This window comes from Natator depressus, chromosome 3 (assembly GCF_965152275.1).
Source record: "Natator depressus isolate rNatDep1 chromosome 3, rNatDep2.hap1, whole genome shotgun sequence".
NCBI classification, from domain to species: domain Eukaryota; kingdom Metazoa; phylum Chordata; order Testudines; family Cheloniidae; genus Natator; species Natator depressus.
This window is the reverse complement of record NC_134236.1, coordinates 178,069,500-178,357,857: the sequence shown is the minus strand read 5'-3', so window position 1 is coordinate 178,357,857 and position 288,358 is coordinate 178,069,500. Positions and strand designations below refer to the sequence as shown.

Below are 288,358 nucleotides of genomic sequence, written 5' to 3'. Positions count from 1 at the left end.
TGAAATGCCTATTACTTTTAGACTTAACCTTTTGGGTTAAAGACACTTGAAACAGTGAAGATGGAAATACTAAGCTAACATATAATGAATGCTGGGAATTAAGTGCTCAACATGTAGCACCAAAACTCAAAATGCCTCATGTAAGGAGGGTTAAACATGGACAAAGGATCTTAGTGGGGAAAGAAAACCTAAGAGGTTAAAATCCATACCTTTGGAAAAAATGCATCATCATTGGAAAAATATACCTTCTGAGGTAGACATGGAATCGTATAATGAAATTAAAAGAAGAAAAGAAGTATTTAAAAGTGCAAGATATAGCAAACCAATATGTTTGTGATAAGTGGGAATGCCAAATGTATACCGACAGCTCCAAAGATGTAAGAACAGGAAGAGTGGGAACATCATTTTGTGTTCCTTTGCTTGGAATCAAGAAAGGTGTAAGGCTTATCAAATTCTGTAGCCATTTTGATGGCTGAACTGGCAGGGATAATGCTGGCATTTAATTGGGTCACAGACGTGCACCCAGCCGCTGTGGTCATCCTGTTTGATTCCTTATCAGGACTGGCACTTTGATTCCTTATCAGAAATGGCACTTCAGATAGCAGACATGATATACTTAATGACATATTACCGATAACAGAATAGATGCAGCTGGTCATAATCACAGTAATAACATGGATCCCAGTGTACGTAGCGGTAATAGGCAATGAGTTGGGAGATAAAGTGGCAAAAAATGCTGTGAAAGCAAGTTGATTTAGAAATCCCTTTAAGTAAACTGTAGCTTAAATTAAAAATTTAAATTAAAAATGAGTATAGAGGAATGGCAGGAACTATGGCCAAAAGAAATGAAGAGGGAAAGATTCCATGAAATTGCTGATATACTCCACACCCTCAGCGAGAGAGTGAAGTGGTTCTACTTAGAATTTTTACTGTCCATTGTGGCTTAAATAGTAATTTGTTTCTAATAAACATAAAGATGGGTTATGTGAGACACGCAAGGTCCAGGAAACAGTTGATCATTTCCTGTAGGAGTTTAAAGAGTGTACCATTGAAAGGGGATATTTATGAAAAAAATGTAGAGGCCTTAAAGTATCAGAATTTTCACTGCAACAGCTAGTAAGAGCATCAGGACAATGGAGCACTAGGGGGAAAAAAACTATATTGCAATTCTTTCAGAATACTGGGAGAGGAAAAAGCCTTAATTCTTGAATTAGCTGTGGTGTCCAGTGCTTGGTGGGCATAGACTCAGCAAGTGAGTCCGTTTCTCCAGAAAACGCAAAAAGAAGAAGGCAACTCCTGTAGGGCCCCGAGTCAGCAGGGAAGAAGCTTAGAACAGGAAAGGAAGCTTCAGAGAATAGAGTGAGCAAGAAAAGCTTTCCAGGTAGGGAGGCCTGGGAGACACCCTGGCTATGCAGGGGAGGGTTGGGAGGAGAAGTTGAGAAGAGAGGCAGGAAGTGGCCTGGTCCAGGGAAAACCACAGCAAAGGGAGAAGAGCAGACCTAGCTGTTCAGTACAGGGCCCTGGGCTGGAACCCAGAATAGAGGGTAGGACTGGGTTCCCCTACCAGCCCCAGGGAAGGGGGATTACAAGCCCATTGTAAAGGTTGTCTAGCCCAGAAAGGGGGCAGCAGACTGAACCAAAGGCTGGCTGAGGAAGAGCCCCAGAGAGGGCGGAAGGATTTTTGTTTCTGTCAAAGACATTTTGGGACTTCTAGTTTGGGACACTGGGATTAAAGATGGAGATGCAGCCAGTGGGCTAGTTATCAAGCAGATAACTGCCACAGCGCCAGAGCAGCCATCAGCATGGGATGTTAGCCCATCAAGAGAGCTGCGATGCCACACCTGCCCATGAGGGAGCACCAAGCAGTTAGTGAACTCACCCAGCCTTCAATAAAATTCTTTAGTACCTACAACTGTTTCATGCCTTTGCTGTAAGAAGAAAAGGAGGACTTGTGGCACCTTAGAGACTCACAAATTTATTTGAGCATAAGCTTTCGTGAACTACAGCTCACTTCATCGGATGCATGCAGTGGAAAATACAGCAGGGGAATTTTATATACACAGAGAACATGAACCAATGGGTGAACCTTGGAGTTCACTGGACCCCAGTGATCCCACACTCTGCTCTGTATGAGGCAACACTGAGCTTCAATATAACCTTAGAAACAGAATAGTCAAAGTAAGATTGTAGTATGGAATAAACAACTCATTCCACAGTATGAGGTTTCCTGTATGCTGTCACTCCAGCAACCTTACAGTTTGGACATCCCTAATGGCTCTATAGCTATAATCCTCCAGCAGGGATGGTTCATAACAGCCCCATTAAAGCCCACGGTTTTCATTGCCATGTCATTTTAGGGTATACTACTGAAATATAGAGTTAAACATGTCAGTACTTTGTACAGCATTAGCAATTTTTCATGACTTATATGTCATTATTTAGACTTACAGTTCACTTTCAATAAGTCTCTCCATACATAGTTTATGTAATAACTTAATTTTAGATATGAAATTAGCCTTCATGAATTAGGAGACCCCTCATTTGCCAATCTCTGTGTCATGAGGACTCAAATTGGGATTTTTGAAAGCATCTAAATGACTTAGAAGCACCAATTCTATTGAAAGGCAATGGGACTTGTGCTCTTAAGTCATAGGTATTTTTGAAAAATCTTAGCCACAATCTAACACATGAAGACAGATGCTGTATTGAAAACTAGTCTGTGGTGTTTCCTTAAATCAAACTCCAATATGATAGACCAGATCCTCAACCCAGCTAAATTTGCTTTGTGGTTCTCCAGTGTCACAAACCAGACTTAATAGTGGAGTAAGTATCCAGCAGAGGATTTCTCCTTCAGCGGAGAGAAAAGATCTATGTCTAGGAACCCAACAATGATCTCTGCATGGCAATTCAACACTGCCACAATCAACATTATCATCATCACCGTACCCCAGAGTGTACTAGCTGCAAATAAAAATATGGGAGAGGCCCCTGCCCTATAGAATTTACAATCTGAATGAACAGCATATAACCAGAAGAGTAGGGGGAGATGGGAGGTCATGCAAGGTACATTTTTAGGCATGTCTACCAGTTTATTTTACTCTTCTTTGCTCTGCCTGCTGAGCCCACAATCACACAGAAGCTCATTTTGATCTCCCTTACTGCTCTTGACTGCTTGTCTGGTGTGAGTGTTGCTGCAGCTTTCCTTTGCTTTTCATCTCTGGCCAAGCCATTTTGAACTCTGTCATTATTTCACTGGCTTTAACGTCTCGTGTGTTGATTTTTTTTCAATAACAAAGGAAAAGTTAAAAGTGCTGCAGTTGTGCTTAGCATGGATTATTGCCAAGAGTCTCATGTGCTAGTGGCCATAAGAGTCCCTTTGGGCCTTAAAATCTATGAATCTAAAAGCACCTTTTATCAGGAAAACTGGTAGCTCTGTCCTTCCCCATCTATTTCTTTTTTAAAAGGTCAAAAGACAAGGAGCAATTGAAGGTGATTCCCTTCTGTTGTTCTAACCATGTTAAAAATGAAGTGAAAGCTTCCAAGAATCACAGCCCTTCATTAGGCCACAAAAAAGAGAGCAAAGTACAGCAGGAGATATAGTAGCAGGGAGTTCATTGAGACCACATAATTAAACCCAGAGATACAGGAGATCAAAGGGGAGTTGGGTAAATTAAAGAAAACCACCACACACATGGAATGGATTCATCTCTTGAGCCGCTTTCTGTGGATTAGAATGGCAGTCAAATTAAAGATGAATATGGTTTTGGGTAGCTCTGTGAAGTGGGGCACAGGGCCTCTCACCTCTGGTTTGAAGTCAGCCAATGACAATAAAGACTGAAAGTAGTTGCAATCTGACTGGTTGGTGAAATGAGTTGGTGGCTTCAATCCCATTTCTTTCCTAGGGCCTGATCCAGTGCCCATTGAAGTAAATTCACAAGGAGGCCATAGGTGCTGCCATTCATGCTGCACTTCAGCCCCCTAACTTCTAGGCACCTTGCTACCTAGCAGAATTTGCAATGCTAAGAGTGGCACCCAGGCTCCCTGTACAATGTATGGTGAAATTTAGGTGCCCATAAATGAGATTCACAAAAGCCAGCGGGCTGAGCAGGGAGCCACCTAAGCTAGCCAGTACAAAATGCTGAGGAGAGGGGTGTGACCTAAGCTCCCCCCCACCAAGGAGTTAGATGCCTAAATCCAGCCCAGACGGAGTCACCTATCTCCACCTGGGATTCACAGCAGAGAACCCACTCCTGGAGTTAGGTGCCTAAGACCCATCAGCCCTTTCCTCAGGAAAAACCAAGGAGGAGGAAGAGTCTCCCATACCCTGGGTGAATGCTCTAATTCAGGGGTCTCAAACTCAATTTACCTTAGGGCCAGGGCCAGTCCTCAAATCCTCCCAGCAGGCCAGTAATGTCACTGAAGATGGTGGTCAGAAAAGAAAACGTTTATATTGTATTTTTTATTTCAAATTTCTTAGAAATAATAAAACTGTCATACAACTTTATACAATTCTTCGCTTGCCAGAGAGTTTTTAGTGTTTGCCAGACACCTGGCAACACTTCAGTTCTGTCAGTTTGTTGATGTTTGGCCTCAGTGACTGAGCAGTTGAAACCTTCAGGATTGCAGCAAGGTGGGCATTAGAGAGTTGTGTTCAGTCCACTTTCCCGCACTCCACGCTCCGCTGACAGCAGGACCTTGCGGGGCGGGGCCTCCTTGGGCACAAAAGCGGCTGAGGAGGAGGCACAGTCATGGCCTGCCCACTGGTCAATTGCAGGGGGTGAGGCGCATGGCTACTCCCCTCAAGAGATGGGGCAGTGGGTGGTTCTAACCCCCACTGTGTGTCTGGGATTATGCTCCCATCAGGGTCAGTGTCTCCTGGTGCTCCTGCTGAGATGGCCTCTCCTACACAACCTACCAACATTACATGGGACAGTGGGTAAAAAACTAAATAAAGGGCCCCATTTCATTACACAGACCTGCAATGCCAACAGCTAGAAAGAACCTCCCTCCTTTCTCCTTATCTTCATCTTATCTGCAGGCACCAGGCACATTGCCCCTGTGCAGGTGCCGTTCCCCCGAGTGGCCACGGAGTAGGAGCTCGGGGACGGGGGATGGAGGCAGCCTGCCCCCTCACGCTGTCATTGGAGCCTCATGAGTCACACCACCTCCCAGCCCATTTCCCACCCTTTTCCCTCGCTCCCTTGGCCTCATGCTGCCCCAGCTGACTCTGCCTGGTGACTAGTGACACTGCTGCCATGGCTGACTCTGCCTGGCAACTAATGATGCTGCTCCATGGCTGACTCTGCCCGGTGACTAGTGATGGTATCTCTGTCCCTCTCCCCCAGCCAATGGGAGCTGTGGGGGGCGGCAACTGCAGCAGACAGAGCCGGCAGTGTGGCTGCATCTCTCCTGCCTGCTCCCCTCCTGCCCCTCCCCTTCCCCCCTCAGCTGGCAGCCACGAGGGCTGGATGAAAGGAACTTTTTAAAAAGTTTCCACGGGCTGCAGTGCGGAGTTTCTTGGGCCGCAGATGGCCCGCGGGCTGGGACTTTGAGACCCCTGCTCTAATTGCTGAGCCATTGGCTATAAAGGGGATGGTGGTACCACCACCACCAGCATTTGGGCAGGGCCCAATCTGGTAGGCATACTGTGAGGCAGTCTCTGAGCATGCCCACCAGCCCATGTCTTACAGGTGAGATAGGTGATGGAATGTATAGTTTGTGAATCCGCTGAGGCTTAGGAGGTGAGCTACGTGCTAAGCTGCTCAGCACTGTTAGGACTTAGGTGGCCAAAACTGGCCTCATATTTAGAGTGAGATACTTTGCAAAGCATGGTGAGAGCTGGTCTCCCCCAGAGCTTACATGCCACATCTAGAAGTCTCATATTCCAATGTTTGGGATTTCCCAAAAACGCTAATTCAGTTAGAGGCATTTCAGCAGCAGCCCTAACACACCAACGTAGGAGATAAGGACATGAGGCAAATAAACAGAGTTCAGAGGAAAATGCATACTAAACTATGTTGCTGTAAATTTTTCTGCATCCTTACTCTACAATCCAAGTTGCTGAATCATCCAGATGAGTTCACAGGGTAGACGTATGTCCATAGTAATTGCATGCTTATGCCTAGCCTTGTTAAGCTCTGTGCCAGTTCAAAAGTCAGTGGTGGCAGTAATGGAACCTGTAGCAAAGTGAGATGATTATTTACTCATTTACATATCAATACCCCAAATTCCCTTCAGTTCACAGTTCTGTCATAGGCAGTGCTGATTGTGTCTGAGAACAGAGGGAAAGATCTAAACATGTATGTCTATGCACTAAGCTTTTTTTGAGCCAATTAAAAAAATCATAGCCCTTTGAATTACCCATAGCACTTGAAAGCCACATCACCACAGCTGTAGAAGCTTCAGATGCACTGAACCCTCTGAAGACCTTGCTGCCTCATCACTTTCTTCCCAGCCTCTACATACAATGTGCCCCTTTTCTTCTTTAAAGCAAGAACAGTAAAAACATAAATATGATCAACAATGGTACAAAGTGCCCTCAGCAGTATGGCTTCTGTCTCCACACAAAGCTTTTCTGTGTCTCTTGATCTGAGTACAATTACTCTGTGTGCGTAAAATTCAGGAGCATGCTGCATATGAAACTATATTAGTAACTAGCAGAGACACCCATGTAAGTAATGGGAATGTTAAGAATGGGAAAATATTATGAAATTAATATCATGAGTCAATTGCAAAACATTGCAAATCTAAGGAAATTAACTTCCACATGACACTTGGCATGACCTTCAATTCCTAATGGTTTAGGAGGCCCTCCTGTCTGACCAATCATACTAACATTCAGAGCCCTCAGATTATATAGGATAGTGTTATTCAGCCTTTAAAAGCAGGCACTTCACTTCACTATTGAACAGAGTTTCAGAAATAATCATTCTGCAATGTCCTGAAACTACTTAGTAGGTCAGTGATGTGACATTGCATAAGCACTGTCATAAATATAAAGGGAAGGGTAACCACCTTTCTGTATACAGTGCTATAAAATCCCTCCTGGCCAGAGGCAAAACCCTTTCACCTGTAAAGGGTTAAGAAGCTAAGGTAACCTCGCTGGCACCTGACCCAAATGACCAATGAGAGGACAAGATACTTTCAAAGCTGGAGGGGGGGAAACAAAGGGTTTGTCTGTCTGTGTGTTGCTTTTGCTGGGAACAGATCAGGAATGCAGCCTCAGAACTTCTGTTAAGTTAGTAAGTAATCTAGCTAGAAATACATTAGATTTCCTTTTGTTTAATGGCTGGTAAAATAAGCTGTGCTGGATGGAATGCATATTCCTGTTTTTGTGTCTTTTTGTAACTTAAGGTTTTGCTTAGAGGGATTCTCTATGTTTTGAATCTGATTACCCTGTAAGGTATTTACCATCCTGATTTTACAGAGGTGATTATTTTACCTTTTCTTTCATTAAAATTCTTCCTTTAAGAAACTGATTGATTTTTCATTGTTCATAAGATCCAAGGGTTTGGGTCTGTGTTCACCTGTACAATTGGTGGGGATTCTTATCAAGCCTTCCCTAGGAAAGGGGGTGTAGGGCTTGGGGAGATATTTTGGGGGAAGATGTCTCCAAGTGGCCTCTTTGCCTGTTCTTTGTTTTAAAACGCTTGGTGGTGGCAGCATAGGGTTCAAGGACAAGGCAAAGTTTGCATGCTGGGGAAATTTTTAACCTAAAATAGTAAGAATAAGCTTAGGGGGTCTTTCATGCAGGTCCCCACATCTGTACCCTAGCGTTCAGAGTGGGGAAGGAACCTTGACAAGCACAACTCAGTCTTCACATATTGATGCAGTATCACAATGCAATAGCAGGACATTTCATGGGGATTATTTTGGAGAGCTCTACCACTTTACTGGCCGCACTATCACTTCTCTTGCCTTCCTGGCTGCTTGGAGCCACTATAATCCCCCTCAGTACCTCCAGTCAGATTCCTTAGCACTTTCTGCATGGTCATGGCTATAGGGTGTGTGCTCCTGCACCATCTGGTCTGCCTGAGGCTAGGTAGAATGTAAAGAGCCTAGACCAGACCTATGGATTCCACAAGAGCATCATACAGGGCCCTGAAGAACCACATACAACTCTACATCCATAGGGAGAGGATCACTCTTAAAGGATACTCAACGTTGCCTTTGCACACAAGACACTACTTTTAACTTGTGAATGTACTGCCCTACTCTAAGTCTTTGGGTAATTCCTGCACTAACCATGAAACCATATATATGTCAGTTCCTAGAGAGACCATAATTATCTCAGCTGGTGATCCTGGGTTATGTCATTTTACAGTCTTTGGTTTCTGTTATAACTTAAAGAATAATTCATCCTTTCCCATTAGATAACTCTTAAATGTTAACTGCTGGTTTATCAGATTGCTTAGAATTGTTTGCACAGCTGAGCTATGTATCTCAACAGAAGTAAAATAAATACTCTTTCCCTAGGAGAAGTCAGTGACAACCTTTTAGCCCTAGTGATCAGTTTGCTTTGGTTTATATCATTTTAACACTTTCAAGGTTGTTTTCACAAAAAGGGCTAGACACTTGCTTTTTAAAATGAAAGCTTAGGTTGTTCTTTGTATTTCTAATTTATTCAATTCAAGGGTGCCAGTGCTGTCTCTAAATGCCAGGCAGAGGGAATGGAGATCAATAGAAATCAGGGGCTTGTTTTGTTTTTTTACATAAAAATTCACGATACAAAGGATGCAATAAACTAAAGCAGCTGGAAAACCTTTAATCTACAGGGAGGGCATGTTAACGAATGAGACCCACAAACAGTTTCAGTTGCTAAAAAATTATATTCTAGGCAGTGCAGGTAACTACACCTGTAGATAACTACACTTGCCCAATGCTTTCCAATTATAAATCCCTCTTTTTAATTGCTCACAACATTCACAAAGTTTTAACTGTTCATGCTGAAATTTCCCATGCTGGCTTGCTGTCCGAGACTGAATTATTTTTTATTTATTCTTAAATATTTTCAGCTAAACTAGTTCAGCCAATTTTCAGAACAAACACTGTGGAAAAAATAAGTTCATGTTAAAAAATCCTTACAACCATTTCATTCAGAAGCTCTAGCCTCTCTATGCTTTGGAACAGGGACTTGGAATTTTCCAGGTGGGGCTGACCTGATGTCACAGATGTAATTTTTGCCATCCCTCTGTAAATCCACCCAAATTTGGCCCTGATAAGCCTCCAAAAATTGCAGTTCAAACTTGCTCAATAGAGACTTGTTAGAGTTTGGCAACTAAATTCTCCAGAGATTCTTTGTGCCCTGAATGTGCTCCAGCCCAGGCTGCAAGGGCTGAGCAGAACCTTCCCTGCAATTACTGCCAGGGCTGCTATGGAGTCAAGCACAGGAATTCAGAGCAGGAAGACCATCTCTCCTATACTCTTAATGCTCCCTCTGTTGGCACCCAGGCAGTGAGGAGGAAAAGGAGAAAGCAGCCTGATTTGAAAGCACAGGGGTGATAAAGTGGGCCTGAGGATGGGGATAATGAAGGGAACAGGACCAGCCCTAGACCAAATTGCGTCCAGGTGAGAAGCATCTTCGGTGCCCCCTCCATTTGTTGAACTTTTGAATACCTTACTTTTTATTGCATTTGGAGCCCATTTCACTAATTTCATGCATGATTTGCATGCATGACTTATCCCTGTCATATAAAACAATAAATTTGCATGCTAGGCTCTGTAAATCTGTATTTATTCATGCTATATACAAACAAATAAAAAAATCTGTTTCCTCTAAGCTTATACAAACTTTTTAATTTTAAGGATAACTGAAATGTACTAACATAAAGAAATTGAACTGTGCACCAATTTATCCGAAAAGCCCCAGAAAGCCAAATTATTTTTTGCAAGGAAGAGGGTAACTGAGATCAGACACTCAAGCATGTTCCTCTAACGCTGGTTTCTACACTAATAATGAGCTGGTTTTCTGCACCTATGCATTTGTTCAGCTTGACCTTGGACTTGACCTCCATCCATTTGGGTAGGCAGTAAAATGGATATGTGATTTTTTTTTTTTTTTATGTTGCAGAACATCTGCTAAGTTATGCCAGTAATTGTACCCAGAAAGCACAAGCAACGATTTGGCATTCTTGTAAAATATTTTGCAACAAAAACAGAACACTTTGGTTGATTTTGAGTAAACTAGCCAAAGCCGATTCAGTTTCTCACCATCCTCAAGCACTCTTTCACAGGGTGACTTTGAGAAGTGGAGCTTCTGTTCATTTACAGGGAACGTCATATCCTCAATTTTGTCCAGCGAATTGAAAATTGTCTGACCAATATCGGCAGAGTTTAGGATCACCAGCCATAAAGCAAGATCTGATGTATCGATTTGTGGTGTGCAATTTTTCTCACTGCTGTTTCTGTCATCATGTGAGGCTGATTTTTCTTTATCGTTTCTCTCCTTTTCATGTGACTCACATTCTTCTTTATCATCACTCTCCTTTATACCACTAGGAAAACTGGATGATTCTACATCACTTTCCTCACATTTCCATTCCTTGTCTTCAGGTAAATCTGCTAATTCCTTAGTAATAGGATTTCCATCATTTATATTTTGCTCCTCAGTTTCTTCTGCACTGGGACAATCGCTACTGCCTAAAGCCCAGTCTGTGTATTCTGTTTCAGATATTTTCCCATCAAATTTGCCCCTTACTGAAAACTAGATTGCTACTGAGCTTTTTGCTTCCTATTCTGAGCTCCTGAAAGCTTCTTTGGGGGCATCTTTTATTTTCTGTGGGGGAAAACAGACAGTATTAGGGAGAGGAAAAGTCTATGTGCTGCAGTTTTAGAAAGTCATCAAACATTATGTGTTAAGCATGGCAAAAGAATAAACAGTATTTCTTTTATGTTGTGTAGATAGGGGTTCAATAGATATCTCTGGTGTCTCATTAAAGATGTCCTTTATCAGTCGCTACTTACACTCTTCAGGTCTTAAAACACAAGTACACTTTCACAATTACACAACAAAACAGGGTTCACGATATCGCAGCTGGGCTCTCACTTCACTTCACTTCACTTCACTTCATTCTTATAGCTCATTGACTGACTGGCAATGCGCTGCCCCTTATATACCTGTGAGGCCATGGCTGACAACATTCTAGGAGGTTTGAGGAAAATGTAGTGCTCAGAAAAAATCTGAAGGTTCCACGAGGTTCTACAACGGTCCAGAACATTCTAGGAGGTTAGTGAAAAATGAATCCACATACGTAATACCTGAAACATTTTACTTCAAACATTCTATTTTCCCTTTTGACGCTAACAATAAAAACAGCACCCCAAACCCAGCACTCCCCAAGCCTGGCACCACAGGTGGTCGCCTGGATCGCCTGCCCCTAAATCAGCCCTGAAGGGGAAGATTGTGTCCAGGACTTGGGTAGGACTGGGGGATAGGGACGTGGAACCAAGCTGGGGATGAAGGTGGGGAAATGGGATGTGGATCCAAGGGGATGCTGGGCTGTGGAGCTGAAGGGGTGTGGATGGGAGAGCCTGTGACTGGGACAAGGATCCAATTAGGGGTGAGGGGAGAGACTGGGACAGGCTGGAGGGGCTAGGCAGAAGGGGTCAGGTTTGGCTGTGGCAGGAACAGAAGGGTCTGTGAGGACTAGATATACTCCCCTCAGAACCCAAAATAGAATCCAGAATTCCTGAGTTTCAACATTGATCTGCTGGCAGCAAACAACTGTGAAATCCACTGGAAAATGTGCCTCATCCCCCGCCCTGTCTAGTGGCTGATCCACACAGAGGATAACAGCCCATTACTGCTATGAATTACTCTATTACCACAGGTGGCCACCACTTGTATATTTCCATAAGTGCTGAGCACTCACAACTGCAACTGAAATCAACTGGAGCTGTGCTTTGAACAGAAAACATGCTATCAAAATGCTAAGTACTCTGAAAAATCAGGCCTTGGAATCTCAAATTGGGCACTTGAGATTAGTGGACATCTTTGACAATTTTGGCCTTAATGGCTCTGGGCCTCAGTTCTCATCTGTAAAATGGTGATAATACCATCACCTAATCTCACAGAGTTGTTGTGAAGAGAAAGTAGTTACTGTCTGTGATGCACTCAGATACCATAAGGACAGGTTTCAGAGTAGCAGCCATGTTAGTCTGTATTCACAAAAAGAAAAGGAGTACTTGTGGCACCTTGGAGACCATAAACACACAGGAGGAAATTAATATTGCTTTATTCAGTGTAGGGTTTGTATGGTATGCAATAAATAGGCCTAGGGCCACACACTGAATGAGGACAATAAAAAGAAATATTGAATAACTACCAATTCACTGAATGAGGCTGGGATCCTGAATGAAGCTGAATGAGGCTGGGGCAAAAACTAGTCCCCCTGCCCCGGCTGTTACCCAGTTCTGTCTCTTGTCCCCTCTGCATTCAAATCTCCACACTGCCTGTGCCCAATAGGGGGATCACAGAGAGCACAGCAGAAAGTAAATAAAAGCAGGCTCCTGAATTCAAATAGAAATATAACAAAAGGAGAAGCTGTAACTCATCTTAGCAAGGCAGGTGTGTGTCTGAGAGAGTGGGAGGAAAAGCTTCTAAAGTGGAGTCATGAAATAGGAGAAAATGGAGATGAAATAATTTAAAATGAGATTGGGAAAGCCCTGGAAAATATGCTGTAGGAGACAATCATGTATTGGCTGGGGGAGGGGTTGCACAACTGGACATAATAGATAAACATTTCAGCAGGCATCTCCAAATGCAGTGGCAAAATGTGTAGGTACTTCCATTTGCCTATGCTTTGTGCTTGCAAATGTAGGTTTTTGGGTGTGCAGATTGTGGCAACTGTAATTTTGTGGCAAAAATAATTTTGCAGACACATTTGCTGACCCCTACTAAAAATTTCCTGTTTGGTTCTTGTCCAGTGCTTTTCCAGCATCTGTAGGCTGCTGATGTTATTCTATAATCCTGATCAGATGCTTTCTAAAAAAGGTTTATATCATTCAGAGATGCATAGGTCCCAGTTCTGCTCTTAGTTACACCAGTGTAGTTAAATGTTGTTACCCCAGGTTGACAGCAGTATAAAATGAGATCAGACTCTGGCCTGAACAGTGACCAGCTTCTGCTCCCATCCCCACAGACTGAGCCCCCTCCCACTGCAGTCAGGCAACAGGCGGATCATCCTGGGATTCTAATCCAGATGGTGATCTCTAACCTGGCTCTTGATATGGCGTACAGAGGAAGAACTGTTCCCTGTTTATAGAAACTGTAAATGCGTTTTTCCAAAAGGAGCCCCTCCTTAGTCTCCTTTTCTCTTTTCATCTCTTTCTCAGTCAGTGCTACACCAAGACCTCCTCAATCAGGCAGAGAAACTGCTCCTGAGAAAAGAAAAGAAAAGAAAAGAAGTACTTTTGGCTGTAGCTCAGATCTATCAGTTATTTCTATGTATGTATTTTTTCTCTTTTTCATCCCAGTAAACTCAGTGAATTTACCAAATTCCAGCTGTGTCGACTGTGTTTTCAATGTGAAGTTGTAGTTCTTTGAGGATAATTTCTATGACATAAGTGCAAAGCTAACCAAGTACACAGTTCTTTAAAAAATCTGCAATAGCAACTTTCATCAACTCCCCATGGATCATATAAATGTCAAATAAATGTGTTAGTCTCTAAGGTGCCACAAGTCCTCCTTTTCTTTTTGCGGATACAAACTAACACGGCTGCTACTCTGAAACCTGAGAAAAGAAAGAATCCTCCCCTCTGCTTACAGCAGCTGCCCCCTGAATGACAAGCACTGTCTGTTCTGGAAGCTGCAAGAAGCCAGTGGCCCGGGCCAGTGCACAGAGGTGCCTGGCACCTGAAAACCAAGTCCCTCCCTGTCTCCGTCTTCCTCCTTTTGGTTATGGCTTGTGCAGGGGGCAGGGAAGAGCAAGCAGGAGATGACGAAAGGTACATTTCTTCCAGTTCACATCCTCTTCAGGGATTTTAGTTCATAAAGCCAGATGATGTGTTTGTTTTGGAAAGATGTCAACTGTTTACAGCTCATCTTCCGTTCGGGGTGGAGGCCCAAAGCCCCATAGGAACTGCAGACAGACAGACAGACGGTGATCTGGAGGCAGATTTGGTGTCCCCTAGTTACAATCAAGCCTACTGCATTCTAGTGTCAGAGAGCCCTGGGAAAAAGCTGTGTGCCTGCAGTCACATGCAGCCATCGTGCTCTGCTTCCTCCCTGTGCACACGAGGACCTGCACACTCCTGTTTTGAAAACAGGCCTTGTAACACTTTCAGATCAATCCTGTAAGAATCTCTGTAAAAACCAGGATCTCTATTTGTTCCTTTGCCAACACAAACTGGAGTATTTTTCTGGCCCCTAAAGCAAAATTTCAACAGGATTCTCCTCATAAAAATACATTGACTAGAACAGAGGCTTTATGATTACAAGTTAGGCTCAGAGGGTGGTGAATTTTATGAGCAGCATTAAAACAAAAAGGGCATATCCACCTTTATGGGATTTCGTTCTTGAACAAATGTTTTGACACCCAAGAAACATGACCTAGGGGGTTTGGTTTGCATAGATTAGAATAAAGGTCCAATACAATTTTGTTTTGTTTTAAAAATAAAACTCTACCAGCCTAAAAAGACCAGGCGATGTCACTATTTAAACAAAAGCTGGATGGATATTCTCAATAGGCCTGAATCTCCACTGCCTTTCAAATGGGGTAGTCATGTATGGGCCTGAGTCTCCACTCATGTAAATCAGCATAATTTCACTGACTTCAATGGAGCTCTGCAAGTTTATACCAGCTGAGGATCTGGCCCTTATATATTTGCACATTGGTTGTAAATACCATCGTTCTGATTTGGTGGTGTACTACACCCACTTTGCACTGTGCATGGATGTAAATAACTTGACAAGGAGCAGGGCAGTGGAGAATCAGGTCCACTATGTTTATATAAATAAATAACAATAATTTTCTGGACAGGCTTACAAGAGGTCAGCTAATGAAAAGTCGCTGAAAGATGGAGGGATCTCACCTGAGATAATTCCTTGCCTTTTTAAGCTACTTTTGAACCCAGATCTATCAGTTATTTCTATGTATGTATTTTTTCTCTTTTTCATCCCAGTAAACTCAGTGAATTTACCAAATTCCAGCTGTGTCGACTGTGTTTTCAATGTGAAGTTGTAGTTCTTTGAGGATAATTTCTATGACATAAGTGCAAAGCTAACCAAGTACACAGTTCTTTAAAAAATCTGTAATAGCAACTTTCATCAACTCCCCATGGATCATACCTAGCACTACAAAAATCACATTCCTTTTGAGTTATGGATAAGGTGTTAATATTCTTGGCTGAGTGGAAACCCAGCAAATACCTTTGACATCTACATTGGCTGAGTTTCTTGTTGGAGTTGCCAAGCATTCTTTGTATGTCAAACTCCAGGATTTATATGCTGGGAAACACACAATATTTTGAGGTTGTAGAATTAACGAGTTTTGCAAGGCAAGCTTCCCCACCCTAATGTGATACTGTGCTTCAACCCTGACATGGAGGGCTCAGCTGGAAGTTGAATGGCTAATTGGATTTTTATGTCCACTTTGCTAACAAGTGTGTCAAGCATTTGTGATGGTGGATTTCTTTGAGGTTTTTTTTTCTCCATAGTAGATGCTTGGTTAAAAAATGTGGTTTTCAAAAGCACTAAACTATTAAATAGCACAAGAAACTTTACATCTTAAACTAGAACACTCCCCATTTCTCTTCCCTTGATCAACTCAAATCAAAATTCCATTTATTTTAGTAACCTAACTCAGGGGTGGGGACTTGTGACATGGTCACCTGACCACTCAGAACTACACTAAAGCCACGAGCGCAATGTTGCCAACCCCAAATGTTAAAAAATCCCCTCAAAAATGAGACTGACTTTAAAATTATGGGATTTTTAAAAATAAAATAAAATTGGGGGGAGGGGCTCTCTTTAATTGCCTTTTAGTTTTTGAGTCTCCAGAGAGCACTTGGGACACATTTTCAAGCATTGCTTTGCAACCATGAAGAACAGACCCTAAAAATAAATAAAAAAAAAGCTGAGCTTCTTGCATAATCACACTTCTCCAATAGCTGGAGTTTTAAGAAAAATGCTGAAAATCTCAAAACTCAGGTAGTGCTGTCCCAAAAGGATGGGTAGATGGCCTGAACTCCTACTGCCTGGAAAATGACGAGGACTCATGCTTTATGCATGGCAGCATGTTCCCTGCTGGTGTGGAGGAAGTCAACACCAACCAGGAGTGGCAGTTGGGGTTGGTTTGTTTTTTTGGTTGATTGGTTGGGGTTTTTTTGAGGGGGGGAGGGGGGTTACTAAAATACTTTTTAAAAATTAGACAGATGGAAAATTTAATTATGATAACAAGCTCAGGAAATTATATTTTGTTGGAAAACTACAGTGCAAGGCCTGCAGATATTGATAGGGTCCCATTCATTTAAGTATAAATACCCTGTGGCAGGCTTCAGGAAACAGTCTGCATGAAAGCGAGCAGTGCAGACCCAGTTGCAGATGCTGTGGCTTGAGGAAGATGTAAGCCTTTTCCAGGAATGCCATTATTTCAGAAAACACCTTCTTCCAAGCAGTTCAGAGATTTAGAGTTTTCAAAACATTGCTCATATCAGGGGAAAAAGACAGCATTTCACTACCTGACATTCCCCAGGTGTCTTTTGTATCCCGCTGCGGTGGCGATTTCCTACAAAGTATGAAATTCATGAAAATACATATTTAGATCATGGAAAATAACACACACACACACACACACACACACTCAGAGTCCTTTATTTGTTTGAAGGGGAGCCCTTAGTTTATTGTGCTAATAGGTATATAGGCATTCTTTCAAACACTGCAGTCTTTACGCACACATAAATACTCATTTTGGAATAGGTGCTCTGTGCACAGTTACGTCTGACCCCTGTGAGAGCACACAAGTGGGGGAGGGCTCAAGAAGATTGAGCCCATTGTTCCTCCCCTTCACAAAGATAGCTCCCTGTTAGCGTAATGACACACTCCCTGGGTCATGAGCAGGGCTTTGAACCTTGGACCTTCTGCACCAAAAGCACAGGCCTCAACCAAAGGGACAGGATACAGAGGGACCTAGACAAATTAGAGGATTGGGCCAAAAGAAATCTGATGGGGTTCAACAAGGACAAGTGCAGAGTCCTGCACTTAGGAAGGAAGAATTCCATGCACTGCTACAGACTAGGGACCAAGTGGCTAGGCAGCAGTTCTGCAGAAAAGGACCTAGGGGTTAGAGTGGATGAGAAGCTGGTTATGAATCAACACTGTGCCCTTGTTGCCAAGAAGGCTAACGGCTTCTTTTGGGCTGTATAAGTAGGAATATTGCCAGCAGATCATTCCCCTCTATTCAGCACTGGTGATGCCTCATCTGCAGTACTGTGTCCAGTTTTAGGCCCCACACTACAAGAAGGATGTGGAAAAATTGGAAAGAGTCCAGTGGAGGGCAACAAAAATGATTATGGAGCTGGAGCACATGACTTATGTGGAGAGGCCGAGGGAACTGGGATTGTTTAGTCTTCAGAAGAGAAGAATGAGGGGGGATTTGATAGCTGCTTTCAACTACCTGAAGGCGGTTCCAAAGAGGATGGATCTAGACTATTCTCAGTGGTAGCAGATGACAGAACAAGGAGCAATGGTCTCAAGTTGCAGTGGGGAGGTTTAGGTCGGATATTAGGGAAAAAACTATTTCACTAGGAGGTTGGTGAGGCACTGGAATGAGTTACCTAGGGAGGTGGTAGAATCTCCATCCTTAGAGGTTTTTAAGGCCCGGCTTGACAAAGCCCTGGCTGGGATGATTTAGTTGGGGATTGGTCCTGCTTTGAGCAGGGGGTTGGACTAGATGACCTCCTGAGGTCCCTTCCAACCCTGATATTCTATGATTCTATTAAAAGAGCTAAGGGAGTAACAGCTATTAGCAGGCAGCAATGGTCTGTTGCTCTCTATGTGGACTATCTCTGAGAGGAAAATGTGACATACCTTTGTCTAGTGTGTTATACTAGTGTCCTCTGGGTATTAGCCACCCTAAAGTGGGTAGGGAATACGGGGAAAGAAAGAGGACCATGGCCTTCTCCCTGCTCTACACTGCTAGCATCCAACAGGGCGATGTGCTTTTCCTGCCATTTGGAGTGCTCCAGATGTCATTGTGCCTCCCAGAGCTCTCTGTGCCTCTAAATGTCCCCCAATATAGGCTGTGCCTTAAAAGGCATGCTGGCCCTTAACGTGCACAGGAGTTACTAATGCTGATCAACATTCATTTCATGCAGAGAACTACTAATGAAGCCAAGGAGAATTTGGCATGAGACAGGACTGAGGAGGAATAGCATGTAAATAGCCTTAGGAAATTTTGTATTTTTTGCGTGGTTGCTATGTGACTACTTTTCAAAGCGAATTGTCTCAACTTTTTATAGTCCTCCCCCTCCCATCCAGCTAAGAACGCCATTGTGAGCTAATCTCTCATATCTGTAAGGGAAGAATATGATTCTTTTTTAATTTCTGGAAGAAACAAAATCACTGAAGATATGCCAAGATTCAGACAAGAGTGGAATTTTTTAATAGCTGTTATAAACCTCTTAAAATAGGGGTTTATGGTGGACCAGACAGACTCTTAGTGGCATTGCAAGTTATCACTAAAGTGTATGTAAGACAAAGGAGATAATTTTTCTGACCTTTTTTTTTTTTTTTTAATGAAGAACAGCTTATTCACTGACATCAGCTAGGGAGTTGAAATGGAGGGAACCATTCTTGCCATACACTTCTCTGAATTGGGCTGAAGATCTGACTGCAGTCATTGTTGAAGTGGAATTTAAAAACACAATGTACTAATACATCCCTACCTTGAAAAAACAGAATTGAAATATTAAGAGGAAAGTCTTCATTTTTAGCTGGATGTGACCCCACCCTGTATGTATCATTGTTTATTTGTAAGCTTGTTTCCTTTTTTTCTTATCGGAATCTTTCAGCTGTAAATTAAAATAAAGACCCAAGCTATGACGCAGTTACAGGGCTCTTGACTAAGTGATGTGAGGAGTTCTTCACTCAGTGCTTTGAAGCAGGTTTCATTAGATTAATAGTTGGATAATTAGTGGGGGAAACAAAAGATTGCTGTGGTTTTGTGGGATAGTTTACTCTTGGTGTAACTCCACTGAAGACAGTGGAATTAGACCAGGGATGAAGTAGGCCCAGTTTACAGTAAATAATTTTTATATATTGAATTGTTATAGCACCCTTCACACTTTGGACTCAAAAGTGATAGACAAATGACGACCAACCCCATGCTCCCCTTGAGCAGAGATGATTCTGTACTCATGGTTTGTGGCTGGGATGGATGTAGGCATCAGGACTGCTTCTTTTCCCCTAACCCCATAGACATCCTCTTTTTGTGAATCCAGGGGGTTTAAGATCTACAGATTTGGAGGTAGTGGGGATGGCAAAGGCTAGGGGCAGGAGGGAGCTTGGCCAAGCTCTGCCAGATCTCACAGCCAAGCATATGGGCCTAAGAAGGATACATTACTGAAGTCTACAGTTTGTGCCTTCTGGAGTTTGTAACTCTCCCACACCCACCAAGCTAATAAATGAGTTGAGGGGGATTCTGAGGCTAACCAGCTCTTGGGGAGCCATAATCTGTCTGGCTCCTGAAGAATCTGTGCTGTGCCGGGTAGTAAAAGTGAGGGGCTGGCTGGCAAAAGAGCTTCTACTGTGAATCCTGTCTTGCAGCTAGTCTCCTGGGATACGTATGGTTCTCGGGTCTCTGTACATTTGAAGCTTGGAACCTTCAGCTTCTGTGAGTGGGATCAAACTCCTGCACCTGACAAGAGACTTTGCAGGCTACAACTCATTGACTGCCCACTCCCTGATGTGTGTAACAGGCTGGCAGTGTTTGTCTGATACATTGCACTTCGGTAGCAGGTGTTCAAAAGGATAAATGGGTTCTGCTTACTCACTGAAGCAGTGGCCTGATTACTCCACTTGGATATATGGTAAGTGGGAGTAACTTGTGGGGGTGGAGAGGATCTAGGGTGTGGGCAGTGCAATTCTGAGCAAGGTACTCTACCAGCAGCCAAGTGTGGAAGAGAAGATTACAGCTAAACATTGTTATCTTATTGTTGAATTCTTGATTAATAAAGGCGAACCCCAGCAAAGGGTCAAGTCTGTATTTATCTAGGGCAGTGGTTCCCAGACTTTTCTGCCGCTTGTGCAGGGAAAGCCCCTGGCGGGCTGGGCCGGTTTGTTTACCTGCCGCGTCTGCACGTTCGGCCAGTCGCGGCTCCCACTGGCCGCGGTTTGCTGTGCCCGGCCAATGGGGGCTGCGGGAAGTGGCACAGGCCAAGAGACGTACTGGCTGCCGCTTCCTGCAGCCCCCATTGGCTGGGCACAGCAAACCACGGCCAGTGGGAGCTGCGATCGGCCAAAGCTGCAGACGCAGCAGCTAAAGAAACCGGCCCGGCCCGCCAGGGGCTTTCCCTGCACAAGTGGCGTCCCAAGTTTGGGAAACACTGATCTAGTGCACAGGAATCTGCTTACAATACAGCACAATGGAAACACAACCACCTCTGGGTGGGAGGCTGGCAACCAACCTATGCCCAACGGTGCAGGAGAGGAAAGTTGGACTGAAGACGCTGGGGTCAACCATTAGACTTACTGAAAATACCATAATGGGATTTTCATACCCTTCATTTTTGAAAAGTAACCTCGCTCAGACTCAGTGATCACAGATGAAGGTGGAATCATTTGAAGGAATCATAGAACCATAGGATTGGAAGGGACCCGGAGAGGTCATCTAGTCTAGTCTCCTGCACTCATGGCAGGACTAAGTATTATCTAGACCATCCCTGACAGGTGTTTGTCTAACCTGCTCTTAAAAATCTCCAATGATGGAGATTCCAAAACCTCCCTAGGCAATTTATTCCAGTGCTTCACCACCCTGACAGTTAGGAATTTTTTCCTAATGTCCAACCTAAACTTCCCTTGCTGCAATTTAAGCCCATTGCTTCTTGTCCTATCCTCAGAGGTTAAGAAGAACAATTTTTCTCCCTCTTCCTTGTAACAACCTTTTATGTACTTAAAAACTGTTATCATGTCCCCTCTCAGTCTTCTCTTTTCCAGACTAAACCATAAGCATTTGCTCAAGATACCTGACAACTTAGCCAACACAGGCAAAGAGTAAGCAGACATTCAAGTTGAAAATAATTCACAAATTGACCCTGTTATTTACCATGAGATTAAAAAGTCTGTTACAGACAATCCAGAGGGTTTCGAATATAGCAGATCAGGAAAATTGCTGAAATGCCCTAAGAGACTGATTGAGATGTATTAAGGTTGTATTTGAGCAATGTGAAGGGTTGTTAAGTTAATTATTATATTTGTAATAGTTTATTAGTTTAATTTAAAAGTGATTTTTAGTGTAGTCAGGAAATTTAGAAAGGGATCTAGAAAAGGGAAGTTGTAACATAGAGTAAGTCCTCCAGGAAGTACAGAGATGCCAAATTTCCTGAACACTCCAGGTGCAATCTCTGGTTTCAGGTGACACACTTCCTGCTGAAGCAAAAACAAAGAAGCCCAGAACAGGACAGTTGCAAGCTGCAGCTATACAGAGGAGTAGTAAATTTTGTTACCTCATTTCTGTGCATAACTCCTGTTCATGATAAAGGATTTATCTTGACACCTGTTTGCTCATCAGTAAGATACTGCAAAGGCCGTCCTCACAGAGCTCTGTGCCTCCAAACTGGCTGCCGAACACTTGCAGCCTCTTCTGGCCATCCACCAGCATAAGTCCTGCAGAAGTATCCTGCACAGGCTGTACTGCTGACTTCTCTTCATATGAGGTTAGTTGATAGCAATGACGTGATAAACTATTAATGTATCCCAAAAATTCCATGGGATTATTATGGAGGACAATGCCACAGCTGCAGAAGTGAAAGAAGCACTGCAGTCCCGTGACTAAGGCTATGTCTACACTACGAAATTAGGTCGATTTTATAGAAGTCGATTTGTAGAAATCGATTTTATACAGTTGATTGTGTATGTTCCCACTAAGCACATTAAGTCAGTGGAGTGCGTCCCCACTACCGTGGCTAGCATCGACTCACGGAGCGGTGCACTGTGGGTAGCTATCCCACAGTTCCCGCAGTCTCTGCTGCCCATTGGATTATGGGTTACGCTCCCAATGCCTGATGGGGCAAAAACATTGTCGCGGGTGGTTTTGGGTACATGTCGTCTGTCTCCCCTCCCGCCCTCCCTCCATGAAAGCAACTGCAGACAATCATTTTGTGCCTGTTTTTCTGGGTTACCCGTGCAGATGCCATAGCACAGCAAGCATGGAGCCTGCTCAGCTCACTGCTGCTGTTGCGAGCATTGTAAACACCTCGTGCATTATCCTGCAGTATGTGCAGAACCTGGCTAAGAGACGGCAGCACGAGGACAATTGTGAAGAGGACATGGACACAGACGTTCCTGAAAGCACAGATGTGGCAACTGGGACATCATGGCAGCATTGGGGCTGGTTGATACAGTGGAATGCCAATTCTGGGCCTGGCAAACAAGCACAGACTGGTGGGACCGCATAGTCTTGCAGGTATGGGATGATTCCCAGTGGCTGCGAAACATTCGCATGCGTGAGGGCACTTTTCTTGAACTCTGTGAGTTGCTTTCCCCCGCCCTGAAGCACAGGAATACCAAGATGAGAGCTGCCCTGACAGTTGAGAAGCGAGTGGCAATAGCCATGTGGAAACTTGCAACGCCTGACTGCTACCCGTCAGTGGGGAATCAGTTTGGAGTGGGCAAATCTACTGTGGGGACTGCTGTGATCCAAGTAGCCAACACGATCACTGATGTTCTGCTATCAAGAGTAGTGACTCTGGGAAATGTGCAGGTCATAGTGGATGGCTTTGCTGCAATGGGGTTCCCTAACTGTGGTGGGGCAATAGACGGGACGCATATCCCTATCTTGGCACCGGACCACCTTGCCAACCAGTACATAAACCGCAAGGGGTACTTCTCAATGGTGCTGCAAGCACTGGTGGATCACAAGGGACGTTTCACTGACATCCATGTGGGATGGCTGGGACAGGTGCATGATGCTCGCATCTTTAGGAACTCCGAGCTGTTTGAGCAGCTGCAAGAAGGGACTTACTTCCCAGACCAGAAAATTACTGTTGGGGATGTTGCAATGCCAATAGTTATCCTTGGAGACCCAGCCTACCCCTTGCTCCCATGGCTCATGAAGCCATACACAGGCACCCTGGACAGTAGTAAGGAGCAGTTCAACTATAGACTGAGCAAATGCAGAATGGTGGTGAAAGTGCCTTTGGATGTTTAAAAGCTTGCTGGCACTGTTTGCTGACTAGGTTAGACCTCAGCACAACCAACATTCCCAATGTTATTGCTGCTTGCTGTGTGCTCCATAATGTCTGTGAGAGTAAGGGGGAGACATCTATGGCGGGGTGGGAGATTGAGGCAAATGGCCTGGCTGCCAATTTTGAACAGCCAGACACCAGGGCGATCAGAAGAGCACAGCTAGGTGTGCTGCGCATCAGAGAGGCTTTGAAAACCAGTTTCATGACTGGCCACGCTACGGTGTGACCGTTGTGTGTGTTTCTCCTTGATGCAAACCCGCCCCCTTTGTTGATTTTAATTCCCTGTAAGCCAACCACCCTCCCCCCTTCGATCACAGCTGGCAAAGGAAATAAAGTCAGTATTGTTTTTAAACTATGCATTCTTTCTTTATTAATTAAAAAAAAAAAGAGAGAGATAACTGATAAGATAGCCCGGGTGGGGTGGGGGAGGGAAGGACAAGGGCACATTGCTTATTGTAGCCACACTACAAATCAAAACTGTTTGAATGAGCCTTCTGTTGCTTTGGTCATCCTCTGGAGTGGAGTGGCTGGGTGCCCAGAGCCTCCCCCACCGCGTTCTTGGGCGTTTTGGGGCAAGGAGAATATGGAACTTGGGGAGGAGGGCAGGCGGTTGTATAGTGGATGCAGTGGCGGTCTGTGCTCTTGTTGGCTTTCCTGCAGCTCCACAAGACGCCTGAGCATGTCCATTTGCTCTCTCATTAGCCTCAGCATCGCCTCCTGCCTCTGCTCTTTGCGGTCACTTAATGCTTTCCTGGACTCTGCCACTGAATGCTTCCATGCATTCAGCTGTGCCCTATCAGTGCGGGAGGACTGCATGAGCTCTGAAAACATGTCATCGCGAGTGCGTTTTTTTCGCCTTCTAATCTGAGATAACCTCAGGAATGGAAATGATATGGGGAGCATAGAAACATTTGCACCTGCAAGGGGATAAAAAGGGAGAGTAAAATTTAAGATGATACATTTCTGAGAACAAAAGGGAGACTCTTTCACAGTGAATCAAGCAATTCACAGCAGACAGCACATATGCTTTAGGTACAAGGTTGCATTTTGCCTTTTATATTGAGCGCCTGCCGCTATGGTGACACATCACACACATCTGGGCAACAGAATTCGGTTTCCAGGCAGCCATGGTAAGCCAAAGGGTACACGGGGTTGACTTCTAACGCCTTCATAACATGTGGGAATGTTTTCAAACTGCAGTGTCCTCCTTTCCCATAGCAAGCAATGCCGGTTGGGTTTCCCATTTAAAAGGAGGGGCTGCAGTTTTCGGGTGGATGTGCAGCACACACCTTCCCCCACCCCTCCGCATGGCTATTTGGGATGATCCCTTCACCTCTCCCCCTGCCACATAGCTATGCGATGATCCCTTTTAGCCAAGTGCAAACAGCCCAGCATGAACGGGGTCCTTTTACTGTTCCCTTACAAAAAGTCCCCTATTTCAACCAGGTGACCATGAATGATATCACTCTCCTGAGGCTAACACAGAAAGATAAAGACCGAATATTGCTTGAATGTGACCAAAACCCAGGACCATTCGCTGCCATGCTTTGTGCTGCAATGATTCCAGACTGCTTGCTACTGGCTTGGCGTGGTAAAGTGTCCTACCATGGAGGACGAAATAAGGCAGCCCTCCCCAGAAACCTTCTGCAAAGGCTTTCAGAGTACCTCCAGGAAAGTTTCATGGAGATATCCCTGGGGATTCCCACTCCATTCCCAGACACGTTAACAGACTTTTCCAGTAGCTGTACTGGCCATGAATGCATCCCAAATCTTCAGGGCAAATCAAACATTTAACACTATTGCTTTTAAACCCTGTACTGTAGTTACGAATGTGCACTCACCAGAGCTGCCTTCTCCGCCTTCAGGGTCGGGGATCCCGCCTTGGGAGGGTATTGGCTCCAGGGTGATGAAAAGGTCCTGGCTGCCGGGGAGAACGGATTCACCACTTGCCTGCTGTGCATTCTCCTCCTCCTCCTCTTCTTCATCCACAAAATCCTCCTCCCTGTTGGGTGAGACTCCGCCCTTGCAGGTGTCCACGGACAGTGGTGGGGTAGTGGTAGGGTCCCCCCCTAGAATGCCATGCAGCTGATCATAGAAGCGGTGTGTATGGGGCTCTGACCCGGAGCGATCGTTTGCCTCCTTTGTCTTTTGGTCGGCTTGCCTGAGCTCCTTGACTTTCACACAGCACTGCTGTGTGTCCCTGTTGTAGCCTCTCTCCACCATGCCCTGTGCGATTTTGGCATATATATTAGCATTTCTTCTTTTTGATCGGAGTTCTGCCTGCACAGATTCTTCTCCCCATACAGCGATCAGATCCAGTATCTCCCTTTCGGTCCATGCTGGAGCTCGTTTGCGATTCTCGGGGGACTGCATGGTCACCTGTGCTGCTGAGCTCACCATGCTGACCAAACAGGAAATGAAATTCAAAAGTTCCCGGGGCTTTTCCTGTGTACCTGGCTAGTGCATCGGAGTTCAAAGTGCTGTCCAGAGCAGTCACATTGGAGCACTCTGGGATAGCTCCCAGAGGCCAATAACGTCGATTTGTGTCCACACTACCCCAAATTCGACCCAGCAAGGTTGATTTTAGTGCTACTCCCCTTGCTGGGGAGGAGTACAGAAGTTGATTTTAAGAGCCCTTTAGGTCGATGGAACGAGGTTGCTTGTGTAGACGCATTCATTATAAAATCGACCTAATGCAGCTAAATTTGACCTAACCCTGTAGTGTAGACCAGGGCTAAGAGAGAATCTGGTGCACCATTAGAATCATGCATCAGAGAATGTCGATATCCACACAGAGCAAAGAGGACCTCAGCTTTGAAAACATCATCCAACGATTCATGTACAGTGAACACCATGGAATTCCATCGATCTACTTGGAGAATATAAAGGGCTGAATCAACCCGGAAAGGAAGTGAATCTATGATGCCTGGGACTCTAGACTGAGTGACCATGAAGGTGTTTCATAGATTTTAAGGTGATACGGAACCATTATGATCATCTAGTCTGGCCTCCTGCGTAACATAGGCCATACAACTTCATCCAGTAATTTCTGCATCAACTCCATAACTTCTGTTTGAGCTATAGTGTATCTTTTAGAAAGACATCCAGTCTTGATTTAAAGACTTCAGGTGATGGAGCATCTACCACATCCCTAACTAAAAGGAAAAGGAGTACTTGTGGCACCTTAGAGACTAACAAATTTCTTTGAGCATTAGTCTCTAAGGTGCCACAAGTACTCCTTTTCTTTTTGCGGATACAGACTAACACGGCTAATCCCTAACTAAGTTGTTCTAATGGTTAATTACCTCACTATTAAAAATTTGCATCTTATTTCTAGTCTGAATTTATTTAGCTTCAGCTTCCAAACACGGGATCTCATTAGGCCTTTTGTGATAGATTAAAGAGTCTTCTACTATCAGAAATGTCTTCCCTCTGTAGATACTTGTAGACTGGAGCAAGTCACCTCTTTATCTTCTCTTAGATAAATGAAATAGATTGAGCTTCTTAAGTCTCTCACTGTAAGGCATGCTTTCCAGACCTCAAAATCATTTTTCTAAGTCTTTTCAGAGCCCTTTCCAATTTTGCAACATCCTTTTTGAAATGTGGACACCAGAACTGGACCCAGTATTCCAGTAATAGTCTCATTCATGTCATATACAGAAGTAATACCATCTCCTTATACTGAAAAAGATGTGGAGAGCGAGGGACGGAACTGACCCTGATTCTTTCCTTTGTTAAGTTGCAAGTGCTGACAAGGTTTGTGAAAATACTGTGATTTGTGACACATTGTGATTTTCCTACCTAAAATAATGGGGACAAATTTTCTGCTGTATAGTTCAGCACAGCTCCATTGATTCCACTGCTTATGGCAGTGATTATTTAGCCTGGGGCAGCGTTCCCCCTAATTTTTCCCACCAATGTGCAGAATGAATTTTTTTATGTGTACCAATATGAAGGTGATATGTGATGATCACCTCCATATTGGTGCACATGATAAAATCCATGCGTGGGGGTGGAGCCGAGGGGTTCAGAGTGTGGGAGGAGGCTCAGGGCTGGGGCAGAGGGTTGGGGTGCAGGGGGGTGAGGACTCCAGCTGGAGATGTGGGCTCTGGGGTGGTGCCGGGGATGAAGAGCTCAGGGGTGGGGCAAAGGGTTTCGGTGTGTGTGTGGGGGGGTGAGGGCTCTGGCTGAGGGTGCGGACTCTGGGGTGGAGCTGGGGATGAGGGGGTTGGGGTGCAGTGAGGCTCCCCAGGGCTACAGTGGGGATAGAGGACTCCCCCCAGCTCTCTCTCTCTGCAGCATCACCTGGGCTGGGGGGGGGGAGGCACCTCTCCCCTGGCCGCAGTAGGTCCAGGCCGGGGTGGGTCAGGGCCAGGGGAGGGGCACCTGTCACCTTGAGGAATGGTCCGTGGGTGGCCTTTGTTATGTAGGAACATTCTGCAAATAAGGCCTCATGTACCAATAGACACAACAGGTTTTCCCCTTGTTGATTTTACACCAATTAATACCCATCACATTTTGCACTCTCACAGCTGTCTGATTTACATGCATGGATGCACGTTACCCATCGTTTGCACACCCGGACATGAACTGGAGGCACCATAATTAGAGAAATCACTTTAAGAATATCACAGATTCTGAAGTTTATTCCAATTGCTTTGCAAGCACTGGTGCTCATAAAACAGTTTATTCCAATCAGGGAAGCATCTAATGTGGTTTCATAAGCCAATTTGTTCAAGATAGTGAGTATCAGACATACATGTCAGACATACGCATTGCTCACCTTTGGGAAGAACAGGCAAGCTCACTGTAAGGAGGGCACACACAGGCTGACCAAATCACAGACCATCATCTTCCCTGTGGGTAACTGAGGGATTTGAAGGGTTTATGTATTATTGACATCGCTACCACTGTCATCCTATCTTCCTGACAGTATAGCCTAGTGATGATGTGAATCACGAGCCTTGGAAAATGGCAGAAGTGAGGCACTTCTAGCTACACAAAGGAAACTTTTATCATCCCTGCTGGATCTGGTCCTCACTATGGAATTGCTTTTCCTGGCAATCACTGGGCTAGACTGTGGCTTGGCATGCGTCACCACAGGAAGGAGTTAAGTTGCCATAGAGCAACCCCTTACTCCGTTGTGCTAGCTATCCAAACTGCAGGTAGCAGTGTAGGGAGTAAAGCAGCTGCTGTATTCCCCCAATGTTCAATCGGAAAGGAGAGGACAGGATGTGGTGAGTGGGCAGAGTGCCCCGCCTCAAAAGTGTTTGCTACTGTAGTTATACTGGTGCTCCGGGGGAAGTATGCTGCACCAATACAGACCAGGTATAAACCTGGTGCAGACTTCTTCCTCCTAGAGGCAAGGGAGACCTTGAACAAGACAGACTGTGTCTCCTGATCTGCTCCCGGTCAGTGCAACAATGTGCTGCCACTTGCTCAGGGCTCATGGCAAGACCATGACTGAGCCCATAGTGAGTGCAAAGGGATCTCATCGGCAGGGATCTGCCGAGACTCATCAAGCCCTCGGATCGCTACCCCTTCCTGCTTCTCCACGTGGGCACCAATGATACTGCCAAGAATGACCTTGAGCGGATCACTGAGGACTACGTGGCTCTGGGAAGAAGGATAAAGGAGTTTGAGGCGCAAGTGGTGTTCTCATCCATCCTCCCCGTGGAAGGAAAAGGCCAGGGCAGGGACCGTCGAATCGTGGAAGTCAACGAATGGCTACGCAGGTGGTGTCGGAGAGAAGGCTTTGGATTCTTTGACCATGGGATGGTGTTCCATGAAGGAGGAGTGCTGGGCAGAGACAGGCTCCATCTTACGAAGAGAGGGAAGAGCATCTTTGCGAGCAGGCTGGATAACCTAGTAAGGAGGGCTTTAAACTAGGTTCACCGGGGGAAGGAGACCAAAGCCCTGAGGTAAGTGGGAAAACGGGATACTGGGAGGAAGCACAGGCAGGAACGTCTGTGATGGGAGGGCTCCTGCCTCATACTGAGAATGAGGGGCGATCAGCAGGTTCTCTCAAGTGCTTATATACGAATGCACAAAACCTTGGAAACAAGCAGGGAGAACTGGAGGTCCTGGTGATGTCAGGGAATTATGACGTGATTGGAATAACAGAGACTTGGTGGGATAACTCACATGACTGGAGTACTGTCATGGATGGTTATAAACTGTTCAGGAAGGACAGGCAGGGCAGAAAAGGTGGGGGAGTAGCACTGTATGTAAGGGAGCAGTATGACTGCTCAGAGCTCCGGTACGAAACTGCAGAAAAACCTGAGTGTCTCTGGATTAAGTTTAGAAGTGTGAGTAATAAGAGTGATGTAGTGGTGGGAGTCTGCTATAGACCACCGGATCAGGGGGATGAGGTGGATGAGGCTTTCTTCCGGCAACTCGCAGAAGCTACTAGATCGCACGCCCTGGTTCTCATGGGTGACTTTAATTTTCCTGATATTTGCTGGGAGAGCAATACAGCGGTGCATAGACAATCCAGGAAGTTTTTGGAAAGCATAGGGGACAATTTCCTGGTGCAAGTGCTAGATGAGCCAACTAGGGGGGGAGCTTTTCTTGACCTGCTGCTCACAAACCGGGTAGAATTAGTGGGGGAAGCAAAAGTGGATGGGAATCTGGGAGGCAGTGACCATGAGATGGTCGAGTTCAGGATCCTGACACAGGGAAGAAAGGTAAGCAGCAGGATACGGACCCTGGACTTCAGGAAAGCAGACTTCGACTCCCTCAGGGAGCGGATGGGTAGGATCCCCTGGGGGACTAACATGAAAGGGAAAGGAGTCCAGGAGAGCTGGCTGTATTTCAAGGAATCCCTGTTGAGGTTACAGGGACAAACCATCCCGATGAGTCGAAAGAATAGTAAATATGGCAGGCGACCAGCTTGGCTTAATGGTGAAATCCAAGCGGATCTTAAACATAAAAAAGAAGCTTACAAGAAGTGGAAGCTTGGACATATGACCAGGGAAGAGTATAAAAATATTGCTCGGGCATGTAGGAATGAAATCAGGAGGGCCAAATCGCACCTGGAGCTGCAGCTAGCAAGAGATGTTAAGAGTAACAAGAAGGGTTTCTTCAGGTATGTTGGCAACAAGAAGAAAGCCAAGGAAAGTGTGGGCCCCTTACTGAATGAGGGAGGCAACCTAGTGACAGAGGATGTGGAAAAAGCTAATGTGCTCAATGCTTTTTTTGCCTCTGTCTTCACTAACAAGGACAGCTCCCAGACTGCTGCGCTGGGCATCGCAACATGGGGAGTAGATGGCCAGCCCTCTGTGGAGAAAGAGGTGGTTAGGGACTATTTAGAAAAGCTGGACGTGCACAAGTCCATGGGGCCGGACGAGTTGCATCCGAGAGTGCTAAAGGAATTGGCGGCTGTGATTGCAGAGCCATTGGCCATTATCTTTGAAAACTCGTGGCGAACGGGGGAAGTCCCAGATGACTGGAAAAAGGCTAATGTAGTGCCAATCTTTAAAAAAGGGAAGAAGGAGGATCCTGGGAACTACAGGCCAGTCAGCCTCACCTCAGTCCCTGGAAAAATCATGGAGCAGGTCCTCAAGGAATCAATCCTGAAGCACTTACACGAGAGGAAAGTGATCAGGAACAGTCAGCATGGATTCACCAAGGGAAGGTCATGCCTGACTAATCTAATCGCCTTCTATGATGAGATTACTGATTCTGTGGATGAAGGGAAAGCAGTGGATGTATTGTTTCTTGACTTTAGCAAAGCTTTTGACACGGTCTCCCACAGTATTCTTGTCAGCAAGTTAAAGAAGTATGGGCTGGATGAATGTACTATAAGGTGGGTAGAAAGTTGGCTAGATTGTCGGGCTCAACGGGTAGTGATCAATGGCTCCATGTCTAGTTGGCAGCCGGTGTCAAGTGGAGTGCCCCAGGGGTCGGTCCTGGGGCCGGTTTTGTTCAATATCTTCATAAATGATCTGGAGGATGGTGTGGATTGCACTCTCAGCAAATTTGCGGATGATACTAAACTGGGAGGAGTGGTAGATACGTTGGAGGGCAGAGATAGGATACAGAGGGACCTAGACAAATTGGAGGATTGGGCCAAAAGAAACCTGATGAGGTTCAATAAGGATAAGTGCAGGGTCCTGCACTTAGGACGGAAGAACCCAATGCACAGCTACAGACTAGGGACCGAATGGCTAGGCAGCTGTTCTGCGGAAAAGGACCTAGGGGTTACAGTGGACGAGAAGCTGGATATGAGTCAGCAGTGTGCCCTTGTTGCCAAGAAGGCCAATGGCATTTTGGGATGTATAAGTAGGGGCATAGCGAGCAGATCGAGGGACGTGATCGTTCCCCTCTATTCGACATTGGTGAGGCCTCATCTGGAGTACTGTGTCCAGTTTTGGGCCCCACACTACAAGAAGGATGTGGATAAATTGGAGAGAGTCCAGCGAAGGGCAACAAAAATGATTAGGGGTCTGGAACACATGACTTATGAGGAGAGGCTGAGGGAACTGGGATTGTTTAGTCTGCAGAAGAGGAGAATGAGGGGGGATTTGATAGCTGCTTTCAACTACCTGAGAGGTGGTTCCAGAGAGGATGGTTCCAGACTATACTCAGTGGTAGAAGATGACAGGACAAGGAGTAATGGTCTCAAGTTGCAGTGGGGGAGGTTTAGGTTGGATATTAGGAAAAACTTTTTCACTAGGAGGGTGGTGAAACACTGGAATGCGTTACCTAGGGAGGTGGTAGAATCTCCTTCCTTAGAAGTTTTTAAGGTCAGGCTTGACAAAGCCCTGGCTGGGATGATTTAATTGGGGATTGGTCCTGCTTTGAGCAGGGGGTTGGACTAGATGACTTCCTGAGGTCCCTTCCAACCCTGATATTCTGTGATTCTATGATCTATTTCGAGATAGCCAGGTTGCTGTTGAAAACTATCGATTTTGAGGAGCTAACCACTGGCATGGGTTAGGTGCCGCACACTGCATTTGTTTTAGCATTTTGGCTAACTCTAAAATATACCCTTTCTAACTGGACAGAGTGTTGCAGACAGAGTTACTTCATTCAGCAGAAGCAGAGCCTTGAAAACTTGTAGCGGTAGGGTGCAAACACATGAGGCTGAAACCTGTTTTGCCTGAGTTTTGACTATAAGCCCTCATGTGTTCCATGCTGGTTTCCCCCCTCCTTTTTAAGAAATGGCAATGAGTGAATTGAATTTTGGTTAAAGATGCTGGCCTGACAGCCTTGAAGGCTGAAGTTCAGAATATGCTGTGGCAGTCCAAACTTCCCCTTCTACTTCGCCAACGTGCCTCAGTCCTACTCTGAAGGGAGCACTCTAGGAGCAGGAGACTAGCTCAGTCACTGGCCTCCCTGCTCAGACTGCCTATAATGCTACTAATTAATGCCAATAGTGATGGTGCACATTGTGACATGTATACTTGGTTGCTAGGAATTGGTCTGTGGCCATGAGCCTATTTCACACAAACCACCAACTAGTAACAGCTTCCATCTACTTCTCACTTAAGCCAGGTTAGAATCTTTTTTCTAGAGGTGCAAGGCTTTGGAGCCCATTACCAATCCCCTGAGCCTTCTAATTGCTGAAACATAATAGTGACCTCAAGCAAAAGAAATACAGAATACACAATAGTACTTATCATGAGCTTATTAAAGTATATTTTTATTGTTGGCTTACACTGCACTCATAAGAGTAACAAATATAAGGCATCTGCATGCCCAAAAGCATAATGTACAGCTATGCATCAGGTAGTCACCCTTCCTATTATTCATGAATTTATTTTTCCTTTTGGGTCACATGTCTGGAATAAGATAAGGCTAGTACATTTTCAAGTGATAATAAATAAATACAGAATTATATAGAACAAAAAAGAACAACAAATCCTGAGGACAAATCCCACCAAACAACATTCTCAAGGGACTTCCCTTTGTCACCATTTTTAACATTTAGGGTCTTTTACTGTTCCATTTTATACTGTATTGCCTGTATGAATGTTTTCCCCTTGACTGTTCAGCTGTATATTCCAAAAGAGAAGTCCATACCGAATAAGATTCCTGGGATTTAACCGGAAATGCATAGATCGCTTTCCCCATGATCACTGTGGGCCTGATCCAAAGCCCAGTGAAGTCAGTGGGAATCTTTTAATAGGTTTTAGATCAGGCCCTATGTGCCATACATATTAGAACTGCGTGTGCTGGGAACATAGAAAATTCTATTCCATTATTTTCCTATTTGAAAAGGGGACACAGTCTGCACCAGGTTCCTTTTTTAAATTGTTTTTACAAAGTATATCCTAAGTACAATTTCCTCTGATGTAAACATAGCTGGTGTTTGTTTCAATATTCTTTTAACAATGTTTATAATGCTGGGGGCAGAACCATAATATGTTCCCATGAACTCTTTCTTTTACTCTCTTCAGCAATCTTTGGCCAGATTCTGATCTCAGATACTTCTGGAGTAATACCACTGAAGTGAAGTCAATAGATTTACTTCAGATTTGCATGGGTGTAACTGGGTTAAGAACTGGGTCCCTAAAAGTCACTAGTCTCCATGGAGAGGAAAAGGTTGAGTATATTGGAATTTCTACATGATCTTGTATTAGACTGTTATAGGGTGTGTTTGCATACATATAAATAATTTCTTACATATAGTGCTATATATTTTTAGTCATTCCTTTAATTCTAACTGCATATTTTACATTTCCCCACATCAGGAAACATCTTTTACCTTAACTCATTGTTTTGGTTTTATTCAATATTGGATCAAACCCCTAGATCTAATCACCCCCAATCTATAAGAAATGTCTATGAATGGAGCCCATCACAAAAGCAATATCTATTTTAAATAACTATATGTAATCGCCAAGTGAGTTTCAGACACTTGATGTACAAGTGAAATCCACAAATGCTCCCCCATCATCCCGCACACCTGATTTCCCATCTTGAAATACTGGTGTCAGATTCTTTCATCACGTACAAATGCCACTTTTCTATTCTAAGCTTCCATTTACTGGAGATAATTGAACCATTCTAATGCATTGATCTGTAAAGTGCTTTGCGGTATCTTCAGTATGAAAGGAGGCAAAATCAAATTCTGGTCTATAAACTACTAAAAAGTTCATCTCTTTGGTCAGAGAATCATTATTCTCTAATCTCAGTTTTCTTGCCAGTGTCTTCCACATGGTAACACATAGGGGCTGGAAGGATTTTTGGGACTGGAAAAATCAGCAAAGACTAAGGTGGCTGAGAACCCCCAATTGACAAGATATCCCTTTCCCTCCAATCCTATCTCCTTTTAAATATTTCCTGATAAACATCTCGATCCATTCCTGAGAGCAGATGACTTTAAAAAAAATTCCAGGATTGTATTGATTGCAAAGTGAGGAAGGCTTCTGCGGTTTATTATGAAACCCAAACTCTTGTGCATTGCTTTTACCACAGAGGTTTCCTGATGGTTTTGGAACTGATCCTTGCAGAGGCCTAGCATACAGCATGGTCTTAGCCAGACAAATAAGGACACAGATGCAGCTAGGTCTCCTACCAGCAGTTACTGGTTAGAGAAATTTCAAAAGAAAACATGTAACATATGTCATGCAGGTGAGATGTCAGAATCTGGTTTGCTAGATTAGTGGAGGATTTTCCATTGGCCATTGTTATTATGGACCCTGAGACACAAGGCCCAATTCACTGCTTCATTACACAATTTTTACACAAGTAAGACACCATGGATTTCAATGGGTATAACGCAAGCGTGGGCAAACTATGGCCCGGGGGCTACATCCGGCCCTTCAGTTGTTTTAATTCAGCCCTCAAGCTCCTGCCAGGAAGTGGGGTCCATGGCTTGCTCCGCTCTGGCGCTCCAGCCAGGGAGCAGGGTCGGGGTCTTGCCCCACTCCGCACGGCTCCCAGAAGCAGCGGCATGTCCCCCCTACAGCTTCTACGCATAGGGGCAGCCAGGGGGCTCTGCACGCTGCCCCTGCCCCAAGTGCCGCCCCCACAGTCCCATTGGCCGGGAACCACAGCCAATGGGAGCTGCAGGGGTGGTGCCTGCAGACAGGGTAGCGCGCAGAACCACCTGGCCGCACCTCTGGTTAGGAGCTGGAGGGAGGACATGCAGCTGTTTCTGGGAGTTGCTTGAAGTAAGTGCTGCCCGGAGCCTGCCCCCCGACTCTTCCCGCGCCCCAACCCCCTGCCCCGGCCCTGATCCCCCTCCCACCCTCCAAACCCCTCAGTCCCAACCTGGAGAACCCTCCTGAACCCCCAACCTCTCATCCCCAGCCCCACCCCAGAGCCCGCCCCCCCCAGCTGGACCCCTCCCGCCCCCCCAGCCTCCAATTTCATGAGCATTCATGGCCCACCATACAATTTCCATACTCATATGTGGCCCTTGGGCCAAAAAGTTTGTCCACCCCAGATATAAAGGAATGGTGAACCAGGCCTATAGCCTTCAAAACTGAAAGGAATCCTCCAGACATTCTGAATAAAGCAGCCTTCCAGCAAGTGGGTTCCTGGAGGGTCAACATGATCATCTACTGTGTGTGTCTTGCTTGGTTGTTGATACTTTTCCTTTTTCAGAGGACAAGTGTATTGGGCTAGAGAGTTCTGAATTGAGCTAGACTGTGGAGGGGCAGATCCCCAGCCACATCAGGAAGGCGTTAAAGGAGAAAGATCAGCCCCAGCCCACCACACCTATGAGGCCTGTTGAACTTGGAGGTGGGCAGGTTCTTAGGAGGGAGGATCCCTGCTCAGTGCAGGGTAGCACTCTGAAGAAGCAGATTGCAACTGAGAGCTCTCTAGTTCCCAGCTCCTGGAAGGTGTTGCTGACTGACGAAACAGCTTGAGAGCCTTGTCTGCCCAGGCCTTCTCAGAAAGAAGGAGGGCTGGTATTTTTTTTCCTTTCTTGTGTGGCTTCCTGAAGGCCCAGCACTCTGCTGTTTATGAGTAGTGGCAGCATATTGATGCTGTCAACCCCAAGACAAGAGCAGTGCCTACCCTCTCCTCAAGAGGGTGCTAGAAAAGTATATTATAGGAGGTTTTTGTAAAGCCATATGTTCCCAAAGGTAGGAATAGAGCACTGTGGCCTGGTACTGTCATTTTGAAAGGTAAGTGTTTGGAGCAGTATCTGCAGAAATTAACCCCACAATTAAGACTTAATTATGCAATACAACATCTCACTTAGTCTTATAATGATGCTATGTTGTGATGAAAGAGTTCTTAACAGATGGCTTCAATTCTCCAAGCTCTGATGCATTGTTAATTTCAGAATGCTACAGGAATTTAAAAGCAAATGTCTCCCTACCTTGGCAAGTCTGATAAAGCAGTAGCAATCTGCCCTCAAACTATGGCAGGCAGGATTTGTGACAAATCAATTTGTGTATTCCCATGCAAACACGCCCATGCACAAAGTGCTGCCAAATGCACAAAGGGCTAAAGTGTGACTTGGACTTTACCCCCATGCCAGGGAGTAAGAACTGTTTACCCCTGCTTGGGATACCCAGACCTGGGATCCAGACACACAGGAGTAAATTGGGCTATTGCCCACTTATGCCTTTCCCTGGAACAGGTGGATGGAGAGGATCAGCAAATGAGTGGACTGTACATTTGACAGTGTCTCTTAAGTACCATAAGAGAAATGCATGTTGAAGTGAGGCAATTTTGGAGATAAAATGAGAAAAAATAAAAGGAAAAACACTCAAAAGGGACCAAAGGGTATATTTTTAAAATCCCTTGTCCCCCTGACACCTTATTTGAGTTGCCTTATGCTTTGCAGAAAAGTTCTACCCTATGATGAGCTGGGACATCTGGATTTTCAGATCCACTAGTGTATGTGTCGGGGTTGGCGCTTCAAAATGTATAATGGGATGTTAGGACTTATCTACAAGGGGACATCCAGGAAAATTAATCTGAATTAACTAAGGGAGTGAATTTGAACCAGATTAGTTAAGCCACATTAAATTCCTGTGTGAACATCCTCATTCAGAATTAACGTGGCCTTAATCGGGTTTATTTTAAAATCAAGGCTATGTTCATTCTGAATGAGGGTGTGCACATTGGGATTTAATATGGTTTAACTAATCAGGTTCAAATTCACACCTTTAGTTAATTTGGATTAATTTTCCTGGATGGCCCCTGGCATGATGTTTGTTTCAAGCTTCATTTATGGAAGGATTAGCTTCTCTCCTTTATGCCAGAGTTTCTGAAACTGTGGTCCATGTGATGATGTGTGGAGCACTTGCTGGTGGTTTGCAAAAAACTAGCTGGACACATGGTGCTGGCTCGCCCCCTTTTTCCTGGTTGCTGAACTGTATTCAAAGGAAGCTAAAAACAAATTGTGTACACTGGTCACATTTTTTCATGTTAGCAAATACTGTATGTACAACAGTGATATTGGGTAAAACTTTCAAAAGTGTCAGTGACTTATGAACCCAAGTCCCATTTTCAAAAGTGACTTAGGAATCAAAGTCCCATTCACTTGTATGTTGACCTAAGTGCTTAAGTCACTTTTGGAAATGGATTCCTAAGCCGCATAAGCACCTTTTTGAAAACTGTACTTGTTATGGGATTGCAAATGGGAGGGGAGGTTGGTCACTAGACAATCTTTGTATTAAAATATGGCTCTGTGGTGTATTGAAAACTATTAAAGCTACCAGTTTAAGGGCCATGCTGTAGAGAAGCATGTGATTTGCATCTTCAGCAGTCAGTCTGTAAACTCTGTAGCAAGATGGAGTGAGTTGTGCCTTCGGTAGAAGACTACTCTCTCTCTCTATTTGGCGATTGTGTGTTAGAGTTCTGGATTCTTCGAAATAAAGTAGTTTACCTTACAGCCTTTCAGGAAGCGTGTTTTGTTTTGTTTGTAACTCTGTGTGTCTGCCATGAACATAACAGGTTCAACTATTTCATAAAAGCCTGTGAGGGATCTCTGCTAACTGAGGAGATAGGAATCTTCATAAAGCCTCCCTCAGACTTTAAGGCTTTGATCTTGCAAACACCTAAGTATGTCAGTAATTTTACTCATATGAGAAGTCCCACCGAAGTACATAAGTATCTTCAGGAGAAGGGTCTTAATGTGTTGATATTAGTGATAATGAGGTGCATGCATGTTGCATCTCAAGTGAAAGCTCTGAAAAGCAGAACAGCTCTTTTTTGCATGCAAATATATGTGTGTGGGTGTTTTAAAAATCACTTGAATAATCCTTACCTGTGTTACTAATAAACAACACTCAGTGGGCCCTGACTCTGCAATTGGTTCCATGCATGGGCTCAAGGGTCCATACACAGAGCTCCACTGAAGTCAAGTGGGGCCCTGTACAGGTAAAAGCGTCCAGCTGTGTGGAGAGCTGCACAAAAAGAATCACATGGACTTCACAGGGTGTCAGCCAAGTGCTCGTGTTTTGTTAACTTACCTCACCATTTTCTATTTGGAGCATATGAGAGAAAACCTTGCTACAGAGGCACTTCCCTGTGTCACTTTATCTTCCATAATGTGGGGTCTGATCCAACCAAAGTTGCGCAAGGAAGGATGTTTTGAAGGATGATTATAAGATATCTGGCCAGAAGCATTTCTCATGAAATACATAAAATGTTAGACCCATTCACGGAAGTCTAAGACAGGCTTCCTTACCACTTGGGGCCTATATAACACCCAGGTGGGACCGGGAACTCTTGCGTTACCTTTTTATTTACAATCTTGAAAACAAGATAATGCAATGACTGCACGGGATTTTCAGTTAGATTCCCCATGTTTGTTCTAGCTCCAACTAAAGTCTCTCTCATCCACTCAGCAGGGCTGCAGGAACTTCTCCTGCCACAGAGAACACAAAGACTCTGCACTCTCAGTGCTCCCCCAATGACTGCCAACCTGTATGGTGCTGGAGGGAGAGAGCAGGAAGACGACGACAGAGTGCCTCTGGGTCTCCTTGCTGAAAGGGGGAGACAGGCTGAGATGGAGAAAACAGGCTCCCTTGAGCCCTTGTCCCACAAGCATGTTCCCCAGAGTCCCTGTTCCCTTGTCTGGACTCACAGGCCTCTCACAAATGTCAGTCTGAGGCACTCTTTCTAGATAATCTCTATGCACAGAAACAAGCCCATCCATTTCACTGGAACAGGCCAAGGGAAAGGCTGTTATAACTTTTTTCAGAGTAGCAGAAGTGAGCTGTAGCTCACGAAAGCTTATGCTCAAATAAATTTGTTAGTCTCTAAGGTGCCACAAGTCCTCCTTTTCTTTTTGTTATAACTGTGTATACTTTAGTAGTCTAGTCATTCACCAGTAGCTGATGTACTTGAACACTACCTCTAGCACATAGGCTGGTGGGTCCTTAGCTCAGTGGGGCCTTACTGTAGTAAGTTTGAAAACCACTGCACTAAGAGGCTGATTCCACTGTGTTCATTAGACCAGCCTACATGAGGCACAGAGCTGGTGATAAAGTCCAGGGTAAGGGCTATCTTAGGGAAAAGAATGAGATTGATGATCCTTCCCTACGGGAAGGCAGGGTGTCCGTTTCAGACGAACAAGCTGGTGTTAGGTCTGTGTGTGACAGTTTGTGACCTTATATTCACCAGTTTTACAAGACTATGATAAATTTTACACAAAGTATGCCTGGTGAGGTATCACTTGAAAACTCAAAATCTGCTGAACATTATTTTCCTGGTAAAATGTGTGGCAACACTATATGTAAAGTTGTAAGATTCTACTGTATGACTTTACGGAGACATATTCCAAGTTTAGAAAAGCAGGTACAGACCAGTTCCTCAGAGACAAAAGACAAACTGACACCTCAGCCAGGTGTCAGCACAATCAAATGGACTATCACTGGATTAAGTGGCCATTCTTTGGCACGAAGAAGGGTGTGAGCAAGAGATTTATGTCTTGGCAATGGAACATCTGGGGGTTCCCGTTTAAACAGATTGGCTGTCACTTGAACCCAAGTTGGAGATTCTCAAAGGGGAGGAAAAGATATAAAAATGAGGAACAGAGGCCCCAAATCACCTCTCTCCCCTCATCTCTCCTCACAGCATCAATGACATTTGAAAGACAAAGAACGCATCACTGAACTGGGAGAGGGGTCCTGGCTGACATGATTCCATCAAGACTGCTGTAAGCATATGGAAAGAGAAATCTTTTTGCTTTGAATTCACTTAGGTTGATAAGTTAAGTATTAGTTTGTATTTTACCTTTTATTTCTTTGTAACCAATTCTGACTTTTATGCCTCTTACTTTTAATAATTTAAAATCTATTTTCTGTAGTTAATAAACTTGCATTGTTTTATCTAAACCAGTGTGTGTTTGTACTAAAGTGTTTTGGGAAGCTCCATTTGAGATAACAAGGTTGGTGCATATAATTTTCTATTAATGAAATGATGGACTTTCTAATCAGTTTGTGATGTCCAGGAGGGTGCTGGGCATGCAAGATGCACATTTCTGGAGAGAAGTCTGGGACTACAAATCTGCTGGTGTTACTCTGCAATATAATTCAGGAGTGGCTGACCTTGAGCATGCCTATAACTCAACTGGGAGTAATTTACACGCTAGAGGGTGTGTGAACAGGCCAGCCGTGGTAGCTCTCACAGCAAAGCAGTGTAAAAGGCACCCCAAGTTGGAGAATTGAGGGGACACAGCAGTCAATCAATCCAGATTGTACCTTGGTAATGTCACAGTCTGTGGTCAAGAAATGCTCTCCTGAAATTGTCTACCACTTTGCCTCTAATTCATCCATTTCAGATATGATAATAGACAATGGTAGCAAGGCAGCTCCGGCATGATCTGGAATCTTTGGGTTTCTGGCCTGGAGCTAATATGGAGACAGTTTGTGTGGTTGTTTATCTCCTAGCAATAGACACAGACAGATATTATTGTTGATTTTTGCATTTGCCAGTAGTCTTTGATATCACTGACTGCAAAATTTTGGTGAGTTGACCCTGAAAGCCCCTCTGCCCAGCCCAGCCAGGAGCCTCTCCCCTGGCCCCAAGCTGCTGTGGCGAGAGAGGGCAGGGGAGTCCTCTCTCCCACCACAGCCCGAGGGCGGCCTGCATCCCAAACCCCTTATTCCGGGCCCCACCCCAGGGCCTGCACCCCCGTCACCCCAACCCTCTGCCCCAGCCCCGAGCCCCCTCTCGCACCCTGAACCCCTTGGCCCCACCCCCACCACATGAATTTTGGTATGTGAACCAATATAAAGGTGATGTGTCACACATCACCGCCATATTGGTGCACATAACAAAATTTATTCTGCCCATGGATGTAAAAAATTAGAGGGAACACTGCTCCAGGTGGTGATTTATTGGGCAGTTTGGAGTAGAGTGCCTGATCCCTCTAAGAAAGATATCTGAGCATCTGGGGGTAGGGGAGTTCTCCAGGGAGGAAGTGCCTTTTGAGTAAGAACAGGCCTGTAATGGAAAAAGGTGGCTCTCAGGGCAGAGTAGCCAACTGAGAGACAACTCTGAAAAAGAGACTGGTAACCCTAGTTTGGACACGGGACAAAAGCTGGGCTTAGAAGGCAAAGGACTTGGGGCTGCTTTTGAGGAGAGAAGAACAAGTGTTCAGAAAGAATGGACTACAGACTAAGAATAGCTCTAAAAATAAGATTTTACTTGTATTAATTTCCATTACCAGTAAAGGGAGCCCCTGGGTCGAAGGTTTTTTTAATGGTAAAGGTAAAAGCTTGTTTGGACTAATTTATGCAGGGTGAAAGAGAAACTGAGGCATGATCCAAGGATGGGCTCTTGGACAGGTAGGGACATAACCAGGGCTGTCTCAGGGTATGTCTACATTGGCTATCTACTCATGTTGCTAAAACCCATGTTGCTGCATTTTCAGTGCTATCTGTAGTCATGCTAGCTCAGGTAAAGCTAGTGCAAGTATGCCTACCCAAACTGTAATCACACTAAATTATGCTGGGGGATGCTCCAGCCCCCAAAGCAGCCCCAGGAGGGGGCAAGTGTGGCACAAAGCCAACATAGGCATGGCTTCCCCTGGTCTGAATTTTTTTCAATAGCACCCTCTGAGCCTAAAATGCTCCCCTGCTTGACAGGGGTACTGGATGGATTAATTAATTAATTCATACTGGATTATCAGATGCTATGGTGTGGGGGCTATGTAAGTACATAGAGGGAGATTCACATTGTATGGGGTATTCCTGGATTCTTGATTGATCCTGCAGTCCCAGGTGGCATCAGTGGCTAGAAGTGTCCTTTTTCATTTGATTCCTGCTCAAAGACTGTAACTATTTCTCTTTTATATGGACCTTGCCTGTGTCATTCAGGCCAACTAGATTAGATTACTGAAATGTACTCTACGGGGAGCTATGCTGGAACAACACTTATTAGGTGATGCTGAATGCAGTGGCTTGTCAGCTTAATGGCCTTGCTTTAGGCAGATTGTTACACCAAAGACTGCACTGGTTCTTATTCACTTCTGGGTGTAATTTAATTCAAAAGTTTAAAAAACAATTTGTAAACAATGAGTGGGGAACTCATTGCCACAAGATATTATAGCAGGCATGAGTTTAATAAGTTTCAAAAAAAAGATTAGACATATATAAGAACATCTGCAATTACAAATTAGACAGGATAAAATATTTGAGAGATATAAACCCTTATGCTTGAAGGCATAAGCCAATCACTAACTGATGAGTTTTAGGAAGAAATTTCTTCTTTGGGCAGACTATTCCACAATTGTCTAGAATGGATTTTACTCTGAAGCACTGGGTACAAGCCACCGTTGGAGACAGGGTACCAGCCTAGATGGATTACAGCTCTGATTTCTAAGGTCACAGCACCATGAACAGTAACTACAATACATGGGAGTCATTGGCCAGCAATCTTCCTCCATGTCTTGCAGTCTTTGCACAGCCTTCAGTTGTGTGCCATGCCACATCCCATCCAGTCAGCCACATTATCAAACCACACTTGTTGTGGGCACACCCTGCTGCTGGCCCCTGTCCCTACAAAACTAGCTTCAGCAACTTTCCTCTGCTCTTCTAGCCCACATCTCCCACAAACTCAAGTTTTCTTTCTTTTGGCGATATTGGCTATCACTCCAGTTATGCTGTAAATTCAGGTATTACCTATTTGTTAGTCATGTGAAAGGTATAGCTAATGCTCAGCAAGTGCCTGTAGCATTTCGATTCAAGGGCAGAAAGCCTCTTAATGTCCTGTTTCCTTAGTGTCCATGTCTTGCTTGCCTATAGCAAAATGCTGAAGACAAGAGAGCGCATCAGTTTCATTTTACACTTCATAGTAATACCTTTGCTTCTCCAAATTTGGCTGACTGTTGCTAGAGTAGCAGTCATGAGTCCAATTCTATGTCAGATTTTTAAGTGTTGTTTAGTGTCACTTGTAGTGATGTCACCCACATATCTGAAGTGCTCAATGCACTTCAGTGTCTCTTCAGATTTGGGTAGATATACCTTTGCCATTTCAACAGACGTAGATGTCACCACTGTTTTTGTGTGATATCTTTAGAACTAACTTCTCTGCTTCCGCTGCTACTCTTTGTAGCAATTTTTGTACTTCTTGCAACAGTCCAATCAGGTCAATATCAAAAGCACAGATGACTAATTTTTCATTCACCAATGGGAACACACTCTGTAGGTTTCCATCAGTGGCTGTTCTTAAGATTTCTTCAAGATAACAGTTGAAGAGTCAGTGATAGCATGCATCTCTGTCTGACTCTGATCCTCAGATCAAACCAATTATTCTGCTCACAAACACTGAAGCTGTCATGCTTCTGTAGAGATTTTGTCTCAGCCTTATTACATTTTCACCTGCTCCGACCAGCCATAGGATTGCCTAGATAGATTTGTGCCATATGCTGTCAGATGCCTTCACAAAATCCACAAAGACATGCACCACCTTCCCATCATTCTCCAGCACTTTCTCACATAGCGCATGCGGATTGAATATTTGCTCCACCCATAGTTGAGCTATGTGGATTGAGAGACACAGAATCTTGAAATATGCGGATGCTCTTGCCCACTCTCTTTCAAAGATTGCACACTTTTTTTTTTGCACTGTCTACTTGCTCGGGAGCTATTAATAGTTGGTTATTAACATTTTAATCTCTTATCCTTTAAACAGGAACAAGCATTATTACATCCCTCTATTCGGCTTGTGATGTTTTATCACACAAATAATACTAACAACTTCCTGGCTAAAATCTATGCTTTATGAATTACTGAACAAAATCCAACTAATTGAGTTCACACTGATGCCTGGCAAAAGGATATTAATAAGCCCAATAACTTGTATAAATACAGTAAAAGTGAAAAATCACAGGCTCTTGCTCCAGGATTGTATCTGATGTTTATCATTATAACCCATACATTGTGTATAAAACGGGCAGTAACCTAATGCAGAGGTTCTCAATCTTTTTCTTTCTGACCACCCTCCCCCCCCCCCCGCAACATGCTATTGTGACACGGCTCACCTGTGTCACAATAACGGGTTTTCTGCATATAAAAGCCAGGGCCGGCGTTAGGGGGTAACAAGCAGGGCAACTGCCTGGGCCTTATGCCACAGGAGCCCCCACAAAGCTACATTGCTCCGGCTTCAGCATCAGCCTGGGTGGTGGGGCTCAGGGGCCAGGCTTTAATTCCATGCAGCAAGGCTTTGGCTTTCTGCCCTGGGCCCCAGTGAGTCTAATACTGGCCCTGCTTGGCGGCCTCCCCAAAACCTGCTCACAGTTCCCCAGGGGGCTCAGAACCCTGGTTGAGCACCACTGACCTAACCGACTGTGTCCCTGATCCTCAAAGGTATTTAGGCTTCTAACATTAATTTAAATCAATGGAAGTTTGAGGATCTGGGCCTGTGAGGTGGAGGAACTGTAGTCAGGCTGGTAATATGATGCATAGATCCTGGAACTGCCCAAAAGTTAAAAGATTTTGGCTTGTTGTAGAAAGGCAATGCAATTGAATTATAAAATAATCTTGAGAAATCTCCCATGTTAACACAACTAGTGGGCAAAATACTAATCTTTTTGGTGATTAATTCTTTGAATTATTATTCCCGATGACTGCAGTAAAAGCAATGCTTCAGAGTCTGGACCAAAATTTGGGAAGCTTTAACCACGTAAAACAAATCAACAGCCTAAAATGAGATGTACGCAACAAGTACTTGAACATGTGGTTAGCCATCATCATTTAGGGTCAGATTCTTCAGACCTTAATGGTGCAAAACTCCCATTAAGCTGATGGGGAGTTTTGCTTTGTCAAACATTGTAAAATTTAGGAGGGCTGACAAGCGATTAAAAAAATTAATCTTGATTAATTGCGTGATTAATCGCACTATTAAACAATAATACAATACCATTTACTTAAATATTTTGGGATGTTTTCTACTTTTTCAAATATATTGATTTCAATTACAACACAGAATACGCAGTGTACAAAATGCATCCGATGAAGTGAGCTGTAGCTCACGAAAGCTTATGCTCAAATAAATTGGTTAATCTCTAATGTGCCACAAGTACTCCTTTTCTTTTGCAAAGTGTACAGTGCTCACTTTATATTTTTTTGATTACAAGTATTTGCACTGTAAAAAACCCAAAAGAAATAGTATTTTTCAATTCACCTAATACAAGTACTGTAGTGCAATCTCTTTATCATGGAAGTTGAACTTACAAATGTACAAAAAAACTGCATTCAAAAATAAAACAAGGTAAACTTTTAGCGCCTGCAAGTCCACTCAGTAATCATTCTTGTTCAGCCAATCGCGCAGACAAACAAGTTTGCTTACATTTGCAGGAGATAATGCTGCCCACTTCTTGTTTACAATGTCACCTGAAAATGAGAACAGGCATTCTCATGGCACTGTTGTAGTCGGCGTCGCAAGATATTTAAGTGCCAGATGCGCTAAAGATTCATATGTCCCTTCATGCTTCAACCATCATTCCAGGGGACATGCGTCCATGCTGATGATGGGTTCTGCCTGATAACGATCCAAAGCAGGGTGGATCAACGCATGTTCATTTTCATTATCTGAGTCAGATGCCATCAGCAGAAGGTTGATTTTCTTTTTGGGTGGTTCGGGTTCTGTACTTTCCACATAGGAGAGATGCTCTTTTAAGACTTCTGAAAACACCTCGTCCTTCTCAGATTTTGGAAGGCACTTCAGATTCTTAAACCTTGGGTCAGGTGCTGTAGCTATATTTAGAAATCTCACATTGGTATCTTCTTTGCGTTTTGTGAAATCTGCAGTGAAAGTGTTCTTAAAACGACAGGTTTCAGAGTAACAGCCGTCTTAGTCTGTATTCGCAAAAAGAAAAGGAGTACTTGTGGAGAGCTGTAGCTCACGAAAGCTTATGCTCAAATAAATTGGTTAGTCTCTAAGGTGCCACAAGTACTCCTTTTCTTTTTGTTCTTAAAATGAACAACATGTGGTGGGTCATCATCTATGACTGCTATAACATGAAATATATGGCAGAATGTGGGTAAAACAGAGGAGGAGGCATATAATTCTCCCCCAAGGAGTTCAGTCACTAATTTAATTAAATTTTTTTTTTAACGAGCATCAGCAGCATAGAAGCATGTCCTCTGGAATGGTGGCCGAAGCAAGAAGGGGCAGATGGATGTTTAGCATATCTGGCATATAAATAAATACCTTGCAATGCCAGCTACAAAAGTGCCATGCAAATACCTGTTCTCACTTTCTGGTGACACTGTAAACAAGAAGAGGGCAGTATTATCCCCTGTAAATGTAAACAAACTTGTTTGTCTTAGTGACTGGCTGAACAAGAAGTAGGACTGAGTGGACTTGTAGGCTCTGAAGTTTTACACTGTTTTCGTTTTGAGTGCAGTTATGTAACAAAACAAAACTTACATTTATAAGTTGCCCTTTCACAACAAAGACTGCACTATAGTACTTGTATAAGGTGAATTGAAAAATACTATTTTTTGTTTAACATTTGTACAGTGCAAATATTTGTAATAAAAATATATACTTTAGTTTCAATTACAACACAGAATACAATATACATGAAAATGTAGAAAAACATCCAAAATATTTAATAAATTTCAATTGGTATTCTATTAACAGTGCAATTAAAATTGCAAGTAATCCCAATTAATTTTTTTTAATCGCGATTACTTTTTTTTTTAGTTAATCGTGTGAGTTAACGGATTAATTGACAGCCCTAAATTTTAGTCCTTATATTGAAGGAAATATGGATTGGGAAACTCTCTCTTCTGTAGAACTTTTTACATTGAGTCAGATTTTGTCAACCTTACTCAGGTTGACTAGCATTTTACTCTGTAGGTACGCCATCTGATTTCAGTGGGATTATGTAGGGGATGAGGTTCTATTTGGCATGCAGAAAGGTGGCAAAACTCAGCTCTTAAACTGTACACTTTATTTCACTTTATTTCCTTTCACTATATATGTAAACTTCTGAAATGCTCTTTGTTCCATGTGACCTGTTCTTTTTCATAATGGTCAGGCGGTTGTGAGCTAAGATTACTGCTTTTTCTGCAAAATAGGATCATTTTATTGTTACCTCATCTTCCCCTTTGCCTATTTTATACATCTGTTGTGTCTTGTCGCACAGTTGGCTTGTCAAATCTCTGGGACAGGGGTGGTCTTCTCACTATGTGTTTATACACTTCATATCATAACAAGGCTCTACGGTTGCCAACTTTCTGATTGCACAAAACCAAACACTCCTGCCCAGTGCCTTCTCTGAGTCCCTGCCCCTACCCTGCCCCTTCTCAGAAGGGGTTCCTGGCCAATGGGAGCTGCGCAGCCGGCGCTCGGGGTAGTCCCTGTGCTGCGGGCAGAGGCAGTGCACGAAGCCCCCCTGGCTGCACCGACACCGAGGAGCTGGAGGGACATGCCGGCCTCTTCCAAGAGCTGCATGGAACTGGCTGCTGTGGCCAGACTTTTAGCAGCCCACTCAGCAGTGCTAACCAGAGCCACCAGGGTCCCTTTTCGACCGAGCATTCCAGTAAAAAAACAGATGCCTGGCAACCCTACCAGGCTCTCACCCCTGATGTGCTACTATGCTATAAATAAAAATACTTCGTTCTTATACAGTACTCTAGTTGTTGTTTTAAATTATTCCCATCTCACCAGAGTTCCTTCCCCACGTTGTCTGTGGGGCAGGGCCCAGCGCTCCCCCTGCTCTGTGGGGATGGTCAGGTATTTTTCCCCACTCCACTTCCACCCCTAAGAGGCTCAGCCCTCCAGATGGGCCTGGATAGTCCACTCTTCTGGGGTTGGAAGTGAACAGAACAAAAGAGGAATTAATACAAATGAATAATCCCCAAACTGGGTAAAAGAAGCTCTTGTCCTTCACCGGGTGTTCAGCAGGCTGCAGCCCTAAGCTGAGTTCACAAATAAATAGCAGGGTATAGTCCCGCCCCAGGGAGAGTCAGTCTCAGGTCTTCCCTTCCTTCTGGAAGGGGCCATTGGGCAGTGGCTATTCGAGGCGCTCTTGCCTTCAGCTGGCCCCTCTCCAGGCACTGAGGACTGAATTCAGCTCTCCTCTCAAGTCTGCCTGAGCCCAGAACCCTTTTAAGTTCCTTCCTCCATTTTTGACCTCTCTCTCAGGTGTGATGAGGCCAGGGCCAGGTGAGCCCCCAGTGGCTTGTTAACCCCATGGGGTTTGCATACCCCCTCACACACCTTTCAAGGAAAATGATGGCCACCTTGTCCCATGCCAGGGGGGCCTAGTGGTTTAAGATCAATGTAATTTCTGTTTGGTTCACACAATTAAACTCCTTCCAACTGTGGCAGAATTGGTGAACACCCATCTCCGGAGATACGAGCTACTGCACAGAGCCACTGTGCCCCCAGTTCCTCCACTAATCACTTGGTCAATACAAAACCAAATGCCCACAGGCTGATCCTCTGGCGGCAGGTAAGGAAAGTCACCACCACCATGCCGGCAGCACAAACCTGGGGAGGGTGCGTACCTACCACCCAGCAGTGAGGTTTGCAAAATGGCAGGTCTCCTCGCCTGGGCCCACAAAGTGTAAGCCCTACATGCCAAAGCGTCTCACTGAACATCAGTGTCCCCTCTTGCAATGGCGCTAATTAAATTACCTTTACATTCCCGGTGACCTCAGCCATTGCTAGGGAGGCCAGTGCACACCCTGGGCCTCGGAGCAGCAGCCCCGCGCCTTCCCGCTCCGCCTCCATGTCAGGCGGGTTGGAAAGTCTGTTCGGGTGCCCTATTCTGCTTGCATCACATCGCGGCTCCCAAGGAAGGAGAGGGAGGCCCGGACACCCGGGTGCGAGTCGCTCCGCCGGCGCTGCCGCAGCAGCAGCGGGGCTTGCGGTGCCGCTTGGCCCGCTGCCGGGCGCTGGGGTGGGGCGGCGAGGGCGGAGGGCGCCTGCGCTGCCACCCCCTTGCCCGCCCGCGAGCGCGGGGCGTGGGGCGTGGGGGGTGTGCGCGCGCTCTCCCCGCCCCCTGGCTCCCGGCGCGGCGCAGCTGTCGCTGTGCAGGCGGAGGGGGCAGGCGGGCTGCGGATTCCTCCAGTCACTCCCTTTCGCTCCAGCCACTGCCCGGAGCGGCATCGCCCCCCACTCGCCGCTGCGGAGCGGAGCCCTCAGCTTGCCGTGACGGGAGCGGCTCCCCAGCCCGGCGAGGTAGGGGGTCTCGGTGCATGCGGACAACATGGCACAGCCATGATCGGACCCCCCCCACCCCCCGTAAGAGTCCTGCCCTCTCCCCGCAGGCTGCAGGGAGGCATGGCAAAGGCAAGAGGCCGGGGGGGATGTCCCCTCCCCATGGGGAAGAGCACACGGAGGGGACAGTAAAGCTGGGAAGCGGGAAGTGTGTGTGTCTGATGGGGCGGGGGACTGCAGAGAAAGGAGGCGAGGGCCTCTGATGCACCCGGCTGAGTCTCCCTCTGCAGAGGGAGAGGGGGGAGAGAAAGGCTTCCCCCCTGCCGCGGCGTGGGGGACGGGGCCGTGGGCTTGCAGCCCGGCTGGAGCTGGCGGGAGTGGGTGCGGGCTGCGCGCACCCAGCGCTATAGCCGGCTCCATCACTCTGTTGCAGTAGGATTATTGTGCCCCCTCCGCGGGCACTAACGCTGTCTGGTTTCTGCGTGGACAAGGCGATGAATGGTCCAGCCGCAAAACCGGGCAACGACGGGGGAGCGAATGACAGCAGGGAGCTTCAAACCCCCCCCCGCCAACCCCGGACCGTGGGAGCCTGGCATAGGTGGCTGCCTGTAACGGTACATGGGATGCAAACAGGCGTGGTCGGGAGCTAGCTCCGCTGCTGCCGCCGCCTCCTCCTCCTCCTCTCCCCCCCTCCCCGCCGCCCCCCGGTCTTTCTGGACTGGGCGCACATCAGCTCTGGAGGAGACCGGTCAGTTTCCCCTCTCTCCTTCCCTCCCCCCAGGACTTCAACATGTTCGTGTTTTAGGGTTGGATGTGGATCTGCCAGGGTTCCCTCCGTTGGTATAATTGGCATCTTCGTTACGTATTGGTTGGATTGCGGTAATAGTGCCTTTCCAGACCATAAAGCCTAATCAGATTTGAATTTATCTGTGTGGAATGGTAAGGACGTTTCCCCTCCCTGTTCGCTCTGTTGCAGTATTTATATTTGGGAAGCATGTGTGTGCAAATCATGCCTGTGTTATTTATTGTTATGGTTTTCCCTTTCCTTTGTGCCTGAGGAGAAATGATGCAGCACAATGCAGTGATCTGACAACGTTTATTCGGGTCTTTCCGGCTACATTTTGCATGATTCCCTTATGCACTGTCAAAACCCCACCCAACAGGAAATCGAGATTGTTTTTTTCCCGGGAACAAACGCAATCACGGCCCTATCATTCTACCCTCTTGCCTTTTATGTTGGTGGTTTGTGACTCTGATCAGTGTGTCGTGGAGGTGCAGATGGCAATTGTGCGTTTAGGGTGTGTGTGTGTGTTTTTGCTTGCTCTTGGTTTCTGTAATGAAGGGGGAGTTATGCGATTGCAGTTCTGCAGCTCTAATGCGGTCTGATGGAGTCCAGCCTGCAGCTGTGGAACATTAATCTGATACTACAAAAGTAGCAGCATTAGGGAGGGGTTAGAGGAAGAATGTTATTGTAAATGAGAGGAAACCATGTACATTTATATTGTACCAGATAGGCACCTACTGTTCTTGCACCATTTAAACGCAGACTGTATGTAAATCAGGTGGATATAGTCAGACTGGTTCTCGATATTAAGTACCCTTTCACATTATGCAGGAGAGCATGTTAGACCACCTGGTATTTCTTTACCTTATACCTGAAAGGTATTTGTGCTGTCATCACCATTAAATCTTTAAATTCTCATACTGTACATTTAGGAATCTAAAATGTTTTTTTCAATTTCATTAGTCTCCTTTCAGATTGTTACACAATACTGTTGCTTATATTTACAGAAGAAACATTTGTTTTATTTGGAGTGTTTAACTTCCTGACTTCTAAATGATTAGCCATATAAAGTTCAAACTTATTGGTTATGAGGCTTTGGCTTAAATTTTTTAATAGTCTGAAAGTTTTATGGACCTGAAATGCCTGTATTACTGAGGTGAACACATAATTAAAAAGGCATAATGCATGGACTTAAATTAATTTGTATCTTCCAGATCAACAGAGTAGTTTAATGTCTACAGGCTTGTTTTAACCAAAAAAAACCCAAAAAACAAAAAAACAAAAAAACCCCCCAAAAAACAAAAACTTCACCAAAAAGCAGAGTTCTGCCAAATATTGCAAGACTGCAGTATCTCTGAAAAATCCATCTTTCATAGCAGTGTAAAGTGACATTTTAAATTATTATTTTTAAGTCATCTTGATTTTAAACATAGATCCTTTGATTTTGAAGTATATGAAACATTTAATCTATTACAAGACTTAACTTTTACGCAAAAATCGAGTAAGCAATTGAATATAATATAAATTCCATTCCAGTCCTCCAGTTCTGAGGAAATTTGCATCCTTACAGTCAGAAGAGGGGGGTGGTGGGAGAGAAGAGAGATTGCTTTCTAGATAATGTCTACATAAGATTTTGTGCTTTCATCATGAGATTGTCCATAGACCTAGATTTTGAATTATCAATATAAAAAGTAAAATTCCTGTAAATGGAAAATAAAACTACCAAGGTTTGAGATTTCTTGAAACATTATATACAAAGGTTTGTTGATAGAATTGTGGATATTATGAGCTAGGTGACTGATTTTTTGATTACTTCTGGCCTGTCCTGAAGATTATTTAGGCAGCTGGTGTTTATTACTTTATTAAAGAAATCTTAGCAGTGTGGAAGCGTCACAGGAAACTTATCCATTTTGACTTGTCAGCCAGTGTGCAAAACTCCCAACCAGAAAAAGGACTTGAATGTACGATGAAGCCTCTAGAGCAGTCGTATTTACCATTGTGGGCTGCATCTACACAATATATATACTACCTGTATGGCCCTGAGGATGTCACATGGGCTGCAGCTATGTGCCGATTTGGCCCGTGGGCTGAGAATCACTGCTCTAGAGTGAAAGATGTACGTTTATGATGGTAATGGTGACAAAGAGCAGTAGGTGGCCCAAGAATTAGTTGCTTTTACCAAATTCACTTCTACTGTTTAACAGTCTGGTTGTCAAGATGGTTGACTTTTCTGGAGAAAACTTGCAAAAATGGTGGTTGTGATTCCAGTGTGACACAGCAATTCTTGGTGATTAGTGCTGGCTGGTTAATGTGTCACAACTGATACTAGGAAGACACTAAATAAAATGAAGAAACCATAGTATTTTTGCAATATTAAACTATACAGTTTATTCTTTGCATACTGTAACAAAGTTGGTACTAAATCTGGTAGTAGAATAGTAGCATTGCTGTAGAACAAGTTCAATGAAGTAAATTGTATATGGTAAAAAGTAAAGCTCTTGATGGAACATAAATTAGTAGTTGTGTCAGAAAGTGTTGTAGAACCCTATTTCAGCTTTAGTGTGGGATGAATCCAGAAACCCTTGGGATTACTCTGTACCTGCTCCCAAGGATGGAACAGACTGACGGTGAAACGTTTGTGCTCACGCTGGTCATGTTGTACACAAACCAAAGCACTACTGCATGATCTAATTTAAGGCCTACCTGCCTTTAAATTGGACATATACCTTCAAAAGAAATGTGATGAAAGCCCTTTTTTCATATAAAGATTTCTTGAACTACCTCTCCTTTATCAAGAGCCCCCACAGTGATCATTGACATTACATAGGCCTGGAGAAGTATTTTATACGGGTCAGTGTGACATGAGTCGTACCAAATTCATGGTCCATTTTTGTAAATTTCACAGTGGTAGCATTTAAAAAAATCTTGAATTTCGTGGTTTCAGATATTTATATCTTAAATGTCATGGTGTTGTAACAAAACATGAATATGTATTTTAAAAAGGCGAAATATAAACATGTAAACCCCTTAAAACTATTTCTCAAACTGGGGGTCCGGACCCAAAAAAATGGGTTACAAGGCGATTGTAGAGGGGGGTCACTGTATGGCACAGTAGAGCTGGGTGCCCAGCTCTGAAGGCAGCACCACCACCAGCAGCAGCATGGGAGTAAGGGTGGCAATACTTTAATCCTCCCCACAATAGCTTTGTGACCCTCTTTTGGGTTGGGACTCCTAGATTGAGAAGTGCTGTGTACTTTTGTATATTTTTTACCCTATAGTATAGGGTACTTTTATAGTATATAGTAAAAATACACAAAAGACCAGATTTCACAGTGGAGTCAAGATTTCATGATCCATGACTTGTTTTTCATGGCCATGAATTTGGTCAGGCCCCAGACATGAGACATTCACCTCTTTTGTGAGTGCCTCCTGTTGGGTGGGTGTGGTGCTGCAGTCTTTTTTCTCCTGGCACCCCCTATACGTTGTCAGCCTCATTAGGCAGGTCTTCAGTGGCTCAGTTCTCCAGCCAAGTCACACAGCTGATATGGTTGAACCCCTTCCAGAGTAGGGAAAGTCCAGCAAAACTATTTGTCCTCACCAGGGTCTTCCACCCTGTCTCTAGGTGCTTTACATCCCAACTTTCACTCAGGCTTCTAAGCAAGCCTTGTCCTCTTTTTGGGGCCTTAGGCTGCTTTCCCAGGGGCTTGTGTGGGTGCAGAAAAGGATCTGGGGATTACAGGGGATGAGAAGCTGGATATGAGTCAGCAGTGTGCCCTTGTTGCCAAGAAGGCTAATGGCATATTGGGCTGTATTAGTAGGAGCATTGCCAGCTGATCGAGGGACGTGATTATTCCCCTCTGTTTGGCACTGGTGAGGCCACATCTGGAGTATTGTGTCCAGTTTTGGGCCCCCCCACCCACAAAGGATGTGGACAAATTGGAGAGAGTCCAGCAGAGGGCAACGAAAATGATCAGGGGGCTGAGGCACATGACTTATGAGGAGAGGCTGAGAAAACTGGGCTTGTTTAGTCTGCAGAAGAGAAGAATGAGGGGGGATTTGATAGCAGCCTTCAACTAGCTGAAGGGGTATTCCAAAGAGGATGGAGCTAGGCTGTTCTCAGTGGTGGCAGATGACAGAACAAGAAGCAGTGGTCTCAAGTTGCAATGAGGGAGGTCTAGGTTGGATATTAGGAAACACTATTTCACTGGGAGGGTGGTGAAGCACTGGAATGGGTTACCTAGAGAAGTGGTGGAATCTCCATCCTTAGAGGTTTTTAAGGACCGGCTTGACAAAGTCCTGGCTGGGATGATTTACTTGGGGTTGGTCCTGCTTTGAGCAAACGGTTGGACTAGATGACCTCCAACCCTAATCTTCTATGATTCTACTCTGGTCCTTCTACTACTCCAAGTACCGATCCAGGGACCCTATAAACAGCAGCCACATATCTATCACTGCCTTCAGTTTGCTGCTGCTATTCCCTGGGCCTTTTTCCACATAGCCCCTTTTTCTTCACCCGTTACCTTAGGAGTACAGTTCTCCAGTCTAGTAAATGCAGCTCATTGAACTCCTTTGGCCAGCACAGAGCACCCATCATTGACTCTCTGGTCCCATCCAGGAACTGACCTGTTCAGGCCTTGCAGCTCCTTTTAGCTGAGCCTGCTGGGCTCTGATAGCCTGCACATATACAGCCATTCTAGGCAGGCCTGGAGGACGTACCTTTGCTGCTCCTTTCCTGGGACGGGGAGGGGTAGGACCATGGGGCCTTCAGCAGGAGGCCTCAAAGGGCCAGGGACACCCTGTCACTGTCAAGTTACATGAATATACATGTATGCAGTTTGACCGTTTGTACAAAGTATTGTAATTCATTTGTGAGGAGCCTGTGCTACACAGCTCAAATGAGACCATTTATTTATTCAGATTTGTGGGTACTACACACAAATTAAAAGCCTGTACAGTGGTTTACCAATAGCCCAAACATCTTCCAAATCTAAGTCCCAAGCAGTCACTGGCCCCCAAACCCTCCACTCCATAATTGTGGGAAAACCTTTGCAAAAAGTTGTATTTTGGGCTCAGTTGGACCAAAGTGAGGAGCCAATTCTGGAGCTGATGTATTGCCCCAGATAGTGCCCTATACTTGTCCCACTCCCATTTAAACCAGAGAGCTGCACACGAGAGCAACACAGATAATCACAACTGCTGCAATAATTCCTGTGGAGAAAGACAACCTTTTAGGGCCTGATCTCCACCGTGCAGTCAATAGGAGTTTTCCCTACAGTACCCATGACTCAAATGATCAGGGATTTTTTTTAAAGTCAAAACCAACCCATAGGTCTCCTCCTGTTCCTAAATAACAGAAATGAGAGCTTTGCCTCTGACATAGATAGGAGCATTAGTCAGATGGGTAGCTCTGTCTAGGCCCTGCTTGACTAGATTTGATGTCAACAGTTAAACCAGGACTGACTTTGGCCCATTGGTTTTAAAGTTTATTTGACAATCTAATGCCATCTTCTTGTTTTTGTTGTAGGTTTATATCTTCACTTTAAAAATCCTCTTGTGGGTGTTTGTAATCCCTATATAACAATCAACGGTTGCCTCATGAGGAGAGTGCTAGAGGGTGGAGTATATGTACTATCTAATGTTACACAGGTAGAATCAACTTTCTGCAGGTATGCTGCACCAAAGATGACCTTATCCTGTGTTTAATTTTGTTTCACATATGATTTTCATTTGTCAGATTTTATTATAACTCTTAAAATGATCTGCTGTAAATTAATTTTTCTAATGAACATGAGTACTGTGGAGCAGCAATTACTTCTGGACCTAACAAAGGTTTACTTTTCTTTAATGAAAAGTAGCGTTACATAGATTTCACACATGCAAAATTTTTATTATGTATAGCTATATCCCATCTGATTTACATAACATCATTCTTGTTGCTGTTTAACTCATCCTATGAATTTAAGCAGTCTAATCTTTTTAACAATTTTGTTGAGCTTTGGCTATTTTTAATTTGTAGTTAAGTGCTAGAACAAATTGCTCCTGTCAAATCCCCATAGAAAATGTATAGTTTTGCTGCAGAAAATCCTATGTACAATTAAGAAATGCTTGAGTTTATAGCAAAAATTTTCAGGTTTCTTTACCACAGCTTGAGAAGGTGGATTTTTGATGTGTGTTTGTCTGAAAGAGAGTGATTTCTATGTGGCTTTTAATATATGCTACAGGAAAAAGATCTACAATTATATGTAATCTTTGCAATCTGTTGGTGTCTATCTTACTGTGCCCAATGACAGACTAAAGCTGAAGAGTAACTTGAGCTGTGTTCTTTTAGCGCCATTGACTGTTTTTCTCTGACCATTCCCCCTTATTAGTGATTTTTTGTTGCGCTGGTGTCATTTCAGATGTTTCTGCTTTTATGTATCTTTTGTTTTCCTTCCGTAATTTTTTCTTCTGCACAAATTTAGCTTTTCCTTAAGCTCGCTCTATTTTTTTCATTGTACACAGGACTTCTTTTAACTTGTAACAATTGTCACTAGACTAGAATGCCTTATGCTAGTTTATAGTCACTTTTTTCATTAACTCCTTTGGAAATGTGCCAAGGATTGGAACTTTTATTTAAAACATATATTAGTTTGACTTGTTCAGCAACCTTGGCACATCAAGAAAATAGCATGAACTGAACAAAAGGGCCACTCTGTGTGAAAAATTTAGGCCAACAAATGCTAATTCACACCTGTCAGCTACCACGAATAGACTAGTGGCTAATACCAATTATGCCATTGAACCAGAAGAGGTGTGCCATTAATCTGCTGTTCAGAGACACTCACTGCACTGCAATCAATCTGTTCACAGGTAAATTTTCCAAATTAAGTGGATTTTCCATTTACTAGGGCCCTAGTAGATTTTACTACATGCAGCTCTTTTGTCTGAAAAAACTGCCTGAGTGCAAGGTTTATCTGGTCAGATCCTGGAGCTACACCTGTTTATACCAGCTGAGGATCTAGCTTTCCATCCACAAAGCATAATCACCATTTGTTCTGTTGAAGATATTAAGCTCTGGTAATGGGGAATTTGCCTCCTGTTCTGCCCCATATAGCCCAAAGCTCTGGGCAAGAATGTTGTCATCTCTTGTCTTTGTTTTATACAGTGGTTTTTTTTTTTTTTTTCCAGTTGTAACCTGAAAGAGGAAATGCTTACCCCAGTCCATGGAGAGAGTTTCTTCTTCACCCTCAGTAGGGAAAGAGATGGATAAAGAAAAGTTAGAAAAATAAAAATGAATAGAGGCTGATTCAGCTGTCACATATGCCAGTTTTAACATGCTATAACTCCATTAACTTCAATAGTGCTAATAGTGATTTATGCTGATATAAGAGGGTAAGAATGAGTCCCACTCAGGGATTTTCAGTCAGAGATCTACTGGGTAGCTAAACTAGTTTATTTCAGGTTATATGCAGCATATTCATATTTTAAAGTAGAATATGCAGTTCTGGAAGAACAGTTTTTGACCATGATGAATCAGTGGAAAGGATGATCAAAAGTGGAAACACTTATTGGAATTAAAGAAAAAAAGTCTCCCTCTGTCTCTCCATATTCCAGACAAACTAAATAACAGACTGGTTAATGGCAGGTTTCAGAGTAGCAGCCGTGTTAGTCTGTATCCACAAAAAGAAAAGGAGTACTTGTGGCACCTTAGAGACTAACCAATTTATTTGAGCATAAGCTTTCGTGAGCTACAGCTCACTTCATCGGATGCATTCAGTGGAAAATACAGTGGGGAGATTTATATACATAGAGAACATGAAACAATGGGTGTTACCATACACACTGTAACCAGAGTGATCACTTAAGGTGACAGGTTTCAGAGTAGCAGCCGTGTTAGTCTGTATTTGCAAAAAGAAAAGGAGTACTTGTGACACCTTAGAGACTAACCAATTTATTTGAGCATAAGCTTTCGTGAGCTAAAGCTCACTTCATCGGATGCAACCAATGCCCAGAGCCTATAACTTAATGTTAAAACATTTGTTGGGATCTATTTTAATTATGGTCTTAATAACTTGGACTTTTGGAGGAGCTTGTTCCAAATGTTTTTCTCATTTGCAGGCTAAGATTGTGCAAAGTGACCTCATGCTAGTAAAGGGTGGGTCAGTTATAATGTGGAAAAATCTCAGTCAATGTGTCTTAGAGATAAGTGGGACTGAATCCCAACTAGAGCTGTGCATTAAGTACTGGAATGTGTTGGAGACCTGCCAGCAGATTGGAAGCAGGACTGTGCGACAAGTACTAATGCAGTCGCACTATACCTTAAAATAGTACCCTGGATAACAAAAGATCGGAAAAGTTGTCACTTTACCTCATTTTAGCACAAATTCGTTCCTTAAAATAGATTAGAGAATGAGTATATATTTTTTTCTGATTTATGCTCTGTTTGCTTTTTATAACTTACAGGTCCTCAAAAACCTGTAACACAGGGCAGAATTACATTGCAGGAAAGAAGGAAAATAATGATAACTTTAACACTGGGGCACAAGTCCTTGATTAGTCAAGACTATCCATTACCTACACCGATACCTGAGTAAGGACTGAATAAGAATCTACACCTTTGCTCGGAACTCGTGTAGTTTTTTCTCAAATTTGTCTTCATCTGTAAGCAAGTATTGAGGTAGAGATAAGCCAGTCACACTGGCACAGAGTTACATGAAGGCAGGATTTGGACTTAAGATTCTGGATGTGAGCAAGCAATATTTGAATATTTAAAATGAATATTGGTTTACCATCAAATACTGAAGTAGGCTTTGTTCAGTGGTAAAAATAAGTTTATAGAATTTTCAGCTCCATGTCAAATTTGTCAACAGAACAATTTGATCCTGCATTTTATTCCTTTTGCATAAACATTTTAAAAACTTAAAACCTGTGATACCTAAAGTAGTTTGTTATGGAAAGAGGATGAGTTTGCTTCTAAATGGGCACTACGGAGAAAACAAAGGGTATGGGCTGCTCTTTTGGAACAGCTTGTGCTATTGAGCCAGTGTGTGGTTCTGGTCAGCATTGGTGAGAATCAGCTGTAGAAAAGCGTGGAATGAACCAACCATTCTCTTAACACATATTTGTGTTGCTGTGGGGACCAGAACAAGAAACATTGTAATAGGAAGAGGAGAGTGGAAATAAAATGGAACAGTGAGGATACAGAATGAAAAATACATATGTAAATCATGACCTTTGGATTTGTGCAGGTCTCAGGACTAAAAATCTGAGTTGCATTTTTTTAAAATGACACAGCTTACTTCATTTGGGGAAAACATACAGCACTTTTGATCTCATTTCATATTTGGAATCAAGGCGACAGCAGTAATTTAGCTCTGGCTGAAAAGGAGGGGCCTGCTCCTTCATTTTGTTCACCCGCATTGAAATCCTGGTCCCAGGACAAAGGTCCTTTTGAGCTGGGCTCAGGGCAGGACTCAAGTGTTGGGAAGAGGCACAAATGGCTTTACGCCACCCTTGTGCTCCACCACTGGTGGTGCTTTTTTAGGGTGGGGGTTTCATTCAGCATGTAGCGTAACTTACAGAACCCTCAGGGCTGCTTTAAGTAACTCTAGCTGGTAATAACCCCCTGAAGGTCATTTCAGCAGCCAGGCATAGGGTGGAGCACAGTGGCACTATGACCGTGCCTTCTCACTTCCAATGCTGGTTCTTGGAGGGGGTGTGGTGTACCAGCTACACCAGTTCTGCACTACCTGGGGATTCCCCAATCCCAGCTGGCCAGCAAAAATAGCTTTAAGGATTTGTATTGTTGGAGTGTTGCTAAGCATCATTGTTACGTTTGTATAAAACTAGTACTGTATAGTGGAATTGAGAATCAAATTCAAAAATTCCCATCTGAGTTTCACTGAACTTTCCATTTTCCCAGTCTTTTGGTCTTTCAGATTTTCTGCATGTATTAGGTTTATTCATTTCCAGAAATTACATTATTTAAAAAGCTATTTGAGTCATGACTAATAAAATATTAGGTGGCACTGAGTTAAAGGAGCAAGTAAATGATGGTAGTGTATTATTTTCAGAGAGATACTTCAAAGGTATGCTTAGATAAACAAGGATAACATAAATTCTGGGTAAATAAAACATATGCTAAAGAGGATTAAACATATTTGACCCAGACAGGTATTTAAATAACACCAATACAATGAAGAATATCTGCTAGTTATTAATTAAAGTCTCAACTGGATTCTTAAATTTATTCAGTCATGGAAGAAAAGAATGATGTTCATAGGTAGCCTAGTTGCAGTGGAGTGATTTTTCTTTTCCTGCTGTGCTTAATCCATATCATCATCATATGGACAAGCATGGCGAAGGATGGCCAGAGCAAGAGAAGATCGGAAGACATGTTGTGATCGGCTCTGTCTCAACCGATGAAGGACCGACAGTCTACGCAGTCTGTGCTGTGCTTAAAAAATTAATTGGCCAGATCTTCAGCTGGTATTAATCTACATTGCTCCACTGAAGTCAGTGAAGCAATACTGATTTCACCAGCTAAGCGTCTGGCCTGAGATTTTGAATTCTCTTAGTATAAAAAATGCAAATGACTTTATTTGTGATGCACATCGATCAGTTAAATTTTTAACCAGTGTAAATAATCTGAATCGGGAGAGGAAAGATTTATAACAAAAGTGTCCATAAATCACTCTTGTAGATGATGATACCCTCTGTATGGAGAGGTTTGAGTGACACAGCTCTTATCGTATCTGTGTTTTGAGTCTAAGACAAATAATCCTAATGTGTAGTAAATCCTGTGTTGGATTATGCTACCGAAGCCTGTGAAACAAAGATCAGCACTGATAATTCTAAGAGAAAGAATAGATTCTAAAGATGCTTGCTTAAGTAATACTTTATGGTGACAGGGCAATGTAAAACTAGCAGTTTAAATTGCTTTGACCACCATTTTCTTTTAAACAAGCAGATAAGACATTATGGAAATCTAGGGAGTGCTCACTAAAATGGAACTGACAGGTGAGGACCACATGGACATACCAACAGTAGGTGGAGCAGTGAGTTGGTGCATGATACGCCAGCCATTTTAGAGATGTTTCTACAGCTGTTTTCAACTAGCGGAAAATAATGTGAATCACTTGGGATTGCTGTAGCTGGGCTTGTTGAGAGAGTTCAAAGAGTCACAGAGTTCCTTAGATTCCTGGCATGGTTCTGTCACTTTAAGGGCAGTTTGCAAAGTCACATGTTTAAGAGCATCTTTAACAGTAGTTGATATAGTACAGCAGTTTTCATTTTTAACCTCTGGGTGTCATAAGCAATGGCAGAAGGCCAAGGAGCCATTGAAGGGATTTGGGACTGAAATTAGTTTTAGCCAAGCTGGATTATAGTGGCATCTACTAGCACTCTTTTATAGTTAAAAGTTTTGTGCATATTTCTTTGTAAAACACCAGTCCTTTGTAGAGCTTGGTAATTTGCCTATTAAATTACTCTGTGCTATAATTTGGAATATTGGGAAATACAGACATGAAACAAATACTTTTGATTGTTTACAATAAGTAGAAAAATGTATCTCAAAAAGTTTTTAAAATATAACTTACATGTTTTGGGTTTAAAATATTATTAGCACATGCTCAGTCTGTAAAAGATTAATGTATCAAATGACCAAGATATTAATTTTGGAAAGTGGCTGTTATGCAGGCAGCATTATTACTTTATTAGAAGGATGTTTACAAATTGTGTTACAAACATGTTATTTACAGAATTAAAGTGATCAGGGATTCACCCTTGGTCTAACTCCACTGAAATCATGTTTATGTTTATGATCGTTGCAGCTCATCAGTTCTATACATTTAAAGAAATAATTTCTTATCACAATAACAAAACAATTTTGAGAATCAGGCAAAAGAAAAAATAACAGAATCAAGCCCTGATCTGGCAAATTATTGTGGATAGCCACGGGACAAAACTTGAAGGATTGGAGCCTTAAAAGTGAAACTCTCTTCTACTGCTTTGTGCCTCAGGATTGTAGTGCCTATAAAACAGCCCACAGTGTCACATGCTGTTCTGAAGCATTTGTAACATCAAATTAAGAACTCTCATAGCAAGATGTGTGTTTGTATTAAATTCTTGTGCCCCCTCCGTTGTGTTCACACATTAAGCTGATGTCCAACGGTCTGATTCTGCAAAGTACTGAACACCTCATGTGGTGAGAGCTGGGAGCAATCCGCACCAGTCAGACGATACTCATTATCTCGCAGGCTTGGGCCCCAAGAGCTCTGAACGTATCTGGAGACAGTGTGACTTCACAGTACAAAATGCTAACTGCTTATAATAATTAGTTATGTTATTGTAACAAGTGGCCAAATTCCAGCCCTGGTAATTCTGCAGGTTGAACTAATAATCTTTATCTGCAATCGGGTTCTCCTGTCTACCCATATTACTGTAACAGGAGTGGGCTGATGGTGGAAGTTGGTCCTTATTTTTCTGGTACTTATCAACATAAATAACTCTTACTTTTGTTTCAGTGCAATGAGGACAATCTATAAACCATTACACACGTGAGTAGTTATTGGTGACTTCAGTGGGATTACTCATGTAAGGGTTTGTAGTATCTGCCCCAGTATTACAGTTTACGGCATTGCTTCACCAAATAGAAAACACCTCAGACTTAAATACCAAAACCAAGTTTTGTTTTCATAGCTGAACATATTATAGGTTGGAGACTCGAACATTCAAGGTGATACATATAGGAGGGACACTCCCTAATTTTTAGAATTTTTTTTTTTAAAGATCATGTTATTATTCCACCCTTCCAAATTGTGGAGGTGAGGTAGGTGTGTGTGTGTGTGTGTGTGTGTGTGTGTGAAATTGCAGAGTCATGAAAATTTATTACTTTAATCTTAATCACTCTATTATTATGTTCTCTGCCTGCCAATCCATCTCTTCCAGGATTTACTCCAGCACTCCCACCCCCTGAATTGCTTCATAGAGTTGCCCCCCAAAAAGAAAAATCAGGCTGCCCCTGAAATATTCATTTCTTGTCCCCCCCCCCCCCCAAAATGTGGAATTACTCCAAAAAATTACCCAGGAGTGAGGCCCAGGAGTTGGGCAAGATTTGGTTCTGGGCCAGTAATGGCCTTTGTAGACATCAGAATTGTTACAATTTTGAAGTTTTATCTCATGACCCTGCAGGAGTTTGATATCATTTGGAAGGGTGGACAGATCTGAAATATTCTACTTTGAAGTCATGACTTTTTATCGGTAGAAGAGCTGTATTATGTCTTTTTTATTGTTTCTTCTGAAACCACTATGATTAGACTTATAGAGCCTGATCTTGCACCACTGAAGTCCATTCCGGTGGGAGCTGGTTTATAGCAACCAAGGTACCTGACATTTGAGGCAGAGGGATATGATAGTTCCAGGAAAAAAAACCTTAGAATTCTTTAAAATATTCCTGAAATTGTGTGTGTGTTTTTGGCAACATATGTGACACATACAGGTAGTACAGGGGATGTATTAAGGTTTTATTTGAATGTATTTGGGGTGGCATGCTAGGTGTAAATCAGGCTTCCCAAATTCATACTGAGAACAGTGAGTGATGTTACATAAACATACTGATGTTTATGTAACATCACTCTATCGTGTATCATGTATATTTATATATGAATGAGAGGAAGGGAGAGAGCATATTTGTTGTCTCTTGTATTCACTCTTTAAGAGATTTTCAAATGTTTGTTTAGTTTAATTTTTTACAACTTAAATCTTACTATTGAAATCACCCCATTCTCTTTTGAAGTGGCTGTGGATAGGGAAATTATTACATTTATCTGACCAGAGAGGTTCTTTCTTGTGTATATTTTAATATTTCCTTTTGTCCGATTCAGTTTCCATAAAAGGAAAATTTCTGTAAGATATATTGTAAACAAGCAGTGAAACTGACATATTGTTTGACAAGCAGCAGATAAAGGCACTTTATTACAAATATTATTCGCCCCTCCCCCCAAGTATTTGATTTAAATAAAGGGTCAGCTCACCAGGGAATTTTATCATTGGTGGTCTCATACACATGTAGCATATTTAAATGTGGAAGCTTTTACTTAGATAACCGTATACACTGTTTATGCCCAGTAAGACTTTGGAATAGTTCCCTTCCTCTTTTAATAGTATAATGAGGACCTTTAGGTTTCACTGGTGGAAGTTCTTGAAAATACACTAAAAAGCAGAATTTTCAAGTGGCCTGTAAATTAAAAACAAACAAAAAACCAATCGCTGCTTTATTAACAGATTTTACATTTGGCTAATCAAATTTGTGGATTGCTGAATCATGATGTTCTGTCTTGTACAGATTACTCATAATGCATGTAACAGTTTTTTCTTCAAATTGATCTTAATGTATGGGAGTAGACAACAGCACTTTCTACACTGGTTCATAGCATTACAAGTAGCTTCCCGTTTTTTTTTATTGTCATTGGGAGTGATGAATTCTTGTTCTCTTTTGCAAAGCTGTCCTTCCTGTTTTTGACTTTCATTAGCTGGTGCCTGGAAAATACTGGTATTTCTTTTCAGCTGCACTGGAACTCCATCAACATTCAACCTGAAGGGCACAGTATACTTTTGGGAAATGCTGATTGGAAGATTAGAGCATGCTGAAACTGGAATGTCCACAGCTTTAGCACTGTCCAGATCTGATGTCTCCAAAAATAAGAGCCAAGAAAAAACTGCACCATTTCATTAAGACACTGGATAAAATACTGATTTTCAAGTCAACAGATTTCATGTGTGCATAAAAGCGGGCAACTAGAACTAGTACCATCTGATGAGAGACTGTCCATATATAGTACAGCATCTGACAGCTGATGTTCTCAAAATTATTTAGAAAATTCCTTATCGCTCCCCTCTCAGATATGTAAGTAGAATCATCCCCATTTTACAAATGGAATCACAGATAGGTGAAATGACTTGTCCAAGGTCACACAGTGTGTATCTGGTAGAGCTGAGGTTACAACCCAGAATGTCTGACTCCTAGCCCTGTGCTCTAATCCCTAGACAATACTCTATGTTAAGTATAACTAATAGTGCTGTATTTTTAGTAGTTAAAATGCTGATTTAGTGATGGTTTTCAAAGATTTGCTCTTAGAAGTCAAAACCAGGTGGTCTAATCTTTTGAATAATAAAAAAAAATGTTGACAATCTGTTTATTGCTCTTAAGTGCTGATGTTATATTAGTGGAATAACTGAGAAAACAGTGATTGCAATGCTGTTTGCCGAGAAGCAGGGATTTGGGGTTACTGCTGTATAGATGGATGCAGCAGCTTCCAGAAAAATGACATGTTCATGGAAACGATGTAGTTGTTCATGTTTTGGAGATTAGCACTGAACTGCTTTGAGTGTTGATTGTTGAGAGGGATTCCTGGCCCCTTTGATAACAAAGTGTTATCCTTAGCTCTTAGCAAGCAAGAGATTCCACCTTACAGTTTGAACCAGAGTTTCTGTTCATGATAGTGTGGTGGAGATAAAAAGAAAAGGAGGACTTGTGGCACCTTAGAGACTAACCAATTTATTTGAGCATAAGCTTTCCTGAGCTACAGCTCACTTCATCGGATGCATACTGTGGAAAATAAAGAAGATGTTTTTATACACACAGACCATGAAAAAATGGGTGTTTATCACTACAAAAGGTTTTCTCTCTCCCTACCCCACTCTCCTGCTGGCAACAGCTCATCCAAAGTGATCACTCTCCTCACAATGTGCACGACAATCAAGTTGGGCCACCTCCAGCACAAATCCAGGTCCTCTCCCCACCCCACCCCACCCCCCCGTTGGCAACAGCCCATCCAGAGTGATCACTCTCCCCACAATGTGCACGACAATCAAGGTGGGCCACCTCCAGCACAAACCCAGGGTTCAACAAGAACGTCCGAGGAACGGTGAAGGGGGGGGAAGGAACAAACAAGGGGAAATAGGCCACTCTCTACAATGAATCAACCATTCCCAGTCTCCACCCAAGCCCAAGTCAACTGCATCCAATCCGCAAATCAACTCCAACTCAGCAGTCTCTCGCCGGAGTCTGCCGTCGAAGCCTTCCCGTTGAAGGACAGTCACCCTGAGACCAGAAACCGAGTGACCAGAGAGACCGAAGTGCTCTCCGACCGGTCCACGAATGCCACAGTTCTTGACATCTGATCTGGGTCCAACGGGGGAGTGGGTTTTGGCGGGTGGGGTGGGGAGAGGGCCTGGATTTGTGCTGGAGGTGGCCCACCTTGATTGTCGTGCACATTGTAGGGAGAGTGATCACTTTGGATGGGCTATTGCCAGCAGGAGAGTGGGGTGGGGGGAGAGAAAACCTTTTGTAGTGATAAATACCCATTTTTTCATGGTCTGTGTGTATAAAAACATCTTCTTTATTTTCCACAGTATGCATCCGATGAAGTGAGCTGTAGCTGACGAAAGCTTATGCTCAAATAAATTGGTTAGTCTCTAAGGTGCCACAAGTCCTCCTTTTCTTTTTGCGAATACAGACTAAGACGGCTGTTACTCTGAAACCTGTGGTGGAGATGTAACTTTTCTTTGTGAGAGACTGTAGGAAAGGTAATAGGTTTGATTTGCATGGTCAGTGGTATAACTGGCTTAATTAATATTAGCATTGTGCTTAGCAGCATATTGTTTAAAGCTGTAGCTTCCTATTAGAAAAAAAGTAAACTTTGATGGCTTATTCCTGAGTTTCTGGCTTCAGAACGGAGGCTACAGGTCATCTGTAAGATGTCAACTAAAAAGGGGAGATGGGCTTGTAACTTGAGAACCCTAGCGCTCCCTCCACCCCAAAAAAAAATGCAGGGGAGGGGCAGATGAGAGGAATAATTTTGCCTGCTAGTAATTAGCATTAGCTATTTTTCTTAAATTTATGAATGGATGTTTAGTGCTCATAAGTGAGAAACCAATAGGCTTGGCTAGAGAAAGGCATGTTGCAAGTTTCCACCATCCAGTTCTACTGTTGTACCTCAATGTTGACCTATAATACCTCTGCTACTCTAATTCAAGGTTTTTCAGATGCAGCCACCGGGAGATTTTCTTATTGCCACAGCTTCCTGGGTGTGATGGGGGAAGCAGCGGCCCCTCCCCCGGAGCCGCCAGCAGTGGTTTTTGGCCCTGTCCCCCTCTGGAGCTGCAAATGCCAGAGGAGCAGGCAGCCGGGTAAGTTCCCCACCTTCCCAGGGAAGGCGGGGCTTGGTCTTCCAGCTTCAGCCCTGGGAGGTGAGCTGCAGGCTACGGCTGTGTGGCATCGGGCTCTGTCCCCCACCTGTGGTGGGGCTTCGGGCTCTGGCACTGGGGTCACAACCTCTCGATTGCTCCTGGCCCCCACTGTGTCCTCCAGCTCCGGACCCTGGCTGCAGGGCTTTGGGCCCCCACCACCTCCCCCCGTACCCTCCAAATTCCCTTACCATCTGTCACGGAGTCCCTGGGCGATACTCTGGAACTGCTCCCTATGAAGCCAGTCAGGACTCTGGTGAGGTCTCCTCTCTGTGAGCAGACTGTCTGCAGGCCAAAAAACTTGCACGGCTTCCACCTTCCTGGGTCTGACCTTGGAGCATTCAGCATCCTCTGCCCCTCCATGCGCTTCCCACAGCGAGTCTGCTCAGGCGGGGTCCTGGGGAAGCCAGAGGGTCCTGCACCCCAACTTCGCAGTCAGACGTGACTCTCAGCCAGCCAGTAAAACAGAGGTTTATTAGATGACAGGAACACGGTCTAAAACAGAGTTTGTAGGTACAGAGAACAGGACCCTTCAGCCGGGTCCATTTTGGGGGGCAGTGAGCCAGACAACCATGTCTGCACTTCATTCCTCCTCCCCAGCCAGTCCCAAACTGACTCCCCTTCCAGCCCCTCCTCCTCTGGGCTTTGTCCCTTTCCCGGGCCAGGAGGTCACCTGATTCCTTTGTTCTCCAACCCTTTAGCTATCACCTTGTGGGCGGGGCGGGGGAGGGCCCAGGCCATCAGTTGCCAGGAGACAGAGTGTCGGCCATTTATGTACACTGGCCCTTTGCAACAATTACACCCCCTTATCCCAGCACCTAGAGACTTAAGAAATGCATAGGGGAAACTGAGGCATCCCTACAGTATTCAGAGGAAACATTAAGAACAGTCCCACTTCATCACACCATCCCCCCTGTTCCCTACCGCCTCCCCATCCAGGACTTAATTTGTCTCCTAGCTTGCCAGGGCTGAGTAAGTTTGCTGTGAAAAGTGGTATTTGTATGTTTGTTTGTTAATATCACTTTTCACTGCCTCCCAACTAGCTAGCAAGTGTGCTGCTGTAAAACGTGATATTAACAAATATCGCTTTTCACAGAAGCAGACTTACTAGCTAGCAAGTCACCAAAAAAAAAACAAAACCAAAAACAAACCAGCAACCAAAAGGCAAAATAAACAACAAAAAAGTCAAGAACTTCAAAGCACCTTATTTGTGTTTCTATTCTGTTTAGGTCCAGTAAAGAAGAGAGACAAATGTACATTATATTTATTATTGAAGTCTGCAAAAAAAACCCAAACCCATACATAAATAAATTACTATGATTTGTACATGTATATGTGAATATTTATTTGTTTTTCCTAAAGTTAATTAAGTATTTTAGGAAAAATTGTCAGAGCGGCCAGCAGCAAGAGTTGGCCACACTCTGAGGCCACCAAAAATATTGCTGTGAGAACCTTGGATCTCTGGAGCAGAGAGACTGCCAGTAGTGACTGACTAATGCTTTTGCTGTGTTACGGCCTCTTAGTGAGACTAGACTATTTCTCCCAAACTCCATTTCCACGTGTAATCCAAAATGGGATAAAAACAACGAGGAGTCCTTGTGGCTCCTTAGAGACTAACAAATTTATTTGGGCATAAACTTTTGTGGGCTAAAACCCACTTCATCAGATGCATGGAGTGAAAAATACGGTAAGTAGCGTGTATGTATATGTGTGTGTGTGTGTATATATATATCAAAAGATGGGAGTTGCCTTACCAAGTGTGGGGTGCAGTGCTAACGAGGCCAATTCAATTAAAGTGGAAATGACCTATTCTCAACAGTTGATTACTTTTGTAGTGCTAACGAGGCCAATGCAATCAAGGTGGACATCACCCATTTCCAACAGTTGACAAGAAGGTCTGATACACCGTCTTGTCAACGGTTGGAAATGGGCGACGTCCACCTTGGGTCCTGATTTGTATTGTGGTGCTTTGTGCAGATGGAGCTCAGGCAGAACAATGAGAATCAGAGTAGCAGGCAGTGGAGCTATTAAGAGGCCACCTGTTGGGGTGGGTGTGAACTGGCTGGGCAGCTGCACTTGGGAAGAAGGTCAAGAACTTGTAAAATGTGAATGTAAATGAGGAGCCCTGACGAATGATGTCCTCAGCCTATGTGCTGTGGGATTGAGCAATCCAACCAAAATGTGGATTATTTTTTAAGAAATGTTCTTGTAGATTAGCTAAAGGAAAGGTTTTAATAATAAAAATCCAGTTTCGGGAAAAGATTTCTCTAAACTTGCTGTGGATAAACACGTATTGGAGATAAGAATTGCATCTGAGATGAAATAGAGAAAAGAAAGTAATACAAACAAAAATGACCAATTTGTATTTAATGAAAGAAAAAACATTTTGCTTTCCTTGTGATTCAAAGGACTTAGTGTCATCGGTGAGAGGAGGGAGGAAACCACCCAATGCACAACTTTTATCAGTGCAGTGGAGTTCAGAAAGGCTTTCAACAAATGCTGTGCAGCCAAAATGATTTGTCATCTGCTGCTCAAGGAAATCTAATTTTCCTTCTGATTATGTTGGACCAAGTGAATGATGATGGTGCTCTTGTTTTTAATTGTCATTGAATTTCAAAGTGAAAACGGATCCTTTTTTCTATCCCGTTTTCAAGTTTAACTTTTGTGGGTAAGGATGAGACTAGCAATATTTTGTTTGACTTAGTTTTAAAAACAAAACAATAGCATTCCATTTGAAATCAGATCAATGTTCAGCTTAGTTGACTTGCATATTTAGCTGTAGTCCACTTAAAAAGTAAAAAACAGAGGAGAGAATTTCTTAGCAGTCCCCCCCCCCCCCAGTTGTTTAACTGCAAAGAGCACATGAACGTTGCAGGAAACTGTAGTAACAATGCCTTGCATAGTGACAGGTTTCAGAGTAGCAGCCGTGTTAGTCTGTATTTGCAAAAAGGAAAGGAGTACTTGTGGCACCTTAGAGACTAACAAATTTATTTGAGCATAAGCTTTCGTGAGCTACAGCGCACTTCATCGGATGCATCTGATGAAGTGAGCTGTAGCTCACAAAAGCTTATGCTCAAATAAATTTGTTAGTCTCTAAGGTACCACAAGTACTCCTTTTCTTTTTGTAGTAACAATAATACCCAGCCCTTACATAACACTTTTCATCTGCCTCTTTCAAAGCACTTTACCAAGGTGGGGAAGCCTTATTGGCCCCATTTTGAATATGGGGATGCTGAGGCACGGTGTGGCGAAGGGACCTGCCACGGCTACACAGTGAGTTAGTGATAGAGCTGGGCTCCAAACCTGGTGCCCTGTCCACTGGGCATGTGGACTCCTCATTGATAAGTGTTTGACCCTGCAGCTGAAACAGTGTCTGGTGCACCTGACACATTCAGAGATGGACACTCTCTGATTAGTGACTGCTGGCAATGTGCCAGATTTGATCCTGAGAACAAAAGTCTTTTAAAAAGGGGATGAATTCTGCTGTCTGTTACACTAGTGTAAATCCAGAGACTCCTCTCATGTCAGTGGAGTGACTCCAGATTTGCACCAATGGAAACTCATATACCTTTTCAGATGGGATTATGTGCACCTTTGTACTGGCCTCCAGCTGCTTGCAAAGGGGCACAGTAGGACTATTGCTACATCTCCAGCCAGCCCAATGACATTCTGTTGGGAAACGGAGCATCTTTGGTAGTGGTGATCTGGTCTGTCCCCTCTGCCCTTTACCATAAGAGAGCACAAGCACTAACATTTGGGTTGCTTTGTGTATAAGGTGCAGAGGGAAGGAAGGGAAGTCCTCTCTGAGTCCCCACACTCAAGCCAGGTCTACGTTGCAAATTTATATCGGTATAACGACATCGCTCAGGGGTGTGAAAAGTCCACCCCCCTGAGCGATTTAGTTCTATCGATCTAACCCCCGATGTAGACAGTGCTGTTGATGGGATTGCTTCTCCTGGTGACAGAGCTACTGCCTCTAAGAGAGGTGGATTAATTGTGCCGATGCCCTCCTATTGGTGTAGTAGCGTCTTCACTAACGCGCTACAGTGACTCAGCTGCGTAGCACTGCTGAAGCACTGTACCTGAAGACAAGCTCTTACATTTCATATCAGCTGAGGAGTAGCAACATTTCTGACCTCTTAGTTTACAACTGTGTCTATCAAAACAAAAAACCAAAACCCAACAACAACAAAAGGTGGTAGCAGCAGTAGAGCAGGGTCCTGACTGTAGAGTAAAAACCAGCCGGAATGGTGTCATTCTTTGTGTTAGTACGGAACCTAGATAGTGGGGCCCTAACCCAGATTAGGGCCTCTGGGTGCTACCATAACATAAATAATAAGTTCTGCTGTACTTTACAAATCAGTTTATCTAAGTAATGCCAATATCATTTATTTTCCATTCCACTTGGTATAAACAGGTACAGCTTCAATTAATTACACCACCTGTGGATCTGCCTCCCCCCCCCCCCCCCCGTGTCCAAATACTTTTGGCCAAATTCATCCCAAGGGTAGCCCTCTGTGCTTCCATGGAGTAACACCAGGGATAGATTTCAGCCACTAGATGTCCTGCCTTTCATGTTACCAATGAACAATGTGGAATTTACTTCTGTAGTAGCCTGCCTTTGGAAGGGAGTACTCAAAACAATACAAAACAAACACAAAACAAACAACACAAAAGCTGGTTGATTTTTAAATAATGTTGATTGTGTAGATGGAATAAAAATCAATATTTCATCATCAATACATGATGCTAAACAGGACCAGTCCTGCAAACTGTTAGCAGCACTGCAGACATCTTTATTCCCTCCCACATTTAGTTATATGGACTATGTTTTGTGATTGTTTGACCTATTAAATGCAAAATTAGCAACTTTAAAAACAGTTCTTAATTTTTATTTTTTATTAATGAAGTGCCTCATTGTATTTTAATAATATTTTGAAAACATTAATGTTCCTGCCACTGTAGTACTTACCCAGGCAAAATTCCCATTGGGTTATGACTACAGGTTTGGATTCCCAAAGAGATTTTTTTTTTTAGTATTTTTATTTTTCTTGTATGGTTGATGTTTTATGTACCATGAAGAAGAAGATGGTTGAACAGGCTTGGCTTTGGATAATACAGAATTGTGGCTTATTCATTTTCATGAATATTTGATGAAACTGTCCAGTTTCATCATAATATGTCTTCAGATAACGCATCCCATGTGTGTAACAGCTGCACCACTTTCTCCGTTTGACATCTACAGTATTTTCTTTTGTCTGGCTCATCTGAACATTGGTTGTGTTTTGGTGGGATGTGGGAGGGAATGAGGTGAAAAAGCCTGGGACATCCGGGATGATCCTGAAGCCCATAAAACTGGACAGCTAGCAGTGTGTATAGAATATTCTTACAGGTTTGCTTGGACAGCTACCTCAAAAAAAGGATGATCCTGGGAAAACTGGACAGTTGGCAACCCTAAATGAGTATGTCTAAGGAGGTTGTATAGAGGAAAATATTAACAGGAACATGTTAAAAGAAAAGATTTTAATAGTTTTATTCAGTTTTACTTTCATATCTGAATGCTACTTTGAAAACTATCTGGTTTTGTACAATGGTTTTGTACAAATACGGTGGTCATCATTAAAATGTCATCATTTACTCATATAACCACAGTGGTATCTGAATATTGCAGTTTTTCCAATTCTAAGAACAGGAAAAAAATGCATCATCTCAGATCCCACAGGGTGGAATTTGATCTTAAATGCTTGGTTTTCATTGGCAACCACTGTAATTCTGTTAGAAACATTAATAAGATTTTTTTTTCCTGAGAATGAGTCTCAATTTCTCCTCTCCTCAACAATAATTCAATAACAGAAAAACAGTGAAAAGAAATAATCAGATAAGTATTACCTATATTACCTAACGTTTAAACAGTAGTTTCATTCTCCCAACAAGTTTAAGCCGCAGCCTGCAAAGACTTATGCACTTGCTTAACTTAAAACTTTGAACTCATCAGGACTATGCACATGGTTAAAGTTAAGCATGTCTGTAGGTCCTTGTAGGATCCAAGCTTTATTTGTGATTGACTGACTGAATCCTGGGTTCAGATTTATTTTTCCTGCATTTCTTTTTTTAAAAAATGACTAATTTTTCTTTGATGGAAGCAATGTCTGTGATTACCTTGAACCCTGCTTGTGAAGGACATGTTTCTAGTGCATTCAGTGGTTTTAAAATAGCCTTATTAGTTGCCTAAAGGTACAAGTACAAAAGTAAAAATATCAGTTTACCTCAATGTAGCTCAAACACTGAGCTGGATTGATACTTGACAGAGAAACTCAAACAGGTGTTGTGAGGGTTAGAACAAAAATCTCCTTTTCACATATCTGACCTTTTCAACTAGTATAAAACCAAAACCAGTTTCATGAAGGTGAACGAAAAATGGAAAATATGATAAAATAGAACAGATTTTCTTTTGAAAGAAACTGGGTTGTAATTTAAGATCCAGATTTGTGCTTTTTTCCATGGCCAACTCATGGGTTCCCTACACAGTGCTTCCTCAGACAGCTCTCTGGCTGAAGTCAATGAGAGTTTTGCTTGAGGAAGGACTGAGAGCCAGATTGGACCTTATGTAGGGAAACCTGCACAAGGGCCAGGAAACCCCACATTTTAGCTCATAAAATTTCTGCCCCATAATTGAGGCATCAGACTAGATTTGGCCACTCAGAGGGCCGGATAGTTCCTGGCCTGAGTATTAGGAGGTAGGAGAGTGTAAGCAGCCTTCTCCTGTCCTTTGCACACCTCATGGAAGAGGAGGGATAGTCACAGTCCTGATGCTTAGGAGCCACAGAGACTTGTTCCCTGCTAGTGCCTGAGGGGTGGAGGTGCACAAGTAGCTCTGTGTGGGATGGGGAGGAAGTAGACCATGACCATCCGCCCCAGTATCTGGTGGAGCTGGCCATGTACACCGGGGGAGCAGGCTGCACTATCCTAAGGTCCTCCCGTTTGCACTAGGGAGCTGAGGAACAATCCTTCCTGAGCTCCCCCTGGAGCGGCTCTGCACTGTCCCCTACCCAGGGCTGTGGCTCATACCAGTGTGGCCCAGAGTGAGGAGGGGCAAGACCAGCCTCACACATGGATCCTGTGAGCCATAGAGAAAATCTACCGAGCCAGCCATAGAAGCTGGATATTTACTTGTAGACTCAATGCCAGTCAGTTACTCCTTGGACACCTCTCCCGCATGAGCTACTGCACAGTGGCCTTGCTGCTGTTTAAGAAGCTCTCCCCTGGTGGAATGGGAGGTATTATGTAGAGGGGGGACAGTGAGGAATAGAAGGTTGGTAGGTTTAGCATTATCTTTTGTGAAGAATCTCTGTGAGTGTTAGGTAGACTAATACTGCAGAGAACAGCCATTTCCTGGCCTCTTAATCCCTCACAGAAGAGCCTTGATCCTGAGGGCTTGAAGCACAGAAGGCTTCTGCAGGATCAGAGGGGAAGGGAAGTGCATGCTACAGAGACAATGTTTCCCCTTTCCCAACCTGAAACCATCCCTACCTCCAAGGTAGTTTCTGCCAGGTTAGGCTGACCCACTCAACTTTGTGAAAGGAAGCATAGAGAGAGCAAATTTTGCCTCCCGGGCTTGATCCTCAGAGGTACTGAGCATCCACAAATACAGTTCAAGTAAATGGTAGCTGACGATGACTGGTACCTCCTGAAATCCAAGTCCCTAGAATCTGGCTGTGGGCAAAAAAGCTACTCATTGTTCAGATGCTGGTGTCTTCTAATTTATTTCCAGTTTCCTTGAGACAAAATTCAAAAATTGTGGCTTTATTTAAACCTGGATGGATTTAAAAAAAATATTTTTGGTGTTTTTAGCCATCACTCCAGTACTGAAAATATAATAATCATCATGATTTGTAACCAGTTAAATGAAGTGGTTGCTGGTTTTGTTGTGCTTTCTGCTCTTGCACAACCACACAGTAGCTCTGCAGTTTGGTTAAGAGAGTATTCCCAGACACTGTTCCATATACTCCTGCTGACTTTGATTATGCAATTTTTAACAGGTTTTCATTATTATTATTTAATCATTTCATTTAAAGAAAATATAGAGGTAAGGAAAAATGTTCATGGCTGTGTTTGTTTGTTTCTTTTTTCCAACAATCTCCTGAGAGTCTGATTCTGATGTAACTCATTCTGGCTTTTTACCCCAGTGTAACTTTATTTTCTGTAGTGGAGTTACTTTTGATTAACATCTGTTTAGACAAGATTGGACCCTTGATCTAAAGTAATTAATTTAAATAGGAGGTAATGTCATTGTGCGAATACGAGAGTCTGTTAATAAGGACTGATTTTTGTCTTATGAAACGTCAAACCCTGTTATCCGTTTTGATTTGTTTGGGAGCTAAGGCTATAGCTGGCAACTATTAATTTATAAAGAATTCTTATGAATGTTGGAGCCTCTCTGTATTTTCCTCCCACTCCTGGATTCCCTTTCCTTTGTGTAACCCACACCCACTTGTTTGTTCTGGTTTCAGTCAGTTCAGAGTAATGCATCACTGTGCTGCATCTAGCAATATACAGCTTTCCTTAATATCTCAAATTCATCCTAGATGTAACTCTGTTGAAGTCCATGGAGTTACACCAAAGTTTAATTGGCTCATTGTGTTTGTAGTAAGTTACAGAAACACTTATCCTAAGGTGTAATAAGCTTCAGGATCACAGGCCTAGTTTAAATCAAAGTCCATATTCAGTGTTTTTGTTACTTTCATGTGTATCTGTTCCCAGAATTGTCTCAGGATTGGATATTTCCCCAAAATGTGATAGTAATTGTCTAGTTCTTTCCCCACCCATATGCACTGCAATCACTTCTTTTAGTCTTGTGCTTCACAGGGTTATGAAATAATCTGATAGTAGCTACCAATGAAGTGAACAAGAAAGGCACAAAGAACTTTTGTGCTACATGCCTTCTGTCATGTGTTTTGGGACATTCAGCAGCTTTCAAGAATGTGGAACCTTTATTTTAAATTAGTATTTCGGTTCATCTTTAAACGAGTACTTTGTCCTTCCTGGATAAAGTCAGATAGTATCTGATAATTTACACTGGAAGAATCTAGCACCAGGATTAATATTCTTAACCTCTTCTGTGTTTGGGATGAGGTGCATAGAAATTTATTGTGGTGGGTGCCTAGTGGCACCCAACAGAATTAATTTTGAAAGGCAGTTTCCATTTTGATATACAGAAAAGATGTTCCTGTATATACAGAACATGGTTCATGCTATAAAGTTCATTTGAGCCTATGCAACTCAAGTAATTCAGCCATACCAAACTTGGCTTTATACTACACCATACAATTCACCTAATGTATCCCTATTGAATATGGTTTATTTGGTTCTGTTCTTTCTCTGTCTGTTTTGGGTGGATTGCATTAAAATTTTTGGTCACTCATAATTCTTCTCTTGATATTTATATCTTGCATATGAGCCACGAGAATGAGTAAAGGATTAGAAAACATGCCTCATAGTGATAGTCTCAAAGAGCTCCATATATGTAGCATAACAACGAGAAGGTTAAAAGGGAGACTTAATATTCATCACAGTCTATAAGTAGCTACATAGGGAACAACTATTTAATAATGGGCTCTTCAGTCTAGCAGAGAAAGATATACCGTGATTGAATGGCGGGAAATTGAAGCTAGACAAATTCAGACTGGAAATAAGGTGTAACTTTTTGACAGTGAGGATAATTAACCATTGAAACAATTTACCAAGGGCTGTGGTGGATTCTCCATCACTGACAATTTATAATTAAGAATGGATGTTTTTCTGAAAGGTATGCTGTAGGAATTATTCTGGGGAAGTTCTATGGCCTGTGATATATAGGAAGTCAGACTAGATGATCACAGTGGTCCCTTCTGGCCTTGGAATCTATGAATCTAGTTTGCGTATTTGTTTTACCATAGCACAGTGTCAATGTCTATATCTGTCTCCACTTCATATACATAGATTTGGCTATCTCACCATATAGGTCCCCAATGAGAATTACTGAACTGACAAATCCTGCTCCTCCTCACACCCCTGTGAGCATTAGCTGCCTGAAAGATGGTGGGATGGGGATAGGATCATGCCTCTTCTCCTTGCACCAGACAGCACAGCTGACCGGGCAAGATAGGAGCATGTTGCACCTTCCCCAAGAGTGGTGTAGCTGTCGTGCTTGTGTGTACTGTCTGGCAGTCCACAGGAGGAATTCTGGTGTAAGTCCATCAGAATTGCTCCGGGGGGCTCTGTCTGCAACATGGGAGCTTGCGCCCCCTCTAGTGTCCCTGAGCACACCATGGCATGAGAGAGATTTGTCTGCAAACATAGATCTGCTGCTGCTGTAGGCACCAACTCCATGGGTGCTCCAGGGCTGGAGCTAAGCACCCACCAGCAGCTCCCCAGCAGCTCCCCCCAGTGCCTCCCGCCCTCCGGCGGGCCCTGTGGATCAGAGCCTCCACCTCTCTCCCTGCGCCTCCCACCTGCCACAGATCAGCTGTTTTGCAGTGTTTAGGAGACTCTGGGGGGAGGAGCGAGGACACGGTGTGCTCGGGGGAGGGGGTGGAACTGGGTGGGAAGAGGTGGGGCTGGGGTAGGGTTTTGAGGGGAGGGGTGAAGTGGGGGCAGGGCCTGGGGCAGAACCAGGGGTCGAGCACCCCCGGCACTTTGGAAAGTCAGCGCCTGTGCTTGTGATGTCTTCTCTTTTTATTTATTTTTTTTTTCAAATGTTCTGGTGTAGTATCATAAGTCACAGGTGCGCAAGAACACTAGCATCCATCCCAGTGATAGGCTATAAAATTCAACACACTACTGTTTTGTCTCCCTTTCCCCCCACCTTTTTTAAGGTCTCCCTACTTTAGCAGCTATGTGCTTTAGGCCGAGCCATTCTAGTTCCTAGATCAGAGAGGTACTGCTGAATCTGTTGTCCGTTATCCTACTCAAGAGACCAAGGAGACTAGCTAATTCTGGCTGAATCCTTAAAATGGCTGAATCCTTTTGTGTCTAGGTGTTGCTTCAAGATGGAGTCAGCCAAATTGGTCATTCTGGCAATCAGTCTTGGTAATTTTGCTAGCATTGCTGAATTTACAGGGCGTCTGTTTATTTATTCCACTTGCCTGATGTCAGCACCACGAGCAAATATTTAACATAAGACCCTTTTACCTTCAAAACTGCACACTCTGTGCCACTCTGGCTTGCCAAAATATCAACAGTATTTGCCCAAATAAAGATTGTAATAGAATCAGGCTTCGAAAAAGAAAGGACCAAGCCGTGATCTTGTATCTCTTTAATTTTAACCTGTTGGTATTCTCACAGTGCATGGATTTTTAATGGAGAGGTGCAATTATGAAAAAACAAACATAACATAATCGCAGGGTTTATACTAAAGCTTCTTAGAGCATTTTGTGCATTTCAAAGTACTCAATTAATTTATTTACTTTGGAAGAAGATGCACAGATCCAGATGTTCCTAGTATATGCTGGTACAACTTAGTACCCCAAACAAGGTTGCTTTAATTGCTGTTGACCTGATTAAATATGATTCCATTTAAAGTATTGATTGCCATACACTGATAATGTTTCTGTTTCATTTATTTAACTGTTACCCTCATTGAAATCATCCTCAAAACTTATTTCTTTTTTTCTGATGCCCAGAGGAAGGGAGCTTTAATGTATTTATTGGGAGGGAAAGGACTCTAGATTATCCCGTCTGGAAGGTTTCACAGTTGTCCTGTTTTCTCTGTGTCTGCCAGTCTTCTAGGTTATAAACTCTTTGTGAAAGGGGCTATCTTTATTTTTTGGTATTGTACAACACCAATCTCTTTGTCATTACTAATTGAATACATCGTTGAGTTATTGTATATCTCTGTATTTGCTACATAACAATATTATAGTGGAGTGTTTGAGTTACTGGAAGTTTAAATGAGCTGTCTTTTCAAAATGTTTTAAAGTTCCAAATCAATTATAGACTATATGGGATGATGTAAAATTTACAAATGGATACATTTGCAATCCAACCATGTCAAAACCAGCCCCTGGTTTACCTGTCACTGTGTGAGTTTGGGGTTCTGTTTCTCCTAAAGCAATATATAGACCGGCGATATATGGATTCTATAGCACCTAAGGCTCTACTCGTTGTCCATGTCTATCTACCACTTGCCATAATCATGCATGAGCATGGTTAGATGTTCATGAAGCCATCAACAGTTGCAAAAGAAGTACAGCACCCGGTATTATATAAGGTCTTGTATCTTAGGAGTTAAAATACCTTTATTCAGTTTTTCATGCTGTTTCCAGTATTGTTTTGTTGATAGTGCATTCTGCTGTTGCCTGGGACACATTACTTTCAAGTCAGCACACTGCTCCAGATGTTAGTCTCTAAGATGCCACAAGTCCTCCTTTTCTTTTTGCGGATACAGACTAACACGGCTGCTACTCTGAAACCTGCTTCGATGGGTGGCAGTACCACATAGGGGAGTGTTAGCTGTGATCTAGTAGACACCAAAGGGCCTTGATAACACTGCAGTTAGCAAAGCCAGATCAATTTCTGTGGTTCTTGGAGGCGCATTACCTTTCATGCTCATTACATGAACTCAAACTGTGACACAGCATTTTTTGTTTGTTGTTTTTCTTTTTTGAATGTATGCAAGTAACATTTTCACTGTGAGAATAGAGCTGGTTGAGTAACAGAAATAATGGGAACATTTGTTCACAAATTGTTCACTTTAAAAAAAAAAAAAGCCAACTTTTGTAGTGACTATTTTTTGCAACAAATGGTTGTGCCAGCTCTATGAGAGACAATAAAACTTACTTCTACTAGAGGCCTCAGAGACTTGAGCACTAGTTCTGCAGCTTTTAAAGCTGTAAAAATGATGGCCATCTTGGATGACCTCACAAAGGAAATATTCTGTCTTGTCCCTTTCTTGCCCCTTAGTTGCACTGACATTTTAAAGCTTTAAACATTTAATTTTTGCAAGAAAAATAAATTAATGTTCATAATTTGCTCAGAGAAATGAAGCTTTGAGAGCTTAAAAAGGCCGTGAATAAAACATTCTCTTTTTGAGGTGTGTCCTCATCCAAGGTGGCCATCTGAAGTGATGTGTAGGAGGAAGAGAAGTAGGGTAGGTCTGGAGAGTGGCCAGATGTTTGAAAGGACAGTACAGTTAAATGGTCATTAGCAAGAAAATGATCAGTTTTTACACTTCTGAGTTTTTAGTGTTGCCAGTTTGTGCCATTTTATTGCAAGTGTCATGATATTTGGACTTTTTCTTAAAGCTTGGCTTTCATTTAAAAAAATAAACACATTTCTAATCCTCAAGGTTGCGAAGTAAAGCTTGTAAGCTTGTACTCCAGTGTACCCTAAAAGCTCCAAAACATGAAGGCAAATAAAAAGCACCCAAAATGTTAAAAATCTCATAATTTTAAAGTCAATCTCTTGGTATTTTGGGTCCTGACTCTTGAGTTTTGAACACGTGAAATTGGCAATAGTAATAATTACAGGGTGATTCTGCATTGTGCACTTGCTTGTAGCAAAATCTATATTCAGATGTATCTTGTATGGCAAAGTGAGGTATTGCATGGATCATCCCAGCCAGATAGATTTTTCTCAAATATGGATACCTGTTTGAGCCCTAATAAAATCCTACATGGTTACTAGAGCACAGTGGTTTGTACTCTGAAAACATTTCAGCTACAGTAGCCATGTGGGATAAAACTTTTACATGATCAGAGTTTTAGTAAAGTGACTAGTCAGCTGCTGATGTTATTGGGATCCTTCTCAGCGTTAGCACTGAATACAACCTATGGTATTCATTTTTTTTTTTCTGTTCATGTTAATCCTGAAATCTGGTTGCTGGTTATCCTGCTTTGTTGCCTACAATCAGGCAGGATAAAAGCAATTGCCAGCAAGTGTTTTGGCATTCCTTCCTTATTCCTCAGTCTTGTACCTACATCTCAAGCCAGAGTTACACTTTGTTTATCTTGGCCAAGCAGATAAAGCTGGGACACATACAAGAAAGCAGAAAAGTTCTAAGAATGGGTGGCTTTGGGTAAGAAAATGGTACTACTGTTCAGCTCCTAGCTATCCAGGCATATTCTCATCATATTTCACCTTGTACTTATTATACATATGGTCTAGAGATATTTCGGGTTCCATCCTGACTAATAGAGATGACCAGTAACAAATGGAGGGTATCTATCTCTTTCTATTGCTTTCCATCATGATATAATTCCTTTCAGGTATTCCAGAAACCCAAACAACTGAAGGCCACCCAGTTCTTCTGAAATCCAGAGAGGGCCTTGAATCACAGCACTAGAAGGCTCTTTTGCCCAGTAAGGGACATAAGGCTTTTCATGAGCCTTATTCTTATACTCTGACTGGAACCACAAAAGTGGAGACTAAGGCACAAGCCAGACTCTGTATCATTGGTTCTGATCTACTTCCTTATGAGCTGTCTGGACCGAGCTAATATTTCTGAATGAAAGCTAAAATGTGGATTGTGCGCTATTTTTGTGCACTTGAAACATGGAAATTAGTCCTAGTTGTGATTTATAATTCTGGTTAATAGATTCAATCCAATCTAATATCTTTCTTTTCTTAGTCCTGTTCTGATTCATGTTTGTTTTGTACTTTGAATTTTTAAAGTACATCTTAATTGCTTTGTATAAAAGGTGCTTTTATTCTTACCTTGTAGTGCCTTGCATTATATAAGGGTACGACTGACAAACATAGTGTACAAAGACAAAGTTAAAACAGACAGTGACACTGGGAATCAATTCAAGTAATTAAGGAGTCTAGATGAACAAACCCAAACAAGTTTGTGGACGATACGAGGCAGGGATATTTGCAAGTGCTTTGGGGGACTGGATTAGAATTCAAAATGATCTTCACAAACTGGAGAAATTGTCTGAAATAAAAAAAATGAAAGACTATAAGGACAAATGCAAAGTACTGCACTTAGGAAGCAATAATCAATTGCACAAATGCAAAATGGGAAGTGATTGCCTAGGAAGGAGTACTGCAGAAGAGTATCTGGGGGTTATAGTGGATCACAAACTAAATATAAGTCAACATTGTAATGCCGTTGCAAAAAAGTGAACATCATTCTGGGATGTATTAACAAAAGTGTTGTAATCAAGATACAAGAAGTGATTCTTCCACTCTAATCAGCACTGATAAGGCCTCAGCGGGAGTACTATGTCCAGTTTTGGATTCCACACTTTGATAAAGATGTGGACAAATTGGAGAAAGTTTAGAGGACAGCAACAGTGATTAAAGATAGGAAAAAAAAGTGGGTTTCTTTAGTCTGGAGAAGAGAAGACTGGGGGAGGGAGGAGACACACAACAGTCTTCAAGTATGTAAATGTTTGTTATAAAGAAAACAGTGGAGATTTTTAAGAAAAGGTAAGACTAGGCTTACCAGGTGTCCAGTTAAAGGGAACTCGTCAGGGTCCCGTCAGCACTGCTGACCAGATACTAAAAGTCCAGTTGCCTGCAGTAACTGGGCTCTGCCACCAGGGGGTGGGAAGAGCAGCAGCTGCTGATGGAGCCTGGAGGAGCACTCAGGGACTGCTTTGGTGGAGGGAGGTATCGGCGTCTCCCCTGTCCTGCCCCGAGCACGGCTCTCCCTGCCTCACTTACCCATCTCCCCACCCCTGGAGTGCGGCTTTCTCTTCCCTGCCCTGTCCCAGTTACTCACCCCTAGAGCCCGGCTCTCTCTCCAGCGTCCTGCCCGTCACCTGTAGAGCCCTGCTCGGCTGGCTGGGGGAGGGTGGTGGAGAGAGCAAGCAATGGGGGTGGGGAGAGGAACAGGGGCAGGGCCTTGAGGGAAAGAGATGAAACAAGGTGCAGGGCCTCGGGGGAAGAGGCAGAGCAGGGGATGGGAGAGGTTCAAGTGCTCCGTGTCCAGTTTTCACAGATGAGAAAGTTTGTACCAGAGTATCAGCAAGTCTATCAGGGGGCAGAGGCACATGACTTACAAGGAGAGGCTGAGGGAACTGGGCTTGTTTAGTCTTCAGAAGAGAAGAATGAGGGGGGATTTGATAGCGGTCTTCAACTACCTGAAGGGGGGTTCCAGAGAGGATGGAGCTCGGCTGTTCTCAGTGATGGCAGAAGACAGAACAAGAAGCAATGGTCTCAAGTTGCGGTGGGAGAGGTCTAGGTTGGATATTAGGAAACACTATTTCACTGGGAGGGTGGTGAAGCACTGGAATGGGTTACCTAGGGCGGTGGTGGAATCTCCATCCTTAGAGGTTTTAAAGGCCCGTCTTGACAAAGCCCTGGCTGGGATGATTTAGTTGGTGTTGATCCTGCGTTGAGCAGGGGCTTGGACTTTATGACCTTCTGAAGCAGGGGTGGGCAGACTTCGGCCTGCGGGCCAGATCCGACCCATCAGGGCTTTGGATCCGGCCTGCAGGATTGCCACCACCATGGCACCGCGGGCCCCGCACCGCTTCTGGAAGTGGCCGGCATCATGTCCCTGGAGCCCCTGGAGGAGGGAAGGCAGAGAGCTCTGTGCACTGCCCTCGCCTCCAGGCACCGCCCCCCACAGCTCCCATTGGCTGGGAATGGGGAACTGCGGCCAATGGGGGTTTTGGGGGAGGTACCCACAGGGGAGGGCAGCGCACGGAACCCTCTGCCCCCCCTGCCCCAGGGGCCACAGGGACATGGTGCCGGCCGCTTCCGGAAGCGGCGGGGCCAGGGCAGGCAGGGAGCCCTGGTCCCGGTGCGCGAAGCTGTTGCCCCAGAGCCACTCGAAGTAAGCAGTGCCGGGCTGGAGCTCGCACCTCAATGCCCTGCCCTGAGCCCCCTTGTACATCCCGCACCCTTCCTGCGCGCCACTCCCCTGCTCTGAGCCCCCTGCTGCACCCCTCCTGCACCCCAAACCCCTGCCCTGAGCCCCCTCGTACACTCCGCACCCCTCCTGCACTGTGCTCCTGCTGCACCCGCTCCTGCACCCCAACTCCCTGCCCTGAGCCCCCTCATATGCCCCGCATCCCTCCTGTGCCCCAACCCCCTGCCCGGAGCCCCTTCCTGCACACTGCACCCCCTCCCACACCTTGCACTCCCTCCCGCACCCCAAACCCCTGCCCCAGCCCTACATTCATGGCCCTGCATGCAATTTCCCCACCCAGATGTGGCCCTTGGGCCAAAAAGTTTGCCCACTCCTGTCCTGAGGTTTCCTCCAACCCTAATATTCTATGATTCTATTACTAACCCATGAATGCCATGCTAGTTCTCTTACCATTCTGCATCGTTTTAGTCTTGGAGGGGGATGATTTGTCTTTCTCAGAGTTGATGGTAGAAGTTAAGTAAGCCAGCCTGGGCATTTTAATGTGATTTCCTGCTAAATTAAGAAATAGAAGTTTCTCTGATTTATCTTTTCAGTAAATACCTTCAACAAAATCCCTTTAACCATCAAGATACATAAGGAAGAAAGTTTTACCAATATACTTGGCATTTGAACAGATAATTATCTGAAGTGGGGTGTCCCTAATGCTATTTTTTTCCTTCCTACGTTATTTCCTGGTCTTCATAACTTTTATGAGGATAAAGGATTCCTGGTGTAGGCCAGTGAAAATTGTTAATTCAGCAGTGTCATCCTAAGCTGAATATACCTCCACTTCCCTAGTTGTGGTCACTCTCAAAGATATCCTTAGTATAGCATGTGTGTAAAATGAAAGCCAAATCTGAGTATGGAGTTCTCATGGTACATTCATATTTTGACTGGACGAAAGAGAGACATCCAGCTTCAGATACTACACAGAGAAACTTGACTTGTGTTCTAACATGGCAAGTAGCATTTATAAATGTTATCATTCCACAGCCACTAGGCCACCTGGAAACCCTAGAGTTTTGGAAGGGCAGTGTTATCTGGACTCAGGGACAAAGTTCTTGGCTTAGCTCCAGTAAACATCTTTTTTGGGAGGAAGACAGGCGTGAATGACTTAGTAGACAACCAGTCTTGTCTGCCTCACTTTTCTTTTAATTGGCTTGAAGTTGGAAGGGAAGAGTTGAGGTTATATCCACAACAAAACCTGTTATGCATATTGGCTTCCATGCACAGCTGTATTTGGAGATAGTGGCCAAATTCAGACCTAGTGTAAATAAATTTGAGTCCGTTAAGGTCAGTGGACTTGCACCTGCATATATCAGGTCTGAACTTTGGTTCAGTGCATCTTAATAAGCATTCAGGAATAGCTAAGTAGCACCTGTGGTCCTTAGTTTCCGAATCAGGGGTTAAAGTCACAAATAGTTAAAGTCGTACACTTGAAAAGAATGAAAAATCAAATTGAACTTAATGAGGAGGACAGGCAATTAGCCTATGGGTTGGAAACAGTAGAGGAAGCATACCAGGAACTATTCAAGGAATAGAGCCAGCAAGTAGTGAGCATGATACGTGAAGAAACTGGAGAGGGTGTGCAGTCATTTTTCAGAAGCTAAGAACATTTGAATCAGCTCTTCACCATGTAAAATGGAACTTTTCACTGGTCCTTTTAATTTTTCACCTTCTTTAAATCTTTAGTGTTGTCCTGTCTCCTCAGTGTCTCCTTCCAAACCTTTAGCATAGTATTACCTTACCATAAATGGCTTCTAACTTTAGACAAGTAGGGTAACTTCCAGGGCTGTCTTTCTGGTCTTTGTTTGTACAGTGCCTAGCACAAGGGAGTCCTGTTCCATGACTCGGGTTTCTTGGGTGCTATCATAGTACAAGTAATAAATAATAATAAGAGTTAATAATTTTGTGATTCAAAAGGACAAGGGGCATCCTTGACTGATGAAATCTGTAGCACAGCTGTGGGAAGAGTGGGCTATTCCAGGTCTCCACTAATTCTCTTTGCTGGACCTCCAGATTTAACAGAACTGCCTTTTTAGATGGGAATTGGATTCATAACTCCCGAAGGCCCCTTTGAAAATCCCAGCCTTTAGAGAATTTGAGCTGTGTGAGTACTTCATAGGAAAGGATGAAATCATTTTTCAGGAAGAGTTTATCGACATGCTGTGGACTGTGGGAAAGATTAAAGAAAACGTCAGGCTCTCCAGCAGAGTCACAAACTGTTCCTGGGGTGATGAGGGAGGGGTTAGACTGGGTACTGCGTGACTGGCTGTGCTACAGCAAACTCTGTGTTCCCACAAGTAGTTCGTAGAGACGTTATCCTGCATTGTATATTACTGTGTTTGATTTTCTTCTATAGATGCCTGCTGTGGGTGTTCGGTTGGATTTTTTTGTGAAATATCAGCCTATTTTATACATTTCCTTGCCATTGTATTTTTGTGTAAAGAATTGAAAATATAATTTGAAACGTACAGGGTCCTTGCTACTAGTTATGCAAAGCGCCAGCAGACTCTCTTTATATTTTCAGCTTACTGTTATTTACTGTGAATTTTGTTACACTGAACATTTCAAAATTCCTTTTGGAAAATAAGTTTCATAAGCAAAACTAAAAGATTAGGTTTTAGAAATCTCATAAAAACTGGATTACTAAAGTAGGCAGATCAGCCTTCCTGATGGAAATCCAGGTTAAAGTTCAGATATGTATCTATATGACTACTAGAGAAATGAGATTCACAAAATACACTGAACAAATACAGTTCATATTTCAATAGAGAAATTGAAATAAACTTTGTTTTATGCACTATGTTGTTCTGCATACCATGTAGGGTCACTGTAAATCTGTTAAGTGTGTCCGGGGGCGGGGGGGAGAAACCCTGAATTATGCAACTAGATGAGCATAGTATGTCAGCACATAGTAGTTTACTACACACCCCCTCCTGGCTAGGGTCACTTTGCAGGCACTCTGCCTCTTTTAGCCCCTCCTACATGCCCCGTAAGAACAGAAACTATTCTTAACAATCCCAGGGTCCCAAAATGAAGTCCACACTAAGTCCATAAAGTCCAACACCACACAACAAGTCCATACTAAGCTCTGGTGTCTTCTCTCACAGCTGGAACTCTTCTTTTGTTGCAATCTATTCTCACAGCGCACCATTCCAGCTGGAACTTAGCCTTCTGGTGCTGGCCTCTAGGCCCAAACTCCGCCCAGGTTTCACCACAGGAGCCGCCTTCCCCTCGTGTTCCTCTCTGTCACAGCTCACTTGGTCTCAGGGTCTTCCCTGCAGTCTCTCTACACTTTCTCTATGCTTCCCCACTTCATTGCAGTCTCCTTCTGCTCTTCATAGGGCAGCCACCCTGATCTGTCCCCTTGTGGCTTATTCTGTAATCAAGAATAGCTAGCCCTAGCCCTGCAACCTGTAAGGGGCCAGCTGCTCTCTTACAGAGCACATACCAATAAAGTCCATGTAAAGTCAATGCTATTTAAATGGCATGATTTTTGTTTTCAGTTCACTGCCTTTGGTGATTTTGATTAGCTGTTTTATCAGAAATTCTAAATGGATTTCCTTTTGAAATGTGATAGGTTTAGTGTTTGGGAAATTAAATAAAAAGGAAGTAGTGAGGCACTGATTTCTTTCAGAACCTGCCAGATACTGAAAACAAAAGTCGAGTTCTTATTTAAATATGGCATTAATAATAAATTTTATATATATATATATATATACACACACACACACTGACCCATAAACAAAGGTTGTTACTGAGAGAAAACAAGTGGAGTTCAAAAGTTTTTTATTTTTGAATGAGAAATTCTAGACTATTCTTCAAGCATAGCATGCATAGTTAACTTATTAAAAAGTCAGAAAGTAAACAGGTGATAGAAACAATATGTGAGATACTGTCCAGTGGGTAAAGCTTCATAAATCTTAACATCTGTACTCAATTATGAAGCCTCTATGGATGTATTTTTTCCTTAGTCCACATTTCTCACTATGAACTAATAGTACATAATAATAAAATCTTGGCTATCTGCCAGCACAAATAGAGTTTTGGCTAACTTCTAGAGTGTTTGTGGAAGTAGAAAAGCAATGCAGCTGTTGGGTTGGGTACCTTCCAGCTGAGGATACATTTTCCAGACCAAAAAAACCTCAAATCAGAATGGAGTAATACTCGGATATTTTGTGGATCTTGGCTTTCTGTTTCTTTTCAGTTTATTCTGCTTTAAATGTTATGGCTCTGTAGGGTTTGTAATCACGGTATTTTGCTGTGCTCCTTACAGCTGAGGAAACTAGAGAAAAACTATAAGTGATTTGTTTGTTTTTTCCATGAGTATTTTTGGGGGGGACAAACTAAGTGTATTTTGACATTTCCTTTTGTCTTTTTAAGTTTATAGCTTAAGCCTTGGTATCTGTGTAAAATAGTCTAGGTTCTAAATATAGCACCAGTGTTCTTCTTTGTGTGTTCGCTGCAAGGAGCCATAAAACTCAAAAATAATAAACATGGAGTATGTTGGATGAAATAATGTATTCACCTTTTTTTTTCCCTAGGCTCAAACTGAGTTCCACTTAATCTGTGTACTCACTGTATGTCAATGAAGCAATATTCACTTGTAGCTAGTAACTGTTTACAGTAAAGCACCATGAAATTCCCAACTATAACAGTAGCTAGATATTTAGACCGAGCTTAACTTATTTTGTTTATTTGCCTGTTTTGTTCAGTTGTTTTAGATACCTGTGAAGGAAGTTGTCAAGGTTCCTTCCGCACTCTGAACTCTAGGGTACAGATGTGGGGGCCTGCATGAAAGTCTCCCTAAGCTTATTCTTACCAGCTTAGGTTAAAAACTTCCCCAAGGTTCAGACTTTGCCTTGTCCTTTAACAGTATGCTGCCGCCACCAAGTGTTTTAAACAAAGAACAGGAAAGGAGCCCACTTGGAGATGTCTTCCCCCAAAATCTCCCCCCCCCCAAGCCCTACACCCCCTTTCCTGGGGAAGGCTTGATAAGAATCCTCACCAGTTGGTACAGGTGAACAGAGACCCAAACCCTTGGATCTTAAGAACAATGAAAAATCAATCATTCTTAAAATTATTCTTAAAAGAAGAATTTTAATTAAAGAAAAGGTAAAAGAATCACCTCTGTAAAATCAGGATGGTAAATACCTTACAGGGTAATCAGATTCAAAACATAGAGAATCCCTCTAAGCAAAACCTTAAGTTACAAAAAGACACAAAAACAGGAATATACATTCCCTCCAGCACAGCTTATTTTACCAGCTATTAAACAAAAGGAAATCTAACGCATTTTCTAGCTAGATTACTTACGAATTTAACAGGAGTTGGAAGGCTGCATCCTGATCTGTTCCCGGCAAAAGCAACACAGACAGACCAAACCCTTTGTCCCCCCCCCCCCCCAGCTTTGAAAGTATCTTGTTCCCTCATTGGTCATTTTGGGTCAGGTGCCAGCGAGGTTACCTTAGTTTCTTAACCCTTTACAGGTAAAAGGGTTTTGCCTCTGGCCAGGAGGGATTTTATAGCACTGTATACAGAAAGGTGGTTACCCTTCCGTTTATGACAGAAGTGAAAGAAGATAACTAGTCAACCATAGAGGTTTTCTTTTAAATATAACCTAGGTTATGGTAACTAGCCGTGAGCTTTTGAGAGAACCTGAGTCCCTAACAGAAGCAAGTAAGAAGTCTGTCACTGTGCTGTCTGGTGTTCTACTAATGGAAGTGGTGACCTGGAAGAGATGCTTTCATGCACAACAAACTAGCAAGGCAACTCCCAGGTCAGCATGGGTTTGAAGCACTACTTTAGCTCATGTGGGGAGCAGGGAGTGCCTTGTTTCACCCTATAGTCACTCTCTGACTGTTTCAGAAGACCAAGTATTGCACTCCTCAGAGGGATGGATGGCTCTTGCAACACCAAAATTAAAAATGGGGAATGGGACTTGGAGAACCGTCCAGGCTGACTTGGGAAAAGGTAGGGGAAAATGTCCAAGGCACCGTCTTTCATGTCAAATAAAACTTTGTGGTTCAGATTACTTATGGCCCAGTCACTTTTAAAAATGCATGTATTAGCCTTGCATTGTGCACTTTACAGGGCAACACGAAGCATTTGTGGAAACATATTGTGGTGGCCTTTAAAGACTGGTCATTTGTCTTAGATACCTAAATACATTATAAGTGTTCAAGGTACTTCCAATAGTAAGTGTTGGGGAGTACAAGGGAATGTTACGGATAGTGAGATCTGTGTCTATTTAGTTTTGGTAAGACAGGCACATTTTTAAGAACCAGTGCAGTATCATATAAAAAGAGATAAATGCCCACATTTCAGATTAAACAGCTGAGGAGAATAGGTGCAAAAATACGCACAAAAGACCTTGACCACTGTTAAAACACTAGAGAACTACAAGATTTACCCAAATTATTTAAGATGTAGCTTTTCTGAACCATCTCCTTCACGCTGTCTCCCAGGGTGTTGAAGCACAGTGTGTGTGTTTTTTCTCTTCAGGCTGCCCATCAAACTGTTCACTCATAGTGCACTGAAAAACAATGTAACTTAATCTAGATGACATTAAATCCCCTAACCCATCCCAAAGGTCATTGGAGATCTATAGGCATGCATCTAAAATTAAGATATATATTTCTTTTTCTTGACTGAAGATGCCTAACTATTTTATCTGTACATCAGATGGAAGTTTAGGGGGAAAGATTTCTGTTAGTCTTGTCAGGAGTTGGCTAAAAAATGTGAGGAATGTAGAAAGGAATCAGCAGCTGGTGTCCATTAAAAGCTTCAGTATGGCCGAGTATAGCCAGTAAATTTAGTTTTACCTGACATCTTTCTCTGTGAAGAATTAGTTTAGAGAGGCTAAGAAGAACAGGATGATATGTGCTGCTTTCCTTTTGGGACAATGAAACAGAATTAATATTTTTTTTGAGGAAACATTGGGCCAAACCCTGCTTGCCTGTTGACTTCAGTGAGGCTACTCAAGCATGGTTTGACTTGGTGTTTTATTATTATTATTGTTATTCCTGGATACTTCTCTTTCTTATCTGAGGGTTCATTTTTCATAAGGTTCTCTATCTTGCTTCCATCTTTGCATACACACAAACATAACCCCATGCTTTGCAGGTGGCACATATTTAAGAATTTAAAAATTCTAACAACTGGGCAAGCATTTTCTCTAGTGCAGCAGTTGCATACACAAGTGTCAATTCACATCCATAGGCTTAGTGAGTACAAATTGACACTTGTGCTTGTAAGTGTTGCTCCAGTGAAAATGTTATACCCGCAAAGTGCAGACCCACATGCAGAGGCTAGAATCCGACATTTTACTTCCTTGTCTAAGGTATTTCTTGGGCCCCCATCATCTCAGTATGTAGGTGCCAGCAGTATCCTGTAGGCTCTTTGTAGAGAGAGAGAGAAATTTGTGTTCCTGAAAAGCTAAAGAGAAATTGCTAGTGTAAAAGGCACAGGTTAAACACTAAACCTAAATGCTGCTTAAGAGAGGTTCTTTCAAGTTATTGCACATAAAGGTGATGTGGACACTGAAGATGAATATACTAAAGATTGTGCAGCACTCAGATATGGATGTAATCTTGATGTAAACTTGAAACAGACATTCTTGACCTATTTCTCCAAGATGCTGAGCTCTTACAGTTCTCATTTTTGTTTAATTTTTCAGTGGCGGGTCTGTAACAACTAGGCTCTCAAGCAGTTAAAAAACTTTAATCGTGATTAATCGCACTGTTGAACAAACAATAGAATAACATTTATTTCAATATTTTTGGATGTTTTCCACATTTTCAAATATATTGATTTCAATTCCTTCATGCTTCAACCACCATTCCAGAGGACATGCAGCCATGCTGGTAACGGGCTCTGTTAGATAATAATCCAAAGCAGCGCGAACCAGCACATGTTCATTTTAATCATCTGAGTCAAATGCCACCAGCAGAAGGTTGGCTTTCTTTTTTGGTGGTTTGGGTTCTGTAGTTTCTGCATTGGAGTGTAGCTCTTTTAAGACTTCTGAAAGCATGCTCCACACCTCATCCCTCTCAGATTTTGGAAGGCACTTCAGATTCATAAACCTTGGGTCAAGTGCTGTAGCTATCCTTAGAAATCTCACATTGGTACCTTCTTTGCATTTTGTCAAATCTGCAGTGAAAGTGTTCTTAAAATGAATAACGTGCTGAGTCATCATCTGAGATTACTATAACATGAAATATATGGCAGAATGTGGGTAAGACAGAGCCAGAGACATACCGTTCTCCCCCCATTAGTTCAGTCACAAATTTAATTAATGCATTCTTTTTTTAATGAGCGTCATTAGCATGGAAGCATGTCCTTTGGAATGGTGGCCGAAGCATGAATGGGCAACGAATGTTTAGCACATCTGGCACACAGATATCTCGCAATGCTGGCTACAAAATTCCCATGCAAATTCCTGTTCTCAGTTTCTGATGACATTGTAAATAAGAAGTGGGCAGCATTATCTCCCGTAAATGTTAACAAACTTGTTTGTCTTAACGATTGGCTGAATGAGAAGTAGGCCTGAATGGACTTGTAGGCTCTAAAATTTTGCATTGTTTTGTTTTTGAGTGCAGTTATGTAACAAAAAATCTACATTTGTAAGTTGCACTTTCACAATAAAGAGATTGCACTACAATACTTGTATGAGGTGAATTGAAAAATACTGTTTCCTTTGTCATTTTTACAGTGCAAATATTTGTAATAAAAATTATCTAAAGTGAGCAGTGTACACTTTGTATTCTGTGTTGTAATTGAAATCAATATATTTGAAAATGTAGAAAAACATCCCAAAATAATTAATACATTTTGATTGGTATTCTATTGTTTAACAGTGTGATTAAAACCGCAATTAATTGCGATTAATTTTTTAAATTGCGATTAATTTTTTTGAGTTAATTGCATGCGTTAACTGTGATTAATCTACAGCCTTAATAATAACATGAAAATTATTAAGATTTTCTGATAAATGCAGAAATTTTAAGAATAGGGTTTTTTTTAACATGTATCTGTGCAAAGGAACCATTTTTAATTAGACTATCTTGTCCTTTTCTTCATCTTACTTTGCAAAGTGCTTGAATATAGAGAGAAACTATACTTCCCATTGGTGTTTTCTAGAAAATAATTGTCTAATCAGCCTTTTTGAAGTAAACTTGATGAGTCAAAAATTACACCTCTGTCAGTAACTCTATTTCTTTGATAAGTTAGTAACTAAAAATTGTACAGTCCTTGAAGCAGGCTGTGACCCTGAGCCAGTTTCAGCCAATGGGCAGTGAGGCTCCTCTGTTTTGGGGCTACCACTTGGGGTCAAACACCTAGAGGGAAATTTTAAATCTGGAACTGTCTCTGGTGAGCCTTCTCTGAGTTCTGTCCAGGACAGCTTTCTTTACTAGGTCATACCTTGGGCAGTTGTTCATATGAGACCAGATAAGTTAGGACCTGAAAATGACCTTGAAGTCTAACGAGCTCAGGACTGGGGCTTGCAGTAGGGGCATCAGGTGCACTCAGCTCAACAGTAGGGATATATCTAGTCAGATGCTTGAAGAGGTGCTCTTGAAACTGCTACCGGGCCTGTAGTTACTCCTTCATAAATTGCTGTTCGACCTCTTGGGCTGCAGCCTGGGCCTGCTGCTGCTCAGCTGCCTATGGTTGTTGCTGCGCTAGGTTTGCCAGTTTTGGTGGGATGGATTCCTGGAGGTTTCATCACATGACATAATCTTTAATTAACGATTAATCTTTAATTCCTGGAGACTCCAGGCCAATCCTGGAGGGTTGGGAACCCTATGCTGCACTTAGATATTTTAGTATCTCCTCCATTTACCCTTTTTTAAAAGGGAGTTCGCCAACCAAAATCTTGCCAACTACGGATATAGCTGGCTGCGACCCTGATCTGACATCTCTCAACTGGCCCTTTTAAATTACTTCCACCAGCTCTGCCTAGAGTGTTTGCAAAGTCTCTCAAATACACCAAACTTGAAACAAAAACCTTCACAAATTATCCTTTTCTCCCCACATGCCTCTGCTGGGTGGGATTTCCCACTGCTCCCCCCACAATTTGAAGGCAGAATCAAAACAGTTCAGGTTCATTCTCCCTGGCCTGGGAGATGTTAGCGGGCAGTTCCTCTCTTATGAGGAAAGAGGCAGATTTTATGCTACCCTCTTTTTCACTACTTGTTCATATTGGCTGCGAGAGAGGGGAGCCCTGCCCTGTCCTGCCCTACACTACAAAACTTCTGGGTTCTTAAATAAACAGGCTGGGTTTTTCCTGACACCAAATGTTACCCTGGGCCCACTTCCTTTCTCCGAGTGTCTGTACCCATCATTCTCTGGGTCTGTGCCCCAGAACTCCTGGAACAGGGAAGCCTGGCCCCCAAGACTTCTCTTTCTGGCCAGTATACTCTTATAGTCCTCTTTTTCACAACCATAACAGAATGTCACAGACCAAGAGGGCACCAGGAACAGACAATTAATGATCAATTCTACATACCTATCAGACTAGGTCTGTCTCCTAAACATGGCAGAAATCCACTTGATGGCCGACTGTAACACTACAGCAGACCTAGTGTCAGGAGAAACAGATGGAGTTGACGCTCGCAATGTGTGGTGGGGTGGTGGCAATTTGTAGGATTGTGGCCTGGATGGGAAAGTTTAGGTTTTTTTTTTTTTTTTTAAGCAACAATTGAAAGTGAGTTATGTCCTTCAGTAAAAGAGCCACCCACAGTGCTGCAATCCCCTTTTCAGTCTGGAAGTGGGACACAGGCAGACTCAGGCAGGGAATCAAAGGGGCATTAGTATAACTGCCATTAGGCTGGGCTTTTGCCTTCAATTCTGAAGAGTCGGGGCTGTTTATCAAAAATGTGTCTGTGTTTAAAACTGAAATTAAAACTTCTGATTATATGAGTCAAATACTAATTCTTTACAAAAATTATTCTTTTATATCCCAGATTCTGCACTCTGAAGATTATCTGCCTAATGGTCCATTAATCAGTCCATGGCATTGTCCTTAGCTCACTCAGTCACACAGCAGGTTATCCATTTTCTTAATAATCAAAGAAAGTTGGAAGAAAAACTTGTAACACGATTAGGTTGGGGAAGGGTGAGAATTCAAGAGTGGGAGTATAAATGCTAAAACTACAGCAATTCCTGAGCTAGCAGAATCCTCAGGCTTGTTTATTTGGCAGTGTTCATATTGCAAGGAGGTAAGAGTTATCAGATTTCAGATTCCAAGGAATATGACCAGACTACAGGGAATTACACTCTCTAGCTTTAATTCAGATGATCCCATGTTTAAAACTCCCTCTTACCAGAGCCAGTTTTTCATTAGGCTTCTACCAGAGCTCATTGGAAAGGCAGGCCTGTTTATCCTCCTTTGGCAAAAGTTATGATAGACACTGCCGCAGAACAGCTCTCACACTTTGCTAGATTTTCTTGTTAGCTACAGAGATGGGACAAAGATCTCTCAGGAGCGCTCTCATGCCTGTATTTCATTTCATGAAGCATACTTCAACCTCCTCTCCATTCTCCCCTCCTCCCCCAGTTTTCCTTCTCCCCTCAGTGATTTTTCTTTAACAAGAGAATAAAATAGTGCTTTAAACACATACCTGCTAATCATAGGAGTATTTTCATTAATACCATGACAGTGGTCACACTATTGAATGGCTGGAATATTTTGTCATTGGAGTGAAGCTCTTTGTCTTTCATTTCTTCTAAGGAATGACTCTTCTTAGGTTTTATGCCTGACGCTGTAATCTGCATTGCAGTCTAACTGTTGGGTAGAAACGTGGTCCTTAGTGAGACTGTTGATGCCCTCCATGGACTGCTGCTGAGAAAAGTTCACAAATGTGATCAAGATTTTCTGGCTCTTCCATTCTTCTCCATCTACTCACAAATTTATGCCTTTACCCATAGAAGAGCGAAACTACCGGCAGCTGTTACTGAAGCCAGTGGGAGTGCAAATGTTCAGCCCCAATCATGGTCAGTCCTGTAGCAACTCAAGGCCAGTTTTCAAAAAAGCAAGTTAGACGTTCTCTTTTTCATAAGCTGGGCTATAACAGAATAGTAGTCAGAAAAACGGATCTCTCTTCCAAGGTCAACTGTATTTTATTGAAACCCAGAAGATCCATGAGCTAATACAGTATATTGAAAGGGTTTTTAATTATACTGAAGGATAAAGGTTTGTACTACTGTAAAATATTGCCCCATATGCTGAACTTCTTTTGGAAAAGCCTAGCTGAGGGACTGGCTCCTAAAACAATGAAGGATTAAATGTTGGCATTTAGAGCACTGAGGAGCAGATATCAAGTTTCTCAACCTTTTCCCTCATTAATTTTCATCATAAGCAGTTAGTTTACCATTTTACAATGTACTTCATTGGTTCTCCACTTGTAAGGTAACTCCCTCCTCTTCATGTGCCAATATATGTTTATGCCTGTATCTGTAATTTTCACTCATGTATCTGAAGAAGTGGGTTTCTTACCCACGAAAGTTTATGCCCACATAAATCTGTAAGTCTTTAAGGTGCCACCGGACTCCTCATTGTTTTTGAGCATTCATGTTCAGGGTAGAAAGATCTAGGTTTAGAGGTTCAGGCTGTCCGACAGGGGTTCAGACTGTCCTGATAGAACTGTGTGAATGTGTGCCAATAACTCATTAATATAGGAGTTCTTTATCCATGCTATGAATGTGTCCTGAATTTTCACAGCAAATTTGGCTATAGACCCTACTTCTGCGCTCACGGAATAGTTTGTGCTGCTACCCTATTAGGGCCCAGTCCCCTTCCATTGACTTGTATTGGGCCCTTGGTAAGGAGGTATAAACTCTTTGAAATGGACTTCTTTCTTTCTCTCTCTCTCTTTCTCTCCTCCCTCCCCACCCCCCCGCCCCCATACCCTCAGGTGTACACAGTATCCACCATTTTTTTTCTGTCTTGTGCTGGTCTGTTCAGAAATAAATGGTGGAAACTGGTGCATGCCGTGTACACCTGAGGGTGCGGAAAGATGACGCTTCTTTCTCTAATCTGTGCAATGTTTCTCTAGATCAGGGATTCTCAACCTTTTTCTTTCTTGTGTCACCCCCCCCCCCACATGCTCTAAAATTTCCATGGCCCAGCTGTGCCCCACAACAACTGTTTTTTTGCATATAAAAGGCAGGACCACCTTTGGGCAATTGCCCGGGGCCCCGCGCTACAGAGGGCCCTGTGAAGCTAAGTTGCTCAGGCTTCGGCTTCAGCCCTGGGTGGTGGGGCTTGGAACCCCAGGCTTCAGCCCCATGCAGTGGAGCTTTGGCTTTCTGCCCTGGGCCACAGCAAGTCTAATGCTGGCCATGCTTGGCGGACCCCCTGAAACCTGCTTGGGGCCACCCAGTGGACCCCGGCCCCCTGATTGAGAACCACTGCTCTAGATCACCCTCTTTTTTTCTTTCCAGGTGGTGTTCATATTATCACTTGCTGTGAGATTTCTGTTGGTAGCATCCTTAAAGCATGTCCTAAGTATGCCCATCATCATCATCTTACCATGTTTGATGCTTCAGGTGATTTGGTCTACTTAGAATTTCTGTTTTTGCAAGAAACTCTTTCCAGTGAATTCCGAAGATCTGCAGGCATTTACTTTGGAATGAGCTGATCTTCTTATCAGTTTATGTTGTAGATATCCACAGTTGCTCCATAGAGGAGGACAGACATTATGCTGGTGGTAAAAATTCATATTTTTGTGTTAGTGCCAATCATGCCACTTTTCATAAACTTGAAAAGATTTGGAAAGTTGTTTGCTGATTTTGATATTCATTGTGTGACATCAAGCATGTTATCACCATCATTGCTTATCTCATTCCATAGCTAGGTAAAATGATTTACTTCTAGTGTTTCTCCATCTACTCTGATGGTTGCTTTGGGGACCTTGACAGCCATATATTGTGTCTTTCCAGCTTTCACCTTCCAGCATCCAGACGAGAAAACCACAGCAACAGAGCATTTTGAGGCACTCAGGGTTACAAGACAGGCAGTGACACAACCCCTCACCAGTCTGGATTGCACCCCAGAACGTGACAATGAGGTTAACAGCCCCATATACAACCTTAGGTCTGTGGCTCCATATTGATTATTTGGGGCTGTCCACATGTGGATGCTCCCCCATCCTACATTTGGTGGTTGGGCTTGGTAGCTTTGGATGCCCCCACACTGACAGTGACTATTTAAAAAAACCATAACAGATGAATGTTGGAAAAGATGTTGCATATTCTGAATTTTGCTTAAAAACCATAAGGACTTAATATTGTTCCAGCCCTACTCAAGTGAGAGCATTATGAAATGGCCTTAATTACATATTTCTTGTGCAGTCTATGTGCATTCATGCATATGTCAGCATTTGGTGCAAACTGTACAGCTGAGAAATGAAGCCTTTGCTGTGATCCCTGTAGATGTTCATTTTCTGTGCAGAGATGGAAGAACATGGCTCACTAGAAATGCATGAAATGGCTGACTTCCACAGCTTTCTGTATCTTGCTGCAGCGAGCAGTTAGGCAAACAGTATTTTACTTTACTTTATTTTTTAAAAATGTGGTTAGTGTTTTGGGGCTGTGTAGAACCATGCTTAGGTTCTGAGCCTGATTTTGTCCTCAACCCTGATTAACTTCCTCTCTCCTTCCCTCCCACTCCCCCCGCCCCCCCCCCCCCCAAAAGGCTACTTTTCACCTAAAATTTCTCCCTACTGGTTTTCCTAGCTTGAGAGGATTTCTTAAAAGGTGAGGTTACTTGGAAAAGTTGTCTTGTAGATATGAGAGTTTGAAAACTGATAAGTTTCTGTTGTTGGAAAAATCTTCATGCATTCTTTAGAATATAATTGGCCAGCTACTCATCTCAGTGGAGTTATGCCAATTCACACCACTTGAGAATGTGGCTCCATATCTCAAATGGCTTGTTCTAGAACCTCCAGGACAAAATCCTGAAGTCCTTACTCAACTTCTTCCAGTTACATGCAGCTCACTGAAGTCAGTAGGACTTTTGGCTGAGTGATGGATGACTAACCCAGGGACAACTGGATGAAATCCTACGGCCTGTGTTATACAGGAGGTCAAACTAGATGATCTATTGGTCCCTTCTGGCCTTAAAATCCATGAATCTGTGAAAAACTGAGTAGTCTCCAGATTTGTTTTATGACGTTGTCCTCAATGACGACTAGAGCCTCTGTGCTCTAAGTTTGGAAGGTTGTATGATTAGTTTTAAGTATTTGCTATGAAACTTGGAACCTTTGCCTCATGCGCAGCACAAATTGACTATAGGTGTGTCGGTGCTACAAAAACGGAAACTGATGGGCTAAAGTACCTAATGTACTATGGTCATTTCCTGGGGATACAGAACAAAGTGAAGATTTTCTGAGGAGCCGTGACTCGAATTACCTGGCTTTCAGATGTTTGTGTTTTGAGCCCTGGCATGCAGATTACTTATATGGGAACATATGTTTGTAATTTTATGGCCCATACACACCCTTCCAGCATGTAACTGGAAGAAGGGGATTTCAGTCCTATTTTGCAAACGTGTACATTAGTTAAGTGTTTGTGGTGCATAGTTTGATATCTGGTCTGTACCTAAATCATGTGGTTTCTGATAATGCTAGAAAGGTAAATGGAGTAGAGTGGAGTATCCATCTCATGGAGGGTAGTGAATAAAGAAGGGGTCTTGTATATGAAGGGTATAATGTGGACCATAAGTGGAGGTAGGTATTTGAGATGTGGTGGTATCCAGACTACACCATCGGGGCAGTAAGGATTCTTATCTCCAGTTAAGAATGCATTCACAGTTTACAGGTCACTATTAATTTTTTTTCTGGACGAGATAAGTGGACAGGACTGTTACTGGTCCGTTCAAAATTAAATGTTGCTTTTGTCAGAGTAAGAAAATCAAGTTGAAGATGATGTTGGAAATGTAACTGAATCTTTTCAGATTTTTTAGGCTTGGTTTTTAAGGTCTCCAGTTTTTCAGGTGCATATGTTAGCGTGTAGTTATCTTACTGTCAGGTTGTGGCCCTACATGTTCATTTTTTTAAATTAACTATAGCAATTTTAATAATAATTTTTTTAAATTAATGTAGATCTTTTTATAGCCTCAACTTTCTCCTAAGGTGTTTCTAAATCATTTGGGATCAGTCAGCTTATATGTATCTTGCAGAAGTAGAAGCCAGTCTGTGAGAGTGCCAAGTTGTAGAAACAAATCCAACATATGTTTTGTTGTTCTTGGATGAAGGGAGCTGAATGTTACTCAGTATAAATATAAAGTCTAATTGCTATTCAACTATTCTTTAAAAAAAAATTAAAAATGGTAAAGTGAATTTATTGTTAAGAACCAGACTGACAACCACAGAGGCTGACTTCCTGTGTTCATCAACACAAGAGGAACAGTAGGGGCAAGATAAGTGCAAGCTTCTTCCTGCCATCCTAGATGGACATCCCATAAGGATGAGAGGATAGTTCAGTCTCTAGGCATATTCAGCCCTTGGCCTGTCTGGGGAGGCTGCCAGCAAGAATACCAGTTGTGATATTGGTTGCTGTGACATATACATCTGACATTTAGGAAATGGATGGAGACCACCAGATGTATGATAACAGTTTTTGGTCACAGTCACTTTGGCCAGATTTATTCTGGTAACCTAGAGGTGGAAGTTTTTGTATCTCATTTCCAGCCCTCTGAGCCATCCAGTCCTACATAGTTTAGTGTAAGAATGTCAGGCAAATAAAATAGGGTGAGCAGTGTGTTAATCAGAGAATAGATAATTTACATAAGTAATGAGATCATTTGAGATGGTTCTTCAAAAGATAACTAGTTAAATCCAAATCTATTGATAATCCTTGGGGAATAAGAGTAACTTGAAACTGACTATATAGTTTAGGACATTTTACATAGGAATAATAACTCTTTAAAGTAAAGTTAAAATAAAGTAAAATTTATTTAGTCATAATAAATTCAAGTATTAGGAAGTAAATCCGGATGTGGTTATGACAGAATTATTATAACTGTAATCTTATCCTATTAAACACAATAGTGTAATTCACAGTGAGTAATCAATGAGTTTCTTTTAAAATTAATTCTTTCTTCAAATGATCTGAATAAAATTGTTTATTTTTTGTTATCTGATAAATAAATGCATCAGAATCTAGTATATTTATGGGAGTAAATACAAAGGTTCTGCCCCTTGGAATTTGCCTTTGAAAGCTGTGTGAGAGAAATGCTGTCTGGTAGTTGATTCTCTTTTATAAACTGCTTAATCTTTTTGCAGACAATGTCAAGAAAAGACGAAACTCTTTTTATACAACGTCTTTTAAAGAATGCTTTGAAATTAAAGGGCTTGATCTGGTAATTATGTGAATGCTGGAGTAGACACCACAGTGTTACATTGGATCATCAACTAAGGCTTTAGCTGATGAATATACAAAACTATTGGTTGCAAATCAGGAGCAGGGCTGCATATTTAAGGCTTCCACTGTGTATTCTGGGTACTGTTACCAGGTCTGTGACATTTACTTAGTTAACCATTGTGTTGATTTTAGTTATGGAGTCAGACATTTGTAGAGACACCATTTTCCTTTGTATCTGTGGTGTAGTCGGGTCTTGCTTTGGTGTAAGAAATACAGTATGCATGTGTGTGAATGTTTAAATGCACAGTAGAGTATACATTTTATAAATGAAATTAGTTTATAATTTAAATAAAACTTGATTTCATTCTCCAACCCTCATGTGTAAATGTTTTTTCTTGTAATTTTAATATGGGGCAAATGAAAATGTCTGGTTTTGTTAATTCTTCTTAATTGATACATTTCATCATCAGCTAAGATACTAGCAGATACATGCACCATAAGTTTTCATTACTGAAGAATGGGAAGGACATCTCGTTTAAAACGTGTCCCCAAAATTCCTGCAGAAGGCTGAATTGAAAATCCTTTATGTATACTGCACATACGGTTACGATTCCAGTTTGGCCATTGTGGATCAATAAGTTGCTAATGTAACTGCTAAAAGGCATGAGATTGAATACTTGCGGTGAAATCCTTACCCCACTGAAGGCAAGGGCAATACAGTAACTCCTCACTTAACGTTGTAGTGATGTTCCTGAAAAATGCGACTTTAAGCGAAACGATGTGAAGTGAATCCAATTTCCCCATAAGAATTAATGTAAATGGGGGTGGGGGGATTGCCCACAGCAATCAGCTGGTTTGCAGCATTCAGGCGGCTGGGGGGAGGAGCAAGGATGTGGCGCGCAGCCTCCCCACTCCCTCCCCTGCCTCCTGACCACCACAAGACCGCTGATTGCGTGGGCAGGAGGTGGGGGAAGGCGCTGATCCGCAGGGTGTGCCAGCGGGCAGGAGGCACTGGTGGGGGGCGCGTAGGGGGGCTGCCAGCCATGGACAAAGCAGGCCGCCAAATGGCATTATAGCAGAGCATTGCACAGCTTTAAACGAGCATGTTCTGTAATGGAGCAGGGACATAACATCGAAACAACGTTAAGCGAGAGGACGGTAAGTGGGGAGTTACTGTACTCCACTGGTTTTAGTGGGGCTAGGATTTCATCCTTGGTTCTCCTACTTTGTCTCTAAAGCTTTTGTGTGCAAGGCCTCGACATGGGAATATGGAACGCACAAGGAGGGAAAAAAAGCCTTCCATTTCCTAAACCTTTGTGTGGGCCAGATACAGTCTGCCTCTAAGTTATTTACTTTCCAATGTACACACGGCAAATAGCATAAGTGTGAAAAGAAATTCTGAAATTCCATAGCAAAGAAACATAGATCTAGGATCTTTAAGTCTTGTTTTCAAAGTACGTACTTCTATCATGTTTTGTTAGTGTGGAAGCACTATACCCTTAGAATTCTGTGTATTTGGCTACTCACAGTGTATGACAGCTAAACTTGATTTTCTATTCAATACATAAAGTCTGTTGCATTGTTAAATTGGTATTTCAGCTTAGACAGGATATTTTAAGTCAAGTAAGTTGCATTTTTGAGCTAATCTTTCCTCTGTCAAAAATACTTTTTAGTATGTGCCATATATTATATAGTGTATTTCTTGCAAGTGTTTTACCAGGCACTTTACACATGACTGGAGAATGCAACAGTAAGCTAATGATAAACAAAACGAGTGTCTCCTGCTTTGTGCTGACTATATAGTTCAGTAGAGCAACTCTGCACTCACAAAGATCTTGCTGAAATCATCAAGCAGCGGATAACTGAGCAAATACAATTATTGAGCAGAACTTCAGTGAAAGTAACATGCTGTCACTGAAAGACATATTTAAGTCTTTTCAACATGCATCTGTGATGTGTTTGGAGAATATTATTGACAATAGATCATGCTTTAAGTAATTAATGGTGATCACAGATACTTTTATTTGGGCATAAGCTTTCGTGGGTAAAAAAAAAAAAAAAAGCACTTCTCCGTGCATCTGAAGAAGTGGGTTTTTTACCCACGAAAGCTTATGCCCAAATAAATCTGTTAGTCTTTAAGGTGCCACCAGACTCCTCGTTGTTTTTGTGGATACAGCTAACATGGTTACCCCTCTGATCCATAACAGATACTTTTGCAACTGTAAAAGTATTGTCAAACATTTTTTCCCCATGTTATATTTATTTGGCTTACAGATACTTTGTGTCCAGTTTTTGAATAGGGACACGCATAATTTAGGAACACGACTTAAGATTTTAGCTCAGGAGAGCTACAGGGATTCCTTTTCCAGAATAGGAAACCTGAAAACTTCACCTGACTCTCATATTGACCTTCCTTTTGCTCCCCCAGAGCCCCTAGTGCAGTGTTTTTCAAACTGTGGGTCACGGCTTGTAAGGCACTGGGTCGCCTTGCTCTGGTCAGCACTGCCGACTGGGACATTAAAAGTCCTCTCAGTGGTGCTGCCCAGCTAAGGCAGGCTAGTGCCTACCTGTTCGGAAACCGCGCCGTGCCCCGGAAGCGGCCGGCAGTGGGTCTAGCTTCTAGGCAGGGGGGCCACGTGGCTCCGCGCGCTGCCCCGACCACTGGCTCCAATGGGAACTGCGGGGGGGCAGTGCCTCAGGCGAGAGTCGCGCAGAGAGAGATACCTGAGCTGGATGCCGCGGGGCAGGCACCGCTGGTCAGTAGAGCCTTGCGCGGTTGTATCTGCAGCCAATCTGCTATCCGCAAGAATGGTCTGCAGATAGCCACGGCTCTAGGGAAGGGCCAAATCTCAAATAAGCAATTGAATCAACTGGGAAAAAAATATGAGAGCTCTAAAAGTGAGGCTTAATTTTACTAAGAAATCCTGTCAGCCACCCCGGGTGTGGCCGAGGCTCCAACTGTCAGCTCCAGGTGGCGACTCCCCTGGCAGCCTGGGATTTAGGAGCACCCCCACCAGTCCTGGGGAGGCTGAAGAATCCTTAGGAGCAGAGGTGAGGCTGGGGGCTTCAAGGAGGCAGAAGTGAGAAGGATGAGACCTGGTGGGGTGGCGGGGCTGTATTGGTGGTGGGTTCTGAGCAAACGGGGTGAGTGCTGGGAGGGTCAGCTGACGACAGTGGGGGTTGATGGGGTAGGGGGGCTGAACTGATGGGGTGGTGATGATGGGGACTGAACTAAGGGGGGGTTGGGTGGGGACAGAACTGATGCAGGGGACTGGGAGACAGGATTAATTGCTGGGCCAGAGATGGGCACAGGAGGGGGTGAGAGCTCCTACAGCAGGGGCCAAAATCACCTTATCCAGTTAGGTTGCCAGGTGTTTGGTTTTCGACCAGAATGCCCACTTGAAAAGGGACCCGGGAAAGGAGTTGGAATATTGGCAGGGAGGGGACAGAGTTGGGGTGGGGACTTTGCGGAAGGGGTTGGAATGGGAATGGGGGTGGGGAAGGGGTGGGAAGAGGTGCGGCAGGGGTGGGGCCTCATGGAAGGAGTGGAGTGAGAGTGGGCCTGGGGTCAGAGGGGGGTTGAGCACCCACGGGAAAGAGGGGAAGTCGGCGCCTATGGCTCCCGGAAGCGGCCGGCATGTCCCTGAGGCCCCTAGGCACAAGGGTGGCCAGGTGGCTCCGCATGCTGCCCCACCCACGGGCTCCGCTTCCGCAGCCCCCATTGGCCAGGAACGCTGCCAGTGGGAGCTGCAGGGGCAGCACCTATGGGTGGGAGTGTCGCGTGGAGCCGCCTGGCTGCCCCTACTCCTAGGGGCCTCAGCCCCGGAGCACCCACAGAGTCGGTGCCTATGCTGGGAGCCACCTGAGGTAAGCACTGCCTGGAGCCTGCACCCCTTGCCCCATCCCGCACTCCAACCCCTTGCCCGAACCCTGAGCAACCTCCTTCACCCCAAACCCTCATCCCCGGCCCCACTCAGAGCATGCACCCCGAGCCAGAGCCCTCACACCCCGCGCATCCCAACACCCTGGCCCAGCCTGGAGCCCCCTCCCGAACCCTGAACTCCTCATTTCTGGCCCCACCCTGGAGCCTGAACCTCCAGCAGCAGCCCTCACCCCCCTCCACTCCAACCCCCTGCCCCAGCTCGGAGCCCCCTCCCACATCCCAAACTCCTCATCCCTGGCCCCACCCCCAGAGCCCGCACCCCCAGCCAGAGCCCTCACCTCTCCCGCACCCCAACCTCCTGCCCCAGCCCGGTGAAAATGAGCGAGTGAGTGAACGATGAAAGGAGGGGGATGGAATGAGTGGTGGCGGGGCCTCAAAGAAGGGGCGGGGTAGGGTGGGCCTTGGGGAAGCGGCAGGGCAAGGGTGTCTGGTTTTCGGCAATCAGAAAGTTGGCAAATCTATATCCAGTAGTTGTGTGAGAGTGGGCAATACTAATTGTCACGTGCACACACCCTGGGGATGGATGGGGGAGTTCAAAAATCAAGAAACTGATCAAAAAAACATAATGTACACTTTTTTAAAAAAAAGTCATGATTTTGGGGCCAATTTAATGATTTCTTGGAGTCTGACTCATAATTTTTGATCTCTTGAAGTTGGCAATACTGTTTAGGTAGGTTCTGTATTTTTTTTTTTTGAAGGATTTTTGTGGATTTGTTTAGAGTCAATATCCTGAAAAATATACAGAAATTGTCGAGAAAGAACTGTGGAAACTTCTAGCTGCGGCTTTGATCTCTACAATGTCTGTTTCCCTGGGTTTCTGGCTGCACCTCTGACCTTCCTGTCTTGATACATATGATTAGGCTGACAGTATGGCCGCCTTCTGCTTCATTATTTCATATTTTAAAACTTCAGTGCAAGGCATTTAAAAGAACTAATTACAATTTATTCATGGCTTATGTCAGAGCAAATGAGGGAAACGATTTCATATTGTACTGAAATTTTCCTTTAAAATTGTCTTTACCATAGTACCAGAGTGCTTTCCTGCAAAGCAGTTATTTTTTTCTCTGCAGTCTCTCCCCCCTACCAGCTGGTCTGCCTGTCCTCAGTATTCAAGAAGGTACTCAGTCTACATTCCAGACATAAGCACTTCTTTTAGAAATGCCTATTTTCTACAACAATCTTCTTGGAGCAGCAGGAAAATGCAGATTGTCCAGTCAGTCAGGTTTGAAATAATGGACCAAGTGCATCTTTACCAGGGATGGATTGGGCCCACGGAATTAGAAAGGAGAATAAGGGAATAGGAGAGTCACAGCTGTTTGGAAAACACATCTGTAGATATAGACGATATAGAAATAGATGAATTCAGTGGCCTATGGAACCTATGGGAAATTAGTCCATAACCGGGTTTTGTCCTTAAGGTTCACTAATTTTATTTTTCCATTCTGAATTGCTTCTTTTCAAAAAGTACATTTGAAACTTCAGGGGAAAGAAAAGGAGTACTTGTGGAAAGAGTCATTCTTAGTGGATCAGATGGAATGCTGTAAGTTGCACTACACATTTCATATCAAAGACATCTGTGATTTTGCAGTTAAGACTGGTCTAATTTGATGCTGTATAAAAGATATGGAGCCTGATTCTGGTCACAGTTATGCTTGTTTTACACGCGTGTAATTCCATTGACTTCAGTGGAGTTATTCCTGATTTATGCCAGTGTACAGGCCTGATCAAAAGCATGTGGAAGTCAGTGGAGTCTTTCTGTAAACTTAAAGCCTGATCCAGAGCCTACCTAAGTGAGATCAGAATCAGTCCCCTAGTGCTACTGCAGAAATGTTCCTACCATGTAGTGTGAGGCCTAATCAGGCTTTTTTCACCCTTTTTCTGTGTCTGTTTATTGATGTGGGCAGAAACAGCTTTAAGTTTCTCAGGCTGAAAACTATCTATTTTCAGAGTTTTCTACTGGAAAAATGTCATCCCCAAAAGGTAAAATGCCATAAATGAGGGAGCATGATTTTTTTAAAAGCCTTCCCAGAACAGCTTGTTTCATATTCTTTCATCTGTTGGCATCTTAAAATAACCGAACTGATTCCTTCCCACCTTTTGTAAAGGTCACATAGCTCACAAAAGTTCCAGTAACAGTATCTTATATAACCACTAGCTATCTCTGTGTAAAATAAGGGGATTGTTGCAATCCCCTTTGGTGGAAATCTCCAGGGGTTGGTGTGGGGAAATTAACCACACTTTTTATTCTAGGATATTTGGCTGGAAAGCAAGCACATCTCATTCAGAGAACAGTAAAGTTCAATTTGTGTTTCCATGAGATGGATTTTTTTTGTCAGCTGCAACATGTAAAATGCTGATGGAATGAACCTGGACTCAGTAAAACCATTCATATATCCTTTAAAATATATATAGCAATAGGTTTTGAAACATGAACTCAAGGCAGGGTAATAAGAGTGCTTTGCTGTGGTTGCTGTGCCATTGTATTCCATTTTCATTTGTCAGTAGGTGGCACCAGATAGCTAGGCCAAATCCAGAGACCCTGTCTGGAGTTGCTTCTGATTCCCTATTAGATTGCTTAAGGAGTTTTTGTTTGCTGTACTGGCCATTGGCTGTAGGTGTTAAGTACTTCATTAATGACCACTATGCTGTTTGGGACCCTTTATTGTGTGATAATGATTTAGTAGTAATGACAGTCAAACTCTACTTTGTCATATTTCTCTGTAGAGCTAAATCATCATATAAACATCCAGATGCCTAATGTTGCTTTTGTTATGGCATGATAAGCTTTAAAAAATGTAAGATATGTAACTACTGTATGTCATAGTCAGGTCTTGGGTGTTAAAATATTGGGCCTGATCCTGCTGTCCTTACTAAAGCTTATTGAAGTTAATATGCAATGCCTGAGAAAGGACTGCAGGCCTCAGTCCAAAATCAGTTTGCTATGTAATTCTGTATTGTTGTAATGACCTGTCTTGTATTATAGAATTTGTGGAGGGGAGGGGAATCATATATATCAATTAAATTAGATTTTTTAAAAATGTGTTGACATTTTCTATTCCTGTGTAGTACATATTGGATTTCCCCATGCCCTGACCCTCTTTTTCATATTTTTATGAGTATAATTTTTATCAGTGTCGTTCCTTTATGAAAGGAAATGGTGCACTGGATTTTATATTTACTTTTCATCTTTTACATAATTATTTAAAGGTTTACAGCAAATATTTTGGGCCCAGTTCATTAGAAATATTCGGTCCACGTATGCACAGTTCGTTTGTAATTGATATACTTTTCTCTAGCAAAGTACGATACTTTTCTGATCAAAAGCAGATGTTACACCCGCATCTCTGCAGAGGTGCAAGGCAGCACATCCACAGAGGGGCATAAATGAGAAGTAAGAACCTGTTTATATCCCTGCACAGTCTCCCTGGGCCTTAGGTTTGGGTGTGCAGGGGTAAACCATTACTGCATGCTCAGGACTCTAGCCCAAGCAGGTGGGCAGGGGAGCGAGTAGAGCCTGGGCTCGATCCACCCAACACTCTGGCCACTGGCAAAAGGTGGGTAATAAATATGCTGATGGTATAGCACCAGTAGAAAATGGGGATCCCCCCCACCCTTGTGCCTCTGGAGGGCTGATTCCTTCCTTACACTGTTCCTGTGATGGCATCAGTGAGCTTGTGTTAAAAGTATACTGCAATCCTTAGTCGTGCTTGTAAAATGCTTTAAGATCCTTGGATGGAAGACAGCATAGATGTGCTAGATACCATCCTGCTGATTGCAGGAAAACAGCCTACTGTATTATTTATAGTACCTAATGCTGGTATGCTACCATTTTGTTGCTGAAATAAGTACAAGGAAATGGTGGTTAGTGCTGTATGTCACTGGACAGGATTCCAGGTAAATTCTCTGTGATAGTTATTTGATCAGACTTTACATATGCAGAAAGAAACGTTTCTTCATCTTCATATTAAATGTTCCTGCTTGTCAAAACAGTAATCTAATGAGTTTACATGAGTTTGGTTTTTAATTTTTGACATGTAGTCTGCACCTTTTTGGAAATGTGTCTAGGTCTTTTTTTGCACATTAGGTTTTTTGTACCTAACGCATCTGGAGTTCATGTTTTACAGTCATGTTTCACAGGTGTAAAATGCAAACAAATTCCCTTTGAAAATAAAAACTATGAAAATGTCTTATTGTGCCATTTAGCATGTTCCATTCCCTTGGTTGAGAGTCATGATGACCTTATTTATTTTTTACTGGAAGTAAATATTATTCAGTGGATTTCAGTAAGGATGGTAGGCTGTTAAGACTTCTGAATTATATTGGAGCTGTTTCTTCAGTTTACCATGTGGAACCCAAAGAGTTTGAAGCTGAAAGTCCTGAGTTTGAATCTTATTGCGACTTTTCAATGTATGTGTATAGTTTTAAGCGACCACATTATTTTTTCCTTTCTACAGAGCTGTTTAAGGAGAAGCTGATGCCAAGGATAGGTTAAGAAGGTTCAAGATGACAACAACAGTAGCGACAGACTATGACAATATTGAAATCCAACAGCAATACAGTGATGTGAATAACCGCTGGGATGTTGATGACTGGGACAATGAAAATAGTTCTGCACGACTGTTTGAGCGATCCCGTATTAAGGCTCTAGCTGGTAAGCATTCAAGTGATGAGAACTCAGTGCAAGTAGGTAACAAAAAAAGATTTCCATTCAGTAGAAATCTGATGTGATACAAGTGAATTATTGCTTGATGTGACACTCCAATGTTTTTAAAATATTCCTCCTTGAGTTTTGCATGTATTTGCCCCTGTTAAAAACATATTGTCTGCCTGAAAGTACCAGAGCCCAAGACTCAAAGCGCTAATATAACTGAGTAGAAGACCTTATTTATTTCATATGTAGTGTCTTGGGAAGAGACTACTACCAGTGTAGGACCTTTGTGACATGCCCTCAGCAGTGGCTTCCACTTGGACTACAGTCCTTCCTTAACATGTATGAACCAGGTTCAGTGCTTAATTTTGTAATGAAAGAGGTGCCGGGGCTCAAGCAATTTTTTTACATTCATAACTGATGCAGCAAACCCAGATGTGGCGGTTCTATGAACTGCCAAGCCTGGAGGTGCTGGGGTTCAGCCCTGGGACAAATTAAGCACTGACCAGGCCCATTTCAGAACAGTTTCCTCTCCAAATTAGCCCATAAAAGTTGCCATGGAAGCAATACCCCTCTCCAACCTCCTGCTAGCCTGAGAATTAGGAGATTGAGATTCAGACTGAATAACTGACATACTGAGGGCCAAATTCTCTGCTCATTTTACACCCATTTAAGCTGCTTGATTTCAGTGGTGTTGCATGGAAGTAGTTGTAGACAGGTTTTGGCCCTTTATTTATCGGCTTAGACTTCAAAGTGGTAGATGATAGAATCATAGAAGATTAGGATTGGAAGAGACCTCAGGAGGTCATCTAGTCCAACCCCCTGCTCAAAGCAGGACCAACCGCAACTAAATCATCCCAGCCAGGGCGTTGTCACCCCGGGCCTTAAAAACCTCTAAGGATGGAGATTCTACCACCTTCCTAGGTAACCCATTCCAGTGCTTCACCACCCTCCTAGTGAAATAGTTATTCCTAATATCCAGCCTAGACCTCCCACACTGCAACTTGAGACCACTGCTCCTTGTTTTATCATCTGCCACCACTGAGAACAGCCTAGCTCCATTCTCTTTGGAACCCCCCTTCAGGTAAATGAAGGCTGCTATCAAATCCCACCTCACTCTTCTCTTCTGCAGGCTAAATAAGCCCAGTTCCCTCAACCTTACCTCGTAAATCATGTGCCCCAGCCCCCTAATCATTTTTGTTGCCCTCCGCTGGACTCTCTCCAATTTTTCCACATCCTTTCTGTAGTGGGGGGCCCAAAACTGGACACAATACTCCAGATGTGGCCTCACCAGTGCTGAATAGAGGGGAATAATCACTTCCCTTGATCTGCTGGCAGTGCTCCTACTAATGCAGCCCAATATGTCGTTAGCCTTCTTGGCAACAAGGGCACACTGTTTACTCATATCCAGTTTCTCGTTCACTGTAATCCCAAGATCCTTTTCTGCAGAACTGCCGCTTAGCCAGTCGGTCCCCAGCCTGTAGCAGTGCATAGGATTCTTCTGTCCTAAGCATAGGTGCCGACTCTGTGGGTGCTCTGGGGCTGGAGCGCCCACGGGGAAAAATTAGTGCGTGCTGTGCACCCACCAGCAGCCATGCTCCCCACCCCACCTCACTTCCTTCTCTGCCTCCACCTCCTCCCTTGAGCACGATGCGTCCCAGCTCCTCCGCCTACCTCCCAGCGCTTGCCGCTGCCAAACAGCTGTAGCAAGCTCCAGGAGGGGGGGGGAAGAGTGGGAACGTGGTGCACTCAGGGGAGGACGCGGGGCCGGGGCGGGGATTTGGGGAAAGAGTCAAATGGGGCGGGGGGGGCGGAGTTGGGGCGGGGACTTTGGGGAAGGGGTTAGAATGGGGGGGTGGAGTTGGGGTGGGTCACCCACTGGCACCATTAGAAGTCGGTGCCTATGGTCCTAAGTGCAGGACTTGCACTTGTCCTTGTTGAACCTTATCAGATTTCTTTTGGCCCAATCCTCCAATTTGCCTAAATTGCCCTATCCCTACCCTCTAGTGTATCTACCTCTCCCCACAGCTTAGTGTCATCTGCGAACTTGCTGAGAGTCCCATTATGCATCCCATCATCCAGATCATTAATAAAGATGTTGAACATAACTGGCCCCAGGATCGACCCCTGGGGCACTCCGCTTGATACCGGCTGCCATCTAGATATCGAGCCATTGATCACTACCCCTTGAGCCCAACGATCTAGCCAGCTTTCTATTCACCTTGATACCAAACCTGGCTTTATATTATGTACTTTTGGTCACTGATGATAAAAGAAAATAATATTTTGATGGTTTCCCCATTTCCTCAATCTTGATGGCCTAATCGGGATAAATTTAGTACTCTACTAAATTTGAAGAGCTCATATACTGTACTGTCCTTGGAATAAGCTAGAGAAGTTGGTCTGCTATAAATCTGAATCTGTATGGCAGGCTGTGAGTAGCTTCTCTTCTGGTCCATTCTGGCCTATTTTCTACCTTATCATGTCCCCACAAAGAGTGTAAAGGAAGAGGCTCCTTAATGCACCTTAACAATATCAACTGCCTCATTCATTGCCCACTGTAGTCAATGGGCATGCCCAAATACCTTGCTATGGTTTAACTTTCCTTTTCCAGAGCCTGAAAGTGAAAATTCTCGGGCAGTCTGAGTCAGTTCCCCTGAATGATTTGAATTCTTTGAAAAGGAGGGACTTAACCAGTGTGATTATTTGGCTAGATTATGCTGTCTGCTGAATGTTATAAGTATACTTTAAAATGTAACATTTCTAATCATTGTCTTGGAAATACATATAGATGCTTAATATTTTTAAACAGTTTTTCACACATAGCATTGTTGAAACAGAAGGTTTGTACCCGTTCTTCACAGAATACTTTAATGGGTGTATAAACTTGTCCTGCAACTCAAAATAAGTTCCTATCTCCAGTGTACAGAAGACACACATTATATTTTTGGGAAATATGGACTTATTGCTTAAAAAACAAGACAACAGAAGGCCAAATTCTTTTGTCAGTTACACCAGTATTAAACAAGAGTAACTCCAGTGAAATAGTGGAGTTATTCCAGATTTATTGGGAGTAACTGATAACAGTGTTAATCAGTTTGTTTATCCAAATACACACAGTCAGAATCCACAGTGCAGTAGTACCTGTCTGATTCTCACATTAACTTTCTTATTGTCTTTCTGAATAAACTGTTATGAAATGTCACTCTTAGCCACTTTGATTTACATTTTTTACAAGGTAGGTGGTCTCTGGTGGATCATGCACATGCCCTTCTCGGCTAGAATATAACTTCTGATTAAATTTAAAGCAATGTTTTGACTAGTCTGCTATGGAAGTAAGTCTAGAAATCAAAACTACTTCAGTTACATACATCAGATGGAAACCTTCACATTTTTTAAAATTTTGGCTCCATATTCAAATTATTTTGATTCATGGTCCGATAATGTATAACACAGCCAGCAACATTAATTTCTAGATCCTAAAGGAATCTGAAGGACAGTATAACTTTCACAGTTTCACAATCTCTTCTGTTAGCAAGGTTTAAAATGCTCAAGCTGTCCTTAAATGGAGAAATGCTATATTTTGAGGCTTTCGCTATCAATAGTAAGTTTTGACAAAGATATAAAATTATTTAAATTAATAAAGTTTCTAAAATTCATGCAGTTTCCTTTCTAACTACATTCTGATCATCATGCAAGTTGTATTTGACTTTATTTTATTTTTTTGTTTAAAGGCATGTGATTATTGCATATTAAAGGTTGCACATTAACCAAGTATGTTTGAGTAGCAAAGATATTATGTCATGCCCTCTTAGCTCTGAGGCACTGTACTGCAAAGACATTTTTATGCATTCTGTAAATGATTTGCTGAATCCCATGGTAGCATGTCCACATTCCTGACCTCTGAACAAAATGCCTCAGTAGTGTGGGACATACTGTGAGCAGGAAAAATGGCTCAAAATGTGCTGAGGTTCCTGGTCATTGGAATTTTGATTAGAAGAACAATTACAAATACAACAATTGCTAATGTCTTAAAATATTTTATTTATAAAATTTACTTTAGCATGGTATAGATACTATCTGCTTTTATTCATTAGGAGCAAACTCTGGGACGAATCCTGAAAGGTGCTGAGCGCCTTCAGTCCACCTATTGAAGTTAGTGGGAGTTGAGGGCTCATATCACCTTGATGTTTCTAAGGATCATACAGTATCAGGCTTAGAGCTGGGTGACAGGAATATGAAATAGTCCATGCAGCTAAATAAAGGCCAGCTCTTGCAGCTCTTACTCTTGTGATTAGCCTGTTGACTTCAGAGGAACTACTTATGAAAGGGATGGGGCACTGGGTCTTAATCCTAAACTTTGTTACTTTCAGAAGACCTGTATTTTTTATTGACACTCTCAGATTACATCTGCCCAGTGTGAATTTGAAGTTATAGGGTAAATGTCTGCCCTGAAATGGTGAGATTTTTTTTAACTAATTTTTTTTTTTAAATTAGGGCCTGATTCTGATCTAAGTGACACTGACTCAAATCAGCAGTGACTCCAGTGTGAGATCAGAATCAGGCCCTGTGACCTTTAAAGTTTGATATTACATAAGAAACACATTGCATTTTACTACTACCAAGATACAATATTCTGCATTTTACTTTTATCCAGTAGATTTGATGGTATTTTTCTTACAAATATTACTAGCAGGAATTAGGCACCTGATATAGCTCCCATTGAAGTCAGTTGTTTCAGTGAGTTCCATGGCAGCTAGGTCACATCCTATCTGAGTAATAAATAATAAACATGAAACAATCACTTAAAGGATATATAAGTAGGTACTTAAATAATTCAGATAATCTAAAAGAGACAACAGTTTCAAAGCAGAGCAGATTTGATATGCAGCTATATTTAAACATACTCACTTCTCTAGTAGGAGAATTGATTAGGGTTTTATGGGCATTACTCACCATTATTATAATTTTTATACACTTTTGCCTCTTTGACTTTGCATTTTATTGTTGGCATTGTGAGCACCTTGTGACACAGATGCTATGGCTACACTAGAGAGTTTACAGCAGTACAGCTACACTGATGCTGTCTGTGTAGCCGCCTTAAGCCGATGGGAGAGAGCTCTTCTGTTGAGTTAATCTACCCTTAATGAATGACAGCAGCTGTGTTGGTGGGAGAAGCTCTCCTGCCAACATAGCACTGTCCACACCAGCACTTAAGTCAACGTAAGTTATGTTGGTCAGGTGATTGGCTAATTCACACCCCTGAGCAACATAACTTATGTCAACTTAAGCTGTAGTGTAATCATAGCCAGAGACTTGGCTTGTTCCTTCCACTGGTGCAGCACTGCTTGAAATACTGGCATCACAGAGCTTTATTTCAGATCAAAGGTTCTAGTTATAGTCTGAACCAATACTGCAGGCACCACTTCAAATACATGTTCTGCTTCTCTGCCTGATGGATGACCTTTCTTCCAGTCTCGCCAGGCAGACATGCAGTTTCAAATTTTTAACAGGGGGTGAGGGTAGTTAACCATTAGAGTAGACAAATAAAGAATGTGAGGTCTTTAAACCATCACTCGAGGTCTTTAAACGAAGACTAGTTCTTTTTCTGAAAGATATGCACTAGTTCAGTCATAAGTTATTGGACTAGATGCAGGAATTGCTGGGTAAAATACTATGGCTGTGTTGTGCAGCTGGTCAGACTAGATAATCATTGTGGTTCCTTCTGGGCTTGCAGTCCATGAATCTATAAAATTATTGGTATTGACACTACCATCCCAGAAATATTTAACTCCTTTTCATCTCTAGTCTCTGTTGGCAGATGTGTTTTTGCATCATTGGCAATGTACGTATTTACTTATTTGGCTGAGCCAGTCATCACCGTCATTGCAGGATGTGATAGAGAGAAGGGAAGGACCTCAGCTGCTCCCATAACAGCTCATCTTTACGACTAAGCATATAGTAATGTGAACCGTTATTGTTGTTGCCAACAAGACCCCACACTCTTGAAAGAAAATACTTATACATAATTTTGCTGCTTTTGATGCAGCAGAATTCACTGTTACCAACGGACAACACTTTGGCCAGAAATTAATCCTCCATCAGACTAGGACTGTGTATCCTCACTGTTCTCTTATTAATCTGGGTAGTATATGGGATGGTTTTGTTGACCTGTTCCTCTTCCATTAAGCCTAAACCTTGAACTGCTAATTATCCACCCAATCTTAGCTACCTCCAGTGATGGATATATGGAGGGGATGGTGGGGAGAATTCTAGGCCTTTGTTATGATAGAAGTTAAAGATAAGTAAAATATATTCAAATCATCCATTCTCTCCCCACATCAGTTCAGAACCTTTAAATGAACTCTACAAGGTTCAGAGGTGTTCCTAGAAAACAAGAGCAGAGGTATTCTAGGACCCGATCAAGTGCCCGCTGAAGTCAATGTAAGTGTTTCCACTGATTTCACTGGGCTTTGGTACAGAGCTTCACCAGAGAAAGAGTTCTTCTGTTCCCTTTTGTGTTTTTTAATCAAATCATCTATCTCCGAAAATATTTTACCCACCTGCTAGCTCCTCACCCTCTGCTAGCAAATTGAATTTAGATGAACACTGGCTCTTTCTGGATGTTCCGGATCAGAGAAGGTCAGCAGATTATAGAGCAGGCTCCTTTTTCAATATGGCCATCTCCTGATGGCAACATTTTTCTTTCCTGAAGTGATACGTGAATGATAGGTTTCAGCGTGGTAGCCGTGTTAGTCTGTATCAACAAAAACAACGAGGAATCCTTCTGGCACCTTAGAGACTAACAAATTTATTTGGGCATAAGCTTTTGTGGGCTAGAACCCACTTCATCAGATGCATGGAGTAGAAAATACAGTAGTAGATATAAATACACAGCACATGAAAAGATGGGAGTTGCCTTACCAAGTGGGAGGTCAGTCTAATGAGATAATTCAGTTAACAGTAGGCTACCAAGGGAGGAAAAATCATTTTTGTAGTGGTAATGAGAGTGGCCCATTTCAGACAGTTGACAAAAAGATGTGAGTAACAGTCGGGGGAAATTGGTATGGGGGAAATTAGGTTTTGTAATGACCCAACCATTCCCAGACTTTATTCAGGCCTAATTTGATGGTGTCCAGTTTGCAAATTAATTCCAGTTCTGCAGTTTCACGTTGGAGTCTGTTTTTGAACTTTTTTTGTTGAAGAATTGCCACTTTTAGGTCTATTATTGAGTGACCGGAGAGATTGAAGTGTTCTCCTTCTGGTTTTTGAATGTTATAATTCCTGATGTCAGATTTATCTTTGAAAACTCATGGTGATCGGGGGAAGTCCCGGATGACTGGAAAAAGGCTAATGTAGTGCCCATCTTTAAAAAAGGGAAGAAGGAGGATCCTGGGAACTACAGCCTCACCTCAGTCCCTGGAAAAATCATGGAGCAGGTCGTCAAGGAATCAATTCTGAAGCACTTAGAGGAGAGGAAAGTGATCAGGAACAGTCAGCATGGATTCACCAAGGGCAAGTCATGCCTGAATAATCTAATTGCCTTCTATGACGAGATAACTGGTTCTGTGGATGAAGGGAAAGCAGTGGACGTGTTGTTCCTTGACTTTAGCAAAGCTTTTGACACTGTCTCCCACAGTATTCTTGCCAGCAAGTTAAAGAAGTATGGGCTGGATGAATGGAGTATAAGGTGGATAGAAAGCTGGCTAGATTGTCGGGCTCAACGGGTAGTGATCAATGGCTCCATGTCTAGTTGGCAGCCGGTATCAAGTGGAGTGCCCCAAGGGTCGGTCCTGGGGCCGGTTTTGTTCAGTATCTTCATAAATGATCTGGAGGATGGTGTGGATTGCACCCTCAGCAAGTTTGCAGATGACACTAAACTGGGAGGAGAGGCAGATACGCTGGAGGGTACGGATAGGATCCAGAGGGACCTAGACAAATTGGAGGATTGGGCCAAAAGAAATCTGATGAGGTTCAACAAGGACAAGTTCAGAGTCCTGCACTTAGGATGGAAGAATCCAATGCACCGCTACAGACTAGGGACCGACTGGCTCGGCAGCAGTTCTGCAGAAAAGGACCTAGGGGTTACAGTGGACGAGAAGCTGGATGTGAGTCAACAGTGTGCCCTTGTTGCCAAGAAGGCCAATGGCATTTTGGGCTGTCTAAGTAGGGGCATTGCCAGCAGATCGAGGGACGTGATCGTTGCCCTCTATTCGACACTGGTGAGGCCTCATCTGGAGTACTGTGTCCAGTTTTGGGCCCCACACTACAAGAAGGATGTGGAAGAATTGGAGAGAGTCCAGCGGAGGGCAACAAAAATGATTAGGGGACTGGAACTCATGACTTATGAGGAGAGGCTGAGGGAACTGGGGATGTTTAGTCTACAGAAGAGAAGAATGAGGGGGGATTTGATAGCTGCTTTCAACTACCTGAAAGGGGGTTCCAAAGAGAATGGCTCTAGACTGTTCTCAGTGGTAGCAGATGACAGAACAAGGAGTAATGGTCTCAAGTTGCAGTGGGGGAGATTTAGGTTGGATATTAGGAAAAACTTTTTCACTAGGAGGGTGGCGAAACACTGGAATGCATTACCTAGGGAGGTGGTGGAATCTCCTTCCTTAGAAGTTTTTAAGGTCAGGCTTGACAAAGCCCTGGCTGGGATGATTGGTCCTGCTTTGAGCACGGGGTTGGACTAGATGACCTCCTGAGGTCCCTTCCAACCCTGATATTCTATGATTCTATGATTTGTGTCCATTTATTCTTTTGCGTAGAGACTGTCTGGTTTGGCCAATGTACATGGCAGAGGGGCATTGCTGGCACATACTAATTTCCCCCTACTCTTACTCACACCTTCTTGTCAACTGTTTGAAATGGGCCACTCTCATTACCACTTCAAAAGTGATTTTTCCTTCCTTGGTAGCCTACTGTTAATTGAATTGTCTCGTTAGACTGACCTCCCACTTGGTAACGCAACTCCCATCTTTTCATGTGCTGTTTATTTATACCTGCTACTGTATTTTCCACTCCATGCATCTGATGAAGTGGGTTCTAGCCCACGAAAGCTTATGCCAAAATAAATTTGTTAGTCTCTAAGGTGCCACAAGGACTCCTCATTTTTACATGAATGACAGGAGCCCTAGATAACTACAGCTAAAGATCACCCAGGAACATTTAGCTTTTTCAAGACATCTCCCTTTCTTTGAAGTGACAGGATAATTAGAAGATATATTTGACTAAGATTTGTACCTTGACACCTTCGTACACAAGGCATGCACTAGTAGGCTGTCATTGCCAGTCAAATGTTTGTTAACTTTAGTTCTTCTGATCCTTATGATAGGATGTTGGCACCCTGATCCCTCTTTGGATGGACAAAATTGTATTCGCTCTTGCAGAACTGACTAGTCTTCCAAGTGGTATAGCGCTAGATTCCAACAAAATTAACATAGGATCTTGTAACCAATGATATTTCCCATTATTAAATCTTAGGAAAGAAATTGTTTTCCAAACATGCTTATAGCGCTATGATTTAAGGACTGTAGGCTTTTTAGAAATGCATTAGATTAAACTTTGGAAGAGATTTCTTGCTTCAAAATTTCAGATGAAATTAAACATCAGATTAGTGAGAATCTATAGTCTCTCAACCTACCCTACATATAGAAGTGTCAGTCAGGTAAAAACTTAAAAATCACAAGCACCATATACCAGCCTTTCAGGATAGGGCCCATAACACAAGGATCCTTGAAAAGGGTAGTTTTATTTAGTTTTCCATAAATGGACAATGTCTTTAATTTCCCTTTTAGAGAAATGGAGCGCTTTGCTCAGTTTTGCTGTTAAGAATGGCTTTTCTTCTAAAATGATTAAACAGCTCTTGTTCTTACAACCATTTGAATACAGATACAGTGAGATTCATCATTAAGTCTGTGGAATTTTCTCCTGTCAATATACTGCTCTTTATAAAATGCATATCTCCATGTCCCTGTTATCCTACCCTATCACAAAACAGTCTGATGTGCATCACAAATCCAGCATTAGTCTTACAGAACAGACCGTGATTCTTTATGCACCCCTGTAAGTAATGGTAGTAAAGAGTGGCACTGCTGCAGGCATTAGAGACTGCACATCCCATGCTTCTGTAGTCAGTGTGTATAATCCTACTGGTTCAAATGCCATCTGCCACATAGCACATTCTTGGGAAGCAATGTTAGGAAAAATATGCCACCTCCAAAATATTCCATTTCTCAACTAGATGTTAATAAAGAATTAGCCCAAATTTCGCCTAACTCCATATTTTAAATGTTAATCTTTGTCCCTCAGGTTTACCTGAGAAAGCACGAGTTAGGATACTCTATCCTCAGGCCACAAAGCATTCATGTCTAGGGAGTGTTAACAGCCTCATCTGACCTTAAACGTCATGGTTGTGTGTGGGGACAGAAGTGGTCTTTTAGATAGACAAGACCTAAGCCATGCATAGCTCATCGTTTATTGTCAAAAGCTTGAGTTGCTTCCATAAGCAAATTGTAGGAAATGAAGTCTTCAAAGAGTTTATCCTGTTCATGTATTTTTTTTTTTTTTTTAAGAAGGGTAATAGGTGGGTTTTTAGGCTGAGGACAGAAAAATTCATACAGGAGATGTGCTGGGCAGTTACAAAGTGAGTCTGTCCTGTGTGGGTAGATACACTGTAGCCCTTGGCCACAATACTTCAGCCTGAATTTGGACTACCCCCATTTGTTCTCTAGGCCCCCAGAGAACCTCTGCATTGTGGTAGACATTTATTTTATTTTATTTTTTTACCCAAGAGTATTTAGTCATTTGGATAAAACACAAATAAACAGCTCCAGATCAAAAAAGGGAAAGGCTGAAATTGTCTTAAGTTACAGTTTATATTACTTTTTAGGCATACATTTGTTTGCCTTTGCTATCTGTCTAACATATCCCTATTACCAAAGTTTCTGCCTCTTCAGTTTATGAAGTATCCAGTAAAAATATACAAGTCAAAATAAAGCATTGAGTCCAAAATCAGTAACAAAGGAATATAAAGCAATGATGTAAATTTTGCACCCTTATCAAAGCTAAAAAGGCTCATTCGTACATTTAAAGGATACTACTGAGATTAATCTTTTCCAAAATCTCTTTCATGAACATCTGTCAGGTAAGATGTCTGGGACCTTAAAAAAAAGTACATTGATTTTAAAAAGAAGCATCTAAGGGGAGTGTAGTCTGGATGAATACTTCTAAATAATAAAGAAGCGTTCCGGGCCTCACAGACAATTGGAGGTCGTATAAAGGACATCTGAAGGATTCACTTGATACAAAAGAGAAACATAAAACCCATACTGCTGAATTAGCAGATGCACCTCTTTCACTGTGTATTTAGTCAGCTGGAATTCTTAGCGCTGCTCAAGTACTGAAGATAACCTGAATAAAAAGTACATTTTCATGGTAATATGCAAATGTGTAGCTATTTTAAATGCTTAAACCAACCTACATTTTTAAGGACTAGATCTTGCTATCATCACTCACATATAGTTCCATTATTTCAGTAGTACCTAAAACTACTGCAGTGTTATAACCCAGTTAAAACAATGGGTCTAATCACATGAGAGAGGATGACTTGCAGCAATAAGGGTTGCAAAATTGGAATCTAGAGGACACTCCTCTTGGTCCTTCAGAACAGACTGATCACTCTTAAAGTGACAAATTTCAGAGTAGCAGCCGTGTTAGTCTGTATTCGCAAAAAGAATACAGGTGCATCGGATGAAGTGAGCTGTAGCTCAAGGAAGCTTATGCGCAAATAAATTGGTTAGTCTCTAAGGTGCCACAAGTACTCCTTTTCTTAAAGTGACAAATGTAAGTCTTTCTGATTTAGTTACTGTAGCAATGCATAACCCAGCCAGGAAAATGGAAAAGAAGGGAATGCATATGATCCATTTCTGATTGCTGAGATCACCACAAGCCTCCTTAAAGTCCTGTTCTGTTTCTTTTTCCTTCATTTTTTTCCTGACCCCTCTTCTTTTCTAGCTGACAGCATTATAACAGCGCTAAATCTAGTCTAAATTTTCAAAAGTGCATTAATTTTTGGTGCCCAGCTTCAGACACCTGAGGTTTGATTTTTCAGAGGTATTGATCATTCATTGCACCCATTGATTCATTTAGTGGTGTGGGTTATGATTTGAAGAGAAGGTACCGCGGTGATTTCCCATCAGGTGTGTGTTAGCACCGTGCTGTATCAGCAGTCTGGCAATTTACAGTTCTTTGCGAGTAATCTGATATTTTGCCCAGTAGTCCTATATTCTGGCAACAAAATGCAATTAAAACTAATTTAGGAATTTCTAAATTTTATTATACCAGGCCAAGGAAATGATTATTTCACTTACACTTCAAGGGAAGGGGAGAGAGAGAGAGGGGAGAAAATAGTAGCAGTTGCTCGATTTAGGTGAACAGCTTCGTGGCCAGTTACTAAGGCCAAGTCTACACTAAAAACTTTTTCTGGTCTAGTAGTGTCACTTACGGGTATGATTTCCCTCTTTCCCCCAAATTTCTGTATTCGCAAAAGCTCTAGTGTAGATTCAGTTATACCAGCATATACTTTTGCCGGTATAGCTTATTTTGCTTGGGGAACCAGAGCAAAAGCACCCCCCCCTTTTTTTTTTTTTTGCCATTTATAAACTGTGTCTACATTAGGAGGGTTTGTTGATATAGCTGTATCAGTACAAAGATACTGGGAGATCTTTTTTACTGTAAACCTCGCATGACATAGGTAGGGCTCTGCTTCTGGAATGGCTTCTTAAGCTGTAGTCTTAGAACTGTTGCCTACTGGAACCAGCATAGAACTAAGTGAGCTGGAGGGAAAATGAGTGATATGCTCTAGTCCCAGAAATCAGGGATATAATTTTAGCAACTAATGTGGCATTGTGGGAGGGAGTGTGGCAGAAGAGATACTGTTAAATTTTTGTACATTACCTGCCATACTCATATAGATCAATGGTGAGCACTATGCTGTCATGATAATATCTAAAGCTTAACCCCATCTGTCACTAGTAAATAATTTATTTGATTTTAAGGTTGTTGGGAGAATTAAAAAAAACCAACAGATGAGCAAGTAAGTAGCAAAATTGTTTATTTTTGGCTTATTTCATTCCTTCCCCTTCCCCCCCACACTTTAAAAAGTCTTGACAGGCTGGTGCAGAGGAAAATTATGTACATGCTGTGACAGAATCCCTGGGATACAGTCTGAAACTGGGATACCGCAGTGCCCACTGAACTGTCCAGCCTGGACTGTCTTTCACTGTGCTTTGCCAGTGACAAGCAGCGAACCCCTCCAGGTGCTGTTATCGCTCAACACAAACGGCATGTGGAGCCCCACACCTAGCCAGGTTGTATGAATGCTCCCTAAGCCATTCACGAATCACACAGAGAAAGGCACCAGCCAGTTCCTGCCAGCCTTGCACCCCAGAACTGTACCATCTTGCCCTGGTCAGAAGCCTGACCAGTGTACATTTATTACCCAGTGTGCCCCTCCCTCAATGTGGAGAAGGTCAGAGATAGTTATCAAAGAAAATAAAAGATAAGCATACAGTCTACATCTTAAACCTTATTACACTAGGCAGTAGTTGGATCAAGCAGTTTTCTCACCCCACTGGATGTTATAGTTCTTAATACACAGGCTTCCCCTTTTAAGCCTGGGACCAGTCTACTTAGTTGAAGTCTTTGTCTTCCCAGAATTCTTGTTGCTTCCAGCATAGGTGGGGGAGGAGAGAGGCACAGTGCCACTGTCCCTTATTTTATATCCTCAGTCCATGTGCCTGGAAAACACTAGCCCAGACATGTCCTGCTGGGCTTTGCTGAGTTATGGAGTTGAGCAATCCCCCATTGTGTGATGCTTGTGCAATCCTCTTACAGTATTGTAAATCCCTTGTTTATAACTTCCCTGCTGATCAGTGGTCATTTATTACCCTCCTGGGTGGGGATCACTACCCTTGTTGTCACTGTGGAACTTGCAGTGGAGACTCTCAAACTTACAACATATTTCGGAACAACCATACAGCAAAATCTCTTAACTTCATACACACTAATGATATACATATTTGGACAGAACAATGAGTTTCAGCAAATCATGACCTTTCATATGATATCTTACATGACATGCTTTGTATGAAATATATCATAATTATATGACACATGTGAATATGGTGGTTCCAGGGTGCTGCTTTGAGGTACAGAGTGCCACACATGGATCTATCTATCTTTCTATCTATCGTACATACAGCAGTAGATATACAAGTAAATGGTACAAATGATACTATTTTTGGAACAATATCATTATACGTAGTTTAGGGCACAGGCAATTGGTACAGCATTGTTACAACTCGGAAGAAAAGCATGGTTTTGGTATGGCATAAACACATGTGTTCATTATGGCTCTGTTATCTCTCAGTAGGTGCAGGAGTAGATGTTGTAGGAATACATGTTTTAAATATGGCTAGTATGCAAACAGCCCAGATACATAAATCAGTTGCTTTCCTGCTTTGATTAAATATCAGATCCATGATCCTATATAATTCTCTGATTATAAAACCAGTTCAAACCAAACTGAAAAAAGGACAAATGCTATATTGTTATTACCAGTTTGTTTAAGTGATACACCATGGTTTGTTTTCAAGGTAGTAATTAAAATTATTAATGATATGATGAGTTGGTTAAGGGAACTGATTGCTTGATGGCAAGTTAATAGCTGTGTGAAACAGCACACAAATTGCCCAGGTATGACAACTGTAACTGTCAGAATAGACTTTGATCTTAGTTAAGTGTCTTGGGAATGGTAAAGAATGTGGGCAGGTGCTGGCAGCATGTGCTGAAAACTCTGAAAATCATGGTCATTTTATGCCTCCAGTTAAGCTCTATTGGGGCCGTCAATAGCTTGTAAGAAGTGGATAAGGGAGAACCCAGCATCTTGCTGTTAATTCCTGTATATTGAGCTCTGAGACTGGAGTGCAGGAACTATATTTCCCCCACTTAATCTCACAGAAAGAGTTCCAGGCATGCATCAGTCTTCATGCAAAAAGAGGGATGAACTTCATGCTTTTGTGATTCTGCTGAAGATGGAGTAATATGTAAAATATGGTAGTTTAGCCAAATGGAAACTTTTCAAAAGTAAGTGTAGAGCATCTAAGAAAGTAAAGGAAGTGACAAAAGCTCATTAGTTGTGTAACAGAGAGCCATCTTTGCACAGTGGAAAGGAGGCTGGAAGCTGCTGGAAACTCGGTATAAATGTGGATGATCGTTATTTTTATTTTTTTTGCATGTGAAATTCCCATGAGGTAATGGAAGTCAGTAAGCCTGTGGACCTGTTTCTGTTATCTTACACAGTTGTTCTCAGGTTAATGGCATTGCAAGTGCAAGTGATTCTTGATTTACATTGCTGTACGTGAGAAGAGAATAATGTCATAGGATTCCCTGATTGGTGCAGTACAGTTCTATCCTGTCTATCTTTGTTTTCATCACCCGCTCATCACTATGGTATTTGAAGAGAGTGGAGCACTGCAGAGATGTGCTTTTGGCTGCCTGTGTTGCTGAGTTAAGTGGACTGTAGCTTTCTGCATCAATTGGAGCAGGACAGGCTCTTAAAAGCAATAAAGAGAAGGCAGGATATTATTTATGAGGAGAACTAAAATACTTCTGGGAGCCAAGTTGCACAGAGAAGAAAGGAAAAGTGCTCATGGTAAATAAGAAATCTTTCATGGAGGACAACCTGAATGCTAGTGCATAGGTGCTGGAACTAGGGGTACTGCCACACCCCCTGGCTTGAAGGGGATTCCATTTTATATATAGGGCTTACAGTTTGGTTCACTGGTTCTCAGCACCCCCACTCTAAAAATTGTTCCAGCTTCCCTGCGCTAGTGAGATGCCCAAGTAAATATTGGTTGTATCAGATCAAATCACGCTAAAGTACATGTTTCTGGAGGAGAGCTATCAGTCTAGAATGGAAAAGACCAGAACCTTGGCTGGTGTAAATTGCCATAGCTCCAATGACTTCAGTGGAACTGTGCTGATTTATACCAGCTGAGCAGCTGTTCCAGAATGAGAATTCAGAAGATTTAAAAGGGTAAAATCTACTGCTTTTGTTGTTATCATCAACATTTTACGTATATTTAACAATTAGCCCAGGCTCTTTTCTGTGCTAAGTACTGCTTATAGCCTTAATTTAGTAAAACACTTAAGCATGTGCTTCATTTTAAGCATGTACTTAAATGTTTTGCTGAATCATGACTTTAAAAAATAAATTTGTTGTTGACAATTGTCCACACGCCAATAATGGCAGATTTTTAAAAAAAGGCTTATGACTTCCACCAGCAATGAATTTGGCCCATAGTGTTAAGCACATTTCAAAATCTTGCCATGAGCCAATAATTTAAGAGAAAACTGTCTGCAAACTCTTAGTATGAAGAAGAAAATGTTCTCATGTCTGTCTTTAAGCTTCTAACTAGCCAGGCTTCTGTATTTGTGGAGCCAAAACTCAGTGTTCTTTGAGTTTCTCCTTTTTGTTGCTTGGATACCTCTGTAGTATAAATACTGTCTAGCAAAGCTTATTTCAAAGTAAAATTCAATACAGGATTTTTTAAAATGTTCCTTAGTTTCTAATAACTTCAGAGATATTCTGTAGGGGAAAGATTAGTGATCAAAGCGTCCCCTGAGACCACAGATTTGACTCAGCCTTCACTCTTCAGCAGGAAACTTACTCTGTGTTGGTCTTTCTGATGGGGGTTTAGAGAAGAGCTACAACAATGGTTTAGAAAATACACCTCGCAATCAGACACGAGAGACTATTCGGAGGCAGCTTGATCATGGCCTTTAAGTCCTAACACAAGCCAAAGATATCTGATCTTAATGCAAGATGGTAAATGATATATAAGATATCTGGCCTCAATTTAGTGCACAAAAGCATAACAAGATCCAATGGCTGGAAACTGACATTTAAAAAAAAATCAAATGAGGAATACATTTTTAACAGTGAGGGTAAATGACCACGGGGACAGCTTACCAAAGGAAGTATTAAATTCATCATCACCTGGAGTCTTGAAATCAAGACTGAATGTCTTTCTAAAAGATAAGCTGTAGTTCAATCGTAAGTAATTGAACTTGATCATGTTCACTTCCCAGTAGGGATGAGTAATTCTCTCAACTGGAGGACTCACTGGATGAAATTCTTTACCCCATGTTATGCAGAATGTCAGTCTAGAATGATGATCACAACGTGGTCCCTTCTGGTGTTAAAATCTATGAACTATGTTTCTGTCAGCTCTGCATGGACTTCAGAGACCCCATGGCACTTCCAGTTTGCCTTTGTCCTTAGCAGAAATATCCTCTTTATCACATTAAGTGGGAAACAACACTGTACATCTATACTATTCAGTTTGTTTGAAGTGTTTGTAATCCTTCAGGATGGGAGGCACTATATATATATGAAATTTCAGGGCAAACAAGGTATTTACTGTGCTATTACTGAGCTGGTTGAGTGCTGAATGAGTTTGTTTTCACCAGTTGCTTCACACCAAAAGCTATGAATGTTGCAGGGCTGATGCACTTGCCAATGTTGTTGAGCACTTTCTGCCGGGAAGGAACACTGCTTATCTCTTCCTGTCTATATTTGCTTCTGCAGCATTCATGCATTTTCTCTCTACCAGTTAGAAGGACAAGTGAGGCAACAGTGAATCTGGAAATGTGAAAGAATTGCTCATATAGCTCACTGACCATAGCCAAGAGGGGTAGAAGGGGCTCGGAGGATTTTCTGTGAGGGAGGAGCCTGGGAAAGTGTAAGTCTGAGGTGCCCTACATGAGTGTCTGAGGAGAGGAAATTGATGGTGAGGAGGTAGAAAGACGGAAGGGGGGGGGGAATGAGAAGAGATAAGAACAGGAGAAATACAGAAGATGATGACAATCCATTTGCAACAAGGTCACAGTCCCTATGACTCTCCATAGCAATGCAGGGCTCCTCTGTTGGGCAAGCCTAAATGCAGGTGCTAGAACCATAAAAATGCAGGGTAATCACAGCTGGCTCATATTGGCAGGGGATGTTAGCTCCAATCAGGAGGTAAGAAGGATTGGAGTGTTTTTTAAGGGCAGTGGGAACTAAGGGCTGGGCAAGGCCATGTGAGAAAACCCTAGGAATAGTCAAGCTTGATGTGAAACTTAGGTTGTGGTTTATGTTTGTTTTTTGTATTTAATTACCAGTAAAGCCTTGCAAGTGGGTAAGTTTGGGCTATATAATGTGTGTATGCACTCTTTGCAGCAGGGTGATAACTCCACCAACTTATACACTGTGGCTTTGTCTACACTATGAAATTAGGTTGAATTTATAGAAGTCGGTTTTGTAGAAAGTGTTTTTATACAGTCGATTGTGTGTGTCCCCATAGAAATGCTCTAAGTGCATGTAGTCGGTGGAGTGCGTCCACAGTACCAAGGTAACCATCCACTTCCGGAGCATTGCACTGTGGGTAGCTATCCCACAGTTCCCGCAGTTTCCACCCCCCATCTGAATTCTGGGTAGAAATCCCAATGCCTAATGGGGCTAAAACATTGTTGCGTGAGGTTCTGGGTACATATCGTCAGGCCCCCCTTCCCTCCCTCCCTCCGTGAAAGCAACGGCAGACAATTGTTTCGTGCCTTTTTTCCTGGGTTACGCATGCAGACGCCATACCACGGCAAGCATGGAGCCCGCTCAGCTAACCGTCACCGTATGTCTCCTTGGTGCTGGCAGACGCGGTACTGCATTGCTACACTGCAGCAGCTTATTGCCTTTTGGCAGCAGACAGTGCAGTATGACTGGTAGCCGTCGTCGACGTAGTCCAGGGTGTCTTTTAACCGACCTCGATGAGGTCAGGGACGCCTGGGCAAACATGGGAGTGACTCAGCCAGGTCATTACCCTTTTAAGTTTCGTCTCATGGCGATTCAATCCTGCTGGCAGTCCTACTGCGCTGTCTTTTAATGAGCAGCCAGGAGACGACGATGGCCAGCAGTCATACTGCGCCGTCTTCTGCCGAGCACCCAGGATATGACGATGGCTAGCGGTTGTACTGCAGTCTGCTGCCAGCAAGGTGTATAAAGATAGATGAAGTGGATCAAAACAAGAAATAGACCAGATTTGTTTTGTATTCATTTTCTCCTCCCTTCCTCCGTGAAATCAGTGGCCTGCTAAATCCAATTTTGAGTTCTATCCTTGAGGGGGCCATTCTGTTTCTCGCAAAGTCACCCCCTTTGTTGATTTTAATTCCCTGTAAACCAACCCTGTAAGCCATGTTGTCTGTCGCCCCTCCCTCCGTCAGAGCAACGGCAAACAATCGTTTCGCGCCCTGTTCCCTGGATTGCCTGAGCAGGAGCAGACGCCATAGCATAGCAAGCATGGAGCCCGTTCAGCTCACTGCAGCAGTTATGACCATTGTGAACACCTCGCGCATTATCATGCCTGTCAAGGTTCCTTCCCCACTCTGAACTCTAGGGTACAGATGTGGGGACCTGCATGAAAACCTTCTAAGCTTACTTTTTCCAGCTTAGGTTAAAACTTCCCCAAGGTACAAACTATTTTACCTTTTGTCCTTGGATTTTCGCTGCCACCACCAAACGTCTAACTGGGTTTATTATTGGGAAAGCGTCGTTTGGAAACATCTTTCCCCCCAAAATCCTCACCAAAACCTTGCACCCCCCTTCCTGGAGAAGGTTTGATAAAAATCCTCACCAATTTGCATCGGTGACCACAGACCCAAACCCTTGGATCTTAAGAACAATGAAAAAAGCATTCAGTTTCTTACAAGAAAAATTTTAATAGAAGAAAAAGTAAAAAGAATCACCTCTGTAAAATCAGGATGGTACATACCTTACAGGGTAATTAGATTCAAAACATAGAGAATCCCTCTAGGCAAAACCTTAAGTTACAAAAAGACACCCAGACAGGACTATCCATTCCATTCAGCACAGCTTATTTTCTCAGCCATTTAAAGAAATCATAATCTAACGCATATCTAGCTAGATTACTTACTAAGTTCTAAGACTCCGTTCCTGTTCTGTCCCCGGCAAAAGCACCACACAGACAGACCCAGACCCTTTGTTTCTTCCCCCCTGCAGCTTTGAAAGTATCTTGTCTCCTCATTGGTCATTGTGGTCAGGTGCCAGCGAGGTTATCCTAGCTTCTTAACCCTTTTCACCGGTGAAAGGATTTTTCCTCTGGCCAGGAGGGATTTTAAAGGTGTTTACCCTTCCCTTTATATTTATGCTTCTGCATAAACTGCATTGTCAGCACCTGAAAAAACAGGTGAGAAGGCACGGAAGCACGGTGATGAGGACATGAACACACTTTTCTCTAAAACCGCGTTCCCCCACAATTTGGAGATCATGGTGTTAATGGGGCAGGCTTATGCCGTGGAACGCCAATTCTGGGCCCGGGAAACAAGCACAGACTGGTGGGACTGCATAGTGTTGCAGGTCTGGGATGATCCCCAGTGGCTCCGAAACTTTCGTATGCATAGGGCCACTTTCATGGAACTTTGTGACTTGCTGTCCCCTGCCCTGAAGCGTAAAGACACCAGAATGAGAGCAGCCCTCACAGTTGAGAAGTGAGTGGCCATAGCCCTGTGGAAACTTGCAATGCCCGACAGCTACTGGTCAGTTGTGAATCAGTTTGGAGTGGGCAAATCTACTGTGGGGGCTGCTGTGCTGCAAGTAGCCAACACGATCATTGACCAGCTGCTATCAAAGGTAGTGACTATGGGAAATGTGCAGACCGCTGTGGATGGCTTTAATGCGCTGGGTTCCCTAACTGTGGCGGGGTGATAGACGGAATGCATATCCCTATTTTGGCCCCGGCACACCGGGGCAGCCAGTACGTAAACCGCAAGGGATACTTTTCAATGGTGCTGCAAGCACTGGTGGATCACAAGGGACGTTTCACCGACATCAACGTAGGGTAGGAGGGTAGGAGGGTAGGAGGGAAGGAGGGTAGGAGGGTAGGAGGGAAGGAAAAGGCCACTTCAAAACTTGTTGAATGACAGCCTTCTGTTGCTTGGGCTGTCCACTGGGGTGAAGTGGTTGGGTGCCCAGAGGGGGGGGACCCTCCCCCCCCCGGTTCTTGGGCGTCTCGGTGAGGAGGCTATGGAACTTGGGGAGGAGGGAGGGCGGTTAAGCAGGGGCTGCAGCGGCAGTCTGTGATCCTGCTGCCATTCATGAACCTCCACCAGACACCAGAGCATGTCCGTTTGATCCCATGGTAGCCCCAGCGTTGCCTCATGCCTCCTCTGATCTTCCTGCCACCACCTCTCCTCACGTTCATCAGCCACTGTCCTGTACTCTGCTATTGTGTCCCTCCACACACTCTGCTGAGCTCTCTCAGTACCAGATGACTGCATGAGTTCAGAGAACATTTCATTGCGCGTGCATTTTTTTTGCCGCCTTATCTGAGAGAGCCTTTGGGATGGAGGAGGGAGGCTTGAAACATTTGCAGCTGCGGGAGGAAAAAAAGGGAGTGAAGTATTTAAAAAGATACATTTTACAGAACAATGGCTATATCTTTCACGGTGAACAACACTATTCACATTACATAGCACATGTGATTTTGGTACAAGGTCGCATTTTGCATCTTCTATTGCGTGCCTGCGGCTTTGGTGTTAGAGATCACACACGCAGTGCCGGGCAACAGAATTCGGCTTGCAGGCGGCCATGGTAAGCCATAGTCTTTCGGCTTCTGCAACCTTCATAACAGCAGCGCCCTCCTTTCCCATGCCAAGCAAAGCCTGCTGAGTTGGCCATTTAGTGCTGCGGTTTTCCCGTTAAAGTTCAGCAGCAGAAACCAAACTAACCCCCTCCCCCATCCAATTCTCCGGGATGATCCCTTTACCCCTCCCCCCACCGCCTGGCTGGTATCAGGAGAGATCCCTGCTAGCGAAACGCGAACAGCTCAGCGCCAATGCCCCCGCCCTCCCCCCCCCGCACCGCGTGGCTAACCGCGGGGAGGATTTCTTTTCAGCCACAGGCAAACAGCCCAGTAGGAACGGCCACCTCTGAATGTCCCCTTAATTAAATTCCCCTATTTCAACCAGGTGACCTTGAATGATATCACTCTCCTGAGGATAACACAGAGCGATAAAGAACGGATGTAGCCTGAATGCCAGCAAACACCGGGACCGTACGCTGCCCGGCTTTGTCATGCAGTGATACCAGATTACTTGCTACTGGCTTGGCGTGGTAAAGTGTCCCACCATGGAGGACGGAATAAGGCTGCTCTTCCCAGAAACCTTCTGCAAAGGCTTTTAGAGTACCTCCAGGAGAGCTTCATGGAGATGTCCCTGGAGGATTTCCGCTCCATCCCCAGACACGTTAACAGACTTTTCCAGTAGCTGTACTGGCCACGAATGCATCCCAAATCCTCAGGGCTAATTAATCATTAAAAAACGCTTGCTTTTAAAACATGTATTATATTTAAAAAGGTACACTCACCAGAGGTCCCTTCTCCGGCTTGATTGGGTTGGGAGGGTATTTCAGTCAGGGTGATAAAAAGATCCTGGCTGTCAGGGAGAACGGTGTGCTCTGTGCTCTCCCCAAGATCGTCGTCCTCATCATCATCTTCCCCGTCTGCAAAATCATCAGGCATGGCGGAGAGCACCCCATCATCGGAGTCCACGGACAGGGGTGGGGTAGTGGTGGGGTCCCCCCCCAAGAATTGTATGCAGCTCAGCGTAGAAGCGGCATGTCTGGGGCTCTGTCCCGGAGCGCCCGTTTGATTCTTTGGTTTTCTGGTACGCTTGTCTGAGCTCCTTAAGTTTCACGCGGCACTGTGTTGCGTCCCTGATGTAGCCACTGTCCCTCATGGCCTCGGAGATTTTTTTAAATGTTTTGGCATTTTGTCTTTCGGAACGTAGTTCTGATAGCACGGATTCCTCTCCCCACACAGCGATCAGATCCAGTACCTCCCATTCGGTCCATGCTGGAGCTCTTTTTCGATTCTGCATGGTTACCTGCATGGACCGACTGCATGGTTACCTGTGCTGATGATCTCTGCATGAAGAAAAGGAGTACTCATGGCACCTTAGAGACTAACCAATTTATTTGAGCATGAGCTTTCATGAGCTACAGCTCACTTCATCGGATAAACTGGTTAGTCTCTAAGGTGCCACAAGTACTCCTTTTCTTTTTGCGAATACAGACTAACACGGCTGTTACTCTGATCTCTGCATGGTCATCTGTGCTGATGAGCTCGCCTGGCCAAACAGGAAATGAGATTCAAAAGTTCCCGGGGCTTTTCCTGTACACCTGGCCAGTGCATCCGAGTTCAGAGTGCTGTCCAGAGCGGTCACAATGGTGCACTGTGGGTTAGCTCCCAGAGGCCAAATACCTTCGAATTGTGTCCATACTAACCCTAATTCGAAACAGCGATGTCGATTTCAACGCTAATCCCCTTGTTGGGGAGGAGTACAGAAATCGGTTTTAAGAGCCCTTTATGTCGAAAAAATGGCTTTGTTCTGTGGATGGGTGCAGGGTTAATTCGGATTTAACGCTGCAGAATCCAACATAAACTCATAGTGTAGACCAGGCCTGTGACAAAGCTCCTCCTCTGCCTTGGTGGGTCCTGCACTTATTGGTGGATTTTCTCGCCTCAGAGGTTCACGACAGCCCTCAGCTTGGCCACTTTGGTGGCTCAAATCTGCCGTTCACTCAGTTAGCCTCATCACTGGCCAGCATGGGGAAAGGAAGAAGAACAATCCCTGCAGTCTCTGCTGATCCACCTAGTGGATCGGGGAACAGGCCAGAGACCTTCCCCTCTGGTGGAACCCATGGTCCAGTTTAACTCCTCCGGTATCAAGCAGGGACTTGGGGGGATGGAGGGATCGGGGGAACCTGGGCCCGTCCTCCACTCCGGGTTCCAGCCCAGGGCCCTGTGGATTGCAGCTGTCTACAGTGGCTCCTGTAACAACTGCGTGACAGGTACAACTCCCTGGGCTACTTCCTCATGGCCTCCTCCCAACACCTTCTTTATTCTCACCACAGGACCTTCCTCCTGATGTTGGATAATGCTTGTACTTCTCAGTCTTCCAGTAGTACGCCATCTCACTCTCAGCTTCTTGCGCCTCTTGCTCCCAGCTCCTCACATGCCCCACAAACTGAAGTGAGCTCCTTTTTAAACCCAGGTGCCCTGATTAGCCTGCCTTAATTGATTCTAGCAGCTTCTTGATTGGCTGCAGGTGTTCTAATCAGCTTGTCTGCCTTAATTGTTTACAGAAAGTTCCTGATTATTTTGGAACCTTCCCTGTTACTTTACTCAGGGAAAAGGGACATACTTAACCTGGGGCTAATATATCTGCCTTCTATCACTCTCCTGTAGCCATCTGGCCTGACCCTGTCACAACACATAGCACTTCTTGTCAGGCATGAGGCATTATTGGAGTGATAGACAATTCCCAAATCCCCAAGTCCACCCGCACACTTTCCATGTGTGTGAATGAGCTTTTAGAAAATAAGGAAAGGATAATTCATTTATTTTGGCAATAAAATAAGTTTTCCAGGGTGAGGACTGCACATTTGGGATTAAAAAAAACTCCAGCGATATTAGGAATGGGTCATAGGGCAATTTCAAAACTTCTCCAACTTTTATAAGTTACTGATCAGTAAACAGAAAATATAAAACACTGTTATGTAGCCACTCACTAATCACTTTTCACAAGTTAAGGAAATTTTGAAAGATTACTGAGTGTGGGAATCCTGGATCTGCATTACCTCAACAAATATCTGAAGAAACTGAGGGTCTGCATTTTCTCCCTGGCCCCCGTCATTCCTTCACTAGATCCAGGAGACGGGTACGTCGCCCGTGACTTAGAGATGTGGAAATAAGTGTCCTTGATCTTCCACGGTGACAGAAGATTTCTCAGATTTGTAGTGGATCAACACCACTAACAATTCACCGATCTTCCCTGTGGCCTATCGGCAGGCCTACAGTTCTTCACGAAGTGTATGGCTGTGGGAGCAGCCTTCCTTAGGCATCGAGGCGTGCAATGACTACCCGTACCTCAATGACTGGCTGATCAAAGGTCAGTTGCAAGCTCTGGTGCAGCACAGCATCAGTACAGTATGGGCTGGCTTCTAGGCACTGGATCTCTTGATAAACGAGCAGAAGTCAACCCTGGTCCTGGTTCAGAGAATAGAGTTCATCGAGACAGTGCTCGATTTGACCCAGGCCAAAGCCTCCCTACTGGAAGCCCAATTCCGAGCTATGTCAGACCTGATTTTCAAGGTCACGATTCACCCAATAACGACTGCTCGGGTCTGCCTCAAACTACTGGGATACATGTTGGCATGTACCTACATGGTGCAGTACACAAGTCTTTGCCTCAGACCGCTCCAGATGTAGCTGGCAGCTCCCTGGGCAACTGGTAATCTGCGAAAACCTGTTTTACATAGTTGACAAATGTGAGAAGTAAAAAATAGCACATGTTCACAAAAATCAAAGCCTTGTGTCTCTTCAAAAACAACTTTTGATTTTAGAAGATGTATTTTTCTTAAATTTTAGAATAGTATCAGTAATACTTGTGCAGCAGGACTTTTCAAATGTAGCAGTATTCAACAGTTACATTTGATGCTGTAGACTTTCAAATCTCTTCCTGGCTAATACAGAAGAAAATTAGCTTAAGTTTTACATGAAGAGTAGAGAGCTTGATCCTGCCAAGGCAAAGGCAAAATTTATATCCACTTTAAAAAACCAAACCAAACCAAGCAACAAAAAAAAAAATCTTCAAAGCTCTATAGGAAACAAACCCTGTTTAAGGGTAGTTGGCTGGAGAATGGGCCTGTATTAACTAGCACTTAAATTCCACTGAAATAAACGGAAATAAATGGAAATTGCGTGATCAACTGTGTCAGTATATTTATTTTGTTTTCTTCTGATACATCTGACTAGGAGTTAAGGAATTGTGGAAAAATTTGTGAAAATGACATGCTTGTTTATATATTGGTTCCAATATATTACCACTAATAACTGAAGAAGGTGAGAGATAATTGAGGTTAGTGCATAGTTTTTATGATATTGTGTGTTTGATTCTTCCTTCCCTGCTCCAGTGTATTCGATAAAAATTGGAGGAGAAACGGGTAACTCTGGAGAGTTAGTTTTAATGTTACATAGAGAGTTAAATGTAACACATATCGTTATTTTTGAGATATTGCACTCCAAGTTTCATTATCTGTGGCAAAAGCAGCTGCTTTCTTATTGTCTGAGTAACTATTGTGTACACAGGGCCAGATTCTGCTCTCATTTACTCTGGTTTAAACCTGGAGTAACTTGAGTAAAGTCAGTGGAGTTACTCTGGGTTTACATCGGTTTTAATGAGAGCAAAATCTGTCCTATAATCTTTAGTTCTTGCAGTTGCACTAAATAGGTGTGTTCAACCTTTACCCTTTTATGGGAAGTAGCAACTGTTATGTGACTTGCATGGCATTTTAGATTAATAAATCATCCTTTCTTACCTTTCAGTTTTTCTCTAGTTAGTTACCTACACGAGAATTTACAAGAGCAAACATGAGTAAAAAGGAAAGACCGTGATGATGATTAACTAGAAAGTCTGCAATAATTGTAAGCCGTAGCTTGCATACTGCTTCCCTCTACAGAGATTAATGCCTTTCACAGAGTTATAGTTTCACTGCTTTGTTTCAGAACACAACAGTGTAAAGAATGCATTTATTTTATAATTTTAAAATAGCTAGGGATACCTTGTGTATTGCCTCTCTGGCTTTAAACATAGGGTGACAGAAAATAAATAAATGTCTTTGATGAATAGCTCAAAACGAGAACATTTTTTCCTAAAGCCCTTTGCCCCTTAACCATTTGTATTTGAATCCTAATGATTGTGTATGATTGTTTATGATTGTTTTAAGGTTTAGAGTTTCTGGTTGTTCCCAAGCTGGCACTAAAAAGGCAAACTTAAGGGTTTTTTGTTTTGTTTTGGGGTTTTTTTGGTAATATTAACTGTACATGCAGCCTTTTGAATACTTTTTGGAGGAGAGTTATAAAGTGGAACCTTAACTTGGAATTTCCAGGTTTGTTAATTTTATGTTTTTTGAGAAAATGACAGAATTTTCTCAAGAGTTTTTTGGCTGAAGAAAGTAATATATGTGTTCAACTGTAACTCATTTTTTGAATAGGAATGTCCTGAGGTGTTTTTTAAACCTGTGACAGCAGTCTGTGAAGACCGTACAAGCTGCTTGGAGAGACTGGCAGATCTTGAAATCCATGCAGGGGTAGATCCTATTCTGTCCCAGATAGAGTCTCGCCTCCAGATGTTGTTTCGCCCCTCTCATTATTACCATACCAGGCCCTTTTATCTCCCATGAGGCTTTAGTCATAAAGCTCCAGTCAGGCCATTTGCAATTTACAAAGCATGACTCCAACTGAGGCATGCATCTAATGCATGTTTTGTAATGTGTACGTATATTGTTAATGGATATTCATCTCTGTGGGTTGTTTGTGATAGCTATTATTTAAATGAAGTTACATGAAACTCCAAAGGTACGTGTTAAATACAATGGTGGAAGAGTAATTGGAAATGTGTAGGTAAATCTGTTTCAGAGAGACACTGAGCCACAAGAGTGCTAGGAAAATCTGTTTCTTTTTTTTAAAAAAAGACATCATTTAAAAAACCTGACATATCTGAAACTCAGGATGTGATTTGCCCCACACTTTATAAAAATTTCTAACCAGTGATGAGATATGATGTGAAATTTCATGTCAATTTGATTTGGTTTTGTTAAAGGTGGGCCTGTGCTCAGGCATTACCTTTAACCTTAATTATGATGGCATTAGTGCCCCTCCATAATACATCACATAATTAATATTTGTTAAGGTTTCTTGGTCAATTAAAATGAATAATTGAAGAGAAGTCTAAACATGAAAAATATCCCAAGGGCTTGGTGCACATGAGAACCTTGTGATAAATTCAGAGCATTGCCACATAGCAGTAAACTAAATACTAGGTTGACAGTTTTGGAGTCAATAGCAAATAAGTATATTAGGATTTTATGTTACTAGAGCAAAAATAGGAACTGTCAGGATTCCCATTTGTGAGAAATCTTGATACATCTGGATAGAGCTTCAGAAATACAGACAGAACCTATTTGCTTTGCTCTTTCCATTGCATTATCACCCAAGTGTAAAGTGGAGTCTTTAAAAACGTATATAGTGGGCCCAGCAAAGCAGCTGAGTCAGCATCACCTGATGATCAATGCCATCCAAAGTAGCTGATGTGATCATTATGGAAAACTGTCATATCGATCACTAAAAGATCAGTCAGGCTGTCCACATGGCAAGCAAACTGGACGGCAACTACAGCGGGGGCAAAATTCACAGAAAACAAGCTACAAGAAGTCTTAGTGTGTACCACTGCTTTTTTTTCACAACGCACAGAAAGCCCAAGCAGATAAACTGTCCAAACACAGAGCTTCTTCCCATCCTCAGCATGCCCCTACATGGGGTGGTGCAGTGGCATAGAGCCTGCATTACTCTATACCTGCTGTAGTTGCTCCCTGTTCAGGGCAGTGTTGCCCCACATTGTGATGGATAGGCCAGAATTTGGCCCCAGATTCATAATGGGAAGCTGACTTCAACCTTAACTATGGAGTGGCTACTGCCATTCTACAGTACCGCTTGGTATTTTGTGCCAGATTTTGAGATACCTTGGAATAGTGAAAAGAAAAGGAGTACTTGTGGCACCTTAGAGACTAACCAATTTATTTGAGCATAAGCTTTCGTGAGCTACAGCTCACTTCATCAGTATGCATCCGATGAAGTGAGCTGTAGCTCACGAAAGCTTATGCTCAAATAAATTGGTTAGTCTTTAAGGTGCCACAAGTACTCCTTTTCTTTTTGCGAATACAGACTAACACGGCTGTTACTCTGAAACTTGGAATAGTGGGGAAGGGTATTATATAAAACCAAATTAAATTGGAATTCACACTAATATTTGGCCTAGAAAACAAATGGTTAATTTGAGCCTTTTATTTATTTCATTAAAAAATACAAAAAAACAAACACCATCTCCAAGAAATAGAAACAATGCAGCATGTGAGACATTTACATTATCATAACAGTCATTATTACCAACATCAGAATAAATACAAGACATGAGGGCTTGTCACAGAAAATGAATTAGCATTCCATCTGGTGTAGTGCAGACATTTTCTTATTTTAAACACTAAACAGTACAGATGAGAGAGAATCTCCCTTTCAGTGCAATTTGAGGTGTAGTCCAAGGACTTAAGAAATTCATAAACTCAAATTTATCAAATTCAATATTCAGACACACAGGGGACTATCCAGAGTTTAAAAGTTCACATTTTTTTTTATTGGTTTATTGTCTTAGTGATATTATTCAGATAATTTTTTTCATTTTTAAGCATATCTCTGCTCTATTATCAGTCATGTCGACCGTAGTGTTACAGTCTAGACTTGCAGAGCAACACTTTGCTAAGGGTGTGGCTGCTGTAAGTGAGTTGATATGCCCACAGGTATGTGCACTGCTTACCTATTGTCGCAGGAAAAAGCTTTCTTATCAGTATAACATAGGTCAGACTTCAGAGCCAGAAGGTTAACCATTGTAGGAAGAAAATTACAAAAAAGAATTCTGCAAGATAGAGATGGACCTATACTGGCACACCAGATCCAAACCCCCTTAACCTTTGGGAAAGCTCAGATCCATATCTGAACATCATAGCCCAGCCCAATTTGATTCCAAACATTATTCTCATTAATTTTGGCCCTGCTGTGGAATTTGTATGGTTGGTGCACTTCCCCTCCCCCTCCTGGAGATCAGAGGGCTGCAAATGCACTATGTGGATTTCATGGTGCTTTCTGTGCATTTCGGAGACAGCTGGTTGTACAAAGATTATCAGGAAAAGGTTTTAGTAAGAACATGGATTTGCCCTACTGGGATTAGAGCCGTGTTCTATCAAGTAGAGTATCCTGCCTCCAGCAGTGATCAATACTTGTTGCTTAGAAGAAGATAGACTTCCTGAGCCCTTTCTGTCCCCACTGAATTTATACATGCACCCACATGTGTACACACAGTTACACCCAGCCATTGTGCAACACTGCAAATGAGGTGAAAAATCTCACCTGACCCCTGCTGACAATTCCCTAAAGCATGAGGTTTGGCTGCACTTATATTAGTTTATGTAGCTATTATTTAGTTAGTTACTAATGTTGAGTAAAAAGAAAAGGAGTACTTGTGGCACCTTAGAGACTAACAAATTTATTTGAGAGCTCATTCTTAATCTTTCCCTGTTTGCTGTAGAGGATGTTGATTAGGTTCTGCAGTTTCTTTGAGAGCGTGTGGCACAAGCTGTCAGCATAGTCTGTGTGGTATGTAGATTGTAATGGATTTTTTACCTTCAGTCCTTTTGGTATGATGTCCATCTGTTTGCATTTGGAAAGGAAGATGTCTGTCTGTATCTGTACGAGTTTTTTCATGAAGTTGATAGATTTCCACTCCATACGGCTAAATTCAGTGCCTTGCATAATGAAAGGTTTCAGAGTAACAGCCGTGTTAGTCTGTATTTGCAAAAAGAAAAGGAGGACTTGTGGCACCTTAGAGACTAACAAATTTATTTGAGCATAAGCTTTCGTGAGCTACAGCTCACTTCGTCGAAAGCTTATGCTCAAATAAATGTTAGTCTCTAATGTGTGACAAGTACTCCTTTTCTTTTTGCGAATACAGACTAACACGGCTGCTACTCTGAAACCTAATGTTGAGTAGTCCCTTTCAAATCTAGTGTTAGTACCACAAGCACATATGGTGTTCTGAAGACTGCGGGTGGGACTTTCAGAGGCACCTAAGTGATTAAGGGCTTGTCTACACTGGCACTTTAAAGGACTGCAACTTTCTCGCTCAGGGGTGTGAAAAAACACACCCCTGAGCACAGCAAGTGTCAGCACTATAAAGCACCAGTGTAGACATTAGCGCTGGTAGCTACGATTCTCATGGAGGCGCTTTAGCGTTGCCAGTGTAGACTAGCCCTTACTTAGAATATTTTACAGGCATGACTATGTCAGCAAGGGTGTGTGTGTGTGTGTGTTTTTTCTTACAGGTATAACTGCCTAGTAAAAGCCCTAGTATAGACACAGCTCTACTGGTATGAGGCACTTTACCAGGGTTAGCTCTATTTTGCTTTGCCGAACCCAGATAGTCACATAGGTATGAACGTTTTTATATTTATATATATATAAACGCTGTTTTATCTGTGCCAGAATACTTAAAAAGCAGCAAAACTTTGAAGTGTAGTCAAGGGCTTAGGTGCATGAGTGCTTTTAACTATCAATGGGATTTTGGTCCTATATGGCTTTTGGAAGTCCTACCTTGAGTTTCTCCTGGGAGGTGCTGAATCCTCTCACGCTTCTTGATATCAATGACTGTACAACACCATCCAGATCAGACCCTTTGTGCATTTGTTCACAGGTACCTCTGATAGGACTGCTTGAATTTGCACATAACTAGGAGTAGGAGTAGGGCTGCGGCAGTCAGTGGGGTCGACTGTGGTTCTCCTACAGAAATTGTCTTTACAAGTACTGTCTGACTAAAAACTGGTGAAACTGCAGTGACAAACAAAGACAACATTTTGAAATAGTAACTGAGGGATTGGAGTGGGCGGGGAAGGGAGAATTGACTCAGATGGAAAGGAATTTGGAAATGTGAGAAACAGGGGGAAAATGCTTGTATGAACATTATCAGCATTTTTTTAAAAGAACAGGCAAACAAGAGTCTGTAGTGAGCACATGAAACTGGAATTGAGCTCTGTGAATTTATATTATTGAAAGGTGAGGGCTGGGGAGAAGAATGCTTCTGAAGAAAAACGGAAGCACAGTGTCTAATGTAATTGAAGATCATTTGAGTTTTGATAATTCTCATGCTGCTGCTGCTGCTGTTCATTTATATTACAGAAGTGTTAAAAGGCTCCATTCAGGGTCAGGCCCATAGAGGAACAAGACATCTTCATTTACATTAACACCCCCACCCCCACCCCACGCACACCCTGTATTCTCCGAGTGCCTACCATGGAAAATCATTAGTCTCACAGTAATACCCACCATACATATAACTGAGCAGGCAGAAAAACACACTCAAGAGATATCAAAATGTTTAGCATCTGCAATTAAAGCTAAATTAAATAGAAAGGAATTGCTATTTAAACAGCATTTTTGCAAAGGCATTTGTCCCTAGCACAGTCCATATTTTTAAGTGCAGCCTTTGTGCTAAATACTGAATGAGTGCTGCTTGTACATCAGCGTTACTTTTTTAAGTGAACAGTCTTGAAGATAAATGAAGAAAAGTGCTCTCCTTTTCAAGTGATAGTAATCTGAGACTTTTCCGTTACATGAGGCTCTTAACAAAAGATTGTAATTCCACCAGCTTTGTTTAGGAAGGTACCATTGTCTCTAGAGTATGCCTAGATGTTAAAAAAGTCCAGGAGGAGAGTCATGCTTTCAGCTTTTCACTTAAGGGCTTGGAATGTATACATTCCATTGAGTGCTTTGGATTGTAAAAGCTGGCTGAATGTTTCAAGATCCTTTTAGCCCTTCCCCTGAACCCCCACCGCCTTACCCTTGGAACAGCCTTCCTTGCCTTTATAATGCTTTATGCTAATCAAGTGACATCACCACTAAGTACACAGCGAGTGGCTACTGATTATATTACAAACCAGCAGAAAGATCTGACTGAGGTGTGTGGTGCTGCTCCTGGAAGCTTTGGGAAGGAGGGCAGTGGATGGCTCTGTGCTTCTTTTACTTTGGGTTGAATCTGAAACTTACTTTTATTTTATAGTTTAATTGCATTAGGGTTAGGTTTGTAACTGAAACCATCTTGGAGCACTGAGGATTCCATGTAGCAGGGAGAAAAATAAACCATGGAGGTTTAAGTTTGAATGTGCTACTGGCAACTTATCATCAAGCTACACTACTGGATTTTGAACCGAAGCTGTTATTTACTTAAAGTGCAGCCAGAGCATTTTCACTGGTGAGGGGGGCTAACCTTCTGAGGAAGCTGGGATTTGCTTGGATGTATGGTGGATTAACCTGTGGGGTTTTTATGCTGCAGTTCGACATATCACTGAGTTGTAAATGGAATTACAAAAACCAACCAGTATGCCAGGGCCATTGTCCCCAGGTTATGCAGCTCAGGTGCCATATAACTATAATCAGTTAGAAGGAAGATTCAAGCAGTTACAAGGTAAGCCGGTGCCTATGCCTTTTTCTTAAGTGTTGCTATGATATGATGCCTGTAAACATATTAGCATGAGCTGATTCTGATGCTACTGTAACACACAGAGGCCAAGAGTGCTGCTGTAATAAAAAGCTTTGCATTCTTTTAAAAAATACTGTAAATCCTCTGTTCCTCTGGGAATGCCTTGGTCTTACACAGTATGGGGGACACCTTCAGCTTTATAGGTGACAAGAGGACTACATCAGATCCAGTCATTTAGAACAATAGGAAAGTGGGGGAACAGTGTGGGAGTGGTCTTTTTGTTTGAAACCCCTCAGCAAATTACACTTGTGAATATGGTATTTAATCATGGAATCTTAATTTAGTTAGCAGTGCAGGAGCTACTTCTGATTCCTTACAGCACTTCCTTGTAAAATGTAACCTGGCGTTTTCAAATCAAGAATGATCACTTTTCTTCCAGACATATTAGTTTGCTTAAATGGTGAATCTTCAGAATCTGTAGTACAAGGAAACGGTCACATATTTTAACAATCCCATTCTCTCTGCAATTTATTTAGTCCAATTTAGTTTAAAAAAAAAACTAGATAAGTTCATGGAGGATGGGTCCATCAATGGCTATTAGCCAGAATGGGCAGGGATGGTGTCCCTAGCCTCTGTTTGCCAGAAGCTGGGAATGGGCGACGGGATGGGTCACTTGATGATTACCTGTTCTGTTCACTCCCTCTGGGGCACCTGACATTGTGTCTGAAGACAGGATACTAAGCTAGATGGACCTTTGGTCTGACCCAGTATTGCAGTTCTTATGTCCTTTTGGAGGGAGAGGAGTGGTATTTTTAATGTCTGTTATTTTAATTTCTGCTTTGTGTGAGAATGGGAAAGTGACATTTGTTTCTAGAAATATTCTTGTGTCCTACAGAAAGTAATGCAGGGTCTGATCTGTGGTGAAATCCAGAGTATCATCAGGGTAAAGAAATAGAAACAGGCCCAGCATCTCTTTTTTTAATATGGCAGTACAAGTTCTGATGTTCCTCTGGGTCTGGCATGTCTCAGGGATCAATGAAACTCAGATATTGTCGTTTGAAAATCAAAAAGAAATCATAATCGAAACCAAAATTCTCTTCACTTTGCAAATCCATGTGACTCAGTAAATATTCCCAGAGCAATCCAAGTGCAATGAAGTTTAACCCCACTGTACATGTTTCTTATTTTACTCTCATCTGTACCACAAGTGTTGTCCTGTGGTTCCTGTCAGAGAGGGAGGAAGAACCGAGGTTAGGACAAAGAATGTTTTTATTTGTTGGCTTAAAGAGGAAAAAAAAGTTCATTCATAGTAGTTTTATTTTGTAAGTTAGCTCACAGTAATGATTGCACACTGGATCCGAAGAGATAAAATGACAACATTTTAAACGTTGGTAAACTAGACATTCCTTAGGCACAGCATGAAAAAATCAAGGCTCCAAATTTACAAGAGTGCATATGTTAAAATCTTTAGTTTACGCATCTGTCAGATCATATACTGCAATAGTTACTTTAAAAAAGAGCTAGCTGAATTTGTGGCAGAGAGAAAAATATACGAACTCATGTCTCTTGCTTTGCTGGTAAGTTAAATGTCCTAACAAAACAGGTTTTGTCATTTTAAGTTATAGCACTTCAGGAATTCAAGTCAGTTTACATCCCCTTGAAATAGGCAAGCAGACAGCTTGTGGTGTAAGCACAGAAAGTGTGTTTTTCCCTTAAAAGAGTATTTCTGTGCTGACTTCAGAAATCAAGTCACTGTAACAGTCTCTTTACTGCAGTTTCCTCTGAAGAATGGACAGTTAAAAACCAGGGAGTTTTTCACAAGGTATAGGGTGGGAGGGGCTTTGTAGCAGACTGCCCATAACAAAAGGCTGTTTATTCGCAATGCAGAGGTGGGAGTCCTTGCTTGAAAAAACAGTGCTGACAGTGATCTTGTTCAGGGTGGAACTTAACTACAGGAAATGTCTTAAACCATGCACTAAATACTCCATGAAGTGCCAAACAATAACACCAAATACTGTGTGTTGCAAAGGGCGGGGGGGGGGGGGTGGAGAGCAGTTTAGTACTGCTGACCCTGGCGATCTTACCTCAGACTTGAAGGCTCTTCATTTGGAACACGTTTAAAAGTCTTAATTTTGCAGTTGGTATAAAATTCTAAAGTGACTGTTGTCCTCTAAGCTGGCTGTAATATACTCAGTTCAAAATATTGTGGGTTCTGTGCACTGGAAGTTGCTTAGTGTGGCAATGCTCATGCTTCTGGGCTAATCCAGGACCAGCAATGATGAGCTGAAGAAGTACAATATTTTTAAATTACACTTTCATGGCATTTGTTCTCTCCCATCACAAAGGGTGCATAAGCAAAAAAAAACCCGATGACCTTGTTTGCACCCTGCACGTCTTGCAGGCTCTATGGAACAGCACCATTAAAGTGTTACTGTTTTGTTTTATTTTGGGTTTTATTCTGGGTTTCCCACATTTATACCTGTTCTCTAAGTTGTGACTCGCTGCCCTGGTGACAGAAGCGATACTACTCTAGAGATCTCATGATAAATACAGAATGGAATAACGTTCATTGACCTCTCTACCACCCTGAACCTGCCCCCCTATTTTTCATAACCCTAAAAGTTTTTGGTTTTGGCCCTGGATCTGAACCTCTGTACTAGGCCCTGGCAAGGCTCTGTTCAAATTTAGTGCATTCTAGGCTTCCCCTGTAGGAAACTCTCGGGTAGATTAAACAGAAGAGTATCTAGGCCCAGCACAAAGCTGCATATACATTTAGAGATGAGGATGGCTCTTTCTTTGACCTTGCCTCACAAAAAGGAGGCAAGTGTGGCTGGAGCTGGAAGTGTCACATCACAGGAGAAGAGAAAAGGAGCCAGGAGGCAGCTTGAACCTACACAGCATCCTAAGAACCCAAACTACACCTGCATTCCTCTGTAATCCACCTCTTTCAAATGCAAAGAAGTGGCTCTGATGAGTAGTAAGAGATGCAGCTGATAAACTTGGTGATGAGGCTGAAGAGATTTAAAACATGCCCCCCACATGTCTCATTAGTCTTTTGAAATCTTATATTCTTTGGGGTAGTATTTTTAGATATAGAAAGCAGTGGTATTCAGTCTGTGTGGCAACACCCAGCCTCCAAATGTTTCTCAGCTCTGACTTTCACACACTAGTCACCACACCCCTGTAAGCCATTTCCACAAGCAGGAGCTAGTGGAGCATGCCACAGTGAACTGAGCGCAACTAACCCTATCCCTTGTTTGTGAAAGGTTGCCAAACCAGAAGAGAAACTGTATTAAACTGGTGCTAAAGGTACAGATGGCATTACACATCAAAAGAAGGTGCATAATGTATGCAGTGTAGTTATAGCCAGGTCCGTCCCAGGATATTAGAGACATACGGTTGGTGAGCTAATATCTTTTATTGTACAACTTCTGTTGGTCAGAGAGACAAGCTTTCGAGCCACACAGAGCTCTCCTTCAACTCTCGGTACTGGTGCATAAGGATGGCTAGGTAATCTGCTGTAGATTTAGAGTTACTTAGTCATCATGGTCATTGTGTGGGTGAGAATCTTAATGCAGGTTAAGAGGCTGAGGGGATTCTTGTGCAAGTTCTGTTCACTTTAATAAACCTCACATGAGTTGATTTTTTTTATGGTCAGGTCACGCAGTCCTTACTTATCACTTAAGGGATAGCATTATCGGCTGCCATAGTCATAAATCTACATATAGGTGGTCCATTCTTTATGGCCATTTGTACAGTAAATAGAGGCCTTCTTTTAGGGATAGAGCAGCTGGCTGCGAATGAAGACAGTCCTCAAAAAGTGTCCCACAGAAAACCTGTTTCCCGTTAACCTGCCCGAGGAACTGCTGGAGAGAGCTCATCCAATTTAGTTGAGAAATTAAATGAAAAGAAAACACAAAATGTTAATGTGGCACTGAGAGGTATTTTGAAGTAGATTCTTGCATCTCTATTAAGATCCACAATGAACACCTAGTAATTTCAGTGCTGTGGGAAGGCAATCCTTGATGAGAGAGGAGGCAGCCATCATCACCACAGTGCAGTGGTTTTCAAACTTTTTTTCTGGTGACCCAGTTGATGCCTGCGACCCAACAGAGCTGGGGATGAGGGTTTTGGGCTGTGGGAGGGGCTCGGGGTTGGGGCAGAGGGTTGGAGTGCAGGGGTGAGGGCTGAGGGGTGGGGCTGGGAATGAGGGGTTCAGGGTGTGGCAGGGGGTTGGGGCTCTGGGCTAGGGTGCAGGCTCTGAGATGGGACCAGGGATGAGGGCTTTGGGGTGCAGGAAGGGGCTTTGGGTTGCGGAGGGGCTCAGGGCTGGGGTAGGGGATTGGGGTGTGGGCTCAGGCAGCTCCCGGTCAGCAGCTCAGTGGGGGGGCTAAGGCAGGCTGCCTGCCTGTCCTGGCACTGCTGACTGTGCTGCACCTCAGAAGTGGCCAGCAGCAGGTCCAGCTCCTAGGCAGAGGCGCGCGGTGCTTGGGGCGGGGACAGCGCGTGGAGCCCTGTGGCCCCCCCATCTAGGAGCCGGACCTGCTGCTGGCCGCTTCCAGGGCACAGCGAGATGTCGGAACAGGTAGGGACTAGCCTGCCTTAGCCAGGCAGCATCGCTGATGGGACTTTTAATGACCCAGTCAGTGGGGCTGACCAGAGCCGCCGCGACCCAGTGCCTTGCATTCCGTGACCCAGTATTGGGTCACAACCCACAGTTTGAAAACCACTGCCACACTGCTTCCTTAAATTCATTCCCATGTAATCAACAGAACTGAGTAGCATTTATTAAAGTTTCTGGAATTTATAGCAGTGTGCCTTTATCAATTTCTGCAGTGTAATTAAGGGGTTCATTCCAAGCTGTAAGATTGTACCATAGGGGTGAAATTGCCTACAGTCATTATAGTTTTAGAATTCCTGGAGAGGAAGTCAGCTTGATTTGTACTGAGGATGAATCCCCAGAAGAAAGCTTGCCCTTGAAAGGAGCTGTATGAAGTCCCAAGCTTGGTGGTAGATGTTATTTTTGTTTTTAACAACTTAGGTTTGTGCATTTTTAATGAGAGCCAAATTCTCTCTGTTGTACTCTCCATCAGATTATTATGGAGGTTTCCTTTATGGTTGTTAATTACTGTATTTTCTCAAGTTCTTTAAAAAATATCTTGCTTTTTAGAGGTTTAAGGCCTGATCTAACACTCACTGATGTAAATGAAAAGATACCCCTCCCCCCCATCGACTTCCTCAGACTTTAAGATCAGTCCTTAACTCTGCTTGGTAGCTAGCTGTAGTGACTTGACTCTCTAAAGTTTTCCTTTAATGAAATGTTGAGACTGCTAGGAGATGTGTGTGATAAGACCCCTTCTTATTAAAAGCTGGCTGATAGGTTTCAAAATGTAATTTGTAAGAGAGAAATCAGCATCAAGCAGATGTGTTTCTAATGAAGTATCATAGGGATTGGTTCTTGGCCCTGTGCTATTTAACATTATTATGAACAGAAGAAAACATAATATCACTGATAAAGTTTGCATGACACACAAATTGGGAGAGTGGTAAATACTGAGGACAGGTCACTGTACTGAGGAATCTGGATCATTCTGCAAGCTGGGTGCAAGCAAACAATATGTATTTTAGTTTCACTAGATGTAAAGGTATACACCTAGGAAAAAGAATGTGGCCCCTACTTACAGGGTGGGAAACTCTATTCTAGAAAGCAGTGACTCTGAAAAAGATTTGGGGATCACAGTGGCTAATCAGCTGAACATGAGCTCCCAGTGTGACGCTGTGGCCAAAAGGGCTAATGCGATCCTTGGATGCATAAACGGGGATCTTGAGTTGGCACAGTGAGGTTATTGGTGTAACCGCCGGTGGAATGCTGTGTCCATTTCTGGTGCCCACAATTCAAGAAGGATGTTGATAAACTGGAGAGGCTTCAGAGAATGAGTAAAGGATTAGAAAACTTGCCTAATAGTGTTAGACTCAGGGAGTTCAATCTATTTACCTTAACAAAGAGAAGGTTAAAGGGTGACTTGATTCCAGTGTATAAGTAAAAATTTGCTCTCAGAATTATTTGGCAGGGGGGAGGCTATCGCCTGTGCTACACAGGAGGTCAGACTAGATGATCGCAATGGTTCCTTCTGACATTGGAGTCAATGAATCTATTCTCACATGTGGGCACCCATGATCTGGGACACAGCACGACACATTCACTAGCCCTGTGGTGGGCCTGCAGCGTGCTGGCCGCTGCTTCCCGCAGCTCCCATTGGCCTGGAACTGCAAACTGCGGACACTGGGCACTGCCTGCGGACAGTCAATGTAAACAAACTGTCTCGCAGCCCGCCAGCAGATTACCCTGACGGGTCGCAGGTTGCCCACCACTGCACTAGCCCATCATGAAGTGGATTGCTGTTCAAAATAGCAATGTGGAACACAATAGTTTTCATTTTGGGCTGAGCCTTTCAGTAGATTTCCTATAGTGAAGATGATCGAGAATCATTCATGGAGAAATACAGTGAACTTTAGTCTTGGACTAAATCTATAACTTTTTATAAAAAATTGATTTCACTGAGGAAAAAATCAAAGTGAGAAAATACACTTTATGTGAACAGGGGTACAAGCAAACATGGTAGGGTCAGTTTAGTCCTCTTTACTAAACATTTCACTGGAAAAGCAAACTTGACTACATTGCACTATAAAAGTGAACTATGATCATTTGACTGTGATGTGTTCCGTGCAACAACCCGTATCCTGACAGCAGTATCCTTCAACATAATAACTACTTTTGATGTGAATCTTACACCTGCAGGAAGCCAGAGTAGCTAGGTTTGGTGTGGGGGGTTCACGGTTGGTAGGAAGGAAGAGAGAAATATTATTTCTAATTTTAAAAAATTGAAGGCACTCAGATAATATAATGATGGGGCCATTATACAGATAAATAGATTTAATTCTGTTGAGGCCATGGTACAACAGCAAAGCTTCTCCAAGGTCTGTACGCTTTCTCCCCTGGCCCCTCTATATGAGAGCAGTTGGCTGATGGATCAGCGTCCTTGTTGATATGCTGGCTTCATCTCCAAATCACTCTCCATATCCACACCAGGAAGCCTCATGGAGCTGAGCAAACTGCTCAATGTTTAGGGAAGCCTTGTGTGAGTTTTTAAAATTCTGCCTTACCCCTGGGCAATGCAATGACAGCATTCTGCTACAACCAGGACCCTCTGAAGATGTGGGAGAAACCCTAAGGGGCTAAGTTTCAGAGTAGCAGCCGTCTGTCTGTATTCGCAAAAAGAAAAGGAGTTCTTGTGGCACCTTAGAGACTAATTTATTTGAGCAGAAGCTTTCGTGAGCTACAGCTCACTTCATCGGCTAGCTAACCCTGCACTATGTCTGCACAGTAATAAAAGATACATGGCTGGCCCAGGTCAGCTGACTCAGTCTTGTGGGGCTCAGGCTGTGGGGCTATAAAATTGAAGTGTAGATGTTCAGGCATGGGCTGGAGCCCGGGTTCTGAGACCCCACAGGTCCCTGAGCCTGGACTCCAGCCCAAGCATGAACATCTATACTGCAGTTATATAGTCCCACAACCCAAGCCCAAGACGGCTGACCCGCGGCAGCCGTGGCTGTGTTGTGGGTCTTTTATTGCAGTATGGACATACCTTAGACAAACATAATTGAGAGAATTCTCTCTTCTGCTGCATGTATTCAGTTTTAAATCATTGTACAGTAATTCAGTAGCAATGGTCTGCATAGCTAGAGCCAGTGATTACTAATGGACCCCTACTGTATGTAGACTAACCTAGCTACCAGCCATTATTGTCATGCTAATTGTTATTAGAGGTGAGGCAAAAGGGTGGGAGGGTGTATTTAATTTCAAATAAAATGTCACTCAATTTTAATGTAGTTATTTAGGCCCAGTTTAACTTGCAAGTATATTCATGCTCTCTGGGCAAAATTCTGCCCATATCTCCATCCTCTGCAACCCACTGATGTCTATGTGAGAGGACAATTTGGTCCTTGGTCTTCAGTGGACATGCTAACACAAGTTGTACAGCTAGATGGATGGAAATGGTTTGCAGATTCCTAAATGCTTATTTAATCTACTCTAATTATGTGGTTTGAGTGTTTATTTCTATGAGAATCTTGATTCTATTCCTCCTATTAAAAAATAATTCTGCAAACATGTGAACACTAAACTTGTTCTGGTGTGGTTGTTTCAGAAGCCTCAGAAGCTGGTAATAGAATATTGTTGAAAGTTTCCTATGTTTAGAAATTCATTGGAAATATTTATGTATGTGCAATCGTTGAAAGAAGAGGCTTTAAAAAACAAACCTGTTACTTAGCTGAGTGTCTAATTTGGGGATTTAATGCAGAGGAAATGATGTGCTATGGGTTGTAATTAGAGCATCCAAGTTCTTCATTAAAGCTGACTTCCCAGCAAAACACCTGCTGGGATTTGTGCTGGATTCTTGTCCGTTCTTAAAATTAGCTGGAGAAATTTAAACCATTCTTGCATTCTCGTGCCTCCTTTTATCAGTTTTGTACCAAGGTGTGATGTAAAACTGATGCAGAGAAGCTTACAATGATGCAAAGTGGCTCATAATTGCCTTACAAGTTATTGGCTGTTTCCAGAAATGAAAGCCTTCAGTTGCAGTTACATTATAGAAGTTGTAGAGTAGCTCATAGACAAGGCTCTGTTTACTTGCTTTCTTAAAGCAAAGGATCTGGATTCTGAGGCACTCCATTGCTGCAGGCTGGAACTAATGTGACAGCTTCATGTAAATTAAGAAGTGGAAGTTTTTAATGAATTCAACATGAAAGTGAACACTATCAATGCAGTATTCCTTATGGTATTTAATTTTATATTAAATTGAATTAATCCTGACCACACATTTTTAATTTTCAATGTACCACAGGGGTTTTTAGAGGATATGTGTATCTCCATTAGAGAAGTCATCAAGGGAAGGCTGGAGGCTTTGGGAGCTGGGTGGAGAATAATTGTGGTTTTAGGCACCTGAGAAGATGTGCAAAGCAGTAAGACTGTAATATATACACTAGGGCTGTCGATTAAACGCAGTTAACTCACGTGATTAACTAAAAAAATTAATCACGATTAATTGCAGTTTTAATTGCACTGTTAAATAATGATTACCAATTGAAATTTATTAAATATTTTGGATGTTTTTCTACATTTTCACGTATATAGTATTCTGTGTTGTAATTGAAATCAAAGTATATATTTTTATTACAAATATTTGCACTGTAAAAATGTTAAACAAAAAAATAGTATTTTTCAATTCACCTCATACAAGTACTGTAGTGCAATCTCTTTGTTGTGAAAGTGCAATTTACAAATGTAGATTTTTGTTGTTATTACATGACTGCATTCAAAAATAAAACAATGTAAAACTTCAGAGCCTACAAGTCCACTCAGTCCTACTTCTTGTTCAGCCAATCACTAAGACAAGCAAGTTTGTTTACATTTAAGGGAGATAATGCTGCCCTCTTCTTATTTATAAAGTCGCCAGAAAGTGAGAACTGGCATTTGCATGGCACTTTTGTGCCAGATAGGCTAAACATTCATATGCCCCTTCATGGTTCGGCCACCATTTCAGAGGACATGCTTCCATGCTGATGACGCTCATTAAAAAATTAATGCATTAATTAAATTTCTGACTGAACTCCTTGGGGCAGATTTGTATGTCTCTTGCTCTGTTTTACCTGCATTCTGCCATATATTTCCTGTTATAGCTGTCTCAGACGATGACCCAGCACACGTTGTTCATTTTGAGCACACTTTCACTGCAGATTTGACAAAACACAAAGAAGGTACCAAAGTGAGATTTCTAAAGATAGCCTTCCAAAATCTGAGAGGGACGAAGTATGGAGCTTGCTTTCAGAAGTTTTAAAAGAGCAACACTCCGATGCGGAAACTACAGAACCCAAACCACCAAAAAAGAAAATCAACCTTCTGCTGATGGCATCTGACTCAGATAATGAAAATGAACATGCATCGGTCCGCACGGCTTTGGATTGTTATCAAGCAGAACCTGTCATCATCATGGACTCATGTCTTCTGGAATGGTGGTTGAAGCATGAAGGGACATGTGAATCTTTAGCGCATCTGGCACATAAATATTTTGCGATGCCAGCTACAACACTGCCATGAGAACGCCTCTTCTTACTTTCAGGTGACATTGTAAACACGAAGTGGGTAGCATTGTCTCCTGCAAATGTAAACAAACTTGCTTGTCTGAGTGATTGGCTGAACAAGAAGTAGGACTGAGTGGACTTGCAGGCTCTAAAATTTTACATTGTTTTATTTTTCAATGCAGGTTTTTTTGGTACATAATTCTACATTTGTAAGTTCGACTTTCAAGATAAAGAGATTGCATTACAGTGCTTGTATTAGGTGAATTGAAAAATACTATTTCTTTACAAGTATTTGCACTGTAAATACACAAATCAAAAATAAATATAAAGTGAGAACTGTACGCTTGGTATTCTGTGTTGTAATTGAAATCAATATATTTGAAAATGTAGAAAACATCCAAAATATTTAAATAAATGGTATTTTGTTATTGTTTAACAGTGCAATTAATCACGATTAATTTTTTAAATAGTGGGATTAATCGCAATTAATTTTTTTTAATCGCTTGACAGCCCTAATATACATATAAGTGGGATATTTCTGCTCAAATGTTTGACTGTAGAGTAGTTTAAAATGCTGATATTATATTGTCTTTAAATTCCAGAGTCAACACAATGTTGAAGTAACTGGGAGAATTCACAACACTTGGAGCTGTCATTTCAGGCTTTTGGCAGATCGTTCTCTTCAGTTTGTATTCAGTTAATGTTTGGAATATTTGCTTTTAACTGTCAGGGCTAGAAACCTAATATTTTATAAGAACAATAGCTCAGGCTGTGGAGCATTATGTTGCTGAAAGGCCATTCTGGGTCAGATTTGGTGGTCCTGCAGTTGTGGAGTAAATGGGTCTCTGAAAACCAGAACTGTTGCATATATAACCATCTGCCAGTCTTTGAGCACGGTGGGTTTGGGCCAGTGGCATTGAACGGAATTTCCATTGATTTAGATGGGTTGGGGCAAGGCCCTCCTGTTCCATAGGTTAAAAGAGAAACGAAAATGTGTACAGCATCTTTAGCTGGGATCAATCTGCACAGCTCAATGGAACGCTATTGATTGACAGCAGCTGAGGGTCTGGCCCTTCATATAGGAGACGGATAATTTAAATTAACTAAATTTGATGGAGAATCCAAAAGTCAGCTAGCCGCTTTAAAGGTATTTAGGAAGATGGTTAATGTTCCAAACAGGTTTTTATCTCAGGGCTGTATCCTGTTTCCACTCAAGACAATTTGCACTTTTGCCATTGACTTCAGTGGAAGCAGGAGTGAACTCTAAGTAAACCACATTCAGGTGATGGTATTGGGAGAGAGAGGCAAAACCGTAATGCGTTTTCTCTTCTGATTTCTTTCTGAAATCTATTTAATGCTCTTTCTTCTCTTTCCTCCAGCCCTTACTTGACTATTAAACTTGTACCCTAAACAATGAAAATCTGTCTAAATTAAGGATCCAGAGAGTGTTGGGGGAAGAAGAAATTACAGATTTGCAGCATGATTCACGGGAGCCATGTTTCCTGTACTGAACTGCTTTTCTCTTATATTTTAGTACAGAACATAGTATTATGTTTAATAAGATGTACCACAGATGTTCAGAAACTGAATTTAGCATGTGAGGATGCAGTACCTTTTCCCTGCTGCTGGTCCAAGCCAAGGCAGTGCATGATTGTTCAGTAACTAGCCCTCTGAACTGTTTTGTTCCTTTTTAAGTTGAATTGAAAAGTACTAAATATCTGTTAGTCAATAGTGCATGGTATTGACTCATTTTCCCATATGAAAATGAACGGACCCTGTGTACTGAATAAGCAGCTTTAAGGAAGTTATTCAACAAAACAGTAGGATCAGCTTCTCTAAGGTTAGAAGCGGTTATAAGGGAGATGATCAAGGGAAGAAAAGAACTGAAGAGGGTGGCTCAGAATCTGCTTTGTACTTCAAGCAAGGTGGAGCAGAAATGTTGTTTGGGATTTAACCTAAGGGGCTGCCGGGTAACAATCCATTCCAGAGCATCTGTTGTTCCAGCTAACTGCCTTGTTGACTCTAAAGCAGGGGTTGGCAAACTTTTTGGGCCGAGGGCCACATCTGGATGGGGAAATTGTATGCAGCGCCAGGGCAGGGGGTTGGGGTGCTGGAGGGAGTGCGAGGTGTGGGAGGGGGTGCAGTGTGCAGAAACGGGCTCAGGGCAAGGAGTTGGGGCACAAGGGGGGTGTGGGGTGCAGGAGGGGGCTCAGGGAAGGGGGGGTGCAGGAGGGGTGCGGGGTGCAGGAGGGGGCTCAGGGAAGGGGGAGTGCGGGGTGCAGGAGGGGGCTCAGGGCAGGGGTGCAGGAGGGGTGCGGGGTGCAGGAGGGGGCTCAGGGCAGGGAGTTAGGGTGCACTGGGGTGCAGGGTGCAGCAGGGCTCAGGGCAGGGAGTTGGGGTGCAGGAGGGGTGCGAGGTGCAGGCAGGGCTCAGGGCAGGGAGTTGGGGTGCAGGAGGGGTGCGAGGTGCAGGCAGGGAGTTGGGGGGTGGGGTGCAGGAGGGGTTCGGGCTCCAGCCCGGTGCCACTTACTTAAAGCTGCTCCGGGGTGGCAGTGCCGTGCACCGGGGCCAGGGTAGGCTCCCTGCATACCTGCCCTGGCCCCGCGCTGCTCCGGGAAGTAGCCAGAACCACGTCCCTGCACGGCCCCTGCGGCGGGGGGCCCACAGGGCTCCGTGTGCTGCCCTTGCTACGCCTCCAGGTACCTCCCCCAAAGCTCCCATTGGCTGCGGTTCCCCTTTCCCAACCAATGGGAGCTACGGGGGGTGGTGCCTGGAGGCAAGGACAACGCACAAAGCCCTCTGCGCCCCCTCCCGTCCCCGGGGCCCCAGGGACATAGTGCCGGCCGCATCTGAGAGCGGCGCAGGGCCTGCGCCACCATGGGGGGCAATCCCGCGGGCCAGATCCAAAGCCCTGAGGGGCCATAGTTTGCCCACCCCTGCTCTAAAGTGACAAGGTTATTAAATGGGTCTCAGGTGAAAGCTCTGAAGTTGGTTAGTCCTTTTCAAGGTGAGGGTTAAAGGCCATTAATGGACCGAATTATAAACCTGTGGATTACTCTGCTTTACGACTAATCCCGTATTGTTAACAAGTTCTAAATTCATTACAGCAAGAAAGAAACCATGAAATAGCATGTAAAAACACAGAGAGCCCTCTGTCTCCTGTCCACTTGTATGAGAGTGCAGGTATTTGGGGAATCTTATATTTTCTCCAATTTGACTGTATTGTTAACAATACATGTGAGATCATATAGTGAATGTAGTTAGCATCAGTGCTGTATTATTTCCCCTTCATACATCCTTGCATCACCCAAACCCATACTAAGTGTCATTAAAAATGACATTCCAGGACAGTGTTCAGGGCTGCTGAAGACTTGCATACCAGAACTCTTCTGTTTCTCTCTGCTGAGAGAATACAAGATGGATAATGATCACTCATGCTTGTGACTTTTGATGTAGAATCTAAGGTCAGGATGGCAGTGAGAATTCTCATTAACACAAAGGACCTTGTACAGTTGCTGCTGGAACTAGGGTATCCCGAGCTGAGAGCTTCCTTTGTAAAAGAAAACCACTGTAGCCAAACTAATATTAACCAGTCTCCATAGATATGCTGAATGCCCCACTGTGTTCCTCTTCGAAAAAAACAAAACTAAAAGGCCCTTCAGTTTAAGGGGAACAGTACAGTTAAACAGGCACACAGTAATCGTTGCACAGTCTACTCTAGAGGCTGCATTAATGATTTTTAAAAGGTCTTGTGAAAGTTGCCTTTTAATCCTAAAATGATGTGACTGGAAATCCAGATAATTCAGTGTTCCCTGACATTTGTTTTATTCATAGAAAATATGAGGAGGAAATCAGCATAGAACCCAGACATAGCAGCTAATACAAGGCTAACTTACATTTCACAGACTTTATTATGTAACTGTTATTTGGCTGAATAAAATATATTTTTACTAAAGAATGGTGCAGGATTGTGTAGTAGGCTGTAAGTGTGTGTGTGTGTGTCCCCAAACATGATCAGTCAGTTATCTGTTCTGCATATGCCCTTTAACTGGAAACACAAAAAATACAATGCTGTGGTATTCTGCAAGGATTGTGTTAATCATTCTCTAACCAGAAAGATCCCAAACACTTTCCTCAGAAAGGTGTATCTGGGTCACATGCGCCTGTAAAAATGGCAGGGCAAAGGTTTCTAATGAATTTGGTTTTTACTAGAGTGAAAATGAGAACACTTCAGAGGTCAGTTAGGAGGAGGAATAGATAGAAGTTCAGCTGCAAGAAGGATTATATACGAATGAGATGCTGTAAAAATGTAAAAAAATCAGCTGCACAGATTTTTACAGGAAAGTGCCTTGTTATAGAAATATATTTAAGTAGAATAAATCGTAAGATTATTGCAAGGAGATTGTTAGGAGTCAGATGATACAACAACTGAAAAGCTGGTGTGTAAATTGTGGCAGCTCCTTAATGGAGCTACACCAATGTATGGAGCTGAGGATCTGGCCCACAGTTTATCTCTGCGATTCAGGCCTAGCTGTCTACTCTGCTCAGACCACTACCTCTCTTTGGTTGCAACTTCTTTGCATTGATATCGCATGTTGGGTTCTTTTCCCCTAATGTACAGCAGCCTTCTTTGTATCCCTTTTGTGCTGGTAACACTATCAACTGTTGAGTTTGATTTGAGCATGATTCAATTCCAGAAAGGAGAAAAAAAAAGGGAAGAGACAACATGTCCATGGTTTTTCTTATTTTTTGGCTGCACATAGGAGTCCTCTTATCTGCAGTAACCTCTGCTCATAGCTGTGAGAATAGTTGTTTTTGTCTAAGTGAATATCTTTCAGCAACAGTGATAATTTCCAGGGAAGGTGGAGTATTCTGTTAATGAGGAGGCCATTATTTTTCCGGGTATGTACATCTTTCAGCTTTTTAGATTGTCTGTCTGCCATTGTAACAAAAGTGATTACATTGTTACATGTGACTGCCCTTTTTGTCTGCAGTTTAATATGAGTAGTGCTCATTATGATATGGCAATTAAATCAAACTATGGGTAAGTAGGGGAGGTGTCTCAAGAATTCCAGATGTTAGTTTCATGTTGAACTTTTTACCTTTAAACTATAATTACTCATCAGAGAAACAGATAATGTCGGCGTAGGCTACTTCTGGTTTTAAATATCTTGAGTCAACAGTGTGCCCTTGTTGCCAAGAAGGCCAATGGCGTTTTGGGATGTATAAGTAGGGGCATAGCCAGCAGCTGGAGGGACGTGATCGTTCCCCTCTATTCGACATTGGTGAGGCCTCATCTGGAGTACTGTGTCCAGTTTTGGGCCCCGCACTACAAGAAGGATGTGGATAAATTGGAGAGAGTCCAGCGAAGGGCAACAAAAATGATTAGAGGTCTGGAACACACGACTTATGAGGAGAAGCTGAGGGAACTGGGATTGTTTAGTCTGCAGAAGAGAAGAATGAGGGGGGATTTGATAGCTGCTTTCAACTACCTGAGAGGTGGTTCCAAAGAGGATGGTTCTAGACTATTCTCAGTGGTAGAAGAGGACAGGACAAGGAGTAATGGTCTCAAGTTGCAGTGGGGGAGGTTTAGGTTGGATATTAGGAAAAACTTTTTCACTAGGAGGGTGGTGAAACCCTGGAATGCGTTACCTAGGGAGGTGGTAGAATCTCCTTCCTTAGAAGTTTTTAAGGTCAGGCTTGACAAAGCCCTGGCTGGGATGATTTAATTGGGGATTGATCCTGCTTTGAGCAGGGGGTTGGACTAGATGACCTCCTGAGGTCCCTTCCAACCCTGATATTCTGTGATTCTATGATTCTATGATTAAGTTCTTTTGAACCAAGGAAATTCATCTTGAGCATGTGTGCCTGCATGAGTAGCCTGGTGAGGCTCCCTAGTCTAGAGTAAGCCACCAGCAGAGTGGCTGTGAAGAAGTGGTCTCCATGCCAGTCCGACAAGCACCTGTGCAGAATGTGGTGAGAGGGGCATGAGCCAGAAGGGCCATGGGATCGTTGTTTAAATGAATCTGGTAGCTACTATTCCAGCCGTGGTCGTGGGGACTGCACGCCACTCTGTGGGGTGAATTTCATCCCATCGGCCCCCACGTGTGCTTCATTTACTTGGGATTTGTGTGGCTGATGCAAATTGCTCTCCGTGCACATTGCCTCATCCAAAAGAGCGAGGTTTATGTTGCTTTTAACACAAAAGGAAAAAAGTTCTTTGAGCAGCTGTAGCACCATCTCCAACCAGATCCCTAGTTATTACCCACATCTCTTTTTGGAATCTTGCCATTTTCACAGGTGTGGTGATAATCCAGTCATACCATATTATGTTTTAGATGAATCTGGATGTGATTGACCACAGCTTTTGCTTAGGTTATTGTTATAAGAGTTCACGTTGTGAGATGTGAACTGTGAAATGGAAATGGTGGCATGTTTCTCCCTTCAACCAGTTGTAACTTCTGTATTGCTAAAGTCTCTTTTTTATATATATATAGTGGTGCCTGATGGGACTTTCATAACATTTCTGTTACATAAATCCTTATCTGTGCGGGTTTGTAACTAGGCTAAAAAAGTTGCTCCAGTGTGGGAGAGTTTTTGAAATTATTCTCAAAAGAATATGGGTATCCATGTAATTAAAAATAACACATGGAACCCAGCTACATTGTGTTGAGTCAAAATCTGTGCAATTTTATTCTAGTGGTGTTGCACAGGGTATAAATCAAGCTCGAATTTCGGCCCTGTAGGCTCAGTAGTAACATATTGGACCTGATTCAGTTATGCATGTTTTATATTGATGTATGTGTATTGACTTCAGTGGAGGGATTCCTGATTTGCACTTGGGTGCGTGAGGGAAGAATTGGGTTTATGGGGCCTGATTCTCAATTGTCCTGTGGTTTGTGTAATTATTTACACCTGTACAAAGTTGTTGTTTTATCAATGAAAAATGGAGATACTCAATTCTTCTGAAAATCAGGCCACTAGGATTTAGCACATGAATTTTGAAAATAATCTTTAAAAGGCCATTTAAAAGTGTTTGTCTTAACATGTCCCTTCTTGCCCTTCCAAGAATGACTTTTTCTCTTTTTCTTTCAGTTTTTAAGGCAGAAAATACCTTAACAATAAAAAACCACATTTGTTGATTTTTGAAAATGGAGGGGTGAGGGAGGAAAGGGGGGGGGGAATAAAACCATGACTTAAAAAAAAAATGTGGATTTTTTTTTAAATAGACAATTTTTCTTAAATCTTGCTAGAAAAAAGGCCATCACCCCCCTCCCAAAATCTTTTCATTCAAAAAGGTTTGGCCAGCTTTGGTTAAAAATGGAATTTTGTCCTTATCTGCCTTGTGCTGACATCTGGTGGCAAATCCTTGACTCTGGCTGACAAGTGTGCAACCCACCTCAAGGGTGGTACACCACCACGACCTATGCACTCCTGCTATCCAGGGTCAGTTGTGCGTTGCATTTCTCGAGCTCCACTCTAAATAACTCCAGCAGCCAATGGCCCCAGAAGGCTCATGGCAATTACTGGGGTATAAGGAAGTTTTGGCCATGTCCTATTTCCCCAGGCTATGTCCCCCAGCAGGGATGGAGCGTAGTATGTTGGGGATTCTCTCCAAACTAGCTATGCTGGCTTTAAGACCAGAATCTACCAGTGGTGAAATATCACGGGGTAGCTGTGTTAGTCTCTATCCACAAAAACAACAAGGAGTCTGGTGGCGCTTTAAAGACTAACAGATGAAGAAGTGGTGTTTTACCCACAAAAGCTTATGCCCAAATAAATTTGTTAGCCTTTAAGGTGCCACCAGACTCCTTGTTGTTTCAGTGGTGAAATGCCATTTCCACACTACAGAATTTGAGCCAAGGTGAGTAAATTAAGACTACTGGATGACGCCTGCAATGGCAGGAACTATGGGTTGGGTAAAGGGCTGCCTTTCATCCTTGTCTCTTCTGAATTCCATGGATGTGCTTGACTATAAACATTTGTTAGCATAGTTTTAGTTTTAGTATGCCTTTGTACGAATTACTTAATACCAAAAAGAAAAGGAGGACTTGTGGTACCTTAGAGACTAACAAATTTATTTGCGCATAAGCTTTCGTGAGCTACAGCTTATGCTCAAATAAATTTGTTAGTCTCTAAGGTGCCACAAGTACTCCTTTTCTTTTTGCGAATACAGACTAGCACGGCTGCTACTCTGAAACCTGTTAATACCAAAATAGCTTTTGTTCTCTGATTTACATAAACAAACCCTCATTTCTGGTTTAGCTGCTGTTGCCAAGTTTGAATTACACTTTCCAGCAGCTGTTGCAAGTCACTATGGACCAGTTTTTGAAAAGTGTATATACACAGAGCATTTTTCACACCCCTGAGCTGCATATGTGCTTGAGTCAGGCTTACATGAGCTCAATAGGTATGTGCTCATGAAAATCCCTGATTTGTGGGTGTGTATCAGATGTTGAGCACACACAGAACACACACATGCACTTTTGAAAACATATATGCCTGTAAGTGCTCCTTCAGAGCTTAGGAAGTGTATCAGCCTATTTCATTTTTAGTTTTTCAGCTACTATATTGACTGAATTTTCTTTTTACTCTGAGTGTCTGTATGCATGTCTATGTATATATGTGAATTATGGATTCAGTTCAGCAAGGTATTTAAGTACATTCCTGACTTTAGTCCCATGAGTTCAATGGGACTGTTCACTTACTTATGTAGATGTGTGCATAAGTACAATACCGTGCTGAAGTGGGGTTACATGATTTATATATGTTATATACCATGAATGCACCATTAATAATGAGTGATCAAACACCCAACTTTTGAATTTCCTGAGTTTTTATGATTGCACCAAGAACATTAATTAAGCTGCATTGTATATCTTATGGTTTATATTTATAACAAAATAATACGCTACGGTTTATATTTGAAAACAGATCTCGAATATGCTACATATATGCCACATGGCCAAGGCAGCTTTGTTGGAACAACCCTCCCTTTGGGAATTTCCTGAGTTTTGAGTTTTCTTTATTCTCTTCATATTGTATTACTATTAGGTTTTGGCATTTAATTTCCCTGCTTTTTTTTTTTTAATACATAAAGAAAAGGGGAATGAAAAAAGAAATCTGAAAGTATACGTGAGTCGGTGAGCTTGGTAGGCAATTTGAACTGGAGCTATCATTCTCACTAATTCTCCTTTCCATAAGTGAGTTCCTTGATGGAGATTTTCAACCTGTGAAGTTTATAAACTCCATCACCAGACTACAGTATCCTTAATCAGAGCCCCCTTAACAATTCATTTTACAAAGGTTAGAAAAGTTTAAGTATGCATGCATGAAACTACCCACAGGTATTTTAAATCTTTGAAACTTTATAATTATTGAAACCAATTTCCTTCAAATTTGCCTTGCCTTTTATATCTCAATGAGATCTATAGAACAAGTCAAGTTTGTATACTAGAAATTTCAGCCTCTCTCTTCAGCCACTTTGGAGTTAATTATCTGAGCAAAGACATTTCTTACCGGAAAAGGATATTCTCCTCCCCCCCGGTGCATAACTCTAAAGGTTGAAGTGAATTTGCTTAAAGGTTCCCACTCATCCTGCCAAAAACCAAACAAACACAGATAGATAAATAAATAAGATCGCATTTGGGCTGGGACCAAGCACGGAAATTTTAACACCGAAAGGAAAATTCTGAAGTGAGAGATTAGAATGAACGTTGAAACTCAACCTTAATTATACCCTGGAGAACTTCTAGAGAAGATTCGAGGAGGTGATGTCTTTGAAATGAAGAAATTGTACATAAAGTTTTGATTAGCTGCATCCTTTTTTATGGTTGAATTTTTGTGTACATTCTGACTGACTGATAGAGACGTTGATAGTGGGGTGTAATGTTCAGTGGGGTGTAATTTTTTAATGCAGGTTTTTCTGGAGCATTTGTTAAACACACTTACAGATTAAAGGGCTCAGTTCTGCAAGACTTGAGCTATGTGAATATTGGGACTAATGGGAGCTCTCTGTATGGCAGACTTGCAGAGCTGGGCTCATGGAGAAGACAGTTTTTCCTTTTAATGCTTCTTGTTAGTAATCTTTTTAGAAATAGCCTTATGTTCTAAATTATCCATAGATTCCTTCAGTTAGTACAAGTAACTTTTGCTGTAACCTAGACATTTTTTATTGCCAATATTCATTCTGCTTTAATCAAGGGAGAGCTTAGAGGCCATTTTAACTCCAAACCATAGCACATGCTGATATCCAGCATCATTACCTGATTTGTTACTGCTTTTATTTGGCAATCTCACTGTACAGAACAGTATATTGCCATATACAATATACCTTGTAATCATCAGAGGTAAATTATTCTGTGACCATGGAAGCAGAATGAAATGAACAAAGCATGAGCAAGGTTATTAAATCAGCCTATTAAACTGAAAATATTATTAATCCCCAACTGATGCAGTGGTTATTTAAATATATGGTTGTCAATTTAAAATATTTAATCTAATAGTACAAATATATAATTTAACCGCAAATCATTATAAATTTAACTCCCAGATTTTATATTTCCAAAAGATTAAATGCATTCATGATTGAGTGTTAGCTTCTGTCTACCATGGCAGTGTGTGCCCACTTCCCTGCCTTAATGGTGAACATGGGGCTGCACTGAGTCAAAACACTCCTGTCTCCTTTTCTCTATTCTAAATTATAATCCCAGTGGACGGTTGTATACTTCATATTCCAGAGCGTCTCGACATGTATGATCTTGGAGCTCCAGAATGTGGAGCACTCCAGGTTACCCTATGCACCAGTATGTACACACAGCTGAATCATAGAAATGGGCAGTTAGTTGCATCTAGGCCCAGTCACAGACATGTCTGAGCCCTGAGTTCATCATTAAGGTAAGGAGGGAGTGGGGAACTGGAACCAACAGTACTGCATCTGAGGGGGAAATGGAGAAGACTGAAGGAAAAGAAGTGACATGGAGAGGAGGTCATAAATAATCTCCCCTACCCTCCAAAATTCAAAACTTCTTATCTTCCATTCTCCAAACAATAAAGAGAAGTAGGTTTATTTTAAAAATACATTCGCTCTATTTGGTTTGCTAGACAGGAGGGAAATAACAGGTAGTAGAGGTATGGGTAAGGTAGTGCCCTATCAGCTGCCTGCCTAGGCTGTTCAGAGAACTAGCACTAGCCCCTAATGTCAGCCTTTAACCATCTAGTGTATGGGGAAAGATTTTTGTGAAAACCTTTTGGCCCATTCCTGCACTGTGCCAGTAAAGAATGTTTTTGGAGGAAGCTACAAAGGCCACACAAGACTATGTGTAGTTCAGAACACTGCTGTGATCTTGGTCATTTTCATTGTTCCTTTGTGGGAGTTTCATAGACAATATCTTGGGACAAGTCAGTTCTTTTCCGAGATCCCTTTTAAGAAGGCGATGTCTCTGACTCGATCACATTTACAATTTTTTCCCCAAGAGACTTAAACGCTCGGGACCAAATTGGTTGTGCTGAATTTGTGTATTTTAACAGCACTAGGATATTTTTATTCTATTAGTACGTGCAGATTTGTCTGAGCTATACACCGGACAGTAGCTCCTTTATTATTCTACTCAGGCTATTTGTCTGTTCTGTAAGTCTGTTCACTATAGGCACCGATTTCCTGTGGGGTACTCAACCCGTGCTCTGTCCCAGCCCCCGCCCCTATTCCATCCCTTCCCCCAAGGCCTCACCCCGGCCCCCCCTCTTCCCACCCCATTTTGCCCCTCCCCCGCCTCTTCCTGCCCCTGCTCCTCCCCCAGTGCCTCCCGCATGCTGCTGAACAGCTAATTGTGGTGTGCTGAAGGCACGAGGGGAGGGGAGGAGAAGGAGCTGATCGGCAGCTCTGCCAGCGGCGAGAGGTGCAGAAGGGAGGTGGGGGGGGGGGCTGCTAGTGGGTGCTGAGCACCCAGTATCTTTTTCCTTTGGGTGCTCCAGTCCCGATGCTGTTCATTTATATGTCCCTGTAGTATTTTTCTCAGGATATAATTTCTGGAGCTAGGGAAAAATGTGGCAAGGCTGTGTGCCTGTGCTTAACTTCAGTCATGTGAGCAGTCTCACTCAATGGGACAGCTTCTGTGCTTAAAGCTAAACACCGGCATACAGATTTGCAGGCGTGTCACCTAAGGTTTTAAATGGTTTTAATTCTCCATTATGGCAGTTGCATTTCAATGGCTATTCTTCAATTTGTAAAATAATTTAACTATGGTTTCCCATAATGCAGAAGTCAGGTTGAATATCTGATTTGCATAGTTTAAATCAATCTAGTGAGGATAGGTCAAAACATCTTCCTTTCTGTAAACCTGCTATGTGATTTGTCCTCTTTAGAATAAAGATTTTCTCTTTGTTTAGTCTTTTAACCCCAGATGGCTTTTATGTTACATTTATTGGAATGTGAGACCTCCCAGTGATTGTCACATATGGACCCAGTGATTCTAGGTCCTTCTGGTGACATCTTTTGATATTATAGCACCAAACAGCTATCAACCCTATGCAAAAATAACGACTATGAAAATAGCTGTCCTCCCAAACGCTGTACTACTTGGCTGACTAGTCAACATGGTTTTATGCAAAATTTTATTTTCTGGGTAAGGTTTAGCGACATCAGAGAGAAAATATCAGAACGGTTTTTACGGTGATAGCCTTGTGCAGCTGTTTTCCTTTTCTCATTTTAAGATATTTTAGGCAATCAAACTATATATATGATATATTGTTTATAACGTGTGTTGTGATATAGGACTTAAACTCCCTCTGGTGCTTCCCAGTAAATGAGGAAGAATTGTGAAATACACAGCCTTGTTTTGAAGTTTGGGAACTTTAAGCCATTGTGGTAGAGTAGGGGAGGCTCTAGAGGCTTGATCCTGCTCCAAATGGAAGTCAGTGGCCAAACACAATGTGAGCAGAATAATTTCTTACCTTTTTAATCTTTAATGGGTGAAATTCAAACACATGTAGGTAAAACCCTGGTTATAACACCCTTTTCAGTGGAGTTAATCCAGTGCAACAAATTCACGTGTAGTCTGTTTTGTGTAATAAAATAACCCTTTTGAGTGCACTAGTTTTACATTGAAAACATCAGTTGGAGCCACTTTGCTGTGTTAAACTACCTGAGAGATTGAAGTAAAAATAAAGCAGATGGCCATTATTTTAGAAGTTCATCGAGTGTTATTAAATATGGCATATATATGAAATAATGTTCTCAGCTTTGGAATGCTCACTTTGACTTTATTGGGGATTTTGGCTTCCAGGTTAAATACCTTTCTTTATGCTTTTATCAGTCCATATTTTTGGTACCAGCATCTTGTCAGCAGATGGAAAACCATCGCAATGCTAGAAGACAAGAAACGTTGCTGTCCAGTTTTATTTGCCTTGTTCTTAAAGGGAAATATGGATGCAGTTTTAGAATGCAGTAACGTTAGGAGGAGCTGTGTTTTTTGTGTTCATAATAGTGACCTTTTTCTAATAGTGTCTAGTAATCTTAGCTCCCACTTGATGACATTTTTTTCTCTTCTTTTGGTGGATTTTAAACATTTTAAATTAGAGTCTTCATTAGCATAACAGACTTGCTTTTAGTTTGAGTTAGTTTTATGTTTTAGAGCAAGTGATATTATGAGTTCATGAGTTTCATTCTCTCTGTGCTTGTAATAACAATAATCATATTTATCTGTATAGCACTGTCATGTGCTGGGAGCTTAGCAGGCGTGTAAAAAGACAGTGTCAGCCTGGAAGAGCTTACAGTCCAGGGCTCCTGATTGTCCCTGGCCCTTGTGTAAGTGTATGAGTATAACAACACAAGGAGTCTCTACCACCACCTTGTACGTTGCACACTAGGGCCTTGCTAACGCTGCCCTTGGTCTTGCAACCACCCTGGGAGTTGCAACCCCCAGGTTGAGAAACACTGATCTAGATGAGTTGAATATCCCCTAGAAGACCTCTGTGTACCCTAGGGGTACAAGTACCCTTGATTGAGAACCCACTGGCCTAAAGGACACACTTTTGTTCCACCTTAGAATTATTGTACAGCACCTGCTGCTGCTGTTAAAGATACTGGGTGAGAGCCTCACCCCTACTCTGGCCCCCTTGTGGCCTCATAAAGGCACCCTAAAAGCCTCAGTTCTAGCTGTAGGAAGATTACAAAGGAACTCTAGAAGTCAGGCATAAGACTGCCCACGAAGATCCCTTCACAGGTCCTGGTGTAGATGGTATGTTGTGGGGCAGGCCCAGAGCTGTGTAAGCTGTGCAGAGGGCCCCAGACCAGACCAGGATAGGGAAGTGCAAAGGTGACTGAAAGCTGCATTGTCTGCCCTTCACCTGGGTTGCAAATTCTAGGCTGCTCCACTTAGAGATGCAGCACAGAATTTCACCCATTATATTTAACTGGCTCTTACAGTTACAAAGCAGTGAAAGCTGTAGATTGTCACAGTGAATATGTTCGTGTTTCTTCACAGTAAAATCTGCACAGATCATAACAGAGTTGTCCAGGTAACCAATCATAGTTTTCTCAGGCATCCTTCTTAATAGGAAGACCTTCAGGAATGGTTGGAATTTTTGAAATCATCTATTATTGGCAGCTGAATTCCATATCTATGCATCTGTGTAAACACATTAGACCAGCGTAATGTCCTGTATCCTGAAAAGCCGAGAATAGAGTGACCATTGGCCTGAGAAAGAAAGTTCTGTTTTCCTCTCTGCACTGTTGACCTGAATTCTTATGATTCTAAGAGTTCTGGGAAACTGGTGAAGTTGAATATCTAAGCAAAAGCCAGGAGCCTAAATTTGATCATTAAGACAGTGTATTTAACAGAGTTTGATGGGAAGAGCATACTGTCTATATTTCTTTACTGTACAGGAAAAAAAATAGTTTCACGCTTTAGAAATTATATTCAACTTGTAAAAAAAATATTTAATATAAAGAAGCTGTTGCATTTGCAATTAGGAAGGAGAAAAGGTCCTGCATTTACCCTGGTTGAAGTATTGCCCAGGTCTACAACTGACTGTGTATAACATATACAAATTGCTGCTTATTACCTGGGCACAGCAGGTAAGACTTGAGAGGAAGCTTCAGCCCTGTCTCTAAACATTATGTTCCGACAATACTGCTAGTCTAGATTGTACGTTAAACACCCTGTAGCTAGTATTAGTCAGACACTTAATTCTTCTTTCATGGTTTCTTTTTCTGGTTTAATTAATTTCCTTGTCTTTTTTCCTATGTCATTTGTGCTAATTTTAGAACCCTCTCTTTGCAGTTTATCAGATTGAGCACAGCATCTATGTCCAGCTAAATGGTGGTTATACCTTTTAGGCATCAACTGTCAGTGTGATTTTTGACTCCTAAATGCCTAAATCTCTTTTGAAAATGAGCTTTATGATCCTAAGTCTGTTAGGTGCTGCAACATTGAGTGCAGCAGCGTCTAAATACCTTTAAAAAGCTGGGCTTAAAGTTCTTCTGCTTGTGTTGGGCTGGGTACAGTGCTTGCTGAACAGATTTAAAACCCAATTTTAAATGGGTTTGGGCTCAATCTGTTTAAACTAAGCTTTGGTCAATGTGGAAGAGGGCAAACAATCTTTAAACTGAGTTCAGAAACAATCTTCCAGTTCAGGTAGCCTTTGCAGCCACAACATTTGATTGCCTTTGTGCTAAAGGAACGGTGCTGATTAGGGATGTAAATAGCTGTTAAAAAGAGTAACCGTGTAACCGACTAAAAATTTATAGGTTACACGTTTAACTGGGGAACTAGGGGTGTGGGGGGTGCTGCAGCACCCCCATGTTTTACACGGGCCCTCAGCTGCCAGCCCCTGCACCTGGCGATCCCCGCTGCCGGTCCCTGCTGCTGGTGTCCCAGCTGCCAGCTGCGCACCTGGGGTCCCTCCTGGCTGCCACCCGCAGTGCGGCAGCGGAGTTTAACTGTTAACTGAAATAGATAAGTCTGCTTATCTGTTAATCGATTAACCAGTTAAACTTTTACATCACTAGTGCTGATATCACTGTTCTGCACACTGTGGGGAGGGCTGTGTATGTTTGTGTTTGTTGGCTGGATTTTCGTACTTCCCACTTCATATCCGGAGCCAAATTCTCCATTATACTGGTGCCAGCCCACTGAGTTCATTGAATTCAATAGGATGGCACCAGTGTAATCGACAGCAGAATATGGTTCATGGATTTTTATCCAGAATCCTACAATCCCTTTAATTTTAATGAGAATTGGGCATCCAGATTCCTTTATCAGCTTTGAAAATCCTACCCTTAATATTTCAGAATGTTGCTAAAATTATAAAGGAAGAGTGTTTGTTAAGGAAAGTTTATTACCTAACTCCTGTTTACTTACTAAACAACTAAACCAAGGCAGCCACAGTAAATCACAAGCACTAAGCATGAGCTGCAAGTCCACCTGCTAATCATATTTGTCAGAGGGGTTTCCGTCCAAAGGAAATTTCCTTCCTAATGTTAACTCAAGATAAGTTGGAGTCTGTATTATCAGTACAGCTGTTAAGAGCTACTTCCTTTTTCCTGCTGTGCATGTTTTGCATGATGCTCGTTTGTCTTTACCCCTGGGAAACAAATGTTTTCACAAGCTAAAAGACATTGGCAGCTCCACCCATATCCTCTGGTTTCAATTAGATTGTTCAAAATCTAAAAATAACTCTTTAAAGGTATGAAGGATATTTGTCAAAAGTGTCACATTTGTTAATGTAAACTTAAAAGGCATGAGTGACTATAAATGGTGCTTCCTTTCCCACTATTGACATTAAATACCCATAATTAATTATTAATGTATATTAATATATATACATATATATTTTACTTTTGTGTAATAGTATATACATGAATATAGCATCAATTAGTTATTTTCCGTGCTTTGTTGCATTTTCTAAGCTGTAGGTGCAATTCCTGGGTTAAAATAAATATGCAAATAAAATTGATGGTCTTTGTTTAATTCTGTGCGTGTTTTAACTTAAAAGACCTGAATAAAAAATGTACTTGCAGTTTATCAGTTTGAAGGTGATGGTGAAATCAGTTGCAAAAATCTGCCATCGTTGTGAAATGCCAAGCAGAAATAGTCCGTAGAGGTTTTAAGACTACATGCCACACCCCATTCAAATAAACTTATCAACCGTTTTAATCTTGTTTTCTAGTTCCATATATAAAAACATGTATAAAGTGTATATATATATATATGCAGTACTACAGGGGGTATACATGACGTGGTGGTAAAAACGCCTGCATTCTGTCCACTCTGGTGGTTGCACTGTTGCTACTATCAGTGGAGAATTACAGAGCTGAATTTTTCCAGGATAGCTGCACCCAGTGAGAGAGACAGAGTGCCCTGGAGTGGGTAAGGAAAGTGGGAGTCCAGAAAGGGCTGCAGAGCTGCATTCCTGGATATCTTTTATTGTCTATTTGCCAGCTCTCCTGAAGAGCTGGCAGTCAGTGGCGTGCCACAAGGCTGTGTGGGAGCTTGGCTATTTACTATCAAGCAGGGCTTTCTCAGTGCAGGCAAGTGGATGCATTTGGCCAGTCAGTAATTTGACTTTCCCAATGGCAAGTTTGTTTTTCCATCCTTACTGCTCAATCATAGTGGGCAGTAAGAAAGACAGAAACACCCCCTCCCTCAGCCCACAAACCCAGATGTGGATTATAACAAATAACTGGAATGTACAGGGATTGGAGAGACATAAGATTTAGAGCATGAAAATTAGAGAGAAAGAGATTTCATGTCTGAAAACATCACAGGTGCAGTAACTAGAATTTTTATTGCCTCCATTTCTATCTTTAGGTTTGTGTAAACAGTGGGGAGAGAAGGAAGGAACCACCAGGGGTGGGTGGAAGAGGGGTGAAAACAAGACAAAGGAGGGTGGAGAAACAAAAAATCAGAAACAACCCATGCCAATGCAAAGAAAATAATGGAAATCACAAAAGACAAGACAGAGAGAGTGAATAGGTAAAAGGAGGGGAGCAGCAACTGTACTGGGACACAACTGGAAGGGGGACACAGTGTGAGAGGAGTAGCCAGCTACTGATCTGTCAGAGGGGTGGTAGGGCCTCCATGTGAAAAGGATGGAAGTCACTGCTTAAGGAAACAGAGGTGGCTTCCTGGGGATGGATTAACTGAAATACATTGTTGTTTGACCCACACAGCTGTTTTCCTTCCTCAGACAATGGGCCAGATCATCAGCAGCTGTAAATTACTAGAGCTCGGTTGAAGTTAACACAGGTTTATGCTAGCTGAGTATCTGGCCCAATATATCACCATATTTTTTCATATAATGTCCATATTCTGTTTTACCTTTCCCTGATTAGTCCGTATGTCTGGCCCCTCAATTGCCACCTGCTAAAACAACATGGTATCCGCTGGTTTGCTTTCACCACCCATTACGTTTAATCTGCACCCTAAGGGGGACTGGAGAATGGCTGATAATCATGTGTTTATTTTAATAGGTTCCATTACAGGTAACTTAGTAACTAGATTTCACAGCTTTCTTGAAGCTATAATTCTTTGAACATCCAAACTATAAGTCTGTACCAGTATCTAGACATCTCTTAATGTTGCATTGCTATATAGACATTACAGTAGTTAAATAAATATACATTATGTAGTGTTCTTGGACACATCTGGATCACAATGAGTTTTTATGTAAGCTTTATGGGGAAGGGAGAAGTGGTAATTGTTGGAAATTTTTTAATAGATGTAAAGTGTTGCTAGTTCTTCAACTGTTTTCTGTGACTCACTAGTTAAAAGGAATCATTCTTGATTTGACGCATGAATTAGCAGACATGCAACTGTGCAGATAAAGCATTCTAAGGAATTCACTACAAATAGTTCTGAACAGAATGTTTAAGGTTACTAGAGAGTATATTTAAATTATTATTTGGATAGACTAGTATTTCCACTAGCCAGATATGATGGGTTTTTTCCTTTGGTGCAGGATTGAGCAAACTGTGCTATTATGCTGCTGGAAATGAGGAGCAGCTTGAGTATGGGAGGCTGTATCTTTTGACTCTTTTTGGTTTTGTAGTATTGCTTTGCTAGAAAGGAGTCTGTGCTTTCTAATGAAGTGGCCCACATCCTGTTCACATCGCTTATTAACAATATATATCTTCGCTTTGTATTGCTGACGTTGTGATGTTGTAATAATAATTAGAAGGTATGCATCCGATGAAGTGAGCTGTAGCTGACGAAAGCTTATGCTCAAATAAATGTTAGTCTCTAAGGTGCCACAAGTACTCCTTTTCTTTTTGCGGATACAGACTAACACGCCTGCTACTCTGAAACCTGTCAGAATGAAATATGTGGTCACAAAGCATTGAGCATTTTGTGGGGAAAAGTTACAACACAATCAGGAGTAGATAGCTCAGTGGGGCAAAGGTCTGCAGCATGTAATAAACTAGGGTTGGTTACTATCAGGGTATCAGAAAGCAAGCCTCAGTTACTGCGAACTTCCTGTTGTGTTGCCATGTCATTGTAACATTGTACTTCACGAAGAGAGGACCACTGCAAACTGTACCACAGGCTGTCAGGCTGTTGAAAACGTATTGATGTAATATAAACACCTTTGAGGGTCAGTTCCAATGCATTAGCCCTCTCACGAGGTATTGCAAGAATAAATTCAGAAATACACGGGAGGCACTGAGATATTGTAGTGACAGGGGTATATATAAGTGAACAAATATCTACAGTCATTTAGCGACTGATAGCGCTCTCTCTCCTTTTCAGATTCCTTCTTCCTGTTTCCTTCCCTTACCACCACCCCCTTGTCGCTATTGCTATTTATTTCTTTACTTTCTGTATTCTTACTCCCTAGGCTTCAGTTTTCTTCTCGTCTTTCCTCCTATCCCGTGTTGCCACGATCAGTCCCTGTAGTCCAGGAGAATATAGTAAAACTAGCTATGAATGTGCCAGATTTATGCACCTGTCCATGCTAGAGAAGCACTGTCTGTAGGAAAGCAGGCACATTGCACCTCCTGGGAAATTCCAAAAGGCCAGGGAGCATGGGAGATATCAGACAGATTCAGTTCTGCGTGAAAATGTAACCCTCCTACATTCCAAAAACATTTCATATATCTAAAATAATGTGTTCAGAGTTTTTTGGGTGCCTAAAATTAGGTGTCTAAGTCAAAGTGGCCTGATTTCCAAAAGCGCTGAGTACCCACAGATCCCAATGAAGTCAATAAGAGTTTCAGATGGTCAGTGCCTTTGAAATCAGGCCTCTTATTTAGGTGCCTAAATGTGGATTTAGGAACCTAACTTTGGACACCTAAGTTTGAAAAGTTGGGCCTATCACTCTTCCAGAATCCAGTGAAATCACTGGGTTTCTTTTCATAGTGTGAGGCCTGATTAAATAAGGTCCTGATCCAAAGTCCACTGAAGTCAGTTAAGAGCCTGAGTGACCAAACGATGCACCTTTTTCCGGCTAAAAGTCGTTTGATACTCAGCAGACAACTTCTTAAGAGTTTCTGAATTAACGTAGGTCTACAGGGAGCATACACATTAAATGAACTATGACTTTTGCCAACGGTTATCTGTACAAACAGTTAGGAAAGTGTGTGGTATGTGTATGTCGAAAAAATCTGTTTTTCTGTGGCTTTATGTAAATCCAGGCCAACTTCACTCTTGCAGTTCTGGAACAATTCATCCGGCTTTTACATAAATATTTGTGTAAATCTTTGAATCTGAAAATAAATGCTATTATGAAGGAATAAAATAAGTGAGAAGCATTGGACCAAATTCAGCTCTCACACGAAGGTTAATCCTGAGTAACTCCATGGATTTCAACGAAGTTGCTCTGAATTTACACAAGTATAATCAAGAGCAGAAGTTGGAAGGTTATCTTAAAAGCTGCAAGATAACCAAGATTAACAAAGGACAGGGAAGTTTGATAATTCACAGACACACTTTAGGTCAGAGGTGGGCAAACTTTTTGGCCTGAGGGCCACATCCGGTTTCTGAAATTGTATGGAGGGCCACTTAGGGGAGGCTGTGCCTCCCCAAACAGCCAGGTGTGGCCCGGCCCCCGCCCCCTATCTGACCCCCCCCCCCGCTTCTTGCCCCCTGACGGCCCCCCCCGGGACTCCTGCCCCATCCAAACTTCCTGTTCCCTGACGCCCCCTGCCTCATCCATTCCCACCCGTCCCCTGACCACCCCCAGACCCCCCTGCCCCTGACTGCCCCCCGCTGCCCCATCCAACCCCTCCTCTCATTCCGGACTGCCCCCCCCCCCCCAGGACCCCTGCCCCATCTAACCACCCCTTCTCCCTGACTGCCCCCTTAACCCCTGACCCTGGCTGCCCCATCCAACACCCCCCTCCTTCCTGACATCCCCTCCCGGGACCCCTGCTCCCATTTAACCCCATCCTCTGACCGCCCCGACCCCTATCCACACCCCCCGTCCCTGGACCACCACCCAGAACTCTCCTGCCCTCTATCCAAACCCCCTGCCCCCTTACCGTGCTGCCTGGAGCACTGGTGGCTGGCGACGCTATAGCCGTGCCGCCCAGAGCACCAGGATAGGCAGCCGCGCGGCCCGGCTGGAGCCAGCCACGCCACCGGGTCAGGCTGCGGCTCTGCAGCTGCTCTGCCTCGCAAGAGCTCAGAGCCCCACCGCCCAGAGCATTGCGCTGGCGGTGCAGTGAGCTGAGGCTGCGGGGAAGGGGGAACAGCAGGGGAGAGGCCGGGGACTAGCCTCCTGGGCCAGGAGCTCAGGGGCCAGGCAGGAGGGTCCCACAGGCCGTAGTTTGCCCACCTCTGCTTTAGGTTATTCTTTTACAAGTCACCTGTTCGTGTCTTAAGAAACAGGTTCTGCTGCCAAATCCTGAAGTCCATGCTCCAGATTTACTTCTCAAACATTGCTGAGGCAAAATTCCCAGTGAAATCAGTTCTCCTGACTTCATCAGAAAATACTATAAAATAAGAAAGTTGGATTTTCTGTGAAATGTCCTGAGTAAATAACTCCTCTGGAGACACTAGCAAGCCTCTTTATTTGAATATATGAAACATGGGTTTGAATATCATCATCTTATGTCTGTGCATAAGCTTTGGTTTGTTTAGAATAATCCTTTATTATTTCTTTGCCTAGATGAACGAGAGGCAGTTCAGAAGAAGACTTTCACAAAGTGGGTTAATTCACATTTGGCACGTGTATCATGTAGAATTACAGATTTATACACTGATCTTCGTGATGGACGGATGCTTATCAAACTGCTGGAAGTTCTTTCAGGAGAAAGACTTGTAAGTGTCTATATCTTTATATTCTTTTTGTCATCTCTTCATGAAAACCATGGGTGAAATCCTGGCTTCGTTGAAGTCAGCGACAAAATTCCCATTAATGTCAATGGGGCCAGGATTTCACCCCAAATTTTTAAGAAACCTCTTCCTATCAATTTTTAAAAATTGTATTTAACACAAGTAAGGGCTTGATTTAGTTCTCATTGAAGTGTCTTTCTATTGTCTTCAGTAGGAGTTAGAACCTTTAGAGCCTCATCTATCATGTGAGGTACTGAGCACTACCAGGAAGGTACTGAGCAACCTCAACTCCCATTGGAATCAATGAAGGCTCTGAAAGGTGCTCAGCACCTTGCAGGCTGTGGCTGTCTTTGATTAGGGGGGTATGCCACATGAACTAGAATCCTCTGGGTGACACTTTTTCCTCAGGTATGTATGTATGTGAGCAGTTCTTATTCTCATCAACGGGAAATGAGTGTCGGTATCTGAGGGAAGATATTCATCCTGTGGACTGGGTGTAATAAAACTCCAGTGGTAAGAAGTGGTGCTGTATGACTATTGGAAGTATATTTTAGGGAATGGTGGGGTACTAGTTTTCCCACACACAGATCATTTAATGATGTCCCTGCTCTTAAAACAACCTTATCAAAGGAATACGGGTCTTAAGCTGTGATCCAAGGCTACATGAGGTTGCAACTGTGTAATCAAGTGTCTTCAGCTGGTCTTATTAATGGAAGCCATATGGGTTAAGACCCTGCATAGTAAATTGGATATATGCCCCACAGTGCTGTGTTAGTACAGCAAAACTTGATATAGGGATTTCCAAATATTGTTTTGATTATATAAACTCTGAGATGCATATAAGTACCCTGTTCTGATATTCTATACTAGAAGTTAAATATACTTTGTATGGGTGTATATTATATTTTGCGCAAAATAAATTCCTTTATGCTGAGTAATTTATTTTAGTGTGGTATTAGTGTTTGATGATCTCTCCGCAAACAAAAACAACGAGGAGTCCTTGTGGCACCTTAGAGACTAACAAATGGATTTGGGCATAAGCTTTTGTGGGCTAGAACCCACTTCATCAGTGAAGCGGGTTCTAGCCCACGAAAGCTTATGCCCTGAACGAGATCACTGCAAACAGTGCTTATTCCGATACTGTATTCAGTTACATTGGTGTAGCTGAGATCAGAGTTGGTCTTTATTGTAAAATTTAGACTATTTCAGGTATTAAGTCTGCAAACCCTTCAACACAGTTTCACCGTTTAATTTCAGTTTAATTATTTGCTCTGAAGTCAGTTTTGATGTCACATATTACTTTATCTACGGGGAAACTCAGACCAGCCATGCAACTTCCTCCATGTGATTTTTTTTCCTCACCAAGGTTTGAAAAATGGATCTTTTATTCAAATAGAACATATGCAGTTATATTGGGAGTAATGGTGCCAAGCCAGCAGCGTTCTCCTAGTGAGAATGTTACATCTGTGGTTACATCACCATTAAAATAGCATAGTAGTGGTTTGCAACACTACTACAATTTCTTATTTTAGTATTGTTATCTCAGCTTTAGAATGTGAGTACAGCAACCTTTGTTTAAACAGCACATTCTAGCATTCCTTCCACTGCAAACATGGATATAGATAAGGTAATTCACAAAACCTTGAGACAGTTACGCACAATGAAGAGTATATTATTTTGATCATCTTATGTGGCTTACTTGCTGAAATTCTGTTGCTCTTTGTAATTACCTTTATTTTTTATTTGTTATTCACTGGCACAGTGTATTTAGTGCTACATAAGACACAGAAATCAAGACAATCTCTGCTCAAAAAAACTTACCATTTAGAGAGCAAACCTAGAAAGTTAGGACAACTGGGATAACTAGAGACAGAAGCTATCTTATATATGTTATTTTTAAATTGTAAATGCAGTTAATATATTCATTCAATAAAATATATAATAACCTTACACTTGTGTTACAAATTCTTACCCTCATCCTGCAACACGGAAGAATAGTCCAGTGGGAAAACAGTCCAGTGGCTAGCACACTATCCTGGGATGCTGAAGAGCAGAGTTCAGTTCAGTGCCCTGTCAAAGACTTCCTGTTTTCCCTTGGGCAAGTCACTGAGGCCTAAATTTTCAAAAAGGTGTGGTGATTTGGAATGCCCCAATCTTCAGGTGCCCAAATTTGTACATCACTAAAGGGCCTGAATTTTCCAAAGGTGCTGCTAACAATCCATCCTCTGAAAACCTTTGAGGTGTCTCAAGTTGGGAACCACAAAATTAAGGCACCCAAAATAACTTCACTTATAACTACTCTTTAATAATCATTGCATCCATTTACCTGAAGGTCAGACTCACTGGTCTATAATTCCTGGGATCACCCTAGTACCTTTTCTGAAATGTGAGGTCTTGTGTACACTAAAGCCTGTTTGCCCTGCTCTGACAGTGTGTGGAAACCTCAGAGTGGAAATGTAATTTATGTCCGTTTTGAGGGCCTGTTACATAGCCAGGGTGGTGTAAAGTAGCCATCATGTAAGTTGGAATCAGGTTCCTGGAAATTTATGCCCTGGATCAGAATTAATGCTGACTTAGGCCATGCTGCCCCCAAAAGAGAACTTGTGGTCACAGAAATTTGAAGTGAAACCAGTGACTACTGACACTTTGGTGTCCTTAAGAATATTTTTTTAGCAAAGCGTTTCATGTTTATTACTGATGTTGTTCAAGCCAGTGTTCCTAGGATACATAACAGAGCTCTGGCTGAGACCTTCTGTCTCCTGAGTACAGTCTGAAGAAAGGACTTTGCCTGAGCTATTTCAGTGGCCAGTTAATTACATTCACTGAATAAAACAAAGAAAACAGTGTGGATTAGTGTTTTGGCTGAATACCCTCAAAGATATGTCAGTGAGCACTGAACAGCATATTCAGCTGTAATGCTTGTCTACAGAACAAAGTTTCTTTTATTTTATACCTGACTGTTTCTGTTTCATACCTGACTTTCAAGTGATGTTATTGCTTTCATGGTTTTGCCGGTTTACATTGGGTCTTGATCAAAAATGTTACTTTCACGGTGCTGGCTTCCTTTTTTTTCTTTTAAGGAAATCAGTTGGAATAAATGTATTCTGCTATTTTGATAAAACCTGCCTGTCTTTAAGGGTCAAAGAAGTTTTGAAATTTCCTTTTCATGGTGCCTCATCAGTTTGTTTAAGGACCAAATCTGAGCTGCCTTTAAAAGAGTTAAATGTTGGCAGGAGATGTCCTCTGGAGTTAATTGTTTATCTTTATTGTGTTCATGCATTGGTGAGCTTGCTTATTTAATATATTTCCCAATGCAGCAAATATTATTTTAAAAACAAATCTTGGCTGTCTGGCAGAGAAAGGGGTGTGTCAGTAAAACATGCCATTATCACCCAGCAAAATCACTAGTCTTTCAGATAGCAAATGAAGGTAGTGAATTGAAAAGGAAGATGATGGCAGCATATTTTGACTGGGAGGTGGAATTAAATTGCCTTCACTTCTGCTTCAGAGACTTGATCACGTTCTCAGTGAAGATGTTCACTTTCACTCCTTAAATCGGCCAAATTATCCTCTCTCACCTCTGGGTGTGGTAACCGCGGGCACGTTATCTGGTTCCATAAACGGACGTTATTGGTTGATTGGGGATGCACTGGTCCTCTGACTGGTTTGGACACATGTTTCAGCCAGAGATGACCACACAGCAACATTATCCTTTTAAAAATGAGTTTTACAAGGAAAACAATTTAAATAAATAAATAAACCTATTCTCTCAAGGAAGAAATGCTTACCTCATATTGAAAGGGGTTAATCTGGGTCAAAGCATGAGATGAGACTGTGTCCCTAAAATGATGTGTGACCACAGATCATGAATTGTGTTTTTAATTTTGTCATCAGCGTTAAATCCCATCTGGAGAGCAAATACATACTATTGCCAGACTGAGAATGGAAATTGTAGATGACTGCACCTGTTTAGATTGAGTGGTTGAGAAACATTTTTTGCAGTTTCAGTAATATCTTTTTTCCCTGTCTGTGTTTTGCCTTGTAGCCCAAACCAACCAAGGGAAGGATGCGCATCCATTGTTTGGAGAATGTTGATAAAGCCCTCCAGTTTCTGAAAGAACAAAGAGTGCATCTAGAAAACATGGGATCCCATGATATTGTGGATGGGAATCACAGGCTGACTCTTGGCCTTATTTGGACCATTATTCTGAGATTCCAGGTAAACAAATTACTTTTGAGTTCTACATGTTCGTTCTCAGTGGACCTGATCCTCCAAGTTACTGGGGACCTTCTGAGAAGTGTTAAGTGCCCCTGAGTCACACTGACTTCAAGGGGAGCTGAGGGTACTTAGTACTCAGCAGGACTTCTCAGGAGCTTACAGAAATGGACAGCGGCTTGCATGATTGATGCCTAAGTTGCGCTACTGATCCATAGCAGGAAGCAAACGAGAACTGTCAGCCTAGGTTTTCTGTCTATAATTCAGGTACTATTTTTAAAAACATAGGTAAATACAAGGCGTAGAGAACAAAATAAACTATCTTATTTTCATTATCAGGGTGTTTAAATATATGACATATAAACACTTAAAATCACTGAAAGTGATCTGTGGAGATTTCACAGTTTAGTCATAACCAATAGTATAAATGTATAAACCTTATTTCTCTTATCTTTCTACTCTTGACAGCCACAAAGTTGTTTAAAATCTTAATATTTTTGCCTTTTATGGCTTTACTTAAAACCATGCAAACAATGAGTGGGAGTATTTTTGGTTCTTTGAATATGTATGAAATACAGGAGAAAAGTTCCCATCTCAGTGGAGTAGAATGTAATTTTGAAAAGTAAATGTCTCTTTAACTTTTAAACTGGTCTGAACTAACAGCTAACTCACAGTTAACTTTTATGGCAGTCACAGTGCTCTTCCCTTTCGTTCCTTATATGTAAGGAAAAGATTTATTGTAAAATTTCTGTGTGTTCTACAGCTATCCTGATACAAAGTCAGTGTAAAATATAGCAGTGCAATATATCCAGAAAGTCTGACATTTTTGAAGTAAAATCTTTTCGGTTTACTTTCTCTTTATGAGGATAAAATGGTCAACTTGCCCATAGGTTACCATCTTTATTTTAAAGTGAATAAAATAGTAGACTTCAACATACTCGACTGTGTTGCTTCTAAAGCCACTGGTTCCACTGAACTCAGTGACAAAACCACGTTGCCTTCGAAGGAACCGGGATCTGTCCCTCAGGTTTCTGTCTCACAAGATGCTGAGCATCCTCAACTTTCACTGAAGTGAGTTGAGAGTACTCAGAACTTTGCAGGAAGCACAGAAAACCTGGCAAGATTAGGCTATAGCTTTGTATAAAACAGATTTTGTTTTGACAATTTGAATTGGACGTTTCTGGTGAATTTTAAATTGTTTGTCCGTGGACTTTTAAAAATATCTTCTGGTAAGTTAAAGGCAAAAGAAACTGTTCATCTTATTTTTCTTCTAAGTGAGTGAACATAAATGACTTCTGCACTGCTGCTCTTTTGCTTTGCTGTTCCTTGGTTTTCTGTGTTGCTTTTGCTCTGGTATTAATTTATTTTATTTCTTTGGAAATGTGCAGAATTAGCTCAGAAATGGTAAATTGATTTCATTAAAACTGATTTGTGAATCTTAGATCCAAGATATCAGTGTCGAAACTGAAGACAACAAAGAGAAGAAATCTGCTAAGGATGCTTTGCTCCTGTGGTGCCAGATGAAGACAGCTGGGTGAGTGTAGATAAAAAGGTTATCTGAAATACTCTTCTTACAGCATTCCGAGTTTTCAATGAAATTGTTTTAAATGTATAAACACGTATCTTCCCTTAAGTGGATTGAACTAAGATAAGGCAATCAACAGAAATGGTAAAATTAATCTTAAAAGCTGATATTTACTAGTCAGTGAAATCTGGCTTACTTATGTTTCTTTCATGTGTTCTACGTGCTAAATATCAGAATCTGAGAATTCAGGAAAGACTACTAGCTCAACACCCCCTTTCCATTCCTATTATGGGATTGTGATGACACTGAGGCATGTTTGCTACCAGATTTTTTCCCTTAATTTTTTTGTGAGGTCATAGATATATACAATAACTAGCATTTTAACTGTTTCAGAAGCTTTGCCCCGAGTCTTCTCTGTGTTTTCAGTGGAATTTTGGGTCATTCTAAACAATGGTGTTCTGCTTGTGGATCATTAGATTATTATTGTGAGATTGACAAGACTCTGTGGTATATAATCCTGGGCTGCTGGTCCTTCACGTTTTGTTTTAGAAAATATACTAGGAACCGAGAGCTGTTTCCATGAAAGTCCGTGTCAATTTCCCTTTGACTTCAGTGGGAGCAGGCCAAAACGTAGATAGCTGAAAATTGATGCAGTCCTTTTGAGTTTGTGTGTTTGTTGACTAGGATGTTCCATATCTTTTCCTAGAATATCATTGGAACACAAAAGTATTTATCTGAATCCTGCTCTCCTTTCAAGGCAGAATCTCAGAAGACTCTAACATCAAAATAATATAATTTCCTCTCTTTCTGGTTGTGGGGTAGTTGTTGTGGGGTTGCATTTTGGGACGGAGAAGTTGGGCGTTGTTTTTGTGGATGGCGTAGGCTGGGCAAAAGGACTTAATGAAACAAAGATGTTCATTGTAGTCTCAAGAGTGGTATAATTCTGAGGACTACAATTCTAGTCTTCTGAAAGTCCTAACCGGCAGAAATAGTGTCGCTTTTTATAGGAATTCAGTATTATGCAATGGAATTCACCCTAGATAATGAAAAGAGTTTTAAACGTCAAAGGACTGTAGCTTGTCTTGATTAAATCTTGTTCTGTACGCTTGATTTCGGTGGATTTGGCCCACAGAATATCTTTTGAGGGCTGCAAGGAAAAAGAATATCAGTGGGAAGACTGTTGCTGCTTCTCTGAAACAGACTCCTTGGTGTCCTGCTGCCTTTGAGGTAGCCACACACATTATTTAGTGCAGGTTTGAATTTGTTAGGCAATTAAAGTTTTGATTTCTTTCACATTTAGAAAGAGGGCTTACATAAACAGAAGTGCTTCCAAAATGCCTTTCACAAATAGTAGCCTTCTTGCTATTAACTGGCTATCCATTATTTATAGAAATCCACTGTTTCTTTCCTTCATGAAACTTGAATGGACGTATAGCAAATTGAGCGCAGTTAAGTAATTCTAGCGAAACTTAGGCCTCTCTTTCAGAGAGTTCACCTGAACTGGGGTTTGCAAACAACCTGAACATTTTTCAGAGGACTTTGAAAGTCCCTGAACCACTGATCAAATTAATCTTGAATCTGCTCAATCCATTAGGCACAAATTTGACCATCACGCTCAAAATCTTGAACTCTTGGTTAAAAGCATTTGTGGGGAAAGGTCATTCCTCTGAAACTTTCCGTTCTGCTTCTCTAGCAGTTCCTATCCCTCTCCAATATTTAATATTTCAAGTACCTGAAAATAATAATTTTTCAGCTGTTGAGCCAAGAAGTGACTTCAGACTTGGACATCGGAACAATACGGACTGCAGACTGGGCACCACAGCGTAAAATTACTTTTCTAGCTTTTTTAAAAAAGTTGGTTATTATCACACGCGTAGAATGTATATCCTTTCTTTAAGTGTTACAAGGAAAACTGAGATGTTCTTACCTCTTGCTATTGACATGAATAGAAAACAGTCATTATGATGGTGAAACTTTAGTAGCTGGTTGATAACATCCCTCCCTTATGTTATAATTGTCACTCCTACCACCAGCTTCCACTGACGTAACATGCAAAGCCAGGGCAGGAATGCTATATTGATTATGCTCTTTCTGGTTTTTGTTGTGTCAGTTACCCCAACGTCAACATTCACAACTTTACCACTAGCTGGAGGGATGGGATGGCTTTCAACGCACTAATCCATAAACACAGGTATGTCCTTGGAATATTCGCTATAGATTTAGAAAGATGAAAGTGTTGCTGTATACTCACAATTTTGTAGTATCGTAGTTCGCTGTTTGATTTTTAAATCTGTGGGAGTTGAAGATAGGTTGCAAGAACATTGCAGAGTCCCAGGGGCAAAAGATGCAGCAAAATAATCAGACTGTTGTAGCTCTTCACATCATTGCCAGTTCACCCAAGTGGTAGTGTCTGGCATTGCACATCAAAATGGCTACATTTATATTCAGGAGAATAAATCATACATATGTGATTGTATCACTTTGTGATTGACTACTTTCCTCGCAATGTCAATTCGGTACCTAAATAGACAGCTACTCTTTTCCACATGTGCTACCCTTACTTACCCTGACTAGCACCATTGAATTCAATGGGACTACTTGTGAAGTATGGTGATACTCCGTGTTAGTAAGGTGGCAGAATTTGGCCCTAGGTTAAATGTTCATTAGGAGCTAAACTATACCACTTGTACTCACATTGGTGACTACTTGCACAAGAAAGTGCTCACAAATGTGAGTAAAGGCTGCACAACCCTGGCAGTAGATTATTTGTTTTTTCTTATTCATTTAGGTCACATTCATTCCTGGTAAATTATCCCCATTTTTGTCATGGGCCAGATTGTGCCACCCTGGCACATGCTGTGCAGTACCTTACTCCTTCAGTGTCCCACTGAAAGGGGTACGACTACTTGAGAAGTAAAGTACTGGATAATACAAGTAAAGGTGTCAGAATCTGGTCCAAATTCATCCCTGGTGAACTTAGCTCCATAGGTCACCACTACTATTTTGGTTGTCTCGGATTTATTTTTATTCATTCATTTTAAAGCAACATGCTTGTGTGTTGGGAAAATCAAGGATTTTTCTTATTTTTTAGGCCTGATCTGATTGATTTTGACAAGCTGAAGAAATCAAATGCACACTACAATCTGCAGAATGCTTTTAACCTGGCAGAGCAACACCTTGGTCTCACTAAGCTTCTGGACCCAGAGGGTAAGAGTTCCTACCCTTACAGCATTGACTGGCTGTATGTGGAGGAATGTCATTCCTTTTTTACAACCCTCCATGCCCCAAGGTGATGTTTTGTGGCAGATTTTTGTGCGGAAGGCAACTGGATGCAGCTCTCTTTCCTATCAGTACCACTCCCTGCATTTTCCTGAGGAGGAGTAGGTAGGACATCAGAGAGATGCTCAAGATGTTCCCTTCTGCAAGGGACCTTCAATCCCAGTTCCCTTCAGTCCCAGTCAAGGATCCCAGGGCTCTCATTCTCTCATGTGGCAGTGTTTTGCTGTAACTAGACCACCATACTGGCCTTGTATATAAAACATAAGAACATCCCAGTGAAGAGGCATCTCTATCATCTGTACAGTAAAACTTTTTCTTTAAGCTAAAATATAGATGACACATTCTTCATAGAATTGTCAGCAGCATTTTTTCAGCCAACAAATGAATATTAGTGTTCATGTGCGGCATGTAGTTTCAAGTCAAAGTAACATTAGAATAGGGAGCTTTATTGTCACAGGACAGGTAAAGGTCATGTCGTCACTGGGAAAGTTTCTTCTCACTGACTTTCCAATACATCAACATTTCTGCAAGGATTGGAAATAATGTACTCTCCATCTGCACTCGTTAAGGATTCTCCTGAACAAATATCCAGCTGGGTTTGCTTGCCTTTGTGAATTCTAAATATGACTGTGGGTGACAGTCTATAACTCCTTGGTGCTGGTGGTTGGAATTTCCTCTCTGTAATACTCTTAATACTATCATAACATCAGTCTTCTAAGTGTTTGACACAAATTGTGCCTCACAACATCCCTGTGAAGATAGGTAAATATCAGCCTCACACAGCAGAAATTGGAATAGAACCAAAACGTCATGACTCCCCGTCCTTTACTTCAATGACAGTTTGCATTCTCTAAGCCTAATACAAAATATAGCACTTAGTAGTCATGGAGTTCTGTACCTGCCACTACCAAAGAATATGACACTAACTCAGAACCACTGAATGTATTTTAGTTTAGGCACGTAAGGCTAGACTTCAGATAAAATCTGGGAAGCTGAAAGGCCACTGAACCCACATCTCTGAGTCTTACGTAGTGGATTGTCAGCACTGTACGCATTGTTTCAAACCACATATCCCACAGTATACTAAAGTAACTCTTATTTGGTTTTCAGATATCAGTGTTGACCATCCTGATGAAAAGTCAATTATCACCTATGTGGTGACATATTACCACTACTTTTCTAAGATGAAAGCTTTAGCTGTTGAAGGAAAACGTATTGGAAAGGTTTGCAAACTAAGATTTTATTTGTGATGCAGCAAACTAACTATTCGTTTCTAGTGAGCGCTTCAGCCCATTGTATATGTTAGCTTTTAATCATGGACGTGAACACTATATATATTCCTATAAAATATAGGAAGTGCTTAATCTTTCCTGATATTTCCATCCATATCTTAACAAAAACCATTTAGCTGATATTTTATTTTGCTTGTTAACTTTACATAGACGTGGCTTTCTCCTGCCCAATAACTGCTTCCCACCCCCAAGAGTTTCTCTCTCCCGTTTTTTGCAGCCTTGAGGAGTCCCTTGTTTAAAAAAGCACACATGCTTTCTCTCCCACTTTGCACAGCAGCCACCATCCTTGCACTTGAGACAGACTGAACGGGAATTCTTTCTCAGTCATCACCACATCCTGCCCCTCAGTTTGCCTGGGATCATGGGAATTCACTGCAGAGCAGTGCAGGGTCCCCACTCCTCAGTTATTCTATCCCATGTTGTACTCAGGAATTAGCCATTGATTTGTAAGCTAAGTTCCCCTGCACGGTCTCTTTTACGTAGATGTAGGATTGAAATGCGTTTGAACTGGTCTGGCCTTGTTCCTCAGTTGTTTTGTGCTGCTTGTTACAGGTGCTTGACAATGCTATTGAAACAGAGAAAATGATTGAAAAATATGAATCACTGGCTTCTGACCTTCTTGAGTGGATTGAACAAACGATTATCATCCTGAACAATCGCAAATTTGCCAACTCACTGGTTGGTGTGCAACAGCAGCTACAGGCATTCAACACTTACCGCACAGTGGAGAAACCACCTAAGTAAACTTAATCACTCTGCTTTTGTTTTTTTATTAATCTCATCTTAAGAAAATAGCTTAAAAACCTCTGGTATCTTATTTCTATTTAGTCCTGATCTTTCACTCTTTCACTCACCCACACACACAGTAGAACAAGAAAACACTGTGCCATTTGCAAGATCTCAGATACCAGCAGATACTGCCTCGCAGCAACCACTCATAACTACTCAGAGTAAAGTACTGCAAGGAGCAATAGAGTATCATTATCAGACAATAATGCCACCATTTATGCATGTCAGCACTGTATAATACATGTACACAGCTAATAATAGTATTTCATTGTTTATCCCAGATCAAGAGCAAGTGTCTCTGGTTTTACAAAACATAACTTTGAATGCTAAAAACTGATGTAACAAGAAACTAAGTCTCTTTAGTTCTGTAAGCTGCCATGTAATGTTATGACCCTGTAAATATGTATAATCAGTTAATGCAGTTTTCATTAATAATAATCACCGTCCAGATGCATTACAATTGCGGTTGGTTTCATAGTGCCTATAAAATGAGTGTATTTTCTAGGAAGTGCTCTAAAGGCCTGATTCAAAAGAAAGAGTTTCATTGACTTCAATGAACTTTGAATCTAGCCTTAAATTCCTGTGTCAGTAGATTAACTAGGTCAGTTCATGAAATAAAAAATCTGCCTCCCCCCTCCCCAAGGGATTTCAATATATAAAAACAAATTGGCTGACTTTGTGCAATCATTGTGACATTTGAACCAGTTGGTTCTCGTGGGCACTACTCCTGTCCTTCCTGCTTTCACACGCAATGAAACAGAAAAAAAAGACTAATACTAATTGTATTACTGAGCTATGAACAACGTCAGTCCTTCAAGAAAGCACACTTTAGTTCATTAGAAGTGATGAAATATTCATTTTAACCCTGTTTTCTTTTGGGAATTTGTGTCTAGATTTACAGAAAAAGGAAACTTAGAAGTACTGCTTTTCACCATCCAAAGCAAAATGAGGGCTAACAATCAGAAAGTGTACATGCCACGGGAGGGCAAACTCATCTCGGACATTAACAAGGTGAAAGCATAAACTCTGTTTTTTCAGCGTCTTATGTGCATGTCAAATGTGTCTTTTCTTTTAATCTCACTTCCAGCTCGCTAGGGAGAAAACTGTCCCCCGCACCAACCCCACGACCCCTGGATTGACTCAGGGGATCCTAAAGGATTGAGGGGGTAGAATGACTTTTCCTGCAGGCCACACTGGATAACTGCTAATGTAGCCTCCAGGCTGCAGCAGCATCTGCAACACTTGCATATGCTCCCTCTGCTGGGGGAAATGGTGACTGGTGTTGTGTAGCTGTAGATCCACTGGCCTTGGCCTTCTTCTCATTAGTCCCGCCCCATAGAACTCACTGGGTATATCTACGGAGCAGCTGTGATTGTGCTTCCCAGTGCGGGTAGACAGACATGCAGTAGCTTGGCTCAAGCTAGCATGCTAAAAATAGTAGTATGGCCCTGGCAGTTGGGGCTAGCCACCTGTGTACAGGGGGTTGGGTGGGATTGTACTTGGGTGGCTAGCACCCTCCCAGTTGCTGTGTAGGCAGGCCCTCTGACAGAAAAGAGAAACAACATTTAGTGATCTCCCCTTCCCCCCATGCCCCATTTTCCAATGCGCTCTACCAGCCATCAAAGCCCCCTGGCAGCTAAAGCAGAAAAGAGTTCCACAGTGAATCAAGGGTCTTCCTTAGCCACAGAACAGGGGGTAGGATTTGCCCCATAAGCGTCTCTGTCCTAATGTCCACTATGCGAGAGAGTTAGGGAAGGAGAAGGTTTGTGTGAAGCCACTGGGAACAATCTTGTTGGTTCCCAGTCAGAGTTTGTACAACTAGCTGTTACTCAGCTACAGCTGACTGAACAGCAACAGGTCTGACAAGATCTCTTGGGAATAACAAATGACTTCAAACTGTGAGCCTTCCTAATTTGCTTTTTATCATGCTTGGAATTCCCAGAGCAGCTGTTACTGGTGTCTGTGCTTCACTCTGCATCCGGGAGAGCAATAAACTGCACAACTCCCCTGTTTATGTTATGCTCCTGTGCCTGTGAATGCCTAAAATACTTTGGTTTCAGGCAAAGTCACATCTGTTAGGATTTAGAGGAATCTAGGATAGTGTCTGATTAACTGGGGATATTTTTGTTTTTGATGAGAAGGATCTGTAATGCTGATTAGCTTGATTTTAATATGTAATTTTTATGGCAATAGCTTAATGTACGTGAACAGCTTTTTACTTTTAAAAAAATGTCTCATGCAACAAACGAAATAGAACCCAGTGTTCTGCTCTTTTTCTAAAAGTCAGACCTTAAAGATCTATGTGCAGAATGATTTAGGAGAGAGAACAGGTGAATCATATTTTCTCTCCCTAAAAGGGAAAGATTTTAGCTCTTTTGAGGAAAGATTAAACACACTTGGATGTACAAATTCAAACCAATTGTTTTGTTTAAAGAAAACAGATTTAAAACAAATAAAGAAAGATCCTCACAACACTCCTGTGAGGTAGGCACATTTGATACCCAGTTCATAGGCAGGTAAATTGAGGAACTGAAAGTGTAAGTAGTTCTGCCTTGGCCACGCATTGGCAGAGGTGGGTATAAAGCCTGACAGTCCTGTGCTCTTTCACTAAACAACATGGGCCAAATTCGTCCCTTATGTAACTGCTTTGGCCACAGTGAATTTACATCGGGAATTAATTTTAGTCCACAGTATTGATTTCATGCAAAGTTGATGTGATTTCTCAAAGTTCTTTAAAAATGTGAATCTAAAGAATATGATGATTCATTTTTTTCATCTCTTCAGGCCTGGGAAAGACTGGAAAAAGCTGAACATGAAAGAGAACTGGCACTGCGAAATGAGCTCATAAGACAAGAGAAACTGGAACAACTTGCACGCAGATTTGATCGCAAGGCAGCTATGAGAGAAACTTGGCTGAGTGAAAATCAACGTCTGGTTTCTCAGGTGGTGCTTTCAGAACTATTTGTATGACTAAACTTATCACCGTGAGTAATCATGGGATACAGTTTCTGCGCGCAATGCGTGTTCCCTACTTCATGCTAGGTGCCCTACAGTTTGTGCTGTGTGTGTTAGACTCCCTCTGAACTAATTCGGCAAGTCTAGACTCAGTAGAAAACTATGCAGGAATGTCTCCCCAATATTCACTATTTCCATGAAATGGAAAGACCAAGTAAATGGCTAGTGAATTCAGTGGAATTATACCAGGGATGAACTTGATTAATTGACATTAGAGACAGAAAATGCCTGTGAGGTCCCTTTGCCACAAGGCCAATTTATGATTTTCCCAGTAGTATATCTGCTGTTTTTATCAATGGATGTATTTTCAGAGTATTTTGAAGCCACCGTTGTTAGCAAATTTGTTTTGAATAATCAAAAGTAACATTACGCAGCTTTGTTTGAGCAATAGCATTTTTGATGCACAGGCATTACTAAAATGAATTCTGTGCATTTACAGGATAACTTTGGTTTTGACCTTCCAGCCGTGGAGGCTGCCACTAAAAAACACGAGGCCATTGAAACAGACATTGCTGCATATGAAGAACGAGTCCAGGCGGTGGTTGCTGTTGCAAAGGAACTTGAGACTGAGAATTATCATGATATCAAACGCATCACCGCAAGAAAAGACAATGTTATACGCCTGTGGGAGTACCTGCTGGAGCTACTCAGGGCACGTAGACAAAGACTGGAGATGAACCTTGGTCTGCAAAAGATATTCCAGGAAATGCTTTACATTATGGACTGGATGGATGAAATGAAGGTAAATGTCACCAAGATAAGATGATGGCAGGAAACTGCTGCTGTTACAGATTGTGCATGTCCTTTATCTGTTTGAATTATGTTTGTTTTAAACATAATGTCAGGAACCAAATGTTCAAAAGCAGGAGCTCCCCATTCACGTACATCAGTTCACTTCTTGATACACAATGCTGGACTCTTTTTAAAATATAAAATGAAAACAGCAACAAAAAACCCCCAAGTCCTTCTCTCACCTTCTAAACAAAGTAATATTTTATTTTTGCTTGTCTCTGTTTGGGGAAGGCAGATTTACATTCAATGCAGTACTCATTCTGGGCCAGACCCTTTATGCAATGCACATGTGGGTGGAAGGAGATAAGGACCTCTCTTCCTCAGCTGTGCAGCTCTCATGAGGGCCAAGAAGACTTGCAGCTGCTGTGCTCAAGAGAACACGCAAACTGTTTCCCACCTGTCTTTGGGCTGGGGAGAAGGGCAGGGCCATGGCTCCATCCATTCTTCCTTACCTGTCAGCCAGCAGAGCTGACTGGCTGTGCAGAGGAATGACACTGCACCCCCCTAAAGGCTGCAGTAGCTGCGTGCAGTGCCCAGGAGCTAAGGGAGGCAGAAGGTCTCCCAGTGCTCCCCTAGGCAATACAGCTCTGCACCCTCCCCAACACAAGACTGTTTCAGTGGCACAAGGAAGCCCTTTTTGCGTAATAGAGTTTTGAAAATATAGAGAAAATATTGGCCAAAATATATTGTCACCAGTGTAAATCTGTAATGGCTCTATGTAAATTACTGGTATCACTCCAGATTTAAACCAGTGTACTGAGAGCAGAACTTGGCCCATCATATGTAAATATTGCTCATTCTGTGCTTATAAGTGGCATAAAAGTGCTCTACTGGCTAAAAAAAGAATTAAAAAAAAATAAAAACGCAGTCATGAAAATGCTACTTGATGCTTGGGGTCTTATATCTGTAAAGGAGACCTTTACTGTGTAGCCAGTTGCACTGCGGTGAGAATCTCTAGTTCTGTGCTTTGGGAGGTGCATGAAGTAGATTGTTTTAATAGTGACTAACTCAGCGCTTTTAACTTGCTTTCTTTGAGCAGGTGCTTCTGCTATCTCAAGACTATGGCAAGCATTTGTTAGGGGTAGAGGACCTGTTACAGAAGCATGCGCTGGTGGAGGCAGACATTGCCATTCAGGCTGAAAGAGTGCGGGGAGTCAATGCATCTGCTCAGAAATTTGCCACAGATGGAGAAGGTAAGTTGTAGTTTTACTTATGTGTTAGGTTTGAAGAGACAATAATTTTGGTTACATATTTATTGAGCTTCATTAGCCATATAATACACATTGCGCTAAATTCACCAGCATAAGTGGGCCCATCTCCATTGATTCAAGTTGGATTTACTTATGCCAGAGGTAAATTTGGCCAGTTACCTTCTCAGAATTCATCATGGCACTGTATTTTGCATGGCATTTCACACTAGTAGCTAGCAGATTTTGTAACTTTTTACCAGTCATTCCTTTTGCCTTACAATTTCCCATTTCACCTCTTTCTAGTGGTTACAATTCAAGGATATTCAATTATTGGATCTGACTCTGATCTCGTACACAGTAATGTAAATCAAGAGGAATTTCACTAAGTTACACTAGAGTAAAACTTCCCCGTTTTTGTACTGCAATTTTGCTCTTGAGTTCAGTAGGGTAAATCCAAAGTAATTTATCTGAATTCACTGAGAATACTCAGGATTTACACACAAATAACTTAGAGTGAGGTTTGACTGGTACTCCCTTAAACACTAGTCTTTTAGTGCACTCGGCTACTCTGTGATGGGTATTCTGCAAGCATTAAGAGTCCTAGGTGCTCTAGTTTTACAGGTAAAAATAAGTGAGATTGAACTCTAATACATTTCTGTCTGAACAGGTTACAAACCGTGTGATCCACAAGTTATCAGAGATCGTGTAGCTCATATGGAGTTTTGTTATCAAGAGCTATGCCAGTTAGCAGCCGAACGCCAAGCTCGCTTGGAAGAATCCAGGCGTCTGTGGAAATTCTTCTGGGAAATGGCAGAAGAAGAGGGCTGGATCAGAGAAAAGGAGCAGATCTTGTCATCTGATGACTATGGGAAGGACCTAACTAGCATTGTCCGTCTCTTGAGCAAGCATAAGGCGTTTGAAGATGAAATGAGTGGCCGTAGTGGCAACTTCCAGCAGGCAATAAAAGAAGGTGAAGATATGATTGCTGAGGAGCACTTTGGGTCTGAAAAAATTAGAGAGAGAATTAAGGATATGCGAGAGCAATGGGCTAACCTGGAGCAGCTGTCTGCCATTAGGAAGAAACGCCTGGAGGAAGCCTCTCTTCTTCATCAGTTCCAAGCTGATGCTGATGATATTGATGCATGGATGTTGGACATCCTCAAAATTGTCTCCAGCAATGATGTTGGCCACGATGAGTATTCTACTCAGTCCTTGGTCAAGAAACACAAAGATGTTGCTGAAGAGATTGCAAACTATAGGCCAACCATTGACTCACTGCATGAGCAAGCAAAAGCTCTGCCTCAGGAACACGCCGAATCTCCAGATGTTCAAGGCAGGTTGTCTGGAATAGAGGAAAGATACAAAGAGGTCGCTGAATTGACACGGCTCCGTAAACAAGCTCTACAAGATACCCTTGCTCTGTATAAGATGTTCAGTGAAGCAGATGCTTGTGAACTTTGGATTGATGAAAAGGAGCAGTGGCTTAACAATATGGAGATTCCAGAGAAGCTTGAAGACCTGGAAGTGATCCAACACAGGTGAGAATAGAATTGTGAGGAGGTCCTGTTGTATATCAGCTACCTGTGTGCCTCACTCTAGTCTTATCTTGTCTGTGACTGAGGGTTCCCAATGCCTTTATGATCTTTTTTTCAGATTTGAAAGCTTAGAACCAGAAATGAACAATCAGGCATCCCGTGTTGCAGTGGTAAATCAAATTGCTAGACAGCTGATGCACAGTGGTCATCCAAGTGAAAAGGAGATCAAGGCTCAGCAAGACAAACTCAATACAAGGTGGGTTAATGACAGATGACATGTGGAAACTTGAGATTAGAGGACATGGTTAGCGTTGTTTCTTTTGTGTTTCTGTATATTTTATATATATGTTTTTGAAACTGGCAGGGTCTGATTTTCACCTAGTGAAAACTGACATAGTTCTGTTTTTTAAAAAAAATTCTGCCTCTCTCTTAGGGCCTGATTCAAAGCCAGAGTTGTTCCATTGACATCAATGGACTCTGAATTAGGCCCTTAGTACTGTAGCTATAAATCTGTGATAATATGAAGACTTAATGTACTAAATATTTTGTTGTAAAAATCAACTGGTACAGCATATTTTACAAACCTGCTCTTAGATTCTTAGTTTTAGTCTTCATGTGCATTCACATGTGCATTCATGTGCGGAAAATCCAGAGAGTTAGAGTGTAACCTGCAGAAAATATTTGACCCTGCAAAAAGTGAAAATGTTGAAATCCAGTCCATTGCTATCTGGTGTTTTCTAGCATACACTGTAGCTCGCTGTGGGGGGGAGAACAAAAAAAACAAAAAGAGGTTATTTAAAAGTTCAACAGGCTTACTTCAGCCATTTTCCTCATTCAGAAATGTTGACATTAGACTTTACCATTATTGTATATTACCCTCAGTTTCTCTGCTTTTCTCTCCTCCCCATTTTTAGATGGAGCCAGTTCAGGGAACTGGTAGACAGAAAGAAAGATGCTCTTATCTCTGCTCTAAGTATCCAGAATTACCATCTTGAGTGTAATGAAACCAAATCCTGGATCAGGGAAAAGACCAAAGTAATTGAATCCACACAAGATCTGGGCAATGATCTGACTGGAGTAATGGCCCTTCAGAGAAAGTTGACGGGTATGGAACGTGATTTGGTAGCCATTGAGGCTAAGCTAAGTGACCTGCAAAAAGAGGCTGAAAAGTTGGAATCTGAACATCCTGACCAGGCTCAGGCCATCCTGTCTAGGCTTGCAGAAATCAGTGATGTGTGGGAAGAAATGAAAACTACCCTCAAGAACCGGGAAGAGTCCCTTGGAGAGGCAAGCAAACTACAGCAGTTTTTGCGTGACCTGGACGACTTCCAGTCCTGGCTATCCAGAACCCAGACTGCGATTGCCTCAGAAGACATGCCAAACACACTAACTGAGGCTGAGAAGCTGCTCACTCAGCATGAGAATATTAAGAATGAAATCAACAATTATGAGGAAGACTACCAGAAAATGAGAGACATGGGCGAGATGGTAACCCAAGGACAAACCGATGCGCAGTATATGTTCTTACGCCAGCGCCTGCAGGCTTTGGACACTGGGTGGAATGAGCTTCACAAAATGTGGGAGAATAGGCAAAACCTCCTTTCACAGTCTCACGCCTACCAGCTGTTTCTCAGAGACACTAAGCAAGCTGAAGCATTTCTTAATAACCAGGTAAGTGGACAGTAATTTAGTTCCTTGCATTAATCTCTGACAAATTGACACCACTTATTGCAGTAGCTTAGCTAAAGATAGCAAGTTTTTTTTCTCACAAAGATGAGAAACACTCTAGTTCACGGTATGGGGAGCCTCTCTCTGTCAAGCAGATAGCAATTAACACGTCTTATGCTTTTTTGTCTGATATATTTTTCTTAATAAAAGGAATATGTTTTGGCTCATACTGAAATGCCCACTACCTTGGAAGGAGCAGAAGCTGCTATTAGAAAACAGGAGGATTTCATGACCACAATGGATGCCAATGAGGAAAAGCTCAATGCAGTTGTAGAAACTGGCAGGAGGCTCTTTAGCGATGGGAACATTAACTCTGACAAGATCCAAGAGAAAGTGGACTCTATTGATGACAGGTAAGGTTTGCTTAGAGTTTTAGTGACGGTTGTACATCAGACTTTCCAGTCTGCTCGCCCAGAACTTAATTTCTTTTCTGAATTTGCCTTTATCCTTTGGATTGTGGAGATTTCCTAGCATGAAGCACTGATACCGGTTGGATTGGTACTGAGATGTAGAAAACCCCAGCTCCTGGGAGCAAGGCATTAAGCTGAAGTGTACTGAAAAGTGGGTTTGCTTCTCTCTCTTACATCAATGTAAACAGGGAAAAACTCTTCTGGAATCAGTAGAGTTACAGCAGTGCAAAGCTGACCTAAGTGACCAGAGACTCAATCCCTGTATGTTTTAATCCAGTTTTCTCGTAGATGGATTAAGGCAAAGGGACGTATTAGAAAATCCTAATATGGTATGTTTTCTTTGTGTTATAAAAACATTAGGAACCAGTATGCTTCAAAATGAGATGGGCTAATCGTAATCAAATATGACCTCTGTCTCCTTCTGGAGACATTTGAAATAGTGAGCTAATAGTAGGATTTGGCTGTGAGACTGTTGCTATATCATTGTATCAGAGCATTCATAGACTGTTTATGCTATGAATTGAGGGAGCTGGTCTTTCCTGGTTCCACAAGTCTAAAATTTCTCTGCTATCACCTGGTTAATTTAATTATATTAATGTATTCCTGTCCTTCTCCAAAGAAGGAAGGTGGCTCCTCTGGAGTACAAGTGAAATTGTACCTGTCCTACCCACTTGGCTTTGATCACGATTCCCAAGGTGTAACAGAGGTTCCCTGCCTCTTTTTGTGAAATCAGATTAGAAAACATTGGTAAAAAGAAAAGCAGTACTTGTGGCACCTTAGAGACTAACACATTTATTTGAGCATAAGCTTTCGTGAGCTACAGCTCATTTCATCGGATGCATCCAATGAAGTGAGCTGTAGCCCACGAAAGCTTATGCTCAAATAAATGTGTTAGTCTCTAAGGTGCCACAAGTACTGCTTTTCTTTTTGCGAATACAGACTAACACGGCTGCTACTCTGAAACCATTGGTAAAAATGTCTCTCATCCTAAAACAGGCTATTTCTTTGTCCTTATTGCTGGGACATGGCAGCTGTAGATTTAAGTACTACTTCTTTTCTAAATTCAGGATGTTTAATTTTGATGGGAATGAACCTAATGCCTTGGATGCACTTTTATCCTTAGATCACAAAGCACAATCATAATAATAATAATAATAAACTTATGTAGAACCTTTATGCCAAAGAATACTTTTGATCCTTATACCAGATACTCATCTTACCCTAATTACGTAAGTTTCTCCTTCAGAGAAGCTCAGCGATAGCCAATTGCTCTTCTCTCCGAGGATGAACCTAAGTGAAATACTGTAGAATATTCCATTTAGTCATTTGCCTTTCTTCTCTGTCCGGATAAAGCAAACACCTCTAACCTGCATGCATTCTGCCTCCGTTATGGCCCACCAAGACGCCCTCACAGAGAAAGGCAGAATATTTCTGTTACCAGTGATTCCTGGGGATCTCTTGAGAAGGATTTCCTTATGCCCTACACATTTCAGTGATCCTCTATCTGACCAGGATGGAATGGATATGGCTCCCTTTAGAGCTCAGCAATGATGCTCCAAGTGCCAGAAAGATGGGATCCCTTGAAAGTGACCCAAGGCTCAATTTCATTCCAGCGCCCAAGTGTGCTGACTCTGCAGAGCTTCCCACTCCTCCAGCAAAGAACCTGAACTGAGATAAACAGCACAGTGGCCACTGCAATGGGACTGCCCGTGTGTCCTCATTGTACAAATAGAAGTCTCTACTCTATGAAGGACTATTCAACTTCTCCTAGAAGACTTTGTTTATAATTAGGGAAGGCAATAACGGTACTTAATATCACACTGCTGCCAAATTACCTTTTAATCAACACCAGGACACAGTGTATACCCAGTCAGCACCGGCACTGATTTCACTCTGTCCCCCTAAGCCTGAGCAGTTACAACTATACAGTCTCTAGCAGTGTAGGGATCTTGCTTCCATAGTCTGTTTATTTCTGGCACCGTACGTATTAGAGGAGAAGCAGAGGATGTATTGGTGGCATGGCATGTTGGGTACCGGCATTACCACAGAATTTTAGACGTTCCAGGCTTTCAGCAACCCTCAAATGTCACTCTCCTCGGGTGATGACTAGTTTTCATGAATACCTGCTTCTCATTCATGGCTCCTCCAGTAAGAAAAGTGGAAAATAAAAACCAGTTATTTGGCAACACAGAACAAGGGACTTTTCTCTTCATAAATAAGACAATCTCTCAAGCTTCCCAACCTGCCTGTGATAGCATCTTCTGACTTGATTCTGACTTAGATTTTGCAATGTAAGATTTTGTTTCTTAGACAGAAAAATAACATGATCTTTACACCATTTTTATTATACTGCTTGAAAGGCCAGCACTAAATATATTAGCATGGGGATAAAAGTTCTTTCCTCCCACTCATCCGAAGTAAACAAAGCAGGTAACCCCAAACTTTCCCTCCCCATCTTCTCTGACTTTCTCTCTCCTTCACCGTAGCTTTTTCCTCCCACTTGCTAAGGCAGGGAACTTGTCTTCTGGTCAGCCAGCCTTTTCCTACAGCCTCTGTCATTAAGGGTGGATCCAGGAACACAGTGTCTTCTGGTCAGCTTCTCCCTGAAGCCCAGTAATAGGCAGCTGAAGTGTGGGGATATTCTAGGCCTGACTAGACCACCTTCCATTTCCTATGCTTCAAAGAGGTGCTCTCAAAACTCAGGGGTCTTGTTGTCAAGTGACTCTTTGCTGCAGTGGAAACCTCCTTGCTACCCCTAGATGGCTGCCTTGCAGACCTTAATTGCATGACATGGGCTTTACGTGTTCCTGCTTTGAATGCAAGGCAAATCCTAGACACTGTTTTTGATTCCATTTTACATCAACACATTTCCTCATTTCCAAAGCTGTTTATGTGGAACACCGCAAAAACCACCCAGTGTTACACTATTAAGGAAATACGTGCAATTGCGGTTGAGTTTCTAGGAGCGTAATGCCTCAAAAACAAAGTGTAAGGGTTTGTCTTCACTACCGGGGAGACTGCCGCTGCTACCTATGATGCAGTGGGTGTCGATTTAGCGGGTCTAGTGAAGACCCGCTAAATCGATGACAGAGTGCTCTCCGGTCGACTCCAGTACTCCAGCTCCCCGAGAAGAGTAAGGTAAATCGACTAGAAAGCGTCTCCCATCAACACAGCGCAGTGAAGACACCGGGGTAAGTCAACCTAAGGTACGTTGACTCCAGCTACGTTATTCGCATATTTACGTTATTCAGTTTACCCCGGTAGTGAAGATAAGCCCTAACTTTTGAGTGTTGTGAGAATGGGTTTAAAGGAGGCCTCTTGGTTTAACAGAAAGTATATCTCCCACTCAGGCTCCATCTGGGTGTACAACGAGGAAATAGGGCTGTTGATTAGTCGCAGTTAACTCAAGTGATTAACGCCAAAAAATTAACTGCGATTAAAAAAATTAATCGCAATTAATCTCACTGTTAAACTTATTGAAATTTATTAAATATTTTGGATGTTTTTCTACATTTTCAAATATATTGATTTCTATTTCAACACAGAATACAAAGTGTACAGTGCTCATGTCATAAATATAAAGGGAAGGGTAAACCCCTTTAAAATCCCTCCTGGCCAGAGGAAAAAAATCCTCTCACCTGTAAAGGGTTAAGAAGCTAGGATAACCTCGCTGGCACCTGACCAAAATGACCAGTGAGGAGACAAGATACTTTCAAAAGCTGGGAGGAGGGAGAAAAACAAAGGGTCTGTGTCTGTCTGTGTGGTGCTTTTGCCGGGGACAGAACAGGAATGGAGTCTTAGAACTTAGTAAGTAATCTAGCTAGATATGTGTTAGATTTTGATTTCTTTAAATGGCTGAGAAATTAAGTTGTGCTGAATAGAATGGATATTCCTGTCTGTGTGTCTCTTTGTAACTTAAGGTTTTGCCTAGAGGGATTCTCTATGTTTTGAATCTGATTACCCTGTAAGGTATTTACCATCCTGATTTTACAGAGGTGCTTCTTTTTATTGTTACTTCTATTAAAATTCTTCTTTTTGAGAACTGAATGCTTTTTTTCATTGTTCTTAAGATCCAAGCGTTTGGGTCTGTGGTCACCTATGCAAATTGGTGAGGATTTTTATCAAACCTTCCCCAGGAAGTGGGGTGCAAGGGTTGGGAGGATTTTGCGGGGGAAAGATGTTTCCAAACAACGCTTTCCTAATAAAAATAAACCCAGATAAACGTTTGGTGGTGGCAGTGGAAGTCCAAGGGCAAAGGGTAAAATAGTTTGTACCTTGGGGAAGTTTTAACCTAAGCTGGTAAAAGTAAGCTTAGGAGGTTTTCATGCAGGTCCCCACATCTGTACCCTAGAGTTCAGAGTGGGGAAGGAACCTTGACAGCTCACTTTATATTATTATTTCTGGTTACAAATATTTGCACTGTAAAAATGATAAAAGAAATAGTATTTTTCAGTTCATATCATACAAGTACTGTAGTGCAATCTCTTTATCATGAAAGTGTAACTTACAAATGTATTTTTTTTGTTACATAACACCACTCAAAAACAAAACAATGTAAAAGTTTAGAGCCTACAAGTTCACTCAGTCCTACTTCTTCTTTCAGCCAATTGCTAAGACAAATAAGTTTGTTTACATTTACAGGAGATACTGCTGATTGCTTCTTATTTTCTTCTTATCTGTGAGAACAGGCATTGGCATGGCACTTTTGTAGCCAGCGTTTCAAGGTATTTACATGTCAGGTATGCTAAACATTCATATGCCTCTTCATGCTTCATCCACCATTCCAGAGGACATGCTAATGATGCTCATTAAAGAATAATGCGTTAATTAAATTTGTGATTGAACTCCTTGGGGGAGAATTGTATGTCTCCTGTTCTGTTTTACCTGCATTCTGCCATATATTTCACGTTTATAGCAGTCTTGGATGATGACCCAGCACATGTTTATTTTAAGAACACTTTCGCAGCAGATTCGACAAAACGCAAAGAAGGTACAAATGTGAGATTTCTAAGGATAGATACAGAACTCGAACCAAGGTTTAAGAATCTGAAGTGCCTTCCAAAATCTGAGAGGGATGAGGTGTGGAGCATGCTTTCAGATGTCTTAAAAGAGCAACACTCAGATGCGGAAACTATAGAACTTGAACCACCAGAAAAGAGAATCAAACGTCTGCTGATGGCATCTGACTTAGATGATGAAAATGGACATGCATCAGTCCACTCTGCTTTCGATTGTTATGGAGCAGAACCTGTCATCAGCATGGATGCATGTCTTCTTGAATGGTGGTTGAAGTATGAATTATAGAATCAAAGAATATTAAGGTTGGAACAGACCTCAGGAGGTCATCTAGTCTAATCCCCTGCTCAAAGCAGGACCAACATCAACTAAATCATCCCAGCCAAGGCTTTGTCAAGCTGGGCCTTAAAAACCTCTAAGGATGGAGATTCCACCACCTCCCTAGGTAACCCATTCCAGTGCTTCATCACCCTCCTAGTGAAATAGCGTTTCCTAATATCCAACCTAGACCTTCCCCACTGCAACTTGAGACCATTGCTCCTTGTTCTGACATCTGCCACCACTGAGAACAGCCTACCTCCATCCTCTTTGGAACCCCCCCCTCAGGTAGTTGAAGGCTGCTATCAGATCCCCCCTCACTCTTCTGCAGACTAAATAACCCCAGTTCCTTCAGCCTCTCCTCGTACGTCATGTGCCCCAGCCCCCTAATCATTTTTGTTGCCCTCCACTGGACTCTCTCCAATTTCTCAACATCCCTTCGGGGGGGGGGGGGGGGGACCAAAACTGCATGCAATACTCCAGGTGTGGCCTCACCAGTGCCAAAAAGAGGGGAATAATCACTTTCCTTGATCTGCTGGCAGTGCTCCTGCTAATACAGTCCAGTATGCCACTGGCCTTCTTGGCAACAAGGGCACACTGCAGACTCATACCCAGCTTCTCGTCCACTGTAATCCCCAGGTCCTTTTCTGCAGGACTGCTGCTTAGCAGCCTGTAGTGGTGCATGAGATTCTTCCTAAGTGCAGAACTATGCATTGTCCTTGTTGAACCTCATCAGATTTCTTTTGGCCCAATCTTCCAATTTGTCTAGGTCACTCTGGACCCTATCCCTACCCTCCAGCGTATCTACCTCTCCCCCCAGTTTAGTGTCATCTGCAAACTTGCTGAGGGTGCAATTAATCCCATCATCCAGATCATTAATAAAGATATTGAACAAAACTGGCCCCAGGATCGACCCCTGGGGCACTCTGCTTGATACCAGCTGCCAACTGGACATCGAGCTGTTGATCACTACCTGTTGAGCCAGACAATCTAGCCAGCTTTCTATCCACCTTATAGTCCATTCATCCAATCCATACTACTAAAACTTGCTGGCAAGAATACTGTGGGAGACCGTATCAAAAGCTTTGCTAAAGTCAAGATATTTCACATCCCCTGCTTTCCCCATATCCACAGAACCAGTTATCTCATCATAGAAGGCAATCAGGTTGGTCAGGCATGACTTTCCCTTGGTGAATCCATATTGAGTGTTCCTGATCACCTTCTTCTCCTCCAAGTGCTTCAAAATGGATTTCTTGAGGACCCGCTCCATGATTTTGTCAGGGACTGAAGTGAGGCTGAGTGGTCTGTAGTTCCCCGCGTTCTCCTTTTTCCCTTTTTTAAATATGGGCTCTATATTTGCCTTTTTCCAATCGTCCAGGACCGCCCCCGATCGCCACAAATTTTCCAAGATAATGGCCAATGGCTCTGCAATCACATCAGCCAACTCCCTCAACACCCTTGGACTGTGCATGTCCAGCTTTTCTAAATAGTCCTTAACCTGTTCTTCCACCACTCAGGGCTTCTCACCTACTCCCCAGTGCAGCAGTCTGGGAGCTGCCCTTGTCTGTGAAGACCGAGGCAAAAAAAGCATTGAGTACTTCAGCTTTTTCCACATCATCTGTCACTGTGTTGCCTCCTCCATTCAGTAAGGGTCCCACACTTTCCCTGACCACCTTCTTGTTGCTAACATACCTGTAGAAACCCTTCTTGTTACCCTTCTCATCCCTTGCTAGCTGCAACTCTAATTGTGCCTTGGTCTTCCTGATTACACCCCTGCATGCTTGAGCAATATTTAGTTATCTGTTCAAATTTCCTTCTTGTAAGCTTCCTTTTCGATTTCAAGCTCACCAAAGATTTCACTGTTAAGCTAAGCTGGTCGCCTGCCGTATTTGCTGTTCTTTCTGCACTTTGGGATGGATTGTTCCTGTTCCCTCAATAAGTCTTCCTTAAAATACAGCCAGCAATCCTGGCCTCCTGGCCTCCTCATATTAGCCTTCCAGGGTATCCTGCCCATCAGTTCCCGAAGGGAGTCTAAGTCTGCTTTTCTGAAGTTCAGGGTCCATATTTTGCTACTCTCCTTTCTTCCTTTTGTGAGGATCCTGAACTCGACCACTTCATGGTCACTGCTGCCTAGGTTGCCACCCACTTCTACTTCCCCTACCAATTCTTCCCTGTTTGTAAGCAGCAGGTCAAGAGGAGTATGGCCCCTAGTCAGTTCCTCCAGCACTTGTACCAGGAAGTTGTCCCCAACCCTTTCCAAAAACTTCCTGGATTGTCTGTGCACTGCTGTATTGCTCTTGTCAGGGTGATTGAAGTCCCCCATTAGAACCAGGGCCTGTGATCTGGAGACTTCAGTTAGTTGTCCGAAGAAAGCCTCGTCTACCTCATCCTTCTGATCTGGTGGTCTATAGCGCACACCCACCATGACATCACCCTTGTTGCTCTCGCCTCTCAACTTAACCCAAAGACTCTCAACAAGCTTTTCTCCAGTTTCAAACTGGAACTCTGAGCAGTCATACCTCTAACTTACATACTATGTAACTCTTCCACCTTTCCTCCCGTACCTGTCCTTCCTGAACAGTTTATACCCATACATGACAGTGCTCCAGTCATGTGAACTGCCCCACCAAGTTTCTGTTGTTCCAATCATATCATAGTTCCTTGATTGTGCCAGGACTTCCAATTCTTCCTGCTTGTTTCCCAGGCTTCTTGCGTTTGTGTACATGCACCTAAGAAAAGTAGCCAATTGCCCTACTTTCTCAGTATGAATCAGGAGGCTTCCCGTGTTGTACCCTCCTCCTTGTGTTTCCTCCTGGTATCCCACTCCCCCATTTACCTCTGGGCTTAGGTCACCATCCCCCGGCGAACCTAGTTTAAAGCTCTCCTCACTACGTTAGCAAGCCTGCCTGCAAAGATGCTCTTTGTTCTCTTCACTAGGTGGATCCCATCTCTTCCTAGGAATCCCTCTTTCCAGAACAACATCCCATGGTCAAAAAATCCAAAGCCCTCTCTCCGACACCACCTGTATAACCACACATTCACTTCCACAATTCAACAGTCCCTACCTGGGCCTTTTCCTTCAACAGGGAGGATGGATGAGAACAAGACTTGCGCCTCAAACTCCTTTATCCTTCTTCCCAGAGCCACTCAGTCTGCATTGATCCGCTCAAGGTCATTCTTGGCAGTATCAGTGGTGCCCACATGGAGAAGTAGGAAGGGCTAGTGGTCTGAGGTCTTGATCACTCTCTGCAAACACTCAGTCACATCCTGGATTCTAGCTCCAGGCAAGCAGCACACTTCTCGAGTCTCCCGGTCTGGTCGGCAGATGGATGACTCCGTCCCCCTTAGGAGGGAGTCCCCGACCACCACCACCCGTCTCCTCCTCTTGGGAGTGGTGGTCATGGAACCCCCATCCCTAGGATAATGCATCCCATGCCTTCTGGCTGATGGGGTCTCCTTCTGATACCTTCCCTCAGAGGGCTCTTCCAAATCCTTCTCTGCAATAGTACCTGTGGAAAGAGCCTCAAAATGGTTTCACACCTCTGTCTGCATTGGGGATACATAGGTTCTCCTCTTTCTTCTTCTGGAGGTCACCTGTTGCCAATACTCTTCCCCGTTCTGCACTGCACTCACTGATTCCTCAGCATGTTTTGCTTCCAGAACCAAACACTGACTTCTATCCAGAAAATCTTCATTTTCTCTGATGCAACGCAGGGTTGATACCTGGTTCTCTAATCCTCTAACCTTCTCTTCCAATATGCAGACCAGCTTGCACTTCGTACAGACTAAGTTGCTTCTTGTCCTCTGGGAGAAAGAGAAACCAGGCACATTTTGAGCAGGTCACGATAGCTGATCACTCACTATCCACGTCTTCCTTCTAAGAGGCTCCTCAGATGTTGTGTGTACTGCTCACAGGAGCCTGAAAGGCAGAAACACTCAATGCGAACTCCCCCCGGGTGAACTCCCAGGCAAACTCCCTCTGTTTGCCTGGGACATATGAATCTTTAGCACACCTGGCACGTAAATATCTTGCGATGCTGGCTACAACAGTTGTATGTGAAGGCCTGTTCTCACTTTCAGGTGACATTGTAAACAAGAAGCGGGCAGCATTTTCTCCTGCAAATTGTAACTAAACTTGTTTGTCTGAGCGATTGGCTGAAGTAGGACTGAGTGGACTTGTCGGTTCTAAAGTTTTACATTGTTTTATTTTTGAATGCAGTTATTTTTTGTACATAATTCTACATTTGTAAGTTCAACTTTCATGATAAAGAGATAGCACTACAGTATTTGTTTTAGGTGAATTGAAATATACTATTTCTTTTGTTTTTTACAGTGTAAATATTTGTAATAAAAAATAAATATAAAGTGAGCACTGTACACTTTGTATTCTGTGTTGTAATTGAAATCAATATATTTGAAAATGTAGAAAACACCCAAAAATATTTAAATAAATGGTATTCTATTATTGTTTAACAGTACGATTAATAGCACAATTAATCACAATTAATTTTTTTAATCACTTGACAGCCCTACGAAGAACCCAAACAAACAAGTCCAAATCAATGACGTTGCTCAGTGCTTGGCAAACATAAGAAGCTGAATTCTTTATAGTAAAAACTTTTGACATTGGCTATATTCTATTGAGAGGAGGTAGAGGACCTCATATAAAAAATCACCCTACTGTATTTTCTACTGCATGCATCCGATGAAGTGAGCTGTAGCTCACGAAAGCTTATGCTCAAATAAATTTGTTTGTCTCTAAGGTGCCACAGGTACTTCTTTTCTTTTTGCAGATACAGACTAACATGGCTGCTACTCTGTAATCTGGTTATGTGGCTGATGAGCCCCTTATTTCTGAAAATAAGTTCTGATTTTAAAACACCAGCATGACTGACCCAGGTCACAATGGAACTGTTTTTGCCAAGTTTTTTTACACTCACAAAAATCCTATAGGCAAAGTGGCTGTAAGTAACTTCTTCTACGATTGTTGTTGTCAATTCAGGGAAGAGAGTTTCTTGACTCTTTCAGTGGAAGAGTTGCACCTCCATGAGAAAAAAATTGAAAGGCATAAGCTTTGCTGAAACAAACAGGAATTTTAGAGCCAAACTAGTAGATATCTCTCAGCAGGCAGTTACCTCCACATGTGTTTAACAGTCTTGCTTTAAAGATGTCTCAGTTTCTATTCCTGTTTAGGCTCAGTGAAACCCACAGATTAACAGTTGCGCTACCATGACTTTGTTTATCCATTTTTCTGACTCATTAGAGTTCTTAGGTGCCTTCATATAGAGCAAGTATCAGTAACACTGTAGCAACCTTTTAGCACTCTCCTTCTGGTTAATTTCCTTCAGATATGTAGTAGTGATTAACATCTCTACCATTCCTATTTCACATCCTTCATAATTCTCCTACAAAGAAGAGACTAAGCTCTTGGGGTCATTATATGAGTGTACACTACCGAATACAATGGGGCCCATTTTTGATGGGACCTCTACACACTATTGCAATACAAGTCATAAATATGAATACATTTATGAACAAATCTATTGGGCATATACACAAGTGTTGAAGGCTGAAGGGGAAACTCTTTCAAATGTGTAAATGTTGGATCCCCTTCAGACAATGATTTTAGCATGTTAATTTTTACCACTCTGAGTAGCAAACATGTATTGACTTGAGCCTAGTGGAGGTAGAAGGTTTTGGTTCTTCTTGTTGTTACAAGCATCATTAATGTTACTAGAAATCCGTGTGTTATGGTTACGGGGCTAGTTGAACCTCTGTCCCCTTTCTGGTGTCTCTGAGTGCACCCCCTCAGGCTTCATTCATTTACCTATCTTATCACAAAATGTCAGAGTTCTCCCACTCTTAGGGCCCGGGGTTACGGTACCATGTATCAACCATTCTTACTCCAGGTGACTGAGTTCAGGAGCCTGTGGTTCTTCCCTTTGTGTATCTGTGACCACTGGTATATAGTGACTAGAGCAGGGTGAGCAAACTTTTTGGCCCGAGGGCCACATCTGGCAATAGAAATGGAATGGCGGGCCATGAATGCTCACAAAATTGGGGTGGGGGTCAGGGCTCTGGTTGGGGGTGTGGGCTCCGGGTGGGCCAGAAATGAGGAGTTCATGGTGCGGGAGGGGGCTCCTGGCTGGGGCGGAGGAGTGGAGTGCAGGGTAGGGGTGTGTGAGGGCTCTGGCTGGGGCTGCGGGCTCGGGGGTGGGGCTGGTGATGAGGAGTTTGGGGTGTAGGAGGGTGCTCCGGGCTGGAACCAAGGGGTTTGGAGGGAGGGAGGGGGATCAGGGCTGAGGCAGGGAGTTGGGGCATGGGAAGGGGTGTAGGCTCCGGCTGGGGATGTGGGCTCTGGGGTGGGGCTGGGGATGAGGGGTTTGGGGTGCAGGAGGGTGCTTTGGGCTGGGATTGAGGCGTTCGGACGGCAGATGGGGGATCAGGGTTGGAGCAGAGGGTTGGGGCACGGGGAGAGGCTCAGGGGTGCATGCTCCAGGTGGCGCTTACCTCAAGCGGCTCCTGGAAGAAGCAGCATGTCCCTTCTCTGGGTCCTACACGGGGGCGCGGCCAGGTGGCTCTGCACGCTGCCCTGTGCACAGGCACTGCCCCTGCAGCTCCCATTGGCTGCAGTTCCTGGCCAATGGGAACTGCAGGTGCAGTGCTTGGGGTGGGGACAGCGTACAGAGCGGAAGCCCCTGGCTGCCCCTACGCTGGAGCGCCGGAGTGGGGCCATGCGGCTGCTTCCAAGAGCCGCATGAAGCAGCCCCCGACCCGACTCACAGTGGGAGCTCAAGAGCTGGATTAAAACAGCTGGTGGGCCGGATGTGGCCCGCGGGCCGTAGTTTGTCCACCCCTCAAACTTCTTAAAACAAAGTATTGTTTGTTTTAGCAGCAGGAACAAAGCTTTTAGAGAAAAAAGAATTTGAAAACCACCATTTACACACACCTATCTTACCTAAATCCCTAACATCCTGTGATGGTGATCTAAGCATGGGGACCTTCTCCAGACACTCCCAGCAGTCCTGTCTCATTCTGGTTTCCCTGAACAGCTACCTTCCTCCCTTGAGAGAATGTCCCTTTAAACCCTGCTTTGTATTTTTTTTGATCTTCTCTGTTCCCAGGCTTTGGTCATAGAATCATAGAATATCAGAGTTGGAAGGGACCTCTGGAGGTCATCTAGTCCAACCCCCTGCCCAGAGCAGGACCAATCCCAACTAAACCATCCCAGCCAGGGCTTTGTCAAGCCTGACCTTAAAAACCTCTAAGGAAGGGGATTCCACCACCTCCCTAGGTAACGCATTCCAGTGTTTCACCACCCTCCTAGTGAAAAAATTTTTCCTAATATCCAATCTAAATCTCCCCCGCTGCAACTTGAGACCATTACTCCTTGTTCTGTCATCTGCTATCAACTGAGAATAGTCTAGATCCATCCTCTTTGGATCCACCTTTCAGGTAGTTAAAAGCAGCTATCAAATCCCCCCTCGTTCTTCTCTTCCGTAGACTAAACAATCCCAGTTCCCTCAGCCTCTCCTCATAAGTCATGTGTTCCAGACCCCTAATCATTTTTGTTGCCCTTCGCTGGACTCTCTCCAATTTCTCAACATCCTTCTTGTAGTGTGGGGCCCAAAACTGGACACAGTACTCCAGATGAGGCCTCACCGATGTCGAATAGAGGGGAACGATCACGTCCCTCGATCTGCTGGCAATGCCCCTACTTATACAAACCAAAATGCCATTGACCTTCTTGGCAACAAGGGCACACTGTTGACTCATATCCAGCTTCTTGTCCACTGTCACCCCAAGGTCCTTCTCTGCAGAACTGCTGCCTAGCCATTCGGTCCTTAGTCTGTAGCGGTGCATTAGGTTCTTCCATCCTAAGTGCAGGACTCTGCACTTGTCCTTGTTGAACCTCATCAGATTTCTTTTGGCCCAATCCTCCAATTTGTCTAGGGCCCTCTGGATCCTATCCCTACCCTCCAGCGTGTCTACCACTCCTCCCAGTTTAGTGTCATCTGCAAACTTGCTGAGGGTGCAATCCACACCATTCTCCAGATCATTAATGAAGATATTGAACAAAACCGGCCCCAGGACCGACCCTTGGGGCACTCCGCTAGATACCGGCTGCCAACTAGACATGGAGCCATTGATCACTACCCGTTGAGCCCGACAATCTAGCCAGCTTTCTACCCACCTTGTAGTGCATTCATCCAGCCCATACTTCTTTAACTTCTTTAACTTGGTCCTTCTGGCCAAACCAGTCCTGAAGACTCAGCAGAAGACTGAGACAGAGTTTTCAGAGCGACTGGTTCTGGCGTTGTCCCATAACAATTCTCAAGTGTTTGCTAGGGGAGGCTTGTTTTGAGCCACTCTTTCTCCCTCCTGCCTATTTTTTCAGGCAGACGTCTAATGAGTTAACCCACTATATTCATGCAATATATATCTCAGTAATCAGGCCAATATACAGTACTCATAAATTGTTATGGAACAGCTCCAACTCCGTTTTGCCATGGCAGAGAAGAGTCTTGCATTTTGTCATGAAGTGAGTCAGGATTGCAGTCATGCTCAGCACTTTTGGAAGGGGGTTCAGAGCCGGGGTCAGCTATTGAGAAAGGTATGACTCCAGCTCCCACCCTAAATACCTCAAAAAGTGATCCAGTCTTCACTCCTGGATTATTTGGGCCCAACTCTCTTCCCAGTTTCACCTTCGCAACACTGTTACCTTCAATGGAATCGCACTGGTATAAATGAGAGAAATTGACCCTTTATCTAGATTTTTCCCTCCACAGATTGTAAACTGAAGCACAAAGAGTTAATAGAGTATCAGCCTTTCTTACCAGATAAAGTAAGTTATCTCACCTCCCCCTTTTAAGGGCCCCAAACAGCAAAGTGCAGAGTGCATCTTGAAAGGTTCAGAGCACCTGTAACTCTGTAGGAATTGAGGGTACTCGGTGTCAGGAATCACTGCAGTTGAGCCAGTTTTCAGGCAACCTAACAAGTGCACCTGGCCTGTAGAAGGCTACCTGCTTGGCTACACTGCCTGATTGGTTGGAAGAATCAGAAAACCGAATCTTAAGCCCAACTGCAGTTCAGCAGTTGCTTGAAACATCTGTGTATGGCTGTAATAGCTCCTCCTTGTTCTAGGACCTTCTCCTGCTTTGTTCTAGCCTTGGCCCCAGCCCTGCTCTGCCTTGCCTTGCTCCTGGTAATCCAGTCCTTACCCTCAGCTTTGATTCCTGACTTTGGCTTTGACCCTTGGCTCTGACATCTGGCCTCTGACACTGGTTTAGACTCTTGGTTCAGATTCCTAATTACTAACTAGACATGATTCCTGCTCCAACCACTAGCCATGACCACCCAGGTCCACCGCAGTCACTCATATTCAGCACCTTTGCACTTTCTGGCCCTTGGATGTCATTGCAGAAATGAGCCCCCTATGCAATGAGAATCCGTCCTTCAGGTTTTGTTAACTATACCAAGGTCTTGCAAAGCATTCCATGTCTCCTATCCATTGGACAGCCATTATTTATAGAATTAATATTTCTTTCTTTGAATTAGTCTTTCATTCACTGTTTAATCTGAGAATAAAACTGGATCTTCCTTATCTACTTTTTTTCTTTAATGAAAATTCAAAGACCCTAATCCTTTCTTCTCACTCCAGATAATCTCAGACTATCAAGTGACCTTTGGGAATTAAGCTAATAGCCTGAGCTCCAAAGGTTATGCTTATTATGATGATGAGAAAAATAATTACACCATCATCTGCTTGAATATCCGTATATGCTTTCCCCTCAAAGGCCCTGACGTTAGTGGCTCTGTCACTCTTGTTTTGTTTAACCCCAGATTCCCCTGCCCTAAGATCTCTGCACATTTAACTCGGTTCAAGTTAATACCTTGTAAATTCTCTTTTTAATTTAAAATTTATTTCACTATTGGCAACAGGTCACTTTTATCTAGTAGGATCACCCTGCAAATCCATTTCCTGATTTCTTCCTTTTTGTTTTGACTTCTTAAAAATGTGTGCCTATCCTGTCACCCTAGGAGCTTACACAGTAAAACATGAACAGCTACACAATACATAACTAACATATTCTCTCAACTTCTGCCTGTCAGATTTAATGGATATCATTCCCATTTTACCCATCTCCTTCTCAAAAGAGAGTGGGGGGAAAGAGAGGTCTCAGAAAACAAAGCCAACTGAAGTGCTGTAAGACCGAAAATCTTGTCTGAAATGCCTTGGGAATTAATTCAAAAGCTTATGTGACCATTTGCAGACAAGCAGTTGTGAGTCGCTGAGAATAGGGTCTTTCTCTGAGAACCTTATTCATGGCCAGATCATCTACTGAAGTCTTTCAGGCCTCCACCCCAACCCAGAGGAAGTCAACCCAATCCTTCTGTGGGCAAATGCAGTTATGAGGCAGAAAATGGAGTTTCCTGAGAAACCTTCTTTTCTTCTAAACCAAGTTTGATCGTAAATATTTTCTCAAATAAATAATGTTTCTGGAGATATAAAGCTTCTGTTTGCAAGACTGTATAGGTGTGGCCACACATAAATTGGTTCTTAAACACAGCATTTTGAGGATTATCGAAACCACTGCAGCATGAGTCAGTAGGAGCAGGTCTAATGGTGCTGAGTCGTAGTGAAAAATACATTAAAGCTCGTTAGAGCATGTGTATGCTTTGAATTAGTTAAGTAATATGTGATTTAATCAAGGCTTTTTAAGGTTTTTGTCAAAGTCTCAAATTTCATGTGGTCTCAAAACTAGTAGGCCAAATTCTGTACTCAGTGACAACCATAAAATCTGACTGAGTACAGAATTTGGCCTTGTGTCTCAAAGCTAATCCAGAGTAGGTCACAAAATGCATAGGTCACAAATAAGCACATTCAGTAACAAGCCTTAATAATGTCTTCCATTTGAAAGGCAATAAAGTGAGGCTGCCACCACACGCACATTCATAACAGATATTCCATAAAGGCTGCAAAAAATGATAAAATCATAGCTTTACTTAAAAGGGCCTATCTAAGTGTGTGTTGTTTTTGTGTCTTAAATAGACATAGGAAGAATCGTGAGGCAGCCAGTGAGCTTCTGATGAGGTTGAAAGACAACAGAGATCTTCAAAAGTTTCTTCAGGACTGCCAGGAGGTAGGTTATGTCACTTGGCTATAATCTTTAAAAACCTGAACCTGCAGCATTATGAGCATCTCAACTTGCATTCAGTGGGAGCTGAGGGCTCTCAGAATCTCACAGGATCAGGCCTTAAATGCACATCTGATATGTATCAAATGATCCTGACATCTAAGAGTGAAGTGAATGCTTTCTGCTCTGTTGTTATTGGGGGCTCCATCATGGTCTCGGTTTCCTCTCCATCATATTAAGTTAAGGAGAGGAAAAAAAGTTGCTAAAAGAAGCACAAACTTGAAGCTATGGTTATGGAATCTGGAAGGCATTAGCACTGGGTTTCTGTATTAAGAATTGTTTCACCTGTGTGTTGTGTGTTCTGAAATATGGCTTATCCACATGGCTTCTACAAGACATTAGTAAAAGGAACACAAGGCAATAAACATGGGCTGAGTAGGAATAAATTGGATAGTTTCTAATGTGGTGTTTATCTGATGGTTTGTTTTATTTCTTAAAACATTTTCTGTCCAGATCTCCTATCGTTGGACATGTGCCTTTTGCACTGCAGGCAATATTTAAAATTGGAAATAATCTTTCTCTTAACATGTGGAATTAGTCTAGTGATTATCGGGTTACTTCATGCATCACTGACAACACACATTAAAATTAGCTGTGCAAACCTGAGACCCTCAATGAGGTGGTTGGGAAATAGCTGTTTTAAATTTTAAATTTCAGTTTATCAGCCATACCTCTCAACCACATAATGCAGAACACAAGCCACAAAGATGATTTTGTACAATAGTTGGAAATAATTGCTAATTCCATAGGAGAAACATACAAAATATCATTCATAACCTGAACAAATGATGTTTACTGAAGGCAGTGCAGTTGCATTCGTGCAAGTCCACAGTTGAGTGGCATTTGCTTGTATAGCCATGAATCTGGCCCAAATTGTATTACCGCATTAGTAAAAACATTACAAATTAATAAAAATTCTGCTGGTATTGGCAGTTTGTTCTTCCCTCCTACGGAGTACTAATAATAACAAAGAACCATCTGGTTCTCTGGACTTTGGCCTTGGTGTGAATGTTGATGTGCTCTCCAGATTCTAAACCTATACCTGGCCAACAGGAATTTGGATTTTACATTAGTGTTAATACAAAATCTCTCTTTAGGTCTAGTTCAGCCTGTTAGAATGTGAGTAGTGAAGGGGTGCAAGGAGCCATTCACAGCTGCAAGCTCTGTGCTCTCTGGGACTCAATGATCACTCCGTCTTAGCTCCCTTAGAGCACAAGCCATCCTGAAGGGTTGGAGAGGAGACAGAGCTATTCCTCACCCTTACCCTGCACTCCCTTCTTCAACTAATGGAGTTTCAGGGACAGAGAGGTGAACACAGTGAAGGGATAGTTCAGCATGTACACCCCTCATCCCACGCTATCTAGTGCTCCTGGAGGCTGTGTGTCTTCCTGAAATACACTGCCTCACAGAGCTGCCCCTGAAGTGATACTGCTCCGTGTTGTTCCCAACATGGGGCTAAGAATGGGTTAGAAGACCTGATCTGATCCTCAGGCCTCTGCTTCTATATTCCAATATCCCCAATTGATCCCTTACCTTCCCTGCATATTCCTGGTTACAGATGTATCCCATTTCATCACTGTCAACAGTAACCTAAGAAAGTTTTTTAAGGGGTCAGTTCCTTTCACAGTACTATCAGTCTCACGATTAGCCACACAATCTAGCTGTGGCACCGTGCTGAGAACACCCCATGGCACACAGTTCTTCCTTTCTGTGGCTAGGTGGAGCACAGGAAGAAAACAGGATAATGCTCATACGGACAGCTCAGTTATAAGAACTAAAAACATATCTTTTCTCCAGCCCATAGGGAATGGACAAGGCAACAGGTTTACTTTTTTAGCCATCAGGTATACTGCTACGTTGTTAATAACTGGACATCATTCTTTATGTCTCTTTCTCCCATTCATAAACATGGATGTATCAAATAAATCTACTGAATGAACAAAATTAAAGTATGACACCAGTGAAATCCTAGCAGATAATGATAGAATTCCTGAATTTTGCGCCTTGAAAGCTTAATTTTGCCATTTCATTTCCTTTATATCCTCGTCTCTAGGTAGCCTACCACTGAAGAGATTTGTAAAGCTGAGTTTCCACTGTTAATGCTTAGAAGTCCCAGCACTTTCTGGTCTGATTTCTCTTGAGAAGTCAGTAAAAGAAGGTTTTGGCTGAATTCCACATGTCAGACCTGCTCCATCTGTTCATTTAGTGCCAGCAGGTTTGGTCATAAGTTTTAGACGTTTATGAACCTTGCACTTCCAGATAAGCTTTGGCAATTTGCTTATTTACAGTGTCTAGGAAGAGTAAGGAAAATGATTTCATTTCCCAAGAGTCAATGGTGGAAACTGTGCTATGAGACACAGGTCCAATAAGTGGGAGAATATCTAGTATCCGGCTCCCTTTGGCATTAAGGACCAAATCCTGGTTTCATTGAAGCCAATGGCAAAACTCCCATTGATCTCAGTAGGACAAAGATTTAGCCTTACTAGAATACATGCATCTGTTTTTTCCAAGGCAGTATTTCTGGGAATGAACTGCTACTGAAACATCATTCTGTCTATATCAGTACAGAAAATGCTGGCTTTCAGCTACCAATACCTGTCTCTGCTGGTTTCAAAGACAAGCTTTTAATGTTGATGCCTAAAAATCCTTGCTTGGAACTCCTTTGTGAGCCAGAAGAGGTAAACAGGGAACTGGGAATCAACATCTGGGTTTTATGCCTTATTGCCACTGGCTGTATGACATTTCTCTTTGATGTGCCTCAGTTTATCTCATCTGTAAAGCAGGGAAAATGGTACATTCCTTTGTGAAGCACATCAGGATCCCCAGTTGGGGTAATGTTGCCATTGAGAGAAAACAGACAAATGGGAGGCAAGCACATAATTACTAGAGTGTAACACCTGTCTCTTTTCTGGAAAGTTAAGTGTACAATTACTGATTTAGAGCTGTATAATAATGTATTTCTTAATATGGACTCTGACTGTTAAACCTTCAGAGTCCATATGTTCCCTGCCAATATGCCTATTAGAACTGTAACCCCCTGAGACCTATAATAGCTGTGTTAAGATGGGCATTGTTTTTTAGTTAGATTCAGTAAAAAGATCAGATGACGATTTTTCTGACTCTGTTTATATGTTTTCTATTTTTACGGAGATTAACCATGCTCTTTAATGACCTTTTAAAAATTTTCATGAATTGTAAATGGAGTTTGTTGTCCAAGAACTCTGACTGAGTAGTGGTGATCTGGAAAATTTTACTGATCTGTTCCATTACTCTAGCCCACATAGTGTTTTATTTATAGGATGGTGCATATTGCAGAATTGGCCTGGTTAGTAACAAAGCTTAGGTTTTGTTTACATATTTTCCTCTTGGATGGTGACTCTAAAGATGCAGAATGTGCATCTTCTCATGAGTTTTTGTAAGTGTTCTGTGCTGCATTTCTTCACAATTAAAAAAAAAAAAACAGCTAGGAATGATTGAGACCACTCAGATGTGAGCTTCAACAGAGGAAAGTTGTGGGCTTTTTTTAGTGTTAGTAACGAGCATTGTTTTTGCTTTTTCTCACTACCTCTGCTATTGGCCAAAAAGATATTTTTTAAATTTTATTTGTTTCTTCAGTTTTGGTATGAAAATTCTCATTGTTGATATATTTTAGGACAATCAAAGCAAAAAGGAATGAACTGTATTCATATAAAGGGGAATGGAATTCAGGTTTTGTTTGAATTACAGGAGTATGTTTAATGAATATTAGGAAACAGCATTTAAAAAAAGAAAGAAATAGTCCTTGAGTATTGAAGAACCTAGTGAAAATTAGACAAAGAAATTGATATCATTTAGTACATGTACATGAATTGTGTGTGTATATTCATATAATGAGAGTGATATAGACATAATGTGAAGTTCCTACAAAAACTTCTTTGTAAGACGCTGTTTTGATATAGGTGTAGGGATAGAACTTCTGATTCAATGCAGATTTACTAACGTAGATCTCTGCACTTGTGTAAAGTCACACTGACATCAGTGGAAGTCCACGCAGGTGAGGGGTCCACACTACAGTATCTTAATATAGGGTTAGGGTTCTAAGTAGGACATTTCTGAGAGAATCTTTAAGACTGTGTTGGTAGCATGTGGGTCAGACTTCTGCCTACAGAGAAATAGAGGAAACATACTGTCGATGATACCAATAACTAGAACACTTGCACCTGACCCAGCTCCCATTGGACTCAGTGGGAGCTTTGTAGTTGACTTCAGTGGAGATAGGGTTGGGCCCTTTATCACTGCACCGAGGGATGGCCTCTGTAGTAATGTCAATAACACATTTGATGGAATAGTCTCTTTTTACGAATACAGACTAACACGGCTGTTACTCTGAAACTAGTCTCTTTTAATAGCCTGTGTTAAAATGTTAGAGATGTTGAGTCTTCACGACAGGGGCATGGTGAGAGAATGTAAACTGGCAGGGAAGATGGTGAGGCTCTCCCATGGAGGACATTTTGAAGGGGCCAAAAATTAATCTTCTGTTCCACCCTCTCAGTTATTTGTCTTTTGGTGGATGGAGCTGTCTATGTACATGCAAGGAAGGGTAGCAGCCATGCAAGTTTTCCTACACTGCCCTGAAAATGTATTTCTGTCTCTCTCTATGTGGTGCCTATATGGTGCTAGTAAACATAATAGAGGTGTCAAACACATTATTAAGATAAGCACAAAGCTGAACTTCCACCCTGGCCCAGAAGTATCTCTTCTTGAGGGGCTCGGGGAGCTCAGTATTCATAACCATTGAATGTGTGGCCTTGCTACTGACTCTGCCAAAAAGTAAGCCAGCAAATAGCTAAGGGCCAAATTAAAGCCAGGCCGTGTAAGCATTATACAATATTTGGTAATCAGCGTAGCCAGCGGAGGCCTTGATCAATGTTGTATATAATTGTGTATCTGCCACAGTTTTCCCAAGTGTCAATCAAGTACAGTCTAAAGGAGACAGAGGTGTTTTGATCTACTGCAAGTATTAAACATGTAGGGCCCCAGCCAAAGCTCACTGGAATCAATGGGAGTCTCTCCAGTTTCTTCATTAGGCTTTGGATTAGGCCCATACCGTAAAATACAAATGTTGGTTATTTGTATATTGTAGATGTCGTTTACATTTAATAGAGAGAGCCCCAGACAAGAATCCTGGCTTCAAACAGCTCCCAGATCTGATCCAAACTTCTTGCCTCTATCTTTGGAATGTGCCAGCCTAAACCTTACTTCTTAATACCCTCAAATGTTCTACCCACCTCTGATTCCATACTACAGACAGTTTAAAAAATCTTAAACAGTCATATTCTTTTCCACATTTTTTCAGCTGTCACTCTGGATCAATGAGAAGATGCTCACAGCCCAGGATATGTCTTATGATGAAGCAAGGAATCTGCACAGTAAATGGCTAAAACACCAGGCATTTATGGCAGAACTTGCATCCAACAAAGAATGGCTGGAGAAAATTGAAAAGGTAAATAAAGAACATTTTATAAACTTCCTCTCTTTTTAAATCATGGTTGTCTTCAGAGAAATGACTGTAAAAATGTCTTCTCTTTACTCAACAGATAAAACCCCTATTGTCTTTGAGTCATCTATTCAATTTAGACCAAAAAAGTTTTTATCATTGCTGACCAAATACAGTTATGAAAAGCAAGTCTGTTCAGTTTATCTTTGTGGCTATCTCCCAGTTTGTTTCATCCTCTGTGTAATCCAATCCATTCTGTTCTATTTCTCATCAATCTAATCTTTGTGATATTTTCTGTCAGTTTAAGATATCCAGGTTTTTGTAGTGCATGCACTAGCCAGTTTGCCAATTCCGTCGAATTGCCAAGTCGTCCTTACTTGTAATGATGTAAGGAGGAAAACACAAGTTATTTTCAGGTGCCAGGGTTGGAAAGTACAAAAACCATCATTTTGATTTATAAACTGTACACAGTAATTATGCGGATCATGGAAAGAAAATAACTATATAACCCCATGGTGCCATCCTGACTCACTGTTTTTGTAGTATAATCACAATACTAATCAGAAAACAAACCTCATGTGAAAAGTTAAAGCTCAGCCTGTTTTGTTAACAAATAACATCGCCATTGAGCTAGATCAAGTGATTTTAATGGCTTTAATGTGCTGTACTATTTTTTCTGCTTCCTTGTTTGAAAGAAAGAACACTGGAACATTAAGAAATTCTCATCTTTAGCTCTGACAGTGGGTTTGTGTTCGCTGTAAGTTAGCATAATTGCTCATTTCCTTCCCACTTTGGCACTCTTTGTATCCCATTAGTGGTTTTTCTGTGTTTTGCAAACACTAATAGTTTTCATCGGTGTAACTGAAACGCTGCTCTCACCAAGAGCAGTACCTTTTCAGTGCTAGTGCGTTCCCATCTTCTGTCCCGGAAAAGTCAGATTGCAAAAAAGGATAAAATACCTGCACCAAAGTTGTATGTTGAACCACAATTGCAAAACATTGTATTCTTATCGGGATTTGTTTTGTATTAAATGTGCAGTGTTGTGTACAGAGGTCACCATTACAAAGCTTGTTCCGTATTGAGAGAGATTACCAGTTCTAGGGATATAAGCATACTTTTAAATAGAGGATATGTCTCTCAAACTGGAGAAAATCTTTCGAAATGAAGAAATATTTTAAAGTCCAAGCACTCTGTTGGTGTTTTCCTTAAATATAAGGCTCCTGCTTCCCTATATGTTGTTGTTCCCATTGGAAGGAGAACTAACATACAAAAGAAGCTAGGGGTTCAGCACCATAAAGCTGGTGACTTTGGGAGGGAGCCAGTGGGGGTAATGTATAGTTACAGAGTCTCATCCTCTACCGCAGCATCCTGATAGCACAGTCATACTGCACTGTACTCCCTCTGCCATCATTACCCTTGGTCTCCCTATTCCCCAAATGTTCCACAGTATTGTGAAGATCCTGCACAAGTTACAGCAGGTTTGTTTTTTAGTAACTTGCTCCACTTTGTCCCACATGTTTGTGGGTGAGCACATCCCACCCCCACAAAAACAGATCTGGATCCCTGCAGAACCCAAAATGAGAAGGGACTTTCACAGGATCTAAATGAAGGAGGGGAGCAAGGTATGCAGCCCGCGCTCTCCACCCTTCCAGGTCCTCCCAGACCTTGGGTACAGGAACCTTGTGGAAGTGGTGGGACCGTGGAGCCTTTGTTTTGGAAAGAATAATTGAGATGTAATTTTCACAGACCTTTAGTGCTCTTGCCTAATGTCATTGTTTGCTATGTGCTTTGCAGGAAGGGATGCAGCTCATTGCGGAGAAACCAGAGACTGAAACCGTAGTGAAAGAAAAACTGACAGGCCTGCGTCAAATGTGGGAGGAGCTCGAATCTACTACCCAAACCAAGGCTCAGCGACTCTTTGATGCGAATAAGGCTGAGCTTTTCACCCAGAGTTGTGCTGATTTGGATAAATGGCTGAACAGCTTGGAGAGTCAGATACAGTCCGATGACTATGGAAAAGATCTCACCAGTGTCAACATCCTGTTGAAAAAACAACAGGTAAACAGACGGAGCAGCGAGTCTAGAATAGAATAGATGGAAGGGCAATTGTAAGTAGGGTTGCCAACCCTCCTGGTTTGGGCGGGAGTCTCCAGGAATTGGGATCGATCTCCTGGAGGCTACTGAAGCCAATCCGAGAGATTTTAGGCATCTAAAAGTCCAGCGGCGCAGCAGGGCTAAGGCAGGCTCCCTACCTGCCCTGGCTCCATGCCGCTCCCAGAAGCAGCTGGCATGTGCCAGTGGAGTCTCTGTGTGCTGCCCGAGCACCAACTCTGCAGCTCCCATTGGCCAGGAACAGGGAACCGCTACCAATGGGAGGTGTGGGGGCAGTGCTTGCAGGAAGGGGCAGAGCCATCCGTGAGCCTAGGAGCCACTGCCAGACATGCCGCCGCTTCCAGGAGCCGCCTGAGGTAAATGCCGCCCAGCTGGAGCCTGCACCCTAAACCCCCTCCCACACCTCTGCCCCAGCCCCCTCCTGCACCCAAACTTCCTCCCAGAGCCCACACACCAAACCTCCTGCCCCAGGACAGAACCCCCTCCCGCACCCCAACCCTGAACCCTCTCCCACACCCAAACTCCCTCCCAGAGCCCGCACCACGAACCCCCTCCTTCACCCCAAGCCCTTGCCCCAGGCTCAGCCTGGAGCCCCCTCCCACACACCAAACCCCTCGGCCCCAGCCCAGGGCCCGCACCTCAACCCTCTGCCCCAGCCTGGTGAAAGTGAATGAGGGAGGAGAAGAGTGAGCGACGGAGGGAGGGGGGGCAGGGCCTTGGGAAAGGAGCGGGGCAAGGGTGTTTGGATTTGTGCAATTAGACAGTTGGCAACCCTAGTTGTAAGCATACCAAGGAACAGATAAAGGACCCTTTCAGTTTAGATTAAGATTTAATTTGCTCTTCTTTCTTCCTGTTTGTTTCTTCTTCTTTTAAGGGAAAGCAGCAGCCATTAGATACCCTATCCCCACATCTCTCAGTGTAATCTGTCCTCTTCCTCCCCAGTTCTTCACCTCCTGTTGATAATTTCTTTCCTTGGGGGGATCCTCCAGTAATTGGCTGCCCTCCCCACCCCACCAGTGAGTGGCTCTCTGATTCCCAGTAATTACAGCAGTGGGTAAATCTGAATCTGCTGTTACACTGAACAGTTTTGAAGTAAAGTTAAGCTGTGAGCACTAGTAAAAGACTAAGAACTGGGGACCAAATGCACTACTTTTGGAAGCAAGCACAACTCCTTTGACTTCAGTGATGCTGAGTTCAGCAATTCAGCAGTGAATCTGGTCTTAATCCTGCTTCCATGCACCACCTTCCCTAGGTCAAAAGAGGAGAAATGCACTGGCACTCCCTACCAGGAAGTGGATCCAGTCTACTTCGTATGCTGTCGCTGTAAAACATGTCACAGTCGTCATTAATATGGTGAATTCCTAGCTATTGTGATTCAGCCTTTGTTCTTGCCCAGGATTATGAAGCTAGTGATATTTTTTTAATCTTACAAATTGCATATATATGAATGCCCAGTTTTTCAAGCTCTCTTGGCACTTTCCCCCTACGTAGATGCTTGAAAACCAAATGGATGTTCGTAAGAAGGAGGTAGAGGAGCTGCAAAGCCAGGCCCAGGCTTTGAGTCAGGAGGGCAAGAGTACTGATGAGGTAGATGGCAAACGCCTTATTGTACAGAAGAAATTTTTGGAGCTACTGGAACCCTTGACTGAAAGGAAAACGAACCTGCTGGCCTCCAAAGAGGTCCACCAGTTCAACCGGGATGTTGAGGATGAAATTGTGAGTACAAATCACATTCCCCAAATGCTAGAAAGTGCTCAGCCCCAACAAGGAGACTTGTCTGAATTAATCTCTCACTAGCACATTAGACTATTGCATTTCCCAAGGCATCTCTCACAGCCTCCGGCTCCTCTCCCATCAATATCATGGATGTTTCATGGGGCTTTTCTGTAATTTCTCTTTCAGCTGTGGGTCGGAGAGAGGATGCCTATAGCAACATCTACCGATCATGGACATAACCTCCAGACCGTGCAGCTACTGATAAAGAAAAATCAGGTAAGTAGCTGCTGTTAGAGTTGTTTATGTCCCTGTTAATTCATGGACCCAGTATCTGCAGGGGAAAATGTTTCAGGAGGCTCTATTTGGAATGAGTCTGTTTGCTGTAAATGCCTAGGGCTGAATTATGGATGCTTCAGTGCATATGCGAGAACTCAGGGAGCCCTTTCCTGCAGTGTACTCATGCAGGAGGCAGCCGTAGCTCGTCCACACAAACTGTTATGGTGTGTATTGCTGTGCCCACTACCCTTCTGCCTTAGGTGACAGCCCTGCCTGGCATCCTCATTTTGTAAGACTTTGTTCAGATGCTGTTTCTAATTAATATGTTGCTTTCCCATGTAGACACTTCAGAAGGAAATCCAAGGACATCAGCCTCGTATCGATGACATTTTTGAGAGGAGCCAAAACGTTATTACAGACAGCAGCCTTAATGCTGAAGCGCTTCAGCAGAGACTTGCAGACTTGCAACAGCTGTGGAATCTGCTCATTGAGGAGACAGAGAAACGCCACAAGCGCCTGGAGGAGTCTCACAAAGCACAGCAGTATTACTTTGATGCTGCAGAGGCTGAGGCATGGATGAGCGAGCAGGAACTCTATATGATGTCGGAAGAGAAAGCCAAGGTGAGTAGCTTTATAGTGAAATAGGTTTGCAAGCAGTTTGGAGGACCGGATTAGAATTCAAAATGGCCTTGACAAATTGGAGAATTGATCTGAAATCAACAAGATGAAATTCAATAAAGACAAGTGCAAAATACTTCACTTAGGAAGAAAAAATTAAATGCACAACTACAAAATGGGGTATGACTGGCTTGTGTAGTACTGCTGAAAAGGATCTGGGGATTGTAGTGGATCACAGACTGAGTGAGTCAATAGTGTTATGCAGTTGTGAAAAAAGCCCAATATTCTGAGGAGATATATTAACAGGAGTGTTGGATGTCAGATGTGGGAGATAATTGTCCCCTCTAGATAATTGTCCCCGCTGGTGAGGCCTCAGCTGGGTACTGTGTCCAGTTCTGGGTACTGCACTTTAAGAAAGATGTAGACAAATTGGAGAGAGTCCAGAGAAAAGCAATAAAAATGATATAAGGTTTGGAAAACCTGACCTGTGAGGAAAGATTTAAAAAACTGGGCATGTTTAGTCCTGAGAAAAGAAGACTGATAAGTTTTCAAATATGTTAAGGGCTGTTATAAAGAGGGTGATGATCAATTGTTCTTCATGTCCACTAAAGGTAAATCAAGAAATAATGGGCTTAATCTGAAGCAAAAGAGATTTAGTTTAGATATTAGGAGAAACTTTTTAACTCCTAGGATAGTTAAGCCCTGGAATAGGCTTCCAAGGGAGGTTGTGGAGTCCCATCGTTGGAGGTTTTTAAGAACAGGTTAGACAAACACCTGTCAGGGATGGTCTAGGTATATTTGGTCCTGCCACAGTGCAGGTGGCTGGACTAGGTGACCTCTCAAGGTCCCTTTCAGTCCGATGTTTCTCTGATTCAGTAATTGAATGTGTCACAAATACAATGGGGACAAAAATGAACTGGATTCACTCTTGAGATCCCAAGTCAGTTCACAAGAGATCTCTGTGTGGGTAGTGCTACCCACAAGCTACTGTTTTCCTGTGGAACGCTGGCCTTGCAGGACCAGGTCACGCTAACAGGGCAGCATTATCAGACAATAACTGTACTACTTACACACAACACTAGTGCTTTACAAGAATCCTTGTTTTTGCATTTGGTGTGTGCCATACAGGTATTTTCCTGTTTGCTGATATAGGGCCCGATTCACCGGAACCAAATGGATGTTCGTAAGCCAAAATTTCCAGCTGTTTTGCATCAGTGGAGCAGTGTAAAACAGCTAATCTATACTGGTGAATCTAGCCCAGTACTTCAGAATCTAGGGCATTCTGTTAAGGTGCTTGCTGCTGCTCCCATTGTAGTCAAATCCAAACAGGATCATAAGGGAAAACAATCTATTCCTTCCTCTCTGCAGTATGGAGGGGCAGGGGAGTATGTTATATAGGTTTTTTATTATTTTTTTAAATGATCCAGGACAATAAATAACCATTTCACACCCATGTAACAGATTCCAGGGGCATTCAGTGCTCAGCTAACAAGTGTTTTGCTTTACTTTGTTTCCCAAGCATAACAAATAAAAGAAATCTTAAAAATGAAACCACCAGAATGTTTAAGGGAGAAACACGTATAGGTGATTTCAAGTTACATAGTCAGCCGTGCTTTATTTTACTTAATTTTAGCTGCATATTGCAAGTGTTGATCAAAGCTATTGCAGGCATTTTTGGGGAGCCTTTCCCAGGCTCCTTAGAATTTCTTATCTTTGTTCAAGGGTGTAATTGCAAAGCCTGACCAGTGATATGTTGAAAATCTTTTCTGTTGTCATGGGCTCTACACATCACCAGTTTTCTATAAACGCACAAAGCTCTTCACAGTCAAGGAAATTCAACATGCTTGATGCACAGCTGATTTAATCTTGCTCTGGATCCCAGAGGGGTCATTGTATTCACCTTTTCACTTGTTTTCTCACTGTGTATGGACACCATTTACCATAGATTTAACTAATATTTATATACCATAGTCCGAACAACTTTTCTGCAAGTTGCACTTGAGAGTAATCCTTCGTAAATCTTTTAAACTGCTGTCAAGTTGATTGCTCTTATTTCACCCAACCTGGTGAGGTTGCTATTGCTGAGTATTTCTCCAAAGGGGAGGACCTGACTGTATTGTTCTGTCCCTGTTAAAGGATGAACAGAGTGCAGTGTCCATGCTGAAGAAACACCAGATTTTGGAACAGGCAGTAGAAGACTATGCCGAGACAGTGCACCAGCTTTCCAAGACTAGCAGAACTTTGGTTGCAGACAATCATCCGGAAAGGTTAGTATTCCCTTACAATTGGATTTTTAACTGCCTTTGGCAATTAGAGTACTTCATTGATGCACCGTGAAAGATAAAGAGTACGACAAATTGTAAGTAACTCAGGAAAATATGTCCAAAGTGGGGCCAAGTTCTGTCCTAGTAAGACAATAGAGGTATGTCTTGGTGCATCCTTGTCAGGGTAGAATTTCACAGGGAGAACCAGTGTACCAAGCTGTAAGGTGCAGTTTGCTGATGCTCTGATCAGGATCAGTGTACACAACTACTGATTAGTACTGGGCATGTTGCTAAACCCCTTGGGGACATTGCATGGGCTGGTGCATTAACCATAACACCTCCACGTACATTCCTGTGGAAAAAAGGAATCCAATCATGCTGCTTGTATAGGGGAGGAGTATCCAGATACTCTTTCTTCCCTCCCATTGCACATCAGCGGGGAGCACTGGGCCAGTGAATCAGAATCACCCAAGCCCATTCACTTTTGAATGTCAGGGGAAGTGCCCCCTGATGGAGATGCTACCGCCCGGCCTTGGGGTTTCTAGTGAGGAAGGGCAGCTTTACTTTCTAAGGAAGATAGAGACTTGTCCCTGGAGACTGCTGAGGGTTGCACAGAATCAGTGCATCTCCTGTGTGTACTAGCCATCCCCTCTCCACAGCTAGAGTCTCCCACTTTATGGGCGTGGCTTGCTTCTACAAATACATACCTACATCTCCCATGTTGACTTGCTATACAATGTATCTATGCTTACACATCCAGCTTTTCACTCTTAAGACACATGGGAAAGCACCATGCTCATAAAGCTAGCGTTGGAATACTCTGGTGTCTTGGTGTTTGTAATAGGCCCTGTGGCACAGGAGACTTCCAACTCCTCCACCTTTGGTCTGTCTCAGAAGGAGGGAAGCCTTGTTCATGAAGACAGAAGGTTAATACATGAAGAAATATGGCCCTTGGAATGAAGGAAATAGGAGATTCTTAGGCTATTCCAAAGATGGCTCCAAGTGGCTAAATGCACATGGTTCAATGGAATGAGAATGGAAGGGACACTACCAGAAAAAAATTAGTTAAATCTAGAGTTACATACTATAGGAGAAGCCAATTTAGTTATGACCTTTCCCAGAGATTGATTTCAGGCTATGTATCCCTAAGAGAGCTTAAAAAAGTAACTTTGCCATGGTAGTTATAGCCACGGGGACTAAATTCTCCATTTGGCAATATGTTGGCTATATGGCAAATTTATTTAACCTACCCCTAGTCTGGCTGGAGCTGGGAGAGTCTTGGAGATGACTGTCTCCATCTCTATTGGAAGGGTGTGTGCTGCATAATTCAAAAGCACTCACTAGTGGTCAGTTTAGAGCTCTTATGGCTCGACTGATTTGAATACTGCAATAACATAGTAACATGTATATATGGCAGAGAAAAGGCAACTTTAAAAGGGGTTATGCAGCTCACAGGAAATAAATCCAAGAGATCTGGTAAATCGAAATGATATTAGTTTCCTTTGGATTATTGAGCCTTAGACTGAAGAAACCTGTTAGTGCTGTTGACCATCAATTTAGCATTAATTTTCAGTGCTGAAGGAAATTCTGACTGCCAGAACCAAGGGAGAAATAACCCAGGTCCTTTCTCTCAGTCCTAGGACAAGTCCATTGTGCGATCTTAACCTCAGCAAATTGGGATCGTTGTTCACATTTACATTTTCCACAGTCAATGGATGAGGTCTATATTCGTATGGTGGACCAGGTCCTTGGCTGGCATAATTGGCATCGCTCCATTGACTTTAATGGAGCTATGCCAGCTAAGAATCTGATCCGAATGTTTACAGGCAAAGTTTTAGTCACTTCAGAGATACGTGTTCTATGGGCTATATATTCTAAGAGTGATTTTTCTTCTTAGATATTTTGACCCCTGATGTTTGTTTGTTTTTTAAAAAATCCGTGGTGGCTCAGTGTTCTTCTTGGGGATTTTTTTCAGCGAGCGCATCAGTATGCGCCAGTCCAAGGTGGATAAGCTGTATGCAGGCCTGAAGGATCTAGCTGAAGAGAGGAGGGGCAAACTAGACGAGAGACACAGGCTATTTCAGCTCAATCGTGAGGTGGATGACTTGGAGCAGTGGATTGCTGAAAGGGAGGTGGTGGCAGGATCCCACGAGCTGGGACAGGATTATGAACATGTTACAGTAAGTTACTTGGCTATACCTGCAGAGAAATCTGATTTTCCTCGGAATTGCACACACTAGCTGGGTAATATAAAGCAGTGGCAAGTTTTGCTTATTTGATATGCACTATAGTTTTGAGGCTGTTGGGTCATTTGCATGTTCTTTGGCTCTTGGCTACAATATAAGCGATACATTGTGGGATTCCTACCGTGGTCATAAACTACTTCAGGTTCCTGCATGTGAATTATGTTGCATATAAGACACTCCAGTAGAACATTCCTGGTGATCTTACACAATTCATTTCAAAAAGTCAGGTGCTACCCGTCACATTTGCAGTCCCACATGATAAACGTAGGTAAAAAAGGTACAGCTTGGGCATCGCTGACTTACAGCTGTTTGTTCACATTTCAGATGTTACAAGAGCGATTCCGTGAATTTGCCCGGGACACTGGAAACATTGGACAGGAGCGTGTTGATACTGTTAACCACATGGCAGATGAGCTCATCAATTCTGGACACTCCGATGCAGCCACCATTGCAGAGTGGAAGGATGGTCTCAATGAGGCATGGGCTGACCTCTTGGAGCTCATTGACACAAGAACACAGATTCTAGCAGCCTCTTATGAACTACACAAATTTTACCATGATGCCAAGGAGATCTTTGGACGTATTCAAGATAAACACAAGAAACTGCCCGAGGAACTTGGTAGAGACCAAAACACAGTGGAAGCACTACAGAGGATGCACACAACATTTGAACATGATATTCAGGCTTTAGGCACCCAGGTGTGTATTACATGAGCAACTTTTCTGTGTGTCTGGATTTAGGCATCTGGGATGACATCTGCCACCCAAGTGGCTGAGAGACAAGATTGTGGATTGCTATTCAAAAACATTCCTATGTGAATAACATCACGTGGCTTATTTTACTACTTGTATTTGTAATTTGTTTCTCTAATTATATACTGTAGCTCTGTTGTTGTCTAAAGTGTTAGAAGTCACTCTAGAAGTCCACAGCCTTCTATATATATGGATAATTGTTTACTGAAAATTTGTCATCTGCTGTGCTTGATTAGAAAAGAAATCATAAAGTCAAAGGGCTTGTATATTGCTTATGATGACAGGCAATGAAGGTAAGATTTGCAACCCCAGCTAAAGGCTTTTGTCATACGTTCCCCATTAGTACTGGGGCGCTGCATACCAATATAAAAACATGGATGGATGGGAGGATGGTTGGATAGGTAGGTAGCTCAGTCTGCACCGTTACAGACTAGGGACCAAAGGGCTAGGCAGCAGTTCTGCAGAAAGGGACCTAGAGGTTACAGTGGACAAGAAGCTGGATATAAGTCAACACTGTGCCCTTGTTGCCAAGAAAGCCAATGGCATTTTGGGGTATATAAGTAGGGGCATTACCAGCAGATCGAGGGACGTGATCGTTCCCCTCTATTCGACATTGGTGAGGCCTCATCTGGAGTACTGTGTCCAGTTTTGGGCCCCACACTACAAGAAGGATGTGGAAAAATTGGAAAGCGTCCAGCGGAGGGCAACAAAAATGATTAGGGGGCTGGGGCACATTATTGATGAGGAGAGACTGAGGGAACTGGGATTGTTTAGTCTGCGGAAGAGAAGAATGAGGGGGAATTTGATAGCTGCTTTCAACTACCTGAAAGAGGGTTCCAAAGAGGATGGATCTAGACTGTTCTCAGTGGTAGCAGATGACAGAACGAGGAGTAATGGTCTCAAGTTGCAGTGGGGGAGGTTTAGGTTGGATATTAGGAAAAACTTTTTCGCTATGAGGGCGGTGAAGCACTGGAATGCGTTACCTAGGGAGGTGGTGGAATCTCGTTCCTTTGAGGTTTTTAAGGTCAGGTTTGACAAAGCCCTGGCTGGGATGATTTAGTTGGGGATTGAATCATAGAATATCGGAGTTGGAAGGGACTTCAGGAGGTCATCTAGTCCAACCCCTTGCTCAAAGCAGGACCAATCCCCAATTTTTGCCCCAGATCCCTAAATGGCCCCCTCAAGGATTGAACTCACAACCCTGGATTTAGCAGGCCAATGCTCTAACCACTGAGGTCTCACTCCTCCCACTGAGCTATCCCCCAATTGGTCCTGCTTTGAGCAGGGGGTTGGACTAGATGACCTCCTGAGGTCCCTTCCAACCCTGATATTCTATGATTCTATGACTTTCCAGAGGACCTGTTTCAGATAGGCATATATAGTAGTGCCAGCATTATGCTGTCTGGTTTATGCAGTTGGAAGATAAATTAGGAACAAAAAAGGTTAACTTGCATAAAGTAGAACACCTATTAAAGCAGTTTCAGTGAGGCATTGAGCTGGTATTAAATCTATCAAGTTTTTTTTTTGTATATCAGTACTAATATAAAAACACAGATTTAGCTTTTTCTGTGCTCTTAACACAATCTTGGGAAGGTAGGTAGTAATTATGCCAAAAAGTCACCACTGAAATTTTCTATGCCTCAGTGCCCATATTTGTTCCCTTTGTGAACATTGCACAAAATAAGCTGTCCAGTGGAAGGACAGACGTTCCAAATTGTATGGGGTGGGGGAAGCAAAAATTAAAGGAAATTCCTTAATCCTCTCCAGATTTTCTCATGCTTGGTTTCTTGTTTGTAGTGGCTGATAAAGACCATAGATCTTTAAGTGCTGTTAGTCTGCCAAATAGCTATTTTTGTTACGCATTTGGATATTATAACTTCACCAATATTGCTTCTTGTGTTAGTTTCTGGAAATAGTAAATTAGGACATTTAAAATGGTAAAACTCCTATTGATTTCTATGGAAGCAGAGTTAGTCCAAGCCCAAGTGCTTTTGAACATTTCACCCCTAAAATTCAGAAACTGTTCAGATGATGGACACAGTGAGCTCATTCTGATTTGATTTTATTCCACATTCTGTACTTACGCATGCACAGTATAAAGATTAATAGAGTTCAGAATGCAGTAACTGTCAGAGTGTTTAATTTATTAAACATTTAAACAATCTGAAATGTCAAAACTACAATTAAAAAAATGTATTTTCTTAAGACAGGTATATTATATAGACAAAAAAGAGAATAGCTATTAATATATCATACTAGGAATTATAATCCCCACTAAGGCATACAGCTATTTTAAAAATGAATATTTCAAATGGGAGAAATGCAAGTGAACTCGGTTGCTATGAACTAGTGTTTTTCTGCATTGTTTGGAGTGTCTGGGCCAATTCACAATGACCCTGCAACTTGTGTAGTCATTTACACTAGTGCAAAGGAAGTGCAAAGTGGATACAACACACTATCATCATGTTCTGATAGTATTTTGTACCTAGAATCTAGGTCACTTATACAGGACAGGAGATTATATCCTGGAAAAGACTGTCTCTGAAATGATTTGAGAGTCATGGTGGATGACTAACTGAACATGAGATCCCAGTGTAATGCTGTGGCTAAGAGGTTTAACATAGTTCTTGGAAGCATACACAAGGGAATATCAACTAGGAGTAGGGAGATATGTTACCTTTATGTACTGCATTAGGGAGACCATTACTGGAATGCAGTGCATAGTTCTTCCAAAAGGATGTTGGAAAAATTGGAAAGGATTTAGAACTGAGCCACAAGAATGATTTGATATCTGGAAAATATGTTTTGTAGTAGAGACTTGGGAAGGTCAGTCAGTTTAGTTTATCCAAGAGAATGTGATCAAGTCACTTTTTAACAATCTACAAAGTCCGATATGGGGAAGAGGGAGGGATAACTTAGTGGTTTGAGCATTGGCCTGCTAAACCCTGGGTTGTGAGTTCAATCCGTGAGGGGGCCATTTAGGGATCGGGGCAAAAATTGGGGATTGGTCCTGCTTTGAGCAGGGGTTTGGACTAGATGACCTCCTGAGGTCCCTTCCAACCCTGATATTCTATGGTTCTAAGAGATTTTTGATAGTAGTAGGCTCTTTAGTCCAGCATACAAAGGGATGACAAGATCCAGTGACTGAAAGATGAAAATAGACAGGTTCAGACTGGAAATAAGGTTCAGATTTTTAAAGTGAGGGTAACTAACTATTGGAACAATTTTCCTAGGGATGTGATGAGTTTCCCATCACTTGAAGTCTTTTAATCAAGACTGGCTGTCTTTCTAAAAGATATGGTCTATTTGAACCAGAAGCTCTGGGCTTGATGCAGGAATTACTGGATGAAATTCTATGACCTGTTATGCAGGAGGTCAGACTTGATGATCATAATGATCCCTTCTGGTCTTAAAATCTATGAATCATTTTGCACAGGTGTAAATGATCACGCAAGATGCAGGCAACAGTGAATTGATGTGTGTTTCTTCTGTTAACCAGAAGTCTCTACTTCTCTAGGTATGAGAAGTTCTAAAATGAAAGGCTGACAGGACACCATGAGTGAGGCTTTCACAGTGCAAAGTTCCAACTTTGAAAACTTGCAACTTACAAAAGACTTTAAGGAGAAACTCAAAACATAAATTAGTATCTGAAATTTCCTTACGCTGTGGATTGTTTTGACTAAAAAGCATACACGAGCTGAGGTGCCCTTTTGTTGTTTGTTTTTTCAATACATTAGGTTAGACAGCTGCAAGAGGACGCTGCACGCCTTCAGGCTGCCTATGCTGGGGACAAGGCTGATGACATCCAGAAGCGGGAGAACGAGGTCCTGGAAGCATGGAAAGCATTGCTGGATGCCTGCGAGGGACGCAGGGTTAGACTGGTGGATACGGGTGATAAATTTCGTTTCTTCAGCATGGTTCGTGATCTCATGCTCTGGATGGAAGATGTTATCCGGCAGATCGAAGCCCAAGAGAAGCCAAGGTAATGTGAACATCTGCAATGAAATATTATTATATTATTATGGTAAGGCTGGTACTTTTGCTGAGAAATATAGCCGCCTGTTTAAAGGACTGAGCCAAGACAGTGGGACCAAGGTTATCTAGATAATTTAGATCCCTCCAACCAGGTGAAATAAAATGGCTGTCTAATCAACCTTTCCATATAGACAGAGGAAAAGCAGGCATTCTGGCCACCCAGACCACAATTAGGAATGGCAGCTATGCTGACTGGCAGATGGAAGGAGCTGCAGAGCTGGCTGGAGAGAACTAGTAAAAAAGAAAGATTTCAGTACTCTGGGAGGGTGACCTCACCGCACATTAAGTGGTATGAACTATTGTCCGGCTCGTAGGAAAAGGAGAGTGCCCCTGTTAAGGGCTAGATAGGCAGAGAATGACTTGCTATGGCAGCTTCAGAGCAGATCAGCTTGGGGATTCAGACACCCCCCCCCCCAGGTGACTGGAAGGTGGGGGGGACTACTGATGTCCACACTGGTGCAGGAAAAGCCCTCTTTTCCCCGAACCAGGCAAAGCCACCCCCACCCTCCATTGGATTTGTTCAATACCAGGTCTCCTCATGATCCACTGTGGGCATTACACTGGTCAATCCTTTCTTGGGGGGCTGGAAAGGAATTTTTTCCCTCACTGCCAGATTGGCCAAAGTGAGGTGGGGTAGGGTTTGCCTTCCCCACAGTAGGTTGGGGACTTAGTTGGGGCAGACATGAAACGGCGGGGAGGCTATGATGTCACAACTCATTATGTAATCATGGGCTGGATGTCCAGCGCAGGTACTCCATAGGGGAAGGAATATGGTGATCAGATAAAATGGATTGGCAAAGACTTAAAGGCAATATTCTTTAAAGGAGTGGAAATGGGGGGGATTCAGGACTCCTGTGACTGGTACAGAAGGGAGCCTAGCCCCCCCCCTTATTTCTCATTCGAGGGGGCAGGTGGGGTCACAGCAGCAAGTTGGCTGTAGAGCAGGGTGGATAAAGGAGGGGAGGTTGACAGCTGCAACTCCCCCCGCCTCCCACCATCAATATAGTAATGCTTATGGAATTACCTGCACTGTACACTTTTATCTGCCAGGTATTCCCTGACATTTAGGAATACAGTTTCGGCCTATTTAAACCACATTCAGTGTCTCCTGTGCAATGTTCCCGCTAATCTTTTTCCATCCATCTGCAGAATAAATTTTGTTATGTATGTGCAGATGTGCTCCACCAGTAGAACCAGAATTTTTTGATATGATATATATATTTTTTTAAAAAGTGACCATAGGAATAATTACTCCAGCCAGGACAGGTTAGGCATTTTAGAACTCACTACTCAAAGAATTAAATTTAAGTGTAAGAGAAATAAAAATTATGAAATGCATAGACTGGTCAAAACACTAAAATAACACACTTTGAAAGAATAAAATTACAGAGAATATATGTGCATTGCAGAAAGTACCAAGAAATAACAACTACGATACAAGTATGTGTTGGGAGGTGAGTGTGAAAGAGACACTGTGTATGTGTGCGCAACACTGTGTGTGACACAGAGACAGTGTGTGTGCTGGCTGCTGGGGACGTTTGAGAGACACCGTGCATGCGCTGTCTCTTTAAGACACTCATTGAAAGCTCTCCTGCTCTGTCCTGAGCCCTGTTATCTTCCCTCCCCTGCTCTGTGGAGATGGGTACGTGGGGGGTGGGGGCAGAGAGAGAGAGACTGTGTGAGCTGACTGCTGGGGAAATCTCAGAAATAGTGCACTGGCTCTTTAAGAAAGGCACTCAGTCACTCACCATTCATGCAGAGTCCTAGCCAGGCTGCGTCCCCCCTGCTCTGCGGAGATGGGGTACAGGGGCGGAAGGGAGGGGGACACCCTGACATCAGCAGCTTCCTCTTCCCCTCTTCCTCCCCCTCCCTGCTCTGCACAGCCAGCAGGAGGGTGCTGGGAGGGGAGCAGCTGCTGGATGTAGCAAGGTGGGGGAGGTGCACCTGAACACATACTACTAGCTGTGTGTGCTCTGTTAATCAGCTGGGCACCATTTGAACCTCTCCTGGGCAGCCAGTGGCCGCCCAAGCGCACAGCTTACAGGGAACACAGCTCCTGTTCTTTCGACATAGCCGGGCAATTACAACTCTTTCTCATACAGCCTCTAGAGCAGGGATGGGCAACCTGAGCCTAAGAAAGAGCCAGAATTTACCAACGTACATTGCCAAAGAGCCACAGTAATATGTCAGCAGCCCCCCATCAGTCCCCCCCCCCATCCCAGCTCCTTCCGCCCACTGGCAGCTCCCCTGATCAGCACCTCCCCCTCCCTCCCTCCCCGCACCTCCCCATCATGGCCTGCAGGAGGCTGGGGGGGGGGGGAGGAGCGAGGTCATGGCAGGCTCAGGGGAAGGTGCAGGAAGGGGTGGAGTGGGGGCAGGGCCTGTGGCAGAGCCAGGGTTTGAGTTCCTGGAGTCGGTGCCCATACAAGGAGCCGCATATTAACTCCTGAAGAGCCGCATGTGGCTCCGGAGCCACACGTTGGCCACCCCTGCTCTAGAGTATAGCATCGGATTAAGGAGTTAATGTCAGAGCCCTTTGCTCACTTCATGTCTGTTCAGATCAAAATTGTTCCATCTTAATGAAGCTATTGCTTTTTTGTTTAAAGAAAATAAATAGGTGAATAGCTTAAAAAATCCCTCTAGCCATATCAATTCATCATCAATCCCTTATACCACTTCTCTTTTATAATGAGCCTTTCAGCCTGTTGATTTAAAGAAGACAAATCATACTCTCTTGTGTGGTTGCTTCATTGAATATCTACTGAATGATAATTCTTGGCTCTTTCTTGTTAGATTTAATGGCTGTTAGATGCATTTAGATTCCTTGTACCTATAAGGCACAGCCACAGTGCGAGCTCCAGGAGCCACTGTTGTCCTGGTGCTTCACGGTAGCATGACCATTGTGCCACATTTGGAGAGGAAACCGTGTCTAGTTCCAGTGCAGAGGGGGAGTGGGCCTGCCTCTCCTCTCCCATTTTGCAGAGGCAAGCACTAGTAGCAACACCAATTTCACATAGTACTTACTGTTAGTACTGACCACAACATAGGTGTGTGAGGGGGATGCTCCTTGTATCCTGTCTCCAGTCATGCACATCACGCAGAGGCTGGGTACAGTCTTGCCTCTTGTGTAGAATTACAAACCAGGAATTAATAAATTCTAGATTGTGCATTTCTGTTGTAACTTATTTGTTTAAAAGAACAACTATGTGGTACCATTAATTTTGGAGTATACATTTCTAAACCACAATTTGTCATTTTAGGGATGTTTCATCTGTTGAATTACTAATGAACAATCACCAGGGTATCAAAGCAGAAATTGACGCCCGTAACGACAGCTTTACTACGTGCATTGAGCTTGGCAAATCCCTCCTGGCAAGGAAACACTATGCATCAGAAGAGGTACTCTACTTGCTGACTATACAAGAGCTGCAGTGCAGCTGAACTGTGGATTTTGTTTCGGTCAGAGAAGGCTTGCATTGTGTAATCTGCTGATTAATGAGGTGTTCATTTATAATGACTGCATTACTTTAGGGTCCATTGCACTTGCATTGATGAGATTACTGTATTATTTCTAATCTAGGGTCAGTTCAGCGGTACCATTTTGTGTATCCATGTGGGGGATCAGTATTAGAGTCCCCAGTTTCGCACCTAAACTTTCCTTTTGGTCCAGGTAACATGCAGAAGTGACGCTCTCAGTTCTGATGTGGAGGAGGGATGTGTACTGTTGGGATGATAAAAGAAAAGGAGTACTTGTGGCACCTTAGAGACTAACCAATTTATTTGAGCATAAGCTTTCGTGAGCTACAGCTCACTTCATCGGATGCATACTGTGGAAAGTGTAGAAGATCTTTTATACACACAAAGCATGAAAAATTACCTCCCCCCACCCCACTCTCCTGCTGGCAATAGCTTATCTAAAGTGATCACTCTCCTTACAAAGTGTATGATAATCAAGTTGGGCCATTTCCAGCACAAATCCAGGTTCTCTCCCCCCCCGCCACAAACCCACTCTCCTGCTGGTAATAGCTTATCTCTTTGTGTGTATAAAAGATCTTCTACACTTTCCACAGTATGCATCCGATGAAGCGAGCTGTAGCTCACGAAAGCTTATGCTCAAATAAATTGGTTAGTCTCTAAGGTGCCACAAGTCCTCCTTTTCTTTTTGCGAATACAGACTAACACGGCTTCTACTCTGAAACCTGTTGGGGCGATGAAACCTATGAGCAAAAAGGGCAACCTTCAGTCTTGTCAAAACCAAGGGGAGTGCTGTATTACAGAGCCTACTTGCAGAAGGAATAGGAGTGGTTTTGTGCCTCGCTACGCAAGAACAGTCTCTAGCTAGTGGGTGGTGAATATTAAGGGGGAAAGTGTCCTGTTCTGAAGTCATAAGGGAGAAATCTCTGACTCCCTGGTACTTAAACCCTGGATTTTATTCCTAATTTATCCTGGTCACTTTGGGACCCTGTTAGGGATGCCCTAAGCCTAAGGAAAGACCCACAACCCTCATTTCTTCCCTGCCACCTTTGGGGGGGAAAGCCTTATTTTATAGCAAAGTTACTGTCTATCCCGGGAACTGATGATTTCTTTGTCAGCATTACAGATAAACACAGTGCAGCCTCCTCAAAGAGGCGTTTAGTGGGCAACTGGAGAGGCTTTTCCAACCAGTTTTCTTGTTGAGAACAATGTAGGGTTCATGTAGGTGTGTCAGTGGATTTGACTGTTGTCAACATAGACTGCTACTGGCATGTAGTAGCACCCATGGATTAAGTAATGTGGATTATTTGATAGTGTACATCCTCCACTTTTTTCTATGGTTGCATCAGTCAGATTGGATTGGCAAAAATAAGCCATGTCCAATTTATATTTCTTACTAATTAATCTGTATGTTGTATGTTTAAAGTTAAAGTTGTTATATCAAGTCATGCAAATGCTGAATTTTAACTGCAATATTGTACTTACAATCAGGATTCAGAACATCAGTGAGTCCTCACCAAGGATTACTGCTGACAGAAAGCAACTGCACCCACTTCCATTAAGTTTAATTTTAAATTCCCCACTGACAGTTTTGCACAGTGTATCCTGTTTCTGAAAGTCAGTGCCTTTTGTTTGTGGTAACAGCTTATACCAGGGGTGGGCAAACTACAGCCCAGGGGCCACATCCAGCCCTCCAGACGTTTTAATCCAGCCCTCAAGCTCCTGCTGGGAACTGGGGTCTGGGGCTTGCCGTGCTCTGGTACTCTAGCCAGGGAGTGGGGTTAAGGTCTTGCTCCAGTCCGCACGGCTCCCAGAAGCAGCGGCATGTCCCCACTACAGCTCCTATGCATAGGGGCAGCCAGGGGGCTCTGCGTGCCACCCCTGCAGCTCCCATTGGCCGGGAACCACAGCCAATGGGAGCTGCAGGGGCGGCTCCTGGGGACAGGACGCGCAGAGCTGCCTGGACGCACCTCTGGGTAGGAGCCGGAGAGGGCACATGCCGCTCTTTGTGGGAGCTGCTTGAGGTAAGCGCCGCCTGGAGCCTGCCCCCCTGACACCTTCCCACGCCCCAACCCCCTGCCCTAGCCCTGATCCCCCTCCTGCCCTCCGAACCCCTCAGTCCCAGCCTGGAGCACCCTCCTGAACCCCCAACCCCTCATCCCCAGCCCTACTCCAGAGCCTGCACCCCCAGCCGAAGCCCTCCCGCAACCCAACCCCCAGTTTCGTGAGCATTCATGGACCGCCATACAATTTCCACACCCATATGTGGCCCTCGGGCCAAAAAGTTTGCCCACCCCTGGCTTATACAGTGTGGTTGGTGGTGTTGAGTTATTTGATGCTTATGTAACGTTGGTCCATTGTCTTAAATTCAGATCAAGGAAAAGTTATTGCAGTTGACAGAGAAGAGAAAAGAAATGATTGACAAATGGGAAGACAGATGGGAGTGGCTGAGACTGAGTAAGGATGCATTTAAATTGCTTATTAGCAGAGTGAGATGTAACTGTTTCTGCACTGATCTTTGGCTACTGCAAGAACACACAAGTACTTAGCTGTTAACTATTGCTGATTGGAGTTGAGTTCACATTGGAATCATAACAGTAGCATTAGCTACTGCCAGTGGTACAGCAACTGGGTAATGGCTGCATCGAGGGCCCAATCCCGCAGCATCAAAGATTAAATGGGCATTTTGCCATTGACTTCAGTGAAGGCAGAATTGGAACTCTAACTAGCTAGATACACAATACCTTATGGATGTAATTATTTTCATTTTCTTTTTTACAGTTTATTTTTATTGGGTTTCCGCAGTAACAAAAAGGCATTTGAAAGGGCATTTCAAGCATGCTACACATATGTGCAGTATATACCTGTGTTATCTGATATGACAGAGTCTACATGTTTGGAAGTGCATTGGTTCATAAACTGTGTATTTTTAAACCTGTAAACCCATGAGGTTTCTTATACCAAAGACAAATAGTCGATAACCAGCATATCTAGGGCTGTTGATTAATTGCAGTTAACTCATGTGATTAACTCAAAACTGTTAACTGCTATTAAAAAAATTAATCACGACTAATCACACTGTTAAACAATAGAATACCAATTGAAATTTATTAAATATTTTTGGATGTTTTTCTGCATTTTCAAATATTGATTTCTATTACAATACAGAATACAAAGTGTACAGTGTTCACTTTATATTATTACTTTTTATTACAAATATTTGCACTGTAAAAATGATAAGCAAAAGAAATAGTATTCTTCAGTTCCTCACACAAGTGCTGTAGTGCAATCTCTTCATCGTGAAAGTGTAACTTACAAATGTAGATTTTGCAATGTAAGATTTTGTTTCTTAGGCAGAAATATAACATGATCTTTACACCATTTTTATTATACTGCTTGAAAGGCCAGCACTAAATATATTAGCATGGGGATAAAAGTTCTTTCCTCCCACTCATCCGAAGTAAACAAAGCAGGTAACCCCAAACTTTCCCTCCCCATCTTCTCTGACTTTCTCTCTCCTTCACCGTAGCTTTTTCCCCCCACTTGCTAAGGCAGGGAACTTGTCTTCTGGTCAGCCAGCCTTTTCCTACAGCCGCTGTCATTAAGGGTGGATCCAGGAACACAGTGTCTTCTGGTCAGCTTCTCCCTGAAGCCCAGTAATAGGCAGCTGAAGTGTGGGGATATTCTAGGCCTGACTAGACCACCTTCCATTTCCTATGCTTCAAAGAGGTGCTCTCAAAACTCAGGGGTCTTGTTGTCAAGTGACTCTTTGCTGCAGTGGAAACCTCCTTGCTACCCCTAGATGGCTGCCTTGCAGACCTTAATTGCATGACATGGGCTTTACGTGTTCCTGCTTTGAATGCAAGGCAAATCCTAGACACTGTTTTTGATTCCATTTTACATCAACACATTTCCTCATTTCCAAAGCTGTTTATGTGGAACACCGCAAAAACCACCCAGTGTTACACTATTAAGGATATATGTGCAGTTGCGGTTGAGTTTCTAGGAGCGTAATGCCTCAGAAACAAAGTGTAAGGGTTTGTCTTCACTACCGGGGAGATTGCCGCTGCTACAATCGATGTAGCAGGTGTCGATTTAGCAGGTCTAGTAAAGATCTGCTAAATCAATGACAGAGTGCTCTCCAGTCGACTCCAGTTCCCCAAGAAGAGTAAGGTAAGTCGACTGGAGAGCATCTCCCGTTGATGCAGCACAGTGAAGAGACTGGGGTAAGTCAACCTAAGCTATGTCAACTCCAGCTAGGTTATTCACATAGCTGGAGTAGTGTAACTTAGGTCAACTTACCCCGGTAGTGAAGAAAAGCCCTAACTTTTGAATGTTGTGAGAATGGGTTTAAAGGAGGCCCCTTGGTTTAACAGAAAGTATATCTCCCAGTCAGGCTCCATCTGGGTGTACAACAAAGAACTAGGGCTGTTGATTAATCGCAGTTAACTCAAGTGATTAATTTAAAAAAATTAAGTGCGATTAAAAAAATTAATCGAACTGTTAAACTATAGAATACCAATTGAATTTTATTTTATTTTTTTAAATTTTATTAAATATTTTTTAATGCTTTTCTACATTTTCAAATATATTGATTTCTATTACAACACAGAATACAAAGTGTACAGTGCTCACTTTATATTATTACTTTTTATTACAAATATTTGCACTGTAAAAATGATAAACAAAAGAAATAGTATTTTTCAGTTCACCTCATACAAGTACTGTAGTGCAGTCTCTTTATCATGAAAGTGTAACTTACAAATGTAGATTTTTTTTTTGTTACATGACTGCTCTCAAAAACAAAACAATGTAAAACTTTAGAGCCTACAAGTCCTTTCAGTCCTACTTCTTGTTCAGCCAATCGCTAAGACAAACAAGTTTGTTTACATTTACAGGCGATACTGCTGACTGCTTCTTATTTAAAATGTCATCTGAAAGTGAAAACAGGCATTCTCTTTTGTAGCCAGCGTTGCAAGGTATTTACGTGCCAGATATGCTAAACATTCATATGCCCCTTCATGCTTCGGCCACCATTCCAAAGGACATGCTTCCATGCTGATGATGCTCATTAAAAAAATAATGTGTTAATTAAATTTGTGATTGAACTCCTTGGGGGAGAATTATACATCTCCTGTTCTGTTTTACCTGCATTCTGCCATATATTTCATGTTATCTCAGTCTCAGATGATTACCAGCACATTTTCGTTTTAAGAACACTTTCACTACAGATTTGACAAAATGCAAAGAAGGTACCAATGTGAGATTTCTAAGGATAGATACAGCACTCAACCCAACGTTTAAGAATCTGAAGTGCCTTCCAAAATCTGAGGGGGACGAGGTGTGGAGAATGCTTTCAGATGTCTTAAAAGCAGGGTGGATTTGATTTAAATCAAATTGAAATAAATAATTATTTAAATCACTAGTCAGAAAGACTCGATTTAATCATGGTTTTCTACATAAAAGTGCCTTCTTGTTGGTTGTTATAACCTTAATACATATTATTCACAACTCAGAGATCGATGTAGGTTTCATTTTTAGAAGGTACATGCTATACATTTTTAAACAGTGACTTGTTTTGAAAACTTTTCAGATTAGTTTTACAGCTATATCAGAAAATGAATGATTGTTTGGTTATTTCATTTACCAAAGGTAATTGAAGCAGATATTTATGAAGTAATTCGGAAGTGAACTATCTCCAGTTCAACAGGTTAATCATTAATGTTTGGAGGATATTCTTGCCATGCTGTATTAGGAGGAGAACATCACCAGACAGATATTTAAATTGTTTTATTTAACTAAGACAACAACGTTAAATATTCTGGATTTTTTTCTTCAAAAGCAAACATATGTCCTCGCTTCTCACATTTATCTCCAGACTTCTTCTCCTTGTCCAGATCTATTCCGCCCCCAACAATCTTTTATTCATTGAACTTTTTGAAACTTTTCACTTTTAGAGAGAGGTAAGGGATTGACTCTGTGTACGCAAATTTGCAGAGGGACGATAGGGTTGAGGTCTGTTATTTCTCACCTCTGTATATTTATTTATTTATTTTAAAATATTTTTGCTGTTAACAAGCATGTTACCTTTGGAGACACAAATCCATAGTCTGAGAACAGTAAAACTAAGCATGTCTGATGGTATCTTCTAGACTGAGCACTGAGTCCCATTGGGTAGATAGAAAGATTAGCCTAAATAATCAGAAGCCTGTGGAACCCCATAAGATTGGGTCCCTAATCCATGAACTATTGGAACTCATTTAAAAAACTTTTCTTAAACGTTACATGAATATATTGTCTCATACTATAGAATTAGAATTTATAATCCCTATTCCAGGATGAGATACATTATAGTTCAAAGATATCTTAATTAAAACTATCTTTAGATAGGTTTTTTCCTCAAAAAGCATTTTATAAAAAAAATCTAATTTAAATTAAAAAAAAATCCAATTTTTTTTATTTATTTTTCTTTAAAAATCATTTTTATCCACCCTGCTTAAAAGAGCAACACTCCAATGTGGAAACTCCAGAACCCAAACCACCAAAAAAGAAAATCAACCTTCTGCTGGCGGCATCTGACTTAGATGATGAAAATGAACATGCATCGGTCCACTCTGCTTTGAATCGTTATCGAGCAGAACCTGTCATCAGCATGGACACATGTCCTCTGGAATTGTGGTTAAAGCATAAAGGGACATATGACTCTTTAGCACATCGGGCACATAAATATCTTGCGATGCCGGCTACAACAGTGCCATGCAAAGGCCTGTTCTCACTTTCAGGTGACATTGTAAACAAGATGTGGGCAGAATTATCTCCTGCAAATTGTAACCAAACTTATTTGTCTGAGCGATTGGCTAAAGTAGGACTGAGTGGACTTGTAGGTTCTAAAGTTTTACATTGTTTTATTTTTGAATGCAGTTATATTTTGTACATAATTCTACATTTGTAAGTTCAACTTTCATTATTAAGAGATTGCACTACATTACTTGTTTTAGGTGAATTGAAATATGCTATTTCTTTTGGTTTTTAGAGTACAAATATTTGCAATCAAAAATAAATATAAAGTGAGCACTGTACACTTTGTATTCTGTGTTGTAATTGAAATCAATATATTTGAAAATGTAGAAAACATCCAAAAATATTTAAATAAATGGTGTTCTGTTATTGTTTAACAGTGTGATTAATCGCAATACGTATTTTTAATTGTGCAATTAATCTTTTTAATCGCTTGACAGCCCTAAAATATCGTAACATCACAATACTCAGTGACAGACGACAGGTCACGTCATAAAATCTTAAATACGTCCATTGTAAGGCCCTGCCAACAATCCATTATCTTATTATTAATGTATGGTTAATGCATTACTTGCACCAAAGACACATGCTTTGCATAGTTCTACCACTGTGTTGGTTCCTGAGACACCAGCTGTACTCCTGACAGTGCTACTGGAGTAGAGCCCAATTCAGCTTCCACTGAACTCAGCAGATGTCTCTTCCTTTACTTCTGCAGGAACTGGGCAAACCCATAGTTGGGAGTTTAGGTGTTGATTAATGTGCCTTTTGCGTCTTGATACGAGCATTGCTCAAACTACCTCAGCAAAACTAGAACGTCAAAATTACTGTCTAGTATAAGTCCATTCAATTCAGTTGACTTAGTTCAGAGATAAATTCAGCCAAAGACACTTAAATCCCTCCCTGCCTCCCACCCTTCTAAAAACGAGAACTAAAGGTACCTGACTACATTGTGCCACTTTTGATGTCACTAAGCACTGACTGCCTTATATTTTTGCTCAGTTCTGGAAGTACATCAGTTCTCAAGGGATGCTAGTGTGGCTGAGGCCTGGCTGCTGGGACAGGAGCCATACCTATCCAGTCGTGAGATAGGTCAAAGTGTGGATGAAGTGGAAAAGTTAATTAAGCGGCATGAAGCGTTTGAAAAATCTGCAGCTACTTGGGATGAAAGATTTTCAGCACTGGAAAGACTGACTACAGTGAGTACTCTTTAAGTCCCCAAAGGGCTGCTTTCTTGGCTACTTTCCCATGTTTTGTTCACTGTAATATTTACACTTTCCCTTCAGTGTATTAAATCAAATTGACCCTGTCACTCAGACACTAACATGTCTCTCCCACTAATGCTAATACCTTCCCCAGCTCCAGAGGTGAAAGTAAGCCGGTCTAGACCGGCAGGAGCCGGTACACTGTGCAGGACCAGACCGGCTTCCCCAGGCCGGCGCTTGAAAGGGTCCGGCGCTCCCTGTAGCAGCGGCCGGAGCTCTGGGCCCTTTAAATCACCACCTGAGCCCTGCTGCCGGAGCCCTGGGGTAGCAGCAGCAAGTCTCTGGTGGTGATTTAAAGGGCCAGGGGCTCCAGCCGCTGCTACCGCAACGGAACCCCAGTCCCTTTAAATCTTGATTTAAAGGGCCCAGGTATTTAAAGGCCCTGCCTCTTCTGGGTGAGGCCATGCCCCCTGCTCAGCAAAAGCCCTGAGTTATAGGCATCTTCTAGAAATGCTTTTTGAAAACGACTGAGGTGTGAGTCATTACCATTCTCCAATATTTTCCCTGCCTAGCTGGAATTACTGGAAGTACGTCGACAGCAAGAGGAAGAGGAAAGAAAGAGGCAGCCTCCTTCCCCAGAGCCAAGCCCAAAGGTTCCAGAAGATGCAGATTCACAACAATGGTAAGCTCAGACCAAAGAAGGCAAACTGCACATGAATTACTCCCCCCTTGGGCCCCACAAGTAATAATAAACTTACCTTCAGACAAAACTCTCAGGTGTGCTGATGTGTTTGAAGTGAGGGATCCAGGGTTAATGCCCTAAATTGAAGTCTACTGAATGCTGTGTTCCAGATTATTGAGGATCGTGACAGGATGGTAGATGCTAGCACCCTGCACAAAGGAGCCCTGGTTCTCTGTTGAGCCATAACTCTGCATAACGATACAGGATATTTACGAATGAGTCAAAGTGAAAAGTGCATTTTGTTAACTGTTACCAGGATACAAGAGGGACAGGATTGTCATTCTGAGGCAGAGGGAACTATGGGTTAGGAGCAGAGAACCCCAGGAACAACCAAGTTTAGGGAGAGCTTATGTTCTGTTGTAGTTTGAGTTGCCAGTAAAGCCAAATGCAAGGAATGGGATAAGTGTGCACTAGTACAGTGTGTCTATATTTTGCACACAGCAAGGTTGGAACTCCATCTGTCTGATTAAATGAAAACAGTTGTCCTCAATCACCTGCTCAAACAATCTTCGATTCAGAACTAAAGAATGAGGGGGAATTCTGAGTGTAGAGGAGAAGGCCCACAAACAAGATATTTGATGCTGACAACAGCCCAGTTTCATTTAATTAGTCACTGGAAATCTCCATGAGCCTGCAGGGAGCTTGGCTCACCTCCTTAGGCTAATACACTGAGGGCCAAACCCATTGAAGCATGGGCTTGCCCCCGGCCTGGCCTGCCCCCTTCCCCCACCAGAGCACTCCCCCCTACATCCCCAAGGTTGCTGGCAGCCTGCCCCAGCCCAGGGCCACCCAAATGCCTCCAGCCCCGGAGCACTGGGAGTCCCTGGCCACAGGCTGGCCACCACTAATCCCAGCCCGGGGCCCCGGCCATGGGGAAAGAGCACCAGTGAGAAGCAGGAGTGGTCCTGGGGGCTGAGTGTGAGCTGGGCCATACAGGGCTGTTTGGGGAGCCTCAGCCTCCCATCCTGTGATAACTGCCGCCCATGCATTGAAGTCAATGGACAGATTGATTTCATTCTCAGCATAAGGAGATATGGGTAAAACTTTCTAGGTCTGCACAACATTTGAAGAAGTTGCTCAGTGTGCACCAACTACGGTTACAATTTAAGTCGCACACAAATTGCAGTTATTGTCTATGTGATGAGGACAGAATCCTAGTTAGGTTATTATGATATAAAAGACTCAGGGCCTGATTCTGCCCTCACATTATTCCATATCAGGAGTAACCCACAGAACTCAAACAGAACTTACACTTTTAAAACTGATGTAAATCGCAGGAGATTCAGGCATTTGTATAACAATTGCTTCTATTTCTACAGTGCACAAAATACAGTAGGAAAGTTTGTTTTTTGAGAGGAAGGTTTTGTGACTTTCTAGAATTTCATGCAATTTTTTTTTCTGTCTCCCAACAGGGATGGTACAAAAGGAGAACAGGTTTCCCAAAATGGTTTACCTTCAGACCAGGAGTCTCCACGGGTTAGTTACCGCTCCCAAACCTACCAAAACTACAAAAACTTTAATAGCAGATGGACAGCCAATGACCGACCATGGTCTGGACTGTGACATACAAAACCAGTTGCAGCGAAAACCGTCTTTATTCAGTATTTTATTGGTTTTAATCTTTTGGCTTCAAATCCCCTGCTGCTTTTCTTTTTTCCCATCCAGTTGACTTTTATTTAATTAGTAGCCCTCTTGGATATATATTTGATTCACTTTAATCCTTGTTTATTTGAATCTCTTCACTGACACTCAGTTAAGTTAAAGTGACACTTTTATTTCCTGTTACTTATTGTGAGTTTTTTATGTCATTAATAGCATTAAGTTTTTACAGCTAAATCATCCTTTAGATGAGTAATTAAGATTTAATGAGATTCCATCATAAATGAAGAAGAAAACTAAAATCTGACAGGTATGACGCATTCAGTTATACTAGAGGTTTCAGCGCGGCAACATTATTAAGTTAGCTGCATTAGCAAGTGAGTTATTTATGAGGCTGAAGGTAATATATGCAAATGAGCTTGACAATACAGGCTGTGGGGGAGAAAAGAGTTATAACTACCAAAAATAAAGGCCTAAAGGTTAGTTGTAAAACATTCCATGCAGAATGAACTTTTTAACTGAAGAGAAAAACAAACACAGAACCTAGCATGCTAAAAATTAGCAACTGGATTTTTTGATATTCAGTCCTTATAAAGTGTTTTAGTCTTACCGCATAACCATTTAGGTCCAGAGTCTCCCCTGATTTCTGCTTAGTTTACACCATAGAAACTCCATTGAGTAAAATAGAGACACCCTGGATATGGTGGTGTAACTGAGAGCAGATACCAACTCTGAAAAAGGAGCTGCAATGCTTTCTTTAAAAAAAAAAAAAAATACACCCCAAATTTTTAACTGAATATAGGCTAATTCTTGCCTTATTCATGTGAGTAATCCTTACCAATAAGAGATGTCCAAGTGAAGTCAGTGGGAGTGTGCATAAGAATAAGGCAAGCAGGAGTTAGCCTCATGTGTGCAAACTTAAAAATTACCAATAAATACATTTATTTATAACAACAGAATAGTAGAAAATTGTTTTGTCTCTGATACCATTCCTGCCAAGGCCTGAAATCAGGGGCTGTTTCCCCTGCTACTTGAATTTCTCTAACACTCAGAGTTCTGTAAAGCATGCTGCTGCTCCTTGTTATGTTTTTGGACCTGATCCTGTATGGTACTTAGAGTCACCTTAAATAACCTAAATGAGGGGTCTTGGGCTATTAGAGTTATCATTTTCGCAGTGGAAATGCAAAGCCCTGTGTGATGGGTTGTCACCCCCAGGGTGCCATCTGGGAGCCGTGGAAACCTCTTTTCCCCCAAACCATACAGCTTGACTGGTCCTCCTCACACTGCTCTGCTGGTGATTCAGCCAGCCTCTTCAGGCCCTGTTATCACCCAACACAACAGCAGGTGGCACCACACACCCAACTGAGCTACCTGAGTGCTTTACCTAAGCCACTCAAGAACAAACAGCCAATTTCCCAGCTCCCCGGCCTTGCACCCTAGCGTTTAAACCCAGAATTATGCCATCTTGCTCCACAGGGTCCTGTACAATGCAAGCTCTTTAATATATTTGCTTCCCCCTCGATGTGGGAAAGATATGCAACAGCCTTTGTTTACAGACCTGAGATTTTCCCAGACACTTCACTCAAAACACGCTGGTTAAGATAAAACAAGTTTATTAACTACAGAAAGATACATTTGAAGTGATTATAAGTGATAGGAAACAGATCAAAGCAGATTATCTAGCAAATAAACAAAAAACCACAAAGTAAGCCTAACACACTAGATAGGATTTGAATTAGCTGTTTCTCACCCTGACTGATACAAGCAGTCCACCAAGTTTCCATACACAGGCTAGAAATCTCTTTAGCCTGGGGCTAGCACTTCCCCCAGTTCAATCTTTGTTCCTCAGGTATTTCCAGGTGTTCTTGTGTGGGGAGTGACACTCCCCACCTTATATAGTTTTTTCCATATGGTGGGAAGTGGGAACTCTTTGTTCCAAGCTAAGTTCCCAGCCCAGTTTGTGGTAAAGTACAGGTACCAAAATGGAGTTCAATGTCATGTGGTCTGGCCACGTGCCTTGCTGAGTCATAGCAGCTATTACTTATAGGCTGGCTGAAACAAGGCTAAGCTCTTCCATGGTCCATTGTCTTTGTTGATGAGCCATTAGCACTGTCTAGCTTCTTCATTGTTGTATCTGAAAGGCTAGTTGTGGGCTTTACCCAGAGTAAGCACATTTGACATACAGATACATAGTCAATATTCATAACTTCAGATACAAAAAGGATACATACACACAAATAGGATAATCATATTTGGCAAATCATAACTTTTCCAATGAGATCTTACATGACCCATCTTGTACACAATGCATAATAATTATGCCATAATCATATCATAATCATATCACTATGATGAATATGGGGTGCAGTGAAACATCCTGAACTCAGATTTTGGCAGGAAATGCATTTCAGCAGTTCACCTCTCAAATACCTATCCCTATTGCTTTTTGGGTCTGCACATATATTCTGTAAACATTCTGGGGTGTCAGACAGTTTTTCCGTGTTCCTTTCTCCAATAAAGCATTTCAGTTAACCTTTAATATTAGAATGATGAAAAATAGATTGTTTTAAATGCCAGAGCTTTGCAAAAGTGATGCCACAAGTAAATGTGACGAGGAATTTGAGAGTGGGCCTGCAGTAGCATCACAAAATTTTTGCATACAGCAAACCTTCTTGGTTGTTACCAAAACCTTATTCAACTTTTCTTTTGTTTTTGTTTTTTATTATGGAATCTTTTTATAGCACATCTTCATATTAATCTTCACCATCTGCATGTTGATCTCTTAATGAGAGCTTTCTCGCCTGTAGTTTAATGAACCACATGTTGCAATACATCAGACATACACCAGTTTTGCTGTTTGTAACAGAGTTGATATAAGCTGCTGTTGATGATCAAAATTTAGATTTCAAAAGAGTATCTTAGTCAACATGACTGATGGACTGTTCTCCAACAATTGTACTTTTATAATAGCTTATCTTTCCACTTCATGATGCATGTCTTTTTTTTTTCTTTTGTCAGGATAACAACATATAGCTTCTTAATCCTTTTAAATTTCTGTATACAAATATACACAAATGTTCTGGTGGATTCCATGCACCAGTATTGGGTCTCTGTGCCTTTAAAAGTATTACAGTACTCATAAAGCATAGCTGCGTCTTCAGACTTGCCAGACCAGGAAGCCTTTACATGTATTCTGGCTAACAATAAGTCATTTAGGTAGATAATAATTTTTAGTTTATATTATTAGGATTAAGTATACAAATTTTGTTTTACTGTCAAGAAAAATGAGTAAAATCATAATGCCAGACACTAAGGGAGTATAATATTTTTACCTGTTAATTATGACTAAGATCTCAAAATTATATCTTTGACAGAACAGTTTATTGGCTGTAATTTATTTGTATTTGAAGAAGACAAGTATGTCTCTTTATTCTTTGAGTTGTGGTGCAGAGACTCAAGTTGATGAACTGAATGTAATATTGCTTCATGCACTTTGAAAATCAAAGGGATGTTTCTAATCCTGTCACTAGCTGTCATGTTGCATGTCACAGTTGTGATTTAAATACCTCATGAATAGTAGCTAGCCACTAAAGTACTTGCAACTAACTTCCCATAAACAGTCACAATGAAGAAAAATGTATTCATGTGTGTTAACTGTTTTGTTATTGTAACAGTACAGTTTGCTATTAATGTTTGTCCTCTGTTGTGTTGTTTTTTGCATGCTCAAAGCATGTTTCCATTAAAGTTTATTTAGCTCCTCTTTTTTCTTTTTCTTTTTCTTTTTTTTTTTCTTATTTTCATGGCACATACTTGGTATAAATATTTGTGGTCCATGTGCACATTTATTTTGCTTGTCTTCTGTTCATTGTGAATAACGTACAAAAAAGAAAATTATGCTACAAAAATTTCCATTAAAGAGCATCCAGTGAGCTTTTCATAGTCCTAGCATAACTGTAGTGTTTTAGTTTGCATATGCATTTTTGTTTTTATTTCAATCCAGTAATTAAAATCAATAGCTAAATTGTAAGTGGAAGTAGAAGTTCAGGGACTGATTATGTAATTACAATTGGCAGCTATCATTTAAAACAACAGGTTTGCAAATCGCAGCAGGGAGTGATTTTTTTCTCTCTTCCATAAAAACACTTTAACTAGATAGGCAGTGGCTGTACTGAAAAACTTCCCTGCTTTACCTACGAGTAGATATGGGTACCTCCATATTTGTGATATTCTCATATCCTTTCTATACTTACTATGGGAAATAGGTTGAATCCTGCAAATACTGAGGTTAGCTAATAGGTAGTTTTACATAGTTATATAAGGCTATTGGCAAGTATTTAAGTTACCATCATCCACTATAATGTACAGTTTACACACATGCCCAGTAATTAATTCTTGCTGTTCATTTAAACTTCATTCAATCTCACTGTATAGATGTGTCAATTTAGAAATAAGAATTTGTTTCAAGAACAGTAATTACGTTGTCACTAGCCAATTTGCTTAGGGCTCTTCCCCTCTCCCTGCCCCCCCCCCTTTTTTTTTTTAAATGATGAACCAGGATATTAGCTTGCTTTATTATAACATCCATTTCCTGGTAACCATGCTGGCAACATTAGGATAATCGGCCACCAGTCTTTCTTCCTGTAGCATGTTTTGTTTTATTTTGATATCTGGTTAAAAGTGGCAGATGTTAATGGTCCAAATTTCCCACAGTTTGCAGAATAAACTCTGCCACTGCTTTACAAAGGCCACGTCTACTCTACAGACTAGGGGTGTGATTCCCAGCTTGCGTACACATACTTAGGCTACTTCAGTGTAGAAATAGTAGTGTAGCCACGGTAGCACAGTCAGCAGCCACGTGGCTTAGCTCTGCTGAGTACACACCGGTCTGAAATGGGTGGGTACATATTCAGTACGGTTTAGCCCTGTTACCCCTGCCCATGCACTGTGGCTACACTACTACGTATACTCATGCTAGTTTTCATTGAGCTAGTATGTGTATGCGAGCGGCAATCTTACCCTTGGCTCGTAGTGTAGATGTAGCCTAAAGGTGTAAAATACTGACAGGAAATAGAACCATAATCCAGGATGGACATTTTCAAGGGGCACTTGTTTTCCAATAACCTAGATCAGCGGCTCTCAAACTGTGGGTCGGGACCCCAAAGTGGGTCGCGACCTCATTTTAATGGGGCTGCCAGGGCTAGGTCAGACTTGGTGGGGCCTGGGGCCAAAGCCCGAGCTCCACGACCTGGGACCAAAGCTGAAGCCTGAGTCACACCACTCAGGACTGAAGCCAAAGCCCAAGGGCTTCAGCCCTGGGTAGCAGGGCTCAGGTTACAGGCCCTCTACCTGGGGCTGAAGGCCTGAGGCTTCAGCTTTGACCCCCCACCCGGGACGGTGGGGCTCAGGCTTTGGTCCCCTCTACTGAGGTCGTGTAATGATTTTTGTTGTCAGAAGGGGGGACTCAGTGCAATAAAATTTGAGAAAGTCTGAACTAGATTGTACATCTTTGGAGGCATAGTCCTATTAATTGAATATGCCTGAAATTTAATCCGAGTTGTGATTCTTTCCCCGTTTCAGTGATGTAATGTATATACTCTGAAAATTTAGTTTGTTTAAAGGCAGTTAACCAGTCCTTCCCAATTCATATCCCATACTTGAATTTTTCTAGGGTTTAGGATATGACATTCAATGATGAAAGATACAATAATTCACAGTTGACAGGCATGAAAAGTTCTAGCAAAGGGAGGTCTAATTTGAAGTTCATTGCCTAATAATTCTGCTGCTTTTGACTTGTTCAGACCCTGTGCAACAGTGGGAATGTCTTTAATTATTGTGCCATTTGAAAATACTTGCTTGCATAAAAATGGTACAGAATGTTTGTAATCTACTAGAGCATTAGCAGCAATAAGCTTTAGTAACTTGCTAATAACAATACCAGACACTCATCGTGTAACCTGTGGGCTGCTACCAAAGGCTCTACACGTCAAAGTAATGGTACAGGAAAAAATAGAACTGGAACCAAGCTGCATTGCAAAAGCACACTAGCCATTAGGATTCCAATTTAAATGATTTTTGGATGAATGGCTCCTGAAGACGTCGACAGCTTGACCAGTCAGAGCTGCTCTCTAGGCTATCTCGAACACAGTGCAGCAGGCAACGCGATCAACAAAGCAAGTGATGGGCAAGGCCTTGGTTCTGTCTTTGTTTGGGGGTAAATAGCTGTGTGATGTTGAGTGACTGTGGTGGTTTCCAGTTCCTTTAACATAAATCCAATCCACCTAATAATGAAGTCTGTAACAGACTTTGATAAATTGACATTTGACCTCTCACATTTTCCCTGTCTTTAAGATCCAAATCCTAACTGGGATGATGGACATGAAATGCATGGTGTAATCTTCCTAATTTCTGCATGTTTTGATTATATTGTGCTATCTGGGGCATGGGGAGAAAGAGCATTTACAGAAACCAAGCAATTTTGCAACATACATTAAAGTTGTGTTTTTGTGAATGCTCCTGGACCGTTCTGATGGTATTTTCTGTTTACTTGTAATTTAATACATGTTTATAATTTATATTAAACTTAAAACAGTAAAATTATAAATATATGTAAGGTGGCTGATGTCTATAACTTTAATTATTCCTCTAATTTTTACAGAAGTGTGATTGTTACTGTTGCAAGTATTTGAGTACTTAGCAATGGGATGAAATGCTCTCATTTTAGGATTGACAATATATAAAATGATATGGATTGATTAACAGAACAAAGTGCAGTAAAACTCACACTGATGTTTAGCTCTTATTTTTCCTGGATTTTTTTCATCTGTAAAATGGGTACTAATCCATTCATATGTCTAATTTCCTTGGCCTTCTGTGTCTCCATGGGGGTGTGAAAGTGATTTTACTGGACTGTCTTACTCTATAGACAAAGTATACACTCAGCCACATTGTGCAAGATAGAAAATTAACTCTAAGATGTTGTAGCTTTGTGTGGCCTCTAGCTGAATGTTTTTTCCACTGTTCCTAGATGGCGGAAACTGTGGAAACAAATGAAATGGTCAATGGAGCTGCAGAACAGAGGACAAGTTCAAAAGAGTCTAGTCCTGTTCCTTCCCCAACTGCAGACCGCAAAGCCAAGACTGCCATTCAGGCTCAGACTGCGGCTACCCTACCAGCCAAAACACAAGAAACTCCTTCAGCTCAGATGGAGGGCTTTTTGCATCGTAAACATGAATGGGAGACACATAACAAGAAAGCCTCAAACAGGTAAAGTAGCCAGCATTTAATGCAAATAAGTTTTACATCCAAATATACTCTAAAAACTACTAAACATCATGATTTGTACTACATAGCGCCTAGAAGCCCCAGTCAACATTAAGGCCCCATTGTGCTAGGTGATGCACAAACACATGGTAAAAGATAGTTCCTACTTGTAAGAGCTTACAGCTAAATAGACAGGGAAAACAAAGGCTAGAGAAAGGAATTTTATTGTGTTCTCTTACAGATGGGGAATTGAGGTACAGGGAAATTAAGTGACTTGCCCAAGGCCACACAAGAAGTCTGTGGCAGAGCTGGGAATTGAATCCAGATCTCCTGAGTCCCAGTGTAGTGCTTCAATCACAAGCACAGGAAAAGAAAAATGTGCAAGTGTGGTACTAGAAGCATCCATGCTTTTAGTTGTTTGCACATTAACACCCTCCATCTACACTGCAATCTGCTCAAAGCGTGGGTTGAAGTTAGATTTGTATGTACTGGTTGATTTAATTTTTAAGAGCCTTATTCTGCAGTTCCCATACAAGGAACACTCCCACTAAAAGTTTTGTCTTGGTGAGGAAGCAGAATCTGGTCCTATATGACCATTTGAGGGGAAGCACTGGGAAAGCCATAACTATAATTTTCTTGGAAAATAAAGTGTTGTCTGAATCCTGGATTAGCTCATCACTCCCTACTTCTACGAATGGAGTGAACCGTTGGGTAGCAGCGAAGGGGCAAAGATTTGAATTACAGTAAAATGGCTGTCTTTGTCCTCTTTATCTAGAGTCCCACATCACATGGGAAAACTATATTTGTGCTGTGACTGCTGTTGAGGAAAGTTTTTCCACAGAGTTGAGATTCTATAGGAATATGTCAAACTATAAAACTTTATGTAGATAGTTACAGGTCCTAGGTATTAATATTCAAGGAGACCTGCTTCTAGTACTCCTTTCTTTTTACAACCGTGTTACAGAAGGAGGTAATAATTACTGCTACAGAGTGTGTACAAGAGTCAAGAATTTTATGTACAATTCATCCATAATCTTATAACACTGTGAAAAATCCCTCTACAAGAACAAGTGCTCATTAAAAGATCAAGCACTTTCTCTCTTAAGTACGTAAACTGCCTATCTTCCAAACAATACTCCCACTCTTACGGTATGCTAATGTGGTATGAGAGAGAGCTCTAGAAATCTCTCTTACTTTTGGCACAAGATCAATACTTTTGTCTTGAAACAGCACTTGCATGAGAGAATTCTCAGCCTGCAGTTAAGAGGGCGATACATGTTTTGCTACCTCCCCAAACTGAGTTGGTGTTCATTTTATAATTGTATAAAGATAATTGTATTTGATTCAGTCAGATTCATGGTTCATTGAAGAGAATTAGACTTACACATGCTTTGATTACTTTCCCTTTCTTGAAGATCTTGGCACAATGTGTACTGTGTTATAAACAACCAAGAGATGGGCTTCTACAAAGATTCCAAGGCTGCTGCTTCTGGCATTCCCTACCACAGTGAGATCCCCATCAGCTTGAAAGAAGCAGTCTGTGAAATAGCGGTTGATTACAAAAAGAAGAAACACGTGTTCAAGCTAAGGTAAGATTGTTGGAGCACCATTCTGGGAAAGGACAGGTTTTATTGCAGAGCATGTCGGGGGGGGAGGGATAGCTCAGTGGTTTGAGCATTGGCCTGCTAACCCCAGGGTCGGGGGTTCAATCCTTGAGGGGGCCATTTAGGGATCTGGGGGGAAAAATTAGGGATTGGTCCTGCTTTGAATGGGGGGTTGCACTAGAAGACCTCCTGAGGCCCCTTCCAACCCTGATATTCTATGATGCTATATTCTCTTCCTGACAAACAGTTCCCAATCCTGTTCTCTCCCTGACAAACAGTTCACAATCCTACAAGGTGCTGACTGCCCTCATCTTCCATTAAAGACAAAGGGATTTGAGGGCATCAGCCACCAATCCGCAGTCCGGAAACTGGCCCTTTAACATGTAGAACAAGATTTTTTTTTTTTTTTTTTTTTTTTTTAGTTCCTTAATAGGCAGAGAAGCTAAGTTCAGATTCACTGATAGTTTAGTTCATTATTTTGCATGAGATTCTGCCACCCTTACTCATATGAGCATTTACTAAAGTTCTACTCAGGTGAGTCAGTGCTACCCAATGTAGAATAACTGGGCACCTCTTTATTTAAGTTAAAGTGAACTATGTGACCGTGCAAGCTACTTTCTTACATGGTCCCAGTCTCATCAAGATATTTTAGCATGTGCCCAACTTTAAGCAGGTGTCCACTTTATAGCATTTAATAAAGGTGTTAACTAATGTCCACATTGCTGCCCTGAAGATCTCTGCAGTGGAAGCACAAGCTCTTTCCGCCCATGATGCCACCACAGATCTCATCGTGGTTCCATGATGACGTCTGGAGCAGGAGAACCTGATACCATGAATGCCTCTATGATGCATAGCTTGATCCATCTAACTAGTGATAGCTTGAGTACCCTAAGCCCTTGGCACTTCAGATGAAGGTAGACAAACAAGGAGCCCGATCTTCTGTTGATTCGGTGTGCTTGATATAGATCTTCAGTGCTCTTTGAACATCGAAAGTGTGTGACAACTTTTCCGTTGGGTGCTGTGGGTTTGGACAGAATGAAGGGAGGATGATTTTCTGTGAGGCATGGAAAGATGAAATCACTTTAATCAAGAATGATGCTTGGATTCTTAGCACTGTCTTGTCATCGAGGAACACACAGTGGGGTTCCTGCCTGGATAAAGCTGCCAGTTCAGAAATTCATCTAGCAGACATTATGGTGACCAGAAAACAGGTTTTGATGGATAGATAGAATGAAGATATTGATGTCAGTGACTCAAAAGGGTGTGTGGTTAGGGCTTTTAATACCAGTGGTAGGTTCTACGTAGGAACGATTGGTCTGATCACACGTTTAGCCAGTCTGACTGCTCTGACAAATCTGGATACGTTGTTTTTGTCAAGGAACCAGAGAATCTTGTGACCAGGATACTACTTATAGCTCACACCTGGTGTGCTATGGTGCTGGGCTGAATCTCTTGTCTGTGCCTTCCTGAAGAATATCCAGGATAACTGGGATAGCAGGATCCTTGGGATTTTTGTTGTGCTCTTGCCACCACAAGCTAACCCTCATCCAGATGGAGGAGTGGGCCTTTTGTGTTGAAGCTAACCTGGAGGATTGTAGAGTTCTAGTCACTTTGGAGGATAGTCATAGTCATTTAATGTTTCCCTCTCATTAACTAGGCAGTCAACTATAGACATTCTGGGTCTGGATGGAGGAATGGGCCTTAGTAAAGGATGTCTAGGCCCATTGATAACTGGGTGGTGCCAGTTTCAGTTCTGTCAGATTGGAGAACCATGGTCTGCTTAAGCAGAGCAGAATGAGGACTATCACCTTTGCTTCTTCTCGCCTTATCTTCTGGATGACCTGTCCTAGAAGTGGAAAGGGCATGAATGCATGCAACACTAAACTGGGAGGAGTGGTAGATACGCTGGAGGGTAGGGATAGGATACAGAGGGCCCTAGACAAATTAGAGGACTGGGCCAAAAGAAATCTGATGAGGTTCAACAAGGACAAGTGCAGAGTCCTGCACTTAGGATGGAAGAATCCCATGCATGGCTACGGACTAGGGACCGAATGGCTAGGCAGCAGTTCTGCAGAAGAGGACCTAGGGGTTACCAGTGAACAAGAAGCTGGATATGAGTCAACAGTGTGCCCTTGTTGCCAAGAAGGCCAATGGCATTTTGGGATGTATAAGCAGGAACATTGCCAGCAGCTGGAGGGACGTGATTGTTCCCCTCTATTCGACATTGGTGAGGCCTCATCTGGAGTACTATGTCCAGTTTTGGGCCCCGCACTACAAGAAGAATGTGGAAAAACTGGAAAACGTCCAGCAGAGGGCTACAAAAATGATTAGGGGACTGGAACACATGACTTATGAGGAGAGGCTAAGGGAACTGGGATTTTTTAGTCTGCAGAAGAGAAGAATGAGGGGGGGATTTGATAGCTGCTTTCAACTACGTGAAAGGGGAGTTCCAAACAGGATGGATCTAGACTGTTCTCAGTGGTAGCAGATGACAGAATGAGGAGTAATGGTCTCAAGTTGCAGTGGGGGAGGTTTAGGTTGGATATTAGGGAAAACTTTTTCACTAGGAGTTTGGTGAAACACTGGAATGCATTACGTAGGGAGGTGGTGGAATCTCCTTCCTTAGAAGTTTTTAAGGTCAGGTTTGACAAAGCCCTGGCTGGGATGATTTAGTTGGGGATTGGTCCTGCTTTGAGCAGGGGGTTGGACTAGATGACCTCCTGAGGTCCCTTCCAACCCTGATATTCTATGACTCTTTGATTCTATGATCAGGCCTTGAGAAGGAGCTTCTATCCCCATTTGGGTCTGCTTCCCTGGTGAAATACTTCAGTCTCATTTTGTTTTTGTGACTGGCGAACAGGTCAACTGCCAGAAGGCCAAACTTGTGCAAACTCAGAGTGAAGGCATTCTATTTGACACCATTCTGAGCTGTTGACTGTGCGTCTGCTGGGTCAGTCTGTCTTTTGGTTCAGCTCTCTTTTTACATGTATTGCTTTTATGGAATGGAGAATTCTCTCTGCCCATTCCATTGTTTCCATTGCTTCTGAATGTAGGGTTATACTCTTGATTGTTAATGTACACCACAGTGGTCATGTTGTCTGACTGGCTAGGTAGTTCTGGAACCTCAGTGGGACTAGCTTGACAGCTCTGAGCTCCAACAGGTTGATGTTTTGGTTCCTTTCCGTGAGGTTCCTAACGCCTGCACTGCTCTGTGCCCCTAATGCACTCCCCATCACACTAGGCTGACATCAGTTGTGAGTACCTGTGGATCTGTTAGACAACTAGGAAGACCCTTGCAGACATTCTGCGGGATTGTTGAGCACCTGATTTGGAACCAGGACCAGATCTTGGATGCGTTGTGGTGAATGGCTCCATTTATTCAGGAGAGAGGCCTAGAGGCACTTGATATGGGACTTTGTCCAGGGGTGGTTCCTATCCATGAAACCAGAAGGGGACATGGCTAGCATAGGCTGTGCTTTACCTTTGAAATGCCTCCAGAAACTGCAGACAGGAAGGGAATAACCTATACATATCAGAATTGTGGGAGATGCTAAGCTGCAGAAAACTATAATAAACAAACAGTTTATGCATTTGAGTCTTCGTCGCCTGCAAAATGTCTCAGCCCTTTGAAAACAGCTGCAGCCCATTTACACCAGCTGAGAGGCAGAGAATACATCACAAGGCTTAACTGTCTGAGATGGCCGCATTATTTATTTATTTTTATTTATTCTTGCACATTATAAAACTGCAAACAATCATGCAGGTCATCACAAATGTGTGCCAGTAGAACCTTTATATAACAAGACAGTTCCACATATTCTGTACAGAAAAATACCTTAGAAATGTTTTTGAGTTTTATAAAATTCTGTTGGGACTGTTTTTGGTATCCCTTTAATTCCCATTAGTCCCAACTGTAGAAACATTTCAGTATAGATAAATAAAAATATTACATGTTTAAACCTCAGTCTAAACTATACCTAGGATAGGTTTTTTATATGTAAAATAAAACAAAGTTCAATATCTCTTGGTATAGCGTGCCCGTTTATAACCCCAGTAGATCATGAGATACTGAACCTTAAACCTGTCACTAGCCCAGGATTGAATATTGCCCATCCTGCACTTCAGGGCAGGTTGTTTTTGTTGTTAAATGACAGCTTCTCAAAATTAAAAATGTTGGTAATGACCACAAGGAACATGGATTAGTGGGTAGAGTGCAGGCCAGGTGATTACAGATGCATGGGAAATACAGCTTATTACAAGGTTGTGTTATTTATCACTCTGCCATGTAGTCCCATTTACCACAATGGGATTGCTTGCTTGAGAAAATGAAGCAGGATTTGGACCCGTGTATTATTAGGCTAATATATGTGGTGGTTGTTTTTAATTGCAGATTAACTGATGGCAATGAGTACCTCTTCCAAGCCAAAGATGATGTAAGTTTCCATCAGTTTGTTTGTTTGTTTGCTGGTTTTAATGGTATTGCTGTCACATTCTCGTATACTGACATATGCTAAGAAAAGAGAAATGGTTTAGATAGTAAGGGGTACGTTCTCAGCCTCTGTCTTCAGTTGCGCATGCATGTCCATGTACTTGCAGGTCCACAAGTGGTGTTGGAATTTGCTCCTTCAAAACCCATCAAGACAGAGGGACTTTCAAGGTGCAAGTCCTAATACTGGTATCCATGCAGGGGTTAGGTTTTTTTGTTTTTGTTTTTTAAAGCACACGTGCACATTTTTTGCATCTGCAAAGAGCAAGTGCATGGCATGTGAGTGGCAGCTGAGTAAAGGCCTGGTTGAAAAGTTGATGCTAAATTATGACTTGGGATCATGTTCTCTTTAATTTTCTACTTCTGTATCAATTACCTTTTTGAAATGTTGTTTGAATGATAGAAAACAGTATGAGCTGACGTGTTGATTCCTACATTTTAACTTTGATGTTTGTTGAAGGAGGAAATGAACACATGGATTCAGGCCATCACATCAGCTATCTCCTCTGACAAAATTGAAGTGTCTCCAAGCACACAAAGCACTCCAGCTTCTAGTCGTGCCCAAACCCTGCCAGCCAGTGTTACAATAACCAGCGAATCCAGTCCTGGCAAGCGGGAGAAAGACAAAGAGAAAGACAAAGAAAAGAGATTCAGCCTTTTTGGCAAAAAGAAGTGAATTCCATCTCCACACGCTGCACTTCTGACCTTTCCAGTGGAATTCTAGCATGCAAGCTCAGAACCAATACATTACTCTCTGTGCCTAATGTTCCTCAATATGATTTAATTTTTATTATTTATAGAGCATTAAAAAACCCATTACAAATGTATGAGGTGCATTGGGCAGCTTCTGTATGAGAGGGAGGACCAGGTTTTGTTTTTGTTTTTTTAATGGAATTAATGTAGATTAGATCTTAATATTTAAACTGTTCCTCAATTTTGTGAGGCTGTCTTGGAAAAGAACCCATATCCTGTGCTATTGGTATGCAAGGCAGCGGTGCTTACAAATTTACTGTGCTCATCAAAGACAAATGTACAAATTTTCAAACATGTTCACTTCCATTTAAGATGGTTATGCTGAGTCTTGACTAACAGAACCTCCCATTACAAGTCTGACCTTTATTAAAATAATAGTGTATTATCTTTGCTGTAACAGAGTGCAGATATGCATTAACTTACGGACAAACCATTTGTATCCTGGCATCAGTTATTAACACAATGTGAAGCTTTTCTGGATCAAGTACAACAGTTAAGAATGTTGGAATACAAGAAGGATTTAGCATACTGATACAGTTTTAAATAACCTGAAATTTCAAATTTTTTTTGCTGAAATACATTATATTGTATGTTTCAGATAATTCTAGTACAAAGTATAATAAGACTAGATGTATAATAAACCCTTTAAAATCATTGATAAGTGTAAAAGTGGAACTGAAGCATTTACTGGAAAAAAAAGTAATGTTACTCAAATGGTTACTTGCTTGTCAGCTGCAGCACTGTGTGTTATAATTTTGCTACATTACCTTGCTATTTGATACATAGTGTGCATTTCTCTGTCACTGTAACTATTGTAATGAAAAAAATTTCATCTTACTGCACAATCAAAAATTACATTTAATAGGAATGAACTTTCAATGACTGGGCCTGTAGTCAGAGTAGTACTGGAACTGGCTTTCAGTTGTATGGAACTGTACCTCTACGACTTTTACCCTATCTGTTAAATATATGCTATGTCATTAAATGCTTTTAAAACTAAACATCTTGGTAGTTATTTATTTCATTTCAGATCCTGTCAAATAGTAATTCTGAGATATGAGCAAAAGTAAAAGTAATTCAAAATAACATTTTTCCTTTGTAGTGAAGTTAATGGGCTTTTTAAAATAAATATTTTATTTCTGTTGTGTGTGTGAAATTCCATATAGAATAATTCTCATGGAAGTGCAACAAACAACAACAATAAAGAGATCAAAGGGAAAGGTGCGGAGGAAGGGAAGCATAAGGAATAGCCCTCTTATAAAATCCTGCACAATTTGTTTCATTTGTTAAAGTAGACCCATCAGAATCAATGTGACTATGCTTAGTAAAACAGGCTATAATTTAACTGTTATAATTCATTATTACATCCATTCAATTTAATTTCATGTTCCTTAATGTCAGATCTTTTTCTAAATATAGATTCTCTTGAGATAAGGTCATAATTAAATTTAAAAGTCCTTTTAAGGCTCTGTGTTTAACACAGTACATCAAACAAAACAAAATATTGTCTAAAATGTGTTAAATATTGATATTATACTTCTAATGCAATTGATTCTGGATCCAAAGCTAGGTATTTCTATTGATTTATCATCTGTATATATACAATGTGGCATTAGCTTTCTCAGTCTTCTTTTCTAGTGAGAGAGACTGATACTAGGGGAGAATCCTCCTGAGTTATTAAGGATATTCATGAAGTTGGAGGCCATTCAGAGCAGCCAGCTAATTCCAGCAGATACTAGGGGAGAATTTTTAAGAGCTCCATGAAAAACAAGGAATCAATATTTAAATCTTCAGGATTAATAAAATGCATTCTGAATATAATTTTAGACAGTGAACAGATTTATTGTAAAACACCCAGCAAGGTGTTTTCAAACCTAAATCTCCTTAACATGAAGGTAATATAATGTCAGTGTCTTAATCGCTTTCATTGAAAATTAGTGTACCATGTTTATCTATTTTTCTTTTGTTTTTTCATTTTTGCATTACATTAAATTTTGAGACTTATGCTCACGAGTTTTTACTGGTATAATATTGCACTGTTTTAGTTTGAAATTAGTGACACGTGGATAGGAGCTAACACCAGCAGTCATGTATATGTAAAACTGAATACAAAAAAAGCAAAGGTTTACTGTGTCAGAATAAAATATGAAATATTATTCTTGGTTGATTAAAACATACCAGAATGTTGATGACTATCATATTTGTCACTTCTTTATTCAAGTTATGGCTGCCAGAAACTCAGCACTGTTGTGGGAATGCATGTTGTATGTGATAGTGGTGTGGTCTGTGGGTTTGTAATGGGGTGTGTGGTTTGACTTTAGTGGGGGTAACTTTGGAATTATACTGATGTAATCAGCCCAAACCCTCAGGATTTGGTGCCTTGTCAGTATATCACTTCTGGCTACCTATATTGAAGAATTTAGGGTATTATTTGTGGTTTCTTAACACTGTATTTATTTTATTCTGTATTCTTGTGTTAGTAGACTCTAACATGTAGAGTATCCTGTCTTTATCTATTTATGTCTCCTAAGACACTTGTAAAAGTAACACTTCCCTCCTTTAACTTTGGAAAGACAATGATTTAAAAACCAAAAACTTTTTAGCTAAAATATTGTAGCTGTTAGGAAGAAGAGTGAGATTCTTTCTGCTATTCAAAGCATAGTTTGGATCCATCTTTCCTCCAGATGGGAGCCCCAAACCCAGTTCAAGAATATAAAAGAAATGGGGCCTCAAGTGGATCTGCTACTTTCTGATGAAGTTTGGATTAAGAACAATGAGAAAATGTGCTTTAACCATTGGAATTAATGATCTCATGGGTGGGACTAGCTTCCTTTCAGACTGATACAAAAAATCTTTCAATCCAATGCATCTCTGCTCACTGTGGGGAAGCAGGATTTATGATACATTCACAGAAATATGATGCTTATGATTAATGTTCTTGCATCACAATGTTCTAGTAAGTTTTCTTCTTCCTTGTGTTCCCTTTCAAGCATTTATTTACATTTGATGACTTTGCTGATAATGGTCTTAAAGTGTGGAAGGCCCTTTAATGTACTTTTTGTAATAAACTGTTTGCAGGCATGATTTCATGCTGTCTTCTGTTTATGGAACTTTTAATTTTCAAGCTTGCCTAACAAGGTGGTGGTTGACTATAAATAGAAACTTAAATTACATGGGATTGGAACAAATTTTAATTGGCATTAATTCCAAAGGGAGCTATGGGTGTTCAGCACCTCTGAAAATCACTGTGACTTGCTGAAACAGTGAATCATTGAGAAAGCAGAATATGAACTCAGATCTCCTGACTCCCACTCTGGTGGCCTGTCTACTGAATTGAACAGTCTCCTTACTGGAGACTGGAATGAACTGGAGAACTCAGCAGAGATGGGTAGCATCATCAGGTTTGGTTTAGTTTGGTATCCTGTCTTCATTTATAAATAAGAAGATACAGTACAGTCTGTCCTGGGTGATATATAGAACCAAGAAAAGCCTGACTGTCAGGTAAGAAATTATCCTTAATCCAACACATTAACATCTGGGGCCAAGTTTTGACCACAGCTAGACTCACATAACTTCTTTGGTTTCAGTGTGGCTGCCCAGGTGTAGCTGAAATCAGAATTTGGCTCAGTCACTCTAATGCCCTGATCCTTCAATGAACTCCATGTGGGCAGACCTCTGTCTCCAAACACAGTCCCAGCATGTTCCATCATTCTCCACATTGGTCTATAGGCAATCCAAATGGATTTTGGGATACAAGGGTAAAGTCAGCAATAAAAACTTAGGTGCAGAAAGGATGTGATATCCATGAGAGACACCTTATGTACATGAATAATGGAAGTGCAGCCCTTTGCAGTGTAATAATTTATTTAAGGATTAAAGTGATGTTTATTTGACTTGAATCATAGACTATCAGGGTTGGAAGGGACCTCAGGAGGTCATCTAGTCCAACCCCCTGCTCAAAGCAGGACCAACACCAACGAAATCACCCCAGCCAGGGCTTTGTCAAGGGCTTGCACTTATGGGAGCCAGGCAGAAGATGGCTGACGATGCCTAACATCTGACAGTTGAATCAGGGTCACTGTAGTTTTCACACTAAGTTGCTATTCATTGCCCATATTGAAATCTGTATTCCTATTTAGAGTGATTTTTTTTCATACTTAACCTGAGGTTTTCAGACTCCAGTAACCTTGCCAGTTCTTGCTGATTTTGAATGTGGCTGTGATTTGTTTCATTAATGTTAGTAACGTGAGTGGATCTGGTTGAGTCCTGATAATGTGGTCCCTCTTAACCACTGCTCACCAGCAGTTACTTGAAGCCTATTTCCGATAGTGCTTTCTATCAGCTTTTTGGATGCTTCTCACTCTCCCACCCCCACCCCAGTTATTTTATTTGGAAGTTGTGTTGTTACAAAATAAGTAACTGTGACTGTTAACATTACATATTGGTGACCATTGGGCTATAAAGAGAAACCCAAGAGAGCAGGGGCAACATCTCTACACCATCCCCATACCATCCCCATTGTAGAGATATGCTGGGGGAGTGGAAAGGGACATGCTAAGGGCATAAGAACGGCCATACTGGGTCAGACCAAAGATCCATCTAGCCCAGTATCCTGCCTTCTGACAGCGGCCAAGGCCAGGTGCCACAGAGGGAATTAACAGAACACGTAATCAAGGGATCCATCCTCTGTTGCCCATTCCCAGCTTCTGGCAGAAGGGGTAGTGACCAGAGCACAGAATTGTGGGCTGCAGGGCAGTCCATTGGCAGTTGTGGAAAAGCTAAATAAATTAAAGCTGCCATGGGGTCATATTATCCCCAAGAATTTGAGAAATATAAAGGTGTGAGGCACAGTACAGAAACTGGCCCATTGTCTCTATCAGAGATTTCCCAAAAGGAAAGTGAAAGAACACAACACTCAAATTATATTGTTTTACGTTCTTTTAGTTGTTAATATGCACGTCTTTTTTTCATCTTTGGTGCTGTCCCCTTTTTATTCACTGCGTCTAACAAAGCAATTTTAACCTTCACCAAGGAGAGAAAAAAGGCTGGTGGAAACTACTATTTCAATAAGACAACTAAGGTAAACCACATAATTGTTAGTGTTACTTGCAATAACAAATGTGAGTCACATCTCCCCAGGTGTGCTGCAGCTGTCCATCCCCTCCACTGGAATTCCCTGCCAGTGCTCTTCAGAGACAATGGGTAAAATAGGAGCAGAGTTCTCAAAACAATTTGAGAAGTGAGCTGAAATCATTAAAAGCTCTTCAGAAAACACTCTAACATTTATCTAAACACTAGGTTTTCGTGTTTATTTGGCAAGTAATATATATATTCCGTGCTCTTTAATGTAAATAATCACTTCTGTTGCAAATCTGAACCATATGGTGGCTTAAAACTTGTTTTGAAATTTGTCCATGTTTAAATCTGCAAAGAGTGTTGTATATTTACTGTAATATTGAGACTTAGATTGAATGAAATGTTGACACTGTTGCTCATTTAAGTTTAATGTTTTACAGGGACCCTGCCAACTTCAATTTTTCAAAATTTCTAATATTTAAAAATTCCAGTTTCTGGTGACTTTTACATATTATGTCCTGAAGTGTAAATATATATATAAAGGTTTTTCTGCTCCCCTGTTGATGTTCATAAGGGTCTATTCAGCAAGGGAGAAACTAAGGCTTTGATCCTTCAGGCACTTACTCACAACTTTACTTGCATGAGTAGTGCCACCGAAATGCTCCAGTCTTGAAGTTCCTGATCCTGCAAGCAATCAAATGTGTAGCTGTATTCATGAGTGTAGTCTCATTCACTTCATTGAGACAGCTCACATGAATAAAATTATGCATGCGTTTAAGTATTTGCAGTTGAAGACCTAATTGACTTATACAGAAGAGAAACGAATGCAGTAAGTAAATTGGAAAAATAACAGAAAATACCTGTTTTAGATTGTCAGTGACAATAATCTTAGGCGTTACTTGAAACAAGAGCAGGTACAACATTTTTAGGCAGACAAACAGAAAAGTTGAGTTCCAAGTTAAGGAAAGACATTTTATGTCCTTACATGCCTAGTCCCAATTATTTTTAATGGAAGTCAATGGCTGTGGGTATGGGATCAGTCCATTAATGCTGGGACACAGTTATTCTGGTAAGTAAAATGAACTGTTCCCCTGTTTAAATAGCCGCATAAGTCTATAGGTACCACACCTGTGTTCCTACCTGTAAACATCAGGTGTCAAATCCTGGTAGTTTTTCTGCCTCCATGTAACTTAAACTATGGGACAGGCAGTGCTAACAAACCTTTCTTACATAAATATTTATAGTATAACCTGGCTGTTATTTATTCTGGTAGACCTAAGAAACTGACACTTTTACAAAGCTGCCTCAGGACATTTCAATGTCTTTGAAAATCTTCAGCAATTTCATCTGTAGGGCCTGATGATGCTCCCATTGACAGAACTGCAGTGTCATTGACCACTGCCCCACCCCCCATTTACTTCAATGGTCACATGCCTGGACCTACAGGCCCCACTCCTGCACACAGCTCCATGCTAGTGGATGCCTACCCCCACATACAGCCTAACTGAAATTAGAGAAGACACACAACCACAGGGAGCGTCTCAGCACATTCAGCCAGCACTGAAGGTCATTTGCTCTCTGGTGTATTTGCACATTTATTTCAATACACTAAAGCTACTAGAATTAAAAGGAGTCTACATTATTAGCCGGCTATGCAGTAAGCCATCTATGCATTAAGCATATGTAAGGGAATGATATAATTAATCTGTGAGTTTGTTGTTAGGGGTGAGATTAGTGCTGCATGCAGCTCTGTGAGCTACCTGCAATACCTAGCCAATACAGCGACCACAGGAGGTTCGTAATTTTACATGATATCACAATTAACACAAAGCAGACAAGAGGGAGCAATAAATATTGAATTGTTTAAATTAATGGACTAGATTTCAAGCTGATGCTGTCCTTTTAAAAATTATGTTCTATTTCATTTAAATAGGTAACCACCATGGTCCAGAAAACATTCTGTTAGAGAATGTCCACTTTTTTAACTTGTATTAGACCCTTCACTTCAGCAGGTGGGTATTGTAGTTGTAAGAACACTTGAAAGAGATCTTGCAGGTGTTTGTCTCTGTCTGAGGGGTTGGAGCAAATGCGGTTGTATTGTAGAGCTTGGCTGTAGACGATGGATCATGTGGTTTGGTGTGGGTGAAAGCTGGAGGCATGTAGGTAGGAATAAGAAAAGGAGAACTTGTGGCACCTTAGAGACTAACCAATTTATTTGAACATAAGCTTTCGTGAGCTACAGCTCACTTCATCGGATGCATACTGTGGAAAGTACAGAAGATCTTTTTATACACACAAACCATGAAAAAATGGGTGTTTACCACTACAAAAGGTTTTCTCTCCCCCCACCCCACTCTCCTGCTGGTAATAGCTTATCTAAAGTGATCACTCTCCTTACAATGTGTATGATAATCAAGTTGGGCCATTTCCAGCACAAATCCAAGGTTTTCTCCCCAACTCCCCCCCCCCCAAACCCACTCGCCTGTTGGTAATAGCTTATCTAAAGTGTATCATACACATTGTAAGGAATGATACACTTTAGATAAGCTATTACCAACAGGCGAGTGGGTTTGGGGGGGGGGGGTTGGGGAGAAAACCTGGATTTGTGCTGGAAATGGCCCAACTTGATTATCATACACATTGTAAGGAGAGTGATCACTTTAGATAAGCTATTACCAGCAGGAGAGTGGGGTGGGGGGAGAGAAAACCTTTTGTAGTGGTAAACACCCATTTTTTCATGGTTTGTGTGTATAAAAAGATCTTCTGTACTTTCCACAGTATGCATCCGATGAAGTGAGCTGTAGCTCACGAAAGCTTATGCTCAAATAAATTGGTTAGTCTCTAAGGTGCCACAAGTCCTCCTTTTCTTTTTGCGAATACAGACTAACACGGCTGCTATTCTGAAACCTGTCATTAGGTAGGAATAGTGGTCAGTAGGTTTCCGGTATAGAAACAAATTGTAGTTCTAATAATTTCAGTGGAGCTATGCCAAATAGAACAGCTGTGAATCTGACCCTGATTTTTGGAGGATTTTCAAGTAAATCAATAATTAGTTTATAAGTTAAAATTACATTTTAAATTGTTTTTGTCTTTTGTCTCATTTTTTGGGTCCCTCTAGTTAACAAATGGCTTGTTTCTAGCCCTTCAAAGTGTCAATATTGTTAAAACTCCTTGAAATCTCTGGGAATAGGCACATTTGATGTATATTACTGTCTATCTTTAATAAGTGTCTGGCATTTAGTTAGTTGGCCAGATCGTGCCCACCCCTGCCCAGTTGTACAAAGGAGAGGCAAAGGAGTAAGAAAACTTTGCTTCCTACGCAGGTGCAAGCCAACCAACCAGTGTCCTTTTGTTCAGGAAGACCAAGGATTGCGAAATGCAGGACTGACTCTTCAAAATGGGCGGGGAAAAGGCTTATCCCCCTCCAGAACAGCAAGCAGCTTTCCCGGGGGAGGGGGCTGAGAGCACACGCTACACACTCTGTCAAAAGGTGTCACAACAGCTGTGCTCCCGCTGCATGCTTGGAGGCACTTTGAGATGTTTTATGATTAGTGCTATTGAAGCAAATTTTGATTAGTTACATGTATGATCACCTGACATCTGAGTCATTAAGTGTCCTAATAATCCAAGTGTGCAGCTTCAGTAGGATCATGTGGTCACATCTGCAGTGTGTCATAATGCAGGCATACAGTGTGCATCCAAGAGGAAGAGTATTAAGACAGGAGGAATGGATATTATACACTCCTAAATGGCAGAGAATCTTAAGTATATTCTTCAGCTTAGCTCTTAGAAGATTAGTAGTAATGTGTTTGTGGTAAAATATCTGTTTTATTGTGCAAGGTGGAAATGCAAGATGTTATGTACAATTTATAATTCATAGTAAGTCCTCCTTGGTTTCTATCTATGCATGTAAATTAGCCTGGTTATAGTGAGCACCAAGTCTAAGATACAATTTCAACAGCTCTGGTTGTTCTTTAAGCTTATAAAAGTATAATTGTATGTCTATTAAAATCATACATTTTACAGAATAAAATAATTCGTTGAGATCATCTCATGCTTTTTATATTACAGATGAAGAAATTTTCAGTATCTTATTTGAGTTGCATAAGTACAGTCTTATGAATACTACAATTATAATTTGGTTGCTTGGTTTAGAAAGTAATTCATCTTTTTCACAGAGAACCAGCATTATCCAACAAAGGTCACCCTTATCGGTGCTGTCCTCAACTATACCATATTCACCTCACTTAGTAATATCACCTGAAAAAGAAAATGCAGACATTTTTGTGGGCTTGCCTATTTGTCTGGAATGTAAAGAGACTTTTAATGTCTAACAAGGTCTTATAACATTTTGTTCTCTTGCAAGTTATGGATACATAAATTCATGGATGGATGAAATATGTAATATGATTATTCATGTCAATAATTTATTTTGTTTTAAAGCAACTATTTAACATAGTTGAGTAAATAGAAGGAAATTACATTTCAAAAAAGTAAAAGCAGATGAAATGTCAAAAAATGGTTCAAAATAAATTCTTACTTTACATTTTACCTTGTCTTTGATGCTCCTCCAGAATTAAATCAACACATTACACTGGAATCAAAAGCAGGGCAGGTAAAGGAACTTGAGAAAAATAATAAATGTAGCTTCTGTTTTCTTATTGTCCTTTAACAACAAAAACCAGCCGTTGTGGGAGGAAGTATGAATTCCAGTGTGAATGATCAGTCCACAACTTGGAGCAGATTCAAATGCCAGGGAAGTAAATGAAAAGACTCCCATTACTTTCGGTGTACTTTGGATCAGGCCCTTTGTGTGAAATGCAAGCTACTTGGCTTCAAGGTGCCAAAGTTACATTTGTAATGCAGACAACTGATCTAGCACAGTGAGAGGGCCATTCTGGTATGATCAGTGCTTTAAATTAATTCAAGGAAGCAAATTAAGTTCTTGTTGCTGCAGAAAACATTTGTATTTATTCCTGTTGCAACTGAGAGCAGTGCAATAAAAGCCAAGCACTAAACATCATCTGACCTAAGATGTAAGAGCTATGTAAGGTAGAATTTGGCTTTTTTGTAACTTGAAGCACTGACGACAAAAGCAAGCTTCCTCTGTTGTCAGTTGGAGCATGACATTGGTGAGACAGGTAGAAGCCACAGAACCTTTTAAGTAAAATATATTACATGCAAATTCCAATTCAATGTCCCAGCAGTCATGGTGAGGCTTCCATGAGGAGAGTCAGAGGACAAGAAAACTGGAAACACAAAGCTGTTGCTCTTGCTCATTTATTGAAAAGGTGGGGAATTGTGCCCCACCTCCTTCACATGCGAGTTTTCTCCCTTCGACATGGAAGTCACCAACCTCTACAACAACACCTCCTATGGCCCAAGACCGTGGGCCCTCCACTGATCTGGGGATCTATGCAGGGTTGAATGAGGACTGGATAGACAAACCAAGGGTAATGCATATTATCCTCTCTCTGGTCCCACAGAGATTACCAAGGAAATATAATACTGGTCCAGCCTGTAGTCTCTTCTTTGTGGCTGTGCCATGGGAGGGTTCTTCCCTTCAAAGTCCCAGCCACTCCCTCCATCCCTTCATGGTAAAAAAAAAAAAAAAAAAAGGGCCAAGAAGATGATCTCAGCAGCAATGTTTGGAATAGTCTTGAGGGGTCAAGGTTGTAGTTAACAAGACACAAACTAGTGAGACACTGGGTGAGAGTTCTGGTGCTTCGGATTGGCTATGCTAGATTTTAGCAATGTTATGTAGGATGATGTGGCAATATTTAAACACAGCCTGAATGTGGGTATAGCGGGAAGGCTGAGTCAAAGATAGTGCCCATGTTACAGGCCTGAGTGACTGGGAGGATGGTGAAGTTGTCCACAGAGACTGAAAATGGAGAGGGAGGAAAAGGCTTTGTGGGACAGATTAGGAACTCTGTTTTGGCCAGGTGGAATTTAAATTGATGGCTGGACGCAGGGCTGTCCTTACCCATATGCAAAGTACGCAGCTGCGTAGGGCACCAGGAAATTTGGGGCTCCAAATTTCCTGGTGCCCTGCTGTCATAAATATAAAGGGAAGGGTAAACTCCTTTAAAATCCCTCCTGGCCAGAGGAAAAACCCTTTCACCTGTAAAGGGTTAAGAAGCTAGGATAACGTCGCTGGCACCTGACCAAAATGACCAATGAGGAGACAAGATACTTTCAAAGCAGGAGAGGGGGAGAAACAAAGGGTCTCTCTGTCTGTGTGATGGTTTTGCTGGGAACAGAAAAGGAATGGAGTCTTAGAACTTAGTAAGTAATTGAGCTAGATATGCGTTAGATTCTGTTTTGTTTAAATGGCTGATAAAATAAGCTGTGCTGAATTGAATGGATATTCCTGTTTTTGTGTCTTTTTGTAACTTAAGGTTTTGCCTAGAGGGATTCTCTATGTTTTCGATCTGATTACCCTGTAAGGTATTTACCATCCTGATTTTACAGAGGTGATTCTTTTTACTTTTTCTTCAATTAAAATTCTTCTTTTAAGAACCTGATTGCTTTTTCATTGTTCTTAAGATCCAAGGGTTTGGGTCTGTGTTCACCTATGCAAATTGGTGAGGATTTTTTTCAAGCCTTCCCCAAGAAAGGGGGTGTAGGGTTTGGGGAGGATTTTGGGCGGAAAGATGTTTCCAAGCGGGCTCTTTCCCTGTTATATATTTATTAGATGCTTGGTGGTGGCAGCAATAAAGTCCAAGGACAAAAGGTAAAATAGTTTGTACCTTGGGGAAGTTTTAACCCAAGCTGGTAAAAATAAGCTTAGGGGGTTTTTCATGCAGGTCCCCACATCTGTACCCTAGCGTTCAGAGTGGGGAAAGAACCTTGACACCTGCGCAGCTGCGTGCTGCTCCAGCCCCTGCTCTGCCTCTTCCCCATGGTCCCTGCCCCTGGTCTGCTCCGCCCGCCTCTTCCCACCCCTGCTCTGCCCCCACTCCCCTGAGGAGTGCAGCAGGGCTGCTCACCAGCAGCGGAAGTTCAGTGACCTGGCCCCAGCCGTGCTGCTGGTGAGTGCGGGGTGGTGGTTCCCCAAGCCAACCTCATGCCCCCCTCCACGGAGGCCTGCCCCCCCATGGGGTGGGGGCTGAATAGGGCCCTAGAATAGCTAGGGACCACTGGCTGGACATACATGAAATGATGACAGAAAGATAGGCTCATATGTGGGATTGGATAAAGGAGTCAGTTACAGAGTTTAACCGTAATAGGTTGTAGGGGCAAGGTTACAGAAGATTGGCAAGGAGCTAAGTGGTGGACTGAATATGTGACTGGATGTAAAAGCGTAGGATGTAGGCAGTTTCAATTAACTTTTTCCGACAGACCGTGCCAAAAGATATTGTAGCATAGCTCAGCATATTTTTGCCTGTAAACGAGTCAGTTTATGTAATAAGCATAAATCGTACATATAAGAATGTAGCCAGCTGTTGACCCCATGTAACCCCGAGATAAGCGCGGAGAACATAGCGCCGCAGAGGACCCCCGCCCCTGTGGAGTCCTGCCTGGTCAGCTGTCCTGAACAGCCAGAGTCCCCTGCAGCCCCTCCACGTGTCCTAGGGGCTCCCCGCGTAGATTGGAGCGTAAGTTCTTCCTTCTTTCAATAAAACATAGTTTACTATTCTTAGGCCTGAGTGTCCTCCTTTCGCTGGTATCTCTCCCCCCCCCCCCCCCCCAGCCCTTGCAGGCACAATTGGCGTCACAAACAAGATACTAGCGGAGGGATGCCTCTTTGGGGAAGGAAGGATAAGGGGGAGGGAGAGAGCTGCATCCCCGGGTGGCCCTCCACGGGACAGTGGGCACTAATGGCTCGCAAGCTCGTGCGGTTGGTTGCCCCCGCCACACGGCCGGAGCTAGAGCAGGAACTGGGGGTTACCCCAGTTAGGCTGGAGGAACTGATATCCAAGCTCCGGCTGGACAAAGTAGGACCCACGGAGCGAAAAGCAGTGGGGGACCTGGGATGGGTCTTCCTGACCGCGCTCCACGCGGTGGATGAGGCGCTGCTGTTTCAGCGCCAGAGGATGGGAAGATTAGAGGCTGATTTGCAGCAAGCAAACAAGGCCTGTTCACTAACCCAAGAAGTCATTACTAGTATGGGCGAATGGGCCGATCGGTTAGAGCACCGCTGCGTGGTTATGGCAGCTTGCATTGCACACTACTGGCAGCGAAAGGGAGAACAGCAAGATGTGCGTCCCCTTGCCGTACGCACGCTGGTACGCAAAAGCGACTGGGATCCAGAGACCTGGGATCGGGACATTTGGGAGACGAGCGAGGATAAGTCCCCCAGGGAGGGGGATGGCGAGAAGGCGGGACTGTACCTAAAACTGCAGCCCGTTGTTGAATCATAGAATCATAGAATATCAGGGTTGGAAGGGACCCCAGAAGGTCATCTAGTCCAACCCCCTGCTTGAAGCAGGACCAATTCCCAGTTAAATCATCCCAGCCAGGGCTTTGTCAAGCCTGACCTTAAAAACCTCTAAGGAAGGAGATTCTACCACGTTGAGACACGATACAAGGGACCGCACTGGGAGAACGATCAAATAGTAGAAAGGGCTTTTATCTGGGAATATAAATCCGCCGAGATACAGGATTTCGTGGCTCGCTCACCACAGACACCCTCCTTCGTAGGAGTCTCAAGATAGGGGCCAACTTGGAGGCGAATTATCCGAATCCCTCCCTCATGGCATGGTTGACCATGGCTGTCAAAACCATCTGGAGCTCACCTGCAGACATGGATGATGGGTTGAAACAGTGGGCCTCCATCCCAGAGGGGGTTAGCCAGCTCCGGCAGCTGGGCATGCTCACTGGCATCTTTGCTGAGCATTTTGAAGGGCCTGACGTCATGGAGCTGACCCGTACCATCCGCACCTGGCTTCTGCGGAACGCCCCGCCCCCCCACCTCAAGGCGATGATCCTGCCAATGGTTGCGGGGGGCCGTAGGGTCAGTAGGGGATGTGGTGCAGTTCATGATGCAATTAACGGAAATTGACAGTATGACGAAAACCACAAAGCCGCAGCAGGTGAATGTGAAGCAAAAGAAGCGGGTTAGCCGCAATACTATGTTTAAAGACCTTCCGAAAGCAGGGATTCCCCTGGGGGAAGTGGATGGGAAAACCAGTGCTGAGCTGTTAAAACGCTGATTACAGCTTAAGCTGGAACAGCGTACCAAGGAGAGGGTGGGGGCCCCGACGACAGGGGGGCCCCAAAACAAGGTAGATGGCACCCCCCCAGTGAACCCAACCATCTGCCCCGCTGGCAGACTATGTTGAATGGAAGCTGCCCGCCCAGTATTGACAGGGTGGTGGGTCCCCCTTGCCCCCCGCCCTGGAGGTAAGGCGCTATGTAGTGGGGGACCACGGCCCTTATGTCCCAGTAGAGATCTACTGGCCTAGCGCAGTGTGACAACGAGTAATGGCCCTTGTGGACACAGGAGTAGAGGTGACTATATTGCATGGCATCCCGCCCCGTCGGGGCCGGTCGGTAACGGTGAGTGGCCTCGGAGGGGTGGATGTTCAGGCCGCGCAGATGCAGTTATGGCTAACCATCGGGAAGGCCCCCCCCATACAAGTCACCATTTTAATCACTCCCATTCATGAATATATATTGGGTATAGACCTCCTCCGAGGGCAGACCATAGGTACCCAATGGGGATCCTTTTCCTTTGGGCGCCCGCTGTATGTCCGAGCGGTTGTAACCATGCTGCGGGGGCATCCGTGGTGGGACCGCGTGGTGCTTTCAACCCCCACCACAGTGGTCAACACCAAATAGTATCGGATACCTGGTGAGCACGAGGAAATAACCGCTACCATTAAAGATCTGCTCCAGGCGGACATCATTTGCCCCGCCATGAGCGTATTTAACAGCCCAATTTGGCCAGTCCGTAAAAAGGACAGAACCTGGCGCATGACAGTAGACTACCACAACCTGAATAGGGTCACCCCAATCCTGACAGTGGCAGTTCCCGACATGGTCTCCGTCATGGAGCGTCTCGCGATGCGGGTAGGGCAGTGGCATGTCGTGGTGGACTTGGCAAATGCCTTCTTCTCCATTGCCATTGTCCCATAGAGCCAGGATCAATTTGCCTTTACATGGGAGGATCGGCAGGACACGTTCACTGTGCTGCCTCAGGGCTACAAGCATAGCCCTACCATCTGCCACCAGTTGGTTAGTCGAGACCTGGAGCAGGTGACTCTTCCAGAGGGAGTGGTACTAGAGCACTATATGGATGATGTCCTGCTGAGCAGGTCCCATGAGGCAGCACTCTCCGAGGCCACGAACAATGTGTTGCAGATTCTGGCAGCCAGGGGATGGGCTGTCAACCCTAGTAAAATCCAAGGGCCCAGCCAGGAGGTGATCTTCTTGGGAATACTTTGGTCGGGGCCTCAACGTGAGATCCCACAAAAAGTCATCAAAACAATTACCCAGAGCCCACTTACGTAAGCCAAGCCCAAACTTTCCTGGGCCTCCTTGAGTATTGGTGCACATTTATTCCCCTTCTAGGGTACATCTTGCAGCCCATACAAGCAGTAGTCCGGAAGAAAGCCACATTTAGTTGGGGGGGCCAAGCAGCATGCTGCATTCCAGCAGGCTAAAGAGGCGCTCAGCCAACACGCAGTGCTGAGCCCAGGCAGACGAGGCACCCCCTTCAAATTGACCAAATGGCCTCGTGGGGGCTGTGGCAGCAAGCTTCATCTCAAAAGAAGCCCATAGGGTATTGGTTGCAATCCCTGCGAGGCTCAGCTGAGCATTATACACCCCTTGAACAGCAGCTGCTGGCAGTAGTGTGGGCCCTGCAGCAAACTGAGCCCATAACGGGCACGGAGCCTGTAAAGGTGCGTATCCCGCTTCCGATTTTGGGTTGGGTCCGGGACAAAAGTCTGCTCACACGGACTGGGGTAGCCCAGACTCAGACCTTATGGAAGTGGAAACACTACCAGCAGCTGCGTATGCAAATGACCCAGGCAAGCATTACCGATGCACATGCGCAGCTTTTGGGCACTGTCACCTTCAAGGAACTGTCCTCCGGGGGCCAGCACACTTATGCCCCCCCAGTTGAGGTCCCTCAACCCACCTGTACAGAGGCCCCTTCCTACGCCTCCTTAACCGAACAACAACGAGAGGTCGCATGGTTTACTGATGGATCGGCCTCAAACAGGGGGCAGAACGATGGTGGTGAGTAGCCGTTGGGCATATAAAACCCTACACAACCAATGGTGTGGACGGTGCACATTGGGACACCTCCTCCCCTATATCTATGGAATGCAAACCATGCATGCTCATGCAGTGAATAATTACATATTGGTGGCACGTCCACAACAGAGCCCAAATCCCATTGTGCAGAGACCCACGGGCTTCCATCAGTTTGTCCGCGCTTTCCTCCCCTGGCTAGGGGTGGCCGAACTGGAGCGGGCTATTGTAAATATTTCAGCAACATTAGAGATTATAGAGAATAATACCACAGATGCAATCCAAGCCCTGCAATTAGAAGTAGCTTCTTTGTCGCAAGTTGTATTACAGAATCTCATGGAGCTGGACTACTTATTAGCCGCTCAAGTTGGGATTTTGGCCTTGATTAATGAAAGCTGTGTTTACTCAAATCAGGATAAGCGCATCGAGACTGATGTTCATAATATGATGGACCACTTGAACGTGTTACATGACGTAGGCTCTGAGGCTTCTGTATGGGATGACCCTTGGCGGTGGCTAACCTCCTGGCTTCTGGATCTCGGCGCCTGGGCGAGACACATTGGGCTCTTGCTATTGATTGGACTACTGGGCTTTGTATGTGTCTTTGTCATTCTTCAATGCTGCGTGAATTGCTCCTCTGCCCTCCTGGCCTGACTGGCAACCCCCAAACCAGTGTGTACGCTCGAAGTGTGCTGGTGGCAGTAACTAATACACCTCAGTCCGCCAAGGGGTGGAGTGTAGGGGCAAGGTTGTGGAAGATTGGCGAGGAGCTAAGTGGTGGACTGAGTATGTGACTGGATGTAAGCGGAGGATGCAGGCAGTTTCAATTAACTTTGTCCGACAGACCCTGCCAAAAGATATTGTAGCATAGCTCAGCATATTTTTGCCTGTAAACGAGTCAGTTTATGTAATAAGCATAAATCGTACATATAAGAATGTAGCCAGCTGTTGACCCCATCTAACCCTGAGATAATATAGCACAGAGAATATAGCGCCGCAGAGGACTCCCCCATGGCGGAGTCCTGCCTGGTCAGCTGTCCCGAACGGTCAGAGTCCCCTGCAGCCCCTCCGTGCATCCTAGGGGCTCCCCGCGCAGATTGGAGTGTAAGTTGTTCTGTCCTTCAGTAAAACATAGTTTACTATTCTTAGGCCTGAGTATCCTCCTTCGCTGGTATCTCCCCGCCCAGCCCTTGCATTCACATAGGTCATCTACGAATCAAACAATTGTTGGGGAGAAAAAGCTGTTCTTCTAGTGATGGTCCCTATTTTATTCTACTGCAGGTTACACATGTGCACCTTGCACTCAAAGTTGGAGAATTTGAAAGTAGGGTAAGCAATAAGTTATATTGTCTTACCAGAGCACAATCCACAGCAGGAGAGCATTCTATGTCAATAATTATAGGTGTGTCAACCTGACATCAATCTCAGGCAAGATAAGGAAGCCTCTGAGGTGGACTCAGTTCATAAAGAATTAAAGGAGGGTAATGTAAATCAACATGGGTTTATGGAAAATGGATTCTGTCAAACTAACTTGATATATTTTTTTTTATAAATTTTTGGTCAATAAAGGTAATAGTGTTAGACTTCTGTAAAGCATTTGACTTGGTACCACCTGACATTTTGATTAAAAAAACAGAAGACTATAAAATTAACATAGCCACACATGAAATAGGTTAAATACTAGCTGATAGGTCTCAAAATATAATTGTGAACGGAGAATCCTTGCTGAGCAGATGTGTTTCTTGGCCCTATGCTATTTAACATATTTATCAATGACCTGATAAAGTTTGCAGATGACACAAAAATTGGAGGAGTGATAAATAATGAAGAGGAGAGGTCACTGATATAGAGTTATTTGTATCACTTGGTAAGCTGGGCACAAGCAAACAAAATGCATTTTAATACATCTAGGAACAAAGAATGTAGGCCATACTTACACGATGGGAGACTCTATCCTGGGAAGCAGTGATTCTGAAAAAGATTTTGGGATTGTGGTGAGTAATCAGTTGAACATGATGTTGTGTGACACTGGGGCCAAACGAGCTAATGTGAAACTGAGATACATAAATGGGAATCTTGAGTAGGAATAAAGGGGTTATTTTACCTTTATGTGTGGTATTGTTGTAACTGTTGCGTGGAATTCTGTGTCCAGTTTTGAAATTGTGTCCACAATTTCAAGAAGGATGTAGATAAATGGGAATGGGTTCAGAGAAGAGCCATGACAATGATCAAAGGATGAGAAAACATGTCTCATAGTGATAGACTCAAGGAGCTCAATCTATTTATCTTAACAAAGAGAAGATTAAGGGGTTACTTGATTAGTTGATACGTATCTACATATAGAACAAAAATGTAATAATAGGCTCATCAATCTAGCAGAGAAAGGTATAACACATTGCAGTGGCTGGAATTTGAAGATAGACAAATTCACACTGGAAATAAGGTGCAAATTTTAATGATGAGAGTAATTAACTGTTCAAACAATTTGTCAAAGGTCAAAGTGAATTCCCCATCACTGAACATTTTTAAATCAAGATTGGTTGTTTTTCTAAAAGACATGCTCTAGGAATTATTTTGGGTAAATTGTATGGCCTGTGTTACACAGGAGGTTAGACTAGATGATCAAAATGGTCCCTTCTGGCCTTGGAATGTGTGAATCAGCTGAGTGGTTCTTGGGGAACTATCATGATGACTTTCAGTCTTTGGCTTCTGACTAGAGGAGATGATGGTCAGACTAGGAAATAGCCAATGGCTCACCACCTCTGGTCAGACCTACCAGTCTCTCAAGTGTCAGACTTGGATTGTATTTATACATCTAGCAAAGCAAGTAGGCCCAGAGATGGTATCATAAATATAAAGGGAAGGATAACCACCTTTCTGTATACAGTGCTATAAAATCCCTCCGGGCCAGAGGCAAAATCTTTTCAACTGTAAAGGGTTAAGAAGCTAAGGTAACCTCGCTGGCACCTGACCCAAAATGGCCAATGAGGGGACAAGATTCTTTCAAATCTGGAGGGGTGGACAAAGGGTTTTTTCTTTCTGTGTGATACCTTTCCTGGGAACAGATCAAGGATGCAAGCTTTCTAACTCCTGTAAAGTTAGTAAGTAATCTAGCTAGAAAAGGCTTTAGATTTTCTTTTGTTTTTTGGCTTGTGAAATTCGCTGTGCTGGAGGGAATGTGTATTCCTGCTTTTGTGTCTTTTTGTAACTTAAGGTTTTGCCTAGAGGGATTCTCTAAGTTTTGAATCTGATTACTCTGTAAAGTATTTACCATCCTGATTTTACGGAGGTGATTCTTTTACCTTTTCTTTAAATAAAATTCTTCTTTTAAGAACCTGATTGATTTTTCATTGTTCTTAAGATCCAAGGGTTTGGGTCTGTGTTCACTTATACCAATTGGTGAGGATATTATTATCAAGCCTCCCCCAGGAAAGGGGGTGTAGGGATTGGGGGGATATTTTGGGGGGGAAGATGTCGCCAAGTGGTCTCTTTCCCTGTTCTTTGTTTAAATCACATGGTGGTGGCAGCATATCAGGTTTTTTAACCTAAGTTAGTTCCCAAGGCAAGAAAGAAATCTGTGCCTTGGGGAAGTTTTAACCTAACCTGGTAAGAATAAGCTTAGGGGGTCTTTCATGCAGGTCCCCACATCTGTACCATAGAGTTCAGAATGGGGAAGGAATCTTGACAGATGGTCTAGGCTAGGTTTACTTGGTCTTGTCTCAGCAAAGGGAGCTGGACTGGACATGATGACCTTTTGAGGTTTCTTCCAGACCTACTTTTATATGATTCTGTATCAGTGGTTCTCAAACTGTGGGTCGGGACCCCAAAGTGGTCAGGACCCCATTTTAATGGGGTTGCCAGGGCTGGCTTAGACTTGCTGGGGCCCGGGGCCAAAACCAAAGCCTGAGCCCAACCGCCTGGGTGGTGGAGCTCAGGTTACAGGCCCCATGCCTGAGGCTGAAGCTGGCCAATGGGAGCTGAGGATCCAGCATTTGGGGAGAAGGCAGCGGAGCCAGGTAGGGAGCCTGCTAGCCCAGCAACTGCAGTGCCCCTGGGCCACCCTCCTTCCCAAGATTTAGTCAGGGGTATATAGTAGAAGTCATGGACAGGTCACGGGCCATGAATTTTTGTTTACTGACCGTGACCTGTCCATGACTTTTACTAAAAATACCGGTGACTAAAACTTCGCCTTTACCTGTTGTTCAACTAAGAACTCTGTGCTGCCCAGAAACAGTATAAAAGATTCTTGGGACCTAATCTTTTCATCTCAAATTTGCTTATGCTTTATCAGGGAAAGTACTGAGCTGCAAGATTGAGGTCTCCAATTCAATTTGGATCACCCTGGTATGGAACATTGGACTGAAACTATGGACTAATTCTAAGAACTCTTTGCAACTCCAAAGCTCACAATCTCTACTGTGAAACTGATCTCATGTCTGTATGTATAATGATATTTTAACCAATACACTTTTTCTTTTCTTTCTTACTAAATTTTATTTTAGTTAATAAGAATTGGCCATAAGCATGTAGTTGAGTAAGAAATGTTCATTAACCTGGGAGGTAAAGTGTCCAAGCCTTTGGGACGGGTAGAACTTTATATCTGACTTGGTTGTCTGGGAGGCAGACCAAAGGCTGGGGTTGCTTTTAAGGGAACTGTGTTTTGGCTTCTGTGTAACCAGTAAGGTTTTGTGCTGGCTTGGTAAATCTAAGTATTGGAATATCTACCAGCTTTGGGGATTATCTGCCCCATCCTTTGCAGTTTGCCCTAATTGAGCAACCTCAGTGTGGCCCCTATGTGGGACCTCGGTCACAAGGATTTTGCAGACTTTATAGTGGAGGAGAAGCCGGATCTTTTTGCCTCTCTCCACCTCTACCTAGGATACTGAACACTGTATTAGTCTGTCTTTAATGTCATGGAGTTCCATGGCAGAGGTGGCTGCATTTTAGTGAAGATTGCAGTGATGCCTAATTGCTACAGACTTTACTCTACATAGGCTGTTGTGGGGCTTACATGACATTTGCAAATTGCTCCACAATCCTTGAAGGAAACGTGCTTTAGAAGTGCAAAATATTCTTTATTTTTCCTAAAATACATACAAATATCTAAATAAAATAATAAAAATATTAACCACATTTTTCTTCCAGTTGTGTAATTTTGAAAGCATTGAATGCATTCAGATTGTTGCTTTCGGACACTATTGCTTTTCTTTTACTGAGGTCCAGATTCTTTCTACAACAGAACTATATAAACATGTCAATCATCTATATTAAGTGTAAATCTGAGTTACTCCTCATGTATGGGAGGGCAGAGGAAAACCCAGAAGAAATACTTTAAGGGCAGAGGATCTGAATGAATTAATGGGGTTAAAAATAATAGTTGACATTATAAAATAAAGTATCATGCTGTCAGGCCTCTATTTCAAGTGTAATGTTTGGTTATAATACTAATGCTGAAGTAAAAACATGAGAGCATACTCCATGTTGTACTGATAATCAACTGTAGGGTGCAGTGTTTATGTAGATATATTCTGCAACATGTCTAGTCGAGAAGGAAACTGAATACCTTTCTAAAAAAACCCTCAGTAGTGGCAAGATTAATATTTACTCCTCTAAATAAGCTACAGAAAACCCCCATCTGCACTGATCACAGAAAAGTAGAGGGGATTCTACTAGCAGAACCAGTTGAGGGGTTTTTTTTGGTGTCATTTGGGGTCCTGGTCCATGACTAGGGCTCATAAGTGCTAAGATGATAAAAAATAATAAATAAAAATAAATTGCAACGACTAACTGCTTAATATTGCAAGCGCTCACTTTCTCTCAAAATTATGATTTGACTACTAAATAGTCATGACAAGTGCTTCTGATCTTGTTCTACTTACAAAGAATTTCTACTGTTTTTTGCAATCCAATGGTCAATGTATGTATTATTAATCCTCAATGCATGCTAAACTCATTATTATGCAATAATCAAAGAGCAAACTTATTTCTCTAATCAGTCTCTAAGTGTCTGAATTATTTTAGAGCAAGGGTTCTCCCAACAAAATTTTTGGTGGCCTCAGAGCGCGGCCACCAATTCTTGCTTTTGGCCACGCTGACAATTTTTCCTAAAACACTTAATACATGTTCAAATCATTGTAATTTATTTATATACGGTTTTTTTCAGACTCAATAATAAACATAATGTACAGTGGTGTCTGTTCTTTATTGGACCTGAACAGAACAGAAACACAGATTAGGTGCTTTGCCTGTTCTTGTCTTTTTGTTGTTGTTTCTTTTGCTTTTTCGGTTGCTTTTTAAAAAACTTGCTAGATAGTAAGCCTGCTGCTGTGAAAAGTGATATTTGTATGTTTGTTAATATCACTTTTCACAGCAGACTTACACAGCCTTGGCAAGCACTGGGACAAATTAAGCCCTGGAGTGGGAAGTGGGCAGGGAGGCCACGGGGCCCAGGGATGATAGCATGAGTGGTGAGCCTGGAACCAGAGCCTGCTACTGCGTGGATGTAGCCTGAAGCCCTGAGGTCGAAGCCTCCTCCCTCTCCCCCGCCCCCTGAGAAAATGGAGAATTCACCAGCTGCCTGCACCTCCAGCATTTGTATCTCCAGAGGGAGACAGGGCCCAACCCCTGCTGGTGGCCCTGGAAGAGGGGCCACTGCTCCCCCTCAAAATCACAGCCCAGGAGGCTGTGGCCACAATAAAAGTCCCTGGTGGCCGCATGTGGCCATGGTGGCTGCATTTGAGAAATGCTGTTTTAGAGGGTGCTGCTGAAATTCCTTGTAAAGAAGTAAATACAAATTGCAGAGTAATAATCCTTTCCCTAAACACAGCTAATTCTTTACAAAGCTACAGTATACACAGCACATATTGACTTTGCAGATACATGGGAAAATTTTTACTATTATAATATTTTAAAACTCTGACTATAGAAGTTTCTAAGGGAGAACACATTAGTAATAAGGCAGGGGTAAATCCCCACTTATCATAGACTTGCATATCTTCCATGAGAAGAAGGCTGAGTATATGACAATGAGTTCCCACCATTTACTCCCACTTTGTAGCAGACAATTATGGAATAACCTGGCCATAGGGCAAGTTTTTTCTCGTCCTCAGTCAGTTAGTGATTGTTTCATGCCCTAAAGCATGAGAGTTCATTAAAAAAAATTATCCTATCAATTGTTCTAGTTCTCATTATCCATACAACAGATGTCTATTTTTTCTTTTAATTCTACTATTCTTTTATCACTGGTGACAATCTTGTGACAATGAGTTCCACTGATTAATTATATGTATTTTTTAAAATACTATTTTGATACTTGTTGCCATTTATTGTCATTGACTGTCCCCTTCATTGCAGCTGGAATGTGAATCCATGTTTTCAATAAGCTGTTAGCATGAAGCCCGGGTCTTTCTTCTGAGCGTTTACAGTTAATTAAAAAAAACCAGCAGTGTATATGAATAGCTCAAATTATTCTTTCCTAGGTACACTACATTGCATTTGTTAACATTTAATTTCATCTGCCATTCCACTGCCTATTATTCTAGGTTTGGTAGGTCTCACTGGAGCTCTTCATTCTGCTCTAGTCATGACTATACTGTATTATTTTTATGTCACATGCATTTTTTGGCACCTTTTCCAAGTCCCTCAGCCGGCGCCGCTTCCAGCAGCTCCCGTTGGCCTGGAGCAGCGAACCGCAGCCACTGGGAGCCGCGATTGGCCGAACCTGCTGTTAGCCGATGGCCAGGGATGTTTGGTGAGGTGCCAGCTATGCCCGTTTATACCATCCGTGACTTTAACCGCTAGGACGCACTGTCCCTTCGCGGCGGGCAGCCCGGGCTAGGCTGACGGATGCCCCAAGGTCCTAACCACCCGTGACTTTAACTGCTAGAGCTCAGAGCTCCTTCGCAGCGGGCAGTCAACACTGACCGACAGGTGCCCCAATGGCAGCACTAAGAGCCTCTCCACACCCGTGATTTTAACTGCTAGAGCTCAGAGCTCCTTCGCAGCGGGCAGTCAGGATTGACTGACAGGTGCCCCAAGAGTTTGCCCCGTGGAGGCGGCACAACTCAACGCTAGGCTCTTAGTACTCTCACCTAATGGCCAGGCTTTATAGCCAAAACGGCTGAGGTTCTTTAATTGTGTTGGCTGCTTCACAGTAAACCAGAGAAACAAGTCAGGCTTATGCATAAATGGTTACCAAAATTTATTAAACTAGATTCTAATCATGTGGTTACAAAATTGCTAGTGCCTACTTATTTAAGTGTAGAGATGTTACACACACAAACAAGTTACAAAACTGAAGCTACAATCCCAAAGAAAGAAAACAAAGTATAGAGCTCTATTTCAAAATATGTGTACACTAAAGATAGGAGATCAGGTGTGGGTGCTTCTTACCCTCCTTGCATCTCTCGATTCCAGCGGTGCCAAGCCAGGATCGGTCACTCAATTCCGCGGAAAGACGAATAAGGGACAAGGCTTAGGGACCCTCTTAGCTGCAGAAGCCTTGGGAGGCTGTCACTTATCTGACCAGCAGATAGATAGTGAAAAGCACTCAAAAATCATGGTGCTGTAGGTCCCCTACTTATACCTCTGTACTCCTTTATTCTCTTTCTCCTTTCTATGCTAAATTGGGGCTGGTCTGTCGGGGTGACGCCAGCTCTCGCAAGAGTAGTTCACACTTGCAAGGGAGAAACAATAAGTTTCGACTACTGGACACTTCTTTTATCAGGGTAAATATTTTCCCACCTAGGATGTTGGTGTGTGTGCATCATGCTGTTTTAGTAGGGGCTAAGAGCCATGTCTGTCACAGCGCCTCTGCCTGCTGTGAGCCCAATTGTTGTATACGTTCCCAGAGGCACATTGTCGCAGCACACCTGTGCTTCTCTCAGCTTCAAAGGCTGTGCTGGAATTCATGTTAAGTGCCCTGTGGTTTTTGGCTCCCGTGTGTTTCCAGCAATGCTGGTCTGAGAGGGGGGGCTGGCTGTCTGGCTACACCTGCGGACGCGGCAGGTAAACAAACCGGCCCTGCCCGCCAGGGGCTTTCCCTGCACAAGCGGTGGAACAAGTTTGGGAACCACTGCACTAATGAATACATTAAAAACAACAAATGTGTTAGTGTGAAACCTTTGGGCACCATACTATTAACCTTTTGCCAGGTATAAAATGAACCCTTTACTCTTGCTCTTTGTTTTCTGTCCGTTAACCAATCTCTAGTCCATGACAGAACTCTCACAGCACAACTATTTAGTTTTCTTAATAGATTTTTGTGAGGGACTTTGAAAGAAGACTTTTAGTCATAATCATTGTTACTGGCATTTCAGTGATAATTGTATGTTTTTTCATTATATGTATTAAATATCACAAATATATTGACTAATTATCACAAATGTATTTTCAGAGCCCATGCATCTGAAGAAGTGGGGTTTTTACCCACGAAAGCTTATGTCCAAATAAATCTGTTAGTCTTTAAGGTGCCACCGGACTCCTCATTGTTTTCACAAATGTATTTACCATCTCAATCTAGATTTTATATCAAAATTGTATATATATATACTTTTATAGTTATAAAACAAGTGTTTATAGTATGCAAGAAGAAACCTGGGTTCAGCAGTGGCCAAAGTACAGTTGATGATGGAGCAGAAAGTGTTTTAACGAAGGAGATGGAGACTAGCTGAAAATCGCAGAAGTGCTCAGGTAAATTGGACAGATGCTGAAACAGTCAAATCTGCTGTTTAAACTTTGAAGACTGAAGACAGTTTTCACGTGTTTTTTTTTAAAAGGAAATTACCACACCAAAAATGTCACTAACTCAGAGTAAAGGCTGGTGAAGTATGTTTCTTGACAAGAATGTGATAGCAAATTGTAGCAGGGCAGCTACCCTGCTCCTAGGGAAAAGGGTTAAAGGCAGCTGAGGTAGGCTTGGAGGAGGCAGTCACAGCTGTGGCCACACCCAATCAGGCCACAGCTGGCCCTGATGTAAGGGCTAAGGGAGGATCTGGGTCAGTCTCACTCTAGCCTTGCAGTGGGAAGGACCCAACTGCCTGGGAGTACAGGGTACCTGAAGCAGAGCAATGCTGGGGAAGGGGAAGAGGAGCTGGGGAGCTCTAGCCTGGCAACTCCTGAGGCTGAGGCCTTGTTAAAGGCCTAAGGAGATACTGGGGTTGTAGAGGGGGCTGGTCCAACCCCCTCGCCAATGATGAGTGGCCATTACAGGCTGCAGTTTTCCCCAGAGAAAGGAGGCTAGATGATGACTGGCAGTAGCCACTGAGGCAAGGTGGGCATAGAGGGAGGGGGCCCCACTGGGAGGGGAGACCCAGAGTGCGGGGGGCACTGCAGTATCCTGAGGAAAGGGGTACCGGGGTCTGGGAGGGACATCAGCGAGACACCAGACAGCAGGGGGTGCTCCAGGGCTGAGGAGCTAATTCCTGGATGACCAGCAGGAGGCGCAGTGAGTGCTTGACCTGTTATACAAATATATACATATTTTGAAAGAAATTAGTATCCTGCTTTACCAACATAGTTTAGACTATGATTATGCTTATTTGTAGTCAGTGTATTCCAGACTCTCTGTGCAAGATTTTACACACTTTTTTTTGTTGTCTGGTTGCAGAGTTCACTCCTACAAACAGTTACTAGAGCCTGAAACCCATAGCAACTTTTATGGAGCAATAGATCTGCTGTGTACTTAAAAACAAACAGGCTTCTAATCCTCTATGGTCTATCCACTGACTCACCTATTTGGCTACCCAATGCTGCTGTAGTCTTTTATGTGGAAGTTTGTGCTAATTAGATGTCTCTATCTGGTGAGAGCTGCCTGGGCAGCTGCTGAACCAGTCCTGAGTGCTCAGCACCTCAACCTCTCAGGATATTGTCCACTGCAGGATTGAGCCCTTAAACTTTATGAGATTTTAAGATGTTTCACTTTTCTGAGGCTAGCTTTTCTAGATGATAAAGTTTTCCAGAGCCCTCACCACTGACAGTGTGTCACATAGTTATGACAGAGTCAGCGTTATATTTTAGTCTAGTTTTCCTAGAATGAGTATTTTAGCTTCAAATGAAAACTTCATAACCTTCATGAGATTGGTTTAGCTACTCAGATGGCTTTACAGGAGAGTGAAACTAAAAGAAGCACCTTGGCCATTGACTCTCACAGAAAGGTGCAAGTCAAGGAGCCACAGACCTGAAGCTAGGTTTAACTTCAGACCAAATCTTGGGAAGTTTTTTTCTCTCCAGCCTTCACTAAAAAAACACAAACTGTAAGATCAGACAATAATTATTTTTAGATAAATAATTATCTTCAACCACTGTCACTTATAAGAAGTTTGGTAGGTGAAGGTACAGAGAATGATACTAAATGTAAAAATGTTCTGATTGTCCTGACTGGGGAGGTAGAGAGTATGTTTGTGTGTGTTATCAGCTGGTTCTAACCAAGAGATTGAACAGATATATAGAGATAGGTTGATGTTCTCAGGAAGGTCAATGAATAATGAAATTCACTGAAGCTACACGGCTGGTTTTAGAGTAGAGACTCAACAGAAGTCCTGGTAGAGAAGGAAAAGTAATTACATGAGTTGCAGGATAAGTACCTTGGGGTAACAGCAGGGGAGAATAAGGAAAAGACAAGGTGAAGTAAAAGGAAGACTAACAACATAGGCACTGACCTAGCTAAAGCTCACACCCATTCTTAACTTTATGCACTGGGTGTAGTCCCAATAACATCAGTGGTATTACTCAGGCTGCACAAACTTAAGCATCTGCACAAGTCTTTGCAAGATCAGGGCCATGCTTTCTAACAAGTTTCAGATATTTGCCATCACTGAAGGAGATTCAAAAGATAAAGGTGTACAATAAACAAAAAAAAGAGGGCACTATAAAGCAAAATAAAAATAGATTTGAGATCATTAATATGCAACATAAAAGACACACTTAGTCATTTTAGTTAACCAGCT

At 42.6% G+C, this 288,358-nt stretch overlaps 1 protein-coding gene and 1 long non-coding RNA gene across 4 annotated transcripts; one reads left to right on the top strand and one right to left on the bottom strand.

The window, feature by feature from the left end:
* The first annotated feature begins 49,826 nt into the window (after nt 1–49,826).
* Nucleotides 49,827–262,283, top strand: SPTBN1 (spectrin beta, non-erythrocytic 1). 3 transcript variants are annotated; one of them, XM_074949399.1, is made up of 36 exons: nt 49,827–49,962; nt 110,556–110,752; nt 176,249–176,400; nt 180,461–180,634; nt 182,074–182,165; nt 184,267–184,347; nt 185,248–185,363; nt 186,546–186,658; nt 187,280–187,467; nt 188,410–188,527; nt 190,301–190,459; nt 190,971–191,273; nt 192,363–192,516; nt 193,181–194,051; nt 194,167–194,304; nt 194,963–195,719; nt 195,927–196,129; nt 212,574–212,664; nt 218,054–218,200; nt 219,989–220,252; nt 221,798–222,022; nt 222,209–222,298; nt 222,641–222,919; nt 225,053–225,183; nt 227,156–227,360; nt 227,751–228,125; nt 231,917–232,161; nt 235,475–235,613; nt 238,061–238,145; nt 243,486–243,682; nt 244,261–244,370; nt 245,843–245,906; nt 253,054–253,292; nt 254,705–254,878; nt 259,284–259,326; nt 259,840–262,282. In XM_074949399.1, exons 2-36 carry the CDS (start codon nt 110,605–110,607, stop codon nt 260,053–260,055), a joined length of 7,086 nt encoding a protein of 2,361 aa, XP_074805500.1. In that variant the 5' UTR covers nt 49,827–49,962; nt 110,556–110,604; the 3' UTR covers nt 260,056–262,282. The 3 variants fall into 3 exon arrangements, with proteins under 3 accessions (XP_074805500.1, XP_074805501.1, XP_074805502.1); XM_074949400.1 differs by lacking the exon at nt 49,827–49,962 and adding an exon at nt 50,734–50,880; XM_074949401.1 differs by lacking the exons at nt 49,827–49,962; nt 110,556–110,752 and adding an exon at nt 143,863–143,986 and having other exon boundaries at nt 259,840–262,283.
* Nucleotides 82,182–90,163, bottom strand: LOC141984204 (uncharacterized). Its single transcript, XR_012638685.1, has 3 exons — nt 90,108–90,163; nt 85,200–85,301; nt 82,182–82,862 (listed from the first exon to the last, which is right to left on the bottom strand). It is a non-coding gene; the product is annotated as an uncharacterized LOC141984204 (long non-coding RNA).
* Nucleotides 262,284–288,358: the final 26,075 nt, after the last annotated feature.

Excerpts from the sequence above, each read along its gene's own strand:
- SPTBN1 (XM_074949399.1), top strand. The coding sequence starts at position 110,605 with ATGACAACAACAGTAGCGACAGACTATGACAATATTGAAATCCAACAG. Across the intron at positions 182,166-184,266 it reads TGCCAGATGAAGACAGCTGG|TTACCCCAACGTCAACATTC; the intron begins GTGAGTGTAGAT and ends TTGTTGTGTCAG. Across the intron at positions 243,683-244,260 it reads CACTGGAAAGACTGACTACA|CTGGAATTACTGGAAGTACG; the intron begins GTGAGTACTCTT and ends TTCCCTGCCTAG.